Source organism: Oncorhynchus keta, chromosome 7 (genome assembly GCF_023373465.1).
Source record: "Oncorhynchus keta strain PuntledgeMale-10-30-2019 chromosome 7, Oket_V2, whole genome shotgun sequence".
Lineage (NCBI taxonomy): Eukaryota > Metazoa > Chordata > Actinopteri > Salmoniformes > Salmonidae > Oncorhynchus > Oncorhynchus keta.
The window spans coordinates 24,391,087-24,679,444 of record NC_068427.1 but is presented as its reverse complement, the minus strand read 5'-3'; the positions used below and the strand labels follow the sequence as shown (position 1 = coordinate 24,679,444).

General features: G+C 43.7%; 1 protein-coding gene and 1 long non-coding RNA gene across 2 annotated transcripts; both read right to left on the bottom strand.

Moving 5' to 3' along the window:
• Positions 1-54,576: 54,576 nt before the first annotated feature.
• On the bottom strand, positions 54,577-230,678 carry LOC118386188 (NALCN channel auxiliary factor 1-like). Its single transcript, XM_035773702.2, has 3 exons — positions 229,378-230,678; positions 64,298-64,469; positions 54,577-62,226 (listed from the first exon to the last, which is right to left on the bottom strand). Exons 1-3 carry the CDS (start codon positions 230,107-230,109, stop codon positions 61,910-61,912), a joined length of 1,221 nt encoding a protein of 406 aa, XP_035629595.1. The 5' UTR covers positions 230,110-230,678; the 3' UTR covers positions 54,577-61,909.
• On the bottom strand, positions 168,173-169,160 carry LOC127931090 (uncharacterized). The gene is made up of 3 exons (XR_008139779.1): positions 168,777-169,160; positions 168,567-168,741; positions 168,173-168,531 (listed from the first exon to the last, which is right to left on the bottom strand). It is a non-coding gene; the product is annotated as an uncharacterized LOC127931090 (long non-coding RNA).
• Positions 230,679-288,358: the final 57,680 nt, after the last annotated feature.

Genomic DNA, 288,358 nt, shown 5'->3' with positions numbered 1-288,358 from the left:
GGAGAATCGATTCATCTGGTTTAGTTGTCTCTATGGGCCAAGCCTGTGGAAGGAAATAAAATGCCACAAACCCAATATTTGTTGTTCAAGTCACTCACACATAGATACCATATACTGTAAAATGCAGCATCACATGATGCAAAATACATCATACGGGGATGATTTACCATTCCATGCTCGCTTCAAGGCAAGTAACACTGAAACATGCATGAGAGCATCAGCTGTTCCGGATGACTGTGTGATCACGCTCTCCTTAGCCGATGTGAGTGAGACCTTTAAACAGGTCAACATTCACAAGGCCACAGGGCCAGACGGATTACCAGGACGTGTACTCCGAGCATGCGCTGACCAACTGAGAAGTGTTTTCACTGACATTTTCAACCTGTCCCTGACTGAGTCTGTAATACCAACATGTTTCAAGCAAACCACCATAGTCACTGTGCCCAAGAACACTAAGGTAACCTGACTAAATGACTACCGACGTGTAGCACTCACGTCTGTAGCCATGAAGTGCTTTGAAAGGCTGGTCATGGCTCATATCAACACTATTTTCCCAGAAACCCTAGACCCACTCCAATTTGCATACCTCCCCAACAGATCCACAGATGATGCAATCTCTATTGTCCTTAACGTAGGAGACACTGCTAGCTAGCCAACAGCTAGCCAACGTCTACCGAATAGAACTTCCGCACTCAACAACCCGGTCGCATTCCGCTTCGCTCCACAGGTAGTATCACATTTTCATTTCATTTCATTACAGCACAACGGTTTGATTTGTTTGATCGTAGCTAGCTACATAGCCGTCCTTGTATCAAAGATAATTGTGTAGTCTAGAGCGATTTTCTAGGTTAGCTAGCCAGCTATTGTCGTTCATTTAACGCAACGTAACGTAATCAACACTGAAAGCTAGCCAGCTAGCCCCCGAATAGCAGCACTGTAGAAACTATTACACTCAACGGAACGACTTGATTAGTGTAGTGTCAACAACGCAGCCACTGCCAGCTAGCCTACAAAGTCAACAACGCAGCCACTGCCAGCTAGCCTACTTCAGCAGTACTGTATCATTTTAATCATTTTAGTCAATAAGATTTTTGCTACATAAGCTTAACTTTCTGAACATTCGAGACGTGTAGTCCACTTGTCATTCCAATCTCCTTGCATTAGCGTAGCCTCTTCTGTAGCCTGTCAACTATGTGTCTGTCTATCCCTGTTCTCTCCTCTCTGCACAGACCATACAAACGCTCCACACCGCGTGGCCGCGGCCACCTAATCTGGTGGTCCCAGCGCGCACGACCCACGTGGAGTTCCAGGTCTCCGGTAGCCTCTGGAACTGCCGATCTGCGGCCAACAAGGCAGAGTTCATCTCAGCCTATGCCTCCCTCCAGTCCCTCGACTTCTTGGCACTGACGGAAACATGGATCACCACAGACAACACTGCTACTCCTACTGCTCTCTCTTCGTCCGCCCACGTGTTCTCGCACACCCCGAGAGCTTCTGGTCAGCGGGGTGGTGGCACCGGGATCCTCATCTCTCCCAAGTGGTCATTCTCTCTTTCTCCCCTTACCCATCTGTCTATCGCCTCCTTTGAATTCCATGCTGTCACAGTTACCAGCCCTTTCAAGCGTAACATCCTTATCACTTATCGCCCTCCAGGTTCCCTCGGAGAGTTCATCAATGAGCTTGATGCCTTGATAAGCTCCTTTCCTGAGGACGGCTCACCTCTCACAGTTCTGGGCGACTTTAACCTCCCCACATCTACCTTTGACTCATTCCTCTCTGCCTCCTTCTTTCCACTCCTCTCCTCTTTTGACCTCACCCTCTCACCTTCCCCACCTACTCACAAGGCAGGCAATACGCTCGACCTCATCTTTACTAGATGCTGTTCTTCCACTAACCTCATTGCAACTCCCCTCCAAGTCTCCGACCACTACCTTGTATCCTTTTCCCTCTCGCTCTCATCCAACACTTCCCACACTGCCCCTACTCGGATGGTATCGCGCCGTCCCAACCTTCGCTCTCTCTCCCCCGCTACTCTCTCCTCTTCCATCCTATCATCTCTTCCCTCTGCTCAAACCTTCTCCAACCTATCTCCTGATTCTGCCTCCTCAACCCTCCTCTCCTCCCTTTCTGCATCCTTTGACTCTCTATGTCCCCTATACTCCAGGCCGGCTCGGTCCTCCCCTCCCGCTCCGTGGCTCGACGACTCATTGCGAGCTCACAGAACAGGGCTCCGGGCAGCCGAGCGGAAATGGAGGAAAACTCGCCTCCCTGCAGACCTGGCATCCTTTCACTCCCTCCTCTCTACATTTTCCTCCTCTGTCTCTGCTGCTAAAGCCACTTTCTACCACTCTAAATTCCAAGCATCTGCCTCTAACCCTAGGAAGCTCTTTGCCACCTTCTCCTCCCTCCTGAATCCTCCTCCCCCTCCCCCCCCTCCTCATCCCTCTCTGCAGATGACTTCGTCAACCATTTTGAAAAGAAGGTCGACGACATCCGATCCTCGTTTGCTAAGTCAAACGACACCGCTGGATCTGCTCACACTGCCCTACCCTGTGCTCTGACCTCTTTCAGACCAGTATCTGTACTCTGTACCAGTACCACCTTAGATGCACTATTGTAAAGTGGCTGTTCCACTGGATGTCATAAGGTGAATGCACCAATTTGTAAGTCGCTCTGGATAAGAGCGTCTGCTAAATGACTTAAATGTAAATGTAAATCTCTATTGCACTCTACACTGCCCTCTCCCACCTGGACAAAAGGAACACCTATGTTAGAATGCTATTCATTGGCTACAGCTCAGCGTTCAACACCGTAGTGCCCTCAAAGCTCACCACTAAGCTAAGGACCCTGGGACTAAACACCTCCCTCTGCAACATGATCCTGGACTTCCTGACGGGCCGCCCCAAGGTGGTAATGGTAGGTAAGGAGACAGAAAAGATTTGGCATGGGTCCTCAGGTCTTCAAAAAGTTCTGCAGCTGCACCATCGAGAGCATCCTGACTAGTTGCATGACTGCCTGGTATGGCAACTGCTTGGCCTCCAACCGCAAGGCACTACAGAGGGTAGTGCGTATGGCCCAGTACATCATGCCATCCAGGACCACTATATCATGCAGTGTCAGAGGAATGCCCTAAAAATTGTCAAAGACTTCAGCCAACTTGGATACCCAGACTATTTGCATTGCCCCCCACCCCACCCTTTAAGCCTCTCTGTTTATTATCTATGCATAATCACTTTAACTCTACATATTACCGCAATTAACTCAATTGACTAACCGGTGCCTCCGCATATTGACTCTGTACCAGTACCACCTGTATATAGCCCCGCTATTGTTTTTTTACTGCTGCTCTTTAATGATTTGTTTCTGTTATTCTTTACTTTTCTATTTTTTACTTAAAACTGCATTGTTGGTTATTAAGGGCTTGTAAGTAAGCATTTCACCTGAGCATGTGAGCATGTGACAAATAACATTTGATTTGATTTGATTTCTGTATTTTTAAAGTAGGTCCTGCAGTGAATACAGATTTATTTGTCTCTGACCAAGATTTATACCAAACCAGACTAACGTAGGGACACACGGACAAAGACAGTATAAGGCTGTGGTGCTGATATTTAATGTTCTCAAATTTTCTGATCCCACACCATGCTCTTTCACACCCTGACTCAAAACATACACTGAGTGTACAAAACATTAGGAACACTTGCTCTTTCCATGACATAGACTGACCAGGTGAATCCAGGGGAAAGCTACGATCCCTTATTGATGTCACTTGTTAAAGACAGGTTAAAGAAGGATTTTGAATCCTTGTGTCACGTTCTGACCTTAGTTCCTTTGTTTTGTCTTTTGCTTTAGTATGGTCAGGGTGTGAGTTGGGTGAGTTGTCTATGTTAGTTTTTCTATGATTTTCTATTTCTGTGTTTGTCCTGATATGGTTCTCAATCAGAGGCAGCTGTCAATCGTTGTCCCTGATTGAGAACCATATTTAGTTAGCCTGTTTTCCTTTGTGTTTTGTGGGTGGTTATTTTCAGTCTTTGTGGGTCTGCACCAGACAGAACTGTTTCGGTTTTCACTTTGTTGTGTTGTATTTTGAAGTGTTCTTTTTTCATTAAATAAGATGAACACTTACCACGCTGCGCTTTGGTCCTCTCCTTCTTCCACCTACGACGAGAATCGTTATAGAACCACCCACCAAAAAAAGGACCAAGCAGCGTTGTAACAGGCAGCAGCAGCAGGAGCAGCGATCACAGGACTCCTGGACATGGGAGCGAGATCTGGACTATGTCACAACTCGGGAGGAGATAGACAGGTGGTCGGTCGACCCAGGGAGAGTGCCGGAGCCCGCCTGGGATTCTCTGGAGCAGTATGAGGAGGGATACCGGCGAATGGAGTTGGCATGACGATCATGGAAGCCCGAAAGAGGCAGCCCCAAAAATGTATTGGGGGAGGCACACGGGGAGTGTGGCGAAGGCAGGTAGGAGACCTGTGTCAACTACCCGTGCTTACCAGAGAGAGAGAGGGACCGGGCAGGCACAGTGTTATGCCGTGAGGGGCACTGTGTCCCTGGTGCGTGTGCATAGCCCGGTGCGGTACATCCCAGCTCCTCGTATCGGCAGGGCTAGATTAGGCATCGAGCCAGGTGCCATGAAGCCGGCTCAGCGCATCTGGTCTCCAGTGCGTCTCCTTGGGCCGGTGTACATGGCACCAGCCCTACACATGGTGTCCCCGGTTCGCCAGCACAGCCCAGTGCGGGCTATTCCACCTCGCCGCACTGGCCTGGCTACGGGGAGCAATCATGGATCACCACAGACAACACTGCTACTCCTACTGCTCTCTCTTAGTCCGCCCACGTGTTCTCGCACACCCCGAGAGCTTCTGGTCAGCGGGGTGGTGGCACCGGGATCCTCATCTCTCCCAAGTGGTCATTCTCTCTTTCTCCCCTTACCCATCTGTCTATCGCCTCCTTTGAATTCCATGCTGTCACAGTTACCAGCCCTTTCAAGCTTAACATCCTTATCATTTATCGCCCTCCAGGTCCCCTCGGAGAGGTCATCAATGAGCTTGATACCTTGATAAGCTCCTTTCCTGAGGACGGCTCACCTCTCACAGTGCTGGGCGACTTTAACCTCCCCACGTCTACCTTTGATTCATTCCTCTCTGCCTCCTTCTTTCCACTCCTCTCCTCTTTTGACCTCACCCTCTCATCTTCCCCCCCTACTCACAAGGCAGGCAATACGCTCGACCTCATCTTTACTAGATGCTGTTCTTCCACTAACCTCATTGCAACTCCCCTCCAAGTCTCCGACCACTACCTTGTATCCTTTTCCCTCTCGCTCTCATCCAACACCTCCCACACTGCCCCTACTCGGATGGTATCGCGCCGTCCCAACCTTCACTCTCTCCTTCACTCCTTCACTCTCTCTCCCCCGTCTAATCTTAGCAATTTCTTCTTAGCTAGCTACATAGCCGTCTTTGTATCAAAGATAATTGCGTAATTATCGTATTTCGTATTCCTAATGTAGTCTACTGCAGCTAGCCACATAGCTAACGTCCACCGTATAGCAGCACCGTAGGTACTATTACACTCAACTGAACGACTTGATTAGTGTAGTGTTAGCTAGCTACATAGTTGTCTTTGCTGTCTTCGTATCCAAGATAATTGTGTAGTTTAGAGTGTGTAGTCTTAGAGTGATTATCTTAATTTACCGAGGTTAGCTAGCCAGCTATTTGTCGTCCTTAACGTAGGAGACACTGCTAGCTAGCTAACAGCTAACAGCTAACAGCTAGCCAACAACAACCCGGTCGCATTCCGCTTCGCTCCACAGGTAGTATCACATTTTCATTTCATTTCATTACAGCACAACGGTTTGATTTGCTTGATCGTAGCTAGCTACATAGCTAGCTACATAGCCGTCCTTGTATCAAAGATAATTGTGTAGTCTAGAGCGATTTTCTAGGTTAGCTAGCCAGCTATTGTCGTTCTTTTAACGCAACGTAACGTAATCAACACTGCGAGCTAGCCAGCTAGCCCCCGAATAGTAGCACTGTAGAAACTATTACACTCAACGGAATGACTTGATTAGTGTAGTGTCAACAACGCAGCCACTGCCAGCTAGCCTACTTCAGCAGTACTGTATCATTTTAATCATTTTAGTCAATAAGATTCTTGCTACGTAAGCTTAACTTTCTGAACATTCGAGACGTGTAGTCCAATTGTCATTCCAATCTCCTTGCATTAGCGTAGCCTTTTCTGTAGCCTGTCAACTATGTGTCTGTCTATCCCTGTTCTCTCCTCTCTGCACAGACCATACAAACGCTCCACACCGCGTGGCCGCGGCCACCCTAATCTGGTGGTCCCAGCGCGCACGACCCACGTGGAGTTCCAGGTCTCCGGTAGCCTCTGGAACTGCCGATCTGCGGCCAACAAGGCATAGTTCATCTCAGCCTATGCCTCCCTCCAGTCCCTCGACTTCCGGTGGCGGCCCACCGCACCAGGCTGTCATTCCGTCTTCTGTCTACAGGTGCTCCCGCCTGTCCAGCACTGCCAGAGTCTCCCGTTTGTCCTGAGCTGCCAGAGTCTCCCGTTTGTCCTCAGCTGCCAGAGTCTCCCGTTTGTCCTCAGCTGCCAGAGTCTCCCGTCTGTCCTGAGCTGCCAGAGCCGCCAGTCTGTCCTGAGCTCCCGTCAATTCAGGACCCATGGCTAGGGTCCCCAGTCGGAGGTCAGCGGCGAAGGTCGCCGCTCGTAAGAGGCCACAGGAGCGGTTGAGGAGGCGGACAAAAACTGTGGTGAAGTGGGGTCCACGTCCCGCGCCAGAGCCGCCACTGCGGACAGACACCCACCCAGACCCTCCCCTATAGGTTTAGGTTTTGCGGCCGGAGTCCGCACCTTTGGGGGGGGGGGTACTGTCACGTTCTGACCTTAGTTCCTTTGTTTTGTCTTGTGTTTTAGTATGGTCAGGGCGTGAGTTGGGTGGGTTGTCTATGTTTGTTTTTCTATGATTTTCTATTTCTGTGTTTGGCCTGATATGGTTCTCAATCAGAGGCAGCTGTCAATCATTGTCCCTGATTGAGAACCATATTTAGGTAGTCTGTTTTCCTTTGTGTTTTGTGGGTGGTTATTTTTAGTCTTTGTGTGTCTGCACCAGACAGAACTGTTTCGGTTTTCACTTTGTTGTTTTGTATTTTGAAGTGTTCTTTTTTGGTCCTCTCCTCCTTCCACCTACGACGAGAATCGTTATACCTTGAGACAATTGAGACGTGGATAGTGTATGTGTGCCATTCAGAGGGTGAATGAACAAGACTAAATATTTAAGATGCTTTGAATAGGATATGTTAGTTTTTAGTGTGTCAAGAACTGCAATGCTGCTATTATTAAAAAACTAATGAGTTTCCTGTGTGTATCAAGAATGGTCCACCACCCAAAGGACATCCAGCCAACTTGACACAACTGAGGGAAGCATTAGAGTCAACATGGGCCAGCATTCCTGTGCAACCCTTTCAACACCTTGTAGAGTCCATGCCCTGCCGAATTGAGGCTGTTCTGAGGCCAAAAGGGGGTGGAACGCAATAGTAGGAAGGTATTCCTAATGTTCTGTACACTAAGTTTATACAGAGGAAATGTTTCCCTATGCTCTAAGCTTTCACACTGTTGGGGAAGCTACTCTGAAAATATTGTTATCCAACTTACCAATTACTTGAAATTGGAAGACATTAAGATACACTAAAGCTACCCTTAAGTAAAATATACAATGCCTTGCAAAAGTATTCATCACCCTTGGCGTTTTTCCTATTTGGTTGTATTACAACCTGTAATTTAAATAGATTTTTATTTGGATTTCATGTAATGGACATACACAAAAGAGTCCAAATTAGTGAAGTGAAATTTTAAAAAATAACTTATTTTAAAAAATTCAAAAAAATGTAATCCTGGAAAGTGGAGCATGCATATGTATTCACCCTCTTTGCTATGAAGCCCCTAAATAAGATCTGGTTCAACCAATTACCTTCAGAAGTCACATAATTAGTTAAATAAAGTTCACATGTGTGCAATCTAAGTGTCACATGATCTGTCACATGGTCTCAATATATATACACCTGTTCTGAAAGGCCCCAGAGCCTGTAACACCAGTAAGCAGGGGTCACAACCAAGCAAGCGGCACCATGATGACAAAGGAGCTCTCCAAACAGGTCAAGGACAAAGTTGTGGAGAAGTACAGATCCGTGTTGGGTTATAAAAAATATCAGAAACTTTGAACATCCCACAGAGCACCATTAAATAATTAAAAGAATATGGCACCACAACAAACCTGCCAAGAGAGGACCGCCCACCAAAACTCACAGACCAGGCAAGGAGGGCATTAATTAAAGAGGCGACACAGAGACCAAAGATAACCCTGAAGGAGCTGCAAAGCTCCACAGCAGAGATTGGAGTATCTGTCCATGGGAACACTTTAAGCCGTACACTCCACAGAGCTTGGGTTTACGGAAGAGTGGCCAGAAAAAAAGCCATTGCTTAACCTCTTGGTCCTACCTGGCACGCAGGCGTCCCATCTAGAGCTCTGGAAATGCAAATGCACTACGCTAAATGCTAATAGTATTAGTTAAAACTCAAACGTTCATTAAAATACACATGCAGGGTATTGAATTAAAGCTACACTCGTTGTGAATCCAGGCAACAAGTCAGATTTTTAAAATGCTTTTCAGCGAAAGCATAAGAAGCTATTATCTGATAGCATGTAACACCCCAAAAGACCCGCAGGGGACGTAAACAAAATAATTAGCATAGTCGTCGCTACACAAACCGCACAAATAAAATATAAAACATTCATTACCTTTGACCATCTTCTTTTTGGCACTCCTAGATGTCCCATAATCACTATTGGGTCTTTTTTTCGATTAAATCGGTCCATATATAGCCTAGATATCGATCTATGGAGACTGTGTGATAAACGGAAAAAAATTGCGTTTCATAACGTAACGTCATTTTTTAAATTCAAAAAGTCGACGATAAACTTTCACAAAACACTTCGAAATACTTTTGTAATGCAACTTTAGGTATTAGTACACGTTAATAAGCGATAAAATTCATCAGGAGGCGACGTCAATTCTATAGGTGTCTGTTTCGAAAAAATGTCTTGGAGAGAGCTCGACCAAAACATCCGGTCGGAGACCGGAGGGAATCAATTCCCTTGATTCAGTTAGACCAAGAATCAATTGCGAATCAAATGACAAGACTCTAGACAATGTGTGGAAGCTGTAGGCACTGCAACCTCGGCCTCATTTAATTCGATTCACTTTCAACAATTCCTTGAAGTTGCGGATGGATATTTTTTTCCATTTTCAGTGATCAGATATTCCTGCACTTTTCGATGAAACGCACGTTCTGTTATAGTCACAGCTGTGATTTAACCAGTTTTATAAACGTCTGAGTGTTTTCTATCCACACATACTAATCATATGCCTATACTATATTCCTGGCCTGAGTAGCAGGGCGCTGAAATGTTGCGCGATTTTTAACAGAATGTTTGAAAAAGTAGAGGGTCGACTTAACAGGTTAAAGAAAAAAAATAAGCGAACACTTTTGGTGTTCACCAAAAGGCATGTGGGAGACTCCCCAAACAAATGGAAGAAGGTACTCTGGTCAGATGAGACTAAAATGTAGCTTTTTGGCCATCAAGTAAAATGCTATGTCTGGCGCAAACCCAACACCTCGCATCACCCCGAGAACACCATCTCCACAGTGATGCATGATCGTTACAGCATCATGCTGCGGGGATGTTTTTCATCGGCAGGGAATTGAAGGAATGATGGTCAGAATTGAAGGAATGATGGATGGCGCTAAATACAGGGATATTCTTGAGGGAAACCTGTTTCAGTATTCCAGTGATTTGAGACTGGGACGGAGGTTCACCCCTAAGCATACTGCTAAAGCAACACTCAAGTGGTTTAAGGGGAAACATTTAGATGTCTTGGAAAGGCCTAGTCAAAGTCCAGATCTCAATCCAATTGAGAATCTGTCGTATGACTTAAATATTGCTGTACACCAGCGGAACCTATCCAGCTTGAAGGAGCTGGAGCAGTTTTACCTTGAAGAATGGGCAAATATCACAGTGGCTAGATGTGCCAAGCTTATAGAGACATACCCCAAGAGACTTGCAGCTGTAATTGCTGAGAAAGGTGTCTCTACAAAGTATTGACTTTGGGGGGTGAATAGTTATACATGCTCAAGATTTCAGTTTTTTTGTATTATTTCTTGTTTGTTTCACGAGAAAAAATATTTTGCGTCTTAAAATTGGTAGGCATGTTGTGTTAATCAAATGATACAAACCCCCCAACAATCCATTTTTATTCCAGGTTGTAAGGCAACAAAATAGGATACATGCCAAGGGGTTGAATACTTTCGCAAGCCATTGTAGTTTACTCAACTAAATTTACTCTGGAAACGTTATCACTACATTCAAACTACACTGAACAAAGACCTAAATTTCAACATGTAAAGTGTTGGTCCCATGTTTCATGAGCTGAAATAAAAGATCCCAGAAATGTTCCATATGCACAAAATGATTATTCTCTTAAATTTTGTGCACAAATTTGTTTACATCCCTGTCAGTGAGCATTTCTCCCTTGCCAAGATAATCCATACACCTGACAGGTTTGGCATATGAAGAAGCTGATTAAGCAGCATGATCATTACACAGGTGCACCTTGTGCTAGGGACAATAAAAGGCCACACTAAAATGTGCAGTTTTGTCAAACAAACCTTCTGGTCCTTCTGTGGCTCAGTTGGTAGAGCATGGCGCTTGTAACGCCAGGGTAGTGGGTTCGATTCCCGGGACCACCCATACGTAGAATGTATGCACACATGACTGTAAGTCGCTTTGGATAAAAGCGTCAGCTAAATGGCATATATTATTATTATATTATTATTATATTATTATATATTATAAACCAATGTTTTGAGGAAACATGCAATTGGCATGCTGACTGCAGGAATGTCCACCAGAGCTGTTGCCAAAGAATTCAATGTTAATTTCTCTACCATAAGCCGCCTCCAACCGGCCTCACAACCGCAGACCACGTGTATGGCGACGCGTGGGTGAGTGGTTTGCTGATGTCAACGTTGTGAACAGAGTGCTCCATGGTGGCGGTGGGGTTATGGTATGGGCAGGCATAAGCTACAGACAACAAACACAATAGCATTTTATCAATTGCATTTTATTGAATACACAGTGATACCATTGCAAGATCCTGAGGCCCATTGTCATGCCATTTCATCTGCCGCCATCGCCTCATGTTTCAGCATTATAATGCACGGCCCCATGTCGCAAGGATCTGTACACATTTCCTGGAAGCTAAAAATATCCCAGTTCTGCTATGGCCTGAGTACACACCAGACTTGTCACCCATTAAGCATGTTTGGGATTCTCTGGATCGACTTGTGCGACATTGTGTTCCAGTTCCCGGCAATATCCAGAAACTTCGCAAAGCCATGAGTGGGATAACATTCCACAAGACAACCAATAGCCTGATCATCTCTATGCGAAAGAGATATGTCACGCTGCATGAGGTAAATTGTGGTCACACCACATACTGACTCGCTTTCTGATCCACGCCTCTTCGTGTTTTATTATTAAGGTGTCTGTAACCAACACATGCATATCTGTATTCCTAGTCATGTAAAATCCATAGATTAGGACCTTATTTCAATTGACTGATTTCCTTGTATGAACTGTAAATCTTTGAAATTGTTACATGTTGCGTTTATATTTTTGTTCAATACACTTCGTGATAAATTATCATATCTAAATCTGAAGTGTCATAGACTACAAATTGCAAGAACATAATATTCTGGAGTCAGATTTTAAAGGGAAATTTTACTGCTGCTCTATTTTACTATGTTCATTAATATGTTATTACATATCATGTGTCATAAAACATTTTAATTTCCTCACTATGTGCAAATACGAGTGTTTTTGCATCTCACCAGTAGAAACGGGCCAGCTACATTGCCTAGTTGTAAGCAAACCACAATATCCAGTATTCATAGTGATGTCAGGACATGGAGGACTGCCGGTAGAGATGTGAGAAATATAATATTTCAGCCAGAGGATTTTGAAACGGAATTGAAGTGATGGGGTTACCATGTCATTGAACATTGAAAAGTGATGTTATGCTATCAATTTTCCCCTTCACTTCAAAGATGGAGCTATCCAATCAGCCAACATCAGCACAGTAGAAAAGAAGTCAAGCTCACGTAATGTAGCAAATGTTAACTAGCTAGCTAGCAAACTACATTTGTTTATCTAAACCAAAATCTTGCTAGCTAGCTCTTTAAAAATATGCTGGCTAGACATTCCAAGCGTATTAATGTAATTAGGCAGCTGCTATCTGGCGATATGTAACTTTGCAAGCTAACATTTGCTTTGTTAGGTTACGTTAGCTAACCGTTAGCTAGCTAGATAACTAATTACCGCAGAGGCTAACGTGACTGTGTTCTATTTAGAGTCCAATCCCATCAACATCTGCAGAGCCATCAACATCAAGCACAGCACCAGGAAATAGTGTGTCACCTTCTAAAATATTTCAAAAATGTACTAAATCTTTCCATGACTCCATGATGAGCAAATAAATATAAGGGAGCAAGGCATAAACATGGTCCGTGTTTTATTGTCATAGTTGGTGTGTTTACAAGTAGGCTACAACTTCTACTGTGGAGGCTTAGTTGATTGTTCATGCAAGGCTTGAAGTCTAAACTGGATAAAAGGACATATTAATAAGGAGGGGATGGTATTTTGGTATTTGGTATTTTATTAGGATCTCCATTACCTGTTGAAAAAGCAGCAGCTACTCTTTTTTGGGTCCACACAATACATGAAACATAATACAGAACGACATAATACAGAACATCACTAGACAAGAACAGCTCAAGGACAGAACTACATAAATGTTATTTAAAGGCACATGTAGCCTACATATCACTGCATACACACAAACTATCTACAGTAGTTCAAATAGGGGAGAGGTGTTGTGCAGTGAGGTGTTGCTTCATCTTTTTTTTAAAACCAGGTTTGCTGTTTATTTGAGCAATATGATATGGAAGGAAGTTGAATGCAATAAGGGCTCTATATAATACTGTACGCTTCCTTGATTTTGTTCTGGATTTGAGGACTGTGAAAAGACCCCTGGTGGGAGAAGTGTGTGTGTGTCAGAGCTGTGTGTAAGTTTATCCAAACAATTTCAGATTTTCAACACATTAAAGTTTATTATAATAATAAGAAGTGATGCAGTCAGTCTCTCCTCAACTCTTAGCAAAGAGAGACTGGCATGCATAGTATTTATATCACCCCTCTCAATTACAATTAAGAGCAAAACGAGCCACTCAAAACATGCCACTAGGTATTTCCTTGCAGCACTGGACCACACGACTGGACAATAATCAAGATTAGACTAAACTAGAGGCTGCAGTGCTTGCTTTTTGGAAGAGCGGCTAGACCTCTCCCCATCGTTACAACCATTGAATCTACAGTGCCTTGCGAAAGTATTCGGCCCCCTTGAACTTTGCGACCTTTTGCCACATTTCAGGCTTCAAACATAAATATATAAAACTGTAGTGGGACACAATCATGAAGTGGAACTACATTTATTGGATATTTCAAACTTGTTTAACAAATCAAAAACTGAAAAATTGGGCGTGCAAAATTATTCAGCCCCCTTAAGTTAATACTTTGTAGCGCCACCTTTTGCTGCGATTAAAGCTGTAAGTCGCTTGGGGTATGTCTCTATCAGTTTTGCACATTGAGAGACTGACATTTTTTCCCATCCCTCCTTGCAAAACAGCTCGAGCTCAGTGAGGTTGGATGGAGAGCATTTGTGAACAGCAGTTTTCAGTTCTTTCCACAGATTCTCGATTGGATTCAGGTCTGGACTTTGACTTGGCCATTCGAACACCTGGATATGTTTATTTTTTAACCATTCCATTGTAGATTTTGCTTTATGTTTTGGATCATTGTCTTGTTGGCAGACAAATCTCTGTCCCAGTCTCATGTCTTTTGCAGACTCCATCAGGTTTTCTTCCAGAATGGTCCTGTATTTGGCTCCATCTATCTTCCCATCAATTTTAACCATCTTCCCTGTCCCTGCTGAAGAAAAGCAGGCCCAAACCATGATGCTGCCACCACCATGTTTGACAGTGGGGATGGTGGGTTCAGGGTGATGTGCTGTGTTGCTTTTACGCCAAACATAACGTTTTGCATTGTTGCCAAAAAGTTCAATTTTGGTTTCATCTGACCAGAGCACCTTCTTCCACATGTTTGATGTGTCTCCCAGGTGGCTTGTGGCAAACTTTAAACGACACTTTTTATGGATATCTTTAAGAAATGGCTTTCTTCTTGCCACTCTTCCATAAAGGCCAGATTTGTGCAATATACGACTGACTGATTGTTGTCCTATGGACAGAGTCTCCCACCTCAGCTATAGATCTCTGCAGTTCATCCAGAGTGATCATGGGCCTCTTGGCTGCATCTCTGATTAGTCTTCTCCTTGTATGAGCTGAAAGTTTAGAGGGACGGCCAGGTCTTGGTAGATTTGCAGTGGTCTGATACTCCTTCCATTTCAATATTATCGCTTGCACAGTGCTCCTTGGGATGTTTAAAGCTTGGGAAATATTTTTGTATCCAAATCCGGCTTTAAACTTCTTCACAACAGTATCTCGGACCTGCCTGGTGTGTTCCTTGTTCTTCATGATGCTGTCTGCGCTTTTAACGGACCTCTGAGACTATCACAGTGCAGGTGCATTTATACGGAGACTTGATTACACACAGGTGGATTGTATTTATCATCATTAGTCATTTAGGTCAACATTGGAACATTCAGAGATCCTCACTGAACCTCTGGAGAGAGTTTGCTGCACTGAGAGTAAAGGGGCTGAATAATTTTGCACGCCCAATTTTTCAGTTTTTGATTTGTTAAAAAAGTTTGAAATATCCAATAAATGTCGTTCCACTTCATGATTGTGTCCCACTTGTTGTTAATTCTTCACAAAAAAATACAGTTTTATATCTTTATGTTTGAAGCCTGAAATGTGGCAAAAGGTTGCAATGTTCAAGGGGGCCGAGTACTTTCGCAAGGCACTGTAGTAGCCTAAACCTATTAATGTTACATTGAACTAGGTGAATGGAATATGAATATGCTCTAATGGAATGGAAATAAGGCCATGCTCATGAAAAAAAGAAAATCCTCCCTCATCTTAAACAGCACAGACCACAGCTGCAGTCAACTGTACCCTTTTAGTTTACAGATGAACATGGTTTATTGAACGGTAACATATCCTCATGATCAGCCTTAATGTCTTTCCAGGAGACTTGCAGTACAAACACATTTTCTACAGGTCGAAGCAGTCAGTGGTGAAGAAGGAGGCTTGTCCACCTGGCTGTGGAGTGCAGAAAGGACCAGATGGTTGTCTACATGGAGCCAGAGTCACAGCCCCCCAAACCCAACATCCCTGCCAACATCACCAAAGCTTGCTAAACCAGCTGCCATTAACCAAAACAAGGTTAACAGCTGAAGAACATTATGGAACGTGTCTGGAACATTCAACCAAAACAAAATCCATATTCAGTTAGACTGATGTTGTAGTATAATATAGCATACGTAGTATGCTCACACCTGCATTGTAGTATAGATAGCTGTTGTACATGTTTATAATGGTGTATCATAATATTTGTATTTTTATTTATTTCACCTTTATTTAACTAGGTAGGCTAGTTGAGAACAAGTTCTCATTTACAACTGCGACCTGGCCAAGATAAAGCGTAGCAGTGTGAACAGACAGCAACACAGAGTTACACATGGAGTAAACAATAAACAAGACAATAACACAGTGAGAAAAAAAGAAAAAAAGAGTATATACATTGTGTGCAAAAGGCATGAGGATGTAGGTGTCACGCCCTGGTCGAAGTATTTTGTGTTTATCTTCATGTATTGGGTCAGGCCAGGGTGTGGCATGGGTTTTTGTATGTGGTGTGTATATATTGGGATTGTAGCTAGTGGGGTGATCTAGCAAAGTCTATGGCTCTCTGGAGTGGTTCTCAATCAGAGGCAGGTGTTTATAGTTGTCTCTGATTGGGAACCATATTTAGGCATCCATATTGTTTGAGTTTGTCGTGGGTGATTGTCCTTAGTGTCCTTGTTCCTGTCTATGTGTTAGTGTACACAAATATAGGCTGTTTCGGTTTTTGTTTTGTTTATTGTTTTTTGTAGTGTTTGTATTTAGATTTGTGTTACGTTTGTTTATTAAAACATGGATCACAATCTACACGCTGCATTTTGGTCCGACTCTCCTTCACACCAAGAGAACCGTTACAGTAGGCGAATAATTACAATTTAGCAGATTAACACTGGAGTGATAAATGATCAGATGGTCATGTGCAGGTAGAGATACTGGTTTTCCAAAAGAGCAGAAAAGTAAATAAATAAAATGAACTATGTACAGCTGCAGCGATCGGTTAGCTGCTCAGATAGCAGATGTTTAAAAGTTGGTGAGGGAGATAAAAGTCTCCAACTTCAACGATTTTTGCAATTCGTTCCAGTCACAGGCAGCAGAGAACTGGAAATTAAGGCGGCCAAATGAGGTGTTGGCTTGAGGGTGATTTTTAGATGATTTTGTGAGAAGACCGATTTTCGGGATGTCTCATCGTCTGACAAGCACTGCTCAAGCTCTGTCACCTTTCCCCACAGTTGCGGAAGGGTAACATGTGGTGGGTTGAGACACATCCAATGCAAAAAAAGTTTTCTCCAAGCTTAAACTGAAGGATTTTCATGGGGATTTGTGTATCATGCTAATTTGATTTTCGCGGGGGCGCAGACATCAACTCTAGGGGGTTAGCTGTCTCGGATAGACAGTATATGGTAACATTGCTCCCATGAACCTGTAAACTAGTACTGCCCCCATTCTGAAAAGCTTGCCTTCGAGGGTGGGAACAAGAAAGTATGACTCGTCAGGCTGTAGTCTTTACAAAGCCAGGGAAAATGAGTCAACCCAGATATCCTGCAAGACCTGGCAGATAGGAACATTGAATAAGAACAACCATATATACTTGCATGATCACGCGATCGTGCAATTGGCGAAACACAAAGGCCACAATAATTGCTACAAAACGTGACTCCATTAATTTTTAGATCAGACCGCAGGCTCAATCAACCAATGACATAATTGGTTGAACTCTCCTGGCATGAAATAAAATAAAATCATTCTGATGTACAGCTATAGTGCATAATTATGTCTGAAACACCCTCTCATCACTCATAATTATGTAGGGAGACTGGAAAAACTCCCCAAATAGTGTCTAGTAGTGAAGTTTCCCTTCATCAGAATGTGTATTTTAGCCTATTAAACACAAACATGATGCTTCAAGTAAGAATTTGGCAGATCTGATGGAGTATTGTGTGATGTATTTTGTTACACCCCAACACTGTGCTTTGGCAATATCTTCCTGATATAATATCACACAATAACTACCACAATACCCACCAGTGGAGGCTTTTGTGAGGAGCTATAGGAGGATGGGCGCATGTAATGGCTGGAATGGTATAAATGCAACAGATTCAACATGTAGTTTCCATATGTTTGATGTGTTTGATACTGTTTGATATATTCCATTCCAGACATTACAATGATCCTGTCCTCCTATAGCTCCTATAGCTCATCCCTCCAGCCTCTGATACCCTACATAATATCTAATGCAGGGTGCAGAAATAATTGTATCATGCAATAAGTAACAGTGTTGGAGATCTGAATCCTTCCAGATTTGTCAATATTTGATGAGCTTTTGTTCCTGTGTGGGCCAACTCAGCAGGATTTTGAGGAGAAGGTTGAAATCTGCACTTTTGTTCTAGGAAGGTTATGATACACCAGATACTGTTCTTAAAAAAATGTGTTTTCTGTTTGGCCAACCTGTTTCTGTGTTTCAGACAGCTTGTGATGTTAAAATATGTCACTTGAGTGCTTGGGGAGACTTTGTTTTTATTCCACACCCAAGGAGGGTCCAATCTTACTGTGCCAACAGTAGGCAACATGATTGGGTTGTGATGCAACACTGTCCCTTCCCTGCCTTCCCCTCCACTCCCAAAATCTCTCCATCTCTCCATCTCCATCTCCTTAAGCTCAGAAAAGTCGAGAAGATGTGCGACTAAAATAAGAGCCAGAGAGCACGCTGTGTTCTGGCTGTTCCACACTGTCTAGTCTGGCCTGGTGTGAGATGTCCAGTAGAGCTGACAGCTTTGGTAGTCCAAATGCCAGCAATTAGAGATTACAGTGAACACTGTCCAAAGCCAGGGCCTGTTTGAGCCTCTGTATCCCACACTGTTTACTTCACTCAGTGAGTTCCTGTAGCAGGGAGGTGAATGGAAAAACCCCATCGTCTTCTGCCAAAAGAAGGCAGAGGTTCAGATATGACTGAAGAATCACAGGAAAATACAACAGACAGTCTTGACATGAATTGCATCCTTTCAGAATAAAATTGTTAAAATGTTTTTATTTTGTTCAAATAATACGTCAACTATTGTATAGTTTCCTGAATAGAGTATTGTAGGAGATGGCCATTATTTTGATTGCCAGTCCTGGCCTTTCACAGACTGAAACAGGGTTTGAAAGAAACGGACTGCATAACCTCAGGCATAGATTGGGAATAAATTGCCCAACTTGAAGAAATTGCAGAAAAAAGTGTTTGTGTGCATATGCAATCTGGCATGGACCCTAGACACAAGCTGACGTATGCGCATGCACACACGCATGCACACACACACACAGCTCTCAGTGGGATTCGTTCATAATGGATGCATTGGAGATTTTCACAGTTTTATTCCTCTAAACAACCTGCTAAGTTCTCTTCTACCTGCAGTTTAAACTCATAGCTGTGGGTCTGGGGGGGTCTTCAGCTTGTGCGTGTGCATGCATGTGTATCCTATGTGTGTGTGTGTGTGTGTGTGTGTGTGTGTGTGTGTGTGTGTGTGTGTGTGTGTGTGTGTGTGTGTGTGTGTGTGTGTGTGTGTGTGTGTGTGTGTGTGTGTGTGTGTGTGTGTGTCACTGTGTCACTGTGTCAGTGTGTCTGCAGTTTTTTGAGAATAAATCCCTCTTTAGAAAAACATCCTTGACTATCCTTTGCTTTGAAGTTTGACTTTACCAGACTCCCACTCTACTGTTAAAGTAATTCTGATTCTCTAAATCTCCATCTCTCGAAAATCCCAAACAAGGTCATGTCTGTAGGACATCAGTTTAGCCATTTATCCATAGGACATCAGATACTAGGTTGAGGCTAGCCTTGCTACCCAAACTATCTCTGCGCTCTGACATTTACTTAACATATCAGTAATTTCTTACAGAGGTAATATTGTAATTTGATCATTCTTTTGTTGCTGAGAATTTTCCTGCACTGCAGAAAATGCAAACTTGTGGTGTATTCAAGGTTTAAAAAGGCTTCTAAAGTTTGTAATTTCCACTGGCATGCTTGATTTGCCCTACCGAAAAACGTATTTACCCCTACAAAAAAAATGTCCTTTAATAATTCACATTTCCTGTTGCAGCAAACTGGCTCATATTAAAATCCTACATCTGTAGATTCCTAATCCACCAAGGCTAAATTATGACTATGACCAAGAGTTTTCCAGACCATGTGATCTGACCAGGAGAAATTGGGGCTCTAGGCCATATACATTACATATTTTTTCCATATCAGAAAAGAAAACTGGCCCTAGGTACACCGAATCAGTCATGAGTTAGTTAAGTTCAATCAATGCATTTTAGACATATGTTTAACATTCAAGCCTTTGCAACACAAGCAGCCACTAACAAATTAAGTCTGTTCATGTCACGCCCTGGTCGTAGTATTTTGTGTTTATCTTCATTTACTTGGTCAGGCCAGGGTGTGACATGGGTTTTTGTATGTGGTGTGTATGTAGTGGGATTGTAGCTTAGTGGGGTGTTCTAGGTAAGTCTATGGCTGTCTGAAGTGGTTCTCAATCAGAGGCAGGTGTTTATCGTTGTCTCTGATTGGGAACCATATTTAGGCAGCCATATGCTTTGGTTGTGTTGTGGGTGATTGTCCTTAGTGTCTTGATATCCTTAGTCTGTGTTAGTTTGCACCAGTTTAGGCTGTTTCGGTTTTCATTACGTTTATTGTTTTGTTGAGTTTGTGTTTTGATTCGTGTTACGTTGTTTTATTAAACATGGATCGCAATCTACACGCTGCAGTTTGGTCCGACTCTCCTTCACCACACATAGAAAACCGTTACAGTTCAAGAACAATAGAACTAATGAAATCAATCACTCTTCCTTACATGCCTAACTGGCTACTGGTATCATTTATTTTTTAAGATGGCTGAAAACAATACCATCAGCGATAACAAAATCATTTCCATCTGCTCCCGCCTGGTGATATATGGGATTCCAACAAAAGGCATATCATGATAACACTCCCAACTCTTTCAACGTCATTACATTGTTCTGAAACCACTGTGTTCCTCAATTTACTCAATTGGATTTGCTGTGCATTCCATTTCCTAGAACAGGCCAGCGAACATTGATGCATCACTCAGTTCTAATAGATGACTGGGAGGAGAACAAAAGAGACAGAGCATTTGTGGTCCTCTTCCAGTGTGATGTCATGCAATTCAATTGAGAGAGATAAGTTAGCATTTCAGTGTTTGCATTGTGCTCTGTTCCGTTTCAGCTGGGGTACAGGGAAGGAAATTATTGTCTAGGTTGTCATGGCTATATCACTGAAATGGCATGCCAGGTAAAGGAGTACATGGCTTCAACTAAATGAAAATAAGTACATACATAGATAATCAAATGAAGGATCTTAATTTGCTTGCTCTTTTGTTGATATAATTTTCCTGAACAATGCAAAATGCAAACTTGTAGTGTATTTGAGCTTTAAAAAGGCTTCTAAAGTTTGTAACTTGTAACTTTGAAATGTCATTCTTGACTTGCACCAAAAAAAGAGACAATCAACCCTACAAAAATGCAGTGGCATGTATTCATGGATGCTAACGGAAACCAACCTGATGTCAAAAATTGACCAAGAAAAAAATACAAAAAATATGTATGTAAAAATATGTCAAACATGTATCTTTCGTTTGTCTGTGTTTCATAATTTTCCTTCAAATCGCATGAGGCTGAATATATCTAAAAGGAGAAAGCATCTGAGCAAGAGACACAGCGCCCCTCAGTCTCTGTATGTGTAGCCTATCCATCTGATGCTGTCTGGTCAAAATTATTATGACATTGTTGCTGCCCATAGCATTGAATGCAAGGGAAGTCAGTGAGCATATGATCTCTCTCGATAAAAAAAAAGTATAAAATAATAGCCAATCAGCATTGAGCTAAACTGACTGAGCTCAACTGTGAATGGTCCTGGCATGGTCCTGGCACACCCATCTCATTTCAAACGCAAAATGTCATTGACAGAAAAAACTTTCATTGTTGCATCTCATTGTCCCATTGTCCTCCAGTGGCTAGCTAGCTAAATTAGCCATGGATGGAGATAGTGTCACGCCCTGACCTTAGAGAGCCTGTTTATTTCTCTATTTGGTTAGGTCAGGGTGTGATTTGGGTGGGCATTGTAGTTTTCTATTTCTTTGTTGGTTGGTTCCCAATCAGAGTGTCACGTTCATTGAAAGGAGTAGACTAAGGTGCAATGTGGTATGCGTACATTCTCTTTTAATGAATGAACACCGAACAAACCGTGAAGCTATACAAAACAGTGCTGACAGGCAACTGCACATAGTCAAGATCCCACAAACACAAATGAGGAAATGGCTACCTAAATATGATCCCCAATCAGAGACAATGATAAACAGCTGCCTCTGATTGGGAACCATATCAGGCCACCATTGAAATACAAAAACACCTAGATGACCCACCCAAGTCACTATCACGCCCCAACCAACACAGAGAAAAAACAGCTTACTATGGTCAGGGCATGACACAGAGGCTGTCTATCGTTGTCTCTGATTGGGAATTATACTTAGGCAGCCTGTTTTCCACCTGAGTTTGTTGGATATTGTTTTTGCATAGTAGCTGTCTAGCCCTGCAGAACTTTCCGTTCGTTTATCTTTTGTTGTTTTTTGGTGTTCAGCTAAAATAAAGAAAGATGTACACTTTCCACGCTGCACTTTGGTCTCATTCCGACGACGGACGTAACAGATAGAGATTTGGACTTGTGGTTTTAGATGCACTATGCAGAAATACCTACGGCATTTCCTGGTTGCTAAAATTTGAATTGTTTGCTTGATTTCAGTTTATGTGACAAAATAAGCAAGTGTAGTGTAGGGAATCATTTTACCATCTAAACTGCTGTGAAATATGTTTTCCATAGACAAAAATATTGTATTTCAGCTGTTTGAAGCTGGTGTGCAAAACTGAAAGTAAAATATGTCAAACTTAGGAACGGTAGTATAGAAATAGTGCACATAGAACTGATCTTCCAGTTCTTAGAATAGTTTTAAATGACAATGATAGATCTATAACTATAACTCATATAACTCTATAACTCATATTTCTATGTTCATTTGGTTTGGTCGCCCAAAAAGTTACATTTTTTCTCTTTTCTGGCCAATTGTTATAACGGCGATTCTGATCCAACCATAAATGTATACATTGTGCCCCTGGCCTGAGAGGATGGAAGACCAACATCTAGCTAGATGTAGTAGGCTAATGTTAACTAGCTGGTTCATCATTGCACATGAATAGAAGTTAGGCTCGTGAGCAAGCATTTTAGTCAGGTAGCCTAGGACAGCAAAAACTAAAAGTGTGTACTGTATGAACAAGTCAGAGACATTTTCTTCAATATGAAAGAGAGGAGGATGACACACACACACACACACACACACACACACACACATACACACACACACACACACACACACACACACACACACACACACACACACACACACACACACACACACACACACACACACACACACAGAGAGAGAGAGTGAAATCAGAACCATGGACAGCCACATCATATTTAGCTTAAGTTGATTGGACTAAATTGTTTTTGGTATCTTTTAGTTGTCACTGTATTAGACCAAGCAGAGGTGATTTGGTGATGTCGAAGTTGAAATGGTGATGGTATAGTGGAGGCAGCTCCTGTTTTCTTTGCGACTTGTGCTAACTCTCTGTAATTATAAATCAATAGTTGTTTAATGTCGGAAACACTTACTTGCTTGACCATGTTGTAGGCATGTAAATGTTTGTTACATGCAATATGCTTTGTGGACCTCACCGGAGAGAGGTTGCGCTCTGGTTTTGTGATGAAACAAAGGTGTTGTTGAACTTACTCTGCCACTGTGTCTTCTTATTATCTTGGTCTTAGGCCGATATATCACGGTGGCAAGGCATATGAACGAACAGGTTATAGAGCCAGGAACGCAATTATCACAAAATATAGGTTGTAATATGGCCTTTTTTTCTGGCTTGGCTTCACCACCGCTACTGCAAAATGCCCATTAATGTCCATTAATTATAATCCACATAATAATTCACATTTCCTGATGCTGAAGGATTATTTTCCTGCTGTAGCAAACTGGCTTAAATTAAAATCCTACATCTGGAGACTGTAATATGCATCTAAACATTCATACTGTCTGTATGAAAATGTGTGATAGGTGACCCTGTTAATGCGTTTACATGTCAAACTTCCTGTTTAAGCCAATCAGGATGAGCCGTGACTGGGCAGGAATGGCGGCGATATCCTGGTGGTCTCCATAGGGAAATGTATGTGGTTTCTATCAGTCTAGGGTGCATTCTACAGGGCTAAGAGATTCAGTCTCCAGTGTAATGCCAGGAAACAGAGATATGGTATGGCATAACATTGCACACTCAGTCACAGTCACTTACAAGGCCTCCATTTGAACAATTAGATTGCATCACCTGCAGGTAAGAAGAGAAGTTTCCTAACGTAACTTTTTTTTCAATCTTCCTCCTTTATTTGTTAGCCAGTAAACAATTAAATACGGAACATTTTGGAAAGCATAGTAGTTAAGACTTCACCTGACTTCCTGGGTTTGTTCACTGGCTTGGAGCCTCTTTATTAAGTCATCCATTTATTTTTATAATTTGTTTTTTTAACTAGTGTGCCCGGGGCTTAACTTGATTACTTCTGAAGCAGGGATGCTAGGGACTTGGGGGTCCAGTAATGCTTAGGAACAGATGTCCACAGTTCCACTCTGCCCTAGGATATACTGTTATAATGTTGGCAAGCCCTCTAGGGCTCATATAGATGCCAGCACAAACATTTACCGTAAAAACAACCACAAAACAGTGCAAACGGGATTACAAATAGGCCTACTGTGTGTGTTCGTGGGTGATTCTCATGAAACCAGTTTTAAAGTGTCTGTAGCAAACTGAGTTACAAAACCATGATGCATATGCAGAAAATAAACTATCATTCTGAGGACTAGGATGTCTCTTTTTTTTGGAAAGTGCCTTATTTTAAATAAATGTTACATTTTCGCATGAATTCCGTACATTTTCAACCCAAATTCTCATTTTTGAAATGCATCTGGATAAAATTATTAGGTCATTTTTTTGTATGAACCCTTTTTTAAACTAACTTATTTGAATAAAGGACTAAATATGTTGCTGCAGTTAATCCATACATCATAACTGTCACGTTCTGACCTTTATTTCCTTTGTTTTGTCATTATTTAGTATGGTCAGGGCGTGAGTTGGGGTGGGCAGTCTATGTTTGTTTTTCTATGATTTGGGATTTGTATGTTTCGGCCTAGTATGGTTCTCAATCAGAGGCAGGTGTCATTAGTTGTCTCTGATTGAGAATCATACTTAGGTAGCCTGGGTTGCACTGTTTGTTTGTGGGTGAATGTCTATTTTGATTGCTTGTTTCAGCGCAGTTCGCATTAGCTTCACGGTTGTTATTTTGTTTATTGTTTTTGTATAGTTTTTCAGTGTTCAGTGTTTTCTTTATTAAAATTCATCATGAACACATACCGCGCCGCATTTTGGTCCTCCGATCCTTCTTGCCTCTCCTCGTCAGATGAAGAGGACGACCGTGACAATAACAATTGTATACTAGTTGAGGTTTACATTAAACTATAATATTTATTACGTACAAACACTGTCTGTGGAAATTTTATAAAGTTGCTGTGAAAACTCCAATCTGTTCTAAAATAGAGTTGTATTCACCCATGATGCATCATCTAGAGGAGTAGTCCTTAGATGACCACAAGTTCATTTATTCACTTACACAGTGCCTTCAGAAAGTATTCATAGCCCTTGATTTCCCCCCCACATTTTGTTGTGTTACAGCCTGAATTTAAATGGATTAAATTGAGATGTTGTGTCACTGGCCTACACACAATACCCCATAATGTCAAAGTACATTTTTTATGACAAATGGTTTAAAAATGTCTTGTGTCAGTAAGTATCCAAACACTTTGTTATGGCAAGCCTAAATAAATCCAGGAGTAAAAAGTTGCTTAACAGGTCACATATGTTGCATGGACTCACTTTGTGCGCAATAATAGTGTTTAACATGATTTTTGAACTACTACCACATCTCTGTACTCCACATATACATTATCTGTAAGGTCCCTCAGTCGAGCAGTGAATTTCAAACACAGATTCAACCAGACCAGGGAGGTTTTCCAATGCCTCGCATAGAAGGGCACCTATTGCTATATGGGTAAAAAAAAAAGCAGACATTCAATATCCTTTGACCATGCTGAAGTTATTAATGACACTTTGGATTGTGTATCAATACGCCCAGTTACTACAAAGATACAGGCATTCTTACTAACTCAGTTGCCGGGGAGAGGAAGGGAACTGCTCAGGGATTTTACCATGAGGCCAATGGTGACTTTAAAACCATTACTAAGTGTAATGGCTGTGATATGAAACAACTGAGGATGGATCAACAACATTGTAGTTACATGTACTTACAAATACTCAAATAAATGACAGAGTAAAAAGGAGGAACATGCATCCTGTTTGCAATAAAGCACTAAAGTAAAACAGCAAAATGTGGCAAAGAAATTCATTTTATGTCCTGAATACAAAAGTCTTATGTTTGGGGCAAATCCAACACAACACATCACTGAGGACCACTATTTATAGCATGGTGGTGGCTGCATCATCTTATGGGTATGTTTGTCATCGGCAAGCACTATGGAGTTTTTCAGGATAGAAACAAATAGAATAGAACTAAGCACAGGCAAAATCCTAGATGAAAACCTGGTTCAGTATGTTTTCCAACAGACACTGGGAGACAAATTCACCTTTCAGCAGGAAAACAACCTATAACACAAGGCCAAACATACACTGGAGTTCAAAATCAAATCAAATCCAATTTTATTTGTCACATACACATGGTTAGCAGATGTTAGTGCGAGTGTAGCGAAATGCTTGTGCTTCTAGTTCCGACAATGCAGTAATAACCAACAAGTAATCTAGCTAACAATTCCAAAACTACTACCTTATAGACACAAGTGTAATGGGATAAAGAATATGTACATAAAGATATATGAATGAGTGATGGTACAGAGTGGTAAAGGCAAGATACAGTAGATGGTATTGAGTGCAGTATATACATATGAGATGAGTATGTAAACAAGTGGCATAGTTAAAGTGGCTAGTGATACATGTATTACATAAAGATGCAGTAGATGATATAGAGTACAGTATATACGTATACATATGAGATGAATAATGTAGGGTATGTAAACATTATATTAGGTAGCATTGTTTAAAGTGCCTAGTGATATATTTGACTTCATTTCCCATCAATTCCCATTATTAAAGTGGCTGGAGTTGAGTCAGTGTGTTGGCAGCAGCCACTCAATGTTAGTGGTGGCTGTTTAACAGTCTGATGGCCTTGAGATAGAAGCTGTTTTTCAGTCTCTCGGTCCCAGCTTTGATGCACCTGTACTGACCTCGCCTTCTGGATGATAGCGGGGTGAACAGGCAGTGGCTCGGGTGGTTGTTGTCCTTGATGATCTTTATGGCCTTCCTGTGACATCGGGTGGTGTAGGTGTCCTGGAAGGCAGGTAGTTTGCCCCCGGTGATGCGTTGTGCAGACCTCACTACCCTCTGGAGAGCCTTACGGTTGTGGGCGGAGCAGTTGCCGTACCAGGCGGTGATACAGCCCGACAGGATGCTCTCGATTGTGCATCTGTAGAAGTTTGTGAGTGCTTTTGGTGACAAGACGAATTTCTTCAGCCTCCTGAGGTTGAAGAGGCGCTGCTGCGCCTTCTTCACGATGCTGTCTGTGTGGGTGGACCAATTCAGTTTGTCTGTGATGTGTACGCCGAGGAACTTAAAACTTACTACCCTCTCCACTACTGTTCCATCGATGTGGATAGGGGGGTGTTCCCTCTGCTGTTTCCTGAAGTCCACAATCATCTCCTTAGTTTTGTTGACGTTGAGTGTGAGGTTATTTTCCTGACACCACACTCCGAGGGCCCTCACCTCCTCCCTGTAGGCCGTCTCGTCGTTGTTGGTAATCAAGCCTACCACTGTTGTGTCGTCCGCAAACTTGATGATTGAGTTGGAGGCGTGCGTGTCCACGCAGTCGTGGGTGAACAGGGAGTACAGGAGAGGGCTCAGAACGCACCCTTGTGGGGCCCCCTGTTGAGGATCAGCAGGGAGGAGATGTTGTTGCCTACCCTCACCACCTGGGGGCGGCCCGTCAGGAAGTCCAGTACCCAGTTGCACAGGGCGGGGTCGAGACCCAGGGTCTCGAGCTTGATGACGAGCTTGGAGGGTACTATGGTGTTGAATGCCAAGCTGTAGTCGATGAACAGCATTCTCACATAGGTATTCCTCTTGTCCAGGTGGGTTAGGGCAGTGTGCAGTGTGGTTGAGATTGCATTGTCTGTGGACCTATTTGGGCGGTAAGCAAATTGGAGTGGGTCTAAGGTGTCAGGTAGGGTGGAGGTGATATGGTCCTTGACTAGTCTCTCAAAGCACTTCATGATGACGGAAGTGAGTGCTACGGGGCGGTAGTCGTTTAGCTCAGTTACCTTAGCTTTCTTGGGAACAGGAACAATGGTGGCCCTCGTGTGTGTGTGTGTGTGTGTGTGTGTGTGTGTGTGTGTGTGTGTGTGTGTGTGTGTGTGTGTGTGTGTGTGTGTGTGTGTGTGTGTGTGTGTGTGTGTGTGTGTGTGTGTGTGTGTGTGTGTGTGTGTGTGTGTGTGTGTGTGTGTGTGTGTGATGGACACTGCCCCAAAGCCTCCCATTAAACAGCTGCGATTTATTGTTCTCTTAAAATATTTCACTCTATAACCTTTGACCTCAATAATCCCTATCCACTCCATCTCTGTTTTATCTCACTGTGACAGTGAATCAGAGTTCTCTCAATAAAACTTCATTAAAAGTTAGTTTGATAATAGTGACTATTTAAACTCAGATAATGGTGACTTTGCCACAGCTTTACACGGTGTCCTCACTCTGCCAACAATGGAAACCCACACTGCAGAAGTCTTCTTACCTGTCAATGATTGTTGTTGTTTTTTGGTGAACTTCTCTTTCAAGAATTGACATTCAATCAAAGTAAAGTGGCTGGAATAGGACCCTTGTGCAACAATTAGTATAGTCCAAAAGACTATTTACTGCTTTAGTCCCATGAGCCAACAGTAATATAAAGACTTAACTCTGAAAAACCCCCACAATGTATGTGTGTGTGTATGTGTCTCCAACCGGTAAGAGTGAGATGTCTGACTGATTTCAAGGAGCCTTTTGATGGACCCTTTGATGCCTCTGGAGGTTCCTGAAACTTCAAGCCGAATAGGAAAGCTGATGTAGACTGCAGCATGAACCTCTCAGTCTCAATTACAGCACTCTGAAATCCCTGTCGCTGAAAGAGGACAACAAAAGCCTTCGTTTTTACACCACAGACAACATAAAAGCAATGGAGTGAGAGAACTGCACTGAGATCTGCCTGTGGCAACACTCGTAGTGGAAGACCGTAGAATTCAATACCACATCAATTTAAATGTTTTGTTTCACAAAGCAGTGACATCGAACGGACCAAAGAGGCACAGTGGATAAGAGGTGGTTATCCATGAGGATTGGGGATTTACCCTGGTAACACACAGACTGGGGTAGGAAGCCATTGGTTTCACTCAAGTTCAGTGTCCTTTTAGCTTTATACCTGTTATAACAAGCTGCCTGTCACAGTCAATGTGGGCCCGGCGGACACGGAGAGGGTCAATTTCAGAGCTTAAATGGAGTTGAAATAGAGATACCGAACGAGACAGGGATGCATTTAAACTCCTATCTATCACATTCATGTGTAGACACGTCTCAATGGAAATCTAGAATGAGAGCGAAGAATGGATTAAAATCCTGCAGCGCACGCAAGGTCCCACTGCTCAAGGCAGCGCATGTCCAGGCCCGTCTGAAGTTCGCCAATGACCATCTGTATGATCCAGAGGAGGAATGGGAGAAGGTCATGTGGTCTGATGAGACAAAAATAGAGTTTTTTGGTCTAAACTCCACTCGCCGTGTTTGGAGGATGAAGAAGGATGAGTACAACCCCAAGAACACCATCCCAACTGTGAAGCATGGAGGTGGAAACATCATTCTTTGGGGATGCTTTTCTGCATAGGGGACAGGACGACTGCACCGTATTGAGGGGAGGATGGATGGGGCCATGTATCGCGAGATCTTGGCCAACAACTTCCTTCCCTCAGTAAGAGCATTGAAGATGTGTCGTGGCTGGGTCTTCCAGCATGACAACGACCTGAAACACACAGCCAGGGCAACTAAGGAGTGGCTCCGTAAGAAACATCTCAAGGTCCTGGAGTGGCCTAGCCAGTCTCCAGACCTGAACCCAATAGAAAATCTTTGGAGGGAGCTGAAAGTCCGTATTGCCCAGCGACAGCCCCGAAACGTGAAGGATCTGGAGAAGGTCTGTATGGAGGAGTGGGCCAAAATCCCTGCTGCAGTGTGTGCAAACCTGGTCGAGAACTACAGGAAACGTATGATCTTTGTAATTGCAAACAAAGGTTTCTGTACCAAATATTAAGTTCTGCTTTTCTGATGTATCAAATACTTATGTCATGCAAAAAATAATGCAAATTAATTACTTAAAAATCATACAATGTGATTTTCTGGATTTTTATTTTAGATTCCGTCTCTCACAGTTGATGTGTACCTATGATAAACATTACAGACATCTACATGCTTTATAAGTAGGAGAACCTGCAAAATCAGCAGTGTATCAAATACTTGTTCTCCCCACTGTATATGCAGACAGTGGAAATGGAGATGTATAGAAAAAAGGAGGTGTAAATGAATCACCTCTCTATTACACAGTCATGAACTTAAACATCTGTCTGTAGATGTAGATGTGTGCAGTATTCCATGTAGGTGTGTGTGTGTGCCAGTGGGTGTGTGTATGTTCGTGTGTCTGCGAGTGTGTGTGTGTGTGTGTGTGTGTGTGTGTGTGTGTGTGTGTGTGTGTGTGTGTGTGTGTGTGTGTGTGTGTGTGTGTGTGTGTGTGTGTGTGTGTGTGTGTGTGTGTTTGCGGATGGGCGCCTGACAGTGAAACAGCTGGGGGTAGTGAAGGTTACCTAAACTGCCACCCAAGCTGCTCAGAACATCTTCATTTGAGTCAGTTTGCTAAACCAGCAAAATGATTCTGCAGCAAAAGGAAATGTAATTTATTACGTGGATCATGTGGATCATGATATTAATGGACATTTGTTCAGAGGTTGATGCATTTTTGTAAGGGAAAATCACGTCTGAAATGTCAAAGTGGAGTCCTGCAGAGGTGTTTGGGCTTCCAGCCTGCCTAAGCCAGTATCCCACCACTTAGACAGCTTGGAATTTCACTAACCAGCCATTCCTGAAGCCTTTTATCCTCTTCATCTTGTTAAGTGATGAGCGGTTGATTCTATTTTGATTTGTTGCTCAAATGGACTAATGAAAAGAGATTATGCAAAATCCAGACATGGACAATGTGGAACTGCCAACTCTCTCTCAAACTCACATATCTAGGGCTCTATTTTAACAAACCTAAACACCATGATACATCTAAGAGCAGTGTTATAGGTTCAGGGTTGTGGCAGAATTAATTTATAGTTGAAGTCAGAAGTTTACATACACCTTAGCCAAATACATGTAAACTCAGTTTTTCACAACTCCTGACATTTAATCCTATATAAATCTCCCTGTCTTAGGTCACCACTTTATTTTAAGAATGTGAAATGTCAGAATAATAACAGAAAGAATATTTCTTTCATCACATTCCCAGTGGATCAGAAGTTTACATACACTCAATTTGTATTTGATAGCATTGCCTTTAAATTGTTTAACTTGGGTCAAACATTTTGGGTAGCTTTCATCAAGCTTCCCACAATAAATTGGATGAATTTTGGCACATTTCTCCATGACAGAGCTGGTGTAACTGAGTCAGGTTTGTAGGCCTACTTGCTCGCACACACTTTTTCAGTTCTGCCCACAAATTTTCTATAGGATTGAGGTCAGCGCTTTGTGATGGCCACTCCAATACCTTGACTTTGTTTTCCTTAAGACATTTTGCCACAACTTTGGAAGTATGCTTGGGGTCATTGTCCATTTGGAATGACCCATTTGCGACCAAGCTTTATCTTCCTGACTGATGTCTTGAGAAGTTGCTTCAATATATCCACATCATTTTCCAACCTCATGATGCCATCTATTTTGTGAAGTGCACCAGTCCCTCCTGCAGCATAGCACCCCCACAACATGATGCTGCCACCCCCGTGCTTTACGTTTGGGAATGTGTTCTTTGGCTTGCAAGCCTCCCCTTTTTCCCTCCAAACATAACGATGGTCATTATGGCTAAACAGTTCTATTTTTGTTTCATCGGACCAGAGGACATTTCTCCAAAAAGTACAATCTTTGTCCCCATGTGCAGTTGCAAACCGTAGTCTGTCTTTTTTATGGTCTTTCAGGTTATGTCGATATAGGACTCATTTTACTGTGGATATAGATACTTTTGTACCTGTTTCCTCCAGCATCTTCACAGGGTCCTTTGCTGTTGTTCTGGGATTGTTTTGCTCTTTTCACACCAAAGTACGTTCATCTCTAGGAGACAGAACTCGTCTCATTCCTGAGCGGTATGATGGCTGTGTGGTCCCATGGTGTTTTCACTTGTGTACTATTGTTTGCACATATGAACATGGTACCTTCAGGCATTTGGAAATTGCTCCCAAGGATGAACCAGACTTGTGGAGGTCTACAATATTTTTTCGGAGGTCTTGGTTAATTCCTTTTTATTTTCCCATGATGTCAAGCAAAGAGGCACTGAGTTTTAAGGTAGGCATTGAAATACATCCACAATGATGTCAATTAGCCTATCAGAAGCTTCTAAAGGCATGGCATAATTTTCTGGGATTCTCCAAGCTGTTTAAAGGCACAGTCAACTTAATGTATGTAATCTTCTGGCCCACTGGAATTGTGGTATAGTGAATTATAAGTGAAACAATTTGTCTATAAACAATTGTTGGAAAAGTTACTTGTGTCATGCACAAAGTAGATGTCCTAACCGACTTGCCAAAACTATAGTTTGTTAACAAGAAATTTGTTATCCAACCTAAGTGCATGTAATCTTCCAACTTCAACTGTAGCTATTTTCACTATCACAATCGGCACACTTGCTGGCATTGGCATGAAAGGGCTGGGTTTAGATGAAAAAACAAGTTGTGGCTGTGTCGAGGCTTGGCCTCTCACTGGCCAATCAAAATGTATGGTTGCAAGTTTTGTATTCATGGTATTTTATGTATTGCCTTCGAATGAACTCCAATTCCAATTTTAGACATTATAGTTTGTTAAATGGCTTACAGAACTGAAATAACAAAATGTAGACCTATCCCAGCTTTTCTAAATAGGTTAACTTGAACCCATCTTCATTCCACATTGTTCTAAGTAATTGCATGGCTTCAATAGCATTCACACTGATATAGGGGCTAGGCCTACATGCCAAACATTGTCAATAATTAATATTACATGTATTATTGTTGAGGCACCATAATAATACTAATCAAATTCTAAAGAAAACAAAACAACAACCTTTTTTAATTAGGCTTCATCACACTTACAGGCACCATAATTTCTCCCTGTGGGCATATTATTATAACAATGCAGACTATGGGGGGTTTTACGGACATCCAAAATGAGACCAGCATGGCTAAAATAATGTGGGCCTGCCAACAAGCATAGATTATTAGGTGAATGTCAGCTCACTGTTTTACTGTTTTACTTTATACTTTATAGTTGAATTAAGCTTTCGTGATTAAGCTTGATTTCCAAGCAGTCTCAGGAGCCAAACTCTTCATCAACAGTGCTGACTTTGCAATTGCATTGGGTAGACAAACAAAGCCTTCAATGAGAGGAGTGGAGATTATGCTTGGATTTTAATCAAATAAAACAACAGATGGAAAAAACATTTGTTGCGTGACCGCAAAAAAACAGTGTTTGGTTGGTCTTCATTATCCCTTTCAGAGCTGCTTCAAATGAGTACTTTGGATCATGTTTTTAAGGACACACCTCAAATATTTCCTCCCCGCCCATCTGAGCTCATGCTAACATATATAAGACAGGTAAATTGCCGAACCTGGGCGTTAGGACTGGAAAATGCCAGAGCACCAGTTTTCACATGACGAAATTGCAAACTAACGTGCGTTTGACATAAGCGCTGCCTTAACGCCAGCCAAAAATAGAGCCCTTAGTATCTCACCATCGGATATGCAGTATTCACACCAACTACGGAGGCACAGTTCTGAGTTCTCTCTATAGTTAGAACAACCAATTATCATACATTGAGGAAAGGCGTTAGATCGACATCTAAACCTGTCTATGTGGTTTAACTCTTAGCCACAAGCTGTGATGTCCCTGAGACCCATGTTACTGTGTTAGAACAGACCCGTGGTGTTCTGATGCCTTCTATGAGTTATCTTTAAAGCAGGGGGAATAGCAGGACAGAGCGGGTTGGTTAAACAGAGTTGACTTTGGAGTCCTTGTGTGTGTGTGTGTGGGGGGGGGGGGCATGTCAAGGGGAACAGATTGATGTTTGACTTCCTTCCCTCTCTGATTGTGGTATTTTCCTACTTTCTGAAAGCAATTAGCAGGATGTCTCTAAGGGAGCTCTTCTCTTCCTTCTGCTCAATAGCTTTGTAGTGTTTATATTCCCACCCTCTGGACCATGCCACCTGAATACTGAAACAAGATAGATGCTCATTAGCTCTTCAAAAGCATTGTGGAGGAGAGGGGCCGGGTGCAATGCATAAGTGTGGGTAAAATTCAATTTTTTGGTGGGGGGGTGGAGGGTGTGTATGTCCGTGTGTGTTTGTAAGTGTGTGTGCGCATGTGCATACTCGATTGTTTGTAAGCGTGTGTTTGTAGGCGTGTGTCTCTGTATACATCTGTCTGTGTGTGTGTGTGGGGGGTAGCCTTTGGCACCTGACTTCACCTGACTTCCTTTTTTGTTTGTTGTGATCGATTCTTTTATTTGTCCTCTCCTCTCAGCCCTGCTTTAAATCCCTGTCCAGTAGCACACACTAGCCTCTGGCTGTTTACACCACAGCTGGCTTAAAGAGTGTGGAGCCACAGATAAGTAGAACACACACTGCACACAGACACACACACGAACGTACACACACATACTCAGATGTGACAGAAGGGTAGGGAGGGAGAGAGAGTGTGGGGAAAGAGAGATGCTTGCTGTTTGGGGTTTTAGGCTGGGTTTCTGTATAGCACTTTGTGACATCTTCTGATGTAAAAGGGCTTTATAAATACATTTGATTTATTGAATGATTGATTGATGGAGAGAGATAGAGAGAGGGGGGAAGATAGGAGAGGAAGAGAGAGGCATTGGGAGATAACCCTGACCCTCTTTCACCAAAGACCAACCACCATGCTATCAACAGGAAACTTGTGTGATCACAGTATATGTCACTGAACAAGCGCAACATGGCACCCAAGAGATGACCTATTCTCTGACACTTGTTTATAACAGGAGACATAGCCAGAAGTCAACACGTCTACATTTATGAGTCACCCTACTCAGGGGAATCTTTGTGATACCTAATGGGGTCCATCAATCCAAGATGCAATAAACTCTCTTGATAGGAGTGATCAGTTACAGCCAGCCGGCTGAAGTTTCTCTCATGCTGACTACAATAAAGGGTCATTTTGCTCTTCCTTCCTTTCCTCTCCTTCTGTTCACCGAGGGCATCAACAATATAAAAGGCAGATTTTCACAGAACATGTTGATGCCCTCAGTGAACAGAAGGAGAGGAAGGAAGGAAGAGGAAAATGACCCTTCATTGTTATTCTCTATGACTTTTTACAACTTCTTGGGTAATTGAAGTTTAGAAGAACTATAAACCATGACACAGCATTAGGATAATGAGAGAGTTGTTGAGTCTGTGTTACTTGTATTAGTTTGAGATAATGAAATGAGAAGCCCGCATACAAAATATTGCTGCTCCTCAGTGCTTTCATTCCTGCATTGTAATGTAATTATGGTGCAGCAATAACAATCTTTTGAACCTAGTTTTTAAAAAGTTATCTGATCTGATTTTTGTTATTATTATTATTAAAACTTGATTTATTCTTATCTTCCGAATAGGGTTATCCAATCTCAACTTTAATCAGGATTTGATGTCCTTTTGGTGGTTTTGAAAACACAAAGGTAGTGAATAGGATAGCTTTGATGCTGAAAATCAGAATTTTATTGATCCCACTGGAAGGATGGATTCAGAATGGATTTCGAAAGGTGAAAATCACTACAACCAAGAAATGTCAAAGTAACTAACATGAGGAGGTTAAAAAACGTTCTTACTTCTGAAAACCAACGTTTTATTGTGTTAATTTGATCACAGTATACGGTGCATTTGGAAAGTATTCAGTCCCCTTGACTTTTTTCACATTTTGATACATTACAGCGTTATTCTAAAATGTATTTTTGTTTTAAATGTTCTCATCAATCTTTGCACAATACACCATAATGCAAAATAATGCAAAAACTGCAAAAACTGTTTTTTAGAGATGTTTGCAAATTTCTTAAAAATAGAAAACATGTTTGCCAAAAGGCACCTAAAGACTCTCAGACAATGATAAACAAGATTCTCTGGTCTAATGAAATGTAACTCTTTGGCCTGAATGCCAAGTGTCAAATCTGGAGGAATCCTGGCCCCATTCCTACGGTGAAGAATGGGGGTGGCAGCATCATGCTGTGGGGATGTTTTTCGGCGGCAGGGACTGGGAGACTAGTCAGGATCGAGGCAAAGATGAACGGAGCAAAGTACAGAGAGACCCTTGATAAAAACCTGCTCTAGAGAGCTTAGGATCTCAAGGTTCACCTTCCAACAGGATAGCCCAGACTGTGGACAAAGTCAAGGGGTCTGAATGCCCTGTAAGCTACATGGACTCACTCTTTGTGCAATAATAGAATTTAACATGATTTTCGAATGACTACCTCATCTCTGTACCCCACACATACAATTGTTTTATTCAATCTTTATTTAACTAGGCAAGTGCGTTAAGAACACATTCTTATTTACAATGACGGCCTACCGGCCAAACCCTAACCCGGACGATGCTGGACCAATTGTGTGCCGCCCTATGGGATTCCCAATCACGGCCGGTTGTGATACAGGCTGGAATCAAAGCAGGGTCGGTAGTGATGCCTCTAGCACTGAGATGCAGTGCCTTAGTTATCTGTAAGGTCTCTCAGTTGAGCAGTGAATTTCAAACACAGAAGGGGACCTATTAGTAGATGGGGAAAAATACAAAAAAGCAGACACTGAATATTCCTTTGAGAATTGTGAAGTTAGTAATTACTCTTGGATGGTGTATGAATACACCCAGTCACTACAAAGATACAGGTGTCCTTCTTAACTCAGTTGCCAGAAAGGAAGGAAACCGTTCATGGATTTCACCATGAGGCCAATGGTGACTTTAAAATAGTTATAGTTTAATGGCTGTGATAGGAGAAAACTGAGGATGGATCAACTACATTGTAGCTACTCCACAATACTGACCTAATTAACAGAATTAAAAGAAGGAAACCTGTACAGAACATGCACTCTGTTTATAACAATGTACTAAAGTAATACTGCAGAAAAAGGTGGCAAAGCAATTCATTTTTTTGTCCTGAATACAAAGTGTTCTGTTTGGGTAAATTACAGCACATTACTGAACACCACTCTCTATACTTTCAAGCATAGTGGTGGCTGCATCATCTTATGGGCATGCATGTAATAGTTAAGGACTGCAGAGTTCTTCAGAATAAAAAAGAAAGGGAATGGAGCTAAGCACAGGCAAAATCCTAGAGGAAAACTTGGTCCAGTCTGCTTTCAAAAATACACTGGGGAATGAATTCCCATTTCACAAGAACAATATGCCAAAACACAAGGCCAAATATATACTGGAGTTGCTTAACAAGAAGACAGTGAATGTGTCTGAGTTATAGTTCTGACTTAAATCTGCCTTAAATTCTATGGCAAGACCTGAAAATGGTTGTCTAGCAATGATCAACAATGATTTTGACAGAGCTTGAAGAAGTGTTTCTGGAATAATGGGCAAATGTTGCACAATCCATGTGTGGAAATCCCTTAGAGACTTACCCAGAAAGACTCACAGTCTCTCTCTCTCTCTCTCTCTCTCTCTCTCTCTCTCTCTCTCTCTCTCTCTCTCTCTCTCTCTCTCTCTCTCTCTCTCTCTCTCTCTCTCTCTCTCTCTCTCTCTCTCTCTCTCTCTCTCTCTCTCTCTCTCTCTCTCTCTTACACACACACACACACACACATAAAGTAAAATGTAAATGACCCAGCAGAGCAGCTTCTTCCAAACTGAGAAGAAAGTAAAAAACATGACTTCTGGCTGGGCTTCTCCCTTCCCCTTGGGCTTCAGACAGGACATACAAACAGAAAGCCATAAAAGACAGACTTAGGGATGAATAGAACATTCCCTGGTGTATCTTGGGCTTATCATTTATTCCTCTTTTCTCGCTTTCCTTTCTCACACTTTCTTTCCTCTCACTCCAATCTCTAACTTTTCTTCATTTCCCACCCAACACAGACACACACAATCACACAAAGCACGCACATACCACCACCTGCTGTGTGTGTGTGTCTATACACATCCAGCCAACAGTAATGGTCCTCAGAGGAGTAGTGAGAGGCTGAATTTGAAAGCCTACTCAACCAAGGTTGATAGGACTAATTAGCGGTGCATATTCATGAGGCTGGTGTTATTCAGATATCTCCCGTCAACACAGCCATGACACATTCAGCCTTTTCCAATCAGCCTGTTTCCAGCCCTAAACGGTTACCTTTTTCAGAGAGACAGTTGGTGTTGATTGGATGTTTTTTGAGTGATATGCGTCTTTCAGCTGAGTAGTGTCAATGTAAAAGAGTCTGACTCCCTGCTTTGCGTGTGTGTGTGTGTGTGTGTGTGTGTGTTGTGGTGATGGTTGTGGTAGTGGTGGTGGGGAGGGTCATTAGTCAGGATGAACATGTCTACTTTTTCATGTATTTTATCTGTCTTTCTGTCTGCCTCTGTCTCTTTCTGTCTGCCTCTGTCTCTTTCTGTCTGCCTCTGTCTCTATGTCTGCCTCTGTCTCTCTGTCTGCATCTGCCTCTGTCACTCTGTCTGCGTCTGCCTCTGTCTCTCTGTCTGTCTCTGTTTCTCTGTATGCCTCTGTCGCTCCGTCTCTCTGTCTGCCTCTGTCTCAATGTCTCCCTGTCTGCCTCTGTCTCTCTGTCTCTCTGTCTACCTCTGTCTCTCTGTCTGCCTCTCTGTCTTCCTCTGTCTCTCTGTCTGCCCCTGTCTCTCTGTCTGTCTCTGTTTCTCTGTATGCCTCTGTCGCTCCGTCTCTCTGTCTGCCTCTGTCTCTCTGTCTCTCTGTCTACCTCTGTATCTCTGTCTGCCTCTGTTTTCCTCTGTCTCTCTGTCTGCCCCTGTCTCTCTGTCTGCCTCTCTCTCTGTCTGCCTCTCTCTCTGTCTGCCTCTCTCACTCTCTTTCTTTTTCTCTCTTTCTCTCGCATAATGGCACTTTGCTTGGTGGCTGTAGTGGATATTCATGCTGTACATTACCTGGAGATAAGGGTCTGTCCTGAATCTGGCATCACCACTGTAAGTGTACTCTGGCTGGGATGCTTTGATGTGTGGGTGTGAAACACTTTCTCTACCATTGGGGATGGACATATGAAGTCAGATGTAGGGTGAGGAGTGTGTGTGTGTGTATGTGTCTATGTGTGTGCATGTCTGCGTGTGTGTGTGTGTGTGTGTGTGTGTGTGTGTGTGTGTGTGTGTGTGTGTGTGTGTGTGTGTGTGTGTGTGTGTGTGTGTGTGTGTGTGTGTGTGTGTGTGTGTGTGTGTGTGTGTGTGTGTGTGTGTGTGTGTGTGTGTGTGTGTGTGTGTGTGTGTGTGTGTGTGTGTGTGTGTGTGTGTGTGTGTGTGTGTGTGGAGGGTCTCAGGTAGTGGGAAGGGTGAGTGGGAAAGGAGGGTACATTCATGTCCAGGCATGTATGTAGGTTGTGGATGGATTTCACTGCAAGTGGGTCAGTATGTGAATGTGTGACTGAGAGTGGGTAGCTAAGGTCTATTGGGAAAAGAGAGAAAACATGTCAGACAGAACACCTGCCTTGAAACCTCTCAAACCTCTGTTATTCCACAGCCTGATAGATGGAGAACAGAAAACATGATATGACAGAAATTATTTAACCAGTCTGCTGTCAGATATGCCGCATTTCAATGTCCATCACTAAGCAATCACACACACACACACACACGCACGCACGCACGCACGTACGCACACACGCACACACACACACACACACGCACGCACGCACGCACACACACACACACACACACACACAACAAGGTTGATTCCGGCGCCGACTGAGATGGCCGCCTCGCTTCGTGTTCCTAGGAAACTATGCAGTTTTTTGTTTTTTTACGTGTTATTTCTTACATTAGTACCCCAGGTAATCTTAGGTTTCATTACATACAGTCGAGAAGAACTACTGAATATAAGATCAGCGTCAACTCACCATCAGTACGACCAAGAATATGTTTTCCGCGACGCGGATCCTGTGTTCTGCCTTACAAACAGGACAACGGAATGGATCGCTTGCAGCGACCCAAGGAAACGACTACGAAAAAGAGGGAAACGCGGCGGTGTTCTGGTCAGACTCCGAAAAAGGGCACATCGCGCACCACTTCCCAGTATTCTTCTTGCCAATGTCCAGTCTCTCGACAACAAGGTTGATGAAATCCGAGCAAGGGTGGCATTCCAGAGGGACATCAGAGACTGCAACGTTCTCTGCTTTACGGAAACATGGCTTTACTGGGAAGACGCTATCCAGGGCGGTGCAGCCAACGGGTTTCTCCACGCATCGCGCCGACAGAAACAAACATCTCTCTGGTAAGAAGAGTGGCGGGGGCGTATGCCTCATGACTAACGGGACATGGTGTGATGAAGGAAACATACAGGAACTCAAATCCTTCTGTTCACCTGATTTAGAATTCCTCACAATCAAATGTAGACCGCATTATCTTCCAAGAGAATTCTCTTCGATTATAATCACAGCCGTATATATCCCCCCCCAAGCAGACACATCGATGGCTCTGAACAAACTTTATTTAACTCTTTGCAAACTGGAAAACATTTATCCGGAGGCTGCATTCATTGTAGCTGGGGATTTTAACAAAGCTAATCTGAAAACTAGACTCACTAAATGTTATCAGCATATCGATTGCGCAACCAGGGGTGGTAAAACCTTGGATCATTGTTACTCTAACTTCCGCGACGCATATAAGGCCCTGCCCCGCCCCCCTTTCGGAAAAGCCGACCACGACTCCATTTTGCTGATCCCTGCCTACAGGCAGAAATTAAAACAAGAGGCTCCCACGCTGAGGTCTGTCCAACGCTGGTCAGACCAAGCTGACTCTACACTCCAAGACTGCTTCCATCACGTGGACTGGGACATGTTTCGTATTGCGTCAGATGGGAATATTGACGAATACGCTGATTCGGTGTGCGAGTTCATTAGAACGTGCGTCGAAGATGTCGTTCCCATAGCAACGATAAAAACATTCCCTAACCAGAAACCGTGGATTGATGGCAGCATTCGCGTGAAACTGAAAGCGCGAACCACTGCTTTTAATCAGGGCAAGGTGTCTGGCAACATGACTGAATACAAACAGTGCAGCTATTCCCTCCGCAAGGCTATTAAACAAGCTAAGCGTCAGTACAGAGACAAAGTGGAATCTCAATTCAATGGCTCAGACACAAGAGGCATGTGGCAGGGTCTACAGTCAATCACGGACTACAAGATGAAATCCAGCCCAGTCACGGACCAGGATGTCTTGCTCCCAGGCAGACTAAATAACTTTTTTGCCCGCTTTGAGGACAATACAGTGCCACTGACACGGCCTGCAACGGAAACATGCGGTCTCTCCTTCACTGCAGCCGAGGTGAGTAAGACATTTAAACGTGTTAACCCTCGCAAGGCTGCAGGCCCAGACGGCATCCCCAGCCGCGCCCTCAGAGCATGCGCAGACCAGCTGGCCGGTGTGTTTACGGACATATTCAATCAATCCCTATACCAGTCTGCTGTTCCCACATGCTTCAAGAGGGCCACCATTGTTCCTGTTCCCAAGAAAGCTAAGGTAACTGAGCTAAACGACTACCGCCCCGTAGCACTCACTTCCGTCATCATGAAGTGCTTTGAGAGACTAGTCAAGGACCATATCACCTCCATCCTACCTGACACCCTAGACCCACTCCAATTTGCTTACCGCCCAAATAGGTCCACAGACGATGCAATCTCAACCACACTGCACACTGCCCTAACCCACCTGGACAAGAGGAATACCTATGTGAGAATGCTGTTCATCGACTACAGCTCGGCATTCAACACCATAGTACCCTCCAAGCTCGTCATCAAGCTCGAGACCCTGGGTCTCGACCCCGCCCTGTGCAACTGGGTACTGGACTTCCTGACGGGCCGCCCCCAGGTGGTGAGGGTAGGCAACAACATCTCCTCCCCGCTGATCCTCAACACGGGGGCCCCACAAGGGTGCGTTCTGAGCCCTCTCCTGTACTCCCTGTTCACCCACGACTGCGTGGCCACGCACGCTCCAACTCAATCATCAAGTTTGCGGACGACACAACAGTGGTAGGCTTGATTACCAACAACGACGAGACGGCCTACAGGGAGGAGGTAAGGGCCCTCGGAGTGTGGTGTCAGGAAAATAACCTCACACTCAACGTCAACAAAACTAAGGAGATGATTGTGGACTTCAGGAAACAGCAGAGGGAACACCCCTATCCACATCGATGGAACAGTAGTGGAGAGGGTAGCTAGTTTTAAGTTCCTCGGCATACACATCACAGACAAACTGAATTGGTCCACTCACACTGACAGCGCCGTGAAGAAGGCGCAGCAGCGCCTATTCAACCTCAGGAGGCTGAAGAAATTCGGCTTGTCACCAAAAGCACTCACAAACTTCTACAGATGCACAATCGAGAGCATCCTGGCGGGCTGTATCACCGCCTGGTACGGCAACTGCTCCGCCCTCAACCGTAAGGCTCTCCAGAGGGTAGTGAGGACTGCACAACGCATCACCGGGGGCAAACTACCTGCCCTCCAGGACACCTACACCACCCGTTGTTACAGGAAGGCCATAAAGATCATCAAGGACATTAACCACCCGAACCACTGCCTGTTCACCCCGCTATCATCCAGAAGGCGAGGTCAGTACAGGTGCATCAAAGCTGGGACCGAGAGACTGAAAAACAGCTTCTATCTCAAGGCCATCAGACTGTTAAACAGCCACCACTAACAGTGAGTGGCTGCTGCCAACACACTGTCATTGACACTGACCCAACTCCAGCCATTTTAATAATGGGAATTGATGGGAATTATGTAAATATATCACTAGCCACTTTAAACAATGCTACCTTATATAATGTTACTTACCCTACATTATTCATCTCATATGCATATGTATATACTGTACTCTACATCATCGACTGCATCCTTATGTAACACATGTATCACTAGCCACTTTAACTATGCCACTTTGTCTACTTTGTCTACACACTCATCTCATATGTATATACTGTACTCGATACCATCTACTGTATGCTGCTCTGTACCATCACTCATTCATATATCCTTATGTACATGTTCCTTATCCCCTTACACTGTGTATAAGACAGTAGTTTTGGAATTGTTAGTTAGATTACTTGTTGGTTATCACTGCATTGTCGGAACTAGAAGCACAAGCATTTCGCTACACTCGCATTTAACATCTGCTAACCATGTGTATGTGACAAATAAAATTTGATTTGATTTGATTTTGATTTGACACACACACACACACACACACACACACCACACACACACACACACACACACACACACACACACACACACACACACACACACACACAACACACACACACAGAACATATCTCTCTCCTCCCAATTATTCCAAGCAGACTGAACAGAGCATGCTCCAGTGTGTGCTGGGCTTTCCAACCATGTACTTACTATATGTGGGAAGGGTTTACTCTTGGGCTTAACACTGTCTCTCCCCTTCCGTCTCCATGGCACCAGACTTTTCTGGTCTCCACAAACAGAGGAGGACTTCCTGTGATAATGAGAGTGGAAGGTTCCTGACACCTGTCTGACAAGATGCCTGACTCAATATGGCTGCTTACCCCAGGGCAACACTTCTCTCCAGCAGGAGAGGGGGAAGCGTGTTTTCGGCACACCGCCTGGGATATTGACCGAAGTTATACCGCTGCATAATGCAGGAGATACGCAAACCATGCTATGTAAACGCCTGCCTCACATTCAAATAGCTGTGGGCTTTCTACTGCATTACTCTACCCCAGACGTAGGGAGAATACCTGCCCTCTCCCACTTTCTATTCTTCCCAGTTCCAGTTTCCAACGACGTTCTACTCCCGGCTTTATAGAGCACCAAAACCACAACTCTCCAACGAAAGTTCAGCCCATTGCTTCATCCTCCATACATACTTGAATGAAAGCTAACCTATGGACAGACCAATGACATTGTGTTAAGTGAGATCTGCCTCATTGTCACCTCCCGTTTGTCATATAGTTGAGAACCAAAAAACACCAAATGTTTCTTAAAGAGATCTGTCTCATTGTCACCTCTCGTGGTTCATCTACTCCTGTGTCGTGTTTAACATTTAGTATTGTGACAGTGGTTGTCAAGCCAAAGTTATTCTGTATTGATTATCTACCTCGGCTGCCTATTCATCTGTCTATTAAGTGTCTCTATATAATAGGCAGAAGTTATTCATTTGAGGCAATCACAACTAGGTTGTTATAATAACATTTTCCCTCCTTCCCACTATTCAGCAGCCGAACAAACAGTTGAACCCTTTGTATGCCATGAGAAACCCTAATTACTCAATTCTCACCCTCTTTTTTATTTAACTAGGCAAGTCAGTTAAGAACAAAGTCTTATTTACAATGATGGCCTAGGAACTGCCTTGCTCAGGGGCAGAAAAACAGATTTTTACCTTGTCAGCTCAGGAATTTGATCTAGCAACCTTTCAGTTACTGGCCCAACGCTCTAACCACTAGGCTACCTGCCATTGCTCCCTCTCCCACCTCTCCCTCCCTTTTCCACTCTCTCTGTAATGAGAAGTGTCCAGTGCGTAGGCGCCGGCTCTGTTAATTGAGCTAATTGGACGTGCCTCATCAGCAATGGAGGGAAGAAAGGAAATAATTAGTGTGTAAATGGCTCCAGTGTTACTGACAGGGAACTCAACGCTCTTTCCCTTGTTACAAGGAGCTCGCGTTGCAGGGCCACACTCTTTTCATTAACAGCTCCCTTCTTTATTACTTGAGGTCAAAAACTCAGAAATGATCGAACCATCTTGACATTAATTACAATTCAGAGGGAAATAATGTCACTGCTGTTGCAGTTCTTTGTGGCAGACTACTACTGCTGGTATCAACAATATACCACACAGGCTATGTCTGCATGACCTTTTTAAAAAGATATATATATTCTCCCTTTCTCTCTCTCTTCACATTTCCGATTTTGTCTCACATTAAAGCAAACACATTCAATCTTCTCTGCTCTCGCTCCAGATGCAGTAACTATTAGAAACGCTAACAGAAAATAGCCCGCTGGGCACAGACAGTCAATTCGACATTGAAATGACGTGGAAACAACGTTGATTCAACCAGTTCATGCCAAGTGGGAGAGGACAAGAGGAACAGAAAGACAAAGAGAGAAAAGGTTGAAACCAGTGGACAGTACACAAGCTTTAGCTCCATTCAACACAATACAACAGTCACTCACTTACCAAACAAAAACATTGCAACACAAACACAAACGCTTGTGTCCCTCATCTTGCCCATTGTTTCCCAAACTCAGTCCTGGTGCCTAGCTATGTAGTGCTAGGGCACCCAGGGGGATTCCATGACCGAGTTTGGAGACCCTGTCGTAGATCAACAAATTGGAGGTTCCGAAGAAGAACAATGACACCCCAGAGAGACAAAAAAAACGTCTCCCCTCAGGTAAAAGGACATCTGTCTGAAACGGGCAGGCAGAGGAAGAAAACAAACCTATCTCAACACAGCTCAACTCAACCTCTGTGCATGTGTGTCACAGAGCCATGACACTAAGACCCCCTCCTTCAGGTTGGTGTTTGATATATGAACACAGAGAGCCACACTCCTTCATACTATTTATTATGAATGAGAAAAGCGTATTTCTCAAGGGAAATTTCTGTCCATGCTATAGAAGAACACAGACCTATTGTATGCTTAGTGTGTCTGCACTCCGCTATAAAGGGGGGACAAGGACGAATAGATTAAAAACTATACTCGTCCTCTTTATCTTCCTCCTGCCTGCTATCACACTCTGCAGAGCACTGCCCCCTCTTGGTGGAGAAATGGTAGTGCTAGAGGTTTGAGACGCACTACAACCAGTACAGCGTTAGTCTGTGCTTCGTTAATAAATACATTAAACTAAAAAATATAAATGCAACATACAAAGTATTGGTCCCATGTTTTACAAGCTGAAATAAAATATCCTAAACATTTTCCATACACACAAAAAAAGCTTATTTCTCTCAGATTTTGTGGACAAATTTGTTTACATCCCTGTTAGTGAGCATGTCTCCTTTGCCAAGATAATCCATCCACCTGACAGGTGTGGAATATCCAGAAGCTGACTAAACAGCATGATCATTATGATCATTCTGTAGATCCCAGAATGTAGAGAGTGAAAAGCATACAGTAGTTATACATCAGTATGTTTATGATAGAGAGCAATAGAGCACAATGGCCCATCAACAGCACTTCCCTCCTGATAGGGACTCATGCCATTACTATTCACAGTTAATATATAGGTAAGTGCACATCAGCAATATGGATGCACCCTTGTCAGTAGTACTGTAACACTTTCACTATCAACATATTTCTCAATCCCTTACCTCCTATCTGCCCACACAGTTCAACACAGTCAGACAGTCATAGAGGCAGAGTGAGGCTTGAATAACAGGTGCAGTATTCAGGGCTGACAATCAGCAGGTGGGCAGAGGATTGGAGGACTGATACCTCCCTCCTCCAAAACAACACTAATAGAAATGACATCTTAAACTCTGTGGAGAGCAGTTAGGGAGGTAGGTTGGTTGGTAAATCATTGGGGTAAGCTACTGTAAAAAAAAAAAAAAAACTGCTTGTATATGTCTATTTGCAAATGTGTATATTAGTCAGAGTTCGCTCACCCAGAAACACAAGTGGTTTGGCTTACCCAGATTACATACAGTACATCTAGTAGTTCACCTAAACAGCAAATTCTCCCGTGTTAAATCAACACTGACAGTGTTAAATTTAGGACTGAGCCAGTGTCTATATGGGTACACACTTTTGAGTGTTAAATTAACACAGTTCTTAGTGCTGACACTGTTACACCTCATATAGTATTTTTAAAGTTCATGAACAGTGAAAATCATGTTTTTCATGAAATTGGATGATATTTGGATGAAACCAATTGCTTTGTGTCTCACCAAATTAGCTTGAGGAGATTTTACTGCAACACTGTTCACTTTATCCAAGTTTCTTGATATTTATTCACTCAAAAGGCTATTTTACATGGGAATCAGAATGACTGTTCGGGACCTTTAACATTAGGAAGTGTATGTAGTTTTTACCAATGGCGTTATGCAATAACACGTCATTGGTTATGTTGCTTTTGATAGCGGAACGCCGAGGCAGGCGTTGAAAGGGCTAAGCAGCTGACTTCCAAACAGTGTGCCGATGCGTGTATCACTTTATCAGAAGTACAGTATGTCATCAGTGACGTCTGAAGCTTTGTTTGATCACATGCTTTTTCAAACCGTGTTTTGCAAAATGCGAGATCCCAGTAATTTCGCTGTGGTTCTAGTGCCTTCTTCGATTCCAAGCTGCTTTCAAACACCAACCTCTACTGGACACTGTATTTGCAAATATAGTTTTACCTGACTAGTAGCATAGCAGGTAGATTAGGGAACAATGGAACATTCAGGGACCAGAGGTTGAATAGCGTTAAAGGCACACTATTTTGAACATTATTTTATGTGAAACCACACTTTCTACACTGTTGTTCAAATCATTGTTTTATTTAGTACAGTGTAAGCTTCTGTCTTAAGCATCCGGGGCGGCAGGGTAGCCTAGTGGTTATAGAGCGTTGGACTAGTATCCAGAAGGTTACAAGTTCAAACCCCCGAGCTGACAAAGTTCAAATCTGTCATTCTGCCCCTGAACAGGCAGTTAACCCACTGTTCCTAGGCTGTCATTGAAAATAAGAATTTGTTCTTAATTAACTGAGTTGCCTGTTTAAATAAAGGTAAAATAATGACATAGTTTGACTTTTTGAAAAATAGTAAAGGCAATAAAGAGAAGCATGATGTAAGATATAAACCTGGTTGATATTCCAACTTATTATAGGCTACTAAAGCCAACCATTTACCACTACATAACAGAGTTTTGATTTTTATTAAAACCATCTATCTGATAATCACACGTTTATTGCTGACCAGCAGATGTCACTAATGTGCATTGTGAACACATAATGAAGCTTCGAGAAATTAACCATTTTCTGGCACAATTTGGTTAAAGTGCCAAAGCCTTCATAAATTCTGTTTCCCATCACTACACCTCTCACATAGTAGCTTTAACCATTACACCAAGAGATCTGTATCACTTTACAAGGTCATTCATTGTTCAGTTTTAGATATTACAAGACTATTCAAAAACTTTATCACTACATGCTCTTATATAATCATTTTGATCAACTTCATAAATGTTATGCTCGTGCTTTAATAAACATAACCATAGACCACTTCAACTGGTACAACTTCCAATCATGGGTGGCCAAAGATAACAAATTCAAAGCCACACCCCCACTAACCCATGCATTCAATATAATTTCCCAGTTTGCCTTGCTTTTTCAGGTAAATTGTAAAGGTACCACCCATGACTATGTTTGTTAATGACATAGACATGGTTGTTGAATGTGCTCATTTTCAGTCCTGTGCACTTCAAGTGAGTTCCAACTCTAGGTAAATGTTGTCATTAAAATTGAACTGTTTATTTCCGGGTTGGAGCGAGCGGTCGCATTCGCACTTCGGTCCACAGGTAGTATTACTTTTCATTACTTTTCATTACATTTCATTATAGTACAACGGTTTGATTTGTCTAATCTTAGCAATTTCTTCTTAGCTAGCTACATAGCCATCTTTGTATCAAAGATAATTGCGTAATTATCGTATTTCGTCGTCCTAACGTAGTCTACTGCAGCTAGCCACATAGCTAACGTTCACCGTATAGCAGCACCGTAGAAACTATTACACTCAACTGAACGACTTGATTAGTGTAGTGTTAGCTAGCTACATAGTTGTCTTTGCTGTCTTCGTATCCAAGATAATTGTGTAGTTTAGAGTGTGTAGTCTTAGAGTGATTATCTTAATTTACCGAGGTTAGCTAGCCAGCTATTTGTCGTCCTTAACGTAGGAGACACTGCTAGCTAGCTAACAGCTAACAGCTAACAGCTAGCCAACAACAACCCGGTCGCATTCCGCTTCGCTCCACAGGTAGTATCACATTTTCATTTCATTTCATTACAGCACAACGGTTTGATTTGCTTGATCGTAGCTAGCTACATAGCTAGCTACATAGCCGTCCTTGTATCAAAGATAATTGTGTAGTCTAGAGCGATTTTCTAGGTTAGCTAGCCAGCTATAGTCGTTCTTTTAACGCAACGTAACGTAATCAACACTGCTAGCTAGCCAGCTAGCTCCCGAATAGTAGCACTGTAGAAACTATTACACTCAACGGAACGACTTGATTAGTGTAGTGTCAACAACGCAGCCACTGCCAGCTAGCCTACTTCAGCAGTACTGTATCATTTTAATCATTTTAGTCAATAAGATTCTTGCTACGTAAGCTTAACTTTCTGAACATTCGAGACGTGTAGTCCACTTGTCATTCCAATCTCCTTGCATTAGCGTAGCCTCTTCTGTAGCCTGTCAACTATGTGTCTGTCTATCCCTGTTCTCTCCTCTCTGCACAGACCATACAAACGCTCCACACCGCGTGGCCGCGGCCACCCTAATCTGGTGGTCCCAGCGCGCACGACCCACGTGGAGTTCCAGGTCTCCGGTAGCCTCTGGAACTGCCGATCTGCGGCCAACAAGGCAGAGTTAATCTCAGCCTATGCCTCCCTCCAGTCCCTCGACTTCTTGGCACTGACGGAAACATGGATCACCACAGATAACACTGCTACTCCTACTGCTCTCTCCTCGTCCGCCCACGTGTTCTCGCACACCCCGAGAGCTTCTGGTCATCGGGGTGGTGGCACCGGGATTCTCATCTCTCCCATGTGGTCATTCTCTCTTTCTCCCCTTACCCATCTGTCTATCGCCTCCTTTGAATTCCATGCTGTCACAGTTACCAGCCCTTTCAAGCTTAACATCCTTATCATTTATCGCCCTCCAGGTTCCCTCGGAGAGTTCATCAATGAGCTTGATGCCTTGATAAGCTCCTTTCCTGAGGACGGCTCACCTCTCACAGTTCTGGGCGACTTTAACCTCCCCACGTCTACCTTTGACTCATTCCTCTCTGCCTCCTTCTTTCCACTCCTCTCCTCTTTTGACCTCACCCTCTCACCTTCCCCCCCTACTCACAAGGCAGGCAATACGCTCGACCTCATCTTTACTAGATGCTGTTCTTCCACTAACCCCATTGCAACTCCCCTCCAAGTCTCCGACCACTACCTTGTATCCTTTTCCCTCTCGCTCTCATCCAACACTTCCCACACTGCCCCTACTCGGATGGTATCGCGCCGTCCCAACCTTCGCTCTCTCTCCCCCGCTACTCTCTCCTCTTCCATCCTATCATCCCTTCCCTCTGCTCAAACCTTCTCCAACCTATCTCCTGATTCTGCCTCCTCAACCCTCCTCTCCTCCCTTTCTGCATCCTTTGACTCTCTATGTCCCCTATCCTCCAGGCCGGCTCGGTCCTCCCCTCCCGCTCCGTGGCTCGACGACTCATTGCGAGCTCACAGAACAGGGCTCCGGGCAGCCGGGCGGAAATGGAGGAAAACTCGCCTCCCTGCGGACCTGGCATCCTTTCACTCCCTCCTCTCTACATTTTCCTCCTCTGTCTCTGCTGCTAAAGCCACTTTCTACCACTCTAAATTCCAAGCATCTGCCTCTAACCCTAGGAAGCTCTTTGCCACCTTCTCCTCCCTCCTGAATCCTCCTCCCCCCCCCCTCCTCCCTCTCTGCAGATGACTTCGTCAACCATTTTGAAAAGAAGGTCGACGACATCCAATCCTCGTTTGCTAAGTCAAACAACACCGCTGGTTCTGCTCACACTGCCCTACCCTGTGCTCTGACCTCTTTCTCCCTCTCTCTCCAGATGAAATCTCGCGTCTTGTGACGGCCGGCCGCCCAACAACCTGCCCGCTTGACCCTATCCCCTCCTCTCTTCTCCAGACCATTTCCGGAGACCTTCTCCCTTACCTCACCTCGCTCATCAACTCATCCCTGACCGCTGGCTACGTCCCTTCCGTCCTCAAGAGCGCGAGAGTTGCACCCTTCTGAAAAAACCTACACTCGATCCCTCCGATGTCAACAACTACAGACCAGTATCCCTTCTTTCTTTTCTCTCCAAAACTCTTGAACGTGCCGTCCTTGGCCAGCTCTACCGCTATCTCTCTCAGAATGACCTTCTTGATCCAAATCAGTCAGGTTTCAAGACTAGTCATTCAACTGAGACTGCTCTTCTCTGCATCACGGAGGCGCTCCGCACTGCTAAAGCTAACTCTCTCTCCTCTGCTCTCATCCTTCTAGACCTATCGGCTGCCTTCGATACTGTGAACCATCAGATCCTCCTCTCCACCCTCTCCGAGTTGGGCATCTCCGGCGCGGCCCACGCTTGGATTGCGTCCTACCTGACAGGTCGCTCCTACCAGGTGGCGTGGCGAGAATCTGTCTCCTCACCACGCGCTCTCACCACTGGTGTCCCCCAGGGCTCTGTTCTAGGCCCTCTCCTATTCTCGCTATACACCAAGTCACTTGGCTCTGTCATAACCTCACATGGTCTCTCCTATCATTGCTATGCAGACAACACACAATTAATCTTCTCCTCCTCCTTTCCCCCTTCTGATGACCAGGTGGCGAATCGCATATCAGTGTGGATGACGGATCACCACCTCAAGCTGAACCTCGGCAAGACGGAGCTGCTCTTCCTCCCGGGGAAGGACTGCCCGTTCCATGATCTCGCCATCACGGTTGACAACTCCACTGTGTCCTCCTCCCAGAGCGCTAAGAACCTTGGCGTGATCCTGGACAACACCCTGTCGTTCTCAACTAACATCAAGGCGGTGGCCCGTTCCTGTAGGTTCATGCTCTACAACATCCGCAGAGTACGACCCTGCCTCACACAGGAAGCGGTGCAGGTCCTAATCCAGGCACTTGTCATCTCCCGTCTGGATTACTGCAACTCGCTGTTGGCTGGGCTCCCTGCCTGTGCCATTAAACCCCTACAACTCATCCAGAACGCCGCAGCCCGTCTGGTGTTCAACCTTCCCAAGTTCTCTCACGTCACCCCGCTCCTCCGCTCTCTCCACTGGCTTCCAGTTGAAGCTCGCATCCGCTACAAGACCATGGTGCTTGCCTACGGAGCTGTGAGGGGAACGGCACCTCAGTACCTCCAGGCTCTGATCAGGCCCTACACCCAAACAAGGGCACTGCGTTCATCCACCTCTGGCCTGCTCGCCTCCCTACCACTGAGGAAGTACAGTTCCCGCTCAGCCCAGTCAAAACTGTTCGCTGCTCTGGCCCCCAATGGTGGAACAAACTCCTCACGACGCCAGGACAGCGGAGTCAATCACCACCTTCCGGAGACACCTGAAGCCCCACCTCTTTAAGGAATACCTAGGATAGGATAAGTAATCCTTCTCACCCCCCCCCCCTTTAAGATTTAGATGCACTATTGTAAAGTGACTGTTCTACTGGATGTCATAAGGTGAATGCACCAATTTGTAAGTCGCTCTGGATAAGAGCGTCTGCTAAATGACTTAAATGTAAATGTAAATATAATACATGTATTTTAAGGCCTTACTTTGATGGCCACGTTCTACCCCAACATAGTGGTGTGAGGAACCACCTGATTTTCAGGCCACATCAGACTAGCAAGTCGCATTGTGCTGACTTTCAAAATTAAGTGTAAGTTCTTTTTGAATCCAGTTATTAGTACCCCCCTCACAATAATCGTCAGGATCTCTGATGAAGGCGACTACTTAAACCATTTATAATGGAACAACGGTTCTAGTAACGGTGCAATAAATCTAACTAACAGGCTGGAATAGTGTAGAAAGATGTATGCTTTGTGTAGCATAAGATAATCAATCAATCAAAGTAAATGAAAACACACAGATATTAAAAACAATCCCCAAAATGTTTTGCTGCAATAGCACATGCTGGGAAATATGATATATATATTATATATATATATATATATATAATATATATGCCATTTAGCAGACGCTTTTATCCAAAGCGACTTACAGTCATGTGTGCATACATTCTACGTATGGGTGGTCCCGGGGATTGAACCCACTACCCTGGCGTTACAAGCGCCATGCTCTACCAACTGAGCTACAGAAGGACCAGATATGACAATGATTGTTTTGGTTTTGATGGGAATGTTTTACTCTCCACAGAGTTAAACTGACACAATCACACTCTCACTCTCAACACTTGTCATTAACACCAACACTGGGGTTATTTTACACAAATTAGTATGCATTTAACACTTACAGAGTTAATATAACACCAGAATCAACACTAGAAATGTTACAATTAAAAATCAACACTAGGTAACACTGGGCAATTTGCTGTGTAGTTACAAGACTGTGAAAGAAAAGAGAAATTCACCCCTTTTCTAAAGTTTCATATGAGTAACAATTATTGACTTAGTTCATGACACACACATACACACAGAGGATTCTAGTTAATAAACAGCTGAATAAATGTATGTCCAGTACTGTACAGTACATCTGGAGTCATGAAATATGAATAGCCTAAGCGTGTGTGGGCTCTGACCCATCTGGCCCCACCAGGTCCTGCTCAGCATTTTCAGAATGGACAATTGGCTCCTATTGCATATCTCAGCTCACTATAGAATACCTGAGCTCAAAAATGTCCAACAGTTAGCCTACACACCAGCGGCCTACATCCCGGAAGGAAGCCAGTCAACAGGTGGAAACATCACCATTTGAGGGAATGTCTTACAGTAAAAGCTCTCGGATTTGGAATTTGGCAAAACCGGTTAATCAGTCTCCTGGGTGGTAGAAGACGTATTGTCCAACACCCTTTTATTGTCCAACCCCAGCAGGCTACAAGCCAGGCCATAGTATGGTCCAGTATGATTATCAGGATCAGTATGTTATGACCCAGCATGTGTCTGCATTCTGTAATGTTGGAGCTGGAGTCCAGTCAGACTAAACTAAGAAGGGCTGAAGGGAGTGGAAGCAAGAGGCAGAGGGATCATTTGTGTCTGTGTTGTTATCATATCATGACAGGACAACTGTTGTCACCCTGTTGTCACCCTCAAACATCATCACAGAGCTCTGGCCAACTCTGTCACCAGCCTGCCTCACCGTACAGTTGTCAAGGCAACATTTTTAAGTGCTCCTGTAGCAGTTATGGTATCCTCATTCTCTTTCACTGGCTGTTGTGTGTCGAGGCCTGGATGTGAACGCGTAATAATCAAGGCTCTCTCTACCCCATTTACTAGGTCTATACTACCATCTAGTGAATACAGGAGTCCACTGCATGCGCTAAAATGTAAGAAAACGCCCTGCATTATCAAAGAAAAAGACAGGGGTTATTTCCTAAAACCATTCCGCTACCTCATACAGATGTACCATCTGCCTTGTTCCAAAATCCGTCATTGTGCATTGCGCTACCTGTGTAGTGTGTTTCTAGAACAGTACTAGAACACACTGAAACCACCACAGAGGAACATATTACATGTCTGCATTTATTTGAATCAGAAGACAATTTCATCATTGTAGCAGTAGTTTTGATACTTTTCCAAAAGATCATGACTTGTGAGATTGTTTTATAAATCATTTCATCAAAGTCGTTTGTAAAAAAATTAAAGAAGTTACTGAACTAAAGCATCTATAATATTACAATATACCGGTAGTATAATAGTAATCATAATAACCATAACTGTAATGATACCTCTATATGCCTTTGAACCTTTTTTATAATCATATATCTTTCTTTCTCTCTCTCTCTCCCACACACACACACAGTCCCATATCCTCTCTCAATAAACATGTGAATCTGAGGACAATTCTATTGGTTAAGCCCCATCGCATTCTCTTCCTACTTCAACAAAAACGCAACAAATGATTTCAGACGCTCAAGGGGGGAAAAAATAAAAGAAGAAGAGTAAAGAAATATGACATCAACTCAAAACGCAAGATAACCTGGAAGCAAATACATAACTGATACATCGTTCAATATTCGAGGGAACATATTTACAACCAAAAAAAGGAATGGGCTTCTGCATAGATCCACGGGACATAACAAAAACATGGCTAAAAAGAGAGAGGGAGAGAAAGAAAAAGAAAGAGAGACATTTACAGTTGAAGTCGGAAGTTTACATACACCTTAGCCAAATACATTTAAACTCAGTTTTTCACAATTCCTAATATTTAATCCTAGTAACACTTCTGTCTTAGGTCAGTGAGGATTACCACTTTATTTTAAGAATGTGAAATGTCAGAATAATAGTAGAAAGAATGATTTATTTCAGCTATTATTTCTTTCATCCCATTCCCAGTGGGTCAGAAGTTTACATACACTCAATTAGTATTTGGTAGCATTGCCTTTATATTGTTTAACTTGGGTCAAACGTTTCCGGTAGCCTTCCACAAGCTTCCCACAATAAGTTGGATACATTTTGGCCCATTCCTCCTGACAAAGCTGGTGTAACAGAGTCAGGTTTGTAGGCCTCCTTGCTAGCACACACTTTTTCAATTCTGCCCACAAATTTTCTATAGGATTGAGGTCAGGGCTGTGTGATGGCCACTCCAATACCTTGATTTTGTTGTCCTTTAAGCCATTTTGCCACAACTTTGGAAGTATGCTTGGGGTCATTGTCCATTTGGAAGACCCATGTCTTGAGATGTTGCTTCAATATATCCACATAATTTTCCTCCCTCATGATGCCATCTATTTTGTGAAGTGCACCAGTCCCTCCTGCAGCAAAGCACCCCCCACAACATGATGCTGCCACTCCCGTGCTTCATGGTTGGGATGGTGTTCTTTGGCTTGCAAGCATCGCCCTTTTTCCTCCAAACATAAGAATGGTCATTATGGCCAAACAGTTCTATTTTTGTTTCATCAGACCAGAGGACATTTCGACAAAAAGTACGATCTTTGTCCCCATGTGCAGTTGCAAACCGTAGTCTGGCTTTTTTATGGCTGTTTTGGAGTAGTGGCTTCTTCCTTGTTGAGCGGCCTTTCAGGTTATGTCGATATTGGACTCGTTTTACTGTGGATATAGATAATTTTGTACCTGTTTCCTCCAGCATCTTCACAAGGTCCTTTGCTGTTGTTCTGGGATTGATTTGCACTTTTCGCACCAAAGTACATTCATCTCTAGGAGACAGAACGCTTCTCCTTCCTGAGAGGTATGATGGCTGCGTGGTCCCATGGTGTTTATACCTACGTACTATTGTTTGTACAGATGAACGTGGTACATTCAGGTGTTTGGAAATTGCTCCCAACGATGAACCAGACTTGTGAAGGTCTACATTTTTTTTTCTGAGGTCTTGGATGATTTCTTTTGATTTTCCCATGATGTCAATCAAAGAGGCGTTTGAAGGTAGGCCTTGAAATACATGCGCAGGAACACCTCCAATTGACTCAAATTATGTCAATTAGCCTATCAGAAGCTTCTAAAGCCATGACATCATTTTCTGGAATTTTCCAAGCTGTTTAAAGGCACAGTCAACGTAGTGTATGTAAACTTCTGACCCAGTGGAATTGTGATACAGTGAGTTGTAAGTGAAATAATCTGTCTGTAAACAATTGTTAGAAAAATTACTTGTGTCATGCAAAAAGTTGATGTCCTAACCGATTTGCCAAAACTATAGTTTGTTAACAAGACATTTGTGGAGTGGTTGAAAACTAGTTTTAATGACTTCAACCTAAGTGTATGTAAACTTCCAACTTCAACTGTATATGAAGGCAGCTGCACAAGCGGAAGAGTGGGACAGGATAAGAACACATAATTATGTGCAACACTACACTATAAATGTGATGTCTTTAGATTGGGTCATGGTACTCATTTGGAGGTCTATAGTACATAGAGTACAACATCCATGTCATTGTGATCTAGATTGAATTGATAGGGCCTTAAACCACATTAGCATAATAGGGAATCAAACCTAGCAATCACAGCAGAGTTGCATACATGCCTGCATTGACCATATCGAAATTAGAAAAACGTATATTCATGGAATTTCATAACGTCTATCTTTATTTGGAGAAAGCTTGTGTACAGTAACGTTTATGGTGAGTCTATGGCACAGTATTGTCAGTGAAAGATGGCATGGAGAACACATACTGTGGTCATCAGCCAGGACAGCCATTGGTAGTACATGATGCATTACTGCATGTAAAAGGGACTTGACTTAGTGTGTTGATGTAAAGCTATAGTAATGTATGTTCAGGGTCAGATCACACCAATGTCCATAAGGTCATTGGATCTCGACCTTATATCAGATATGGAACATGGAAAAATCAAGAGCAAGACAAGATGCAATTTTCCTAGAATATTGCTGGGCCTCATTTTGGTGGAGTAGCCTACTAACGTGTTAGACTCCTACAGGGTATGGGTCACACATAAGAGTGAGAGTCAGGAGATACAGTATAAGGATTGTCTTGATGCAGTAGGGTAGCACTGAAGCTAACATGCTAACATAAGCCCTTTTAGGGCACTTTGACTAAATGGTATTGTAGCTGCTTATATTTGGTGATAATATCTCTTTCCTCTCAGGACATACTATTTAGAGCTCTCTAAAAGGGCCATGGCTTTAATCTGGCCATGTGTGGGATTCTCTTGCATACTGTAACATCACATACTCGCTGATTTAGGGTTTGGCCTAGGGTCCCCTTTGTTCATTTTGATTTGTCAACCATCCATTCTCTCCCCTCTGTCACTTTGTGACTCCTCCCTCTCTTTCTCATTTCATCCTCCGTTAATGTTTTTTCTCCATATCCCTACCTTCCCTCTGAATCTCTGTCAACCTCTTTTTCACTCATCTCTCAGATGGACAGAACGAGTCTGTTTACTAGAAGATGACGTTCAGATCTATTGTAGGTGTAATGCTGATGAAGGTCTAGATGAGAGGCTGATAGAGGTGTAATGCTGATGAAGGTGTATGTATGCTGTGTGCTGACTTACAGTAGGTGTTAGGTGCTGATGAAGAAGTATTAATGGGGCTAGTTAATGTTGTGTCTCCGGAGGGCTCTAAAAACAGGACATTTCCGACACACCTGCAGGCCCCTTGGCACAGTCATGCTAATGAGGTCTCCAGAGAAGACTGGCTCTGTGCTGAACTTGACTAATTAGTGAGCCACCAGAAGCCCCTCGAACATACACACACACACCTCCATTATCACTAGGTTCCGAAGACCTCAGCCTCCTGTATCCTAATGCATCTGCTTTGACTATCTTTGACCCCATCTTTCAGTGGTCCAATCTTGCTAGGATTTCATTTGACATTCTACCTTTAATACATAATTTATAATAAATTCTTGAAATAAACCTATTCAAGAACCCCATCTACTGTTGGCCTATGGAATTACATGCCATGGAACCAGAGAGGAAACGGCAATGATGGGATGAAGGAACCAGAGAGGAAACGGCAATGATGGGATGAAGGAACCAGAGAGGAGACAGGAATGATGGGATGAAGGAACCAGAGAAGAAACAGGAATGATGGGATGAAGGAACCAGAGAGGAGACAGGAATGATGGGATGAAGGAACCAGAGAGGAGACAGGAATGATGGGATGAAGGAACCAGAGAGGAGACAGGAATGATGGGATGAAGGAACCAGAGAAGAAACAGGAATGATGGGATGAAGGAACCAGAGAGGAGACAGGAATGATGGGATGAAGGAACCAGAGAGGAGACAGGAATGATGGGATGAAGGAACCAGAGAGGAGACAGGAATGATGGGATGAAGGAACCAGAGAGGAGACAGGAATGATGGGATGAAGGAACCAGAGAAGAAACAGGAATGATGGGATGAAGGAACCAGAGAGGAGATAGGAATGATGGGATGAAGGAACCAGAGAGGAGACAGGAATGATGGGATGAAGGACCCAGAGAGGAGACAGGAATGATGGGATGAAGGAACCAGAGAAGAAACAGGAATGATGGGATGAAGGAACCAGAGAAGAAACAGGAATGATGGGATGAAGGAACCAGAGAAGAAACAGGAATGATGGGATGAAGGAACCAGAGAGGAGACAGGAATGATGGGATGAAGGAACCAGAGAGGAGACAGGAATGATGGGATGAAGGAACCAGAGAGGAGACAGGAATGATGGGATGAAGGAACCAGAGAGGAGACAGGAATGATGGGATGAAGGAACCAGAGAGGAGACAGGAATGATGGGATGAAGGAACCAGAGAGGAGACAGGAATGATGGGATGAAGGAACCAGAGAGGAGACAGGAATGATGGGATGAAGGAACCAGAGAGGAGACAGGAATGATGGGATGAAGGAACCAGAGAGGAGACAGGAATGATGGGATGAAGGACCCAGAGAGGAGACAGGAATGATGGGATGAAGGAACCAGAGAGGAGACAGGAATGATGGGATGAAGGAACCAGAGAAGAAACAGGAATGATGGGATGAAGGAACCAGAGAGGAGACAGGAATGATGGGATGAAGGAACCAGAGAGGAGACAGGAATGATGGGATGAAGGAACCAGAGAGGAGACAGGAATGATGGGATGAAGGAACCAGAGAGGAGACAGGAATGATTGGATGAAGGAACCAGAGAAGAAACAGGAATGATGGGATGAAGGAACCAGAGAGGAGACAGGAATGATGGGATGATGGAACCAGAGAAGAAACGGGAATGATGGGAGGATGGGTTCAAATCAACAGATCCTGCATTCACAACCTATCGGAGTAATCTAAATTCTAATTACAACCTTGCAACTCAGGTATCATCTCTGGACCCCAAATTCCATGACATGCTGAACTCTGACATCACCTAAGGAAAATACTTTGATGACAGCATTTTCGGCAGTTAAATGCAACAACAAAACATTATTTATCAAAAACAATTAATATGATGGGTTTGAACACTATCATTTGTTTTTGAGCATGAAAGTATGTTTACGGTTGAAGTTAGTAGTTTGACGTTAGCCTGTTGGTGTTCTCAACGAGTTCAAAGCATGTGAATGTACACAAGTCCATTGCTCTACACGTTTCATTTCCCAACACTCCGAGGGTCGTGAATGCAGCATGTCGTGAATGCAGCATGTCGTGAATGCAGCATGTCGTGAATGCAGCATGTCGTGAATGCAGCATGACTATGAGTAAGACAACAAGTAAACAGACAGATCTCACAATGGAGAATGCAACAATGAATGAGAGGAGAACCAGTTTTCTACTTGTTTCTCAAGTTGTGGGTCCTGTAGTTGACTAGTAGAATCTGACAAGCCGGACCTAGCAATAGGAGGCTAACATATATATTCAACAGACATGAAAGTGGAGAATTCTGCATTCAGCATACATTTGTTAGGCCTAAAATACCTGACACCACTATCTATCAGTTCAGTTAATCAGCTAGAAAACAAAGGGACAAGAAATGATTAAAACAGCCCTTAAATATTGCCTTTTCTTCCAGCTCACATTAACCATAATGCTAACAGCAATGTTAACATAATGCCATTGAGCTTCTCAGCCTTACTGTGCCGCCCAACGTTTCTCCTCAAACATACTACATACTGGGTCCTACACCTGCCCGCTCTCTATAGCAACACATTAAACACCTTTTAAGCAAATGCATACCTTTGAAGGTATACCCCTAAGCATGCAGTGTGAACTGAGATACCTGAAGCCATACCTCAAGCACATTTTTGTCTGTGTTTGTATATAGAAATAAGCCCTTTACACAATGTGAGTTAAGTAACATTAGTTGAAGAAAGCAGAGGACATGCTACCTTACTGGTGGTGTTTTGGGGGTGCAGTAGTGTTCTCCACCACAGAGGGGGGCTAAGGCTATGTAAAGCAAACCAACAAGGCTGTGAATTTCACATCATTAAGAGCCTCCACATGCAAGTACAGAATAGAGGTAAGACATTTTGATTAGACAAACAGTAGACATTCTATGTGTGGAGTGCTGGGCTGAGAAGACACAGAGCATGGACAGAGTGTGTGGTAGGGACAGAGAAATGCAAGTAGGATACTTCTATATCAAGGGGTTGTCTTCTATATTGAGAAGCATTACAATTGTATCACTGGCCAGTAGTGTAGTCTGGGTGTACGTTCATTTTTACCAAGGATCATTTGTTTACATTGTAGCAGATGCTCTTATCCAAAGCAATTTACAGTAGTAAGTGCATACATTTTCATACTGGTCCCCCGTGGGAGTCGAACCCACAATCATGGCAGTGTAAACACCATTCTCTACCAATTTAGCCACACAGAACCATGAGAGCAAACTACTACTCTAACATTTTAGTGTCCTTTCCTACATCTAAAGCCGCTTTAGGAATGGGAACCCAAATGAGTGAAGACTTCAGAGTAGACACCCACACACAATCACACACACACAAATACGCACACACTCACAACTTTGCTTTTTGATGTTATCTATCCTATATCAATGAGACATTTCCTTCCTGCACAAGAGACCCATAAAGGAACAACATAAAGGATGGACATTCTAAGTGGACAGTGAGTGTTATCCGGTAGTCAGCCAGTGCAACAGAAAGCCAGAACAGGGAAACAGTGTAAAAAAGCGCAGCGAGAGAAACTCAGCAGTGAGGAGGCCTTCCTACTCAACAAAGGCTGCTGCATTGTCCCATTTTCCCGACACTGTCATGTTTTCGTCTCGTTGTTTGTAAGTCTGTTTGCTTTGATTGATTTGCACGTCTTCCATTTATAAGTAGTCCAACACCTCTGCAAAGACTCAATTACCCAGAAAGCTCAGCGGCTGCAGACGTCTAGCCAACAGCACATAGCATTCCCGACCGAGGCGGAGATGTTTCATATTGTCGTGACAACCTATATCATCGGCCATCCCATCACTCCTCGTTGGCGGGGGAGCTCTCCTCCAGAGGGGCGAGTGAGGCAGGGAGGCCCAGCCCTGTTGCATTGTGGGATGCGGTTAGGGAGGCGACAGTGTGCAGGAGGACAAGGACTAGCAGGCAGAGTTTGAGCCGGCTGTTGCACACTCTGCACACGGCCGAGGAACTGAGAGAGGTACGGTGGTGACAGGATGGGTGAGTTCTTTTGAGGGTCCCCCGGGAATGGTTGTTGTCATCTTCTGTCTGGAAGTCCCACCGAACATCACAGCACTCCGCGTCTGCATCCACGCCCCCATGGTACTCCTCCAACAGCCCTGCAGAGGAGGGACACATATTCACATGAACAATAAAGCCCGAGGTGGTGTGGTATATGGCCAATATACCAAGGCTAAGGGCTGTTTCTATGCACATCGTATCACGGAGTGCCTGGACATAGCCTTTAGCAGTGGTAAATTGGCCATTGCTATGTTAAACTGGTTAACAACATAATTCAAGCAGTAAAAATATATTTTTGTTGTTGTTATTTTGACACTCCTTCTCAATATAAAATATAATATGGATGTAAAAAATATCCTAATCACTCCAACATCTTGTTTCCACCATTATTTACAAGCATCCGATCACCTCAAATCAAGAAGGGCCTAGTGGTATAGGCTATAGGTTCCTTTTGGATTGGGCGACGGATTGTCTTCTGTACAACAACAACTGTTGCTTCCTCCATGCCGGCTGTCAGTGTCTCTGTGTGTCAGTGAGCGGTCTGCATACTAATGTGAGTGGGTGAACTTGTGAGGAGGGCTAAGTCGTCTCCCACTCTGGACTGTTTGACATCGAAGAGCTTAAGCCTGATGAGAGGCTCCACATAATTAAAGACTTAATAACGGTTGCAGCTCTGATCTGACAGGCCACACTTTCATGGGTGCACACACGTGGCGCACACGCAGGCACGCACAAACACACACACACACACACACATACACACAGGGGCACACAGGAACACACACAGGCAAACAAATTGGATATAATTCAGCATCAAGGACTGCACCAAATCAGCACAAAACAAAATGCATACACTTCAGAAGGCAGGAAAAGGGCATGACATTATACTCTTTTTGACACATAAATCAACATGTATTACTAGAGCTGACCTCTAACTGGCCCAAAAGGAGAAAAAAAATGAATTCTCCATGTGGTCTATGCCATGCGTAAACTCCTGTCTGGTGGTGTTGTTGAAATTGGCTGGCTGCTGACCGCCAGGTGGTGACATACAGTAAACTCACACCATTGTCACTCTGCTCATGGACAGCTGGGGATGCATTCAATAGCTTTGAGGTGGAAGCCATCATTCTAATGCAGACCTTAAAGGGGAAGCAGCCTCTTGACACAATAATTTGTGCTATACGGCATATCTCACACCACAGCAAACGCATGTTGGCATTTTAGTTCCATGAGCTAGTTGTAACAGATCAGTGCTGTGGTTGTACTCCATGTTTAACTTCTTATGGCTGGGGGCAGTATTGAGTAGCTTGGATGAATAAGGTTCCCAGAGTAAACCGCCTGCTACTCAGGCCCAGTTGCTAATATATGCATATTATTAGTATATTAGGATAGAAAACACTCTTAAGTTTCTAAAAACTGTTTGAATGATGTCTGTGAGTATAACACAATTCATGTGGCAGGCAAAAACCTGAGACAAAATCCAACCAGGAAGTGGGAAATCTGAGGTTTGTCGTTTTTCAACTCTTTGCCTATTCATTAAAAATCCTACAATGTGATTTTCTGGATTTTTTTTTCTCATTTTGTCTGTCATAGTTGAAGTGTACCTATGATGAAAATTACAGGCCTCTCTTATCTTTGTAAGTGGGAGAACTTGGACAATTGGTGGCTGACTAAATACTTTTTTGCCCCACTGTAAATATGAACTTTATCGAACAAAACATACATGTATTGTGTAACATGAAGTCCTATGAGTGTCATCTGATGAAGATCATCAAAGGTTAGTGATTCATTTTATCTCTATTTCTGCTTTTTGTGACTCCTCTCTTTGGCTGGAAAAATGGCTGTTTTTCTGTGACTAGGTGCAGACCTAACATAATCGTTTGGTGTGCTTTCGTTGTAAAGCCTATTGGAAATCGGACACTGTGGTGGGATAAACAACAAGTTTATCTTTAAAATGGTGTAAAATACTTCTATGTTTGATTTAAATTTAAATGATGAGATTTCTGTTGTTTTGAATTTGGCGCCCTGCACTTTCACTGGCTGTTGTCATATCGATCCCGTTTGCAGGATTCAAGCCTTAAGACTTTTTAACTGGGAGTATTCTCCAATATCTTCATATTATTTCCCTGTGCATATAACCTGTGTATCATACAGTATAACAGGCTGTACCTGTGCATATAAAACTGGGGCTTCCTCCGTGGATGAGATCGTCGTTGTCAGGAAGGATGAAGGGACACCTCTGCTGCACCTCCAGACAGTACTGGCCACATGGGATCCTCTTACTGCAGTGCATCTGTGTGGTCTGGAAGTACTGTGAGCACAGCCAGGGCTTATATACCATCTAGGGATTCAGAGAGGGATGGGATGGAGAAGTTGTAGGGAGAGAGCATATATTGACGGGTTAAAATTGGGTTGCCATTGATGGCGCACACACACACACACACACACACACACACACACACACACACACACACACACACACACACACACACACACACACACACACACACACACACACACACACACACACACACACACACACACACCATCCTTGACCTCTATTGCAATTGATTTACTTGAATTGATCAGACTTCCTGGTATTCAGCTTCCAATTAATAAGGGCGTTGGTGGGAGAGGTCCTCTCTCTCTCTAAGACATAAAGTACAGTATGCCACAGGCCTCTCTTGTATTCTATAAGCCTTCCTATTCTCTCTCACATATTCCTCAGTTCTACTGTACATATTGTCTCTCACATATAACATATTGTCTTTAATGTATTCCATACATACAGTACGAGCCAAAAGTTTGGACACACCTGCTCATTCCAGGGTTTGTCTTTACTTTGACTATTTTCTACATTGTAGAATAATAGTGAAAACATCAAAACTATGAAATAACATATGGAATCATGTAGTAAACAAATCAAATGTTAAACAAATCAAAATATAATTTAATATTATAAGTAGCCCCCCTTTGCCTTGACGACAACTTCGCACACTCTTGGCATTCTCTCAACCATCTTCATGACCTGAAATGCATTTCAATTTACAGTTGTGCCTTGGTAAAAGTCCATTTGTGGAATTTCTTTCCTTAATGCATTTGAGCCAATCAGTTGTGTTGAGACAAGCGATGGGTGATATACAGAAGATAGCCCTATTTGGTAAAAAATCAAGTCTATATTATGGCAAGAACAGCTCAAATAAGCAAATAGAAACGACAGTCCATCATTACTTTAAGACATAAAGGTCAGTCAATTCTGAAAATATCAAGAACTTTGAAAGTTTCTTCAAGTGCAGTCGCAAAAACCATCAAGCTCTATGATGAAACTGGCTCTCATGAGGACCGCTGTAACGTACTGGGTGTAGTGGTTGAGAAGTCAGTCGCAGGAAGCAGAGAGTTCAGGGTAGTGCTATATTTAAATGCACAAAACGGCGAACATAAGCAAACCCCACGAAAACACAGGGCGCACAACAAAACAAATGCCCCGAACACGGGGACTTACCAGAAAAACCCACGAAATGGGAAACACGTAACCCACAGACATGCACACAAGTTACACAAAACATAGAATGAAAAACATAGAATGCCAACCCCAACTCACGCCCTGACCAAACCAAAATAGAGACATAAAAAAGGAACTAAGGTCAGGACGTGACAACTGCCACAGGAAAGGAAAGACCCAGAGTTACTTCTGCTGCAGAGGATAAGTTCATTAGAGTTAACTGCACCTCAGATTGCAGCCCAAATAAATGCTTTACAGAGTTCAAATAACAGACACATCACAACATCAACTGTTCAGAGGACTGCGTGGATCAGGCCTTAATGGTTGAATTGCTGCAAAGAAACCACTACTAAAGGACATCAATAATATGAAGAGACTTGCTTGGGCCAAGAAACGAGCAATGGACAATAGACTGGTGGAAATCTGTCCTTTGGACCAAACTGCTGTGTCTTTGTTAGACTCGGAGTAGGTGAACGAAGGATCTCTGCATGTGTGGTTCCCACCGTGAAGCATGGAGGAGAATGTTTTATGGTGTGGGGTGTTTTACTGGTGACACTGTCTGTGATTTATTTAGAATTCAAGGCACAACTAACCAGCATGGCTACCACAGCATTCTGCAGCGATACACCATCCCATCTGGTTTGGGCTTAGTGGGACTATGATTTGTTTTTCAACAGGACAATGACCCAACACACCTCCAGGCTGTGTGAGGGCTATTTGACCAAGAAGGAGAGTGATGGAGTGCTGCATCAGATGACCTGGCCTCCACAATCACTAGACCTCAACCCAGTTGAGATGGTTTGGGATGAGTTGAACTGCAGATTGAAGGAAAAGCAGCCAAAAAGGCTGTTGGAAAATAATTCCTTGTGAAGCTGGTTGAGAAGCTGGTTGCAAAGCTGTCATCAAGGCAAAGGGTGGCTCCTCTAAAATCTAAAATATATTTAGATTAGTTTAACTTTTTTTTGGTTACTACATGATTCCAAATGTGTTATTTCATAGTTGTTATGTCTTCACTATTATTCTACAATGTAGAAAATAGTAAAAATAAAGAAAAACCCTTGAATGAGTAGGTGTCTCCAAACCTTTGAATGGTACTGTACACCTACTGTACCTACGCAACCCTTCATACAGTACACAATGTATTCCATTGACCTATTGCCTCAGACATATTCCAGAGGCCTTCCTATTCTCGCACACATATTTCCTAGGTATATTCCCTGGACTCCTCGTCTCAACAGATTTACGATAAGCCCGCTGTCGCTATATGGTGTATTGTGGAGCTGACACCTGTTAGCGAGTGTGTCTCCTAGTTCTCCACGCCGCTCCCGGTCCCCATGCGGCTACGGTAATTAGACGGTGGTTCCGGTGAATCACTCAAAGCTTGTTTGGGGAAGTGGGGAGCGCTAGGCACGTTAGTGCCCGCCGCGGGCTAACCGTCACGGCTCAACACACTGCACCCAATCATAGATCTTGTCAATCCCCTCCGCAGATGAGATAGTTATGCTGTGTGTGTGTGTGTGTGTGTGTGTGTGTGTGTGTGTGTGTGTGTGTAAGGCTCTTGCTCAAATGATGTGACTCTCAATGTGCTCTTCATTAGATACATCTTTGAGCGGCATTTGATGATGAACAGTAAGCCAGGCATTAGCACGTAAAAAAAGGTGAATCTATTATTTCCTCACTCACAAACACAGGAAGCTTATGCTTTCAGCACCATGGACAGCTCTGTAAATAACTATAGTGAACATAAATCCTGTATAAATGCAACATGTAATAATTTCAAAGATTTTACTGAGTTACAGTTTATATACTGGACAATTCTTGATACACCACGGAAATTGTTGAGTGTGAAAAACCCAGCAGCGTTGCAGTTCTTGACACAAACCAGTGCGCCTGGCAGCAACTACCATACCCTGTTCAAAGGCTCTTCAATTGTCACCCACTGAATGGCACACATACACAATTAATTTCTCAGTTGGTTCAAGGCTTAAAAATCATTCTTTAACCTGTCTCCTCCCCTTCATCTACACTGATTGAAGTAGATGTAACAAGTGATATCAATAAGGGATCATAGCTTTCACCTGGATTCACCTGGTCAGTCTATGTCATGGAAAGAGCAGGTGTTCTTAATGTTGTATGTACTCAGTGTATAAGGAAATCAGTAAATTTAAATTAATTCATTAGGCACTAATCTATAGATTTCACATGACTGGGAATACAGATATGCATGTGTTGGTCACAGATACCTCAACAAGCTAGGGGCGTGGATCAGAAAACCAGTCAGTATCTGGTGTGACCACCATTTGCCTCATCGGAAGTGAGCATTTGCCCATTGAAGTCGGTTATGACGCCAAAGTGCAGTCAGGTCAAGACCCTGGTGAGGACGATGAGCATGCCAATGAGCTTCCCTGAGACCGGTTCTGCAAGTTTGTGCAGACCTTTTTCGGTTGTGTAAACCCGCAGTTTCATCAACTGTCTGGGTGACTGGTCTCAGATCATCCTGCAGGTGAAGAAGCCAGATGTGGAGGTCCTGGGCTGACGTGGTTACACGTGGTCTACGGTTGTGAGGCTGGTTAGACGTACTGACAAATTTTCTAAAACAATGTGGAGTTTTATTTGTGTCCAGCACAAGGTGCACCTTTGTAATGATCATGCTGTTTAATCAACTTCTTTATATGCTGCACCTGTGGATGGATTATCTTGGCAAAGGAGCAATGCTAACTAACAGGGATGTAAACACATTTGAGAGAATAAGCTTTTTGTGCGTATGGAACATTTCTGGGATCTTTTATTTCAGCTCATGAAACATGGAACCAACAATTTACATGTTGTGTTTATATGTTTGTTTCATATAATAATAGAATTCCATATGGATGTGAAATGAGAGTGAATTTAACAGAAAGACACATATTGCCCTTCACTCTGTGCTGGGCAGTGTGTGTATGTCACAGCAGTAAACACGATCACGTCATTACGTTAATGTCACATCCTCATCCACACATTATCACAGCATTGTGTGTGTGTGTTTGTGTGTGTGTGAGTGACTGTGACCTTACGCATAGACCCCTGCAATGTCTATGCCTGAAAATAGGGTGGCGATAGGGAGACAAAGACTTTGGCAAAAGCCTATGATTTCTCTCACTCAGCAGTATCTCATATTCCAAAGTCAAATCTGATCATGTCCCTACCCCCAGGGCTTAGTGGATAAAGAATCATGCTAGATAATCAATAACATCACACTCAGGGAGATTAACCCAACAACACGCCTCTGTGGAGACTTAACCCTCCTCCAACCAAAACTCTAAACACTCAGGATTTAGGCTAAATATATCCTTTAAAGTGAAGAAGAAAAGGCTGAGATTGGATGAAACCTAAAGCATATCCTAAGGCCAGTATTAGAGCTATTAGCTAGCAACATGGTTCAGGTTTGCAGTGTTGTTGCTGCTGTGAGCACTGCAGATTACTGTAGTGCTGCAGCAGGGCTAGCCTTGCATGGGGCCGCAGTGCAATGTATGGTCCACTATTTGTGCCTGCCTCTCTCTCTCTCTCTCTTTCTCACTCTCGCTACCTCGCTCTCTCTCTTTCGCTCCTTGTGGGAGGGGGGATGGGGTGAAAGGGGTCGGATGAATGGAGATACGTATAGAACACTGGAAACATTGGAAGAAGAAGAGAGCAATAAAAAATAAACTGGTACCTAATGCTATAAACATAGCCTCTACTTCAATCAACACCACTTGCATGCTCAAGGTCAGCATTATTTTTCCTGTCCTCACTGAACTCTTTCTTCACATTCTTCTCATTTTTAGTCATACTCGCCGTTTCATCTTTCTCAAACTTTTATTTGACTTTTCTCTTCTCTTCCCCTCATCCTGTCTTATCCATATGCGTTAGTGTCTCGTCTCCTTGGCTACAGTGTTATAGCTAAGCTGTCCTCCTGGATTGTATTATTCCATTATGATTAGCCTAATAAGGTTGTAATTGTCGGAGGGCCTTTCAGCGCCCTATAGTATTGGTTTTACAAGGCCTCGGTGGCCTTGCATCGTCAGAGCTTTGTCTTTGATGTTGTATCTGTGCTCCTGCTCCCCTGTACGCAGGGCAAACTGCTGACCGAGGTAGGGGTAGAGGGAGGGAGGGACGGAGGGAGTGCACGGGAACACACCGGATTACTGCAACCTTACACATAGAAATAAAATGAATAGAAAGGGTGTCTCCAAGTAAATAACGGCATAATGGGTGGACTTGCAGCCATTTTGCGTGTACACATGCCTGGAAGTAAAAGCAGGAAGTGTATCTTTCAATCTGTGCTGTGATTTGTTGAGTCAACTCAACTGACATTACAAAAAATGTATTGCATTGCATTAGCCACATCAGTTAGCACCATTTGAATGAACATTATATATTACCATGGCAATCCATCATCACTTGCTAGAACATTCCAAAATAACATTGAAATTATTGCATCACAATACAAGGCAGCCTTTGCGATTGTACCCATGAGTTTACCAGTCAAACTGCCAGGGTTAGAGGTTCCAAGCCTGTTCTATTCATTCTATTTCTAATGTCTTACACTCCTCACACACCCCACCACCACAGCTTACTGTAAAACATAGTCATTTACTGCTTCATTACATTCACGTTTCATTTATCCCCTCCCCTTTTTCTGCTATCCCTTTAATTTAAGCATCTACAGTACAGTAGTGTTGGAGTAAACCCTCAATCATCTACAGTACAGTCATTTGGAGTAAACCCTCAATCATCTACAGTACAGTAATTTGGAGTAAACCCTCAATCATCTACAGTACAGTAATTTGGAGTAAACCCTCAATCATCTACAGTACAGTAATTTGTAATAAACCCTCAATCATCTACAGTACAGGAATTTGGAGTAAACCCTCAATCATCTACAGTACAGTAATTTGTAATAAACCCTCAATCATCTACAGTACAGGAATTTGTAATAAACCCTCAATCATCTACAGTACAGTAATTTGTAATAAACCCTCAATCATCTACAGTACAGTAATTTGGAGTAAACCCTCAATCATCTACAGTACAGTAATTTGTAATAAACCCTCAATCATCTACAGTACAGGAATTTGGAGTAAACCCTCAATCATCTACAGTACAGTAATTTGTAATAAACCCTCAATCATCTACAGTACAGGAATTTGTAATAAACCCTCAATCATCTACAGTACAGTAATTTGTAATAAACCCTCAATCATCTACAGTACAGTAATTTGGAGTAAACCCTCAATCATCTACAGTACAGTAATTTGTAATAAACCCTCAATCTTCTACAGTACAGTAATTTGTAATAAACCCTCAATCATCTACAGTACATTAGTGTTGGAATAAACACTCAAACTTCTACAGTACAGTAATTTGTAATAAACCCTCAATCATCTACAGTACAGTAATTTGGAGTAAACCCTCAATCATCTACAGTACAGTAGTGTTGGAATAAACACTCAATCTTCTACAGTACAGTAATTTGTAATAAACCCTCAATCATCTACAGTACAGTAATTTGGAGTAAACCCTCAATCTTCTACAGTACAGTAATTTGTAATAAACCCTCAATCATCTACAGTACAGTAATTTGGAGTAAACCCTCAATCTTCTACAGTACAGTAATTTGTAATAAACCCTCAATCATCTACAGTACAGTAATTTGGAGTAAACCCTCAATCATCTACAGTACAGTAATTTGTAATAAACCCTCAATCATCTACAGTACAGTAATTTGGAGTAAACTCTCAATCATCTACAGTACAGTAATTTGGAGTAAACTCTCAATCATCTACAGTACAGTAATTTGGAGTAAACCCTCAATCATCTACAGTACAGTAATTTGGAGTAAACCCTCAATCATCTACAGTACAGTAATTTGGAGTAAACCCTCAATCATCTACAGTACAGTAATTTGGAGTAAACTCTCAATCATCTACAGTACAGTAATTTGGAGTAAACCCTCAATCATCTACAGTACAGTAATTTGGATTAAACCATCAAGCATCTTCAGTTCAGTCTGCAGTACCCCAGGAAGCCTCAGGTTTACACATTTTTGGTCCAGCCCAGCACTAGCACACCTGATGCAGCTACACAACAAATTGGCCAAATGCACAGCAAATGACCTAGTATTGATTTTTCAGTGGTTTCGAATGGTTTCTGCAGCTGAAGCAAAATAATCAGTTTTACTCTGTGGAGAGTAAATTGTTCCTATTAAAATCACACCTATTATTACATTTTTCCCATCACGCTCTACCAAAATTAGATTTTTTGGAGGGGATTGTTTTTAATATCTGTGTTTTTGCATGTACATTGATTGATTGATTATCTTATGCTACACAAAGATAAATAGCATAGATTTTTCTAAATGAATCCAATCAGTTACTTAGATTTATTCCAGATTTAATGTTCATAACAGGTTGTGGGTGAATAAAATTCCAACTGTCAGATGTCCTAACACTGGCTGGATTCCAATAGGAATTACATATCGCTTTGCAAGCCAGCATAATATAACTTTCAGGCCTGATGTGGTCTGTAAACCAGTAGGTTCCCAGCACCACTGGGTTGGGGTAAAACATGGCTATCAAAGTAAGGCTTTATGATATATGTACTATATATGTACTACAGTTTAATTGTAGTAACGTTCACCTACAGTAGGACCTCACTTAGTGACTAACAAATATAGTCATGTTCGGTAACTCTACAATTCACTAGAAAAGGCAAGGTATACTGGGCAATTATGTTGGAGGCGTGGCTTAGTTAAGACCTGCTATTAAATGTGTTATTTTTGGCCACCCGTGAGTGGAAGTGTTGTACCAGTTTAAGTGGTCAATTGTTCTGTTAAGTTAAGCTTGAGCATGTCTGGTGCCAGATATCAGGTATCAGGTCTTTTATAATGCTTACATATGAGCACATGGCAATAAAGACTTGAAAATATTATTTCAATGTCCTGAACAGTGATTCAGAAAAGTAATGTTTCTCTCATGGCTAACTACACCTCTTTGAAACACTTATGTCAATCAACTTGGATGCAGTGTTGAAGTAAAATCATCTCAAGCTAATCTGGTGATACATAAAGCAAATCAAACATTGAAATTGCATCTAATACTTACATTGCATTGACAGACTGGTCCTTTATGAGAAAGCTCTAAAAAGAAAATCTGAAAAAAATTAGATTGTACTCAACCTACATTATTCTACTGTTTTTATCAAACAAATGTCGATTACAACATGCTCTAGGTAACACTGACCAATTTGCTGTGTGGCAATTCAGAGGGAAAATATAAATAATGTCACTGTTGCAGTTCTTTATTCAAGATGTCTTCACACTGAGTGGCACCAGTAGAGTAGCTATCTAGCTAGTATATAAACACGCACCTCTGAAAACACGCCTTCTCCGATGTTTGTTACGAGGCAGTACTTATTTTAATGAGGTAAGAGAATATCATGTTACCATTGGTGTAGTAAAACTTCTTCGGAATCGCATTAGCTAACATAGGCTAATGCGATTAGCATGAGGTTGTAAGTAACAAGAACATTTACCAGGACATATACATACAGTATCTGATATTGTTTGGGGACAGTGAACAGTTTTGAACATGAAAAGTTATTAATAAACAAATTTGGCACGTGGGAAGTCTTGATACAACATTTTTAACAGAAATACAGTGATTCATTGGATCAGTCTAAAACCTTTCCCATACACTGCAAAAAATACAAAATAACAGTTGGTTTTTTCTTTGTATTATCTTTTACCAGATCTATTGTGTTATATTCTCCTACATTCCTTTCACATTTCCACAAACTTAAACGTGTTTCCTTTCAAACGGTACCAAGAATATACATATCCTTGCTTCAGGGCCTGAGTTACAGGCAGTTCGATGATTTGGGTATGTCATTTTGGGGCGAAAATTGAAAAAAAAAGTGACAGATCCTTAAGAGGTTTTAAAATGAGAATTAAAGTGATGTCATCTTGTCCCCTTAATAATGAATCCAAGTGTTTGACATGTGGAGGGGACGAGTAACTTTATGATCGAACTTTATCAATGTCAAAGCAACAGTCATTTCTCGTACTTTGGTCATCATACTTTGATCTGGTTTCCTTCAAATATCATCAAATGTCATGAAAAACATGATTTTGACTGACCTTTAACTCAACACTGAGTGACCTTGTCAAGAGATACGGACCTCTTGGTGTGATGATAAAATAAAATAATATGAGGTTTTATTGCATAACACCATTGGTAGAAACTATATATATACACTTCCTAGTGTTAAAAATACAATATAAGGTGTTATTGAATAACACTGACAAAGGGCATGATGATTAGTTGACTAGTTGAATATGGTGTGCTACTGCTGAGTTGCAACAACATATGCAACCCTATTGATCCCAGAGGAACATATTGAGAAATACTAGACCAGAGAAAACAAAACTCTTTCTTATAGCGTACCATTTCTGAGGTGAGTTGAGCAGACTAGCAGTCGGGGCAATATGAAATGTAAAGGGTGAATAGTCAGATGGAGGTTACTCTACTGCAGGAGGAAGCATATAAACAAGCAACTCGTTTCCCACAGGGCTCTCTGAGCACTAGCAGCAATGCCCCCTCAGAGCTCTAGTACAAGCTATGGGTGAGGGGTCGCATAGAAATGTCCAACCTCACGGATGGCTAACCACACCAACACGCACACTCCAATACACTCAAAGATAAAAACACTACTGTTCAAAAGTTTGGGGTCATTTAGAAATGTCCTTGTTATTGAAAGAATAGCACATTTTTTGTCCGTTATAATAACATCAAATTGATCAGAAATACACTGTATACATTGTTAATGTTGTAAATTACTATTTTAGCTGGATACGGCAGATATTTTAAATGGAATATCTACATAAGCGCACAGAGGCCCATTATCAGCAAACATCACTCCTGTGATCCAATGGCACATTGTGTTAGCTAATCCAAGTTTATCATTTTAAAAGGCTAAATGATAATTAGAAAACCCTTTTGAAACTATGTTAGCACAGCTGAAAACTGTTGTTCTGATTAAAGAAGCAATGCAACTGGCCTTCTTTAGACTAGTTTAGTATATTTTTTGGTTCGACGACAGGCTCAAAATGGCAAGAAACAAAGAACTTTCTTCTGAAATTCGTCAGTCTATTCTTGTTCTGAGAAATGAAGGCTATTCCATGCGAGAAATTGCCAAGAAACTGAAGTTCTTGTACCACGCTGTGTACTATTCACTTCACAGAACAGCACAAACTGGCGCTAACCAGAATAGAAAGAGGAGTAGGAGGCCCCAGTGCACAACTGAGCAAGAGGATAAGTACATTAGAGTGTCTAGTTTGAGAAATAGAATCCTCAAAAGCACTCAAATGGCAGCTTCATTAAATAGTACCCGCAAAACACCAGTCTCAACATCAACAGTGAAGAAGTGACTCTGGGAAATTGGCCTTCTAGGCAGAGTTGCAAAGAAAAATCCATATCTCAGACTTGCCAATAAAAATAAAATATTAAGATGGGTAAAAGAACACAGACAGAGGAACTCTGCCTAGAAGGCCAGCATCCCGAAGTCGCCTCTTCACTGTTGATGTTGAGCCCGGTGTTTTGCAGGTAATATTTAATAAAGCTGCCAGTTGAGGGCTTGTGAGGAGTCTTTTTCTCAAACTAGACACCCTAATGTACTTGTCCTCTTGCTCAGTTGTGCTGAGCAATAGATCTGGTAAAATATAGTTTGAACAGTAGTGTACATACAAACACACACACACGGACAACCAACGAGAAGGATACACTAAATGAAAGTAATCAAGCATGAATGTAAACAACCAGCAAAGACTGACGACATGGCTCTGCAAGCATTAACCTGATAGCCAATAGTTTTGCTCGTTAGATTATAAGTAAACAAACATTGCATTGAGTTTGCTGAGGCTGAACTTACCACAATCCCATTGTTCTTTTGGCATTATAAAATCACCTCACATACACAAAGCAAGGTTAGACAAACCAATAACAAAGTGTATGTATTGAGCAGCCTGCAATGAGCTAGCTTAGCCAGATGAGCTAGCTAGCTTAGTCAGAGAAGACTGGCTAACAGTCTAGCACATAGCCTGTCGACACAAGACATGTGTACAGTAAATGTAGCAGAACTAAAACTAATAATCTCAAGGAAAGGACCAGTGTATAGAGAATGAATGGGCAGATTAAGTCAAAGTGGTCAGCAAAGCCAATGTGAACACAATAGAGTAACAAAGGGGGTAGCTAGCTAGGCTGCAGGCAGGTATGCAGGCAGGCTGACTGAAACACAGAAGGAAACAACATTGATTGGAATGGAAGTGAGGCAGAGAGCCCTACAATATACACTGCCTGACTGGGACATATTCAATTACAGTCATGTTACATTTGAATGGGTATGACAACCTAGGAGGGCTATTTTTCAAATCTGAACTGAGAATAGATTCACCTATTGGTTCTATTGGAACACAAAACCCTGAAGCACGCACACACATCCTCACCTCTTCTAATAAGAGCAGCTCATTTGTCAGTGTAAACCATGCTAATGTTATTACCGCACAGCAAGGGCCACATTATACAGAGTGGGTTTATTAAATACAAGAAACACACACACACAAACAAACACACACACATCTGATGCTTTCAGTACTACGGACAGAACCAGCTCAGCACAAAACTGCATCACCAATGTATTACTGAACTATACTGAACAAAAATATAAACGCAACATACAACAATTTCAAAGATTTTACTGAGTTACAGTTCACAGAAGGAAATCAATTGAAATAAATAAATGAGGCACTAATCTATGGATTTCTCATGAATGGGCAGGGACACAGCCATTGGTGGGACTGGGAGGGCATAAACCCATCCACTTGGCAGCCAGGTCCACCCACTGGGGAGCCAGGCCCAGTTAATCAGAATTAATTTTTAGCTACAAAAGGGCTGTATTACAGACATAATGCTCCTCAGCACCCCCCTCCCCGTCCTCAGACCATCCCGCGGGTGAAGAAGCCGGATGTGGAGGTCCTGGGCTGGCGTGGTAACACGTAGTCTGCAATTGTAAAACACATTTTAGAGTGGCCATTTATTGTCCCCAGCACATTGTGCATCTGTGTAATGATCATTCTTTTTAACCAGGTGAAATGCTCACTAACAGGGATGTAAACAAATTTGAGCACAACATTTTTCTGGGATCTTTTATTTCTGCTCATGAAACATGGGACCAACACTTTACATGTTGCGTTAAGATTTAAGTTCATTCAGGTGACTGTGACTTTATCAGACGTGCCCCTAAATGCTTCAGTGTGGTCAGTCCACTCAGCGTCCATGTCAAGTCAGTGTGCTTAATAAAGCAACAAAGACCCACTGTAGACTCCAACACAGAGCATACGGTACAGTAGCAATGGGCTCAGCCAGGTTTCTGTCAGTCACTCTGCCTATACTGGCTCACTGTACCATAGAGATCAATAGACATGAGCCTTTAGACTGACAAGATAAGAGAAAACCACCCTGTGATTCAGTCACACACACAGAGAGAGAGTGAGAGAGTGAGAGAGTGAGAGAGAGAGAGAGAGAGAGAGAGAGAGAGAGAGAGAGAGAGAGAGAGAGAGAGAGAGAGATGAGACCAAGAGGGAGTGAACAGAAAAGAGGGTAGAGAACTTGACAGTATGGAGACTATAGTCTGCACATAACTGAACATACACGCAAACACACACAGACAGGTATGCACGAACAACAATGGATTCTGTTTGATTAATCAAGGTTTTGTGATGTTATTCCTATATAGTGTTTTCATGCTGACACTAACAAAGATAATTAATTTGACAAAGATAATTATCAGGAAGAACCTACTGTGAGTAAGAGTGATGAATCAATATTCACCTCAGCGGTACAGGCAGCATCTAGCTTAACCACACTTTTCCAAAGTGTACTACCATCTGGGGGGGTAGTAAATCACTTGTCTATATAATTTAACAGCTTATTCACAAAACAACACTGGTTGAGCCCATGGCTTCAAGGATGGGATGTGTGCTTGGGTGTGATGTGTGTGTGCTTGGGTGTGATATGGGTGTGTGCTTGGGTGTGATGTGTGTGTGCTTGGGTGTGATGTGTGTGTGCTTGGGTGTGATGTGGGTGTGTGCTTGGGTGTGATGTGTGTGTGCTTGGGTGTGATGTGTGTGTGCTTGGGTGTGATATGAGTGTGTGCTTGGGTGTGATATGGGTGTGTGCTTGGGTGTGATGGGTGTGTGCTTGGGTGTGATGTGTGTGTGCTTGGGTGTGATGGGTGTGTGCTTGGGTGTGATGTGTGTGTGCTTGGGTGTGATGGGTGTGTGCTTGGGTGTGATGTGTGTGTGCTTGGCTGTGATGGGTGTGTGCTTGGGTGTGATGTGTGTGTGCTTGGCTGTGATGTGTGTGTGCTTGGGTGTGATGTGTGTGTGTGCTTGGGTGTGATGTGTGTGTGCTTGGGTGTGATGTGTGTGTGCTTGGGTGTGATGTTTGTGTGCTTGGGTGTGATGGGTGTGTGCTTGGGTGTGTGCTTGGGTGTGATGTGAGTGTGCTTGGGTGTGATGTGTGTGTGCTTGGGTGTGATATGGGTGTGTGCTTGGGTGTGATGTGTGTGTGCTTGGGTGTGATGTGTGTGTGCTTGGGTGTGATGTGGGTGTGTGCTTGGCTGTGATGTGTGTGTGCTTGGCTGTGATATGGGTGTGCTTGGGTGTGATGTGTGTGTGCTTGGGTATGATGTGTGTGTGCTTGGGTGTGATGTGTGTGTGCTTGGGTGTGCCTGGGTATGATGTGTGTGTGCTTGGGTATGATGTGTGTGTGCTTGGGTGTGATGTGTGTGTGCTTGGGTGTGATGTGTGTGTGCTTGGGTGTGCCTGGGTATGATGTGTGTGTGCTTGGGTGTTTGTTTGCCCTGCTTTCCCAGCAGGGTTCAATGCAAGTTTTGTATTCATGTGCTCATCTGCAAAAATCCCCATTGCAAGTAGCAGAGGAATATTGGACTAATAAATAACACACACCCTACATTTCTGATTCCGTTTTACTAGGCCTGAAAGCAAACAAGACTACAATACTACACAAAACATCATGGTGATGAAAAAACTGAATGAAAGATCTCTCTCTCTCTCTCTCTCTCTCTCTCTCTCTCTCTCTCTCTCTCTCTCTCTCTCTCTCTCTCTCTCTCTCTCTCTCTCTCTCTCTCTCTCTCTCTCTCTCTCTCTCTCTCTCTCTCTCTCTCTCTCTCTCTCTCTCTCTCTCTCTCTCTCTCTCTCTCTCTCTCTCTCTCTCTCTCTCTCTCTCTCTCTCTCTCTCTCTCTCTCACACACACACACAACAGGTCACAAATATTGCTGCTGTGATGGCACGCTGGTATTTCACCCAGTTTTTATCAAAATTGGGTTTGTTTATGAATACTTTGTGGATCTGTGTAATCTGAGGGAAATATGTGTCTCTAATATGGTCATACATTTGGAAGGAGGTAAGGAAGTGCAGCTCAGTTTCCACCTCATTTTGTGGGCAGTGAGCACATAGCCGGTTTTCTCCTGAGAGCCAGATCTGCTTAAGGCTATGCTCACTGAATCTGTACATAGTCAAAGCTTTCCTTAAGTTTGGGTCAGTCACAGTGGTCAAGTATTCTGCCACTATGTACTCTCTGTTCAGGGCCAAATAGCATTCTAGTTTGCTCTGTGTTTTTGTTAATTCTTTCCAATGTGTCAAGTAATTATATTTTGTTTTCTCATGATTTGCTTTGGTTTAATTATGTTGCTGTCCTGGGGCTCTGTGGGGTCTGTTTGTGTTTGTGAACAGAGCCCAAGGACCAGCTTGCTTAGGGGACTCTTCTCCAGGTTAATCTCTCTGTAGATGATGGCTTTGTTATGGAAGGTTTGGGAATCGCTTCCTTTTAGGTGGTTGTAGAATTTAACGGCTCTTTTCTGGATGTTGATAATTAGCGAGTATCGGCCTAATTCTGCTCTGCATGCATTATTTGTTGTTTTATGTTGTAAATGGAGGATTTTTTTTGCAGGGGGGTCCGCTCACCAACCAAGAATTCACAGAATTCCATTTTGTGAATTCTTGGTTGGTGAGTGGATCCCAGACCTCCTAACAATACAGGGCAATGGGTTCTATAAATAATGTAAGTATTTTTTTGCCAGATCCTAATTGGTATGTCAAATTGTATGTTCCTTTTGATGGCATAGAAGGCCCTTCCTGCCTTGTCTCAGCTCGTTCACAGTGGAAGTTACCTGTGGCGCTGATGTTTAGGCCGAGGTATGTATAGTTTTTTGTGTGCTCTAGGGCAACCCTGTCAGGGCCCAGGTTTGTGCAGAAGATCTAGGTACTGCTGTAGGCCCTCCTTGGTTGCTGACAGAAACAACAGGTCATCAGCAAATAGTAGACATTTGACTTCGGATTCTAGTAGACTGTTCTAGTGCCCACGTCAATTCATTGATATATATGTTGAAGAGGGTGGGGCTTAAGCTATATCCCTGTCTCACCCCACGACCTTGGAGAAAGAGATGTCTTTTTGCTAATTTTAACCGCACACTTGTTGTTTGTGTAGATGGATTTTATAATGTCATATGTTTTACCCCCAACACCAATTTCCATCCATTTGTATAGCAGACCCTCATGCCAAGTTGAGTCAAAGGCATTTTTGAAATCAACAAAGCGTGAGAAAACTTTGGCTTTCTTTTGGTTTTTACATTTACATTTACATTACATTTAAGTCATTTAGCAGACGCTCTTATCCAGAGCGACTTACAAATTGGTGCATTCACCTTATGACATCCAGTGGAACAGTCACTTTACAATAGTGCATCTAAATCTTTTAAGGGGGGGAGGGGGGGGTGAGAAGGATTATTTTATCCTATCCTAGGTATTCCTTAAAGAGGTGGGGTTTCAGGTGTCTCCGGAAGGTGGTGATTGACTCCGCTGTCCTGGCGTCGTGAGGGAGTTTGTTCCACCATTGGGGAGCCAGAGCAGCGAACAGTTTTGACTGGGCTGAGCGGGAACTGTACTTCCTCAGTGGTAGGGAGGCGAGCAGGCCAGAGGTGGATGAACGCAGTGCCCTTGTTTGGGTGTAGGGCCTGATCAGAGCCTGGAGGTACTGAGGTGCCGTTCCCCTCACAGCTCCGTAGGCAAGCACCATGGTCTTGTAGCGGATGCGAGCTTCAAGCCAGTGGAGAGAGCAGAGGAACGGGGTGACGTGGTTTGTTTGCATGTCAATTCCCAAGGTTTCTGTTGACACATATCCCACTGTGAGGATCAACGCTGGAGACAAGCAGGTACAGGGAGAACATTTAACTTCTTGGCGCAACCATCCCGTTAGCGGGATCATTTTCGTCAACATCCGCTGAATTGCAGAGCGCCAAATTCAAATTAAATTACTAAAAATATTTAATTTTCATGAAATCACAAGTGCAATATAGCAAAACATAGCTTAACTTGTTGTTAATCCAACTAGTGTGTCAGATTTAAAAAAGCTTTACAGCAAAAGCTATCCAAGCGTTTACGTTAACACATCTCTATCAGCAGACAAAACATTACAAACAGCTAGCAGCAAAGTAGATTGGTCACGAAAGTCAGAAAAGCAATAAAATGAATCGCTTACCTTTGATGAACTTTGGATGTTTGCACTCACGAGACTCCCAGTTACACAATAAATGTTCCTTCGATAAAGATTATTTTTATATCCAAAAAGTTTGTAGAAACATGTCAAACGTTTTTTAATCAATCAATAGTTTTTACAATAAATAATCAATAATATTTCAACCGGACCGTAGCTTTTTCAATAGGAGAGAGAGAGCAAATGTCTGCTCCAAGCTGTTGCGCATGCAAAACTCTGCTGGCACCCAGCCATCCACTGACGCGAAGTGATCGTTATCGCTCATTTTTCAGAATAAATCCTGAAACTATGTCTAAAGACTGGGAAAGGGAAAGGAATCTGGTTGATATGGAGGGAAGGCATGCAATGGAACAGGGAGATTAATTTCTCTTAGGCACTTCCTGGTTGGGTTTTCCTCAGGTTTTTGCCTGCAATATCAGTTCTGTTAAACTCACAGACAATAACTTGACAGTTTTGGAAACTTTAGAGTGTTTTCTATCCTAATCTGACAATTATATGCATATTCTAGAGATTCTGGGCCTGAGAAAAAATCATTTGGGTACGTTTTTCATCCAAACATCAAAATACTGCCCCCTACACTCAACAGGTTAATAAACAACGGACATGAAACAGAACAGGAGCAGTGTCTGGAAAGGGGAAAAATAAAAACATAAATGCTGATACATGGAACAAACTGAGGAGCAGACAGATATAGAGGGTGTAACAACAAAGTAATGGAGTCCAGGTGAGTCCAATATTGCGCAGCTGTGCGTAATGATGGTGACAGGTGTGAGTAATGAAGGGCAGCTTGGCACCCTTGTACGCCAGAGAGGGGTAGTGGGAGCAGCCGTGACAGTAGGGGCACCACACGGCGTCCCACCTGGGCGAGCCTGACGGGCTGGCCGCCTGCCGAGCAAACCGATGCAGAAGACCTCTCAGAAGACCTCGAGCCAACCCGACAAGCTAGCTGAGGCACTCCCGGTTCCATCGGCGACAGCACACAGACCCGACGCCACCAACCAAAACAAAAATCTAAAACTCCCTGATGCTTCCTTTAGTAATGTAAGCATTCTGTGAGGATCAATGCTGGAGACGAGAAGCAGGTACTGGGAGAACATTTAATAAACAACGGACATGAAACAGAACATGAACAGTGTCTGGACATTTCACTGAGGATACCATCAACACCACAGGCCTTTTTGGGCTGGACATTTTGTATTTTGTCCAGTAGTTTATTCAATGTAATTGGAGAATCCAGTGGGTTCTCGTAATCTTTAATACTTGATTCTAAGATTTGTATTTGATCATGAATATGTTTTCCTCTTTGTTAAAGGGCCAAACAGATTGGTTTACCCATAGATCTCCATTTTGGATAGTGTCACGTGTGCTCCCTCTCCGGCCTCTATGTCACCAGGCTGCTCGTTATGGCGCACACCTGTCATCATTGTTACACGCACCTGTGTGTCATCACTCACCTGGACTCCATCACTTCCTTGATTACCTGCCCTATATATATGTCACTCCCTTTGGTTCCTTCCCCAGGCATCATTGTTAATCTTTCCTGTCTGTGCGTGGTTTGTGTATCTTGTTGTTGTATTATGATTAATTTATTTATGAAAACATTCACTCCCTGAACTTGCTTCCGGACTCTCAGGGCACATCATTACAGAATGACGCCTCACCTAAAGGAAGCAACAGGGAGTGTTTTTTTTGTGTCAGGTGGAATGGCATTGGGTCTGGGAGCTGCTACAGGCTTTTATGACTCAGCCAGTATGCCAGGCTTCCCTGCCTCCGCCGGCTCGTCAGGCTCTCATGCCTCAGCCGGATCGCCAGGCTCCTCTGCCTCAGCTGGTCTGTCAGGTTACCGCGTCCCAGCTGGCAACAGGTTCCCGCGCATAGGGGTGACCGGTCCTCTCCTGACCCCGGGGACCGTCCCTTGGGTTGGCGTCCTACGGCTGGAGCCGAACGCGCCGGGGAGGGGTACCATCATGTATGCTCTCTCCGGTGCTTTAGGTCTGCTCCATGCGAAATTAGCATACGACCTGAGTCCCTTCCCTGTTTCACACCTAGTAGTTTGGTGGATGGGACTACCAGCTCTCTGTAACCTAGAGGGCAACCAGTGTGTCCGTCTCCTCTATGCCATGTTTCTTGTAGTATGACAATGTCTGTATTTCCGATTTCTTTGGTTAAGTCCAGGTTCTTGCTCTTCAGGCCAAAGGCAGATGACCTCAGGCCTTGAATATTCCAGGATGAGATAGTGAAGGCTTTGTTTTCCATAAAGTGTCCAATGTTGTTGGTCGTGTGGTTTGGCATCAGACCAGTAAGTGTGAGCAGAGCATCTGGTACATGCCATTGGCTTGGGCTAGTGTAAGAGTGGGGATTGGGCCTGTTTGCCTGGTCAAGGCCTGGGTGTAAGTGTGACTTCCATGTTGAGGTCCTCTTTGCGGGAGTGTGGGCCAAGAGGGGGGGGGGCAGGAGGAGCATAGGTGTGATCTGAGGGAGCCTAAATGGTGTGTGGGCATGGTTGACTTGGGGGATGTGGATGTGGCTGGTGTTGCTGTGCTCCTTTCCTGAGGACGGCTCACCTCTCACAGTTCTGGGCGACTTTAACCTCCCCACGTCTACCTTTGACTCATTCCTCTCTGCCTCCTTCTTTCCACTCCTCTCCTCTTTTGACCTCACCCTCTCACCTTCCCCCCCTACTCACAAGGCAGGCAATACGCTTGACCTCATCTTTACTAGATGCTGTTCTTCCACTAACCTCATTGCAACTCCCCTCCAAGTCTCCGACCACTACCTTGTATCCTTTTCCCTCTCGCTCTCATCCAACACTTCCCACACTGCCCCTACTCGGATGGTATCGCGCCGTCCCAACCTTCGCTCTCTCTCCCCGCTACTCTCTCCTCTTCCATCCTATCATCTCTTCCCTCTGCTCAAACTTTCTCCAACCTATCTCCTGATTCTGCCTCCTCAACCCTCCTCTCCTCCCTTACTGCATCCTTTGACTCTCTATGTCCCCTATCCTCCAGGCCGGCTCGGTCCTCCCCTCCCGCTCCGTGGCTCGACGACTCATTGCGAGCTCACAGAACAGGGCTCCGGGCAGCCGAGCGGAAATGGAGGAAAACTCGCCTCCCTGCGGACCTGGCATCCTTTCACTCCCTCCTCTCTACATTTTCCTCCTCTGTCTCTGCTGCTAAAGCCACTTTCTACCATTCTAAATTCCAAGCATCTGCCTCTAACCCTAGGAAGCTCTTTGCCACCTTCTCCTCCCTCCTGAATCCCCCCCCCCCCCCTCCCTCTCTGCAGATGACTTCGTCAACCATTTTGAAAAGAAGGTCGACGACATCCGATCCTCGTTTGCTAAGTCAAACGACACCGCTGGTTCTGCTCACACTGCCCCACCCTATGCTCTGACCTCTTTCTCCCCTCTCTCTCCAGATGAAATCTCGCGTCTTGTGACGGCCGGCCACCCAACAACCTGCCCGCTTGACCCTATCCCCTCCTCTCTTCTCCAGACCATTTCCGGAGACCTTCTCCCTTACCTCACCTCGCTCATCAACTCATCCCTGACCGCTGGCTACGTCCCTCCCGTCTTCAAGAGAGCGAGAGTTGCACCCCTTCTGAAAAAACCTACACTCGATCCCTCCGATGTCAACAACTACAGACCAGTATCCCTTCTCTCTTTTCTCTCCAAAACTCTTGAGCGTGCCGTCCTTGGCCAGCTCTACCGCTATCTCTCTCAGAATGACCTTCTTGATCCAAATCAGTCAGGTTTCAAGACTAGTCATTCAACTGAGACTGCTCTTCTCTGTATCACGGAGGCGCTCCGCACTGCTAAAGCTAACTCTCTCTCCTCTGCTCTCATCCTTCTAGACCTATCGGCTGCCTTCGATACTGTGAACCATCAGATCCTCCTCTCCACCCTCTCCGAGTTGGGCATCTCCGGCGCGGCCCACGCTTGATTGCGTCCTACCTGACAGGTCGCTCCTACCAGGTGGCGTGGCGAGAATCTGTCTCCTCACCACGCGCTCTCACCACTGGTGTCCCCAGGGCTCTGTTCTAGGCCCCTCTTATTCTCGCTATACACCAAGTCACTTGGCTCTGTCATAACCTCACATGGTCTCTCCTATCATTGCTATGCAGACGACACACAATTAATCTTCTCCTTTCCCCCTTCTGATGACCAGGTGGCGAATCGCATCTCTGCATGTCTGGCAGACATATCAGTGTGGATGACGGATCACCACCTCAAGCTGAACCTCAGCAAGACGGAGCTCCTCTTCCTCCTGGGGAAGGACTGCCCGTTCCATGATCTCGCCATCACGGTTGACAACTCCATTGTGTCCTCCTCCCAGAGCGCTAAGAACCTTGGCGTGATCCTGGACAACACCCTGACGTTCTCAACTAACATCAAGGCGGTGTCCCGTTCCTGTAGGTTCATGCTCTACAACATCCGCAGAGTACGACCCTGCCTCACACAGGAAGCGGCGCAGGTCCTAATCCAGGCACTTGTCATCTCCCGTCTTGATTACTGCAACTCGCTGTTGGCTGGGCTCCCTGCCTGTGCCATTAAACCCCTACAACTCATCCAGAACGCCGCAGCCCGTCTGGTGTTCAACCTTCCCAAGTTCTCGCACGTCACCCCGCTCCTCCGCTCTCTCCACTGGCTTCCAGTTGAAGCTCGCATCCGCTACAAGACCATGGTGCTTGCCTACGGAGCTGTGAGGGGAACGGCACCTCAGTACCTCCAGGCTCTGATCAGGCCCTACACCCAAACAAGGGCACTGCGTTCATCCACCTCTGGCCTGCTCGCCTCCCTACCACTGAGGAAGTACAGTTCCCGCTCAGCCCAGTCAAAACTGTTCGCTGCTCTGGCCCCCAATGGTGGAACAAACTCCCTCACGACGCCAGGACAGCGGAGTCAATCACCACCTTCCGGAGACACCTGAAACCCCACCTCTTCAAGGAATACCTAGGATAGGGTAAGTAAGGGTAAGTAATCCTTCTCACCCCCCTTCTCTCCCCCAAAAAAAAAAGATTTAGATGCAAGTGGCTGTTCCACTGGATGCCATAAGGTGTATGCACCAATTTGTAAGTCGCTCTGGATAAGAGCGTCTGCTAAATGACTTAAATGTAAATGTAAATGTAAATGCTGTGGTCTGGATATAGGTCCTCTAGGCGTGGGTCCTCTATGTGTAGGTCTGAAGGGGGTTCTCGCTGGTCTGGGCGGCGTGTCTTTTGATCTCTTGCTCCTGTGTGAAGTGTTTGGACTGCGTTTGAGGGCAATATCCTTTTAGGGTACGGGTGAAAGTGGGCATTGCTGCCTTGTATAGGTGGACCTGGTTGTATAGGCTGTTCAAGTCCAGGGTGGAGTGGTGGGCCAGGAAAACATTTGGTTTTGAGTCACAGTCACAGGAAATACTTGTGTTTACCCGTTGTATGGTAGCAGGGAGAAGTCTTTTTGTGGTAGCAAGGTGGAGATAACCACTTGTGCGTTTGGGGAAAGTAGAAGAAGCTTTTTCAATCACCCCTCGAGTGCTGTGGCCACCCTTTCATGCTGTGCTCTCAGGTTGTTTGTGCCTGTGTGTATTATGTGGCTGGGTGACCCTAGTATGTCCTCAGACATACGCTGGAGTAGGACACCAGAGTTCAGACAATCTGTGTTTGGGAAAAAGTTAAATATCTTGTATACAGTATATTTCCCGTTTCAGTCCACAATACGTGGCTTGTGCAGGTTTTGCCTGACGGAGGGGTGGGGGGTACTCAGAGGGGGTTGGATCCCCTGGGCTTGGGATCTTCATTTGTCTGTCCTGCTGTGAGGTCGACACTATGGTCAGGGTCTGGGGTGGGCTGTTCTACTGGCTTCTCCGCGTGGGTGGACACCCCTCTAATGGGTTGTTCTCTGACACACGCCATCCACTCACCCTCTCCTCCAGCAGTCTGATCCTCTCCTCTAGTGCTCTGTTCTTCTCCTGCTCTTTCTCCTTTTGATGTTGTCTCACCACAGTCCACAGTCCAGAGTGCAGATAGAGTTGAAGTTTACATACACCTTAGCCAAATACATTTAAACTCAGTTTTTCACAATTCCTAATATTTCATCCTAGTAACAACTCCCTGTCTTGGTCAGAAAGGATCACCACTTTATTTTAAGAATGTGAAATGTCAGAATAATAGTAGAGAGTGACTTTTTTCAGCTTTTATTTATTTCATCACATTCCCAGTGGGTCAGACATTTACATACACTCAATTAGTATTTGGTAGCATTGCCTTTAAATTGTTTAACATTGGTCAAACTTTTTGGGTAGGCTTCCACAAACTTCCCACAATAAGTTGGGTGAATTTTGGCCGATTCTTCCTTACAGAGCTGGTGTAACGGAGTCAGGTTTGTAGGCCTCCTTGCTTGCACACGCGTTTTCAGTTCTGCCCACAAATTTTGTATAGGATTGAGGTCAGGGCTTTGTGATGGCCACTCCAATACCTTGACTTTGTTGTCCTTAAGCCACTTTGCCACAACATTGTCCATTTGGAAGACCCATTTGAGACCAAGCTTTAACTTCCTGACTGATGTCTTGAGATGTTGCTTCAAAATATCCACATCATTTTCCTTCTTCATGAATTTTGTGAAGTGCACCAATCCCTCCTGCAGCAAATTGCCCACACAACATGATGCTGCCACCCCTGTGCTTCATGGTTGGGATGGTGTTATTTGGCTTGCAAGCATCCACCTTTTTCCTCCAAACATAACGATGGTCATTATGGCCAAACAGTTCTATTTTTGTTTCATCAGACCAGAGGACATTTCTCTAAAAAGTACGATCTTTGTCCCCATGTGCAGTTGCAAACCGTAGTCGGGCTTTTTTTATGGAGGTTTTGGAGTGGCTTCATCCTTGCTGAGCGGCCTTTCAGGTTATGTCGATATAGGACTCGTTTTACTGTGGATATAGATAATTTTGTACCTGTCCCTGCAGCATCTTCACAAGGTCCTTTGCTGGTGTTCTGGGATTGATTTGCACTTTTCGCACCAAAGTACGTTCAGAACACGTCTCCTTCCTGAGTTGTATGACGGCTGCGTGGTCCCATGGTGTTTATACTTGCGTACTATTGTTTGTACACATGAACATGGTACCTTCAGGCGTTTGGAAATTGAACTAGACTTGTGGAGGTAAAAAAAGCTGATTTATTTAGATTTTTCCATGAGGCACTGCATTTGAAGGTTGGCCTTAAGTGCATCCACAGATACACCTCCAATTGACTCAAATGATGTCAATTAGCCTATCAGAAGGTTTTAAAGCCATGACATAATTTTCTGGAATTTTCCAAGCTGTTTAAAGGCACAGTCAGCTTAGTGTATGTAAACGTCTAACACACTGGAATTGTGATACAGTGAATTATAAGTGAAGTAATCTGTCTGTAGACAATTGCTGGAAAAATTACTTGTGTCATGCACAAAGTTGATGCCTTAACCGACTTGTCAAAACTATAGTTTGTTAACAAGAAATTTGTGGAGTGGTTGAAAAATAACCTACAGTAAGTGTATATAAACTTCTGACTTCAACTGTATATATTCAATATTCTATCTTTGACTTTGACTATTTACATTACTGGCTTTATAGAACTGTTCCTCTGCAACTGGTGCATTTGAGCCAACCAGCTGCCTTTCAGCCCGCTGCCCCAGTGGAGGCTTTTGGAGGGTGGGATTAGTAATGGAGCCCCTGGTCTCATTGGGCCTCCTGGGTGTAGCTCCATGCTCCACTGTATTTCTCTGCCAATGGTTCGCACAAGGCTGAGTGTATCTTACAGGCAATAGAGTGATGTGTTTGGGTGTGTGTGTATTAACTTTCAACATCACTTGAAGGACAATTAGTCTCGTACAAACACATCCCCTACATGCAAGCACACACATACACTAAACCACTGAAACACACACACACACAAACACATTGCACAGTCACACAGTAATCGACTAGTTATCTAACTCTCAAATAACTCCTATACTCCCCTACATTAATCCATGAGATGCTGTTTGCATTTCTGGGCCTGAAGTCACACTAAACAATAGCAGCAGCAGCAGAAATCCATATACCTACTCTGTGGTATTACTCCTGCACTCAACACTGCAACAAGCACTACACCGATGCAGTACCACTCGTCAAAAAACAATATCACTTACATATTCGGATATAACAGTGACTGTATATCACTCTGCTCCACTCTGCTGTAATGAGACAAGATAAAATGCTTGTAAGTTGGCTTGCCCCCCCCCCCCCCACACACACCTTGACAGACTCTTCCCTTGACATGTTTAGTTTACTCATGATGTGGAACACATTGGCATCAATGTTCACCTGACATGGTGATCACTGACACAGTTACACCAAATAAAGTCTAATAGAAAGGAGGATGTCACTGAAGTTTATCGCTGTGTTAGGGAGTGGGGGGGGGGGAGAAGGAGGCCTCCATGGGAGGAGAAATCAAAGATAGCTGTTCTTTAATGGAACAGAAGTGTGGATAACCCCACTTTCTTTAACAATTCATTCTAAAACGTACGGTTCCTGACTCTGCACTGCAGCGGAAAAGGTAACAGCTAAAAAAGACCAGAAAAAACAGTCTTACATTAAAAGAGTGGAAGAGAAAAAGCATTTCCCTGCCAAACTACCAAGCCACATTATGAGTATTATCCTCTATTGGCCAGCTGTGGTGGTAATGATATGTACAGATCACACAATAATGGAGTTACGTTGGGAAGACGGTTATTCAGTGGTGAGATGCCAGAGGGTTGGAAACAGGCAGCATGAATATGGAACAGGACGGAGGTCAGACAGACAAATACATGCAGTAGTCTAAATATGCACATATTCCTGCTGCCAACAGCGCCGGAAATAGAATACAACTCACACAGGTCTACAGACTAGAACTCTCACAAAGTGAAATAGAGAGGGAGGAAGAGAGAAAGGGAGGGAGAGCGAAAGAGACAGACAGAGACAGACAGAATGAGAAAGAAAGAGAGACAGGGGGAGAGAGAGGGAGAGAGAGAGTGTACAGATACTATAACATGGGGTGAAAGCTAAAGAGAGGGAAGATAGGGACGGAAGGAAGGAGCCAAGAGAGTGACGATAAAGGAAGAGGAAAGAAGAGAGAGATGGAGAGCATGAGATGAAGGAAGAAGAGAAGGAAGACAGAGAGCCAGAGAGCAGAGAGTTCACAGATAGAAATCTGAAAGCAAACAGGTCTGTGTGACACGTTGAAAGCTGCGGCAACATTCTCTAAGCTCTCTAAGCTCTGAGGTGAAACCACTCAGCAGTACAACAGTACAGAGGGCAGAACAGCAAAATAACAAACAGCAGTGGGTCGCACAAGGCCGAGCTTACAGGCAAGCGAGTAGTGTGTGTGTGTGTGTGTGTGTGTGTCTGTCTGTGTGCATGTAGGTAAGTCCTGGTGCCTCTCAAACAAAGAGAAGCAGAGTACTGCTAGATACAATCTCAGAGACATGAGCAGACCATGCAGCTTATAAGCTCAGAGACATGTTGTTCACGTGGCTAGAGTCTGTGGACCCATGTCCTACACACACACTCCTACACCCACACAGCCCCTTGCAGTGAGGGAAAGAGAGAAAATCAATACCAGCTCTATGTTTAATTACTAGATGAACGTGTTCTATAGCTGGAGAGGAGTTTGTATTAATAATAGGCTACAGCATAAAGGGACTTTTAGGCTGCAGACCAGTTTTCTGCAGGATACCGTGCTGCAGCAATCTTCATCTTCTTCAATGCCAGCTACTGCTTTTTATTTCCCAGAGAGTTACAGATGGATTAGGTAGTCATTTGAAGAGAAAGCTTGTGTTTGAAGGATGTGTATTAGAAGCAGACGAGGCCAGACTAAAGAAGGCTGGAAGACTAGACGAGCTAACCTAGATGTTCAACACAGAGTTGTCTGAACGTTACCTCCGCAAAACATTCTAGGGTGTAAATGTGTAGCTCTGCAGGGGAGCTTTCCTTGAACTCCTATTAGAATTAAATATCAATGTTTTCCTTTGATATTATCCCAGTATTTCTGGAACACAATGGCTGATTATATAATAGTCTAACAGGTTTGTGAGTGTAATGTTATCAAACAGTAGAATCTAAATGAAAACATTTCCTTACATTCTGGGAATGTTCTTTGTTAGCTGGGTAGACTGCGGGCTCCCAGGCCCTGCACTAATGTATCTCTTTAATAGAGCTGTGAGGTGAGCTAGTTTTATTTATAATGGCAGGTCTGTTCCTACCTCTCTCGCCCCAATACTGCTCTCTCACAGCGCACAGTGACTACAGAAGGGTTCTTAATGAGATATTGGTCTTCGGAGGATACCGCTCTCGTTCTTTCTCTAGTTCCGTCTCTCTTTGCCTCTCCACTCTCCCTCTGAGAACAGATGAAACTTGTTAAAAATTAAACCGGATTTAGGCCCTTAAATATTTTGTGAAGCAGATGTCTGTGTGTGCGTGCGTGCGGTCACATCTGTGTGTGCGAGGGTGTGCATCTGTGTAAGTGTGTGTTAGCAGCTTGTATCTAGACCCCCCTCAACACACACACACACACACACACACACACACACACACACACACACACACACACACACACACACACACACACACACACACACACACACACACACACACACACACACACACTGAAATGAGCACTGAAATGAGGCACACAATATCTGGGGCACCTTACAGCTGCTCTCTCTCACCCCTCTCATTCTCTGTCTCTGTCTGTCTGTCTAACCCAGTTATGTTCTGCTGAGCGGGGTTAGTGCAGATTGAGTCATGACCCTGCTGTCTTCCAAGGAGTCAGACAGAGTCCACTCCTCTCCCCTACCCTCCTCTCTCCTCCATCCCCCTCCTTCCAGGATTACAGCATAATTCCATGTGGGTTTAAAGCCTTGTCCCCTGTAGGACCATATACATTTTCCCTGGGGATGGAAACACAGTACTGCTGTGGTTCTCTGGTCCATGCAGGCTGCTGCTGCAGCAACATGACTACTCAACATGAAATATCAACCCTCCTCCTCTCACACACACCGTAATACTCACACACACACACACTTTGTGCTGTCAGGATATTTCACAGATGTCTCTGCCAGGATATTTCAGGTTACAGTTCCCTCACAGCATATACAGTGCATTTGGAAAGTATTCAGATCTCTTCTCTTTTTGACCGCTTTGTCGGGGAGTTAACCAAGAACCCGATGGTCACTCTGAAAGAGCTCCAGAGTTCCTCTGTGGAGATGGGAGAACCTTCCAGAAGGACGACCATCTCTGCAGCACTCCACCAATCAGGCCTTTATGGTAGAGTGGCTGGATAGAAACCACTTCTCAGTAAAAGGCACATGACAAAAGGCACACAAAGGACTCTCAGACCATGAGAAACAAGTTTCTCTGGAGTGATGAAACCAAGACATAACTCTGAATGCCAAAGAAAACCTGGCACCATCCCTACGGTGGCAGCATCATGCTGTGGGGATGTTTTTCAGCGGTAGGGACTGGGAGACTAGTCAGGATCAAAGGAAAAGTTTAACAGAGCAAAGTACAGCGATATCCTTTATGAAAACCAGCTCCAGAGAGCTCAGGACCTCAGACTGGTGCAAAGGTTCACTTTCCAACAGGACAACGACCCTAAGCAAACAGCCAAGACAACGCATGAGTGCCTTACGGGACAAGTCTCTGAATGTCCTTGGGTGGTCCAGTCAGAGCCCAGACTTGAACCCAATTGAACATCTTTGGAGAGACCTGAAAATAGCTGTGAGGAGATGCTCCCCGTCTAACCTGACAGATCTTGAGAGGATCTGCAGAGAGGAATGGGAGAAACTCCCAATATACAGGTGTGCCAAGCTTGTAGCGTTATACCCAAGAAGATTCAAGGTTATATTCACTGCCAAAGGTGCTTCAACAAAGCACTGGGTAAAGGATTATAAACTCAGCAAAAAAAGAAACAACCCTTTTTCAGGACCCTATCTTTCAAAGAAAATTCATAAAAATCCAAATAACTTCACAGATCTTCAATGTAAAGACCCCAGCCACCCCAGTCATAGACTGTTCTCTCCACTACCGCATGGCAAGCGGTACCGGAGTGCCAAGTCTAGGACAAGAAGTCTTCTCAACAGATTTTACCCGCAAGCCATAAGACTCCTGAACACCCACCAACCCCTCTTTTACGCTACTGCTACTCTCTGTTCATCATATATGCATAGTCACTTTAACCATATCTACATGTACATACTACCTCAATCAGCCTGACTAACCGGTGGCTGTATGTAGCCTCGCTACTATACAGTGGGGCAAAAAAGTATTTAGTCAGCCACCAATTGTGCAAGTTCTCCCACTTAAAAAGATGAGAGAGGCCTTTAATTTTCATCATAGGTACACTTCAACTATGACAGACAAAATGAGAAAAAAAATCCATAAAATCACATTGTAGGATTTTTAATTAATTTGCAAATTATGGTGGAAAATAAGTATTTGGTCACCTACAAACAAGCAAGATTTCTGGCTGTCACAGACCTGTAACTTCTTCTTTAAGAGGCTCCTCTGTCCTCCACTCGTTACCTGTATTAATGGCACATGTTTGAACTTGTTATCAGTATAAAAGACACCTGTCCACAACCTCAAATAGTCACATTCCAAACTCCACTATGGCCAAGACCAAAGAGCTGTCAAAGGACACCAGAAACAAAATTGTAGACCTGCACCAGGCTGGGAAGACTGAATCTGCAATAGGTAAGCAGCTTGGTTTGAAGAAATCAACTGTGGGAGCAATTATTAGGAAATGGAAGACATACAAGACCACTGATAATCTCCCTCGATCTGGGGCTCCACATGATCACAAGAACGGTGAGCAAAAATCCCAGAAGCACACGGGGGGACCTAGTGAATGACCTGCAGAAAGCTGGGACCAAAATAACAAAGCCTATCATCAGCAAGGGCATTGAAGATGAAACATGGCTGGGTCTTTCAGCACGACAATGATCCCAAACACACCGCCCGGGCAATGACGGAGTGGCTTCTTAAGAAGCTTTTCAAGGTCCTGGAGTGGCCTAGCCAGTCTCCAGATCTCAACCCATTAGAACATCTTTGGAGGGAGTTGAAAGTCTGTGTTGCCCAGCAACAGCCCCAAAACATCACTGCTCTAGAGGAGATCTGCATGGAGGAATGGGCCAAAATACCAGCAACAGTGTGTGAAAACCATGGGAAGAGTTACAGAAAACATTTGACCTCTGTCATTGCCAACAAAGGGTATATAACAAAGTATTGAGATAAACTTTTGTTATTGACCAAATACTTATTTTCCACCATAATTTGCAAATAAATTCATTAAAAATCCTACAATGTGATTTTCTGGATTTTCTTTCCTCACTTTATCTGTCACAGTTGAAGTGTACCTATGATGAAAATTACAGGCCTCTCTCATCTTTTTAAGTGGGAGAACTTGCACAATTGGTGGCTGACTAAATACTTTTTTGCCCTACTGTATATAGCCTGTCCTTTTACTGTTGTTGTTTTCTTTACTTACCTATTATTCACCTAATACCTTTTTTGCACTATTGGTTAGAGCCTGTAAGAAAACATTTCACTCCAGAGAGGCTGGACCTGTTGTATTCGGCGCACGTGACAAGTACACTTTGATTTGATTTGATTTAAATGGTTTAAACACTGTTTCCCATGCTTGTTCAATGAACAATAAACAATGAATGAACATGCACCTGTGGAACGGTCATTAAGACACTACCAGCTTACAGACGGTAGGCAATTAAGATAACAGTTATGAAAATGTAGGACACTAAAGAGGCCTTTCTATTGACTCTGAAAAACACTAAAATAAATATACCCAGGATCCCTGCTAATCTGCTTGAACGTGCCTTAGGCATGCTTCAAGGAGGAATGAGGACCTCAAATGTGAACAGGGCAATACATTGCAATGTCCGTACTGTGAAACGCATAAGACAGCGCTACAGGGAGACAGGACGGACAGCTAATTGTCCTCACAGTGGCAGACTACGTGTAACAACACCTGCACAGGATCAGTACATCCGAACATCACACCTGCGGGACAGGTACAGGATGGCAACAAAAACTGCCCGAGTTACACCAGGAACGCACAATTCCTCCATCAGTGCTCAGACTGTCCGCAATAGGCTGAGAGAGGCTGGACTGAGGGCTTGTATGACTGTTGTAAGGCAGGTCCTCACCAGACATCACCGGCAACAACGTCGCCTATGGGCACAAAGCCACCGTCGCTGGACCAGACACGACAAGCAAAAAGTGCTCCTCTCTGACGAGTCACGGTTTTGTCTCACCAGGGGTAATGGTTGAATTCACATTTATCGTCGAAGGAATGAGCATTACACGAGGCCTGTGTCACAGCATCATCAGACTGAGCTTGTTGACATTGCAGGCAATCTCAACGCTGTGCGTTACGGAGAAGACATCCTCCTCCCTCATGTGGTACCCTTCCTGCAGGCTGATCCTGACATGACTCTCCAGCATGACAATGCCACCAGCCATACTGCTCGTTCTGCGCGTGATTTCCTACAAGACAGGAATGTCCGTATTCTGCCATGGCCAGCGAAGAACCCAAATCTCAATCCCGTTGAGCACGTCTGGGACCTGTTGAATCGGAAGGTGAGGGCATTGACCGCAGACCCATTATGGACAAAGGCAATGAGGCAGTGATCGCTGAGATTTTGGTTGAAGACAGCAGAGGTGTATTTGGAGGGCAGGTTAGTTAGGATGATATCTACTTGGGGTTGTACCTGGTAGGTTCATTGATAATTTGTGTGAGACTGAGGGCATCAAGCTTAGATTGTAGGATGGACGGGGTGTTAATTAAGCATGTCCCAGTTTAAGTCACATAACAGCACGAGCTCTGAAGATAGATGGGGGGCAATTCACATATGGTGTCCAGAGCACAGCTGGGGGGTCTATAGCAAGTGGCAACGATGAGAGATTTGTTTCTGGAAAGATGGATTTTTAAAAGTAGAAGCTCAAATTGTTTGGGCACAGACATGAATAGTAAGACAAAACACTGCAGGCTATCTCTGCAGTAGATTGCAACACCGCCCCCTTTGGCAGTTCAATCTTTTCGGAAAATGTTATAGTTAGGGATGGATTTTTGTTGGTTTTCCTAAGCCAGGATTCAGACACGGCTAGGACATCCGGGTTGGCAGAGCATGCTAAAGCAGTGAATAAAACAAAGTTAGGGAGGAGGCTTCTAATGTTAACATGCATGAAACCAAGGCTTTTACGGTTACAGAAGTCAACAAATGAGAGCACCTGGGGAGTGGGAGTGGAGCTAGGCACTGCAGTGCCTGGATTAACCTCTCTTGGGTAGGGGGCAGTATTTTCACCTCCGGATGAAAAGCGTGCCCAAAGTAAACTGCCTGTTACTCAGGACCAGAAGCTAGGATATGCAAATAACTAGTAGATTTGGATAGAAAACACTCTGAAGTTTCCAAAACTGCTAAAATAATGTCTGCAATGGTGTTTGTTCGTCAATGGTTGCCCTTTTTTTGTGGCAACAGGTCAGAAATCTTGCTGCTATGATGGCACACTGTGGTGTTTCACCCAATATATTTGTGAGTTAAAACTGGGGTTGTTTTTGAATACTTTGTGTAATCTGAGGGAAATGTGTCTCTAATATGGTCATACATTTGGAAGGAGCTTAGGAAGTGCAGCTCAGTGTCCACCTCATTTTGTGGACAGTGTGCACAAAGCCTGTCTTCTCTTGAGAGCCAGGTCTGCCTACTATGGCCTTTCTCAATAGCAAGGCTATGCTCACTGAGTCTGTACAGGTGTTCTGTCATTGTGTACGCTCAGTTTAGGGCCACATTGCATTCTAGTTTACTCTGTTTTTTTGTTCATTCTTTCCAATGTGTCAAGTAATCCTCTTTTTGTTTTCTCTGTCTAAAAATGTTCATCAGTAACATGGATTGGATTACCCAAATTTAGTAACGCAATCTTAAGAGGCATTACAAGAAGACAAAAAATATCCATCTAATGCATTTGGTGTGTCATTATAGTAGTCTCTGACTTCTGGTCAGACTTGCTCAGCTGGAACAAACTTTATCTTGCACCTTTTTTCATTGCTGAACTGAGAAAACAGAAATGTTTCAAAATGTATTTTTCCCTAACATCCTTTCTGAATTTGAAATGAATCCAATAAGTAATCAACTAGTTTTTCAAAAGTATTTGTAATCTGATTACAATATATTTGCTGGTAACAACTGATTACCTGTAATCAGTTACTCCCCAATCCTGCACACACCCACACACACTGCAAAGTATATAACTTACATCATACAAACAGAACACACACACAGTCGATCTTGCAGTAATGAAACGGCATTGATCATGGGTGGTTGATGCTTCAATTTGCAGTTCAGGATGCTTTTAGTAAACAACTACGTTATTTAATATTTAAAGGAGGCCAATTCTTTAATTGTTTAATTGTTCATCTGATTCCTGTCTGCCAGTGTCACAGTCAACTACAGCTCTGGAGCAGGAACAAGAGTTCCTAGTTCCTGCACACACAACAATGCATGGCTAGGGTGGCCCGCCACAAAGGTAACATTACCAAAAAAGGTCTTATTTATTTATTTATAAAGAGAGCAGCGATAGAGAAGTAAAAAGAGGAGAGAGGAGAGATAGGAGATAAAGAGAGGAGAGAGGAGATAAAGAGAGGAGAGAGAATAGAAATGAGAGGAAAGAGAAAAAACCGAGAGGTAATGAGAGGAGAGGTAAAGAGAGAAGAGAGGAGCGAGGAACGATAGAGAAGTAAAGATAGAAGAGAAGAGAGAAGAGAGGCCATTGTAAATCTTAAGGCAGCAGACAAAATTCCTTTGTCCTCTCACTATGGAGAACCGGCCTCAGAACATTAACATGCAATATATGGACTTTGGGAGAATAGGTTTTTTGGACTGGTAAGTACTTATCATGCTAATGCCCTTGTTTGAAATTAATAATATTAAATATTATTTGTGATTTTTTTTTTATTCTAGAAGCAATATATAAACATGTAATGTCATGAAATGTGAGATGCATGTGTCTGCCGCCCCACCCCAACCCACATGAAATAGCCTATTCGAGGCTGTTGAGGGGAGGGCAGGCCCACAACAATGGCCATAGTGATATGGAGACAGTAGATACAGCTGGTCTGTTGTAATATAATAAAGACAGTAGATCTAGCTGGTCTGTCATAATATAAAAGAGACAGTAGATCTAGTAGGTCATAATAATATATTCAACCTTATTTTCCCTGTACTCTATATATATATATATATATGTTTATTATACCTGTTGATACAGGGCTCATATGTGAAACTATTCTAACTGAACATTTTCTTTCACAGTGACACTGACTCCGAATGGGAGTCTTATCCGGTGTCCTGTGTGAATTTAAGTATGCTCTCTCTAATTCTCTCTTTCTCTCTCTCGGAGGACCTGAGCCCTAGGACCATGCGTCAGGACTACCTGGCATGATGACTCCTTGTTGTCCCCAGTCCACCTGGCCTTGCTGCTGTTCCAGTTTCAACTGTTCTGCCTGCGGCTATGGAACCCTAAACTGTTCACTTTTACTCTTGAGGTGCTGTCCTGTTGCACCCTCTACAACCACTGTGATCTCCACCCGGCACAGCCAGAAGAGGACTGGCCACCCCTCATAGCCTGGTTCCTCTCTAGGTTTCTTCCTAGGTGTTTGCCTTTCTTGGGAGTTTTTCCTAGCCACTGTGCTTCTACACCTGCATTGCTTGCTGTTTGGGGTTTTAGGCTGGGGCTATATAAATAGATTTGATTTGATAGAGGACTGAGGGTCTTCCAAATATTGAAAGTGTGTAAATAGTTACCCATGTTATTTTGTAAATGTGTATATATATATATTTTTTTTTTAATATATTTTTTATCAATATATATTTTTTTATCTATTTTTTTTTCATTTATTTTTCTCAATTTTTGGGTGTGTGTGTATATTTTGTATATAGTTATTTGTTTCAAAATGTATACCTTCACCAATTTGGCCACTTGGGTACATTTGGGCTACTTGTGTGTGACACCTGGGTGACTTCATGATAAATGTCATGTAGCACACTCATTTTGGAAGTTATCATTCTGAAACGTTGTACTGTTGCCCTCTTATATGTTTCACTGAAATTGTCCCCATCATCCTATCTGAATGTTTGTTTTATCTTGTTCATTTTAAAAATGATGATACAAAAATAAAAAACGTATGTTTTTTTTCCTCATTGTATTATCTAAATCAGATCTATTGTGTTATATTGTCCTACATTCAATTCACATTTACACAAACCTCTGAGTATTTTCTTTCAAATGGTACCAAGAATATGCACATCCTTGGTTCTGTGCCTGAGCTACAGGCTGTTAGATTTGGGTATGTCTTCAGGTGGAAATTGCACAAAGTAGGGGAAGGAGCTCTAAGAGGTTATCTTCTTATGGCTTGGGGCAGTATTGAGTGGCTTGGATGAATAAGGTGCCCCGTGTAAACTGCCTGCTACTCAGTCACAGTTATATTATTAGTATATTTGGATAGAAAACACTCTGAAGTTTCTAAAACTGTTTGAATGATGTCTGTGAGAATAACAGAACTCATATGGCAGGCATTTGTAGTTTTTTTGCCTATCGAATATACAGTGTCTATGGGGTCAAACTGCACTTGCTAAGGCTTCCACTAGATGTCAACAGTCTTTAGAACCGTGTTTGATGCTTCTACTGTGAAGGAGGGGGGAATGAGAGGGGATTGAGTCAGAGGTCTGGCAGAGTGGCATGAGCTGACCACGCGCGTCGTGAGTGGCAAACAAAAAGGAGGTATTTGGACATAAATGATGGACTTTATTGAACAAATCAAAAATGTAGTGTAGAAGTGGGATTCCTAGGAGTGCATTTAGATGAAGATCATCAAAGGTAAGTGAACATTTATAATGCTATGTCTGACTGTGTTGACTCCACAACATGGCGGATATCTGTATGGCTTGATTTGTTGTCTGAGCGCTGTACCCAGATTATGGCATGGTGTGCTTTTTCGGTAAAGCTTTTTTGAAATCTGACACAGCGGTTGCATTAAGGAGAAGTTTATCTAAAGTTCCAAGCATAACAGTTGTATCTTTTATCAATGTTTATTATGAGTATTTCGGTAAATTGATGTGTCTCTCTGCAAAATCACTGGATGTTTTGGAAGCAAAACATTACTGAACGTAACGCGCCAATGTAAACTGAGATTTTTGTATATAAATATGAACTTTATCAAACAAAACATACATGTATTGTGTAACATGAAGTCATATGAGTGTCATCTGATGAATATCATTAAAGGTTAGTGATTCATTTTATCTCTATTTCTGCTTTTTGTGACTCTTTTCTTTGGCTGGAAAATGGCTGTGTTTTTCTGCGACTAGGTGCAGATCTAACATAATAGTTTGATGTGCTTTCTTCGTAAAGCCTTTTTGAAAATCGGACACTGTGGTGGGATTAACAACAAGTTTATCTTTAAAATTGTGTAAAATACCTCTATGTTTGAGGAATTTTAATTATGAGATTTCTGTTGTTTTGAATTTGGCGCTCTGCACTTTCACTGGCTGTTGTCATATCGATCCCGTTTGCGATATCTATGCCATAAGAAGTTTTAATACATAAGTTAAATTGACCTTTTCAGGTCATTAATTAGGATAATACACAGACAGATTTGTTCCAACCAATGAGACATTGTTAAACATTTCCACTCTTAACCTATATAAAGCAACAGTTTCAGATTAATTAAAGTTAATTCCTTTTAGCCTATACAGGGTTGACTAATCATTCAAATTGATTAATCGATTAAATCTATTTTTACCAGCTCGATGGTGTTTAGGGAGACATTAACACCATTGTGAAATTCTACATTTACTGGTAACTTGTCGATTTTAGCTTGTGTTAACAGTGACCACTGGTGGTGAAAAATCACCAGTAATTGTTCTTAAATAATTCAGGTTGTACTGGATGGTATCTAACTAGTCTCACATGATTGGATAGCATTGTCTCGTTCAATTTAATACATAAATTAATTTCCATACTACTTTTCCAGGTCGTTTATTGGGATAATACACAAACTGATGTGTTCCAACCAATGTGACATTGTTAAACTTTTCCACATTAACTTAGATACAGCAACCCTTTCAGGTTAATTACATTTTAATTCCCAAATATCATTTACAGGTTTGATTTATCATTGATTAATCAAATAAATCTGCTTTGGCAAGTTCAATAATAACAAACTTCCACATTCCAGGCCCAGTCTTGATGATTCATTGATGTTTATAAACTGATTTAAATCGTGTTTGCAGCTTCATACTCAAAACCCAAACTTTACATAAATTGAAATAAATGATAATCATAACAATGAGCAAGCCATCAGATGGGTTTCAACCCATTCCCCCTCTAATTAGTGGATCTTCACCCACGGAAAGATCGCTGACATTGAGACAGACGCTCTCCAAAATAGACCATCAGGCATAGGCTTTGTGAAGGTTCTCTCCAATTTAGCCCTCAACTATGCCCACCAGCAGCGATGAACAGTGGCCCAATACCTCAGTGCCCAGCAGAGGCACGAGCAGGAAGCTGGGGAGTTCAAGGCACAGGTGGAGAGAACCAGGGAGTTGGCGTTGAAAGCCGAAAAAGATAAGCTACTGCTAGCTGAGGAACTGTGTGTGAGAACAGATAAATTGGAAGAGCTGGCTAACACTTATTTTATTTTTATTTTACCTTTATTTAACTAGGCAAGTCAGTTAAGAACAAATTCTTATTTTCAATGACAGCCTAGGAACTCGAAGGTTGCAAGTTCAAACCCCCTAGCTGACAAGGTACAAGTCTGTTGTACTGCCTCTGAACAGGCAGAACAATAACGGCCACTGTTCGTCATTGTTCTGCCTGTTCAGGGGCAGAACAACAGATTTGTACCTTGTCAGCTAGGGGGTTTGAACTTGCAATCTTCCAGTTACTAGTCCAATGCTCTAACCACTAGGCTACCCTGCGAACAAACTCTTGACTAAGTCCGTATTCTAAAGGAACTACTCGGTTTAGCCAAAACTAAATAAGATGAAGTCCATGCAAAACTAGATGAAGCTGAGTAGCTAGCTAGACAGGTGCGAGCAACTTGATGCCCTGCAAACGGTTGTGAATGAAACCACTCGAAGCAATAATGTTCTATTCCAAAAGCTGCAGACCAAAGACGAGCAGTTAATGAACACAATGACCAAGTTGGATGACAAAACAACAGAAGTCGCTGATTTAATGAAGAATGAGAAAGACCAGGTGAGAAAGTTGGAAAATGTGACCTCTAAACAAAAGGAGGACATCTCATCACTGGATCTCTCACTCCACACTCTGGATCTCTCCCTGCAAACCATGACAGATAAGTATGAGGCCAAGCGGAGCAAGTGCGACACCTACGTATCTAAAATAAACACCCTCAACTCCCAGGAGGTCTCTGTGACGCAGCAGAATACCACCCTTAGGTATCATCTGGAGGAACTTCAAAACAGTCACGTGCTAGCGTGGACTACCGAACCAAGCAACCTAGCTCACATCTGGAGCTCAGGGAACAAGGGAATGTAGACGACAGGAGATTCCAGACTTTTTCTCTTGGCCATTCGGCCCACAGCAACATGGCACCTCCTCATCAACACAACCACAGCTTGACTTTTCCTCTTGGCCTTTCGGCTTACAATTCTCCAAAGGAGAGTGCAGATGCTCACCGCGCACTTGTCGAGGATCGCCTTGACAAAATTGTCAAAAACTTCCGCCTCTTTGACCCCGTTCCAGCCAAATGACACAGACATTCTTAGCAGACATTGGGCACGCCTTGGATGGCTTCCCAAATGCTGCAAATGCCGACAGGCTCTACCTATTGAAGCGACTGTCCAACAGACAGGTGACAAGGTTCATCCGTCTACAATAGCAACACGTGCAAAACGACTACGCCAAACTTGCCACGGTTTTGAAAATAGAATTCAGTGGTTCTGTGACTCGCAAACACGACAGCTCTTTGGCTAACAATATCAACAAGCTCGAAATGAACACCCACAAGCCTACTATCATAGGCTTCGTTCAGCTTACTTTGGCATTGACACTGAAACAGGAATGGAAGACCTATTACCATTCAAACAACTGTTTCTGTCAAACATGTCTCCCAACTTCATGAACTACTTGGGCCCACATGGGTTGCCGATCTCGACACTCAGAGAACTTGCAAGCACTGCTTTTGATGCATCAAAAGCAAGCTGGGCTAAGAGCCTGGACACCTCGATTTTCAAGCTTGGGCGGGAACCATCACTTCAATTTGAAGGTGCAGCATCAGGGACAGGGGCGGTAAAAGATGACTCAAAGTTGGGTGTCTACCAAGTAACCACCACACCGATAACCACCGCAGTAACAGTAGCTATGATGAACGTCCCCAACCTAACAGGTCCCGTATCTAAACCTGGCTGCTACGTCCCCGCACCTAAACCTCACAATGGGTCAGGACACAAGGGTAACAAGCGTAACAAGGGCAACAAATTGTTCAAAACGATTTAAACGCTAGAAGATATAGAAGCTCTGATAAGAGACGCACTGCGCCGGAAGAAATTTGAGAAATAGTACAAGGATAAGTCATCATGACTAGGCATAAAGTTGTTGGAGACCGAGGCCGCCGAAACTCATACAATTCAAGAGGATGTCAACATTCCCATTACCCCTTGCCCTCACTCAAATCCCTGTCCAGGGACCGCTCATTCTAGACACAAGCCCGCAGGTTTTGTCTACAGACTTGGATACGAATGTGGAAATGCACAAGTTAACCTTTCTGGCGCAGGCGTTCCGCTAGCGACCCACCTCGACAACATCAGGTGAAATTGCAGAGCACCAAATTCAAAATACAGAAATAGTCATAATAAACATTCGTAAAAAATACAAGTGTTTTCCATCGGTTTAAAGATTAACTTCTTGTTAATCCAGCCGCTTTGTCAGATTTCAAAAACACTTTACAGCGAAAGCATGCCATGCGATTATCTGAGGACAGCACCCCGCTTAAAAAAGCATGCAAACATTTTACAACCAAGTAAAGGAATTAAAAAAGTCAAAAATAGCGATAAAATTAATCACTTACCTTTGAAGATCTCCATATGGTTACAGTCACAAGAGTCCCAGCTACACAATAAATGTTTGTTTTGTTCAATAAAGTCCCTCTTTATATCCCAAATACTCAGTTTTGTTGGCACGTTTTGTTCAGTAATCCACTGGCTCCAATGCGGTCAAAACATGCAGACAAATACATCCTAATAGTACCGGTAAAGTTTGTCGAAACATGTCAAACGATGTTTATAATTAATCCTCAGGTTGTTAATTGTCTAAATAATCAATAATATTTCAACCGGACAATAACATATTTAATAAAAAGAAAAAACAACGAAGGGCGCACAATCGGTCACGCGCGCAAACCAGCTCTGCATGATTCTACAGTCCACTGAGAGAAAGGTCTCATTCTTCTTTATGTTTCAGAAAACAAGCCTGAAGCAATGTCTAAAGACTGTTGACATCTTCCAAACTCAAATGACCCGCAGGTGAAATGTGTTGACGTTCTCTGCGTCTAGGTGAACGTATAACCTCTGCGTGTGTACTCTACAGTTAGTTATACGTCTAAAGACTGTTGACCACTTCAAGTGGAAAAGTGAAAAACAAAGAGCTAATTCTAGCATGTGATGACCTCATCACCAAACACAACATACAGGTGGATTGGAAGAAAGTCAAGGGACACTCCAAATGACCTGGTCGTGACAAACTTGGCAACAACCATGCCGACAGCATGGCGAAATCTGGTGCAATTCACTACACCCCTTGGGTGTTTGATGCTCGAGATGAAAAAAAACACTAGGGAAGCCATGGTATCTGTGGTAATGCGTAGCCATGTAGCATCTCGGGAAACGTCTTTACACGAACATAATGTGGTGCTAACTCATTCATTCCTGATTGGTGATCTGGTAGCAATGCAACACCAAGATGAGTCCCTTGCCACTCTGATGGCTTTCCTGTCTGATGCTGTCAATCACCAAGTGTCTGACCTGGCTCTGGCAGGTTCACACGACTTACGTTCGCTGTACGCAACTAAACAGCACCTCACACTTGTAGATGACCTACTGGTTTATGTTTCAGAAAGCGACACCGCTCGAAGGTGGGTGGTTCCTAAAACACAGAGGGGGATAATGATAGGCCATGTCCACTACGAGCCATGTGGATGCCATGGGGGTGGGGGGGGTCGGTCAAGGCTACATGTGAAACATTGCGACATGTGGTCCACTGGCCTCACCTGGAACAAGACGTGGCACAATAATTGAGGGGGTGTTTAATTTGCTGCCAGTTTCAACCCTCCAAGCCACTTCACAGAGCACCCCCGTGTCTTACCCCCTGGAGCTTGATCCAGATCGACTGGGTAGGCCCAGTTGCCAGGCCGGTCAGAGGCAACAAGTATCGGCTCACAGTGGCTTGCACATTCACAAAGTGGGTAGTACCTGCCCGCAACTAATGACACAGCGGAAACCACGGGCATTCTTTTGCTCAACCACGTTTTCAATAAGTTCGGCCTCCCAGGAGAAACTGTGGACAGTGACAGAGGAACCCACTTTTTGGCAGCTTTAATGACCGATCTGTGGAGGCTCCTGGGAGTCAAAGCTAAACTCCACATTGCGTGCCACCCTAGGAGCTCCAACAGGTTAGAAAGGAACAACCAAACAAATGTCAGAATCCTAAAGAAATATGTGGCAGCCAACCACAAAGATTGGGAGCTCAAACTCCCATTGGTACTAATGGTGATCAGAGCCACACGCAACAGGTCTACGGGAATAACACCCTTCGAGATGATGACGGGCCGACAAATGACACTTCCACTGCATCTCCTGTACCAACCGGGAGATGTCGCCGCTGCCACCGCCTACACGGCTCATCAATACGTGATGGACTTGCGTAACCATCTTCAGACTACCTTCGAGTACGCTCAAGGAAAGTTGGAAAGAAGTGCAGAAAGTGACAAGACCTATTACGACAAAAAATCCTCACACCAGGTGTTCGAGGTCGTGGTTAAGGTGTGGTACTACATATACACCAAACCGGCACATGTCGCGACAAAGTTCCTATCCCCGATCCCAGGCGAGAAAAATGATTCGTTAGGGCGTTACTCTCGATAGGAGCACCCGTAGGGTAACTATTTGCCCTAGGTACCAATGCCGTCAACGCAGTCAGTCTAGCCACAGTCAAGAGAAATGTTAGTGGGATTACTGAAGATATGCCACTTATCCAGCAACAGACGAAAGCACAGGCACTCAGGTTGTAAAATGTGGGAAAGTCTCTCCAGGACACTATTCTGGTGGTCAACACACACGCTACTCTCCTGAACAAAACACTCCTCTCTGTAGGAAAGCTAGTAGAGGTCATGAACCATGACTATGCCCATATCCAATTGGTTTGTTATTGGAGTATTTTCTCAGATAAGTTAGCTCTTCTATGGACCACTTGGCCATGAATAGAATCCCCTCATCTCTAGTGCCCCTCTCAATGGTGCACGACATATTGACTTCAGCTACTACAGCCATGATAAGGCATTACAGTCACATTTGCTCTATAGTATGGGATCGGCAATCCCAATACATGTTGATGTTGATCGTAATGAAGTGGGATTTTTACTGACGCTGCCAGTTGTTGAACTGGAGAATATCTATAGATTGAAAACAGGTCTAAATGTAGGATTTTGGCACAACAGTACCCACATAAAAATTGCCACACCCTCAGTTATAGCCTATCAGGAAAACAACCCAGATTTCTATCGCACCCCTAACCTGTTAATGTGTACTCTGACCAAAGATGTCCACTACCACACAAGTGGAGGTGGTGGGGAATCGATGGTTGGTCAACCAACCAACTGAACCTCCCCAACCAGACTGTTTTTTGTTAAGGTACCAGAGGGGGCGATTATCCACAAATACGACATCACTCTATACCAAATTCCCAACGACAGGATAGGCACAGAGATTGAAATGTCTTGCGCTTTTGCTAAGCGTTCTTTTGAGTTACCACAAGCCATTCAAAACCAAATCTAGTACGAGGGACCAATGACTGCTGTTCTTAGCGTACTGGATGGGGCACTTTTAGTTGACCCGACTGACTACAGACCAAAAGATTGGTCTGTCGCCCGCTCTTGGACGGTGCCGGACAGTATCCTGACTGTTACCATGATCCTTGGTCTTATTTCCCTTGGTGTGTGCACCTACTACGTACACAGGTGCACACGTGCAATGGAAGACCTAATGAGGTCTTATACTAGGATCACCCGTGGAACGGAAGCGATTCCAATTTTCGGAAAGTTTGGCAATAGATCCTGAAACCCCATCAGAGGGTCCATCCACAGCATCCCCAGCCTCCTCTCCCAAATTCGCTAGGTCAGCCCTGTAATGCCCCCAATGTAAGATTTGTCCTTCAGGGGCCATTTTTCCAAGTGCCTTAACTACCCACCTTTAAGTAGGATCACCCTAGATATAACATTAGAGACAATGCCATGATAGAGCCATTTAGCCAAGACCTTGGACATACATAGAACATAGTCCAAATTAGATTATTAAGATGTGGTAGATATATTTAGTGTATCTTTTGTTTTATAAAAATGTTGTTTCATTTCCATTGAAAGAGCCATAAACAATTTCCCCATACAACCACCAGTTAGAGCTACAACGCCGCTCTTTTGGGGAAGAAATGTAATGATGTATTGCCTGAGTGTTGTGCCTTATTAACGTCTGCCCAAGTTACTGTCTAGATCCACTAGCCGTGACAACCGAACGAGGGGCCGGAACACAGAGCCACTGCCAAACCTCCCAGGGAAACAGTGTTTAAACCCTTTACAATGAAGATCTGTGAAGTTATTTGGATTTCTGCGAATTATCTTTGAAAGACAGGGTCCTGAAAAAGGGACGTTTTTATTTTTGCTGAGTTTACTAGGCGGTGTCAGAGGAAAGCCCCAAAAGACTCCAGTCACACAAGTCATAGACTATTCTCTATGCTACCGCACAGCAAGCGGTACCAGAGCGCCAAGTCCAGGACAAGTCTAGGCTCCTTAACAGCTTCTACCCCCCAGCCATAAGACTGCTTAACAATTAATCAAATGGCCACTTGGACTATTTACATTGATGACCCACCCTTTGTTTTTACACTTCTGCTACTCGCTGTTTATTATCTACGCATAGTCACTTTACCCCTACCTACCTGTACAAATTACCTGGACTAAACTGTATCCCCGCACATTGACTCTGTACTGGTACCCCCTGTATATAGCCTCATTATTGTTATTTTAATGTGTTACTATTTTATTATTTTTATTACTTTAGTTTAATTAGTAAATATTTTCTTAACTCTATGTCTTGAACTGCATTATTGGTTAAGAGCTTGTAAGTAAGCATTTCACAGTAAGGTCCAAACCTATTGTTTTCGGCGCATGTGACAAATACAATTTTATTTTATTTGATTTGAGATGAGAGAGAGAGGTAAAAGAGCGGAGCGATAGAGATGAGAGTTAGTAGAGGTAACATTAGGGGAAGGCTTTAGGTCTGAAACAGGTGCTCTTAGTCCCGTCCTCAACTCTGCCCACCATGCTTTAGCCCTGATATATGTGTGTGCTTATGCGTGCGTATGTGTGTCTGCGTGCATGTGTACGGATGCACGCACGTGTATGTATGTGTGTGTGTGGTTGTTCCCTCAGGTCAGACTCTCCTCTCTATAATCCAGAGATTTTCCACTCTGCTGCTTCCATTGTTAGCAGGAGAAAAGACAGGAACAGACTACTGCTCTCACACTCCTCGACTTCCCAACCCAACCCCTGTATATCAAACACTATAACGCTAATACCCTAGCTACTTCAGTCTAATATGACAGATTTGTGTCACTAACTGGCACCTTTCAGATTCCATTTAACCTTGATATGTGTAATTCCCATGGGCCTACTTTTATAGCTTTATACCAGTAACTCTGACTATACCTGAAGATGCTTATCAGAAAAACCTATATGTGTGATTAACATCAATTCTAATGTATACACCTATGTCTATACACCTTCATTCCTTTCCTTATCTCACTAGAGCAGGGATCTCCAACAGGTCGATAGCGAGCTACCAGTAGCTCGCAGCCCACCTACGAGTAGCTCACTAAACAATTCTCAAAGTACATGCAATTTTCACCTGTTCCACTGCAAACTGCATACACAAATATCACAAGTATCAGACACTGCCAGCTCCAATATACAGTGCATTCAGAAAGTATTCAGACCCTTTGAGGTTTCCACATTTTACAGCCTTATTCTTGATTGAAATGTATGAACTATTTATTTTCCCTCATCAACTAACACCCCATAATGACAAAGCAAAAACAATGTATACGTTCAGGTCTCTCCAGAGATGTTCGATCGGGTTCAAATCCGGGGTCTGGCTGGGCCACTCAAGAACATTCATAGACTTGTCCCAAAGACACTCCTGTGTTGTCTTGGCTGTGGGCTTAGGGACGTTTTTCTGTTGAATGGTGAACCTTCGCCCCAGTCTCGATCCTGTTTAGTTTTCCAGTCCCTACTTCTGAAAAACATCCCCACAGCATTATGCTGCCACCACCATGCTTCACTGTAGGGATGGTGACAGGTTTCCTCCAGAAGTGACACTTGGCATTCAGGCCAAAGAGTTCAATCTTGGTTTCCTCAGAACAGAGAATATTGTTTCTCATGGTCAGAGTGTTTTTAGGTGCCTTTTGGCAAACACCAAGCGGGCTGTCATGTGTCTTTTACTGAGGAAGGGCTTCAGTCTAACCACTCTACCATAAATGCCTGATTGTAAAGATAGTTGTGCTTCTGGAAGGTTCTCCCTTCTCCACAGAGGAACTCTGGAACTCTCTCAGAGTGACCATCGGGTTCTTGGTCACCTCCTTGACCAAGGCCCTTCTCCCCCTGATTGCTCTGTTTGGCTTTGCGGCCAGCTCTAGGAAGAGTCTTGGTGGTTCCAAACTTCTTCCATTTAAGAATGATAGAGGCCACTGTGTTCTTGGGGACATTCAATGCTGCAAAAGAAACATGATACCCTTCCCCAGATCTGTGACACAATCCTGTCTCGGCGCTCTATGGACAATTCCTTCGACCACATGCCTTGGTTTTTGCTCTGACATGCACTGTCAGGTACGGGGCGTCAAACATTTAATAAGGAACGGACATTGAACGAGACAGGAACAGAGTCAGCACAAGGCTAACAACAACAAAAACATTTCATGAATCAGCATGGAACAGAGTAGGGGAAGACGTGACAGTACCCCCCTCTCTCTGGGGGTTGGGGCGTGGAAGCCCAACGAACCAGCAGGAGCTTGGGAGCCTGGCGAGCTGGCTGAGGCAAGGACGCCTGTCAATCCCGCTGCATCAAGAGAGCCCAAGGAGCCGGTGGAGCTTGACATGGAATGGAAACCTGCCAAGCCAACCGAGGCAAGGAAACCTCTCCAGCCAGCGTGGAAGCCTCTCGAGCCAGCGTGGAAACCTCTCGAGCCAGCGTGGAAACCTCTCGAGCCAGCGTGGAAACCTCTCGAGCCAGCGTGGAAACCTCTCGAGCCAGCGTGGAAACCTCTCGAGCCAGCGTGGAAACCTCTCGAGCCAGCGTGGAAACCTCTCGAGCCAGCGTGGAAACCTCTCGAGCCAGCGTGGAAACCTCTCGAGCCAGCGTGGAAACCTCTCGAGCCAGCGTGGAAACCTCTCGAGCCAGCGTGGAGACCTCTCGAGCCATCGTGTAAGCCCAACGAACCAGCAGGAGCTTGGGAGCCTGGCGAGCTGGCTGAGGCAAGGACGCCTGTCAATCCCGCTGCATCAAGAGAGCCCAAGGAGCCGGTGGAGCTTGACATGGAATGGAAACCTGCCAAGCCAACCGAGGCAAGGAAACCTCTCCAGCCAGCGTGGAAGCCTCTCGAGCCAGCGTGGAAACCTCTCCAGCCAGCGTGGAAACCTCTCGAGCCAGCGTGGAAACCTCTCGAGCCAGCGTGGAAACCTCTCGAGCCAGCGTGGAAACCTCTCGAGCCAGCGTGGAAACCTCTCGAGCCAGCGTGGAAACCTCTCGAGCCAGCGTGGAGACCTCTCGAGCCAGCGTGGAAGCCTCTCGAGCCAGCGTGGAGACCTCTCGAGCCAGCGTGGAGACCTCTCGAGCCAGCGTGGAAGCATCTCGAGCCAGCGTGGAAGCCTCTCGAGCCAGCGTGGAAGCCCGAAGGGCTGGCCAGGACCATCGACGGCGACCCAGAGCCGACGTCACCACCAACCGGAACGCCAGTACTCCCCGATGCTTCATATGTTGGCTGATGCATTCTGTCTCAATAATTGACACTGGAGAGACGAAGCAGGTACAGGGAGTCAAACATTTAATAAGGACATGGAACGAGAAAGGAACAGCGTCAGCACAAGGGTAACAACGACAAAAACAATGAATGCATCAGCAGGGAACAGAGCAGGGGAACTGACAAATATATGGGAGGTAATATACAGGTGATGTATGAGTCCAGGTGAATCCAATATCCCTGATGCGCGTGATGAGGGAAGATAGGTGTGCGTAATTGATGATGGCAGGAGTGCGTGATGCAGGGCAGCCTGGCGCCCTCAAGCGCCAGGGGGGAAGAGCGGGAGCAGGTGTGGCAGATCTGAATACTTATGTAAATAAGCTATTTCTGTTTTTAATTTTGATACATTGTCAACATTTCTAAAAACATGTTTTCACTTTTTCATTATGGGGTATTGTGTGTAGATTGATGAGGAAAGTGTTTTATTTAATATATTTTAGAATAAGTCTGGAACGTAAATAAAATGTGGAAAAAGTAAAGGGTTCTAAATACTTTCCGAAGGCACTGTACTTTCTAATCAACACAACATTGGCATTATCCCACCCCTGGTTAGCAACTATTGGCTTAACACTATTGGTTTAAACCTAACACAATATCTGCCATTTTTTTAAAGCAATATTTCCCCTGTCTGTCTGTGTGGTGCATGCTTTTGTTCATCACTCTCAGTGTAGCCAGTCGATGCGATAACCGTCTTGTGGGTTGACAGAAATATTTTCCCCCAAACATCCTCAATTAAATACCTGGCAGAAGCATATCATCAGCAAGTACATCATTTGTATCTATTTGTTATTTCCTAAATTTGCCATGAGGAGGAGAGGAGAATGCGCCTATTTGAAAACTAGAAAAACATTAGTATCTCTAATGGTAGAAATGGTTGGAGACCCCTGCACTAGAGCTGCCAGTACATTTTTGGGGTAGTGATGCAACTGCATAATAGAATGGTATCTTTTTTACAGTAGGCTATTATCTCTGTTGAAGCTACTGTATATGGGCTGACAGACTGTAGCCAAGCAGTGCTTTCTCCACTTCCGTTTGGCCTCCAGGTTCTAACTCTCTCTCTCTCACTATTCTTCACTTCCTCTCCATGTCTCTCTTCATTCTCTCCCACTCTCTCACTTTCTCTGCAGTCTCCCCTCTCCTCTCTCCCCTTCTATTCTCCCTCCCCTCTCTCTGCCTCCCTCTCTTCCTCCTTCCCTCTCTCTTCCTCCTTCCCTCTCCTCCATCCCCTTTTATCCTCACTCCCCTCTCTCTGTCTCCCTCTCTTCCTCCTTCCCTCTCCTCCCTCCCCTTCTATCCTCCCTCCCCTCTCTCTTCCTCCTTCCCTCTCCTCCAGCGCCTCATACAAACGCAGAAAAAACTTGGGCTTGTGTGTGATGGATTCTTTGTGGCAGGGCACTGTCTGTGCTCTAGGTACAGAGGGCCGGCCTCACTGAGCCACGACAATATGTTTTATGAAATTGAAAATGTGGAGAATAAATCTGCAGAGTCACAATCCCCAATGAGTCTGTTCTATCCCATTATGCTAATGAGCCTGTCTCTCTGTACGTGTCAGTCCTGGGGATTTATAGCTGCGAGGCAGACATTTTTAACTAACGTACTGCTACTCAGCCCTCTGCACTCCTCTCTACTCTACAAGCTGTTAGGTCCATATGCCACAGACATTATAACTAACATCCGCCCCCTGCTCCTATAGCCCTCTACTCTACTCTGGACTATACGCTGCCTGCTCCTATAGCCCTCTACTCTACTCTGGACTATAGGCTGCCTGCTCCTATAGCCCTCTACTCTACTCTGGACTATAGGCTGCCTGCTCCTATAGCCCTCTACTCTACTCTGGACTATACACTGCCTGCTCCTATAGCCCTCTACTCTACTCTGGACTATACGCTGCCTGCTCCTATAGCCCTCTACTCTACTCTGGACTATACGCTGCCTGCTCCTATAGACCTCTACTCTGGACTATACGCTGCCTGCTCCTATAGCCCTCTACTCTACTCTGGACTATACACTGCCTGCTCCTATAGCCCTCTACTCTACTCTGGACTATACGCTGCCTGCTCCTATAGACCTCTACTCTGGACTATACGCTGCCTGCTCCTATAGACCTCTACTCTGGACTATACGCTGCCTGCTCCTATAGACCTCTACTCTGGACTATACGCTGCCTGCTCCTATAGCCCTCTACTCTACTCTGGACTATACACTGCCTGCTCCTATAGACCTCTACTCTGGACTATACGCTGCCTGCTCCTATAGACCTCTACTCTACTCTGGACTATACGCTGCCTGCTCCTATAGCCCTCTACTCTATTCTGGACTATACACTGCCTGCTCCTATAGCCCTCTACTCTACTCTGGACTATACACTGCCTGCTCCTATAGCCCTCTACTCTATTCTGGACTATACGCTGCCTGCTCCTATAGCCCTCTACTCTACTCTGGACTATACACTGCCTGCTCCTATAGCCCTCTACTCTACTCTGGACTATACGCTGCCTGCTCCTATAGCCCTCTACTCTACTCTGGACTATACACTGCCTGCTCCTATAGCCCTCTACTCTACTCTGGACTATACACTGCCTGCTCCTATAGCCCTCTACTCTACTCTGGACTATACACTGCCTGCTCCTATAGCCCTCTACTCTATTCTGGACTATACACTGCCTGCTCCTATAGCCCTCTACTCTACTCTAGACTATACACTGCCTGCTCCTATAGCCCTCTACTCTACTCTGGACTATACGCTGCCTGCTCCTATAGCCCTCTACTCTACTCTAGACTATACGCTGCCTGCTCCTATAGCCCTCTACTCTACTCTGGACTATACGCTGCCTGCTCCTATAGCCCTCTACTATACTCTGGACTATACACTGCCTGCTCCTATAGCCCTCTACTCTGGACTATACGCTGCCTGCTCCTATAGCCCTCTACTCTACTCTGGACTATACACTGCCTGCTCCTATAGCCCTCTACTCTATTCTGGACTATACGCTGCCTGCTCCTATAGCCCTCTACTCTATTCTGGACTATACGCTGCCTGCTCCTATAGCCCTCTACTCTACTCTGGACTATACGCTGCCTGCTCCTATAGCCCTCTACTCTACTCTGGACTATACGCTGCCTGCTCCTATAGCCCTCTACTCTATTCTGGACTATAGGCTGCCTGCTCCTATAGCCCTCTACTCTATTCTGGACTATAGGCTGCCTGCTCCTATAGCCCTCTACTCTACTCTGGACTATACACTGCCTGCTCCTATAGCCCTCTACTCTATTCTGGACTATAGGCTGCCTGCTCCTATAGCCCTCTACTCTATTCTGGACTATAGGCTGCCTGCTCCTATAGCCCTCTACTCTATTCTGGACTATACGCTGCCTGCTCCTATAGCCCTCTACTCTACTCTGGACAAAACGCTGCCTGCTCCTATAGCCCTCTACTCTATTCTGGACTATACACTGCCTGCTCCTATAGCCCTCTACTCTACTCTGGACTATAGGCTGCCTGCTCCCATAGCCCTCTACTCTATTCTGGACTATACGCTGCCTGCTCCTATAGCCCTCTACTCTATTCTGGACTATACGCTGCCTGCTCCTATAGCCCTCTACTCTATTCTGGACTATACACTGCCTGCTCCTATAGCCCTCTACTCTATTCTGGACTATAGGCTGCCTGCTCCTATAGCCCTCTACTCTATTCTGGACTATACGCTGCCTGCTCCTATAGCCCTCTACTCTATTCTGGACTATACGCTGCCTGCTCCTATAGCCCTCTACTCTACTCTGGACAAAACGCTGCCTGCTCCTATAGCCCTCTACTCTACTCTGGACAAAACGCTGCCTGCTCCTATAGCCCTCTACTCTATTCTGGACTATACGCTGCCTGCTCCTATAGCCCTCTACTCTACTCTGGACTATACGCTGCCTGCTGCTATAGCCCTCTACTCTACTCTAGACTATACGCTGCCTGCTGCTATAGCTCTCTACTCTACTCTAGACTATACGCTGCCTGCTCCTATAGCTCTCTACTCTACTCTAGACTATACGCTGCCTGCTGCTATAGCTCTCTACTCTGCTCTAGACTATACGCTGCCTGCTCCTATAGCCCTCTACTTTGCTCTAGACTATACGCTGCCTGCTCCTATAGCCCTCTACTTTGCTCTAGACTATACGCTGCCTGCTCCTATAGCCCTCTACTTTGCTCTAGACTATACGCTGCCTGCTCCTATAGCCCTCTACTTTGCTCTAGACTATACGCTGCCTGCTCCTATAGCCCTCTACTCTACTCTGGACTATACGCTGCCTGCTGCTATAGCCCTCTACTTTGCTCTAGACTATACGCTGCCTGCTCCTATAGCCCTCTACTTTGCTCTAGACTATACGCTGCCTGCTCCTATAGCCCTCTACTTTGCTCTAGACTATACGCTGCCTGCTCCTATAGCCCTCTACTTTGCTCTAGACTATACGCTGCCTGCTCCTATAGCCCTCTACTCTACTCTAGACTATACGCTGCCTGCTGCTATAGCTCTCTACTCTACTCTAGACTATACGCTGCCTGCTCCTATAGCTCTCTACTCTACTCTGGACTATACGCTGCCTGCTCCTATAGACCTCTACTCTACTCTGGACTATACGCTGCCTGCTCCTATAGCCCTCTACTCTATTCTGGACTATACACTGCCTGCTCCTATAGCCCTCTACTCTACTCTGGACTATACACTGCCTGCTCCTATAGCCCTCTACTCTATTCTGGACTATACGCTGCCTGCTCCTATAGCCCTCTACTCTACTCTGGACTATACACTGCCTGCTCCTATAGCCCTCTACTCTACTCTGGACTATACGCTGCCTGCTCCTATAGCCCTCTACTCTACTCTGGACTATACGCTGCCTGCTCCTATAGCCCTCTACTCTACTCTGGACTATACACTGCCTGCTCCTATAGCCCTCTACTCTACTCTGGACTATACACTGCCTGCTCCTATAGCCCTCTACTCTATTCTGGACTATACACTGCCTGCTCCTATAGCCCTCTACTCTACTCTAGACTATACACTGCCTGCTCCTATAGCCCTCTACTCTACTCTGGACTATACGCTGCCTGCTCCTATAGCCCTCTACTCTACTCTAGACTATACGCTGCCTGCTCCTATAGCCCTCTACTCTACTCTGGACTATACGCTGCCTGCTCCTATAGCCCTCTACTCTATTCTGGACTATAGGCTGCCTGCTCCTATAGCCCTCTACTCTACTCTGGACTATACACTGCCTGCTCCTATAGCCCTCTACTCTACTCTGGACTATACGCTGCCTGCTCCTATAGCCCTCTACTATACTCTGGACTATACACTGCCTGCTCCTATAGCCCTCTACTCTGGACTATACGCTGCCTGCTCCTATAGCCCTCTACTCTACTCTGGACTATACACTGCCTGCTCCTATAGCCCTCTACTCTATTCTGGACTATACGCTGCCTGCTCCTATAGCCCTCTACTCTATTCTGGACTATACGCTGCCTGCTCCTATAGCCCTCTACTCTACTCTGGACTATACGCTGCCTGCTCCTATAGCCCTCTACTCTACTCTGGACTATACACTGCCTGCTCCTATAGCCCTCTACTCTATTCTGGACTATAGGCTGCCTGCTCCTATAGCCCTCTACTCTATTCTGGACTATAGGCTGCCTGCTCCTATAGCCCTCTACTCTACTCTGGACTATACACTGCCTGCTCCTATAGCCCTCTACTCTATTCTGGACTATAGGCTGCCTGCTCCTATAGCCCTCTACTCTATTCTGGACTATAGGCTGCCTGCTCCTATAGCCCTCTACTCTATTCTGGACTATACGCTGCCTGCTCCTATAGCCCTCTACTCTACTCTGGACAAAACGCTGCCTGCTCCTATAGCCCTCTACTCTATTCTGGACTATACACTGCCTGCTCCTATAGCCCTCTACTCTACTCTGGACTATAGGCTGCCTGCTCCTATAGCCCTCTACTCTATTCTGGACTATACGCTGCCTGCTCCTATAGCCCTCTACTCTATTCTGGACTATACGCTGCCTGCTCCTATAGCCCTCTACTCTATTCTGGACTATACACTGCCTGCTCCTATAGCCCTCTACTCTATTCTGGACTATAGGCTGCCTGCTCCTATAGCCCTCTACTCTATTCTGGACTATACGCTGCCTGCTCCTATAGCCCTCTACTCTATTCTGGACTATAGGCTGCCTGCTCCTATAGCCCTCTACTCTATTCTGGACTATACGCTGCCTGCTCCTATAGCCCTCTACTCTACTCTGGACAAAACGCTGCCTGCTCCTATAGCCCTCTACTCTATTCTGGACTATACGCTGCCTGCTCCTATAGCCCTCTACTCTACTCTGGACTATACGCTGCCTGCTGCTATAGCCCTCTACTCTACTCTAGACTATACGCTGCCTGCTGCTATAGCTCTCTACTCTACTCTAGACTATACGCTGCCTGCTCCTATAGCTCTCTACTCTACTCTAGACTATACGCTGCCTGCTGCTATAGCTCTCTACTCTGCTCTAGACTATACGCTGCCTGCTCCTATAGCCCTCTACTTTGCTCTAGACTATACGCTGCCTGCTCCTATAGCCCTCTACTTTGCTCTAGACTATACGCTGCCTGCTCCTATAGCCCTCTACTTTGCTCTAGACTATACGCTGCCTGCTCCTATAGCCCTCTACTCTACTCTGGACTATACGCTGCCTGCTGCTATAGCTCTCTACTCTGCTCTAGACTATATGCTGCCTGCTGCTATTGCTCTCTACTCTGCTCTAGACTATACGCTGCCTGATCCTAGCTCTCTACTCTGCTCTAGACTATATGATGCCTGATCCTAGCTCTCTACTCTACTCTGGACTATACGCTGCCTGCTGCTATAGCTCTCTACTCTGCTCTAGACTATATGCTGCCTGCAGCTATAGCTCTCTACTCTACTCTAGACTATACGCTGCCTGCTGCTATAGCTCTCTACTCTGCTCTAGACTATATGCTGCCTGCTGCTATTGTTCTCTTCTCTGCTCTAGACTATGATGCCTGATCCTAGCTCTCTACTCTACTCTGGACTATACGCTGCCTGCTGCTATTGCTCTCTACTCTGCTCTAGACTATACGCTGCCTGATCCTAGCTCTCTACTCTGCTCTAGACTATATGATGCCTGATCCTAGGTCTCTACTCTACTCTGGACTATACGCTGCCTGCTGCTATTGCTCTCTACTCTGCTCTAGACTATACGCTGCCTGCTGCTATTGCTCTCTACTCTGCTCTAGACTATATGCTGCCTGCTGCTATAGCTCTCTACTCCACTCTAGACTATACGCTGCCTGCTGCTATAGCTCTCTACTCTACTCTAGACTATACGCTGCCTGCTGCTATAGCTCTCTACTCTACTCTAGACTATACGCTGCCTGCTGCTATAGCTCTCTACTCTGCTCTAGACTATACGCTGCCTGCTGCTATAGCTCTCTACTCTGCTCTAGACTATACGCTGCCTGCTGCTATAGCTCTCTACTCTGCTCTAGACTATACGCTGCCTGCTGCTATAGCTCTCTACTCTACTCTAGACTATACGCTGCCTGCTGCTATAGCTCTCTACTCTGCTCTAGACTATACGCTGCCTGCTGCTATAGCTCTCTACTCTAGACTATACGCTGCCTGCTCCTATAGCTCTCTACTCCACTCTAGACTATATACTGCCTGCTGCTATAGCTCTCTACTCTACTCTAGACTATACGCTGCCTGCTCCTATAGCTCTCTACTCTACTCTAGACTATATGCTGCCTGCTGCTATAGCTCTCTACTCTGCTCTAGACTATACGCTGCCTGCTGCTATTGCTCTCTACTCTGCTCTAGACTATATGCTGCCTGCTGCTATAGCTCTCTACTCTGCTCTAGACTATATGCTGCCTGCTGCTATAGCTCTCTACTCTACTCTAGACTATACGCTGCCTGCTGCTATAGCTCTCTACTCTGCTCTAGACTATACGCTGCCTGCTGCTATTGCTCTCTACTCTGCTCTAGACTATATGCTGCCTGCTGCTATAGCTCTCTACTCTACTCTAGACTATACGCTCCCTGCTGCTATAGCTCTCTACTCTGCTCTAGACTATACGCTGCCTGCTGCTATTGCTCTCTACTCTGCTCTAGACTATACGCTGCCTGCTGCTATAGCTCTCTACTCTGCTCTAGACTATACGCTGCCTGCTGCTATTGCTCTCTACTCTGCTCTAGACTATACGCTGCCTGCTGCTATTGCTCTCTACTCTGCTCTAGACTATACGCTGCCTGCTGCTATAGCTCTCTACTCTGCTCTAGACTATACGCTGCCTGCTGCTATTGCTCTCTACTCTGCTCTAGACTATATGCTGCCTGCTGCTATAGCTCTCTACTCTGCTCTAGACTATACGCTGCCTGCTGCTATAGCTCTCTACTCTAGACTATACGCTGCCTGCTGCTATAGCTCTCTACTCTACTCTAGACTATATGCTGCCTGCTCCTATAGCTCTCTACTCTACTCTAGACTATACGCTGCCTGCTCCTATAGCTCTCTACTCTACTCTAGACTATATGCTGCCTGCTGCTATAGCTCTCTACTCTACTCTAGACTATACGCTGCCTGCTCCTATAGCTCTCTACTCTACTCTAGACTATATGCTGCCTGCTGCTATAGCTCTCTACTCTACTCTAGACTATACGCTGCCTGCTCCTATAGCTCTCTACTCTACTCTAGACTATATGCTGCCTGCTGCTATAGCTCTCTACTCTACTCTAGACTATACGCTGCCTGCTTCTATAGCTCTCTACTCTACTCTAGACTATATGCTGCCTGCTGCTATAGCTCTCTACTCTACTCTAGACTATACGCTGCCTGCTGCTATAGCTCTCTACTCTACTCTAGACTATACGCTGCCTGCTCCTATAGCTCTCTACTCTACTCTAGACTATACGCTGCCTGCTGCTATTGCTCTCTACCCTGGTAATTTGGTCAATATGCCACAGACATTATAACTAACATACGCTGCCGGCTGGTCCATACTCTGGGAGGATGTGCATCAAGTAGTGTTGATAAACTTCTCTGTGAGCTATTTATCCTCATTTATAGGCTATTTTATATTTTACTTACTTGAGTGTTTCGACCGACGGCCTGTACAGGTCTGGACCGATGCACTCATCTTTTTGCTTGTTTTTGTAACCTATTTTAGCTTTTCACGGAACATACCACCTTACTAGACTTTCTCAACTTTAAGCTAGCGCTGCTATCTGTGGCTAACCTGCTTTGTTTATAGCATTATGGATACCGATAGATATCGAATGGGAATCAATGGCCAACCATTGACTGTCCAATACTACCCCTTGAAATATTCACTAACCAGAGGAACGGCGGTATGTAAAAAGTGCCTTTTGTGTGACCGGCTGATGGGTGACATTGGGCGGCTGCAGAGGGACATTCGCCAGCTATCATATGAGCTGAAGAATATGGAGAGCCCTGTTGTCGAGTTCACCAATTTAGCAGGAGCAGGTGGCTTGTTCGGCACCACTTCACCACAGAGACTGGGCCGAGGTGGTTAGGCCAAAGGACCCGAAGGGAGCCACAACCTGGACAGTACTTTCATGCTTTGGAGGACCTGCTCCGCCTGGCAAACAGCTTTGCACTGCTGGAAGTGGACTATCCGGCCCCAGGAGCCCGCTCTTATTGGGCTCCTGGTCCCGCTCTGGTCCTCTACCCATGTTCACCCGTCTGGTCCCCCTTCAGCTGGCAGCCAGACCGTGCCATCTGCCAGACTCCCGTGATTTCGGACCGCCGAGTCAAAGAAGGCCCTTGTCGCCCCCGTGACAGCCCCGCACTCCCAAGACAGTCATTGTTGGAAGTTCCATTGTACTGGAAAGGGAAGGGGGATACCTAGTCAGTTGTACAGCTGAATGCCTTCAACTGAAATCTGTCTTCCGCATTTAACCCAACCCATCTGAATCATAGATGTGGTGGTTGATGGTGCAAAGACATTCTGCTTCCCTGATGCCAGAGTGCATGACATCACTTGGGAGCTTACAGTCCTTCTAGACCAAAACCCAGCGCTGCACACAGTGATTGTGCATGCTGGTAAAAATGAAATCAAGCTGCGGCATTGTGCTGAGTTGAGACAAGACTTCGCAACAGGTAACACTCATTGAGTCTTGTTTTAATTCCCGTTCTCATTTGAGGCATAGAACAAATGGCACAGTTCTAAGCAATCTTGTATCTATAACATGTCAAGCCAACCCCATCGCTATTTCATATAAAGAGTTACCTACTGACCATAGCATGTTTGTGTTAGACTATGTCTGATCTGAAATCCCGCAGCTGTGGCCTTGGACTGATTCATGTACGTCAGAAGTTTGATTTAGAAAATGTATCTTATTATTGTACTGAGCTAAATTTAACTCAACTGATAACTAAACCAACCCGCACCAACTTAAAACACCCTGAAAAAAATCAACTATTTTGGGTATCATTCTGACAAACGCCCCTCATAAGTATACATCCAATGGAATCTTTGCTCATGAGCTAAGTAACCATTGTCCCATTGCCTGCATTAGAGATACTAAGCTACCTAAATCGCATCTGCACATTATTACAATGATACATTTTAGAACTTTCAATGAGCAACATTTCCTGTATGACCTGGGGTTGTATGATAGGGAGGAAGTGCCTTCTATCCCTGATTCGGGTCCTTAAATGTGTTAACTCTCGGTTTAACTCTGTTGCAGATAAGCATGCCCCATATAATATATTAAGGGTAAAGGACAGACCCATGGTTCACGCATTAACTGTCTGAAAGATTTAATGAAAGAAACTTAGCTTGGGCTAAGACTAAATTGACTGATTCTACCTCTGACTGGCAGTCTTTCAGACATTTGAAAAATAGATGTCTTAATCTGGTTAGAAAAGTAAAGTCAACATACTTCTTGAATTGTGGATCTGAGAATGGTGGAATTCCAGATAAATTCTGGAAAGTGGTCAAATCTTTGAAACATAACTCCACTCCCTCTTGCCCCTTATGACAGCCCATAACAGACAAAAATCAAACGTGTGTTGCTTTTAATAACCATTTGCCTCAGCTGGCCACCTATTTGAAATAATATTTTCAGAAAATACCTCAAGTTCACTCAGATCTAGAATGACCGTAAGCTCCCAAATGATGTAAATAAGTGTCATGCACTTATTTGAGCCATGTCAATGATGTACTAAGTGCCTTGCAAAAAAAATATGTAAAAAAATACACAGGAGCTGATTTGCTTTATCCTTTTTACTGCAGCTTTCTGCCCTTCTCAACGTAGAACCTTTGACCTACATGCTTCTGGTGCTTTGCCTAAGATCTGGAAGGCGGCTTATGTCCTCCACCTACACAAAGTTGGGGATCCTTCTGACCTACATAACTACCGCCCAATTTCTAAATAATCTTGCCTTGCAAAAATGTCAGAATCACTGGCAAACTCTCCGCTAAGAACTTTTGAAACGTTATACCTGGACATAGCATCGTTTCAGCAGCTATGCTGAAATTATGTGTCAAACTGCTTAGATCATAGAATTCACTGTGCTGACATATTTAAAGACCTATCCAAGGCCTTTGATACTGTTGACCATCCCTCACTCATTAGCTTAACATTAGCTCATAATCAGTACAACCAAGTGGCGATCGCCACCTATGAGCTAATGTTAAGCTAATTGCCAGCTATCTGGCACCATGTTTATTGACATCATGCAATACAATCTGGTTGTCATGGAAATGTCTGTCAGACCAAAGCTGTTATAACAAAATGAGGTGAATGGATGGTTCACTCGTGCTCCCATTTAAAATTAGGGAGCATTATTTATTTTTCATGAGCATGGCGTTATTTCTATTACAGCATATTGTATGACTGTCATTCATATTTCATTCTCCCAGTTCAATGTTACAGAGATAGTTTTAGGCTAATACATGATACTCAAATTTTCCCTTTACCCATCATGAGTTTACTACAACCTAGCCTATGAATGACAGTTTACAACTTAGGTGCACAGAGGTCGAGAGACAAATTCTCTTGCCTGCATCTTGCTGATGTAGGGTGTAATCATTAGTCCAACAGTTGCAAATTAGAGTTTCTATTGGACAAATTCAGGTATGTTTATCCCCGTTTTTTTCTGGTCGCTTCCGTTTAAGAAATGTTTAACAACAGAATCGGCGGAATGAATACAGCCCTGATCACACGTAAACACAGTTCTTTTTCATAGCAGCCATGTTGTATTCCTTCTCGCATCTATGCACTCTCATTCTCTCACCTATTCCCTTCGCTTTTGGACTTCAATGCACAACACATCAGCTGTATGTGATCAAAAAAATAAGAATCCAAGCCAAACCGCTACATCGTTGTCACCATATTAGTTTAAGTAACATCATAGTCAGCATAGCTAATAGAACTAACGTGTTAGTAAACCCTCTACAATCATGCAGTACAGTCAGTAAGCAGTTACACCGGCGGGCCCCGGTTGCAATAAATTAGTAAAACCAAAAGCTTACCTTGACTTGGAAGAGTTCCAGTGTTGTGTTGGAAAGTCATAGCCAGCTGGCTAACATAGAATCCCTATGTTAGCTAAGGTGTTTCAATAGGCTAAACTAGCTAGCTGCATTTGCTAGCTAAGTAAGTGAAACTGAAAAGAAATGCCAATATCTCTCTCTATTTCTCTCTTCGCCTTCATTTTATAAGGCATTCAATTGCTCAAAACCTTTCAACTACTTTCTTTCTCTCTTTGAGTCAACTACTTACCACAATTTATGCAATGCAGTGCTAACTAGCTGTAGTTTATGCTTTCAGTACCAGATTCATTCTCTGATCCTTTGATTGGGTGTACAACGTCTCAGTTCATGCTGCAAGAGTACTGATAGATCAGGGGACGTCCTCCAGAAGTTGTCATAAGAGAACCATGAGCCTCCTAGGTTTTGAATTGAAGTCAATGTACCCAAAGAAGGATGGAAGCTAGCTGACCCTACAAAGTGCTGTTGAGGCTTCTGTCGACCTTCTTCACAAAATAGTGTGTTTTAATCAATTATTTTGTGACATGTAATTATATTTAGTACAGTTTAATCTAAAAAGGATTAAAAAAAATATTCACTAAGGAGGATGGTCCTCCCCTTCCTCTTCTGATGAGCATGTGTCCATTACAATATATGCAAAAATCGGGAACCCATGATTTGCAACCAGGACATTATGCTCCATACATACGTTTGGTGTGCTACAGCAGAATGACAACACGATATACAGAAACTATAATGATAATGTAACAAGGCACTTACTTCGAAAATAACGCACACATGTCCAAAGTTATTATTAGTAGCGAAGGCAATATGTTTGGGCCCTTGTGGAAGAGAGGTTTGTCCCGCTCCGTAATACATCAAAGGCAAACTGTCCACAACAGTGAAATGGGCTAATTCTATGTGAATTAATGAGGAGGTGAAACACACCTCAAATCAAACTGTTGTTAGAAAATAACACTTGTTCGAAAATCACTTGAAATTGACAAGTTGAAGCATAGCCTAAAGATAATTATCAGGCGTGCCTTAGTTTGAGGGCAGTTAACTGTCCTGTTGCGTAACAATCACATTTTGGCACAGTGATTGCATTCTGACATCACATACATAAAAAAACTCACTCTGGGGCGACCGTTAGAGATATTTGGAACTCATGCGTGTAAAAGTTAACACCTGCTCATTCCATGACATAGACTGACCAGGTGATTCAAGGTGGAAGCTATGATCAAATCAAATCAAATGTATTTATAAAGCTCTTCTTACATCAGCTGATATCTTAAAGTGCTGTACAGTGCCTTTGAACAGGGTATGGTAGTAAGTGCCAAGTGCACAAATTTGTGTCAAGAACTGCAACGCTGCTTGGTTTTTCACACTCAACAATTTCCTGTGCGTATCAAGAACGATCCACCACCCAAAGGACATCCAGCCAACTTGACACTACTGTTCTTAATGTTTTGTACACAACGTGTACAGTATAACAGTGGGGGAAAAAAGTATTTGGTCAGCCACCAATTGTGCAAGTTCTCCCTCTTAAAAAGATGAGGCCTGTAATTTTCATCATAGGTACACTTCAACTATGACAGACAAAATGAGGAAAAAAAATCAAGAAAATCACATTGTTTTATTTTTTATGAATTTATTTGCAAATTATGGTGGAAGATATGTATTTGGTCTATAACAAAAGTTTATCTCAATACTTTGTTAATTACCCTTTGTTGGCAATGACAGAGGTCAAAAGTTTTCTGTAAGTCTTCACAAGGTTTTCACACACTGTTGCTGGTATTTTTGCCCATTCCTCCATGCAGATCTCCTCTAGAGCAGTGATGTTTTGGGGCTGTTGCTGGGCAACACGGACTTTCAACTGCCTCCAAAGATTTTCTATGGGGTTGAGATCTGGAGACTGGCTAGGCCACTCCAGGACATTGAAATGCTTCTTATGTATGAAATATATACAATACCAGTCAATAGTTGGTACACACCTACTCATTCCGGAGTTTTTCTTTGTGTACTATTTTATACATTGTATAATAATAGTGAAGACATAAAAACAATGAAATAACACATATTGAATCATGTACAGTAGTAACCAAAAAATTATTAAACAAATCAAAATACATTTTATATTTGAGATTCTTCAAAGTAGCTACCCTATGCCTTGATGACAGCTTTGCACACTCTTGGCATTCTTTCAACTACTTTCATGAGGTAGTCAGCTGGAATGCATTTCAGTTAACAGGTATGTCTTGTTAAAAGTTTGTGAAATGTCTTTCCTTTTTAATGCATTTGAGCCAAGCTGTTGTGTTGTGACAAGGTAGGGGTGGTATACAGAAGATAGCCCTAATATAAGTCCATATTATGGAAAGAACAGCTCACATAAGCAAAGGGAAATGACAGTCCATCATTACAACTTTGAGTTTCTTCAAGTGCAGTCGCAAAATCCATCAAGTGCTATGATGAAACTGGCTCTCATGAGGACCGACACAGGAAAGGAAGATCCAGAGTTTCCTCTGCTGCAGAGGATACGTTCATTAAATCAAATCAAAGACCTTATAGTGGCCCCTCTTTGGACATTGTGTAATTTAACCTACAGACGAGCTTCAATGACATTACAACTCCCCCCCCTAAGGTGCGGACTCCTGAACGCACCTCAAAACAATAGGGAGGGTCCGGGTGGGCGTCTGTCCATGGTGGCGGCTCCGGCGTGGGACGTGGACCCCACTCAGTCAATGTCTTAGTCCCCTCTCCTCGCGTCCCTGGATAGTCCACCCTCGCCGCCGACCATGGCCTAGTAGTCCTCACCCAGAACCCCACTGGACTGAGGAGCAGATCGGGACTGAAGGACAGCTCGGGACTGAGGCAGCTCGGGACTGAGGGAAAGCTCGGGAGTGAGAGAAAGCTCCGGAGTGAGAGAAAGCTCCGGAGTGAGAGAAAGCTCAGGAGTGAGAGAAAGCTCGGGAGTGAGAGGAAGCTCGGGAGTGAGAGGAAGCTCAGGCAGGTTGATAGATCTACCAGATCCTGGCTGGCTGGTGGTTCCGGCAGATCCTGGCTGACTGGCAGATCCTGGCTGACTGGCAGATCCTGGCTGACTAGCAGATCTGGCAGATCCTGGCTGACTGGCGGATCCTGGCCGACTGGCACTTCTGGCGGATCCTGGCAGACTGGTGGATCCTGGCAGACTGGCGGATCCTGGCAGACTGGCGGATCTAACTGATCCTGACAGACTGGCGGCGCTGGGCAGACTGGCGGCGCTGGGAAGACTGGCGGCGCTGGGCAGACTGGCGGCACTGGGCAGACTGGCGGCGCTGGGCAGACTGGGAGCACTGGCGGCGCTGGGCAGACTGGCGGCGCTGGGCAGACTGGCGACACTGGCTGCTCCATGCTGGTGGGAGCGCTGGTTGGTCGGCCCAATTGAGGTAGTATGTACATGAATGTATAGTTAAAATGACAATGCATATATGATAAACAGAGTAGCAGCAGCGTAAAAGAGCGGTTGGGGGGAGCACACAGTGCAAATAGTCCGGGTAGCCATTTGATTACCTGTTCAGGAGTGTTATGGCTTGGGGGTGAAAACTGTTGAGAAGCCTTTTTGTCCTAGACTTGGCACTCCAGTACCGCTTGCCATGCGGTAGTATGGCTTTCCGGTTCCGGGTTGGAGCGAGCGGTCGCATTCGCACTTCGCTCTGCAGGTTGTATAACTTTTTCATTACATTTCATTATAGTACAACGGTTGATTTGTCTAATCTTAGCAATTCTTCTTAGCTAGCTACATAGCCGTCCTTGTATCAGAGATAATTGCTTAATTATCGTATTTCGTCGCCCTAACGTAGCCTTCACTGCTATTCGCCCAGGAGCTAGCAAGCGCTAGCTAACTCACACAGATTAGCATCACTGTAGTGCTATTCACTCAACTGAACAACTTGATTAGTCTAGTGTTAGCTAGCTACATAGCTGTCTTTGTTTCCAAGATAATTGTGTAGTTTAGTGTGTGTAGCCTTGGAGTGATTATCTTAATTCACTGAGGTTCGCTAGCCAGCTATTTGTCGTCCTTAACGTAGGAGACTCTGCTAGCTAGCCAACAGCTAACAGCTAACAGCTAGCCAACGTCTACTGTTTCGAATTCAATCACCGGTCAGGTAGTATCACTTTTTCATTTCATTTCATTACAGTACAACGGTTTGATTTGTTTGATCGTAGCTAGCTACATAGCCGTCTTTGTTTCAAAGATAATTGTGTAGTCTAGAGCGATTTCCTAGGTTAGCTAGCCAGCTATTGTCATTCTTTTAACGCAACGTAACGTAAACAACACTGCTAGCTAGCCAGCTAGCCCCCGAATAGTAGCACTGTAGAAACTATTACACTCAACGGAACGACTTGATTAGTGTAGTGTCAACAACGCAGCCACTGCCAGCTAGCCTACTTCAGCAGTACTGTATCATTTTAATCATTTTAGTCAATAAGATTCTTGCTACGTAAGCTTAACTTTCTGAACATTCGAGACGTGTAGTCCACTTGTCATTCCAATCTCCTTGCATTAGCGTAGCCTTTTCTGTAGCCTGTCAACTATGTGTCTGTCTATCCCTGTTCTCTCCTCTCTGCACAGACCATACAAACGCTCCACACCGCTTGGCCGCGACCACCCTAATCTGGTGGTCCCAGCGCGTACGACCCACGTGGAGTTCCAGGTCTCCGGTAGCCTCTGGAACTGCCGATCTGCGGCCAACAAGGCAGAGTTCATCTCAGCCTATGCCTCCCTCCAGTCCCTTGACTTCTTGGCACTGACGGAAACATGGATCACCACAGATAACACTGCTACTCCTACTGCTCTCTCCTCGTCCGCCCACGTGTTCTCGCACACCCCGAGAGCTTCTGGTCAGCGGGGTGGTGGCACCGGGATCCTCATCTCTCCCAAGTGGTCTTTCTCTCTTTCTCCCCTTACCCATCTGTCTATCGCCTCCTTTGAATTCCATGCTGTCACAGTTACCAGCCCTTTCAAGCTTAACATCCTTATCATTTATCGCCCTCCAGGTTCCTCGGAGAGTTCATCAATGAGCTTGATGCCTTGATAAGCTCCTTTCCTGAGGACGGCTCACCTCTCACAGTTCTGGGCGACTTTAACCTCCCCACGTCTACCTTTGACTCATTCCTCTCTGCCTCCTTCTTTCCACTCCTCTCCTCTTTTGACCTCACCCTCTCACCTTCCCCCCTACTCACAAGGCAGGCAATACGCTTGACCTCATCTTTACTAGATGCTGTTCTTCCACTAACCTCATTGCAACTCCCTCCAAGTCTCCGACCACTACCTTGTATCCTTTTCCCTCTCGCTCTCATCCAACACTTCCCACACTGCCCCTACTCGGATGGTATCGCGCCGTCCCAACCTTCGCTCTCTCTCCCCCGCTACTCTCTCCTCTTCCATCCTATCATCTCTTCCCTCTGCTCAAACTTTCTCCAACCTATCTCCTGATTCTGCCTCCTCAACCCTCCTCTCCTCCCTTACTGCATCCTTTGACTCCCTATGTCCCCTATCCTCCAGGCCGGCTCGGTCCTCCCCTCCCGCTCCGTGGCTCGACGACTCATTGCGAGCTCACAGAACAGGGCTCCGGGCAGCCGAGCGGAAATGGAGGAAAACTCGCCTCCCTGCGGACCTGGCATCCTTTCACTCCCTCCTCTCTACATTTTCCTCCTCTGTCTCTGCTGCTAAAGCCACTTTCTACCATTCCAAATTCCAAGCATCTGCCTCTAACCCTAGGAAGCTCTTTGCCACCTTCTCCTCCCTCCTGAATCCTCCCCCCTCCTCCCTCTCTGCAGATGACTTCGTCAACCATTTTGAAAAGAAGGTCGACGACATCCGATCCTCGTTTGCTAAGTCAAACGACACCGCTGGTTCTGCTCACACTGCCCTACCCTATGCTCTGACCTATTTCTCCCCTCTCTCTCCAGATGAAATCTCGCGTCTTGTGACGGCCGGCCGCCCAACAACCTGCCCGCTTGACCCTATCCCCTCCTCTCTTCTCCAGACCATTTCCGGAGACCTTCTCCCTTACCTCACCTCGCTCATCAACTCATCCCTGACCGCTGGCTACGTCCCTCCCGTCTTCAAGAGAGCGAGAGTTGCACCCCTTCTGAAAAAGCCTACACTCGATCCCTCCGATGTCAACAACTACAGACCAGTATCCCTTCTCTCTTTTCTCTCCAAAACTCTTGAGCGTGCCGTCCTTGGCCAGCTCTACTGCTATCTCTCTCAGAATGACCTTCTTGATCCAAATCAGTCAGGTTTCAAGACTAGTCATTCAACTGAGACTGCTCTTCTCTGTATCACGGAGGCGCTCCGCACTGCTAAAGCTAACTCTCTCTCCTCTGCTCTCATCCTTCTAGACCTATCGGCTGCCTTCGATATTGTGAACCATCAGATCCTCCTCTCCACCCTCTCCGAGTTGGGCATCTCCGGCGCGGCCCACGCTTGGATTGCGTCCTACCTGACAGGTCGCTCCTACCAGGTGGCGTGGCGAGAATCTGTCTCCTCACCACGCGCTCTCACCACTGGTGTCCCCCAGGGCTCTGTTCTAGGCCCTCTCTTATTCTCGCTATACACCAAGTCACTTGGCTCTGTCATAACCTCACATGGTCTCTCCTATCATTGCTATGCAGACGACACACAATTAATCTTCTCCTTTCCCCCTTCTGATGACCAGGTGGCGAATCGCATCTCTGCATGTCTGGCAGACATATCAGTGTGGATGACGGATCACCACCTCAAGCTGAACCTCAGCAAGACGGAGCTCCTCTTCCTCCCGGGGAAGGACTGCCCGTTCCATGATCTCGCCATCACGGTTGACAACTCCATTGTGTCCTCCTCCCAGAGCGCTAAGAACCTTGGCGTGATCCTGGACAACACCCTGACGTTCTCAACTAACATCAAGGCGGTGTCCCGTTCCTGTAGGTTCATGCTCTACAACATCCGCAGAGTACGACCCTGCCTCACACAGGAAGCGGCGCAGGTCCTAATCCAGGCACTTGTCATCTCCCGTCTTGATTACTGCAACTCGCTGTTGGCTGGGCTCCCTGCCTGTGCCATTAAACCCCAACAACTCATCCAGAACGCCGCAGCCCGTCTGGTGTTCAACCTTCCCAAGTTCTCTCACGTCACCCCGCTCCTCCGCTCTCTCCACTGGCTTCCAGTTGAAGCTCGCATCCGCTACAAGACCATGGTGCTTGCCTACGGAGCTGTGAGGGGAACGGCACCTCAGTACCTCCAGGCTCTGATCAGGCCCTACACCCAAACAAGGGCACTGCGTTCATCCACCTCTGGCCTGCTCGCCTCCCTACCACTGAGGAAGTACAGTTCCCGCTCAGCCCAGTCAAAACTGTTCGCTGCTCTGGCCCCCGCCAGGACAGCGGAGTCAATCACCACCTTCCGGAGACACCTGAAACCCCACCTCTTCAAGGAATACCTAGGATAGGGTAAGTAAGGGTAAGTAATCCTTCTCACCCCCCCCCCTCCCCCCCAAAAAAATATTTAGATGCAAGTGGCTGTTCCACTGGATGTCATAAGGTGTATGCACCAATTTGTAAGTCGCTCTGGATAAGAGCGTCTGCTAAATGACTTAAATGTAAAAAATGTAATGTAAATGGTAGTAGAGAGAACAGTCTATGACTGGGGTGGCTGGGGTCTTTGACAATTTTTAGGGTCTTCCCCTGACACCACCTGGTGTAGAGGTCCTGGATGGCAGGCAGCTTAGCCCCAGTGATGTACTGGGCCGTACGCACTACCCTCTGTCGTGTGTTGCGGTCGGAGGCCGAGCAATTTCCATACCAGGCAGTTACACAACCAGCCAGGATGCTCTTGATGTTGCAGCTGTAGAACCTTTTGAGGATCTCAGGACCCATGCCAAAATCTTTTTAGTTTCCTGAGGGGGAAAAGGCTTTGTCCTGCCCTCTTCACAACTGTCTTGGTGTGTTTGGTCCATTCTAGTTTGTGTTTGATGTGGACACCAAGGAACTTAAAGCTCTCAACCTGCTCCACTAGAGCCCCGTCGATGAGAAAGGGGGCATTTCCTGTAATCCACAATCATCTCCTTTGTGTTGGTTACGTTGAGGGATAGGTTGTTATTCTGGCACCACCCAGCCAGGTCTCTGTACTCCTCCCTATAGGCTGTCTCGTCGTTGTCGGTGATCAGGCCTACCACTGTTGTGTCATCTGCAAACTAAATGATGGTGTTGGAGTCATGCCTGGCCATGCAGTTGTGGGTGAACAGGGAGTACAGGAGGGGACTGAGCACAGGGACTATGGTGGTCTGCTTGAAAAATGCTGGTATTACAGACTCAATCAGGGACATGTTGAATATGTCAGTGAAAACACCTGCCAGTTGGTCAGCACATGCCTGGAGCACACATCCTGGTAATCTGTCTGGCCACACAGCCTTGTGTATGTTGACCTGTTTAAAGGTCCTACTCAAGTCGGCTACGGAGAGCGTGATCACACAGTGGTCCAGAACAGCTAATGCTCTCATGTATGCCTCAGTATTGCTCACATCGAAGCAAGCATAGAAGTGATTTAGCTCGTCTGGTAGGCTCGTGTCACTGGGCAGCTCACGGCTGTGCTTCCCGCCGTCTGTAATAGTTTGTAAGCCCTGCCACGTAAGACGAGTGTCGGAGCCGGTGTAGTATGATTCAATCTTCGCCCTGTATTGACGCTTTGGCTGTTACGGGTTAAAGTCCCGCACCTTGAAAGCAGCAGCTCTATCCTTTAACTCAGTGTGAATGTTGCCTATAATCCATGGCTTCTGGTTGGGGTATGTACATACAGTTACTGTGTGGCTGTACGTACATTCACTTATTGTGCACTTATTGATAAAGCTTGTGACTGATGTGGTGCACTCCTCAATGCCATCGGAAGAATCCCGGAACATGTTCCAGTCTGTGATAGCAAAACAGTCCTGTAGTTTAGCATCTGTTTCATCTGACCACTTTTTTATAGACCGAGTCACTGGTGCCCCCTGCTTTAATTTTTGCTTGTAAGCAGGAATCAGGAGGATAGAGTTGTGGTCGGATTTACCAAATGGAGGGTGACGGAGAGCTTTGTATGCGTCTCTGTGTCTGGAGTACAGGTGATCTAGATTTTTTTTTTCTGGTTGCACATTTAACATGTTGATAGAAATTTGGTCGAACTGATTTCAGGTTCCCTAAAGTCTCCGGCCACTAGGAGCGCTGCCTCTGGGTGAGTGGTTTCCTGTTTGCTTATTTCCTTATACAGCTGACTGAGTGTGGTCTTAGTGCCAGAAAAGTATAGCTGAAAACTCTCTAGGCAAGTAGTGTGGCCTGCAATTAATCACAATATACTCTACTTCAGGAGAGCAAAATCTAGAGACTCCCCCCGGAGTGTGCTGTTCTATCTTGCCGGTATATCCCGCTAGCTGAATATCCATGTCGTCATTCAGCCACAATTCCGTGAAAGATAGGATATTACAGTTTTTGATGTCCCGCTGGTAGGATATTCGTGATCGTACCTCGTCTAATTTATTGTCCAATGATTGCACGTTGGCGAGTAGTATTGACGGTAAAGGGCAGCTTACCCACTCGCCTTCTCTGGGTCCTGACAAGGCATCCGGCTCTTTGTCCTCTGTATCTGCGTCGCTTCCTCTTGCAAATAACGGGGATGTCGGCCCTGTGGGGTGTTTGGAGAATGTATTTTTGTAGAAAAAATCTTTGTCTAATCCGAGGTGAGTGATGGCTGTCCTGATATCCAGAAGCTATTTTTTGCCACAAGATACAGTTGCAGAAACATTATGTACAAAATAAGTTACAAATGGCGTGAAAAAAAACACATAGCACAATTGGTTGAGTGCCCGTAAAACTGCCCGTAAAACTGCCCGTAAAACGGCTGCCATTTTTCCGGTGCCATTTTAAGTTACCAGCCTCAGATTGCAGCCCAAATAAATGCAAATAAATAAGTATCGGACACATCTCAACATCAACTGTTCAGAGGAGACTGTGTGAATCAAAATCAAGTCAAACTTTGTCACATGCGCCGAATACAAGTGTAGACCTTACCTTAAAATGCTTCCTTACAAGCCCTTAACCAACAGTGCAGTTCAAGAAGAGTTAAGAACATTTTACCAAATAAACTAAAGTAAAAAATAAGAAGAAGTAACCGAATAACATAACAATAACAAGACTATATACGGGGGGTACGGGTACCAAGTTAGTGTGTGGGGGTACAGGTTAGAGGTCATTTGTACATGTAGGTAGGGGTGAAGTGACTGTGCATAGATAACAAACAGCGAGTAGCAGCAGTGTACAAAACAAATGGAGGGGGGGGGGGTCAATGTAATAGTCCGGTGGCCATTTGACTTTGTGCTCTGGTAGCACATAATTGTTTGTGTTTTCCTCTGACAGAGCCTATTATATAGGTCCTGGATTGCAGGAAGCTTGGCCCCAGTGATGTACTGGGCCGTATGCACTACCCTCAGTAGCTACGGTCAGATACCGAGCAGTTTCCGTACCAGGCAACCGGTCAGGATGCTCTCGATGATGCAGCTGTAGAGCTTTTTGAGAATCTGGGGAGCCATGCCAAATCTTTTCAGTCTCCTGAGGGGGAAAATGTTTTTTTTGTGCCCTCTTCACGACTGTCTTAGTGGGTTTGGACCATGATAGATTGTTGTTGTTGTGGACACCAAGGAACTTTAAACTCTCGACCAGCTCCACTACAGCCCTGTTGATGTTAATGGGGGCCTGTTCGGCCCACCTTTTCCTGTAGTCCACGATCAGCTCTTTTGTCTTGCTCACATTGAGGGAGAGGTTGTTGTCCTGGCACCACACTGCGAGGCCTTCATGGTCGAATTGCTACAAAGAAACCACTACTAAAGGACACCAATAATAAGAAGAGACTTGCTTGGGCAAAAAACACAAGCAATGGACATTAGACTGGTGGAAATCTGTCCTTTGGTCTGATGAGTCCAAATTTGAGATTTTTGGTTCCAACCTCCGTGTCTTTGTGAGACGCATGATGTAGGTGAACGGATGAGGAGGACATGTGTTAGTGTGGGGGTGCATTGCTGGGGACACTGTCTGTGATTTATTTAGAATTCAAGGCAAACTTAACCAGCATGGCTACCACAGCATTCTGCAGCGATACACCATCCCATCTGGTTTGTACTTTGTGGGACTATCATTTGTTTTCAGGCAGGACAATGATCAAAAAAATACCTCCAGACTGTGTAAGGGCTATTTGACTAAGAAGGAGAGTCATGGAGTGCTGCATCTGATGACCTGGCCTCCACAATCACCCGACCTCAACCCAATTGACATAGTTTGGGATGAGTTGAACCGCAGAGTGAAGGAAAAGCAACCAACAAGTGCTCATTATATGTGGGAACTCCTTCAAGACTTCTTAAAAATAATTTCAGGTGAAGCTGGTTGAGAGAATGCCAAGAGTGTGAAAAGCTCTCATCAATGCAAAGGGGGGCTACTTTGAACAATATAAAATATATTTTGATTTGTTTAACACTTTTTTGGTTACTACATGTGTTATTTAATAGTTTTAATGTCTTCACTATTATTTTACAATGTAGAAAATAGTAAAAATAAAGAAAACCCCGAGTGAGTAGGTGTGTCCAGACTTTTGACTGGTACTGTATATTTGAACTTTTTAAACTTCAAAAATAAAGCTATGTTCCAAAATAAATTGACATTTGATCTTTGCACTTTTACATGGTTGAAAGCGCTGTGATAACCCATTTAAATGACAACTAAACCAAAAATCTGACATTGGAATTTGGTTGTGGTTTTAGATGGTTGAAAGCATAGTGATACCACAATGAGAATTCAACAAACTTCTGATTGTCTTTTTGAGTATGTGAATAAAGGTTGATAAAGATCTAATTGATCAACTTCTCTTCTTGACCAATGAAAATTACTCACATTTTCACATTGAAATGATGTGGTGTGCCCATTCCTTAATTCCCAGTGAGTATCCACTGTCTCTGTGTATCCCACATGACAATTCCCCGCTGTTGACTCCCACACACATCTACAAGCAGAGAAGGAGAGCCTTTTCCTGGAAGTCACAGTGTGGCTGCTTCCCACTGTCTATCTCTCTATCTCTCTCTCTCTCACACACACGCACACACACACACAGTGGCCACACTGGGCAAGCGGAAGTGCGTGTGGTGTGAGAACCCTGTGAGGCCGGGGAGCACAATGACCGTCGCACTGCTCTGAGCACACCACTTGTCATGTAATGAGAAAATTATGTGGGAAACCATCAGCCTTGGTTGGAGAGAAGGGGGGCTTTATTATGCTGTGACTGATTGGTCAGCAAACAGGAAGTCCCAATTGAATGAGCGTGGGTGGCTGAGTGGGCTTCTATTGTGTGGATGGATGACAGCTCCCACTCCAACACTGCTTATGTGGCATCATGTCTGTGTTAGTGGAGATGTGATGACGTCACAGTTAGAGGAAGTGTGTCAGATATCTGTCGGGGACACACACTGGCTGTTACCCATGCACCCCTGCTGTGTGACATGGTAGGCGTTTATTTCCCTCAACAGCACTGAATGGAAAGCCTGAGCCCAGAGTGCCTGCTGACTAACAGCATGCTACATCCTGTTCACATTCACTACATTCCCTACCAAATAACATCACATATCAACATCTCAACAATCATCTGATCAAAGTCTTTAATACTATTTCAACTTCAATCAACAACTCCCAATTTCAATATGTGTACTTCCTCCAGACAAGCATATATTTGATTAGCGCAAACAACACAGCATTCTCAAGTCATCGGATACACTATGTGACAATATGCCTGTGAGCCATAGCCACGTCGGGACATTTCCCTCCAATTCTCCCCACAAAAACTAACTGGTTGTTTTGTACACACATTTGCTAATTGTGCATTCTAATATTGTGCATTTTAATATGTAAAACACAAATGCCAGAGTCTGGTTATGAAACAATTGATTTAGAAATGTTTAGCCTTCGTATTTGTGTTATATCACCAACCTGTTGTTACTCACCACCACTGTCAGACTGGCTTCCTAGGTCAGCGCGTGCGCCGGTCAAGTTCAGGGCCAAGATAATGAAGATGACGCACTGACCACATTTTCCCAAAAATTATCACAGGTTGTTTTTCTCCTAATCTACTTAGCCTGCTGGTAAAAATGTCAATTTACTCAGTTACTGTGTGTGGAGAAAATCGATAATATTCGATCAAATCCTGTGGCTATCCTATAGGCACCAATGCAATAACAGCTGGATCTGGTCTACTTTGTCCCCCCTTTCGCTCCGCCCGCCCTGCCTCATCCCCAAAAATGTGCCAATGAGATGTCTCGGTTTCTATACTGTCTCTGTTCTCAGATATGTGAGTTTATGGGCGTTTTGCCCTTTGTTTGTTTTGACTTAACCCTTGTATTTAGGTAATTTTGCTATTGCTATTTTGGCCAAGTAAGTTCATTGTTGTCAAGTTAATATTTTTTACAACAATCTTTTTATGCTTGTATATTTTGTAAATATCTAATCACCAGCAATGTTAAAATAAATTCCACTTATTTTTTACCTGAAACCTCTGACTCAACTGTTGCTGCTCCACACCAACTAAATAGGCGGTCCACCTATCTTAAAGATCATTTGAACATGCTGATTGGCAAGTGTGTTTTTCTGTTTCTCATTAGTAAAATGAGATTTCAGACTTGAAGGTGTATTTCATGACTGATTCAGAGCTTGGTTAATGATGTTTGTCCCCCATGAGACACTGTAGACGTGGAATCCTAATTCACTTCCTCAAAATCCCCAGAATGAATCTAAGATAACTCAATACATCTGTAATTGATTTAGACGTTTTTGCCGAGGATATTTTAGTTGAACAATTTTACATCTTACTAAGGTGTTTGGTGCAGTATTTCTCAAGTTAAAAAATGTGTGATGTGTTGTCTTATGTAAACAAAGTGGGCAGATCTGTCTCACTGGCTATGCTATCAGATAGTGAGCAATCACCGCAGCTGTTCACCCCATGTTAGTGGGCAAGTGGAGGACTGACTACTTTCCCCTTAAGAGGGATTAGAAGAAGACAAAAATGTATGTTATCAATTGAATTAAATTTATTGCAGGATAAATTCATGTTAAAGTTTACATAGCTGGCCATATATGGATGATACATTTTACTTTATGGGTTGGTTATGTAGGCTTCTTCTAACCTATCGCTTTCTACTACATATAATTAAATTATATCTTTACATGTAAAAAGCAAAGTCTATCAGAATTCCAGTCATTCAAATAAATGTTATACCCCTTGATCTTCAAGTGTGGTTTGGTGTGTCATCATAGTGGTCTCTGACTTGTCAGACTCGCTCAGGTGGAACAAACTTAAACTTGCGCCTTTTTTCAATGCTGATTTTAATGTCAGTGAGAAAAGTGTCATATTTTTTTTCACAATCTCCTTTCTGAATTTAAAAGTAACCGTCTAAGCGGTAGCCTAGTGATTTGAGTGTTGGACTAGTAACCAAAAGGTTGCAAGATCAAATCCCTGAGCTGACAATGTAAAAATCCCCTTTGGAGGAATTGCGTGCCCATAGTAAACTGAAAAACAATCTTTCCAAAATTGCTAATATATGCATATAATAATTATTATTGGATAGAAAACACTCTAAAGCTTCTAAAACCGTTTGAATTATGTCTGTAAGTATAGCAGAACTCACAGGGCAGGCAATCTCCCAAACTATTTTTGGGAGCCTCAAACTTGGGGCAACTTTGACGTCATCGCCCCCACCCTTCCCAACCAGCTATGGATCTGGAGACACTTTCTATGTCTTTCACTAGATGTCCTCATTCAGTACAGCGTTTAATTGTGCAAATCCCGCGTGTTTTGAGCCTTTGGTAGGCAAAAGACTGAGTGTCGCGAGAAAATTCAAGGTTACGAGAGCGCGCTTTTTGGAGACACATTCCTTTGTTCCAGTTTGCCTGCGAAGAAGCACGTTCGTCCGAGAGATTAGATAATAGTTTTGTACGTTTAGAACATCCTAAATCTTGATTCTGCACATAGTTTGACCAGTTTAGTCGACATATAATATGTAATTTTGAAGTTTTGATGCGCAACTGTTCGTGACCAGAAGTAATTTTTGGTAGTATTTCAGCTGGAACTTGCAGCATTTGCTAATACAAAGACACACGAATTGAAACCAAACGATGTTTTGGGTAAGTATGACGTCTTCCACTACATTATGATCGAAGACCATCAAAGGTAAGGGAATATATAAGTTGTAATTTTGTGTTTCTGTTGACTCCAACATAGCGGAGAAATATTGCTTATGTCTGAGCGCCGTCTCAGATTATTGAAAAATGAACGATTTCTGTAACGTTAAAAAGAAATGTGACAAAGCGATTGCATTAAGAAGCAGTGTATCTTTCTAACTATATGTAGAACATGTATATTTAGTCAAAGTTTATGATGTGTATTGCTGTTATCTGGCGTTATCTGGCGGAGTTATATATAATTTCTCCTGACATTTTTTGCATTTTCTGAACATGGCGTCAATGTAAACGGTGATTTATGGATATAAATGGCATATTATTGAAAAAAACATAAATGTACTGTGTACCATGTCCTATTACTGTCATCTGATGAAGATTTTCAAAAGGTTAGTGAATTATTTTTCTTTTAATCCTGCGTTTGTGATTGCATCTTTTGTTCGACAAAATGGCTATATATTGGCTGTGTCTTTGGTGGTGGTTTGACATAAATATGTGCTATGTTTTCACCGTAAAACATTTTAGAAATCTGACTCGCTGGGTAGATGAACAAGGTGTTTATCTTTCATTTGAGCTATTGGACTTGTTAATGTGTGGAGGTTAAATATTTCTAAGAATATTTTTGCATTCTGTGCGCCATCTTTTGAGTTGAGCGTGGGGGGGTGCCCTTGGGGAACGTGGTAGCGTGAACAAGTTAACCAACTGTTCCTAGGCCGTCATTGAACATAAGAATTTGTTCTTAACTGACTTGCCTAGCTAAATTCAAGTTTAAAAAAAGTAATCATCTAGTTTTTCAAAAGTATCTGTCATCTGATTACAATTTTATGGTAACGTAACTGATTACAGTTAAATGTTTTTAATCTGTACTCCCCAACATTGGCAACAATGTATGAATTAATGGTTGGATCAGAATCGCCTTCATAATTATTGGCCAGTACGGAGAATTAAGTAAAACCACAAGTCCAAATCCCTATCCCCATCTATGGCTAATTTAGGAGAGGGACAATTTTAGATAGCTGGCTAGCTAGCCACCAAAGGACAACAACACAACAAGATGCAACAATTCAATTTATTTTGTCAATGACGTATGCTCTCAATGGGATTTGATAGGAGTGACGCCAAATCCAAGCCGACTTTTTTGGTCAGTCAGGATCATTCACAGTTGAGACTGCTCAGTTTAGCTCAACGCTGATTGGCTAGTTTTTTATATTTTTTTGGTCAAAGGAGGCCAGATGCTCGCTTGTTTCCCTTGCCTTCAAAGCTACAGGAGGCAACAATGTCATAATCATTTGGACCAGATCAGATAGAGTTGAAGTCGGAAGTTTACATACACCTTATCCAAATACATTGAAACTTTTTTTTTTTTTTTTTACAATTCCTGAAATTTAATCCGAGTAAAAATTCCCTGTTTTAGGTAAATTAGGATCACCACTTTATTTTAAGAATGTGAAATGTCAGAATAATAGTAGAGAGAAATATTTATTTCTGCTTTTATTTCTTTCATCACATTCCCAGTGGGTCAGAAGTTTACATATACTCAATTAGTATTTCGTAGCATTGCCTTTAAATTGTTTAACTTGGGTCAAACGTTTCGGGTAGCCTTCCACAAGCTTCCCACAATAGGTTGGGTGAATTTTGGCCCATTCCTCCTAACAGAGCTGGTGTAACTGAGTCAGGTTTGTAAGCCTCCTTGCTCGCACATGCTTTTTCATGCTTTTTTGCGGGGGTGGGGTGTCATTCTCCATTTGGAAGACCCATTTGCGACCAAGCTTTAACTTCCTGACTGATGTCTTGAGATGTTGCTTCAATATATCCACGTAATTTTCCTCCCTCATGATGCCATCTATTTTGTGAAGTGCACCAGACCCTCCTGCAGTGCCAGACCCCCCGTGCTTCACGGTTGGGATAGTGTTCTTCAGCTTTCAAGTGTCCCCCTTTTTCCTCCAAACATAATGATAGTTATTATGGTAAAACAGTTCTATTTTTGTTTCATCAGACCAGAGGACATTTCTCCAAAAAGTACAATCTTTGTCCCCATGTGGTTTTGGAACAGTGGCTTCTTCCTTGCTGAGAAGCCTTTCAGGTTATGTCGATATAGGACTCGTTTGACTGTGGATATAGATACTTTTGTACCTGTTTCCTCCAGTGTCTTCACACGGTCCTTTGCTGTTGTTCTGAGATTGATTTGCACATTTCGCACCAAAGTAGTTTCATCTCTAGGAGACAGAACACGTCTCCTTCCTGAGCGGTATGACTGCTGCGTGGTCCCATGGTGTTTATACTTGCGTACTATTGTTTGTACAGATGAATGTGGTACCTTCAGGCATTTGGAAATTGCTCCCAAGGATGAACCAGAAGGTAGGAGGTAGGCCTTGAAGGTAGGCCTTGAAATACATCCACAGGTACACCTCCAATTGACTCAAATGATTTCAATTAGCCTATCAGAAGCTTCAAAAGCCATGACAACATTTTCTGGAATTTTCCAAGCTGTTTAAAGGCACAGTCAACTTACACGGAACCCAATCCAGCTGAGCATGTGCGCCATCGTGTGCTATCGTGCATACATTTATTTTGCCCCCCCCCCCCACCAAACGCGATCACGACACGCAGGTTAAAATATCAAAACAAACTCTGAACCAATGACATTAATTTGGGGACAGGTCGAAAAGCATTAAAAATGTATGACAATTTAGCTAGTTAGCTTGCACTTGCTAGCTAACGTTAATTTGTCCTATTTAGCTAGCTTGCTGTTGATAGCTAATTTATCCTGGGATATAAACATTGAGTTGTTATTTTACCTGAAATGCACAAGGACCTCAACTCTGACAATTAATCCACACATAAAACGGCCAACCGAATCGTTTCTAGTCACCTCTCCTCATTCCAGGCTTTTTCATCTTTGAAATTATACGGTGATCGCATCTAAACTTTCATTGTATTAACACGACTACCGGCAAAACAGTTCGTCTTTCAATAACCCACGTGGGTATAACCAATGAGGAGATGGCACGTGGGGACCTGCTTCTATAAACCAATGAGGAGATGGGAGATGCTGGACTTTCAGCGCGATCTGCATCAGAAATAGGAATGACTTCTATTTAGCCCTTGGTAACGCAGACCCTCGTTGGAGTGCGCGAGCAGTGTGGGTGCAATAATTGAATAACATGGATTTCTACATTTATTTTGCGATGCTTGTGCGCATGACGTATCCAGGCTGGTCAGCATGTTAGTGTATATAAACTTCCAACCCACTGTAATTGTGATACAGTGAATTATAAGTGAAATAATCTGTCTGTAAACAATTGTTGGAAAAATTACTTGTGTCATGCACACAGTAGATGTCCTAACCGACTTGCCAAAACTATAGTTTCTTAAAACAAAATGGTGGAGTGGTTGAAAAACTATTTTTAAGTATTCCAACCTAAGTGTATGTAAACTTCCGACTTCAACTTAAGATGGCCTACACGTAGAGAGAAAGAGGGGCGCTGTTTCGCTCACTCGGATGCTTTTCTTGTGAGATAACTAACTAATGAATGTTTATTGACTTGATTTTTCACGTCATTCTTAGCTTAGCTAAGTGGGTTAGTTGTTTTGCCTTCTCAATGGACATTGTTAATGAAGTCATAAGATGTCTAGCTAGTAATGTGTTGCAATGCTATCAAGTTATCAAGAAGTTGCATAGCAACAGCATCAACTTCCGGTAGACAGGCAAAGCGCTTGTACGCTGAAAGGATACCGTTCATTTGCAGCAACCTAAAATGAACTAATAGGCAGTAGTACATACTCATTAAGTATCTAGGATACAGGTTCTTTGTATTGGTGTTCAAACATCGCTATGGAGTATCAACAAATATCTACTCTGACCAAGGCTGGTGTTGAATAACGTCCTTGGTCAGAACCACAACACTCTCTAGCCACACAATCATTGGTCAAGGGTGATTTTTATATCAGAGATCAATATGTATGACAAAGGTTAGGGTCCTCTGACAGAATTACACATTTGACAGTCTGTGATTTGCTGATTGTCAAAGTGTGCCTTGGCTCAATATGTACCTTGACCTTAGGGTGAGTGTGGAGTGTGTGTCTGTGTGTGTGGAGATGGGGGGTGGTGGAATGGGGAGTCAAGTCACCTCTTCGACACTACAACACAGCCGCCGCTCTAAACACAATGAAAGTTCATATAAAAAGTCATTTAAAAGATTCCATTAGCTTATATCGACCATACCTAACATATGCTGTATGCAACACTGTTGAAATAGATCCCAGCTGTGCTTTTTGACTAGAAATCAAATCTAGGTGCTGACTCCCAAATTAAGATACTCTCACACAACTTAGTCACATTGATCATGCATTGATTTCATTGGAAATATTTATGGAAATGTATGTGCATCTTTTTTAATAGTCTGTGTAAATACATTGAACTTGATTAAACTGAATCCCTGTGATATGGCTGTAGGCCTAGAAAGCTAAACATACTATATAGTCTTGTTAGAGATGTCTTCAGGTCTAGGTCTGTCCACATTCCTCCCACTAAGTGGTTCTGCCTCCAAGCTTTTCATATCCAACTTTTCTCTTCCCGTCTTAATATGCTAAGTGAGGATGGGCGCCCCACTGCTCTCTTACCCAGGATCACTTATTAATGAGAGAGCTGAGAAGCCCGGTTTGCTGATCAATGCTGAACCCCCAAGAAGTGTGAGTGTGTGTGTGTGTGTGTGTGTGTGTGTGTGTGTGTGTGTGTGTGTGTGTGTGTGTGTGTGTGTGTGTGTGTGTGTGTGTGTGTGTGTGTGTGTGTGTGTGTGTGTGTGTGTGTGTGTGTGTGTGTGTGTGTGTATTCATGTCTAAGGTTAAGACCAGCCCATGACCTTAAGCGGGGTCGTTATTTCATGCAGTCTGAATCGAAGACCTACACAAGCTGTACACTGTACGTATCTGTTTGTGCGTGCATGCATTTACTGTAAACTAGGTATCCTCATTAACAGTAGAGGCATGAGATTTTAGATCGGTCTGCCATTACACAGTGTAATATTCTGCTGCTACTGTGAATATATTTCCTCCCCCTGTCATAGAGTATTTCTCAATGTAACCTGTCTAAATCCTCCTGTTGTCTCTACAGTACCACACTCTGCCTTCCCGTTTCCTCTACAGTACCACACTCTGCCTTCCCGTTTCCTCTACAGTACCACACTCTGCCTTCCCGTTTCCTCTACAGTACCACACTCTGCCTTCCCGTTTCCTCTACAGTACCACACTCTGCCTTCCCGTTTCCTCTACAGTACCACACTCTGCCTTCCCGTTTCCTCTACAGTACCACACTCTGCCTTCCCGTTTCCTCTACAGTACCACACTCTGCCTTCCCGTTTCCTCTCCCTCATTTTTTAATCTCATCTCTTTTCTCTCTCCATATCCTTTCGTCCTCTTTTAACAGGCCTGTATCCTTCCCTCAAGAGACAGCGGTAGAGTTTATGTTTTCATGTTCATCTTTCTCTTTATCTCTGCTTTCTAGGACGAGCCAACGGCTCCCATCTATGCTATTTCCAGGCTCTGTCAAATCCTTAAGCATGAACAAAAGCTGTTTCTAACATATTTTTGTGTTTTTTGGGAGTTGCTCCATTTAAAAATAATGATAATGTTTCCGATATTTTAAATACATTGCTATTGATTATCCAAAGCATAAAGGGGCTCATGAGACATGTATCAGTTATATTCTTAAGGAAAGAATGGTTATGTAGCATATAATTAATGTAAAAGTCAACAAATGGATGTACCAATCCCAGATTGTTCCTTTAATCACTGTTATAATGTATTTCGAGGTTTAAAGGTCAAAGTTGAAAAAAGGCCTTGTTGCTGACTAATCCTGCTATCTCTCTCACACACACATTTGATACTTTCAGCCGCATGGATAGCGCCAATCTCCACTGATGTTGAAAATAAGGGATGTACATGCTGTAAACCTCTTGCAGTGAGATACACCCATCTCTTTCCACCACTCCCATCCCCCATTCATCTTCTCAGAGTGGCTCTTTACTAACGCTAGGAGAGCTGTAGCCTGGTTATCGCTCCCAAAACACACAGACAGAGCACAGGGTAGCATCAAACAGACAGCATCCCCATATCAGGAGTGATTGTACAGAATGTGTGTGCATTGCTGCTTGACAGAAAGTAACGTCTGAAAGAAACAGAATGATAGACTGTGTGTACGTGTACATGTACGTGTACATGTGCATGTTTGTGTTTGTGCGTGTGTGTGTTGCCAGGGTGTTATGTCTCAAAAAGCCCTGACATAGAAAGAGTAGGTTAAACCCCTCGGCCTAAATGACAGTAAACAGCTGATAGTGTTTCATTTGGCCAGCTCTTAAACAAGACTGTGTGTGTTGAGGACTGACACCTCCAACACAGCATAAACAGCATGAGAGAAACCACACTACAGAAAACCACTACGCACTACAATTGTACTCTGGCCAAATACGTTTTCACCCAAGATTCCGCCTCCATAATCTAATTTCCCCCTGGTGCCAACATGTCTGAGGCACTTTATGTGTGGATGACCAGGAACTGTGCAGGTTTACATAACCCAGTATTTGAATGTGTCTAAGTGCATTTCAGACAGCACAGGTCTTTTGTACATGGGCTCTAGCTCTCTGCAATGTGTATGATTGTGCTTGTGTACATGTTTTTGTGTGTTACACACATTTATGTGAGGTGTGGATGTCTGTGTACGTGGTCTACCTGTGCTCCAGAGCAGTGTGACTGAGGATAATGAATCCAGCGTTTTGTAGAGGAGGAGAGGAAAAGGAGGAGGAGGGGTCCTCTCTCTCTCTCCCTCTCCCTCTCCCTCTGAATGCACAATGGAACGTGTGGCAAGACCGGAATGTCAATGTGGCTTCGGAACATCGCCAGGAATACTTAATCAGCCTGTAGAGCCCGGGACAGGGAAGGCCAGGCTCAACCTTGAGCTGCTGTGTGTGTGTGTGTCTGTCTGTTGTGCTCCCTCTGCACAGGTGTCCAAAGAGCTAGATACCTCACTCATGACGGAGACACACAACTACACACACTCACACACACACAGAAGCCTGACAAAATCAGAGAGCGAGAGAGGCTGGATGTCGCATAACCCAACAAGGGCAAGGCCCTGTGTACTGTATATACACACAGCATACTGTAGGTACACACACGCATGCATGCACACACACACCATTGCGTAGTGGCTGAGTGAGGGAGACAGATGGTGACTTATACTTCTCTTTGAGCACCAACACTACATTTCCCAGGAGGCCTCTCATAAAGCCTGCTGTCAAAAGCAATGTTCTTCCTGTTTCTCTGTGATTGGACCACAGCCCCCAGGGAGGAGTCAGGGGTCAGGGCCCAGGATATGACCCGGAGCGACAGATCGTGATTAATCATTGGACAGAGACGAGAGACTTAGGGAAGATCTCAATTGCATACTCGTTGCGTCCTCTCTACTCTCCTTGAGATTTTCCGCAAGTTAACGCCACAATATAGGGGGTCCTGGAGGTCAGGAGAAGCCAAGTAATGGAGGGGTTACAATCCATAGAGTTGATTACAAGAACCAAAATGCAATATACTGTTAAAGGGTATTGATTTGGATTCTAATTCCATTTGCATTGAAGTGAACACAACGGTGTTCTAAACCCCTTTTATCCCCCAGTGTGAGAGATGTAAAGCAGTTACAGCATCTCTCAGGAGGCTAGATGAATACACCAGGATACAGCAGTGTTTTTCCTGAGGCTATGGGAAATATATAGAATGATCTCCATTCAGACTCAACAGAAGCACGACAGCTGTCAGTCACACAGTCGGTTGTGGAGAATAATGGTGTGTATGTAAACAGCCTTATGGAGAATGGCTAATTTACAAACAAACAAAATACTGATTGCACAAACCCTTATAATTGTAACTAACCAATATAACCATGACGTAACAAGCAACAATATAATTTGGCTAATTGTACCAGTCACATTAGTCGAATAACACTATCAGTATTTACTAAATCCCTGTGTACATTACAACATTACAACACTACTGTCAACTGCAGATAAAGGAGCAGTCAGAAACCAGTGAAACAGCCGTCTGAATGTCTACCTGTTCACTAGCTGAAGCACTGACTCTATTTCTGTTTTCACAGCCATTTTCCATGCGATTGGGCCGACAGGCCCATAGGGAGATTGAGAGAGCAGGGAGGGATACATCGTACATCACTAGCATAAATACACCCGTACTGATGTAAACCACAGACATAGTTATGCATGCAGAAGAAAGTACAGGAGACAGGAGCATTGATCTGTGATGTTATGAGGACAAAATGACACATGGAGGGCACGCATGAATCCCTACTCTCTATGTAAGGTGCTACTTTGGGACAGAACCATAAAGACACAAGGTTTTTTGGACAGAAATGGTGCACTATGTGGGTGTAATTTAAGACACGTTTGGACACATTCAGAGTTAGATATGGTTAAAGATTATGGGGTAGGAGGGGATGTAAGCCATACCTGAACACCTCCCAATTCATCAAATAAATTGTAGATAGCTCAACCAAAGCCAAACTTAACCAGCCATCTTCCAGATAGTGTATTTCCCAGGCCCATAGCATGAATGTCAGTGACGTCTCTATAGGCAAAAGCCAATTGGATCTACAGCTCAGGGGCCAGTTGTAACTGGGCCCAGGCCCCTACTGTAGTGTAAGACAGGAAACACCATTGTAGTGTTCCACAGTCAGGGTGCTGAATGAGAATAACTGGGTGTATCTTAGACAGGTCTATTGGATTGGAACAACAGACAGGCAAACACAGCCCAGCTGATCTGGTTCTCTCTCATTGACAAATGAACACAGAGATAAACATGAACAAATTATCAGTCGATTATCAAGCACAAGATAACACATTTCCTCTCTGTAACACAGGCACACGCACACACACCCATGCACATCCGCACACAGGAAAAACACACCCATGCACGTACACACACAGGAAACACGTATACACGAACACAAACGTACAAACACACACACCCACACATAAACACACACATACTGTAAAATGGGGACCTTAAAACAGTCGTAAGGACAAAGATTCAGCAGGAGGCCGGCAGGTAAAGGTGAAATAGGCGGATATTGTTTTTCTACACAGCGCTGGTGTTTCAAGAGGACTTTTGAAACATTTACAGGAAAATACAAACTTTTAACTTGAAAATATCAGTATTCAAACAGAAAAAGCCTCCAATCAGGCAAAACCTGAAATAAGAATAAAGGCATAGGTAGGGTATAATAGGCTCAAATGCAGCCTCCCCATTGAGTTAACAAACGTGAACTGACTAGAACATAGCCAAATGGGTACTTGCAGTTTTTTCTCAATGGCGTGCAAGATGTTTTTTGATCTGTGTTGAAATGTATCTATAGTAGAACAGCAACGCGCTGACCAACTGGCAAGTGTCTTCACTGACATTTTCAACCTCTCCCTGTCCGAGTCTTTAATACCAACATGTTCTAAGCAGACCACCATAGTGCCTGTGCCCAAAAACACTAAGGTAACCTGCCTAAATTACTACCGACCCGTAGTACTCATGTCTGTATCCATGAAGTGCTTTGAAAGGCTGGCCATGGCTCACATCAACGCCATTATCCCAGAAACCCTAGAACCACTCCAATTTGCATACCTCCCCAACAGATCCATAGATGATGCAATCTCTATTGCACTCCACACTGCCCTTTCCCACCTGGACAAAAGGAACACCTATGTGAGAATGCCACTCATTGACTACAGCTCAGCGTTCAACACCATAGTAACCTCAAAGCTCATCACTAAGCTTAGGACCCTGGGACTAAACACCTCCCCCTGCAACTGGATCCTGGACTTCCTGACGGGCCGCACCAAGGTGGGAAGGGTAGGTAACATTTCCTCCACGCTGATCCTCAACACAGGGGCCCCTCAGTGGCGCATGCCCAATCCCCTCCTGTACTCCCTGTTCACTCATGACTGCACGGCCAGGCACGACTCCAACACCATCATTAAGTGTGCCGATGACAAAACAGTGGTAGGCCTGATCATCGACAACGATGAGCCTATAGGAAGGATGTCAGAGACATGGCCGTGTGGTGCCAAGACAACAACCTCTGCCTCAACGTGATCAAGACAAAGAAGATGGTTTTGGACTACAGGAAAAAGAGGACCGAAGACGCCCCAATTCTCATCAACAGGACTGCAGTGGAGCAGGTTCAGAGCTTCCTTAGTGTCCACATCACCAACATGGTCCAAGCACACCAAGACAGTCGTGAAGAGGGCACGACAAAATCATTTCCCTCAGATCCTCAAAAGGTTCTACAGCCGCACTATCGAGAGCATGGTTGCATCACTGCCTGGTATGGCAACTGCTCGGCCTCCCACCGCAAGGCACTACAGAGGGTAGTACTCTCTGTTGTTATCATATATGCATAGACACTTTAATAACTCTACCTTTGTGTACAGTTGAAGTCGGGAAGTTTACATACACTTAGGTTGAAGTCATTAAAACTCGTTTTTCAACCACTCCACAAATGTATTGTAAACAAACTATAGTTTTGACAAGTCGGTGAGGATATCTACTTTGTGCATGACACAAGTAATTTTTCCAACAATTGTTTACAGACAGATTATTTCACTTATAATTCACTGTATCACAATTCCAGTGGGTCAGAAGTTTACATACACTAAGTTGACTGTGCCTTCAAACAGCTTGGTAAATTCCAGAAAATTATGTCATGGCTTTAGAAGCTTCTGATAGGCTAATTGAAATCATTTGAGTCAATAGGAGGTGTACCTGTACCTCTTTGCTTGACATCATGGGAAAATCCAAAGAAATCAGCCAAGACCTCAGAAAAATATTGTTGACCTCCACAACTCTGGTTCCCCCTTGGGAGCGATTTCCAAACACCTGAAGGTACCACGTTCATCTGTGCAAACAGTAGTATGCAAGTATAAACACCATGGGACCATGCAGCCGCATACCGCTCAGGAAGGAGACACGTTCTGTCTCCTAGAGATGAACGTTCTTTGGTGCAAAAAGTGAAAATCAATCTCAGAACAACAGAAATAGACCTTGTGAAGATACAAAAGTATCTATATCCACACTCAAACAAGTCCTATACCGACATAACCTGAAAGACCGCTCAGCAAGGAAGAAGCCACTACTCCAAAACCACCATAAAAAGCCAGACTACGGTTTGCAACTGCACATGGGGACAAAGATTGTACTTTTTGGAGAAATGTCCTCTGGTCTAATGAAACAAAAATAGCATCATGTTGTGGGGGTGAATTGCTGCAGAAGGGACTGGTGCACTTCACAAAATAGATGGCATCATGAGGAGGAAAATTATGTGGATATATTGAAACAACATCTCAAGACATCAGTCAGGAAGATAAAGCTTGGTCGCAAATGGGTCTTCCAAATGAACAATGACCGCAAGTACTTCCAAAATTGTGGCAAAGTCAAGGTATTGGAGTGGCCATCACAAACCCTTGACCCAAACCCATAGAAAATTTGTGGGCAGAACTGAAAAAGCATGTGTGAGCAAGGAGGCCTACAAACCTGACTCAGTTACAACAGCTCTGTCAGGTGTAATGGGCCAAAATTCACTCAATTTATTTTGGGATGCTTGTGGAAGGCTACCCGAAACTTTTGACCCACGTTAAACAATTTAAAGGCAATGCTAGCAAATACTAATATAGTGTATGTAAACTTCTGACCCACTTGGAATGTGATGAAAGAAATAAAACCTGAAATAAATAATTATTTCCACTAGTATTCTGACATTTCACATTCTTAACTTCTTCGATATAGGGGGCGCTCTTTTCATTTTTGGATAAAAAAACGTTCCCGTTTTAAACGGGATATTTTGTCACGACAAGATGCTCGACTATGCATATAATTGACAGCTTTGGATAGAAAACACTCTAACGTTTCCAAAACTGCAAAGATATTGTCTGTGAATATAACAGAACTGATGTTACAGGTGAAACCCAGATAAAAATCCAATCAGGAAGTGCCCCATATTTTGAAAGCGCTGCATGCCAATGACTCCTTATATGGCTGTGAATGGGCTACGAATGAGCTTACGCTTTCTACGTATTTCTGAAGGTGTCTACAGCATTGTGACGTATTTTTACGCATTTATGTTGAAGAATAGCCGTAAGGGACTACATTGAGCAAGTGGTCACAAGATGGCTCCCGCAGAAAATCTTGCGTAAAGTACAGAGGTAGCCATTATTCCAATCGCTTCTAATGAGAAACCAATTGTCCCGGTGGATATATTATTGAATAGATATGTGAAAAACACCTTGAGGATTGATTCTAAATAACGTTTGCCATGTTTCTGTATATATTATCGAGCTAATTTGGAAAAAGGTTTGGCGTTGTAGTGATCGCATTTTCCGGTCGATTTCTCAGCCAAACGTGAAGAACAAACGGAGCTATTTCATTTACATTTACATTTCGCCTACAAAAAGAATATTTTTGGAAAAACTGAACATTTTCTATCTAACTGGGAGTCTCGTGAGTGAAAACATCCGGAGTTCTTCAAAGGTAAATGATTTAATTTGATTGCTTTTCTTATCTTCGTGAAAATGTTGCCTGCTGCTAGCAGGGCATAATGCTATGCTAGGTTATGATAAACTTACACAAACAGCTGTAAAGCATATTTTGAAAATCTGAGATGACAGTGTGATTAACAAAAGGCTAAGCTGTGTCTCAATATATTTCATTATGTCCGCTGCGTTATGCTAATTAGTTTCAGGCGATGATTGCGCTCCCGGATCCGGGATGGGTAGTATCAAGAGCAACTTGTTGTAACATATGATAAGCAATATGTGTGTGTTGGAATGGACTTTTGAAGCAGCTTTGTCCTTGTCGGAGAGGAGGAGGGACATTTAGGAAGCTATGACGCTATGTGTGATATATAAACTAATGTACATTGTGTTTATGTTCAGAGCTCTCGGGAATAAACACTATTGATTAATTTTGAGACTGATCTTTGTCTATTTTATGCAAATAATAACCTTACAAATTCTTAGAAACGGACAAAGTGTTTTGCTTTGTTATAATTGAATTGGTTAACGAACATCTAGGAATTACATTCCTCTAACAATTTGGTCCTTCGAATCCGGATCTAAATATCTGTTCCTGTCATCTGAAGGTAACAAGTCGAGAACCGTGCACGGGCGGGCCGTGGTCCCGTAAAATAAAGTCCTGTCCCCTGACATTGAGGCTCTATATCAGGCCGGTATACACCCCAAGTTGACAGGAACGGTGACTAGATCCAATCGACATTGCTTTTCCTAGTCTGCGAGACCAGGTCAGTAGCCGTTATTCTCGATTTGGGGGGAATGAATTGAGATATCTTTGTTTTAATGTTCTAAAAATACTTAGAATTGATCAATAATAGGAGCTTGAGTACTCCTAACAGATTCACTCAGGGGTTTTACCTTGTTGTTGAAGAAAGATTGATAGGGAGGCATGTCCGAAAAGACCTGAGGTAAGGCCCTGCCACAAATAAAAATAACGAGGATATAGTAGGTTGTTAGAATAGGACGGTCGTTTTGTACAAATAGGATAACTCATGGTTAAGCATTAAAGAGGTAAATTAGCCATAGTCATGGTTAAGCATTAATGCAGTAAATTAGCCATAGTCATGGTTAAGCATTAAAGCGGTAAATTAGCCATAGTCATGGTTAAGCATTAAAGCTGTAAATTAGCCATAGTCATGGTTAAGCATTAATGCGGTAAATTAGTCATAGTCATGGTTAAGCATTAAAGCGGTAAATTAGCCATAGTCATGGTTAAGCATTAATGCGGTAAATTAGTCATAGTCATGGTTAAGCATTAAAGCGGTAAATTAGCCATAGTCATGGTTAAGCATTAATGCGGTAAATTAGCCATGGTCATGGTTAAGCATTAATGCGGTAAATTAGCCATAGTCATGGTTAAGCATTAATGCGGTAAATTAGCCATGGTCATGGTTAAGCATTAATGCGGTAAATTAGCCATAGTCATGGTTAAGCATTAAAGCGGTAAATTAGCCATAGTCATGGTTAAGCATTAAAGCGGTAAATTAGCCATAGTCCAAATTTAAAAACTGGTAAGGTAATTTTATGCGAACAGGATAACTTAAACCTATTTAACGCTGACAGAAATTAATATCCAAACAGGAGGAGAGGGAAAACTATTATAGCGAAGTAAGATACGAGATATTGATTTCAACAACAACCAAAAAATAGGACGATCGACAGTGGTATCGGACGATCAACAGTGTCCGATCGACACCACTATAGATCAAGTTTCTAGAAAGGAGAGCACACACATAGGGAGTAGTGACATAAGATATAAGAGTTTTAAGCACATACATAGATCTTAGAAATCAATACACATAGATTGTAAACATTAAAGAGACACACACATAGTCAGACAGAAGAGCAACTATAGTAACTAGGTAACGGTAAACAACACATACATAGATCATAGAAATACATACACCTAGATTGTAAAACTATACTGTAGAACATAACTATAGTAATTGGATAGCGGTAGAAAAGAAGAAGATGAGACAGAAAAAGGATTGTGCGGCTGTAAAAGGAAAAGGGGACCCCAGGACAGGAGGCAGCGGTGGTTTTACAGTGGGCTGTAGATAGAGAGCAAAGAGAGAGAGAGCGGACAGACAGGAATCAAATAATTATTGCTACTCTAGGGAAAGTCAGGAAAGATTTAACCGAACTAGGACAGGATTTAGCAAACTTATTGAGAAAGGGAATAGAGGTAGAGAAAGTCGAGAGAAGTGTATAGAGACAGTCAAAAGAAAGATGTAGATAGTCAAGGGAAACAGCAGGACGAGGGTTAAATACCGGGCTGTCTGAATCCTGGAAAAGAAGGTTACAAGATAAGGGGACATACAGAGAGAATGAGAGAGAGAGAATAAGGAGAACCCTCGCTGGATAAAAGCTTGGACCTTTGAATTTGGGCTATTTTCTGATAATTGTATCGGTGCCGGAGTTTGCGACTATAGACAATTATAATAATAGGGTTGTTGGCGGGGAGGCTCCGTCATTCCAATAGTGATGGTGATTCAGTGGTTAAATAGCTGCCTTCTAAGCTTGAGACCCAAGTCTAGTAAATGCTCTGACTAAAATCTGAGGTTTTAATTGTAATTAAACTATTTGTATGTTTTGCCTGGAAATATACGGTCGCTAGTGTTTGTATAAGAAATCAACTGAAAGTTGTAATAGCTTGTTTGGTTCAAATTGATAGAAGGGATCAATAGAACTTTCTTAACCTCTTGAAACTAGGGGGCGCTATTTTTATTTTTGGAAAAACAACGTTCCCAAAGTAAGCCACCTATTTCTCAGGACCAGATGCTAGAATATGCATATAATTGACAGCTTAGGATAGCGAACACTCTAAAGTTTCCAAAACTGTTAAAATATTGTCTGTGAGTATAACAGAACTGATATTGCAGGTGAAACCCTGAGGAAAATCCAATCAGGAAGTGCCTCTTATTTTGAAACCGTTGTGTTCCTATGCACCCCTATTGGCCATTGAAAGGGATATCAACCAGATTCCTTTTCTACGTACTCCCTAAGGTGTCTACAGCATTTTGACGTAGTTTCACGCCTTTATGTTGAAGAATGAGCGTAAACGACTACATTGCGTAAGTGGCCAGCTGAGGGCTCTCAGAGTGATTCTTGCGTAAAAGACAGAGGTAGTCAGTTTTTCCCTCGCTCCTACTGAAAAGCCAATTGTCCTGGGTTGATATATTATTGAATAGATATTTGAAAAACACCTTGAGGATTGATTATAAAAAATGTTTGCCATGTTTCTGTTGATATTATGGATATAATTTGGATTTTTTTTGTCGAACAATCACAGGGGTAGGAGCAGATCCGAAACCAACAGGGTTCGGGGGTTAACTCTCTACTGAAGATTCCCTTATACATGACCTTTCCCCGCTGTGTGGGTTCATAGAAGTGAAAGTGTGGACTGGCCTCGAGCTGAGGATATGTTCTCCGGGAAAGTGTGGGGCTTTACAGGAGTGATGATTGGTCTGAGCTGTTTTATTGTGGGAGCAATATTCCTAAATACACCATGACCCATCCCGAGAATGCAGAAAGAGGTAACTTGACCCATAGTTTAGACGATGAGGATTTTGTATTAACCAAGCATAAGAGATCACTTGATCTGGATAAACAGGAAGTGAGAGTGGAGATTGGGAAGGAAGTCTCGGTGGAGTTCTATGTAGACCTAATGGGGTCTCTGACTCCTTGGCAGTCTAGGACTATGAGACATTATGGAAGATATCTATACAGGTCCCCATGTAGTTCATGGACACAGGTCATAGCTCACACAGAGAGAGAGGGCTATATGAATCCACATACCCAGTATGGAAGGAGGTGGAGTATAGTGAAGGTAAAGGTTTCAGTTGACACCCTATTGCCATTCCGGGAAGAAGAAGTTAGGGCAGATGATAGCTCTATAGTCAGCCGGAATACAAGCAGAGCCCCAGGAAGAAAAAAAAACAGATACTGACAGCAGAGTCGTCCAGAGCCAAGGGCCGGTGCGGATAGTGCAGACGAAAGATCTTAAGGAAGTGATTGAGGTGGAAACTGATTATGGGGATTCTAACCTATAGTTAGAATGGATTCAGTATACAGCCAGATCAGTAGCGAAAAAAGAATGTTAGGCCTGCGCCACAGAAAAACCTCAGTTGACAACCATTCCCTTTCCATTTGATGGAATTGATATACCCAGGGGAATGGCCTGTATGGTAAAGCTGTTCATGAGGGCAGGGAAGCCGGACAATGACAGTTGCATTAATCTGTGTCTTAATTAATCTGTCCCCCTTTCACAGTTACAGGAGGACATTACTATTGTATGGCTCGCTACATCACACACGAATGGGTCGTAGGGGAAGTAAGAACATGCAATAGGACAGAGATTGTTACAACCGACAAGACAACGAGGGACTTGACTGGCAGATGAAAAGGCCTAGAGTGGATGTCTGGTGGTTTGTGGAGGGGTAAGACTGTGGCCTAACCTGCATACCAATTGGACCGGTGGTCAATCATCTTATGGTGATAACAGCTGCAACTAGGTTGATGGGATGTCAGGATAGAATAGCCTTGGATATGTTACTGGCTGAAAAGAGTGGGGGGGTATGTGAGGTTTTGTCCCAGAAATAACACAGCTCCAGACGGATCAGTGACGAGTTGGCAGAAAACTCTGGGGTGGATACTTCTCTGACTAATTGTTTTGACAGTATGTTTGGAGAATGGAAAAATGTAATGATAACTGTGTTGTGGGCAACCTTCACCTGTGTGACTGTGTTAGTTTTGTGCGGCTGTTGTCTTATTCCTTGCGTGAGAGGTCTCATTTCTAGGACTCTGGAGAAATCGATGACACAACAGATGGTGAGATACGGACCGATTCCAAGCTCTGACCAGTGGAATGTTGAATACATGCCCCCAGACCTAGCGGATGGATCCGGCTCCTTTACACACGAAAAGCCTAAGTTGGATGAGGCCATTTTTGATGTTAGATTGTTTCTTGTTTTGATGTTTAGACTGTTTCTTTGATGAAGATTTTAACGAAAATCCTGATAAGAAGAGTTATGATTCTGATGTAGGCCTAGAACAGTCAGTGAAGTTGATTTTGGATAACCATAGATGTGTGCTTTTTAATATTTCTAATAAAAATAGATGTGCTTTTTAATATTTCTAATAAAAAATAGATGTGTGATTGGATGTATAATATTTAGTCAAAGGTAGGATATGTTGAAGGATTTTTATCAATAATGACTAAATAATGCATACATTTGATGTAGAATTATAACTAACAGAAGTTATACGATGTCTGATAAAGAATGGTTCTACATAGGCAAAGAGGGAGTGTTAACAGACAAATTGTGACCACTGTGAAACCGATAACAGGAAGAAAGTCTCCCCACCCTCCTCCAGGTGTCGCCCATCTTCCCCATTATCCCCTGTGTATTTACACCTGTGTTTTCTGTCTGTCTGTTGCCAGTTTGTCTTGTTTGTTCAAGCCTACCAGTGGTTTCGCTCAGCTACAGGTTTTCACCAGTCTCTCTTTTTCCCATCATCCTGATTTTTGACCTTTACCTGTCCTGCCATCCTGTACCTTTGCTCCACCTCTGGATTACCGACCTCTGCCTGACCTGAGCATGCTTGCCATCCTGTACCTTGGCCTCTGCCCTGGATTATCGATCCCTGCCTGCCTTGACCTGTCGTTTGCCTGCCCATGTGGTTACTGTATTTAATAACTGAACAGAAATTAGCATAACCAAACATTGTAGATTACTGGGTGAATTGTGGGGATTAACTGTGACAACTACTGAATTGTGAAAAAATATATAAACGCAAAATGTAATGTGCAGTTTTGTCACACAACACAATGCCACAGATGTCTCACGTTTTGAAGGAGCGTACAATTGGCAAGCTGACTGCAGGAATGTCCACAAGAGCTGTTGCCAAAAAATTGAATGTTATTTTCTCTACCATAAGCCGGCTCAACATAATTTTTGAGAATTTGGCAGTACGTCCAACCAGTCTCTCAACCGTGGACCATGTGTAACCACGCCCGCCCAGGACCTCCACATCCGGCTTCTTCATCTGCAGGATCGTCTGAGACCAGCCACCTGGACAGCTGATGAAATGGAGGAGTATTTCTGTCTGTAATAATGTGAGTGCGTACTTATGTGTGAGTAATGTGAGTTAGCACCTGTGTGTATGCATCACAGTACATATACAGTGGGGAAAACAAGTATTTGATACACTGCCGATTTTGCAGGTTTTGCCACTTACAAAGCATGTAGAGGTCTGTCATTTTTATTATAGGTACAACTATGAGAGATCCAAAAATCCAGAAAATCACATTGTATGATTTTTAAGTAATTAATTTGCATTTTATTGCATGACATAAGTATTTGATCCAACAGAAAAGCATAACTTAATATTTGGTACAGAAACCTTTTTTTGCAATTACAGAGATCATACGTTTCCTGTAGTTCTTGACCAGGTTTGCACACACTGCAGCAGGGATTTTGTCCCACTCCTCCATACATACCTTCTCCATATCCTTCACGTGTCGGCGCTGTTGCTGGGCAATACGGACTTTCAGCTCCCTCCAAAGATTGTCTATTGGGTTCAGGTCTGGAGACTGGCTAGGGTCGTTGTCGTGCTGAAAGACCCAGCCACGACTCATCTTCAATGCTCTTACTGAGGGAAGGAGGTTGTCGGCCAAGATCTCGCGATACATGGCCCCATCCATCCTCCCCTCAATACGGTGCAGTCTTCCTGTCCCCTTTGCAGAAAAGCATCCCCAAAGAATGATGTTTCCACCTCCATGCTTCACGGTTGGGATGGTGTTCTTGGCGTTTTACCCATCATTCTTCTTCCTCCAAACACGGCGAGTGGAGTTTAGACCAAAAAGCTCTATTTTTGTCTCACCAGAACACATGACCTTCTCCCATTCCTCCTCTGGATCATCCAGATGGTCATTGGCAAACTTCAGATGGGCCTGGACATGCGCTGGCTTGAGCAGGGGGACCTTGCGTGCGTGTGGGATCTTGCATGGAGCCCCAGACCGAGGGTGATTGACTGTCATCTTGAACTTCTTCCATTTTCTAATAATTGCGCCAACAGTTGTTGCCTTCTCACCAAGCTGCTTGCCTATTGTCCTGTAGCCCATCCCAGCTTTGTGCAGGTCGACAATTTCAACCGTGATGTCCTTACACAGCTCTCTGGTCTTGGCCATTGTGGAGAGGTTGGAGTCTGTTTGATTGAGTGTGTGGACAGGTGTTTTTTTATACAGGTAACGAGTTCAAACAGGTGCAGTTAACTTCTTCGAGATAGGGGGCGCTCTTTTAATTTTTGGATAAAAAACGTTCCCGTTTTAAACAAGATATTTTGTCACGAAAAGATGCTCGACTATGCATGTAATTGACAGCTTTGGAAAGAAAAAACTCTGACATCTCCAGAACTGCAAAGATATTATCTGTGAGTGCCCCAGAACTAATGCTACAGGTGAAACCAAGATGAAATTTCATACAGGAAATGGTCCAGATTTTGAATGCCCTGTGTTCCAATGTCTCCTTATATGGCTATGAATGCGCCAGGAATGAGCCTGCACTTTCTGTCGTTTCCCCAAGGTGTCTGCAGCATTGTGACGTATTTGTAGGCATATCATTGGAAGATGGACCATAAGAGACTACATTTACCAGGTGTCCGCCCGGTGTCCTCTGTCAAAATTATTGCGTAATCTCCAGGTCCATGCGCGTTCCATTTTCTAGAGAGGAGAAAGTCAACTGCCACGAATTATTTATCATCGATAGATATGTGAAAAACACCTTGAGGATTGATTCTAAACAACGTTTGCCATGTTTCTGTCGATGTTATGGAGTTAATTTGGAAAAAAGTTTTGAGTTGTAATTACTTAATTTTCTGGGTTTTTCTTACCCAAACGTGATGAACAAAACGGAGCGATTTCTCCTACACAAATAATATTTTTGGAAAAACTGAACATTTGCTATCTAACTGAGAGTCTCCTCATTGAAAACATCTGAAGTTCTTCAAAGGTAAATTATTTTATTTGAATGCTTTTCTTGTTTTTGTGAAAATGTTGCATGCTGAATGCTAGGCTTAATGGTATGCTAGCTATCAATACTCTTACACAAATGCTTGTTTAGCTATGGTTCAAAAGCATATTTTGAAAATCTGAGATGACAGTGTTGTTAACAAAAGGCTAAGCTTGAGAGCTAATATATTTATTTAATTTCATTTGCGATTTTCATGAATAGTTAACGTTGCGTTATGCTAATGAGCTTGTGGCGATAATTACACTCCTGGATACAGGTTTTTTTCGTAGCCAAACGTGATGAACAAAACGGAGCGATTTGTCCTACACAAATAATCTTTTTGGAAAAACTGAATATTTGCTATCTAACTGAGAGTCTCCTCATTGAAACCATCTGAAGTTCTTCAAAGGTAAATTATTTTATTTGAATGCTTTTCTTATTTTGTGAAAATGTTGCATGCTGAATGCTAGGCTTAATGGTATACTAGCTATCAATACTCTTACACAAATGCTTGTTTAGCTATGGTTCAAAAGCATATTTTGAAAATCTGAGATGACAGTGTTGTTAACAAAAGGCTAAGCTTGAGAGCTAATATATTTATTTCATTTCATTTGCGATTTTCATGAATAGTTAACGTTGCGTTATGCTAATGAGCTTGAGTCTATAAATAGGATCCCGGATACGGGATTGCTCGTCGCAACAGGTTAATACAGGTAATGAGTGGAGAACAGAGGGTCTGTGAGAGCCGGAATTCTTACTGGTTGGTAGGTGATCAAATACTTATGTCATGCAATACAATGCTAATTAATTACTTAAAAATCATACAATGTGATATTCTGGATTTTTGTTTTAGATTCCGTCTCTCACAGTTGAAGTGTACCTATGATAAGAATTACAGACCTCTACATGCTTTGTAAGTAGGAAAACCTGCAAAACCGGCAGTGTATCAAATACTTGTTCTCCCCACTGTATGTGTAGCCCAGCATTCAACCTCAATGCTGGACACTTTTATAACTGACAGTAACCTAGTGACAATGCCATGTTGCCATGGTTACAGCAGCACCACTGGAATCTGTGTGGATGGAGGCCAGAGGTAATAGGCTAAAGGTTAAACAGAAGATGTACTCAAGAAGATGACAGAGATGTGTAGTGTGTGTGTGTGTCCATGTGTGTATGTGTTCATGTGCGTGTGTGCTCCAGTGTATTAGAATAAATAACAATGATAACATAGGGTTGAACATCCGGTAAGAAAGCTGTCATACTACCTGTGACACACACGCACACACGCACGCGCGCACACACACACACACACACGCAGAAACGCACTCACACGCACACACACATACACAAGAGCCAAGCCCAGAGAGCGTCCTTGGTGTGTGTTTAGAGGTCCCTCAGGATGACTCTCTGACCTCAATTGTACCACTCTCACTCTGTGGTTTGATCACTCAGCTGTTTCGGAGCTAAGCATCTGTAAGGTGTTACTGTACATGTGTGTGTGGGTTTTATGTTATTCTATCCTTGTGGGGACCTACAAATTATTTCCTCAAAATCCTATTTACCTTAACCCTTACACTTACCCTAACCTTAACCTGTAACCCTAAACCTAACCACTAACCCCTTACCTTTACCCTAACCCTGATTCTGACCCTAACCCTAATTGTAACCCTTACACCAAACCCGTAAGCTTAAAATAGCCTTTGTTCCTCATGTCCTTATTTACTGATTTCCACTTCTAATAGAAGCCCATCCTCTTGATTATTAATGTTACTGAATCACTTAATTTCCAAAGTACGCTTTGGCAATGTACATTGTTACATCAATAAAACAATTGCGGACATGCAAATCCCACTCCAACTGGCTCCCCAAATCCTTAACATTGCTCCTACTGACAGGAAAAAACTCAAACAGGATTTAAAACTCCACCAATAATCTCCATCCCTAGTTTCTTTAACAGTTTACATGGCCTGGTTATCCACCCCTGCGACTGCTTTTAAAATCAGTAGCTAATATTTGTGTCCCCTGCCTATTAACTTCTTCGAGTTAGGGGGCGCTCTTTAAATTTGTGGATAAAAAACGTTCACGTTTTAAACAAGATATTTTGTCACGAAAAGATGCTCGACTATGCATGTAATTGACAGCTTTGGAAAGAAAAAACTCTGACGTTTCCAAAACTGCAAAGGTATTATCTGTGAGTGCCCCAGAACTAATGCTACAGGCGAAACCAAGATGAAGTTTCATACAGGAAATGCCCCAGATTCTGAAGGCGCTGTGTTCCAATGTCTCCTTATATGGCTATGAATGCGCCAGGAATGAGCCTGCCCTTTCTGTCGTTTCTACAAGGTGTCTGCAGCATTGTGACGTATTTGTAGGCATATCATTGGAAGATTGACTATAAGAGACTACATTTACCAGGTGTCCGCCCGGTGTCCTGTGTCGAAATTATTGCGTAATCTCTAGGTCCATGCGCGTTCCATTTCTTCAGAAGAGAAAGTCAACTGCCACGAAGGATTTATCATCGATAGATATGTGAAAAACACCTTGAGGATTGATTCTAAACATCGTTTGCCATGTTTCTGTCGATATTATGGAGTTAATTTGGAAAAAAGTTCGCGTTTTAATGACTTAATTTTCGTTTTTTTTCTTACCCAAACGTGATGAAGAAAACGGAGCAATTTGTCGACACAAATAATATTTTTGTAAAAACTGAACATTTGCTATCTGACTGAGAGTCTCCTCATTGAAAACATCTGAAGTTCTTCAAAGGTAAATGATTTTATTTGAATGCTTTTCTGGTTTTTGTGAAAATGTTGCCTGCTGAATGCTAACGCTAAATGCTACACTAGCTATCAATAGCTATCAATACTGTTACACAAATGCTTGCTTTGCTATGGTTGAGAAGCATATTTTTGAAAATCTGAGATGACAGTGTTGTTAACAAAAGGCGAAGCTTGAGAGCTAGCATATTGATTTCATTTCATTTGCGATTTTCATGAATAGTTAACGTTGCGTTATAGTAATTGGCTTGAGGCTGTAGTCACGATCCCGGATCCGGGATGGCTCGACGCAAGAAGTTAATGATATGTGTTGTAAATACAGTATGTTCTTGCATGGATTTTTTTTATTTTATTTTTTACCGCTTTTTCTCCCCAATTTCGTGGTATCCAATTGTTTTTAGTAGCTACTATCTTGTCTCATCACTACAACTCCCGCACGGGCTCGGGAGAGACGAAGGGTGAAAGTCATGCATCCTCCGATACACAACCCAACCAACACTAACTGCTTCTTAACACAGCGCGCATCCAACCTGGAAGCCAGCCGCACCAATGTGTAGGAGGAAACACCTGGCAACCTTGGTTAGCGTGCACTGCGCCCAGCCAGCCACAGGAGTCGCTGGTGCGCGATGAGACAAGGATATCCCTACCGGCCAAGCCTTCACTAACCTGGACGGCGCTAGGCCAACTGTGCGTCACCCCACAGACCTCCCGGTCGCGGCCAGGTTACGACAGAGCCTGGGCGCGAACCCAGGGTCTCTGGTGACACAGCTGGCGCTGCAGTACAGCGCCCTTAACTACTTGCATGGACTTTAACCTGTTAAGCCGACCCACACCGCATGTGGTCGCGTAATCATAGCCTCAAGCTCATTACCATAACGCAACGTTAGCGATTTCTAAAAATCGCAAATGAAATGAAATAAATATGCCTGCTCTCAAGCTTATCCCTTTCTTAACAATCCTGTCGTCTCAGATTTTCAAAACATGCTTTAGAACCAGAGAAAATCAATAATTTGTGTAAGAGTGGTGATAGCTAGCTTAGCATTTAGCGTTAGCATTTAGCACGCAACATATTCACAAAAACCAGCAAAGGGATCAAATAAAATAATTTACCTTTGAAGAACTTCAGATGTTTCAATGAGGAGACTCTCAGTTACATAGCAGATGTCCAGTTTTTCCTGAAAGATGCTTGTGTAGGACACAACGTTCCGTTTTGTTACTATGCATTTGGCTACCGAAACTGACCGAAAATTCAGTCACCTAAACGTCAAACTTTTTTCCGAATTAACTCCATAATATCGACTGAAACATGGAAAACGTTGTTTGAATCAATCCTCAAGGTGTTTTGTCATATATCTCTTCATTGAAATCCCGTCCCTGGAAGCGTGCATTCTTCTCTGATTCGGATGGAAAAATACTGGTAGCTGACTTTTGCGCACCAATTTCCACGCAGACACCGTGCGGGACACTTGGCAATTGTAGTCTCTTATGGTCAATCTTCCAATGATATGCCTACAAATACGTCACAATGCTGCAGACACCTGGGGGAAACGATAGGAAGTGTCCGTTCATTCCTGTCGCATTCACAGCCATATAAGGCGATCATGGAAAACGTGCCGTCAGAAATCCTGTTGATTTCCTGGTCACTCAAACATCTTGGTTTTGCCTGTAGATTTTGTTCTATGGCACTCACAGTGAAAATCTTTGCAGTTCTGGAAACGTCAGAGTGTCTTCTTTCCAAAACTATCAATTCCAAGCATAGTCGAGCATCTTTTCGTGACAAAATATTGCGCTAAAAACGGGCACGTCTTTTTATCCAAAAATGAAATACTGCCCCTATAGGTCTAACAGGTTAAAAAACAAAAAAGGTACTTACCAATAATTCCTATCCAATTCCTATCTTTATGCACCTTGGCCATTGAAACTTAGAGAGAGACTCAGTGTGATAGTGAGGGACAGAGAGAGAGAGATTCAATGTGATAGAGAGAGTGTGAGACAGTGTGATAGCAAGAGAGTTAGAGATAGGACTGAAAGAAAGAGAGATGTAGAGTTTGAGGTGAGAGGTGTGTGGTGCATTGCAGGTGAGAGAGAGGGAGTCAGGCCCCTGCAGTGCTCTACTGTAAGGCAGTCCAAACCAGACCCATGTTACCTGCCATCGCAAAAAAAAATGTATTATTATTTCTGCCTCGTGTCTCCACTGTGAGATGGGAAGGACGTGGAGTCTGCTAATAAAATTATTTTATCGATAGGAATGGGGAAAAGGGGGACTCCTTTTATCCACCTCTGTCCTGTGACTGCTTTTAGAGTCAGTAGCTGCTATTTGTGTCCCCTACCTTTTAATGATATGTGTTGTAAATACTGTATGTTTTTGCATGGACTTTAACCTCTACGAACTCCCCATCACGCATGCGGGAGCGTAATCATCGCCTGACACTAATTTGCATAACGCGTCGGACATAAATATCCCTAGAAAATATTCCTATTCATGAAAATCACCAATGAAATATATTAGCCTTTTGTTAATCACCCTGTCATCTCAGATTTTCAAAATATGCTTTACAACCAAAGCTAGACAAGCATTTGTGTAAGTTTATCATAGCCTAGCATAGCATTATGCCCTGCTAGCAGCAGGCAACATTTTCACGAATATAAGAAAAGCAATCAAATTAAATAATTTACCTTTGAAGAACTTCTGATGTTTTCACTCACGAGACTCTCAGTTAGATAGCAAATGTTCCTTTTTTCCAAAAAGATTATTTTTGTCGGCGAAATAGCTCCGTTTGTTCTTCACGTTAGGCTGAGAAATCGACCGGAAAATGCGGTCACTACAACGCCAAACTCTTTTCCAAATTAGCTCCATAACATCGACAGAAACATGGCAAACGTTGTTTAGAAACAATCCTCAAGGTGTTTTTCACATATCTGTTCGACAATATATCCACCGGGACAATTGGTTTCTCATTAGAAGCGATTGGAATAATGGCTACCTCTGTACTTTACGCAAGATTTTCTGCGGGAGCCGTCATGCGACCACTTGCTCAATGTGGTCCCTTACGGCTATTCTTCAATATAAATGTGTAAAAAGACATCACAATGCTGTAGACACCTTGGGGAATACGTAGAAAGCGTAAGCTCATTCGTAGCCCATTCACAGCCATATAAGCAGTCATTGGCATGCAGCGCTTTCAAAATATGGGGCACTTCCTGGTTGGATTTTTATCTGGGTTTCACCTGTAACATCAGTTCTGTTGCACTCACAGACAATATCTTTGCAGTTTTGGAAATGTTAGAGTGTTTTCTATCCCAAGCCGTCAATTATATGCATAGTCGAGCATCTTGTCGTGACAAAATATCCTGTTTAAAACGGGAACGTTTTTTATCCAAAAATTAAAATACTGCCCCCTAGTCACAAAAGGGTATTAAGAAATGTCTGCTTTGCCTGTATTTTATCACTTGACTGCTTTGCGGCACAGTTATTTCCCTATATTGGTCACGTGGTTATTGTAAAAGAGAATGTGTTCTCAATGATTTACCTGGTTAAATAATTGTTAAATGAAATAATAAAAACAAAAAAATGAATTACCAAAAATTCCTAGAGAGAGACAGACTCGATGTGACAGTAAGAGAGAGAGAGGGGGAGAGGCTGTGTGATCGTAAGAGAGAGGCAGAGAGAGAGAGAATGAGAGAGAGAGAGAGAGAGTCTCAGTGTTATAGTAAAAGAGAAGGAGCGAGACTCAGTGTGATAGTAAAAGAGAAGGAGATATAGAGACTCAGTGTGATAGTAAGAGAGAATGAGAGATAGAGAGACTCAGTGTGATAGTAAGAGAGAAGGAGAGATAGAGAGTCTCAGTGTGATAGTAAGAGAGAGGCAGAGAGAGAGAGACTCAGCGTGATAGTAAGAGAGGAGAGAGAGAGAGAGAGAGAGAGAGAGAGAGAGAGAGAGAGAGAGAGAGAGAGAGAGAGAGAGAGAGAGAGAGAGAGAGAGAGAGAGAGAGAGAGAGAGAGAGAGAGAGAGAGAGAGAGAGAGAGAGAGAGACTCAGTGTGATAGCAAGAGAGAGGCAGAGAGAGAGAGAGAGACTCAGTGTGATAGTAAGAGAGAGGCAGAGAGAGAGACTCAGTGTGAGAGAGACAGAGCGAGACAGTGTGATAGTAAGAGAGAGGGAGAGAGAGAGAGAGTGTGATAGGGAGAGAGAGAGAGAGAGAGACAGTGTGATAGTAAGAGAGAGGGAGAGAGAGAAAGAGACAGTGTGATAGTGAAAGAGCGACTCAGTGAGCGAGAGAGAGAGAGACAGAGAGAGAGACTAAGTGTGTGTGAGAGAGAGAGACAGAGAGAGAGACAGTGTGATAGTAAGAGAGAGGGAGAGAGAGAAAGAGACAGTGTGATAGTAAGAGAGAGGCAGAGAGAGAGAGAGACTCAGTGTGATAGTAAGAGAGAGGCAGAGAGAGAGACTCAATGTGATAGTAAGAGAGAAGGAGAGAGAGAGAGAGAGAGAGAGGGAGAGAGAGAGAGAGACTCAGTGTGAGAGAGACAGAGCGAGAGAGAGAGAGAGAGAGTGTGATAGCAAGAGAGAGACAGTGTGATAGTAAGAGAGAGGGAGAGAGAGAGAGAGTGTGATAGGGAGAGAGAGAGAGACAGTGTGATAGTAAGAGAGAGGGAGAGAGAGAAAGAGTGCGTGATAGTAAGAGAGAGACAGTGTGATAGTAAGAGAGAGGGAGAGAGAGAAAGAGACAGTGTGATAGTGAAAGAGCGACTCAGTGAGCGAGAGAGAGAGATACAGAGAGAGAGACTAAGTGTGTGTGAGAGAGAGAGACAGAGAGAGAGAGAGAGACTCAGTGTGATAGTAAGAGAGAGGGAGAGAGAGAGAGACAGAGAGAGAGACTAAGTGTGTGTGAGAGAGAGAGAGACAGAGAGAGAGAGAGACTCAGTGTGATAGTAAGAGAGTTAGAGATAGGACTGAAAGAAAGAGAGATGTGAAGTTGGAGGTGAGAGGTGTGTGGTGCATTGCAGGTGAGAGAGAGGGAGTCAGGCTCCTGCAGTGCTCTACTGTAAGGCAGTCCAAACCAGACCCATGTTACCTGCCATCGCAAATAAAAATGTATTATTATTTCTGCCTTGTGTCTCCACTGTGAGATGGGAAGGACGTGGAGTCTGCTAATAAAATTATTTTATCGATAGGAATGGGGAAAAGGGGATGTTGATTAGCACACCAAAGAAATGATGTGCGTAAGAAAGACGGCCCATTTCACACCATGATGTGCTCAGTTTGCAGGTGAACTTTTCCTCAATTTTGATTTGATTTCCTTCATTTTGATTAGATTTTTTAAACTTTGAATGTGGGACTGACTCGCCCATGGATTGATGTTTCAGCATCGTCTCAACGAAGCGTTCGCCGTTCGACTAGCCATGGGCGACATGAAAGCGCAGGTACTGTACAAGCCTGGCAAGAGTAGGCTCGAATAAGCGGCAGGTGCACGATCAACATCTACCTTCGGAACAGGAATGACGCCTGAGCTGGATCTACCTTCGGAACAGGAATGACGCCTGAGCTGGATCTACCTTCGGAACAGGAATGACGCCTGAGCTGGATCTACCTTCGGAACAGGAATGACGCCTGAGCTGGATCTACCTTCGGAACAGGAATGACGCCTGAGCTCGATCTACCTTCGGAACAGGAATGACGCCTGAGCTGGATCTACCTTCGGAACAGGAATGACGCCTGAGCTGGATCTACCTTCGGAACAGGAATGACGCCTGAGCTGGATCTACCTTCGGAACAGGAATGACGCCTGAGCTGGATCTACCTTCGGAACAGGAATGACGCCTGAGCTGGATCTACCTTCGGAAAAGGAATGACGCCTGAGCTGGATCTACCTTCGGAACAGGAATGACGCCTGAGCTGGATCTACCTTCGGAACAGGAATGACGCCTGAGCTGGATCTACCTTCGGAACAGGAATGACGCCTGAGCTGGATCTACCTTCGGAACAGGAATGACGCCTGAGCTCGATCTATGTCAAGTTTTTTTTATTCCATTTTTTTTTACAGTCCAATGCAGCTGTTTTTATCTCACAATTCAATCATTTGTGGGTTAAAATTAAGTACCTTACTGTGGTTGTTTTCAATCCAAATGGTCAAAGAGCAATTTGTCAAGCAATCATTTTGCTATGACCGTTTGGGAGTGGTCTGAGTGTGGAAGGGAAAACTGAAAACTAGCTGTTATTGACAGAGATGTTTGGAACTCTATATATGATTGGTCTATTACCTAATTTACTGCCGGGTGATGTCACCAAGAAGGCCAAAACTCCATCCCACCAAAACAAGCTGAAATTCCAGGCTGTCTTTTCAAACAGCTCTTACACTAAAAGGACATGATCATCATTTTCGCAATTTCACACTATTCTTCTAAACTCATATTGTGGAATATATAAAACACAGGTAAATCTAGTTTTTGACTGCACTGAGCCTTTAAGTATTTTGTTTGCTTATTGGATAGTGAGAGATAGAGGTGAAAGGTAGATAAGAGCGTGTTGAAAGAGTAATCTATTTGAAGCCATGCTGGCAGCAGTACACTGTGCATGTGCTCCAGAGGTAGTGTCTTAGACCACTGCACCACCCCAGGCCACAGGATCTACATAACGTTGTTTAAACTTTGTAGTGTTGGTGTTTCCTTACTCGGTGTTGTGTTGGGGTTTGGTTTTCTCTCTCTCTCTCTCTCTCTCTCTCAATTCAAAGGGCTTTATTGGTATGGGAAATGTGTTTACATTAACAAAGCAAGTGGAATAGACAATAAACCAAAGGGAGGTAAACAAAGGAAGTAAACAATCAGAAATGAACAGTTAACATTGCATGTTATACATGTTATATTATTGGCCTTGTAAAGTGTTGTAGAAATGTGCAAATAGTTGTAGTATGAAAGGGAAAATAAATAAACAGATAAATATAGGTTGTATTTACAATGGTGTGTGTGCTCCACTGGTTTCTCTTAACTTGTGGCAACAGGTCACACATCTTACTGCTGTGGTATTTCATCTAACTGATAGGGGAATTTATCAAGATTGGATTTGTTTTCTCATTCTTTTTGGGTCTGTGATATCTGAAGGAAATATGTGTCTCTAATATGGTCATACATTTGGCATTAGGTTAAGAGCCAGGCGGCCTCTCTCAATAGCAAGGTTATGCTCACTGCGTCTGTACATAGTAAAGGGTTAGGGTTAGGGTTAGGGTTAGGGTTAGGGTTAGCTTTCCTTGATTTTTGGTCAGTCACAGTGGTCAGGTATTCTGCTACTGTGTACTCTCTGTGTGGGCCAAATAACATTCCAGTTCTCTCTCTCTCTCTCTCTCTCTCTCTCTCTCTCTCTCTCTCTCTCTCTCTCTCTCTCTCATATCCCCTCTCTCATATCCCCTCTCTCTCATATCCCCTCTCTCATATCCCCTCTCTCATATCCCCTCTCTCTCATATCCCCTCTTTCTCATATCCCCTCTCTCATATCCCCTCTCTCTCATATCCCCTCTCTCATATCCCCTCTCTCATATCCCCTCTCTCATATCCCCTCTCTCATATCCCCTCTCTCATATCCCCTCTCTCTCATATCCCTCTCTCATATCCCCTCTCTCATATCCCCTCTCTCTCATATCCCCTCTCTCTCATATCCCCTCTCTCTCATATCCCCTCTCTCTCATATCCCCTCTCTCTCTCATATCCCCTCTCTCTCTCATATCCCCTCTCTCATATCCCCTCTCTCTCATATCCCCTCTCTCATATCCCCTCTCTCTCATATCCCCTCTCTCTCATATCCCCTCTCTCTCTCAGCCTGTCATGTGAGGAGGAAAACAGAAGAGGAAAGAGACATTAAACGTGTTGATATATGATGAATCACATACATTACATTACCACAGGGTACCTAGCCAGAGAGAGCTGCTTGGCCCATCAATACAGAGAGAACTCAATACTTCCGGTGCTACTCTTGCACACGGGCATACATATGTAGGATCTTCATTTGATCACCCTGTTGCAGGAGAACTACAACTTGTAGTGTATTTGAGATTTTTAAAGGCTTCTGAAGTTTGTAGTTTCCACTTGAACATTTCAGACTTGATTTTCCTTTACAAAAAAAGTATCAACCCCTTCAAAAATGTCCATTATTTATAATCCACATTTCCTGTTAATTTGAACAAACTGGCTCAAATTAAGATCCTACATCTGTACATACAGAACACACACATACTGTATGCATGTGTGATGGACATCACTACGCTTGCTTAACAGTATACTATTTATTCCTTACTGGTCCTTGATCTAGTATCCTCTGTCTCACAAACACACGTGACGGCCCTCTTGACAAGGCTCTAGCCAGTTATGCCAACGAAAAGCTAGCAACTTCCATTTCACTGGTGGTGATAATTAAAGCTGAGAAATGAGGTTACCAATTAAACTTTGTTACACATGCAACAATGTACACACACACACACACACACACACACACACACACACACACACACACACACACACACACACACACACACACACACACACACACACACACACACACACACACACACACACACACACACACACACACGTATGATGCATACATGAGCCAAGTCCAGTTGATCAAACACCAGAACAGACAGAGTCACGTCAGACACCTGTACAGACAGGCTATCTCTCTGGGAGGAGATATCAGCAACACTGTAAAACAGTCGGTGAGAAGAAACACACACACACAAACCTTTAATGCATGCCTCTGCAAATGCATCTTGTTGCTGCATGCCAGGTGTCTTGTATTGCCAAAGACAAGATGGTTTTCCTCTAAAGTGGATTATCAGTTATCAATAGTGTATTACGGGGAAGGGGCCTGGCCTACAGAGGGCTGTACAGTAGCCTGTGTATCTGTGAGGGTTGTAGTGCACGTGCCAGGAGTCAGAGGTCAGTAGAATATGCTGGACATGCTCCTCCACCAGCACCCAGCCAAGGAGCAGGACTGCCAGGTCATCACTACTACTGTAATACACCACAGATAAGCAGCCCATGTCAACACTCCAACCACTCTGTGTGTATGTGGTTGCTCCTTATTCGTTCCCAAAATGCACACACACACACACACACACACACACACACACACACACACACACACACACACACACACACACACACACACACACACACACACACACACACACACACACACACACACACACACACACACACACACACACATACACACACACACACACAGAGAGGGAGATATCTTCTGAGGCTGTTTTCCCTGAACAGCATAATCATTCCTCAGGTTAAAACAGACTATGGAAGTGAAAACGACTGGAAACAGCAGCACAACCCCCTGATGTGAGAGTGACAGCTAACAGGACTTGGCTACAGTTACAGTTAGGAAATCACACTGCTGCAAGAGCTGCTGATCAAGCAATGTTTTACACAAGCACATAGTAAGTAGCCAGTTAGCTTAGCTGGGGGGATCCAGGAGGGCAAGCAATGTTTTACACAAGCACATAGTAAGTAGCCAGTTAGCTTAGCTGGGGGGATCCAGGAGGGCAAGCAATGTTTTACACAAGCACATAGTAAGTAGCCAGTTAGCTTAGCTGGGGGGATCCAGGAGGGCAAGCAATGTTTTACACAAGCACATAGTAAGTAGCCAGTTAGCTTAGCTGGGGGGATCCAGGAGGGCAAGCAATGTTTTACACAAGCACATAGTAAGTAGCCAGTTAGCTTAGCTGGAGGGATCCAGGAGGGCAAGAAAGGTTTGCCATACAAGCTCTATTTTGGTTGCCTCTGTCAGGAAATTACACTGATACATTTTTTTTGTTTCATTAGGTGTTGTAGAATTTGATATAAAACAAAGGAATTTGGGGGGTTGACTGCTCTGTTGTCTACACTGATTAAATCACTAGACCTCGATCACTATCTTTGAGAATACCATATAAGTATCATCAGCTTTCAAAACAGTTCAACATGTTTTTCTTTTATCATATCTTGGACCAGAGTGAGGCTGTATCTCGACCTGCCTCTACCTGTTGTTCCTGCAGTGGGGAGGATTCACCATCACCCTCTAATGTTTCCCTCGTTTATCTGCAGAAAATTGCGTGCTGTGTGAAGGCATCAACTCGTGTACTGCTCGAGTGCTCCAGAAGCTGTGACTTGCGGGAGCGGGGTGGTCCTTGACTGAACAGCCAATCATATTTCTCAAATATAAATCGCATGACATTTACACATGTAGTCTTCAATGGTTTTCAATTGTAGACCGCGACAGAGCAGGTAAATGTTGAACTGTAATGCAAAAATGTGTTGATAAGTTACTGGCCTCCTCGGGCCAGTGACTGATGAGAGCCATTGGCCTGTTAATGTTGGACCCTGCATGCAAAATAAAATAAATACATGTGCCAGAAAACAATAGCTTAAGTGTATTTTGACTGAAAATGTGTCTGTAAATCGGCTGTATAGCCGACAGCCGGCGCAAGTGGAAAACACTGATCAAGTCTTCAGTAGTGTAGGCTAGAGTTCCAAAAGGACAACAACAACTCATCCCTCACCCTGATTGACAGCAATCTGCACTCAGCAGTCAACTGTACCTACAAAAACAAGACTTAGAGCTAGCTACCGGTCCAGCTGATGTTTTAAGTCTCAGGTAAGTTGTTCATCACACATAAACAACACATATGTACTGTATACTGAGCAGACCAATTAAAGCTCCAAATTCACTATGTAAGTTTATCACCACAGAATGAGGAGAGAATGAAATATCCTTGTAGTGTTTCTCCACAGGAGAGCTACATGCATGTCTCCTTATTCTGTGTGAAGCATCACAGCCTCCTCTCCTGTAGTCTCCTCTCTGCTTATAGCAGTAAAGACTGGCACAGATACAGTCACAAAGGTAATTATAAAACCAGGGAAATCACACACACACACACACACACACACACACACACACACACACACACACACACACACACACACACACACACACACACACACACACAATACACCAGTTAAAGAACTGTTTATCTTTGAGAGTTTTAATTCATTCACAGAGGTCCCAGGTCTTCCATTGTGTTTTTCTCAGGTCCATGTAGCAACAGAACCGTCGACTGTTCCCCTCTGGGTGTCACTGGCCCAGTAAAACCACCCCGCTCTGCTGCTTTGCTTTGCCTCTGTAGAGAAGTCTTTTTTCAATCATCTGGTGAAAACTGTATTCCTCATAACAAGAGATATTACACAAGTGAAGCACAAAAAACTGCAAAGTGCTGTGTGTGTGTTTGCGTGTTCGTGTGTGTTTGCGTGTGTGTGTGTGTTTGCGTGCTCATGTACGTGTGTGTGTGTGTTTGCGTGTGTGTGTGTGTGTGCGTGTGAGTGTTTGTTTGTCCGTGCCCCATGACCAGTGTTTACTGCTGAAAAAAACACCTGTAGAGAGAGAGCAGGTCACACCATCATTAACACCTAAACTCACTCAGTCTAACACACATTAACACCTCTGCATGCTTAATAACGACACCTACATTGACTTAGTCTTCCACCGTCACAATTCAAATTAAATCTAGAACGACATTGTGGCAAGACAGACAGACAGACAGACAGACAGACAGACAGACAGACAGACAGACAGACAGACAGACAGACAGACAGACAGACAGACAGACGAACAAAGCACGTTTACTTGCTCCAAAGCATCGCCAAAGATGATACAGTCTAGATTCACACTCAGGTACAGTACATACAGACACAACAACACCAAATCAATGGTATCTTGCTTGCTTACTCAAACACAAACATGCAAACACATGTGAAAAATACCCAGTCTCTCGCTCCATAGGGATATCCCTTGTATTTTTCTCTCCCTCTCTAGGGATACACATGCCTGCTAGTACAGACCCGGCCCTCTTTCTCTTCCATGTCTCTCCTTCCCTGTTTCTCTACCCCCTATCTCCACCTCTCTCCTTCCCTGTTTCTCTACCCCCTATCTCCACCTCTCTCCTTCCCTGTTTCTCTACCCCCTATCTCCCCTCTCTCCTTCCCTGTTTCTCTACCCCCTATCTCCTTCTCTCTCTCCCCTCTTTCTCTACCCCCTCTCCCCTCTCTCCTCCCTTTCCTACCCTTTCTCTCCTTCTCTCTCTCCTTCCCTTTTTCTCTACTTCTTTATTTCTCTCTTCCTCTCTATCTATATTACTCCCTCTCTTCTTCCCACATCTCTCCCTCTGCCTACTCAATCTGTGTGTGTGTTGCTGTGTGTAGCTGTGTGTGTATGTGTGTAGCTGTGTGTGTCTCTGTGTGTAGCTGTGTGTGTATCTGTGTGTATCTGTGTGTGTCTCTGTGTATGTCTCTGTGTGTATCTGTGTGATCTGTGTGTATGTAGCTGTGTGTGTCTGCGTTTACCTGTGTGTGTGTCTGTGTGTGTGTGTGTATCTGTGTGTATCTGTGTGTAGCTGTGTGTGTAGCTGTCAGGCAGCCTAGAGCTACAACATTCCCCTACAGAACACTGTTAGACTCTAATCCTCCTCTCCTTCACTCTTCCCTTTCTCTCCCCTCATCCTCTAATCCTCCTCCCCTTCCCTCTTCCCTTTCTCTCCCCTCATCCCCTAATCCTCCTCCCCTTCACTCTTCCCTTTCTCTCCCCTCATCCTCTAATCCTCCTCCCCTTCCCTCTTCCCTTTCTCTCCCCTCATCCTCTAATCCTCCTCCCCTTCCCTCTTCCCTTTCTCTCCCCTCATCCTCTAATCCTCCTCCCCTTCCCTCTTCCATTTCTCTCCCCTCATCCTGTAATCCTCCTCCCCTTCCCTCTTCCCTCTTCCCTTTCTCTCCCCTCATCCTCTAATACTCCTCCCCTTCCCTCTTCCCTTTCTCCCCCATCATCCTCTAATCCTCCTCCCCTTCCCTCTTCCATTTCTCTCCCCTCATCCTGTAATCCTCCTCCCCTTCCCTCTTCCCTTTCTCTCCCCTCATCCTCTAATACTCCTCCCCTTCCCTCTTCCCTTTCTCTCCCCTCATCCTCTAATCCTCCTCCCCTTCCCTCTTCCCTTTCTCTCCCCTCATCCTCTAATCCTCCTCCCCTTCCCTCTTCCATTTCTCTCCCCTCATCCTGTAATCCTCCTCCCCTTCCCTCTTCCCTCTTCCCTTTCTCTCCCCTCATCCTCTAATACTCCTCCCCTTCCCTCTTCCCTTTCTCCCCCATCATCCTCTAATCCTCCTCCCCTTCCCTCTTCCATTTCTCTCCCCTCATCCTGTAATCCTCCTCCCCTTCCCTCTTCCCTTTCTCTCCCCTCATCCTCTAATACTCCTCCCCTTCCCTCTTCCCTTTCTCCCCCATCATCCTCTAATCCTCCTCCCCTTCCCTCTTCCCTTTCTCTCCTCTCATCCTCTAATCCTCCTCCCCTTCCCTTCCCACATCCTCCTACTCCTCCTTCTCTTTTTGTCTTTCCTCGTCTAATTCATGCCTGACTTTTTTATTCTTCCCTGCTCCCTCTTCCTCCCAACGCTGAAAGGAGAAGACTCCTACGCATCTCCCCTATCTCCTCTCCTCCATACTCCTTTTCTTCCCCTCCTCACTTCCTCCAACTCATATTCTTCTCCCTTTCCTCCTCCCTGCCTTCCACTTTTTTTCCAGCTCCTTTCCCTCGCTTTCCTCCCCCTACCTCCTCCTCCTTGTCTCTTTCCTATTCCACTCTTCCCTCTGACACGCTGCACATTCGGTCCTTTTCTGCTCACTAAACAGTCCATCAGCACCCTATATTCTCTGGCCATCACGTCATTACTCTGCTCTCCTTTCTGTACTCTATGCTTGTTCTCTTTCTTTAGTCTTCCGATGTCAAACTCAAATTCCATATAATTGGACTTTTACATTCATCAACAACTCTTTGTATCACTGTATTTCTGTCTGTCTCACTCTCTGTCTGTCGCTGTCTTTCTGCGTTTTCCTCTCTCTCCTTGTATCTGTATCTTTCCCAGTTTGTGGCCACTCCCCTCCCCTCTATCTCTCTTTATCTCTCTAGATGTGTTATCTGTTCTTTCACACAGCAACCCAGTGAACCTGTGATGCCTGCCACTGTCGGTGTCTGGCTGTAAGCAGAGATGATATTGTTTGTTTAGACACACAGACAGCTCTTATTTACCCCACACTGAGAGATGACAATTCTTATTTCCCAGACACACAGAGGGAGAGAACGTTAATGTATGCCAATGTCCTGGGTCATGACACACACACAGCTCCATAATGCCTGGCATTTATCTTTGACTTTTACAGGAATCTGAATGATGAGACCTCCTGACACACAAACAAACACGCGCACACACACACACACACACGCAAACTATAGCACACACTGATGCACACATAAACACACACACACTGTGTTCTCAGGATGTAAAACAGCACTGATTCCTATAATTATTCATATGACAGAAGGAAGCCTCTGCAATATAATCCTTGTGCTTCCACAAACATATTGAGGGACAGAAAGGAAAAACAAAAGACCACACTATAGTGAACCAGTGAAATCCATTAGACACCAGCAAACACTCCACTCACACACTTCAAGGAACTATCTTTCTCTCTTTCTTTCTCAATTTCAATTCAAAGGGCATTATTGGCAAAGGAAACATATGTTTGCATTTCCAAAGCAAGTGAAATAGATAATAAACTACCAAAAAACTAACAGTAAACATTACACAAAAGTTCCAAAATAATAAAGACATTTCAAATCTTGCCCCTTTCTTGTGGCAACGGGTCACACAGGTCACGTCTTGCTGTTGTGAAGGCACACTGTGGAATTTCACCCAATAGATATGGGACTTTGTTTTCAAATGATTTGTTGGTCTGTGTAATCTGAGGGAAATATGTGTCTCTAATATTGTCATACATTTGGCAGGAGATTAGGAAGTGCAGCTCAGTTTCCACCTCATTTTGTGGGCAGTGTGCACATAGACTGTCTTCTCTTGAGAGCCAGGTCTGCCTACGGCAAGGTCTGCCCATTTCTCAATAGTAAGGCTATGCTCACTGAGTCTATATATAGTCAAAGCTTTCTTTAAGTTTGGGTCAGTCACAGTGGTCAGGTATTCTGCCACTGTGTACTCCCTGTTTAGGGCCAAATAGCATTCTAGTTTGCTCAGGTTTTTTGTTAATTCTTTCCAAGGTGTCAAGTAATAATCCTTTTGTTTTCTCATGATTTGGTTTGGTCTAATTGTGTTGCTGTCCTGGGGCTCTGTAGGGTCTGTTGGTGTTTGTGAACAGAGCCTCTCTCTCTCTCATTCTCTCTCTCTCTCTTTCTCTCACACACACACACACACTGATGCAGTATGTGTGTGTGTGTGTGTGTGTGTGTGTGTGTGTGTGTGTGTGTGTGTGTGTGTGTGTGTGTGTGTGTGTGTGTGTGTGTGTGTGTGTGTGTGTGTGTGTGTGTGTGTGTGTGTGTGTGTGTGTGTGTGTGTGTGTGTGTGTGTGAAGGACATGAGAGGTTTCCTAACAGGCATAGACAATTCACTCTACTGGCACAGAGGGGAAGGGAGACAAGGAGAGAAGGAGTGAAAAAGAGAAAGTAGTTGAAAAAGAAAGGGAGGGCAGGAAGTGTATAATGGAAGTGAGTGGGAGAGGACAAATTCACTCTGTCACACACACACACGCAAACACACATATACACACACCAAATATACAAAAACTATGTGGTTAAATGACAGCCACTAGGTCCCTGGGTGATGCTGGGATATTGGCAGGCCGGCACAGTACCTGTCAATAAAGCCTCCGCTGCAGGCCACACGGCCAGGACCCCGTGCTGTTCACCCAGGTGCCTGATCTATATTTGGGCCCATTCACACCCAGTCTCAGCCAGTAGGGCTCCGGGGGGGTGATTGAATCAACACAATATTAGCATTAGCCACTTTCAATGCAACATACTGAAACAAAACAAACTATGACTTAGTATGCAAAGCGAACTATGTAAGAGTAGGATTAGGAGTAGGATTCTATTGCCTTGACTCAGGCCCATAATCTACACAGACCGGTGCACCATAACCAATCACAGCTGCTGTAGGCCTATATGCAAATAGACCATTGCCATATATGGATTTGTGCTATTCACTTTGAACTGGACTGTTTTACAGCATGATTATTATAGGCTTGTTTTGAGATTAAAGCGAGAGCTGCATGTAGCCACGTGTTCACATTTGTTCATATTCTTTGCTAGTTAGTGAGTTATTAATAGCTCATTTATAGTCAGCAATGTGGGAATGATTGCTTCCTACAAGAGCACAAAATGTGTACATTTCTAGGCATCTCCGAAAAGCAAGTCAGTCAAAGAGATTTTTTATCTTTTAAAGGAGCAGTGTTGTATTTTGAGACTAGCTTGAATAAGCTAAGTAGCCAATTGGCAGAGGGTACCATAATATGTCTGATTCTCTGTATAAATGGTATGGGAATAATAATACATTGTATTTTGTAAAGTGGTTTCTTGTATCAAACAACACAATAAAATGTCCTGTCACCTCCTCTGAAGGACAAGCGTATAAACAGATTAATGTCATGATTTTTGTTGTAGACTCCTCCCCCTTGGCAGGTCTCCTTGGAGAGAAGAATTGGCCCAGGTCTGCCACACCTAGGCCTCACTGACAAACGAGCTACTTGAGCTCCTTAAAATAGAGCTTTCAGTTCACGTCTTTTGCTGCTGCTGCTGCTGGCTAAGGAAGACCATGTCGAACTGCTGTCGCCACTGCCGCTACCATCGCTGGGACCACGATACACCCCACCGACGATAACCTTGCAACATGAGGAGGACCATACATGTGTGAGTGTGGTCGAATACGTCTGCTCAGAATGGCTCCACACCCACGCATGTCCCCCCTCTGTCGCCTGCACTGGACCGGGCTATGGGCTAGCTGCCGCAGCGATTAATGATGAAGGACAAAGAGGAATGACTACCAACGAAGGAACAAACTAAGAAATGTACCAAAGACAGATTAGCAACTGAGAGGTGTTGTCAGCAGCCATTGTAACAACCCTCCAGCAGCGTGGACAATCTCTGGGACTGAATGTATGGTTAGTGTGATTGCATGTGTGAGTGGTGTGTACCCGAGATTATTGTAAATTAAAAACCCTTGAAACCTTTGCAACCTTGCCTGTGTGGTGGCCTGGGATCTCAAAACCTGCTATTTGACATTTAGAGTTGTTGCAGGATTCCAGAACCACACACAGACTGGTTTCGGTTTATAGAATGCCCAGTAACAGCTACACCTTACCTTAATAGGGCAGTACAGTAGAACACTCTACATTCTAGTGAGTCAGTGAAATACATTAGACACCAGCTCTCTCTCTCGCTCTCTGTCTCTGTCTCTCTCTCTGTGTGTGTCTCTTTCACACGGGTGTATGTGACATGAGTCCCTTGGTAGAGAGGGCAGAGGAGAAGAGGTTTTAATAGGCCTCGGATATGCACTCCCCCTGCACAGAGGGGAAGGGAGAAAAGGAGTGAAAAAGAGAGGCTTGCACAGAGCCTGTCAAAAAGCCTTCGCCACAGGGCTAGGACCCCCATGCTGTTCACCCAGGTGCCTGATCTATATTTGGGTCTGTCAAACCCCTGTCTGAGCCAGTAGGGGGCACCTCAGGCGGGGGGGGGGACACATATCTCACATGTCTCGTAGAAGGCCTTCTGGGCCTAAGGGAAAAGTAGTCACCATCCACACCATCATCCACACAATAAACACACAAAGATACAAGCGCTCTGCCACACATAAGTATGGAGATTATAGACCATTGGCAAGTCAACATGAGAAGCTTCATCACCTAAAACAGCTTCATCACCGCGGTAACCAAACAGAGATGGACAGGGCCCTATTGTCCTGAGTCACCTGGCCTGAACCTAGAGGCAGTCAGCTCATAGCTAATACACACTGAGACCAAGAGCATCTAGGGATAATACCCTTATGAATTCACATCAACACAGATGGAAAGAGAAAGAGATTGGAGAAAAGGGTCAGATGATCAAATGATAGAGAAGGTATGAAACAGAGAGGGGGGGAGTTGAGGATAAAGTGCATATGAACACAGACAGAGTAGAGAAGAAAAAAGGTATGACAAGAGTGAAAGAGAGAGAGAGAGAGAGAGAGAGAGAGAGAGAGAGAGAGAGAGAGAGAGAGAGAGAGAGAGAGAGAGAGAGAGCAGTTGAGGATAAGGGATAAGATCAAAACAGAGCCATACCACAGAACACGGAGAGCAGGTACAGTAACACACTCGAGCACGCAAACACCGGCGCACACGCACACACACAACAACATGGCTGTCTAGTGGGTGGTGCAGTCAGCCAAAGCATCTACAGGGGCGCACTACATACAGCACCCAGAGTCACAGAAAGGTCAAAAAGATCATGAAGGACCTCACCCCCGAGCCATGGCCTGTTCACACCGCTATCCTCCAGAAGGTGGAGACAGTACAGGTGCATCAAGGCTGGGACAGAGAGACTGAAAAACAGCTTCTGTCTCCAGGCCATCAGACTAGAAGATAGTCACCACGAGCCGGCCTCCGGTCAATGCCCTGCCCTGTAAATTAGTCACTGTTACTAGCCGGCTATCTCCCGGTACTCCTCCCAGCACCTTAGAGACTGCTGACCTATGTATATAGTCATTGAACACAGGTCATCTGAATAATATTTTCATACTGTTTAACCCACATCATATGTATATCCTATATTCTAGTCTAGGCTCATTTTATATACTGTAACTACTGCTTAACACACCATTTCTATTCACAATTTCACCTTTTATGTCCATACTGTCCATACACACCATTATATATACAGTTGAAGTCGGAAGTTTACATACACCTTAGCCAAATACATTTAAACTCAGTTTTTCACAATTTCTGACATTTAATCCTAGTAAAAATTCCCTGTCTTAGGACAGTTAGGATCACCACTTTATTTTAAGAATGTGAATTGTCAGAATAATAGTAGAGAGAATGATTTATTGCAGCTTTTATTTCTTTCATCATATTCCCAGTGGGTCAGAAGTTTACATACACTCAATGAGTATTTGGTAGCATTGTCTTTAAATTGTTGGGTCAAAGGTTTCAGGTAGCCTTCCACAAGCTTCCCACAATAAGTTGGGCGGATGTTGGCTCATTCCTCCTGACAGACATAGACAAACACTGAGTCAGGTTTGTAGGCCTCCTTGCTTGCATACGCTTTTTCAGTTATGCCCAAAAATGTTCTTTGGGATTGAGGTCAGAGCTTTGTGATGGCCACTCCAATACCTTGATTTTGTTGTCCTTAAGACATTTTGCCACAACTTTGGAAGTGTGCTTGGGGTCATTGTCCATTTGGAAGACACATTTGCGACCAAGCTGTAACTTCCTGACTGATATCTTGAGATGTTGCTTCAATATATCCACATCATTTTCCGAACTCATGATGCCATCTATTTTGTGAAGTGCACCAGTCCCTTCTGCAGCAAAGCATCCCCAGAACATGATGCTGCCACCCTGCGCTTCACAGTTCGGATGGTGTTCTTCTGGCTTGCAAGTCTCCCCCTTTTTTCTTCAAACATAACGATGGTCATTATGTCCAAAAAGTATGATCTTCGTCCCCATGTGCAGTTGCAAACCGTAGTCTGGCTTTTTTATGGCGGTTTTGGAGCAGTGGCGCCTTCCTTGCTGAGTGGCCGGACTAGTTTTACTGTGGATATAGATACAATTGAACCTGTTTCCTCCAGCATCTTCACAAGGTCCTTTGCTGTTGTTCTGGGATTGATTTGCATTTTTCACACCAAACTACGTTCATCTCTAGGAGACAGAACATGTCTCCTTCCTGAGCGGTATGACGGCTGCATGGTCCCATGGTGTTTATACTTGCGTACTATTGTTTGTACAGATGAACATGATACATTCAGGTGTTTGGAAATTGCTCCCAATGATGAACCAGACTTGTGGTGGTCTACAATTTTTTTTCTGAAGTCTTGGCTGATTTCTTTACATTTTCCCATGATGTCAAGCAAAGAAGCACTGAGTTTGAAATACATCCACAGGTACACCTCCAATTGACTCAAATAATGTCAATTAGACTATCAAAAGCTTCTAAAGCCATGACATAATTTTCTGGAATTTTCCAAGCTGTTTAAAGGTGTATGTAAACTTATTTTAGTGTATGTAAACTTCTGACCCACTGGAATTGTGACACAGAGAATTATAAGTGAAATAATCTGTCTGTAAACAATTGTTGGAAAAATGACTTGTGTCATGCACAAAGTAGATGTCCTAACTGACTTGCCAAAACTATAGCTTGTTAACAATAAATGTGTGGAGTGGTTGAAAAACAAGTATTAATGACTTCAACCTAAGTGTATGTAAACTTCAGACTTCAACTGTATATACACTACCGTTCAAAAGTTTGGGGTCACTTAGAAATGTTCTTGTTTTTGACAGAAAAGCACATTTCTCAATCATTTTCTCAATCATCAAGTTTGCAGACAACACAACAGTAGCGGGCCTGATTACCAACAATGACGAGACAGCCTTCAGGGAAGAGGTGAGGGCCCTGGGAGAGTGGTAGCAGGAAATTAACTCCTCACTCAACGTCAACAACAAAAAGGAGCTCATTGTGACTTCAGGAAACACCAGAGGGAGCATGCCTCTATTCATATCGACGAGATGGCAGTGAAGAAGTTGGAAAGCTTCAAGTTCCTCAGCGTACACTTCACTGACGATCTGAAATGGTCCACCCACACAGACAGTGTAGTGAAGAAGGCGCAACAGCGCCACTTCAACCTCAGGAGGTCCACCTACACAGACAGAAATTTGGCTTAGCCCCTATAACCCTCACAAACTTTTACAGATGCACAATTGAGAGCAACCTGTCGGGCTGTAGCACCGGCTTGTACGGCAACTGCACCGCCCGCAACCACATGGCTCTCCAGAGGGTGGTACAGTCTGCCCAACAAATTGCTGGGGGTAAACTACCTGCCCTCCAGGACACCTACAGAACCCAAGGACATCAACCTTCCGAGCCATGGTCCGTTTACACCACTATCATCCAGAAGGTGAGGTCAGTACAGGTGCATCAAAGCTGGGACTGAAAAACAGCTTCTATCTTATGGCCTTCAGACTGTTAAGTAGCCATCACTAGCCGGCTTCCACCCGTTTACACAACCCTGCACCTTAGAGGTTGCAGCCCTATATAGATAGACTTGGGATCACCGGCCACTTTAAGAATGGAACACTAGTCATTTTAATAATGTTTAAATAATGTTTAGACATATATAGACAATATGTGTATGTGACCAATATCATTTCATTTGATTTGAGGATCACCTTCCAGCCAAGACAAAGCAGGATTGGCTTCTGAATGTCTTTGAGTGGCCCAGCCAGAGCCCGGACTTGAACCCAATCAAACATATCTGGAGAGACCTGAAAATACCTGTGCGGCAACGCTTCCCATCCAACCTGACCGAGCTAGAGAGCATCTGCAGAGAAGAATGGGAGAAACTCCCCAAATACAGGTGTGCCAAGAGGACTCGAAGCTGCTTTAACAAAGTACAGAGTAAAGGATCTGAATACTTACAGTATGTTAATCTGATATTTCAGTTATTTATCATGTATTTTTCTGCAAAATAAAAATAAATCAAAAATGTGCTTTGTCATAATGGGCTATTGTGTGTAGATTGATGAGGAAAAAACAATTTAATTAATTTTATAATAAAGCTGTAACGTATCAAAATGTGGATAAAGTCAAGGGGTCAATACAATTTGATTTGATTTGACACACACAAGACTACATAATGCTTTTATGAGAGCAGTCCTGACACCTGAGGTAGAGTCAGTGAGGCACAGATGGCTTCTTCACCAACACACTCACCTGTAACCTCTGACACCTCACCTCAGTGTCCGTCAAAAAGAAAGAACCACCTGGTGAGGGCAGACCCAGCCTTTTATCTGTGTGTGATGAGGGGCTTCAAAGAGCCTGCCCTGACATGTGACAACACACACTCTAAGACATGCAGTTACCTCCAAAATGATTGGCACCCTAGATAAAATGAGAAGAATGACATTAAAATAAATAACACAAATACTGAGCTATTTGTATACTACTTTAATTTTAATTTAAGAACCTTTATTTAACTAGAGAAGTCAGTTAAGAACAAATTCTTATTTACAATGGTGGCCTACCAAAAGACAAAAGGCCTCTGGGGGGGGGGCTGGGATTATACATTTTTATTATAAAAAATATAGGACAAAACACACATCACGACAAGAGAGACACCACAACACTACATAAAGAGAGACCTAAGACAACAACATAGCATGGCAGCAACACATTAAAACACAGCATGGTAGGAGCACAACATGACAACAAAATGGTAGCAACACAACATGGCAGCAGCACATGGGCACGGACAACAGCACAAAGAGCAAGATAGTAGAGACAACAATACATCACGCGAAGCAGCCACAACTGTCAGTAAGAATGTCCATGATTGAGTCTTAGAATGGCGAGATGGAGATAAAATGGTCCAGTTTGAGTGTTTCTTGCAGCTCGTTCCAGTCGCTAGCTGCAACGAACTGAAAAGAGGAGCGACCCAGTTATGTGTGTGCTTTGGGGACCTTTAACTAAATGTGACCCACAGAACTGGTGTTATATACAATCAAAAAAATGTAAATGATCAGAGCCCTAAATTCATCTTTTGGGACACATTAATCAAGTTTTAGAATGACCTGTAGGTCATTCCAGGACTGAGGGGCTGAATAAGAGGAAACCCTTGGAAGCTCTTCTACCAACCAGTCTTGAGAACAAGTTTTATAGTTACTAGATTACCAATTTAGAAGTGAGGTGAGGTAGTATGGGAGTTTCTGGAGAAGTGCTTTATATACAAATATAAGCAAATGATAGGCCCTTCTGGTAGTCACAGACTCCCATCCAACTGAAATATATTAGACAATGATGCATACGGAAATTATCCCCAGAGATAAAAGGCAAGATTGAGTGGTAGACTGAATCTAGATGTTTTAACACAGAGGCTGCCGCATGCAGAAAGATTGAGTCACCACAATGAATTACTGGGAGGAGTGTTGATTGAAAAAAATGTGTCCAATTTTCGCAAGTGATACAACATGTATTTCTATACAGGAAACCGATCTTTACTCGCAACCTTTTAGTCAGCTTATCAATGGGTGTTTTTAGAGGACAGTTTATCCTCAATCCACAAATCTAAATACTATATAGTCATCAAGGCAAAAAGGTGGCTACTTTGAAAAACCTCAAATATAAAACATATTTAGATTTGTTTAACAATTTTTTGGTTACATTTAGAAATGTAAAAAAAATGTATAACTGAAATATCACATTTACATAAGTATTCAGACCTTTTACACAGTACTTTGTTGAAGCACCTTTGGCAGCGAACACAGTCTCAAGTCTATTTGGGTATGACTCTACAAACTTGGCACACCTGTATTTGGGGAGTTTCTCTGATTCTTCTTTGCAGATCCTCTCAAGCTCTGTCAGGTTGAATGGGGAGCATTGCTGCACAGCTATTTTCAGGTCTATTTTCAATCCTCTTCAGAGATGTTTGATCGGGTTCAAGTCTGGGCTCTGGCTGGGCCACTCAATGACATTCAGAGACTTGTCCCAATGCCAATCCTGCGTTGTCTTGGCTGTGTGCTTAGAGTCGTTGTCCTGTTGGAAGGTGAACCTTTGACCCAGTATGAGGTCCTGAGCGTTCTGGAGCAGGTTTTCATCAAGGATCTCTCTGTACTTTGCTAAAAAAAATCCCTTGATCCCTTGACAAGTCTCCAAGTCCCTGCAACTAAAAAACATCCCCACAGCATGATGCTGCCACCACCAACTTCACCGTAGGGATGGTGCCAGGTTTCCTCTAGACGTGATGTTTGGCATTCAGGCCAAAGAGTTCAATCCTGGTTTCATCAGACCAGAGAATCTTGTTTCTCATGGTCTGAGAGTCTTCAGATGCCTTTTGGCAAACTCCAAGCGGGTAGCCTTTTACTGAGGAATGGCTTCTGTTTGGCCACTTTACAATAAAGGCCAAATTGGTGGAGTGCTGCAGAGATGGTTGTCCTTCTGAAAGGTTCTCCCATCTCCACAGAGGAACTCTGGAGCTCTGTCACAGTGACCATCGGGTTCTTGGTCACCTCCCTGACTAAGGCCCTTCTCACCCGATTGCTCAGTATGGCCGGGCGGCCAGCTCTAGGAAGAGTCTTTGTGGTTCCAAATTTCTTCCATTTAAGAAAGATGTGTTCTTGGGGACCAAAGTTTTAAAAATGTTTTGGTACACTTCTCCAGATCTGTGCCTCGACACATTCCTGTCTCTGAGCTCTACGGACAATTCCTTCGACCTCATGGCTTGGTTTTTGTTCTGACATGCACTGTCAACTGTGGGACTTTACATAGACAGGTGTGCACCTTTCCAAATTATGTGCATTCAATTGAATTTACCACAGGTGGACTCATTTACCACAGTTGTAGAAACATCTCAAGGGTGATCAATGGAAAAAGGATGCACCTGAGCTCAATTTCGAGTCTCATAGCAAAGGGTCTGAATACTTATGTAGACCACACTATATACCAAGAGAGTTTTCATCTATGTTTTTCATAGCTGTCTATTTACCACCACAAACCGATGCTGGCACTAAGACCGCACTCAACAAGATGTATAAGGCCATAAGCAAACAAGAAAATGCTCATCCAGAAGTAGCGCTCCGAGTGGCCGGGGACTTTAATGCAGGCAAACCTAATTTCTACCAGCATGTCACATGTGCAACCAGAAGGAAAAAAACTTGAGACCACCTTTCCTTCACACAGAGAGACGCATACTGCTATGTCCTCAGATGAACAATCAATCAGCCAAGGCATCAATACAGGACTAAGATTGAATCCTACTACACAAGCTTTGATGCTCGTAGGCCCAGTGGCACGAGCCTACCAGACGGGCTAAATGCCTTTTATGCCCGCTTCGAGGAAAGCAACACTGAAGCATGCATGACAGCACCAGCTGTTCCGGATGACTTTGTGATCCTGCTCTCCGTAGCCGATATGAGAAAGATCTTTAAACAGGTCAACATTCAAATGGCCGCGGGGCCAGAGAGATTACCAGGACGTGTACTCAGAGCATGCGTGGAGCAACTGGCATGTGTCTTCACTGACATTTTCAACCTCTCGCTATACCTACATGTTTCAAGCAGAGCACCATAGTCCCTGTGCCCAAGAAAGCAAAGGTAAACTGCCTAAATTACTACCGCCCCGCCCGTAGCATTCTCGTCGGTAGCCATGAAGTGCTTTGAAATTCTGGTCATGTCTAACAGCAACACCACCACCCCAACAGATCCACAGATGACCAAATCCCAATCGCACACCTTTCCCACCTGGACGAAATTAACACCTATGAGATAATGTTGTTCATTGACAACAGCTCAGCATTTGACACCATAGTGCCCACAAATTTCATCACTAAGCTAAGGACCCTGGAACTAAACACCTCACTCCGTTTCATCTTCAATGCCCTTGCTGATGGAAGGAGGTTTTCACTCAAAATCTCACGATACATGGCCCCATTCATTCTTTCCTTTACACGGATCACTCGCCCTGGTCCCGTTACAGAAAAACAGCCCCAAAGCATGATGTTTCCACCCCCATGCTTCACAGTAGGTGTGATGTTCTTTGGATGCAACTCAGCATACTTTGTCCTCCAAACACGACGAGTTGAGTTTTTACCAAAAAGTTATATTTTGATTTCATCTGACCATTTGACATTCTCCCAATCTTCTTCTGGATCATCCAAATGCTCTCTAGCAAACTTCAGACGGGCCTGGACATGTACTGCCATAAGCAGGGGGACACGTCTGGCACTGCAGGATTTGAGTCCCTGGCGGCGTAGTGTGTTACTGATGGTAGGCTTTGTTACTTTGGTCCCAGCTCTCTGCAAGTCATTCACTAGGTCCCCCCGTGTGGTTCTGGGATTTTTGCTCACCATTCTTGTGATCATTTTGACCCCACAGGGTGAGATCTTGCGTGGAGCCCCAGATTGAGGGAGATTATCAGTGGTCTTGTATGTCTTCCATTTCCTAATAATTGCTCCCACAGTTGACTTCTTCAAACCAAGCTGCTCACCTATTGCAGATTCAGTCTTCCCAGCCTGGTGCAGGTCTACAATTTTGTTTCTGTTGTCCTTTGACAGCTCTTTGGTCTTGGCCATAGTGGAGTTTGGAGTGTGACTGTTTGAGGTTGTGGATAGGTGTCTTTTATACTGATAACAAGTTCAAACAGGTGCCATTAATACAGGTAACGAGTGGAGGACAGAGGAGCATCTTAAAGAAGAAGTTACAGGTCTGTGAGAGCCAGAAATCTTGATTGTTTGCAGGTGACCAGATACTTATTTTCCACCATAATTTGCAAATAAAAAATCCTACAATGTGGTTTTCGGTATTTTGTTTGTCATAGTTGAAGTGTACCTATGATGAAAATGACAGGCCTCTCTCATCTTTTTAAGTGGGGGAACTTGCACAATTGGTGGCTGACTAAATACCTTTTTGCCCCACTGTAGATCTTGAAACAAACAATTTTAAAAAATCTACCCACAATCGAGCATGATGGGAAATATGATAATAATGGTTGTGGTTTTGGTTCACAGTGATGCGTGTGAGTTTCAGGCCCTTGTATAGGGTAAAACTAAGCCCTCAAAATAAGTAGTGATGTTTCGTTTGATACTGGAGTCCCAAAGCTCGAGGCATGCCACAAAATCACTAAGCAGCTAATTTCAAAACAGTGTCCCGATATATGTATCACGTTATCAGAAGTACTTCACTAATGACATCTGAAGCTTCGTTTGATCATGTGCATTTTCAAAGTGTGTGTTGCAAAATACGAGATCCCACCGATTTCGCTGTTGTTTCGGTGCTTTCTTCGATTCCAAGCCTCTTTCAAACACCGAACTCTACTACACATCGTACTTACAAATATAATTTGATTTTTGCGCTAAAAGTGTGTCCTGACCAGGAGCTTAACAGGTAGAGTGTGGAACTATGGAACAGTCAGGGACGTAGGGGTATTTGAAAATTATTTTATGTGAAACCACACTTTCTGCACTGTTTTATTAGTATAATATAAGCTTCTGTCTTAATCATCCTAAATAATGCATTGGATTCATTTTAATAATAGTAAAGCATGATGTAAACCTGGCATTCCAGCTGATTATAGGCTACTAAAGCCTACGACTTACCACTGCGCCACTGAAAACAGTGGATAATAACTAAGTATAATTATCACACTTTGCTATTTATTGATGACCAGCAGATGTCACTAATTTGCATTGTGAACACATAATGAAGCTCAGAGTAGTCTATTTTTCAGCACAATTTGGTGAAAGTGCTGAAGCCTTCAGAAAGTCTCTGTTTCCCATCACAAAAAAAGCAGACCTTATGAAATGAGTATAGTAGATTTTTTTTTAAAAGATAACAAATGTGCTTGGGATCTCACTCGGTGAAGCCCATAAGACCGAAAATGTATAAATGCAACAACCATGTCTCTGTCACTAACAAACATAGTCATGTATGGTAACTCTACAATTTGCCAGAAAGGTAAGGCATTTTGGGAAATATTTGATTAAGGTTTTACACTAAGCAGTGTGCTATTTTAACACTGGTTCCAGTGTGTATATGGTCCCACTCTTTAATTGTTGATTTAACACTGGAAAATGAGCTGTATATACTAACCCCTTGCACTGTGCTTCACATCCCACCTGATCACAAGTCAGTGAGAAACATCAAGGCCATATCTATGAAGCGTTTGCACCTGTGTAGAAGTTCACCTGTTATTTTTACAGGGACATTACAGATATAGTGCAAAGCTCAAAACATTCAAAAATAGCTAATATTCTATGTTGTGATTTTCCTCTACCTTACCTTTAATTTACATTAAGGGACTCATGGTAACAAGAAACACTTTAAATACTGTAAATAAACCAAATATTGATAGTAAATGGTGTGATATTAAATCCCAACATTGTAAATGATATTCAGAGGTTCAGGTTCTCATGTATTCATACGGCCATCTATTTCCACAGCGATATTACATATCTGCCAGTAATATTCCATCTGCTTGCCATCCTGGAGCAATCACACACACACACACACACACACACACACACACACACACACACACACACACACACACACACACACACACACACACACACACACACACACACACACACACACACACACACACACACACACACACACACACAGAGCTGTCTGCCAGGGTCACCGGCCTCGTACTGGACTCTAAATCACAGGCTTTAATATCTTCTATACATCATATATGCATATACATCACCTCACACCCACCCACTCACTCACCCACCCACCCACGCACGTATGTACGCACACACTCACTGTATCCCTCCCTCTCTCCCCACCTCTCTCTCCATTTCTCTCTCCCACACGCTATCACACGCTCTCTCGCACCCTCACACAGTAATGTGCTGGAGAAACATATAGAGCTCAGGAGAGCTGTCCGTCATCTTAGTGGTCATTTCTGTGTTGACCTCCCTGCTCATCTAACTGTTGCCCAGGAGTAGACTGCACACTGAGAGGAATGCACTAATTACTGGAGCTGCAGATATGTAAGTAGGACATTCCGGAGAGCGAGAGAGAAAGAGGGGGAGGGAGGAAGACAGAGAGTTCTCTTCTCAGTGAGTCTGCATTGTAATGAGCTCTCAGAGTGCCCTTGGCTGCACCATAATGTCCTTCCGTCATGTCCTTACTCACTGCCTCTCACACATACACACACACATACATACATATACACACTCGCACGTACACATGCACATCCACCCGCACACACACACACGCTTTCTCTCTCACACACACCCTCCTTTCTTCACAGACACCTCTTTCCTCACACACCCTCACCACACCACTCCCAGTTACCCAATCAGGAAAACACTCTCACACTGTCATTTATTGCCATAGTAACTGAAGTATTTTATAATGTTTGCATAATTCATTAGTCCTTTATGGTTATCAAAGAGGACTCCACTGAGAGAATGAAGAAAGAAAAAGCAGGGCAGGCACACAAAGGGGGGAATTCTGACCCGAGTTAAGAGCGTGTAAATGGAACCTATTTCCCTTTCTATGCACGTTTCTCTTCACTCGTATTCTGACCTTGAACATAAGCATGAGAATAGCATGTTTTTCCCTCGCTATTCGTTTGGGGTGGAGATCTAATGTTTGAATGTGAGAAGGAGGTGTGTCAACAGATATATTCTGACCTTGACTTAATTCCCTAATAATTCAATCACCTTTGCACATCAGGAAACCATGAACGAGTACAAGCAAACCTACCGGTTCCAAGTCAAATAAAATACTTTCCCCCCCCAATAGAAATAACACCATTCTCCCTGCACTTTAATTTACAACTTTGTCAAATTAGGGATCGGCGTCCCGTCTTCGGGACAGTTGTAAATCATGCAGCGCGTTATGTCACGATCGCAGATTTTAGAGAAACAACATGTCGGTACATATAAGTGTCTTATATCGGCTGAAAGGTTAAATTAGTGTTGTTATAACTACACTGTCCATTTTACAGTAGCCATTACTGTGAAAACATGCCATGCTATTGTTTGAGGAGAGCTCCTAACAACAAAACACTTTGTCACGTTCTTTCAAAATCGAACCCAGATGCAGACCAGGACAAGGAGAGTAGGAAGAAGGTGAGTATTTATTTACAAGTGAATGTGAATGGGTAGATATATCCAGGTGGCGTAGTGGGCAGCGGTGGTGAGTTGATGGGAGTAAATATGTGGATCCAATGGGGTAGCGGAATCCTCCGACGACCAGGCGGGAATGGGGTAAATGATCCGGGTGAGTAACTGAAGACAGAACAAACGGAGGTAAGTTTAAGGCAAGCAATACGTAAAAAACAACAAAACAAATTCTATCCAACTTGAGGCTGATACTATGGCACAACATACAACAACAAACGGGATTCGTGACAGTACCCCCCCCTCCGACGAACGCCACCGGGCGGACTACCCGGAGCGCCAGGGTGGAGGCGGTAAAAGTCACGAAGCAGGTCATCGTCAAGGATCAGACGCCGAGGAATCCAACTCCTCTCCTCGGGACCATATCCTTCCCAATCCACTAAATACTGGAACCCTCGACCCCGCCGTCTGGAGTCCATGATGCGGCGCACTGTGTAGACAGGACCACCTCCGATCATCCGAGGAGGAGGAGGACGAGGAGGAGGGGGTAACAGAGGACTGAGGAGAACCGGCTTGAGGCAGGAGACATGAAAGGTGGGATGTACTCTTAGTGTAGCAGGCAACTTGAGTCGGACCACAACAGGATTAATGATCTTCTCCACTACAAACGGACCAATGAACTTCGGTGACAGATTCCTCAACTCAGTCCGTAGAGGAAGATCCCGTGTAGCCAACCAAACCCTATCTCCGACGGTATAAGCGGGGGCCGGAATACGGTGACGATTCGCCTGGATCTGATACCGGTCAGAAACCTTAAGGAGGGCCTTCCTGGCCCGATGCCAGGTGCGGTGGCAATGACGAATGTGGGTCTGGACAGAAGGAACTGAGAGATCCCGCTCCTGAGAAGGAAACAAGGGAGGTTGGTAACCGTACAGGCACTGGAAGGGAGACATCCCGGTGGCAGATGAAGGGAGAGTATTATGAGCATACTCGACCCAGGGTAATTGAGAGGACCAAGAGGTGGGATCAGAGGAAACAAGACAGCGCAGCGTGGACTCCATCTTCTGGTTGGCTCTCTCCGCCTGACCATTAGATTGGGGGTGAAAACCAGATGTGAGACTGACTGTAGCTCCAATGGCCAAACAGAAGGATTTCCAGACAGCAGATGTAAACTGAGGACCACGGTCAGAAACAATGTCACAGGGCAACCCGTGGACCCTGAACACCTCCCTAACCAGGATCTCGGACGTCTCAGTGGCAGAAGGCAGCTTGGAGAGGGGAACAAAGTGGGCAAACTTGCTGAATCTATCCACAATGGTCAGAATAACCGTGTTACCAACAGAAGAGGGCAACCCCGTGACAAAATCCAGGGCCAGATGCGACCAAGGTCGCCAGGGAATAGGTAGGGGGTGAAGAAGCCCAGAGCTGGCCCGATTGGTACTCTTATTCTGCGCACAAACACGACAAGCGGCAACAAACCTCCGGGTATCTTCTCCCATGGCAGGCCACCAAAATCGTCTGCGCAGTAGCGCCATAGCCCGAGCAACACCAGGGTGACAAGCTATCTTGCTGGCGTGGGACCACTGAAGGACAGCAGAACGAACCGACTCAGGCACGAACAACCAACCGGGTGGACCGTTACCGGGCCCGGGCTGTGTCCGAAGAGCCGCCATCACCTCCTCCTCAACCCTCCATGTAACGGCTCCCACGACAACGTTCTGGGGAAGAATCGTCTCAGTCTTGGCCCCACTCTCCTCCGTCTTGGAGAACATCCGGGACAGGGCGCCCGCCTTCCCGTTCTTCGACCCAGGTCGGAACGTCAGGGAAAAATTGAAGCGTCCAAAAAACAAAGCCCACCGGGCCTGACGGGAGTTGAGACGTTTAGCCGATTGCACGTAAGCCAGATTCTTGTGGTCAGTCCAGACCACAAACGGTTGCTCCACTCCCTCCAACCAGTGACGCCACTCTTCCAAGGCAAGCTTCACAGCGAGAAGCTCCCGGTTACCCACATCGTAGTTTCTTTCAGCTGGAGAAAGACGACAAGAGTAGGAGGCGCAGGGATGGAGTTTACCGTCAGTGGAGCTACGCTGGGACAGGATGGCGCCCACCCCCACATCAGACGCATCCACCTCCACAACGAACTGACGGGAAGTGTCAGGTTGAGAGAAAATCGGGGCGTTGGTGAATCGGCTCTTCAAATCTAGAAATGCTCGGTCTGCCTCAGGAGACCAACAGAACTTTCTGGTGCAAGACGTCATTACAGTTAAAGGGGCGGCCACCCGGCTGTAATCACGGATAAACCTCCGATAAAAATTTGCAAACCCCAGGAATCTCTGGAGCTGCAATCTCGTACCGGGCTGGACCCAATCCCGAACCGCCTGAACCTTCTCTTGGTCCATCTTGATCTCTCCCCTGGAGATGATGTACCCAAGGAAGGACGTCGTGTGGGAGTGAAAATCACACTTCTCAGCCTTCACGAACAGACGGTTCTCCAATAACCGCTGCAGGACCTGCTTGACATGCTGAACGTGGCTAGAAAGCTCCTTCGAGAAGATGAGGATATCATCCAGGTAAACGAACACAAAAATACCAATAATATCTCTCAGAACGTCATTCACCATACTTTGGAACACAGCAGGAGCGTTGTTCAGTCCAAACGGCATCACCTGGTACTCGAAATGTCCCATCGGAGTATTGAACCCAGTCAACCACTCGTCCCCCACCAAATGATAAGCATTACGTAAATCAAGCTTCGTAAAAACCGTAGCACCCTGTAAAGAATCGAAAGCCGAGCTCATCAAGGGCAGGGGATACTTGTTCTTGACCGTAATATCATTCAAACCCCGATAATCAATACACGGTCGAAGAGAGCCATCCTTCTTGCTCACAAAAATAAATCCTGCTCCCAGAGGTGATGACGAGGGCCGAATGAGACCTGCAGCTAGAGACTCCTTGATGTAGGTCTCCAAGGCCTCACGTTCAGGTCGAGAGATACTGTATAACCGTCCCTTGGGAAAGGCAGCTCCAGGAAACAGATTAATCGCACAGTCATAAGGTCGGTGGGGAGGAAGGGACAGAGCCTTCTGTTTACTGAATACTTCACCCAACTCGTGATATGTTTCTGGAACCAGGGACAAATCAGAAGGAGCAGAGTCACTGAACTGACTGGAAACGGCAGGAGAACAGGCAGTCCTAAGGCAGTTAGCATGACAATCAATGCTCCAACTAGTTACCTTACCCGTCACCCAATCAAACGAGGGATTGTGTTCCTTCAGCCAGGGGTAACCAAGAACCAGAGGAACATGGGGCGAGGACAGAATTAAGAAGGAGATAAATTGATTCCCCGACAACAACATCTTAACCGGTTCAGTCCTCATAGTGATCCATGCCAGACTACTGCCGTTCAGAGTGGTTGCTTCAATGGCTTCCGGCAATTGCTCCTTGGAAAGCCCCAGCTGTTCCACCAAGTCGGCATCAATAAAGCTGCCATCGGCACCTGAATCGATAAAAGTGTTCATCTCTAAGCTCTGATCCTTATGAATAAGGGTCGCAGGAAAATGGGGTCTGACAGGATCTTTGAGAGGTTGAAACTGGCTCGCTAAAATTCCTCCCAAAACTAGCGAGCCGGGCAGTTTAACGGGCGCTGTGGACAAGCGGAGATGTAATGTCCCGAGCTACCACAGTAGAGACAGCTGTTGGTCTCACGTCTACGTTGGCGCTCCTCCTTAGTTAGCGCGTGTCGCCCCACTTGCATTGGTTCAGGATCTGGTGGCAAGACCCCTCCACTAATCCCGTGTGGGGAATAACGATCAATACGTTCTGGTTCACTTCCTGAACCGAATGGTAACCGAGTTGCTGATTGATTGGATGGGCCCAACTGCTTCTCCCTCCTTCTCACTCGGACTCTATTATCTATCCGAATAGATAAAGTGACCAAGCTGTCTAGGTCACTAGGCTCTGGATAGGATATCAGCTCGTCCTTGAGTTGCTCCGACAACCCCTGGTAAAAAGCCGCTTGTAGTGACTCCTCATTCCAACCACTCTCCACAGACAATGTCCTGAACTCGATCATAAAGTCTGCCACACTGCGAGCTTCTTTGCGAAGAGTGAACAAACGTTTAGCTGCGTCCTTACCTCGGACTGGATGGTCAAAAAGCTTTCTCATCTCTCCCGTGAACTCCTGGTATGAAGCCATGCAGGTCTCCTGTCGTTCCCAAACAGCTGAAGCCCATTCCAGAGCTCTTCCACGCAGCAGGTCAAACAAAGATAGCCAATGAGCTGGGCTTTACGGGAGTGTATCTGTCGTAAAATGTAGTTACTAACCTTGTACGACAGCATGCCTTTTCCTTTTGGGCAAAAATTATAATAATATTGAGAGTTATGAAGTTATTAAAACTGGTTGTTTTGCAAATGTTGAACTTATAATATGGCTACTAATACTGAAAATATTCTTCCATCTTGTGGACACCATCGGATTTACAACCTGAGTGATAGCTAGAACTGGGATCTTTCTGTTGCATTTCAAAGATGGTGGTAAAAAATAATATTTTGTTTTTGTTATTTGTATTTTATTCTACCAGATCTATTGTGTTATATTCTCCTACATTCAATTCACATTTCCACAAACCTCAAAGTGTTTTCTTTCAAATGATACCAAGAATATGCATATCCTTGCTTCAGGGCCTGAGCTACAGGCAGTTAGATTTGGGTATGTCTTTTTAGGCAAAATAAAAAAGGGGGGCTATCCCTAAAAAGATTTATAGCAAGAGCCAATGATCAAAGCTAGGTAAATTAGTAATCCATTTAGATATGAGAATTGTAAATATAAATTACACTTGTTTAAGCTATATTTTACCTTATAATCGCTGCAGGAAAATGTCAAACCAGTCATATGACAGCCAATACAATCAACATTTCCACAATAAAGTTCATGAAATCCTGTGCCATTAATAAAAATTATAAATCCTAATTAACTTACAGGGATGGGCACTCTTGAATGTCTTTATTAGAAATATACTAAAATTGTATTTGAATTAGAATTCTGTTTTTTTCTTTACATTAACAGTTTATTAATAAATGTGTTTCAAGTATACCTTTACAAACGTCAACTCATTAACAACATTAGCGATTACCTTGATTAACCAAGGCATCGTCTCAGCCAATGATAACATGCTATTTACCAAGCAGTTGAAGAAGTGTGAACCATTGGCATTTAAAAGTACCCCATTATTCAGTTTGAAAATGAACATCAAAACATTTGAATAAACTAAATATGATGAACAGTATCTTATTATGTATCAAAACTTCAACTGAAGAAAAGGATGGTGTGGAATATGCACATTTTTGTACACGTGTTTTTGAAAGTATAATTTAAATCTATTTTGTGGACATTTAAGTTAAATATACTTTTTTGAAAGTATACTTATTTATATTTTCTTAAGTTAAAGTATGAGAAAGTATACTCTCAGGAGTATACTCTCATGTTCCTCAGCTGTTGACAATCGTTATCATTGTCAACTTTATCTGTGCTCTTCTGAACATGAATAGTATTTCAAAACCAATTGTTATCACTGAACCTAAGGTGCCTTGCAAAAGTATTCATACCCCTTGAATATATTCACATTTTGTGGAATTAAAATTGATATCATTGTATTTTTTTGAAACAATCTACACAAAATACTTGAATGTCAAAGTAGAAGTTCTATTTAAAAGAAAAGTTGATAGGAAATAAATAACTAAAATATAGTTGTTGCATAAGTATTCAGCTTCCTGGGTCAGTATTCAGCTCCCTAGAAACATGTATCACAGCGGTGAGTCTTCTCGGGTGAAAGCTTTTCATTGTGCAATATTAGCAATATTAGCCCTTTATTATTTTCAGAATTCTGCAAGCTCTGTCAAGATGTACAGTGAGGGGGAATAACAACAACAGAATAACAACAACAAAAATCCAGAAAAACGCATGTCAAAAATTGTAGAAATTGATTTGCGTTTTAATGAGGGAAATAAGTATTTGACCCCCTCTCAATCAGAAAGATTTCTGTCTCCCAGTTGTCTTTTATAGAGGTAACGAGCTGAGATTAGGAGCAAACTCTTAAAGGGAGTGCTCCTAATCTCAGTTTGTTACCTGTATAAAAGACACCTGTCTACAGAAACAATCAATCTGATTCCAAGCTCTCCACCATAGCCAAGACCAAAGAGTTCTCCAAGGATGTCAGGGACAAGATTGTAGACCTACACAAGGCTGGAATGGGCTACAAGACCATCGCCAAGCTGCTTGGTGAGAAGGTGACAAGAAACACAAAGGAACTGTCAATCCCCGGCCTGGGGTTCCATGCAAGATCTCACCTTGTGGAGATGCAATGATCATGAGAACGGTGAGGAATCTGCCTAGAACAACACGGGAGGATCTTGTCAATGATCTCATACCAGCTGGGACCATAGTCACCAAGAAAACAATTGGTGACACACTACGCCATGAAGGACTGAAATCCTGCAGCGCCCGCAAGATCTCCCTGCTCAAGAAAGCACATATACATGTCTGTCTGAAGTTTGCCAATGAACATCTGAATGAATCAGAGGACAACTGGGTGAAAGTGTTGTGGTCAGATGAGACCAGAATTGAGCTCTTTGGCATCAACTCAACTCGCCGTGTTTGGAGAAGGAGGATTGCTGCCTACGACCCCAAGAACACCATCCCCACCGTCAAACATGGAGGTGGAAACATTATGCTTTGGGGGTGTTTTTCTGCTAAGGGGACAGGACAACTTCACCGCATATAGGGACGATGGATGGGGCCATGTACAATCAAATCTTGGGTGAGAACCTCCTTCCCTCAGCCAGGGCATTGAAAATGGGTCCAGCATGACAATGACCCAAAACACATGGCCAAGGCAACAAAGGAGTGGCTCAAGAAGAAGCACATTAAGATCCTGGAGTGGAATCCCATAGAATATCTGTGGATGGAGCTGAAGGTTTGAGTTTCCAAACGTCAGCCTCAAAACCTTAATGACTTGGAGAAGATCTGCAAAGAGCAGTGGGACAAAATCCCTCCTGAGATGTGTGCAAACCTGGTGGCCAACTACAAGAAACGTCTGACCTCTGTGATTGCCAACAAGGGTTTTGCCACCAAGTACTAAGTCATGTTTTGCAGAGGGGTCAAATACTTATTTCCCTCGTTAAAATGCAAATCAATTTATAACATTTTTGACATGTGTTTTTCTGGATTTTTGTTTTGTTTTTCTGTCTCTCACTGTTCAAATAAACCTACCATTAAAATTATAGATGGATCATTTCTTTGTCCGTGGGAAAACGTACAAAATCAGCAGGGGATCAAATACTTTTATCCCTCACTGTAGGTGCTCATGGCTACACAGCAATTTTCAAATCTTGCCCTAGATTTTCACACAGATTTAAGTCAGAACTGTAACTTCTCCACTCAGGAACATCCACCGTCTTCTTGGTAAGCTACTCCAGTGTAGATTTGTCCTTGTGTTATAGGTTATTGTCCTGCTGAAAGGTGAATTCCTCTACCAGTGTCTATTGTAAAGCAGACTGAAGCAGGTTTTCCACTAGGACTTTGCCTGTCCTTCGCTCCATCCCAATTATCTTTATCCAGAAAAACTCCCCAGTATGATGTCAAGCATACCCATACCATGATGCAGCCACCACCAAGCTTGAAAATAAGGCGGCAGTTACTTAGTGATGTGTTGTGTTGGATTTGTCCAAAACATAAAGCTTTGCATTTAGACCCAAAAGTTTTTTTGCAGTATTACATTAGTGCTGTGTTGCATACAAGATGTATGTTTTGTAATATTTGTATTCTGTATATTTGTATTATTATTAATTTTAATCATTATTGTGGAGTCACTACAATGTTGTTGATCCATCCTCAGCTTTCTCCCATCACAGCCATTAAACTCGGTAACTGTTTTACCATCACCAATGGCCTCATGGCAACATCCCTGAGCAGTTTCATTCCCGTCCTGCAGCTCAGTTCAGAAGGACGACTGTATCCTTGATGTGTCTGGGTGGTTTAAAACATAATCCACAGCATAATTATTAAGTTGGCCATGCTTAAAGAGATATTCAATGTCTGATTTGATATTGTTACCAATCAATGCCGTTGTATGAGGCTTTCCAAAGGCTCCCTGGTCCTTGTAGTTCAATCTATGCTTGAAATGCAATACTGGACTGAGGGACCTTACATATGTTATATGTATGGGGGACAGAGGAAGGGTTAGTCATAAAAAATATAATGTCAACCCCTATTATTTCACACTGTGTCCATGTAACGTATTATGTGATTTGTTCAACCAAATTTTACACCTGAACTAAGTAATCACATTTTTATTAATCTTCTTCTCTCTTTTTTTTACTTTGACATTCCATAGTATTTAGAGCTCACTGTTGACAACAAATGACAATTAAATCAATTTTAATCCCACTTTTTAATACAAGAAAACTTGAAGAAATACAAGGGGTATGAATACCTTTGCAAGGCACACTATTACTTATAGTGTACTTGATAACTCACAAGGAGAGAGTCATGAAAAAAATCCTGTTCTCAACTTAAAAACAACTCCAAGTGTATTTTGAATTAATATACTAAATTACAATTAAAGCGTTTGAAATTGAAGTACAGTTTTAATGAGTGTGTTTAAGTTTAATTACAGTAAACATATATTATACTTAACGACTGAAAAACAATGAATATAAAATATACTTTTAATAAGTGTATTGAAGGTTTATGATAGTATATTTATAGTATACTGAAAGATTGAAAAAAAAGCACACTTTCAATAAGTGTGTTGAAGTGTCATGATATTATATTTATTGTATATTTAAGATATACTAGAAAAATACATATTGTATTTGAAGTATATTATTAAATGTTTTACTACATTTAAGTATACTTTAGAATATTAAAATTAATATATCAAAATAAACATGCTTTCTTGCTTGGGTAGCCTACATTATCATTCCATTTAATTATATTGTTTTGTTTATCTTCATGTGCTTCCTCATGGCTGTGTGGTTGTTGCTGAGGATCATTAGTAACAGTTGATATTATTTTTTTTTAAAGACATGTCGGCTAATTAAATCGTTATGGAGCAGAGCGCAGACCAAACCTTAACAGTTTGAACCCGAAGCATGTTGCAATACTTGGCCATTTCATCACGCATGGTTAGTGCAGGTAATAGACTAGGGTATAGCCTACTATTGTACACTATTCTCCCTGTTATAATTCTATTTAAACTAATATTTCAACATGACCATGTGTTGAAGAACTGATTGTGGCAATTTTCAAAATGAATCAAACCACCGTTTTCTTCCTTTCATGCATAAAGGCTCTCCAAACCTGTTAGTTATGATTAATAAATACTTTCCTAAACCTAAATAATCTAATCTCTCTAATAATCTTGATAATTTTTCTAATCTACCAATTGGTGCTGAAACAGAGATGAATATGCATATACTGTATTTAGATGTCTTTCTTTCATTGATCCCTAATAATCTGAACCCGTTATCTCAATATATTCTTGTGAGTCTTTTGACAAAATCCAAACTAAAAGGAACACCTTATTTAAAGGGACGGCTTAAAACAAATGTACAGAAAACCCTGTTGAATGAAAACTCCATGAGACAATTTGTTGACCAGCAAGTGGGAGGGTTTTCAGCGGTTGTGAAAAAGTTACGTCTGAATACCAAATACTGAGAATTGCGTATGAAAGGCATGAATTAAATACAAAAATTGAGTTTGAATTGGCGCCAAATAGAATAGCAACTTCATGCTTCCTTATCCCAAGCACCAAGGTCATTTGTTTGTGTAGCGGTTGTGTTTCAATAAACTATGCTTTTAACACTGCCGGCGCCGACAGAGATGGCCGCCTCGCTTCGCGTTCCTAGGAAACTATGCAGTTTTTTGTTTTTTTACGTGTTATTTCTTACATTAGTACCCCAGGTCATCTTAGGTTTCATTACATACAGTCGAGAAGAACTACTGAATATAAGATCAGCGTCAACTCACCATCAGTACGACCAAGAATATGTTTTCCGCGACGCGGATCCTGTGTTCTGCCTTACAAACAGGTCAACGGAATTGATTCCATGCAGCGACCCCAAAAAACGACTTCGTAAAAGAGGGAAACGTAGCGGTCTTCTGGTCAGACTCAGGACACATCGCGCACCACTCCCTAGCATTCTTCTTGCCAATGTCCAGTCTCTTGACAACAAGGTTGATGAAATCCGAGCAAGGGTAGCATTCCAGAGGGACATCAGAGACTGTAACGTCCTCTGCTTCACGGAAACATGGCTCACTGGGAAGACGCTATGCAGCCAACGGGTTTCTCCACGCATCGCGCCGACAGAAACAAACATCTTTCTGGTAAGAAGAGTGGCGGGGGCGTATGCCTCATGACTAACGAGACATGGTGTGATGAAAGAAACATACAGGAACTCAAATCCTTCTGTTCACCTGATTTAGAATTCCTCACAATTAAATGTAGACCGCATTATCTACCAAGAGAATTCTCTTCGATTATAATCACAGCCGTATATATCCTCCCCCCAAGCAGGCACATCGATGGCTCTGAACAAACTTTATTTAACTCTTTGCAAACTGGAAACCATTTATCCGGAGGCTGCATTCATTGTAGCTGGGGATTTTAACAAAGCTAATCTGAAAACAAGACTCCCTAAATTGTATCAGCATATCGATTGCGCAACCAGGGGTGGTAAAACCTTGGATCATTGTTACTCTAACTTCCGCGACGCATATAAGGCCCTGCCCCGCCCCCCTTTCGGAAAAGCTGACCACGACTCCATTTTGTTGATCCCTGCCTACAGACAGAAACTTAAACAAGAGGCTCCCACGCTGAGGTCTGTCCAACGCTGGTCCGACCAAGCTGACTCCACACTCCAAGACTGCTTCCATCACGTGGACTGGGACATGTTTCGTATTGCGTCAGATAAAAATATTGACGAATACGCTGACTCGGTGTGCGAGTTCATTAGAACGTGCGTTGAAGATGTCGTTCCCATAGCAACGATAAAAACATTCCCTAACCAGAAACCGTGGATTGATGGCAGCATTCGCGTGAAACTGAAAGCGCGAACCACTGCTTTTAATCAGGGCAAGGTGTCTGCTAACATGACCGAATATAAACAATGCAGTTATTCCCTCCGCAAGGCTATTAAACAAGCTAAGCGTCAGTACAGAGACAAAGTAGAATCTCAATTCAACGGCTCAGACACAAGAGGCATGTGGCAGGGTCTACAGTCAATCACGGACTACAAGAAGAAACCCAGCCCAGTCACGGACCAGGATGTCTTGCTCCTAGGCAGACTAAATAACTTTTTTGCCCGCTTTGAGGACAATACAGTGCCACTGACACGGCCTGCAACGAAAACATGCAGTCTCTCCTTCACTGCAGCCGAGGTGAGTAAGACATTTAAACGTGTTAACCCTCGCAAGGCTGCAGGCCCAGACGGCATCCCCAGCCGCGCCCTCAGAGCATGCGCAGACCAGCTGGCCGGTGTGTTTACGGACATATTGAATCAATCCCTATACCAGTCTGCTGTTCCCACATGCTTCAAGAGGGCCACCATTGTTCCTGTTCCCAAGAAAGCTAAGGTAACTGAGCTAAACGACTACCGCCCCGTAGCACTCACTTCCGTCATCATGAAGTGCTTTGAGAGACTAGTCAAGGACCATATCACCTCCACCCTACCTGACACCCTAGACCCACTCCAATTTGCTTACCGCCCAAATAGGTCCACAGGCGACGCAATCTCAACCACACTGCACACTGCCCTAACCCACCTGGACAAGAGGAATACCTATGTGAGAATGCTGTTCATCGACTACAGCTCGGCATTCAACACCATAGTACCCTCCAAGCTCGTCATCAAGCTCGAGACCCTGGGTCTCGACCCCGCCCCTGTGCAACTGGGTACTGGACTTCCTGACGGGCCGCCCCCAGGTGGTGAGGGTAGGCAACAACATCTCCTCCCCGCTGATCCTCAACACGGGGCCCCACAAGGGTGCGTTCTGAGCCCTCTCCTGTACTCACTGTTCACCCACGACTGCGTGGCCACGCACGCTCCAACTCAATCATCAAGTTTGCGGACGACACAACAGTGGTAGGCTTGATTACCAACAACGACGAGACGGCCTACAGGGAGGAGGTGAGGGCCCTCGGAGTGTGGTGTCAGGAAAATAACCTCACACTCAACGTCAACAAAACTAAGGAGATGATTGTGGACTTCAGGAAACAGCAGAGGGAACACCCCCTATCCACATCGATGGAACAGTAGTGGAGAGGGTAGCAAGTTTTAAGTTCCTCGGCATACACATCACAGACAAACTGAATTGGTCCACTCACACTGACAGCGTCGTGAAGAAGGCGCAGCAGCGCCTCTTCAACCTCAGGAGGCTGAAGAAATTCGGCTTGTCACCAAAAGCACTCACAAACTTCTACAGATGCACAATCGAGAGCATCCTGGCGGGCTGTATCACCGCCTGGTACGGCAACTGCTCCGCCCTCAACCGTAAGGCTCTCCAGAGGGTAGTGAGGTCTGCACAACGCATCACCGGGGGCAAACTACCTGCCCTCCAGGACACCTACACCATCCGATGTTACAGGAAGGCCATAAAGATCATCAAGGACATCAACCACCCGAGCCACTGCCTGTTCACCCCGCTATCATCCAGAAGGCGAGGTCAGTACAGGTGCATCAAAGCTGGGACCGAGAGACTGAAAAACGGCTTCTATCTCAAGGCCATCAGACTGTTAAACAGCCACCACTAACATTGAGTGGCTGCTGCCAACATACTGTCATTGACACTGACCCAACTCCAGCCACTTTAAACAATGCTACCTTATATAATGTTACTTACCCTACATTATTCATCTCATATGCATACGTATATACTGTACTCTATATCATCGACTGCATCCTTATGTAATACATGTATCACTAGCCACTTTAACTATGCCACTTTGTTTACTTTGTCTACATACTCATCTCATGTGTATATACTTTACTCGATACCATCTACTGTATGCTGCCCTGTACCATCACTCATTCATATATCCTTATGTACATATTCTTTATCCCCTTACACTGTGTATAAGACAGTAGTTTTGGAATTGTTAGTTAGATTACTTGTTGGTTATCACTGCATTGTCGGAACTAGAAGCACAAGCATTTCGCTACACTCGCATTAACATCTGCTAACCATGTGTATGTGACAAATCAAATTTGACTTGATTTGATTTATGATAAGCAACTTTGACCTTAGACCTGAAGACTTGCGTTTGCACTGGGAGCTAATAACTAGGATGATCAGTGGGATAAGAAGGCATGCAGACAACCTGGGTTTGATACCCCATTGGTCATAGCTGTATTCATGATCATGTAACAGGCAATAAATACATAAAAACCTTCATCATTACTGTAAAACTGAATATATCCTAGTTTCTCGCTAGAAGAGAGAGGGAGCGATTTGATTATCAATCTGACTATGACTGAGTGAGCTTGCTCATTTTGTGTTACAAGAGGACAATACACGTATTCCCTACCATTAAGCTGGCCGCGTTTCAGTAGCATTGCTTATTTTGCTACAGTAGAGCTGGGCTAATAAAACACAGTCACCAGAGAGAAAACAACCAGTTGGAAAACAGCCCAGAATGCTACAGGCCTCCTATTGTGTCTGTTTATGAGAGAGAGGGTAAGAGAGAGATAGATAGAGAGAGAGAGAGAGAGAGAGAGAGAGAGAGAGAGAGAGAGAGAGAGAGAGAGAGAGAGAGAGAGAGAGAGAGAGAGAAAGGAAAAAGAGACAAAGCCCTGGAGAGAGTGTGAACTCAAAATGTCAGCTAATGGTCCATGGGTCTCTTCTCACCTGATCCCTGTGTGCCAGCCTCAGCCCAAACTTCTACCCCTAACCCTCAACCTTCAGGCCCCACATTCCCACATTCCCCATGAGACCCATTATTCCAGGTTGCCAGCTTTAATCCCAATCCTTATCTTCAGATCCAGCCAAAGACTCCAAACACCCAACCTCCAGTCACAACAGCAGTCCCAGCTCCAGCCATCAAACCCTGCTGTCAGCCACCTTACAGCAGAACAGGCACTGCAGATAGGATGCAGCATATGCAAATCAGAGACCCAATTTCACCAAGCAATTGAAACAACTTTTCACAAGTCCCAATCCCAATGTCCCTAAATTCCAGTCTGAGCCCCAGCCACTGACCCTAGACAGAGAGGATGGCTGACTCTCCTTCTCTCTCTCTTTCTGCTCTTCTCACAATTTTCCTGCTGCAGAAAAACAGCCAATCTGCGTCACCAAGGACACTACAGACAAGCCTGATGGATCTGTTCTGTAACATCACTCTCTTGCCACATCTCCGTATTTCACAAACTCTCTCTCTCTATCTTTCTGTTTCTCTCCCTGCCGTTCTGTTCTCTCTTTCCCTCTATCTTTCCATCACACCCTCAACCCTCAATCCCTCTTTTTTCTCTCACATTCCCTTGCTGTTCTCCCTCTCTTACAATCGCTCTACCTTTCTGACTCTCTTTCTCTTTCGAGAAACACAAAAACATAGACATACACCAACCACCACTAACAGTGAAGTCTTAGAAGTGCAGCAGTGTAGCTATAGTGTAGCAATATGCGGCTGTGTGTTAGCCTGCTAGGCTAACTGTAGGCCAGTCCCATGTTAAACAATGGAAATGGAAAGGACAACCTAGTCAGTTGTACAACTGAATGCCTTCAACTGAAATGTGTCTTCCGCATTTAACCCAACCCCTCTGAATCAGAGAGGTGCTGGGGGCTGCCTTAATGCACATCCACGTCTTCGTCGCCCGGGGAATAGTGGGTTAACTGCCTTTTGGTTACTGGCCCAACGCTCTAACCACTAGGTTACCTGCCACCCAGTCTCATGTTAAACATAATAGTAGTGTGGCTGTGTCTTAGCATGCTAAGCTAGATGTATCCCAGTCCCATGTTCAACAGTAGAGTAGTATGGCTGTGTGTTAGCGCACTAGATTAGCGGTAGCCCAGTCCAATGTTAACCAGAATAGTAGTGTGGCTTTGTGTTAGCATGTTAGACTAGCTGTAGCCCAGTCCCATGTTAAAAGATGGCGCTGACAGCACTTACATTATTAGCCAAGAATGTTTTTTGTGTTATTACATACAGCCGGAAATAACTTTGGGATATCAGAGCGGTGGTAACTCCCCAGCATTACGACCAGGAATATGACTTGGATCCTTTGTTCGCAACTCCCAGGGCAGTTGAACGTACCCCATAGGCTGCTTCAAGACACCGTCAGCGGAGAAGAGGTATTCGGAAGGAACTTCTAGTCCGACTCAGGAGGCGGGCATACCATCCACCACTTCCGAATATATTACTCGCTAATGTTAAGTCTCTGGACAATAAAGTAGACAAGCTCAGGGCAAGGATCTCTAGAGAGACATCAGGGACTATAAACGTACTCTGTTTCACAGAATCATGGCTCTCTCCGGATATACCGTCCCCGTACATTCAACCAGCTGGGTTCTCAGTGGATTGCGCAGAAAGGAATAAAAAACATTACAGGAAGAAGAAGGGCGGGGGTGTATGTTTCATGATTAACTACTCATGGTGTGATTGTGATAACGTACAGAAACTCAAGTCCTTTTGGTCAACGGACCTAGAATACCTCACAATCAAATGCCGACTGTATTACCTCCCAAGAGAATTATCTTCTGTTAGATAGTCACAGCCGTGTATTTTCCCCCTCAAGCCGATACCACGACGGCCCTCAGGGAACAATAAAGAATTTTATGAAAACTGAAAACAACATATCCTGAGGCTGCATTTATTGTAGCTGGGGCTTTTAATAAAGCACATTTTAGGAAAAAGTTCTATCAACACATTGAGAAAAAACTTGACCACTGCTATTCTCTCATCCGGGATGCCTACAAGGCTTTCCCCCGCCCTCCCTTCGGCAAATCAGATCACAACTCCATTTTTCTCCTCCCTTCCAACAGGCAGAAACTCATTCACTGAAGTACCCATGCTAAGGTCTATTCAACGCTGGTCTGACCAATCGGAATCCATGCTTCAAGATTGTTTTGATCAGGCGGCCTGGGATATGTTTCGGGTAGTTTCGGAGAATAACATTGATGTATACACGGACACATTGACGGAGTTCATCAGGAAGTGTATAGGGGATGTTGTTCCCACTGTGACTATTAAAACCTACCCAAATCTGAAACCTTGGATAGATGACAGTATTTGCGGTAAACTGAAAGCGCGAATATGGTTAAATACAAACAGTGTAGTTATTCCCTCCGTAAGGCAATGAAACAGGCAAAAACGTCAGTACAAAAACAAAGTGGAGTCGCAATTCAACAGCTCAGACACGAGACGTATGTGGCAGGGTCTACAGATAATCACGGATTACAAAGGGAAAACCAGCCATGTCGCAGCCACTGACGTCTTACTCCCGGACAAGCTAAACACCTTCTTCACCCACTTTGAGGATAACCCAGTGCCATCGCCGCGGCCCACTCCCAAGGACTGTGGGCTCTCGGCCGACGTGAGTAAGATATTTAAGCGTGTTAACCCTCGAAAGTCTGCCGGCCAGACGGCCTCCCTAGCAGTGTCCTCAGGGCATGAACAGACCAGCTGACTGGTGTGTTTACGGACATATTCAATCTCTCCCTATCCCAGTCTGCTGTCCCCACTTGCTTCAGGATGTCAACCATTGTTCCTGTACCCAAGAAAGCAAAGGTAACTGAACTAAATGACTCTCGCCCTGTAGCACTCACTTCTGTAATCATGAAGTGATTTGAGAGGCTAGTTAAGGATTATATCACCTCACACCATGACCCACTTCCATTTGCTTACCGCCCCAATAGATCCACAGACGATGCATTCACCATTGCACTGCACATTGACCTATCCCATCTGGACAAGAAGAATACCTAACTAATAATGCTGTTTATTGACTATAACTCAGCCTTCAACACCATAGTACCCTCCAAGCTCATCATCAAGCTCAGGGCCCTGGATCTGAAACCCGCCCTGTGCAACTGGGTCCGGGACATCCTGTTGGGCTCTCCCCAGGTGGTGAAGGAAGGAAACAACACCTCCACTTCACTGATCCTCAACACAGGGGACCCACAAGGGTGCGTGCTCAGCCCCCTCCTGTACTCCCTGTTCATCCATGATTGCGTGGCCACACACGCCTCCAATCATCCAGTTTGCATACGACACAACCATAGTAGGCCTGATTACCAACAATGATGAGACAGCCTATAGGGAGGAGGTGAGGGCCCTGGTGGAGTGGTGCTAGGAAAATAACCTCTCCATCAACGTAAAAAAAAATAAAGGAGCTGATCGTGGACTTCATGAATAAGCAGAGGGAGCACGCCCCTATCCACATTGACGGGACAGCAGTAGAGAAGGTGGAAAGCTTCAAGGTCCTCGGCGTACACATCACTGATGATCTGAAAGGGTCCACCCACACAGACAGTGTGGTGAAGAAGGTGAAACATTGCCTCTTCAACCTCAGGAGCCTGAGGAAATGTGGCTTGGCCCCTAAGACCCTCATAAACTTTTACAGATGCACAATTGAGAGCATCCTGTCGGGCTGTATCACCGACCTGGTAAAGCAACTGTACTGTCCGCAACCACCGGGCTCTACAGAGGGTGGTGCGGTCTGCCTAACGCATCACCGGGGGCACAATGTCTGCCCTCCAGGACAGCTACAGCACCCAATGTCACAGGAGGGCTAAAAAGATAATCAAGGACATCAACCACCCACGCCATTTCCTGTTCACCCCACTATCATCCAGAAGGCAAGGTCAGAACAGGTGCATCAAAGGTGCATGAGTTTTAGCATACTAGGCTAGCTGTAGCCCAGTCCCATGTTAAACAGTAGACTAGTGTGGCTATGTGTTACTGTAGCATGCTAGGCTAGCTGTAGCCCAGTCCCATGATAAACAGTAGACTAGTGTGGCTATGTGTTACTGTAGCATGCTAGGCTAGCTGTAGCCCAGTCCCATGTTAAACAGTAGACTAGTGTGGCTATGTGTTACTGTAGCATGCTAGGCTGGATGTAGCCCAGGTGCTAGTGTGAGGTGCTGGGATTGAAAGGTGTGAATTCGGACAGTTGGAGGCCTGGATACAGACACTCCTATCATCCTCTGCCCCACATATCTCTTTCCTTCTGTCATTCTCTCTTCCTTTTTTTCATCTCTCATTTACAGCACAAACACTCTACGGCCATAACACACCTGTGTGTACTAGCAGCAAACATCTTTACCCAAAAGTAGCTGCGCTTTGTATGCTAGTAACAAACTACAGCCAAATGTACCTTTGCTTTTTGTGTTAGCAAAAACACTCTACATCCAAGTGTAACTCAGTGTGCAAGCAGAAACACTTAGCACTACCCACATGTACCTGGGATTAGTGTTTTAGCAGCAACAACTCTACTTCAAAATCTAAATGCTAGCTGCTCAATGTGAAAGCAGCAAAGCAACCACAGGGTAAGCAGTGGACAAAAGGTGGTTTGGTAAGGATAGGACAATGACCTGGTAAGAATTGGTATGGATAACAAGCTAAAAGGATTGGGCATGGATAGGAAGGCTAACATGGTTTGTAAGTTAAGGAAGGAATAACAAGATAGAGACTTCCCATTCATTCCAGGCTACACTCAATACAGCAGACTCACCGACCCCTCACTCTCGCTCTTGTCCTCTCTCTTTCGCTCTATCCAATCTGGCGCCTGTTTCCTGTTACCATAGTAACCCAACTCACCCTCCCTCCTTACCTACCCTCCTCGCTCTCTCTCAAACATGCTATAACTCCATCTCTTTTTCTTCTCCTTACCTCCTCTCTCCCTCACTCATTCTCTTTTCCAGCCTCACACAGTTTAAAGTGAGTGGAAAAGAGCACTCTCCTGTAATGAGGAAGAGAGGGAGAATATCATTCATTTTCTTCATTAAATCATTTAATATTGTGTAAAACTAGATGCCAGGAATCAAACCAATGAGTTTTGGGGAAAAAATCTCAGTGTAATGAATGTATGTACATTATTCTGTGATAGATACACAGAGAACGAGAAATACTGCAACACAAAAAGGCACACACACAAAAACTAAAGCAAACAGAGAGGTGCTCCGGTGCTAATGAGAACTTTAATGTCAACGAGGCACAGACTCAGAGCAGACAGATTAGAATGGTGATTACCCTGAGAATGGGCCCACAGTACACACACACACACTCACACACCAGTGAAGGCATTACTCCACCTTTGAGACTTTCCTGGCTGTACCTGTACTGTTGCTTAGTTCAATCATCCATGCACAGAGACACAGAGAGAGAAAGAGACAGTGGAGGAGAGATAGAGTGCAACAATGAAAGTGAGAGAGAGACAGACAGACACAAACACACAGAGTAGGGTGAAGTGGGATTGTACAAGGAAGGAATGAGTAACTTGTGGACTGAGGGGGGGGTGATGCAGGGACAGGGTGAGAAGGAGGGGTGAGGGACGGAGGTAAAGTGGTTTTGTCAGTGTAACAGCCCTCATGTCCTCTGTACAGGATATGACCCTAATCACTTATGTCAATCAATCTCCACCACCTGTGCCAGAGCATTGCTATCAGTAAGCTATGTGCTGTTAACTGACTGCATCAATAGGAGTGTGTGTGTGTGTGTGTGTGTGTGTGTGTGTGTGCGTGTGTGCGTGTGTGTGTGTGTGTGTGTGTGTGTGTGTGTGTGTGTGTGTGTGTGTGTGTGTGTGTGTGTGTGTGTGTGTGTGTGTGTGTGTGTGTGTGTGTGTGTGTGTGTGTGTGTGTGTGTGTGGTTAGGCTTATATATTTGGGATTCTATTAATCACAGGTGAAATTCACCTACCCCCAGGTTCCATTCACTCCTCCCTCTTTCAACTTTCTCTTGAATGTCCACTCTCTTCTCCATATCTTACTCATCATCATTTTGCTATCTATCTCTCCCTTCTCTCCAAATCTCTCCCTCCTCTCTGACTCATATCTAGCTTGCTCTCCTCCATCTCTCCTTTCCTCCCCCTCTACTGACCTCTTTGCCCGACACCTCACCCCTCTTTTCAAAATTGGAAATCTACAGTGGCGTTTCCACCCTCTTCGCAGAGGTGCACACACACACACACACACACACACAAAAACATCCTAAAAATGAAGAGTGGGAAAATTTGTACTTGATGCAGGTCAGACACAAACACACACCCAGAAGCCATCACACAAAGTATTCAGTGCAATAAATGGTTGAACGCTTCCATTCTTTTGGAATACATCTAGCTATAATCCATCTGAAGAACAAGAATCTACTCCCCGCCTCCCCTCTCCCCAACCAAATGAGCAGCACTCGTTCAGTGAGTGACCACATTTGATGTCCTCTGAGTGAAGGGCCCTTTAGTCCTTTAGCAGCTGGAACCTGAGAGGGCTGAAGGGAGAGGAGGAGGGGATGTGAACGGGTGGTAGTGTAAATCCTATAATAAAGAGGACGGATTGAGAGAACAGTTTATCCAGCTAAGAGACCACACAGGAGGATTAGCCCTACAGAAAGACAGGAGAAAGAGAGGGGGAGGGGAGGAGGGATGGAGAGAGGGAGAGAGAGAGCAGAAAGACAAAGAGGGGTAGAGATAATGGGATGTAAGAGGGTGAATGAGAAACAGAGAGAGGTGGAAAGGAGAGGGATATAGAGTAAGAAAAGAGAGAGAAAAGAGAGAGAGAAAGAGCTGTGCGAGAGAGAGGTGGATGGAGAGGGGGTTAGATGGAAGGATGACTGTGGATTCTGCGAGAGGGGGGTCATTTCTGGGGTCTAACTGGTAGTATTAACGTTGGGAGTCGTTATCTACACCCCACAATCCCCCACCCCCTAGGCCAGGGAAAAGCCAAACAGAGATAATACACACAGACACACACATAACCCAAAGCCATTATTTGGATTGGGATCGCTAAGGGTAATGTACAAAATACAGTATTATGTTTGGTTTCAGGTATATGAATAAGGATCAAGTAGAGTTAAATGGAGAGTGTGAATGTAGTTATCTTAGGTATGTTCGCCTTCATCCTACAGGTGCTTAGGCTGTTTGCTAAGATCTGAAGATATGGAGCTCAGTTGCTCTGTAATCCCCAAGGCCTCTCCTATCTGGTAGTGCTGATGGGCTGTAGCTGAGCAGCTGAGGTAGAGAGCAGTGCTTCTAATGGACAGAGGGAGAGCAGCAGAGAAACAAGATCTCACGGTTTGACAAATTTGACTTCAGATACCGACTTTCGAAGTCGCTCCAAACGTCAAGCTTCGAGGTGTTTTCAATACCCTGGGTTGCTCCTCCTACTCCAGCCGCACCCTGGGTTGCTCCTCCTGCTGCAGCTGCACCCTGGGTTGCTCCTCCTGCTGCAGCCGCACCCTGGGTTGCTCCTCCTACTCCAGCTGCACCCTCGCTTGCTCCTCCTACTGCAGCTGCACCCTGGGTTGCTCCTCCTACTCCAACTGCACCCTGGGTTGCTCCTCCTACTCCAGCTGCACCCTGGGTTGCTCCTCCTACTGCAGCTTCACCCTGGGTTGCTCCTCTTACTCCAGCTGCACCCTGGGTTGCTCCTCCTACTCCAGCTGCACCCTGGGTTGCTCCTCCTACTGCAGCTTCACCCTGGGTTGCTCCTCCCACTGCAGCTGCTCACCCTGGGTTGCTCCTCTTACTCCAGCTGCACCCTGGGTTGCTCCTCCTACTGCAGCTGCTCACCCTGGGTTGCTCCTCTTACTCCAGCTTCACCCTGGGTTGCTCCTCCTACTGCAGCTGCTCACCCTGGGTTGCACCTCCTACTCCAGCTGCAGCCGGGTTGCTCCTCTTACTCCAGCTGCACCCTGGGTTGCTCCTCTTACTCCAGCTGCACCCTGGGTTGCTCCTCTTACTCCAGCTGCACCCTGGGTTGCTCCTCTTACTCCAGCTGCACCCTGGGTTGCACCTCCTACTGCAGCTGCACCCTGGGTTGCACCTCCTACTGCAGCTGCACCCTGGGTTGCTCCTCCTACTGCAGCTGCACCCTGGGTTGCACCTCCTACTGCAGCTGCACCCTGGGTTGCTCCTCCTACTGCAGCTGCACCCTGGGTTGCTCCTCCTACTGCAGCTGCACCCTGGGTTGCTCCTCCTACTGCAGCTGCACCCTGGGTTGCTCCTCCTACTGCAGCTTCACCCTGGGTTGCTCCTCCTACTCCAGCTGCACCCTGGGTTGCTCCTCCTACTGCAGCTTCACCCTGGGTTGCTCCTCCTACTCCAGCTTCACCCTGGGTTGCTCCTCCTACTGCAGCTGCACCCTGGTTTGCTCAGCTGCTTTCACCGGCGCATCGCTGCTGGTTAATTTAGGCATTAATAGAGTTAAACAAAAACAACTCCATGCTTAGGTTTAGGAATTTATTCCGAAGGGCTAAGGTTTGGGATAGGGTAAAACAAAACAAGCCCTATCACTGGGATTTAACATCCGACCCTCTGAGCCGGACCTTGCAGATTACTGTATGTCCATCCACCACCCCCATCCACAATGTCCTAGCAAAACCCATTACACCCCCATCCACAACGCCCTAGCAAAACCCATTACACCCCCATCCACAACGTCCTAGCAAAACCCATTACACCCCCATCCACAACGCCCTAGCAAAACCCATTACACCCCCATCCACAACGCCCTAGCAAAACCCATTACACCCCCATCCACAACGCCCTAGCAAAACCCATTACACCCCCATCCACAACGCCATGGCAAAACCCAAGCCTACTTGATGGTAATTGTCACGTGTGCTCCCTCTACTGGCCTCTAGGTCATCAAGCTGCTCGTTATGGCGCACACCTGTCACCATCGTTATGTGCACATGCGCATCTTCAGACTCACCTGGACTCCATCCCTTCCCTGATTATCTTCCCTACATGTCACTCCCTTTGGTTCCTTCCCCAGGCGTCATTGTTTCTGTTTCATGTCTGTGTGTTGTTCATGGTTCTTCGTTTGTATTATGTTCTGTTTATTGTATTACAACACTCACTCCTTGAACTTGCTTCTCTCAGTGCACATCGTTACAATAATAGGCTGATACACTGCTATGAAACACTACAATGCACACACAACAGAGACCTACAAAACACACCATAGAGATGCATAGAGTTCCACACACATATAGGCCGACACATGCGCACGCACACAAACAGCTTGTTTTAAAGATACACGATAGCATAAGATGCCAACACAACACACAACAGAGACAGATAAAGTCATATATAACAGACAAAACAAGCTATAAAACATTCTGCATAACTCTCTACACACAGAGAAATATTCTATACAGCACCTGGGGCAAAGAGAGAGAAAAAAATAAGTGATAAAGAGATGGAGAGAGAAGAGAGAAGCTTGAGAGAAAACACAGAGAGAGAGAGAGAGAGAGAGAGAGACTGTATTTCACTAGGGAACACACACACAGAGGGGGCTTAGATATCATCTCTTTCCATTGCTTTCCATCAGAGCTACACAGCCTCTCTCGCTCTCCCTCTCTCTCCCCTTCTCCCTCTCGGACACACACACACACACTGACATAACATTATCTGTGTTTTCATCCTCTAAACAATCAGATTATTATCTGCGGCTGAGGGACTGAGGGAGGCATGGGCATAAGGATGTGCTTAGCTTCAGCTCACACATGACTTCATTAGCACAGCACACACACACACACACACACACACACACACACACACACACACACACACACACACACACACACACACACACACACACACACACACACACACACACACACTGGCTGCTGCTTGCTGCTCTCTGTTCTACAGCCCATACATCAGAGGATTGGGGAAGAGATACAGGGGCTGGTTAGGCCTTTACACACTTTTGACTTCAATGCTCTTTTACTGTTGGCTGATCATGAAATTATGACTTGTATGTCTGACTGTACAAGCAACAACACACCTATTGGAACCATGCTATGGGCCCTTCATACGCAACTCTGGACCTCGAAGCCAGTTCTACTGCATTTCTTCATTGTTGCCCTCTAATCAGGGACGGATTTAGACCTGGGACACCAGGTGTGTGCAATGAATTATCAGGTAGAACAGAAAGCCAGCAGGTTCCGGACTTTGTAGGGTAAGAGTTTAATTGCCCCTGTTATGGGCTATAGTAGATGTCCAATGACCGTGCCCTGATCAACATGTTTGACCCTGGCTCGCTCTGTTCATACAGGGTTAGAAAACTCGCTTGATCAAAAACAAACAAAAGCCATTCTTTCTCCTCTATCATACGGCTGTAATGGTCTGTAAGACACACACACAAAACACACCACACATGGCAGCCACTGGGTCCTCTGATTAAAATGGATGGAGTTAGTTAGGCTCAGGTGCTCAAATGAATCGTCTGTTATTAAAAGCTGAGAAAATGTGTAAGTAGTTAGGTTTCCATCCAATTGGTGACAGACTTTCATGTGAATATTCTAAAATCAACTTAAAACACATTTTTCCACCAGATAAAATGTACTTGTTGCAGATAAAAGGATGTGCGTGAAGACGTAGTGCACATAAATATACATTATGTGGTTAAATTCCCATGTACCGAATAAAAAATACAAGTCCAATGGGTTTCCACTGCATTCTCACCTGTACGGCTGGTTTTCTCAGAACATGATCTACGTTATATAGGGAGGGTGTCCACTCTGGTACTGGCACGTGCGCTCGAGCCAAAAGCTTGCAGATACAATGTGGGTATAGTCTGCATAATGAGATTATTATGGACAAAAGAGCGAGATTATTCTTATTGGTCAAACGGCAGTAAAGCATCAATCATCATGTCACAGAAAAAGGTCCTCGATAATTATTGGAAAGGAGCATCAACTCGTCACCTTGCACTTTCACCACCCTGCATATTTCCCAGACTGCCTTGCCTTTCGAGTGAATTGTAGAGTTACCACCCATGACTGTATATGTTCGTGACAGAGACGTCACTGTTGCAATTTTAACTGTTCAGCCCTGTGGCTGTCACGCCCTGACCATAGAGAGCCCTCAGGGTTCTCTATGGTGTAATAGGTCAGAGTGTGACAAGGGGGGTTTTCTAGTTATTTTTGTTCTATGTTGGTGTGTGAGTATGGTTCCCAATTGGAGGCAGCTGAATTTCGTTGCCTCTAATTGGGGATCATACTTAGTGTGTTCCTTTTCCTACCTGCGATATGAGATATTGTTTCGAGTTAGTGCCTATGTGTGCTACGTATTTGCACGTTCGTTAATCTTTGTTGTTGTTTGGAATTTGACTATAATAAATATGTGGAACTCTACTCACGCTGCACCTTGGTCCCCTTATTCATATAACGATCATGGCAGTGGCCTTCACCAAGTGAGATCCTAACTGAATATGTCGTCATTCAAATAAAATGATTTAACACAATACAACACATATTACATAAAGACCTTTGAGGGCCTAGTTTTACCCTAATACTATGGGCTGAAAATCATGGTTTACAGGCAAAATCAGGCCTGCAAGTCACATTATGCTGGATGTAAAGTGATATGTAATTCCAGTGGGGATATCCAACACTTGCCATTTGTGTTCAATTTGCATTCAGAATTTAATTGTATTTATTTATTTCACCTTATTATTTCACCTTTATTTAACCAGGTAGGCAAGTTGAGAACAAGTTCTCAGAATGACTTCCAGGTTAGGAAGACTAAGATATGAAACTACCTAAAGCATCTAAACTGGAACAACCATTTCAGTAACGGGTGCTAGTAACAGATTGGATTTGCTTAGAAACATATATTTTATTTATATGTGAGCTGCATAAAATTAATAATACAACTGGCTGCTTGCATGCTGATTGGACAAGCAGAATTCCCAGCCATGCTGATTGGACAAGCAGAATTCCCAGCCATGCTGTATTGGCCGTCACAGACACACTGTGCCTGCTAACGGTTCCATCTGAAAAGGGATCACTGTGCCTCCATAACAATATCATGCTCATGTTGTTGAATAATTTCTTCTACTCAACTAGCACATTATTTCCCCTCGCTTCCAGTATAGCATTTAGTTTGGTACAGAGGAGGTTAATATAAGCCTCGCTGTTTGCCAGTCCGACCTCGGAAGCAATGTTTCAATTTAGAATTTCCATCTGTGTACCATAATTAGAGTAAACTGTGCCCAGACGAGATGAGACAACGCATCAACGTCATTATCATGTAAATATAAATAGAAGAATAACTCTAACAAACGAAAATGCAGCCAGTGCACTGTCCTTTCAGGCTCAATGTTTGACCTGACTGAGTTAGCTGAAGTTGGGTAGCAAACTAGCAAGTGACAAAAAAGTTATTAAGCCTGCATAGCAATCATTTTGCTTAGAGCAGACGGCCAGACCTATTGCATAGAAACAATGCAAAAAGAGTCACGTCTGTAGCAATATGACCAGAATAACTAACAACAAGATATCTGTCCAGAGTGAAGACACCTGTACCATGTCTTCACTGACATTTTCAACCTCTCCCTGACCGAGTCTGTAATACCAACATGTGTAAAGTAGACCACCATAGTCTCTGTGTCCTAGAAAGAAAAGGTAACCAGCCTAAATTACGACCGCAGAGTAGCACTCACATCACTAGCCATTAAGTGATTTGAAAGACTGGTCATGGGTCACATAAATACCATCATCCCAGAAACCCTAGACCCACTCCAATTTGCATACCTACCCCAACAGATCCACAGATGACGCAACCTCAATCTCACTCCACACTGCCCTTTCCCACCTGGACAAAAGGAACACCTTCGTGAGAATGCTATTCATTGACAACAGCTCAGCATTCAACACCATAGTGACCAACAAAGCTCATCACTAAGCTAAGGACCATGGGACTAAACACCTCCCTCTGCAACTGGATCCTGAATTTCCTGACGGGCCACCCCCAGGTGGTAAGGGTAGGCAACAACGCATCTGCCACACTGACCCTCAACACAGAGGCCCATCCTGTACTCCCTGTTCACCCACAAATGTGTGGCCAAGCACAACTCCAAAAACATCATTAAGTTTTCTGACAACACAACGGTAGTAGGCCTGATCACCGACAATGATGAGACAGCCTATAGGGAGGAGGTCAGAGACCTGGTAGTGTGGTGCCAGGACACAACCTTTCCCTCAACGTCAGCAGGAAAAAGGAGATGTTTGTGGACTACAGGAAAAGGAGGGCCGAACACACCCCCATTCACATCGACAGGGCTGTAGTGGAGCGGGTCGATAGTTTCAAGTTCCTTGGTGTCCACATCACCAACAAACTATAATGGTCCAAACACACCAAAGTCGTGAAGAGGGCACAACAACTAATTTTCCCCCTCAGGAGACTGAAACGATTTGGCAGATCCAGATCCATAAAAAGTTATACTGCTGCACCATCGAGAGCATTTTGACAGGTTGCATCACCAACTGGTATGGCCACTGCTCGGCATCTGGCCGTAAGGCTCTACAGAAGGTAGTGAGTACAGCCCAGTACATCAATGGGACCAGCTACTCGCTGTTTATTATCTAGTCACTTCATTCCTACCTACATGTACAAATGACCTTGATTAACCTGTACCCCAGCACATTGACTAGGTACCCACTTTTTATAGCCTCATTATTGTTATTTTCTCATGTTATTTTTTACTAAATATTTCTTAACTCTATTTTCTTAAAACTGCATTGTTGGTTAAAGGCTTATAAGTAAGCATTTTACAGTAAGGTGTACGTACACCTGTTGTATACGGTGCATGTGACAAATAAAATGTAAGTTGATTTGATAAAGATATAATGCATATAATGCATTCAATTTTGTGTTTACATCCCAATATGACACTTTATATACATCACAGAAGACTGAAATATAACAATACTGTTTGACATGGAAACACTGGATTTTCGGCGTAAATAAAAGTATGTTTATTAATTAGGAAATTAGGAAAAATAATAATAACATTCCACCCATGAGGACACTAGGTCATTTTAATAAAGGAAAGTGCTACTTAATCAATCAATGTAGATGCAAAAACAAAGATATTGAAAAACAAACAATAAAAATGTAAAATATACCAGCAAAAGAGCATCCTGGGAAATAATGAAAATGAGGGGTGTGGTTTTACACTGGTTATATAACACAAACACTGGGGTTATTTTACACCAATGAGTGGTAATGAAACACTTACAGAGTTAATTTAACACTTGAATCAACACGAGGAATGTTACACTGAAAAATCAACACGAGGTAACACTGGTCAATTTACTGCGCTAGTTTCTGCTGTCTGGTGTGAGCACCAGATGACTTAACAATGGAAGAATCTCATCAAACAGCTGTGAGATGGAGACACACAGGGAGAGAGACGGAGAGACAGGGAGAGAGAAGGGAACAGAGAGAGAGAAAAACAGAGGGAGAAAAAGGGAGTGAAGAAATGTGAGTATCTCTGTTGGTTAGACTCTATCAAAGGTTGTGTGAGTAGCTTTACATACAGTTGAGGTCATAATTTTACATACACTTAGGTTGGAGTTGGAGTCAACCACTCCACAAATTTCTTGTCAACAAACTATAGTTCTGGAAAGTTGGTTAGGACACAAGTAACTTTTCTAACAATTGTTTACAGACAGATTATTTAACTTGTAATTCACTGTATCACAATTACAGTGGGTCAGAAGTTCACAAACACTAAGTTAACCGTGCATTTAAACAGATTGGAAAATTCCAGAAATTTATGTCATGGCTTTAGGAGCATCTGATTGACATCATTTGAGTCAATTGGAGGTGTACCTGTGGATGTATTTCAAGGCCAACCTTCAAACTCGGAGCCTCTTTGCTTGACATCATGGGAAAATCAAAAGAAATCAGCCAAGACCTCAGAGAAATAATTGGAGACCTCCACAAGTCTGGTTCATTCTTGTGAGCAATTTCCAAACACCTGAAGGTACCACGTTCATCTGTACAAACACCAGTACGCAAGTATAAACACCATGGGACAATGCAGCCATCATACCGCTCAGGAAGGAGACACGTTCCGTCTCCTACAGATGAACGTACTTCAGTGCGAAAAGTGCAAATCGATTGTACTTTTTGGAGAAATGTCCTCTGGTCTGATGAAACAAAAATAGAACTGTTTGGCCATAATGACCATCGTTATGTTAGGAGGAAAAAGAGGGAGGCTTGCAAGCCGAAGAACACCATCCCAACCGTGAAGCACAGGGGTGGCAGCATCATGTTGTGGGGGTGCTTTGGTGCAGAAGGGATGGTGCACTACACAAAATAGATGGCATCATGAGGAGGAAAATTATGTGGATATATTGAACATCTCAAGACATCAGTCAGGAAGTTAAAGCTTGGTCACAAATGGGTCTTCCAAATGGACAATGACTCCAAACATACTTGCAAAGTTGTGGCAAAATGGCTTAAGGACAAAGTCAAGGAGTGGCCATCACAAAGCCCTGCCCTAAATCCTGCAGAACTGAAAAAGCGTGTGCGAGCAAGGAGGCCTACAAATCTGACTCAGTTACACCAGCTCTGTCAGGAGGAATGGGCTAAAATTTACCCAACTTATTGTGGGAAGCTTGTGGAAGGCTACCTGAAACGTTTGACCCAAGTTAAACAATTTAAAGGCAATGCTACTAAAAACGAATTGAGTGTATGTAAACTTCTGACCCACTGGGAATGTGATGAAAGAAATCAAAGCTGAAATAAATCACTCTCTCTACTATTATTCTGACATTTCACATTCTTAAAATTAAGTGGTGATAACTGACCTAAAAAAGGGAATTTTTACTAGGATTAAATGTCAGGTATTGTGACAAACTGAGTTTAAATGTAATTGGCTAAGGTGTATGTAAACTTCCGACTTCAACTGTATGCTTAGTTCAATTCCATTTTATTAGATTTCACTTGTATACCAAGTAATTTATAATATGACACTGCACTGCATTAACCCAACAAAAGCTAGGTTGACAGCCACAAGAAGAAAATTATGTTAAGAACTACAGTAGGACCGTGGTGGAGAAGGTGATGCTACAACTCATAAAGGGGAGAATGTAGAACTGCAGGCACCGCTTTGAGGTATGGATATTTTTAGATGATAGAGAATACAACACAACAAACAAGGCTTCCAGTGTAGTAAGAAAAGCAAATCAACCAGTAACACAATTGATATCGACTTCCATATTCACTGTGTGATTCCTCAATTTTGCAGTAACTCTGCTCTCCTGCTGTGTGTTATGGTGCTACTTCACCTTCCTTCCCATCATGATGGCCAATCAGGTCAGGGGTCACCATGATTTCACGGGGTAGCTCTGTACAGTTTCTCCAGAAGCCTTCTGCAAGCTTTGTCTCCCCGAGTCGTTAATTAGCTACTAGCAGGCATTACTGTTGAACTCATCTGATAACTGGGCTCCCCTGTGCTACAGAGAAGCCTGAAGAACTGAGAGAGAGAGAGAGAGAGAGAGAGAGAGAGAGAGAGAGAGAGAGAGAGAGAGAGAGAGAGAGAGAGAGAGAGAGAGAGAGAGAGAGAGAGAGAGAGAGGGTATAGAGGGATGCTGCGAGCAATAGGCATGCAGAAATACAAACAGAGAGATAAACGGAGCGTTTAGGAATCATTAAGCTAAGTGTATGTGTTTCTCTCGCTCCCTTTCCCTCTCTCTGAACAAAAGAAAGCATACATCCTGTACAGCTACGTGCGACCAGTGTGAAATGGCTAGATAGTTAACGGCGCACTCTGAGGGCGTTGCACTCGCTCTGAGACCGTGAAGTAGTTGTTTCCCATGCTCTACAAGGGCCGCCGCTTTCGTGGAGCGATTAGGTAACGATGCTTCCTGGGTGACTGTTGTTGACGTGTGCAGTGGGTCCCTGGTTCGAGCCCATGATGAGGGACGACGCTGTTACATACACCCAAAACCATTTACACCCCCTTCCTCTCACACATAAACATAATTTTAAAAAGCACACACACATAATGTAAATGCACAAACAATGTGAATAATTTATTGCTAATTAATGACTCGGGGAGCCATAGATCTGATTGGGTGCAATAAAGAATTCACACAGCAGGCCATTATATCATTAGCTGCAAAGCTGTGCTCTGTGTTGGACTGAATGGACTGGTAAATGGGGCTACTTCCTGGGTGTGACACGTACATACGTACACAAACACACACACATAGCAGTAGTGAATTATAGCTGTGGGAAAGAAAACAGGAATAAACTGGAATATTGACAGAAAGTCAAGAAGCGAGGCGAGATATTGACAGGTTTCTCCTGGACTAGGTCTGTGAACGCAGGTGGAGAGGGAGAGAAACATTGTGTCTGTGGACAGACGCGTTTCCATGGGAGTGGAGGCAGACATAGAGCACTTGTCTAGGAGACACATTTCCTTATCTGAGTGCCTGGGGAGAAACAAACAGTGTCAGCTCATATGGAGGGGAGTTTCCCTGTTTCCATAGGCCTGTTGCTAGCTGCTGCTGCTGGGAGAAAACGCACATAACTGTAATTGAATTTTACCCAAAGCCACCATCAGAGAGAGGGAGGGAGGGAAGAGAGGGAGGGAGGAAATTACAGGGGGCATGCTGTATATGTGTACTGATAATATCCAACAGTGAGTGAACTGTGTGACATTCAGAGGTTCCCTCTATATTATGTACATTGATGCATTATAATCTGAACTGTAGGAAATGACATGTTTACCAGCTGAAAACGGTCAGAATCACCTTGACAACTGACATAACATACAGTATAAACATCGCTCCTTCTGGATAAGCCTTCCTGTCGCGCCTGTTCTTTCCAAGAGCTGAATTTAAAGAGAAATTACTTCCAAATATATTCATTTTACTATGAAACTTCATCAAGTGGGCAAAAGACATGATAACATGAATTCAGCAAAGGCAAAATAAAAGATAGAGACACGGTCCCAGAGAAAAGGACAGATGAAAAGAAAGGTGGAAGAGAGGGAATGGGACACAGAATGGAAGTTCAAGACAATACACGTGGAGGGAATGAGAGAAATGAATGAGAGAGGAAAGGCTTATGAGAGAGATAGGTCGAGAATTGGAGAGAAAGAGTGAATGAGATGGTGGGCAGCAGAAGCAGGGGTGGAGAGGGAGGCAGTGGGCCCTGTGAGGACAGGCCTGTAATTGAAGCGAAGGAAAAAGACCTTAACCCAGATCAGTATCTATCACTCTCCGGCAGGAAGAAAGAGCTCAACACCCGCAGATTTCCTGAGAGGGCGACAGATGAGGACAGAGGGAAGAGGAGAGAGAGTGGAGGGAGAGAGAGAGGGAGAGGTAGGGGATGATGTAGCGACAGATACTGCTGATTGCAAAGATTACTTCTCTGAGAAAACCTGGCCGCTGTGGGTACACTGCCCTTACTCACTCTCTCTCTCTCTCACACACACACACACACACACACACACACACACACACACACACACACACACACACACACACACACACACACACACACACACACACACACACACACACACACACACACACACACACACACACACACACACACACAGGCTGGCAGACAGAGCTCAGAGGAGATCAGCATGTTGAGACAGACAGAACCCTCGAGACATGGTCATCTGAGAGGAGGAGAATTATGCAAGTGCAAATTAAATTACACCGGAAGAGAGAGGCAGGCATGGACCTGCAGGAAACACTGGGCTCTGTGTGTGTGTGTGTGTGTGTGTGTGTGTGTGTGTGTGTGTGTGTGTGTGTGTGTGTGTGTGTGTGTGTGTGTGTGTGTGTGTGTGTGTGTGTGTGTGTGTGTGTGTGTGTGTGTGTGTGTGTGTGTGTGTGTGCGTGCGTATGTGCTATTTGTTATGCACATTATGAAAACACACACACAGAGACACGGACAAACAGACTGAGATGCTATCTGGTATGTGATGAGCCAGGTTCACACAGAGATCAAAGGTTTTAAAGATCACACATGGACAGGACGGAAAGAGAGGGAGGGGGAAAAAGCATGCCTGAATGTAATATGGTAAAACTCACACACACAGCAACTAACACATTGTGTGTGTGTTTGTTGTGCCACATAGAGCACCCAGCGGAACACAAAAGCAGCCCTTTGACACCTGATACTCACTCGCTGCCAGTGTGTGAGAGAGAAGCTTAGTGGTCAGAGTAACCATCGCCTCTTATTGGCTCTCCTGACGCAGGGCCTGTAGGCCTATTACATCTCTCTCTCTGTCTCTCTCTCTCTCTTTCTCTCTCTCGCTCTTCCCTCTCTTTCATTCTCTCTAAACTACATTCAACAACTACAGAAGGGACATTGAACAATACATTAGCTACCCCTTACCTCAGCTCTCTCCCTCCCCTGTCCTGCCCTATTAACCCCTCTATTCACACCCATACCGGATATCGCTCAGGGCAAAGGGCCTCGGAAAGGGAAAGGAGGGCGGGGAAGAAAAGAGAGGATAATATCCGTTTTGCTAATTCTGCTGTTTGTCCAGCTTAGTGGAGTGGGTTCTCTAGGCGGTGACAGTATGTGATTCAGGCTTAGAGTGCTGTGCTTGTCTAAAGGTCACACTAACACAGGAGACCATTAGCAATTCAGATGTGGCTAAGAGGGTAAGAGGCTGCACTGGTCCCAGTGCCTGCTGCCTGGCTGGCCCTTATTGCATTATCAGGGAGTATAGCGGCAGCTAGCATGCTCGACACTGATTATGTGACAAAAAGGGGAGGGGAGATATTATGTGTCTGTTATGTAACACACTGCCGTTCAAAAGTTTGGGGTCACTTAGAAATATCCTTGTTTTTGAAAGAGAAATACATTTCTTGTCCATTAAAATAACATCAAATGGATCAGAAATACAGTGTAGATATTGTTAATGTTGTAAATGACTATTGTAGCTGGAAACTGCTGATTTTTTATGGAATATCTACAGAGGCGTACAGAGGCCCATTATCAGCAAACAACTTTCTTCTGAAACTTGTCAGGCAATTCTTGTCCTGAGAAATGAAGGCTTTTCCATGCGAAAAATTGCGGAAAAAAACTGAAGATCTCGTACAATGCCGTGTACTACTCCCTTCACAGAACAGCGCGAACTGGCTCTAACCAGAATAGAAAGAGGAGTGGGAGGCCCCAGTGCACAACTGAGCAAGAGGACAAGTACATTAGAGTGTGTAGTTTGAGAAACAGACGCCTCACAAGTCTTCAACTGGCAGCTTCATTAAAGGGTACCCGCAAAACACCAGTCTCAACATCATCAGAGAAGAGGCGACTCCGGGATGATGGCCTTCTAGGCAGAGTGGCAAAGAAAAATCCATATCTCAGACTTGCCAATAAAAATAAAAGATTAAGATGGGCAAAAGAACACAGACACTGGACAGAGGAACTCTGCCTAGAAGGCCTCTTCACTGTTGATGTTGAGACTGGTGTTTTACGGGTACTATTTAATGAAGCTGCCAGTTGAGGACTTGTGAGGCATCTGTTTCTCAAACTAGACACTCTAATGTTCTTGTCCTCTTGCTCAGTTGTGCACCGGGGCCTCCCCCTCCTCTTTCTATTCTGGTTAGAGACTGTTTGCACTGTTCTGTGAAGGGAGTAGTACACAGCATTGTAAGAGATCTTCAGTTTCTTGGCAATTTCTCACATGGAATAGCCTCCATTTCTTAGAACAAGAATAGACTGACGAGTTTCAGAAGAAAGGTTTTTGTTTCTGGCCATTTTGAACATGTTACCGAACCCACAAATGCTGATGCTCCAGATACTCAACTAGTCTAAAGAAGGCCAGTTGTATTGCTTATTTAATCAGAACAACCGTTTTCAGCTGTGCTAACATAATTGCAAAAGGGATTTCTAATGATCAATTAGCCTTTTAAAACGATAAACTTGGATTAGCTAATACCCACAGAACACATTCATTCACTCACACATACACACACTCTCTCTCTCTTTCCCTCTCTCTCTCTCTCTCTTTCTCTCTCTCGTCCCACTCATTCCACCCCCATATCCCTAGCACATCTGGGACAGCAGATCTACCAGCCAAGGTCAACTCCATTACTGCTGCTGACAGAAAATCACACTGGCCATGAAGCTTTTACACACAGACCTCATATCCTGACATTAGACCGACTGAGATAAGCATACTTGTAATGCTAGCCATAGACTGAATGATTATAGATTGGGGTTTCTGATTCCAGTATGATCAGCTGAAGGAGGAAAAGTGATGGTTGCTGCTTATTTCAGGAGGATTTTAACCAGAGGCCTCGCATGGTTCTATATACTTCAGCACCATGGACAGAGAACACACCTCACAAGGACCCACACAGCTGAGACCGAGACCACCACAGAGAGAGAGAGAGAGAGAGAGAGAGAGAGAGAGAGAGAGAGAGAGAGAGAGAGAGAGAGAGAGCAGCCCGTAACAGTCTACTGCACAACAAATGAAAAAATAACAAGTGTAATCTAGCCAATGTCTCTAACCTGTGTAGCATTGCTGTTTTCTGCAACATGACTGCACAACCATGACTGCACATAACATTTGGGGCAACAATACTTTGCCAGTGACACCTGCGATTAAGTGTGTGTGTGTGTGTGTGTGTGTGTGTGTGTGTGTGTGTGTGTGTGTGTGTGTGTGTGTGTGTGTGTGTGTGTGTGTGTGTGTGTGTGTGTGTGTGTGTGTGTGTGTGTGTGTGTGTGTGTGTGTGTGTGTGTGTGAACGATAGTGTCATATATTCCACGTTGGTGCAATATTAGCAAAACCTGTTAGTTTCAATCATGCTGAGCTCACAACACAACGTGAAACAATCTGCATCATCCCTCTGAAAGACCCGTTTGCTGACGTGTGTTGACCAATTGAGGCAGTGGTGTACTGCTCTATGTTACAGAGAGATATGTCATCGGGACAACAACAAACCGGCTAGGCCTTCCCCTCTAGTACACCCTCTCCTCTGATAGCCTCCAACACGGTAACAGATGATCACATCACCACACTGCCGAGGCCTTGCTACAGACCTATAAGGCTACACCCCCTAACACAAACACACACACGGAGAAAGAGAAAGAGAGAGAGAGAGAGAGAAGAGAGAGTGAGAGAGAGAGAGAGAGAGAGAGAGAGAGAGAGAGAGAGAGAGAGAGAGAGAGAGAGAGAGAGAGAGAGAGAGAGAGAGAGAGAGAGAGAGAGAGATGGGGGGGTCGAGATCTAGGTCTGATGCTTTCAGAACAATAGAGAGCACCTCTCTCGCTCTCTCTCTGGTTAGTTGGAGAACCAATCCCTTGGGTTTTGACACCGTTTGTGATGCAAAGATTATATCTGAGGAGAGAACCTAATCAGGGGCACAATCTATTTTTGTATTAAGATGCTTCCTTTTTAGTGTAGGCTTGTGATTCTTTGGCTGCAGCCTTTAAAGTATCACAATACATGGCAGTTATACTCAATACCCTATTAGATTCAAACTCTCTCTCACTCTTTCTGTTTGCTGTAGGCTATGTGACACAATCATCACACATTAACTCCTGCACAAAAATCTACAAGTGCGCGTCCACGCTCGCTCGTTCTCGCACAAACATACACACGCACGCATGCACACATTGCAGGAAGGACAAGTGGGGTGATGTCTCTCGCAAACTATTTGAAATCATTCCCACATCGTGATAGATATCGGTTACCATGACGACTGGGAATCAATCCAAGCCCAATCAATCCAAGCCCCCTATATAGGCTAAAAAGACAGTAGCCTACCTATAGTGCGTTGATATGTGAAAGCCATCCACATCCTACCTTGCATTCCTCCATACATGTCCTGACCGAGTATTCATCAGTCTCATATTTCTCAACCAACTGCTCAAACTCCCGGTAGTCCTCCTGAGCTTGCCGGTCAAAGCGCTGGTAAACCCGGACACACTCGCTGCATCCCAGCGTGTCACCCTCAGCCACGTCCAGGCTGCAGTTTATATTGTCCGGACTTGTAAACCCGTTAAACAAATCCAAAAGAGAGTAGGAATTACAAAAAGAAAGATACAAATCGCTCAGATTCAAGTCCGCCGACTGCGTCCTCTCCCCGCCCCCGGAGAGGCCCAGGCAGACGGGCTCTGCGTCCGTGAAAGTGAAGCAGTCTTTGGACAAGCTGTCCGGGTGACAGGTGTCCAGTCGCCACAGAGGTTTGGTAGAATTCCCTATAAAAATAACATCTGACTTTCTGGCAAGGGGGCCGTGGGGGGAATGGGGGTCAGAGGAGGGGGTATGGTGGTGAGTGGAGTTTGGGTACTCGACCATGTCCGTAAAGGCGAGCCGCTTGTCCTGCCGCTTGTCTCGGGTCCGCGTCAGTTTGGCCTCGGCGCAGAACCACAAGTGATCAGAGAGCAGGACGGTGATGAACAGAAGAGAGGCCAGCGATAGGCGCCATCTCTGGGCCCGCTCCGACTCGGTAAATGGCTTCTCGTTCTCTCGGGGTGCAAACCAGATTTTTAAGCCGTCATCTTGCTTCCGACACATCCAAGCACCCCTGGTCATATTTTAGGAAAAGCGCAGCTCTGGCCGACTCCACCGCGGGGGCTCCTCTGCCACTATACTCATTGACTTTGGGAGATGGACTCTGGTTATTTATCCTCGGTAACGGTGGGCTGCCGTGCCGCCGCCGGTCCTGGGCTCTCCTCTCTCGCGCCAGACGCCGTCGGTGTGTTATTCCGATCCAATTAGCGCGCCCGCACAGATTAAGCCTCGCGCTGCCGCATCCCCGTTCTCCATGGCTCTCCGGGGGGAAACCACGTTCTCTGTAACCGCATGCCTCGCGCCTCGCTCCCTCTCTTCTGCTCTCCGGGGTGGTGCTCGCGCGCAGAGAGACCAGCTGTGGCCAGTTTATCAGTGCTGTTGCCGTTACTGCTGCAGTTTCCCGGATTCAATTATGAGAAAGCAAAAGCCGTTTGATTGTGCCCCAGTTGATTTTTTCCAGTTCGTATCTGGGTTGAATGCCTTGGATCTTTTCTCCCAATGGCCACAGTCATCTTGGACCTGGGTTAAATTGCCGCCATGTTCGTCTTGAACACTTTTGGGGGGAGCGGGGTCCGTTTGCGTCATCTCCATCGTTACGATAGCTCCATCGTTGCGAAGTGGCGTAGCAGCTTACTACCTATTACACACTCAGATACATGCAGGCATTTAATGGCACTATTCCACCACTCTGGACTACAGTACGCAGTCATGAAATGTGAGGTCTTATACCTGTTACAATCTGGGTTGGGAAAAGATTGGCTATATATATATATTCAGCACAGTTGCTACTATATATGCAGTTCAGACATTGGGGAGAAGTATGGCAGAAAAAGTAAATGTCACGAAATGTCTCAGTGCTAAATATGTATGGTGCAAGTTGATCAACAAATCATTTGCCACATTATTTCGATGCCATGAATGACAGATCATGAGGAATGTACAGCTGGTCCTATGGTACGATAACAGCCTTTACAAACAATGTGCATAAAACCCCCTTATGCCTGGCATGCAATGAGCGTGGCATTCAGCTAAATGACATGCACAGTCACCTCCAAAAATGATTGGCACCCTTGATAAAGATGAGCAAAAAAGACTGTATAAAAGTAATAATACAAATAGCTTACTGAGCTATATTGAATGATATGAAAATATGAACATTATATTATTTTATGCTAATACAATTACTCCGATAAATAAATGTTGTTTAACAAGTAAAACGTTTTTCTCTCAAAAAGATAGGTGTCATAGTTATTGGCCTGTTTTCAGTACTCTGTGCGACTCCCCTTGTGAGGAAAACGTCACTGAGCCTTTATCTATAATGTTTCATGAGATTGGAGAACACATTGGGAGGAATCTTAGACCATTCCTTCATGCAGAATTCTACTTTCCAGATCCTTGATATCCTTCGGTCTGCACGTATGGACTGCCCTATTCAACTCAAACCACGTGTTTTTAATGAGATAGCCATAGCAAAATCTAGATTTTCTTTGTGGAATTTGATGTGTGCTTGGGGTTATTGTCTTGCCGGATGGTCAATGTAAAGCTAAGTTTCAGCCTCCGGGCAAAGGCATCAGGTTTTGGGCTAAAATGTCCTAGTACACGGTAAAGTTTATGATGCCGTTGACCTTACCAAGGGCCGCAGGACAAGTGGGAACAACATAGCCCCGTGTTGTTGGAGTGCGCTCTCCCGCCCCTCACCCCCAGGGATTTGGCATGAACCCGGAGTGTATCATGCAGGGGGAAAGATGGGCTTTGACAACACCGGCACTGCTAAGAAACCACGGCTGTCTGATTCGCATGGCTGCACGTTTAATTGGCAGGTGTGGAAACATGAGGTTTGTGTATAGACTATTCTGCCAAGTGATATAGGCTACTGTGTGTGTGTTTGTCCCGTAACCTTGCACCGTCCATGGTGTCTTATCAGCGTTGCAGTATTTGGTCAATGACTTTAAAACAAACACACAACTTCTATGGTAATCAGACTCACTTGTGTGTGTGTGTGTGTGTGTGTGTGTGTGTCTATGTGTGTGTGCGTGTGCGTGTCTGAGAGCGATAGAGATAAAGAGAGAGAGAGGTTTCTGGTTAGCGTGTTGAATGTAAATGACAGTATTTATCCGCATCCTTAAAGCTGCCAAATCATTGTCAGTTTGAATTGCTTGGAGTGCTACAAAGGAGACGAGAGAGTGTTGCTTAATGTTAATGGGGCGCATATTGGAGAAGCCAAGAGATGATTATCTGAATCAATTTGAGTCGGGGTGGAAAGCGCATATTCAGCTCATCTCTGATGTCACGTGAAACAATGGCGAAGAACAAAACATAAAACATGTGAACGGCATCTAAAATTAAACTAATTATATGCCTTGGCTCTGATAGAGAAAAAACAATTGTATTTTTCAGCGGTATTTTGTCTCTATGTTTAGGTGGAGCCATCACTAGGACTGGAGGCATTGTAGCCTAATGTATTTTTATATTTAACTAAACCCAGCATCTGCAAAGAAACACTCACTCACGCACGCACACAGGCACCCTGGCATGTAGACGCGAGCACACACACATGCACGCAAACACACGCGCGCGCGCAGTTAGACGAGGCAAATTCGATGGAAATGAGCTTGCTGGAGTGACCAAGGCTCGATCATTTCAGGACTACTCACAGTACTAATAGGCCTAAACCTAAATCAAAAGGCCCTTCAAAAACTGTTTTTCGAGGACTAAATAATTCACCTGAACACTGCCTAACTGTGAGAGGAAAACATGTCATTTAAGTTGTAATGCAGTGTCACCACTCCTTGCTATCACTGAGGGGATTCGATAAAGCTGCCCCGGGTTTCACCGGGTTATGGCACATCACATGACCGGACAAAACCTGTGAGGGAGACGTGCCCTGCTCAAATCAAACAGCAACCTAATCTGCGCTGCTCTAATCTTCGCTGTTAATCTGCGTTGCTCATATTGTCAACAGTGCAGCATCTTGCATTGTTCAGGAACATCTCTTTACGATAAAATAAGCCTATCCTTTATGGAGGAACCACATGAATTTCACACGTGAACACATGATCTCGTGTCATCTCGTGAAAACGTGATTTAATGGGAAGAAAATGTGATAATACATGACAAAGTGTGAAGCACCATCATGTGATAACATAAAACTACACTTGGCAACATGTGATAACATAAAACTACACTTGGCAACATGTGATAACATAAAACTACACTTGGCAACATGTGATAACATAAAACTACACTTGGCAACATGTGATAACATAAAACTACACTTGGCAACATGTGATAACATAAAACTACACTTGGCAACATGTGATAACATAAAACTACACTTGGCAACATGTGATAACATAAAACTACACTTGGCAACATGTGATAACATAAAACTACACTTGGCAACATGTGATAACATAAAACTACACTTGGCAACATGTGATAACATAAAACTCCACTTGGCAACATGTGATAACATAAAACTACACTTGGCAACATGTGATTACATAAAACTACACTTGGCAACATGTGATAACATAAAACTACACTTGGCAACATGTGATAACATAAAACTACACTTGGCAACATGTGATAACATAAAACTACACTTGGCAACATGTGATAACATAAAACTACACTTGGCAACATGTGAGCACATCAAATGAATATGAATGAAATGTGACAACATGGGGATGCAACATTTCAACATGTTATTTAAAATATTTTACTTTGAAAAGCATAATTGACATGAATTGAATTAAAAACCCTCTTCCGTGTAAAGTACACTGTTCAGGGGAACTGTGTGGTTCTGGTTCTGACTGTCATTTTTTCTTATATATCAATCTGTGGACACGTAGATCAAACTGGCTTGCATTGAACGGTCACTGGAGTCTCTTCTGCATATGTGAAGCAGAATGTGAAATCGGACACAACTTGAGACACAACTCCCTACCTACCATTTAATTTGCTCTTCGGACTGTCCATCAACTCCTGGCTGAACCCTAATTCACAGCCACTAACAACGCAAACAACTCCTTACATTGTAACGCAGCAGGAGAGAGTTGCTTTGTGGCTGTAGCTCATTCAGCAATTGATTTATAGCCAGTAATCTAAAACAATTAACCAATTTTAAAACAAAAAAAACTGTCATAGATAGAACATATTCACATGAGGTGAAAGGGGAGTTCCCAACGAGTTCAGGAAGCCAAGATAGAGCTCTGTGAGATGTTCACAACGATGGAAAATATGCACATTTTCTCTAACAACAAGGGTGGGTTGCACCAACATGGTTTAAATTCATCTAGGATTAGAGCTAATCTAGGTTTTGTCAAACTAGGTTGATAATTAAGAGATGTGTTGCACCACTCATTTTAAAATCTGGATCAGTTAATCTGTGATTAACGTTTTTAAACTATGATTAGTGACATGTTACACCAGTATATTCTGTCAAAAAGAAGGAAGACACCTCGGCCATTTCATGCAACAGATTGAATGGTCTCGACATGGATTAAAGAGAAGAGGGACCCAAATTGGATGAAGGCGTGCTGGAAAAACTTTAGCAAAATCCAGAAAGGGTGCGTCAGAGGAGAGGCAGGGGCTGTTTCAGACTGGAGTTACCCTCCATCCAAGGGAATTGATCCTCTCCCAGAAGATATGCAAGATGGAGAAGTTTGCCCTTCTCCTTAACCCCTATGATGACGGACAACTCGACCTACCAATATTTAGTATGAATAAATAACTGGTAAATATCAGACCATAATGCACCTTAAAACTAACATGAATGCTACTTCACTACAATGTGACTGTTATCAGGCCTGTTACATCATGTTGCATAACATAATTTGCACCAAGGCTGGGCATATAAGCCCTAATTCAAATGTTGTACAAAATAAATAGCCTACTAATAACCTCCTTTCCTTTAGTTGAGCTGACACCCTGTGCCATGGAGAAACAGCAGTGCCTGGATCTCGCACCTCAGCAAAAACACTAGATAGGGCGTTTGCCTGGCCTAGAACTGATATGAACCAAGCTCATATTGATGTTGAGGCTGGAGAGAGAGAAAAATCTAATGCAGATTGAGGTCCTGCATTTACAAAAAGAGGTAGAGCAAATTCAGAAACTACTTCAGGGAAACAAATGCCCAGTGTAAAGAATGCTGATCTTTTTATTTACAGTTTGTTCCAACTGCTTACACATGTTTTCAAAAGTGTCTCCTTTTTTCAAAACTCCAGACACAATTCCCAAAACTGCACACACAAAATGCAGAATGCCTCACATCTCCTTCAAAATGTAATACTATATTCAAAATGCCATAAACACATGTCAGAATGAAGCATTTGCATCAAATGGCAAACACTGCTTTCATAATAGTACATGTCTGGATATACCATGTTAACACTGTTCTAAATCTAAAGCTCTTTCATAGGCTTATATCTACATTTCAATACAATGTTCTACAGTGAAAGTAATCTGCTGAGAGGGATAACAAGTACACATAACACCAATGCAATGTAGAAACAGAAAATATTTATTAGGCCAAACATCACTGTGGTATACAGTAGCATACAACAAAACCATAAACATATGTAAACCAAAAGTATATTCTTTAGAATACAGTAAAGTCCACAATTGCGTGTGTGGGTTCCCGGGGGGGTCCAGGAATTGGTAAGGGGAGGGGGCAGTCACCAGTGAACAGCCCGGTGAAAACTAACATTGTCCCATAAAACCACTAATATAGCAGGCTCCTGATCTGGATCAGGGATAAGCATTGTGTAAATTGCATCCAGAAAAGTGAGCATATGGCCGGTATTGTACGGACCCAGTGTGGCATTGTGATGGAGGAACCCGTTTTGAGTGATGGCAGCACAGTTATATTACCCCTACGCTGTCCAGGGACATTGGTAATTGCCCTCTGTCCTATTTCATTTCTTTTGCAGCGCCTGGTTGAAGCCAACCTCATCTACATAAATAAATTCATGGCGAATTACATGGGCATCCAACTCCAATACTCTAACAGACAAAAGGATATACAGATGAGTAAATATGGTATGTCTGAAGTACTGGAAGTAGTGTTGCATACATACCTCTACAAAGTCATGTCGAATATTCTTGACTCTGTCTAAGTTTCTCTCAAGTGGTACCTTGTAAAGTTGTTTCATCGTCACTCGGTGTCGTTGGAGGATGCGTTGTATGGTCGACAGGCTTTACAGCATTGTTGTTAAATATTGTGTCATTATTCAAGATATGCTCGCTTATCTCTCGAATCCTAATTGCATTGTTGGCCAAAACCATATTTGTAATTGCTGTCTCTTGTACATCTGTAAACAAGTGTCCTTGTCCTCCATGATGTCTTTGCCTTTCCACCCTGTACAGAATTCAAACACAGTATGTGTTCAGCATAGGAACTGTAAACAATGTACAACAAAATGTAGTACAGCATGATAACCAACCTCATTCAATGCAGTGCAGTAAATGGATGGCTTACAGAGTTACAAATGTTTATGTAATACTATGCAGTCATACGTATTTTACAGTACATTACTGTAATGCTAAAATAGTCTCTCCACGGTAAGCAAGGGGAGTTGGCTCAGGTCTCCTACCTGACTTAGCCACACTCCCCGTGTGCCTCCCCCAATACATTTTTGGGGCTGCCTCTCGGGCTTCCTTGCCAGCCATGTTCCCTCAAAGCACTGGCTCCCTTTACCTGCTGCCTAGGCTCTCCTGGCCGCCTCCACCTGTTCCCATGGGAGATGATCCCTTCCAGCCAGGATCTCCTCCCATGTGTAGCAACCCTTGCTATCTAACAGGAAATTACTTGCTTTCCTTTTCCAAACACAACCAATCAAAATGCTACACTTATTCATCAGGTCACACACACACTCCTCACATGTGAAAACACTAATAGCTTAACTGATCACTAACCAATCACAGCTTTACTGTAGTATAGGCCTATAAATAGGTCAAAGGTCAGATTACCTGTTTTGAACAATGGATGCCAACAATGGACAGAGAGCAAGAGGAGTAGGAGGGAGAGGAAGAGGACGAGGGCAAAGAAGAGAAGGAAGGAGAGGCATCTCTAATGAGATTAGTGCAAAATTTCTTTATCATGTGATCAACCACGGTTTGACCATGAGAGAGGCTGGACTGAGAGTCCAGCCCAATTTGAGTCGATTTACAGTGGCGTCCATAATTCAAACCTTCAGAAATGAGAACAGGTATGCAACTATCTAATGACTATTTTAGCATTATAGTAATGTACTGTAAAATAAGTATGACTTCATAGTATTGCATAAACATTTGTAACTCTCAGCCATCCATTTACTTCACTGCATTGAATGAATAAGGTTGGTTATCATGCTGTACTACATTTTTTTGTACATTGTTTACAGTTCCTATGCTGAACACATACTGTGTTTGAAATTCTGTACAGAGTGGAAAGGAAAAGACATCATGGAGGACGAGGATGCTTGTTTACAGATGTACAAGAGACTGCAATTATAAATATGGTCTATGTGGGGAAATAGAGGTTGCCTCTGTGCAAGGTTGGATACGCCATGCTAGGAGATTCTTCCCTCGATGTTTGGCAAGAGAAACCCTATCTTGTGATGTGGACGAAGTATCGTGGCCAGACTCAGGCCGGAGAAGAGATGAAGCGTAGCTTAGCACTGGTGACTGTGATTGTGCAGAGCGCCTCCGTTTGGCACAGGAATATTTTTTTCCACACTCCAAAAACTCTCTCTATGAAACCTCTTGCCAGGATATAAGAGGTTTTGTATTTTCTCTGTTCATGTGTCTGGGGGTTTAAATGGGGAGTTATAAGGTACCCATGACAGGCATATCCATTGTCACCTAGTAGGTGGCCTTCATATGCCCCTCTTTCTAACATTGCACACAGACGACTATTGTAAAAGATTCTTCTGTCATGGATGGATCCTGACCATCTACTGTAGCTATGATTATATTTTTTTTTTTTTACATTTGACCTTTATTTAACCAGATAGGCCATTTGAGAACACGTTCTCATTTACAACTGCGACCTGGCCAAGATAAAGCAAAGCAGTGTGACACGAACAACAACTCAGAGTTACACATGGAATAAACAAACGTACAGTCAAATCAAATCAAATCAAATTTTATTTGTCACATACACATGGTTAGCAGATGTTAATGCGAGTGTAGCGAAATGCTTGTGCTTCTAGTTCCGACAATGCAGTAATAACCAACAAGTAATCTAACTAACAATTCCAAACCTACTGTCTTATACACAGTGTAAGGGGATAAAGAATATGTACATAAAGATATATGAATGAGTGATGGTACAGAGCAGCATAGGCAAGATACAGTAGATGGTATCGAGTACAGTATATACATGTGAGATGAGTATGCAAACAAAGTGGCATAGTTAAAGTGGCTAGTGATACATGTATTACATAAGGATGCAGTCGATGATATAGAGTACAGTATATACGTATGCATATGAGATGAATAATGTAGGGTATGTAACATTATATAAGGTAGCATTGTTTAAAGTGGCTAGTGATATATTTACATCATTTCCCATCAATTCCCATTATTAAAGTGGCTGGAGTTGAGTCAGTGTCAGTGTCAGTGTGTTGGCAGCAGCCACTCAATGTTAGTGGTGGCTGTTTAACAGTCTGATGGCCTTGAGATAGAAGCTGTTTTTCAGTCTCTCGGTCCCAGCTTTGATGCACCTGTACTGACCTCGCCTTCTGGATGATAGCGGGGTGAACAGGCAGTGGCTCGGGTGGTTGATGTCCTTGATGATCTTTATGGCCTTCCTGTAACATCGGGTGTTGTAGGTGTCCAGGAGGGCAGGTAGTTTGCCCCCGGTGATGCGTTGTGCAGACCTCACTACCCTCTGGAGAGCCTTACGGTTGTGGGCGGAGCAGTTGCCGTACCAGGCGGTGATACAGCCCGCCAGGATGCTCTCGATTGTGCATCTGTAGAAGTTTGTGAGTGCTTTTGGTGACAAGCCGAATTTCGTCAGCCTCCTGAGGTTGAAGAGGCGCTGCTGCGCCTTCTTCACGATGCTGTCTGTGTGAGTGGATCAATTAAGTTTGTCTGTGATGTGTATGCCGAGGAACTTAAAACTTGCTACCCTCTCCACTACTGTTCCATCGATGTGGATGGGGGGGTGTTCCCTCTGCTGTTTCCTGAAGTCCACAATCATCTCCTTAGTTTTGTTGACGTTGAGTGTGAGGTTATTTTCCTGACACCACACTCCGAGGGCCCTCACCTCCTCCCTGTAGGCCGTCTCGTCGTTGTTGGTAATCAAGCCTACCACTGTTGTGTCGTCCGCAAACTTGATGATTGAGTTGGAGGCGTACATGGCCACACAGTCGTGGGTGAACAGGGAGTACAGGAGAGGGCTTAGAACGCACCCTTGTGGGGCCCCAGTGTTGAGGATCAGCGGGGTGGAGATGTTGTTGCCTACCCTCACCACCTGGGGGCGGCCCGTCAGGAAGTCCAGTACCCAGTTGCACAGGGCGGGGTCGAGACCCAGGGTCTCGAGCTTGATGACGAGCTTGGAGGGTATTATGGTGTTGAATGCCGAGCTGTAGTCGATGAACAGCATTCTCACATAGGTATTCCTCTTGTCCAGGTGGGTTAGGGCAGTGTGCAGTGTGGTTGAGATTGCATCGTCTGTGGACCTATTTGGGCGGTAAGCAAATTGGAGTGGGTCTAGGGTGTCAGGTAGGGTGGAGGTGATATGATCCTTGACTAGTCTCTCAAAGCACTTCATGATGACGCAAGTGAGTGCTACGGGGCGGTAGTCGTTTAGCTCAGTGACCTTAGCTTTCTTGGAAACAGGAACAATGGTGGCCCTCTTGAAGCATGTGGGAACAGCAGACTGGTATAGGGATTGATTGAATATGTCCGTAAACACACTGGCCAGCTGGTCTGCACATGCTCTGAGGGCGCGGCTCGGGATGCCGTCTGGGCCTGCAGCCTTGTGAGGGTTGACACGTTTAAATGTCTTACTCACCTCGGCTGCAGTGAAGGAGAGTCCGCATGTTTTCGTTGCAGGCCGTGTCAGTGGCACTGTATTGTCCTCAAAGCGGGCAAAAAAGTTATTTAGTCTGCCTGGGAGCAAGACATCCTGGTCCGTGACTGGGCTGGATTTCTTCTTGTAGTCCGTGATTGACTGTAGACCCTGCCACATGCCTCTTGTGTCTGAGCCGTTGAATTGAGATTCTACTTTGTCTCTGTACTGACGCTTAGCTTGTTTGATAGCCTTGCAGAGGGAATAGCTGCACTGTTTGTATTCGGTCATGTTACCAGTCACCTTGCCCTGATTAAAAGCAGTGGTTCGCGCTTTCAGTTTCACGCGAATGCTGCCATCAATCCACGGGTTCTGGTTAGGGAATGTTTTAATCGTTGCTATGGGAACGACATCTTCAACGCACGTTCTAATGAACTCGCACACCGAATCAGCGTATTCGTCAATATTGTTATCTGACGCAATACGAAACATATCCCAGTCCACGTGATGGAAGCAGTCTTGGAGTGTGGAGTCAGCTTGGTCGGACCAGCGTTGGACAGACCTCAGCGTGGGAGCCTCTTGTTTTAGATTCTGTCTGTAGGCAGGGATCAACAAAATGGAGTCGTGGTCAGCTTTTCCGAAAGGAGGGCGGGGCAGGGCCTTATATGCGTCGCGGTAGTTAGAGTAACAATGATCCAAGGTTTTTCCACCCCTGGTTGTGCAATCGATATGCTGATAAAATTTAGGGAGTCTTGTTTTCAGATTAGCCTTGTTAAAATCCCCAGCTACAATGAATGCAGCCTCCGGATAAATGGATTCCAGTTTGCAAAGAGTCAAATAAAGTTCGTTCAGAGCCATCGATGTGTCTGCTTGGGGGGGGATATATACCGCTGTGATTATAATCGAAGAGAATTCTCTTGGTAGATAATGTGGTCGTCATTTGATTGAGAGGAATTCTAAATCAGGTGAACAGTGTTACGGCAGATGAGTGAGGAGGTGTGGAGTCAGGCGCAGAGAACAAAAGATGTGGGAAAAAAAACACGCTTTAATGTCCCGGATAAATAACATGAACAAAAGTAGGAAAACAAATGAACAGAAATATAAATGGACAGCGTGAAACCCAAAATACAAACAAAATACACTCAAACAAAGAACAGACGAACAAGCCCGCACGAAACAGAAGCGGGCTGAACAAACTATATATAACCCTACCCTAACAACCAAACAAGAAACAGGTGCTACCAATCAGACAAAACCAAAGGAACACAGAACAACGGATCGGTGATAGCTAGTAGACCGGCGGCGACGACCGCCGAGCTCCACTCGAACAAGAAGGGGAGTCACCTTCGGTAATATTCGTGACAAACAGAAGGATTTGAGTTCCTGTATGTTTCTTTCATCACACCATATCTCGTTAGCCATAAGGCATACGCCCAGGATCCGTACGCCCAGGGACTCACCCACAAACAGGACCAAGCCTGGCCTGTTGAGGATTGACATACTCCATCCTAGCTGGAGGGGTGCTCTCATCTTATCTATGAACATAGACAGGGCTCTAACTCCCCTAGCTCCACAATGAAATAGGGTGCAGGCCAGGCAGCAGGCTGCCACTAGCACAGTCAGTGTGGTCAGCTCAGCTATCCCCATTGAGACTGTGTCTGTGCATCGACCTAGGTTGGGCAAAACTAAACATGGCGGTGTTCGCCTTAGCAATCTCACTAGAATAAAGACCTCCTCCATTCCTGCCATTATTGAAAACAATCATGATACCTCACATCTCAAAATAGGTCTACTTAATGTTAGATCCCTCACTTCAAAGGCAGTTATAGTCAACGAACAAATCACTGATCATAATCTTGATGTGATTGGCCTGACTGAAACATGGCTTAAGCCTGATGAATTTACTGTGTTACAGTTTTTCTCAATTGCTAAAACACTAAAACCCATTGGCTGAACAACGTTCTCAGTTGCCTGGACTCATTTAGCTAATTATGCAGTCTGTTCTTAATACCTTAAACCATTTCACATGGTAAAACACAATTTTCAGATCTCACTTAGACTTTTCAGCAAAACTCTAAACACATTCTCATTCTCAAAACACATTCTGCACTCTAATGCACATGTCATCCATACTGGTAAACACAAGTGGCAACAATCAAATACAAATAGAGAACACATGTCATTGCTTGAACACAACCACTCAAAATTGATTTAACCTGTTTCAAATGATGCGACACAACCAATATAAGCCAGTTCAGAGAGCAAACAGGTTGTTGAAGGTGGGAAAGAAGTCTGAGAATGGATAGAAGAAAGAATGTGAGAGGATGAGGACAAGTGCGTATGCGAGGTGGGCGACGAGGAGGAAGAGGAGGAGGGCAAGAAAGAGAAAGAGGAAGACAAAGAGTGGAAATATCTGATGAAATTCGAGCAACAGTTTTGACCATGTTCTTGTCCATGGACTGACAATGAGGGAAGCAGGACTTAGAGTGCAACCCAATTTGAGCCGATGTTCACCATAGTAAGGACATTCAGAGAAGAGAACAGATACAGTATACTACTGTATTTTTGTAATTGCACATTTACTCTACTACACTATATGCAGCTGTTTCAATAGACATTTGTAAAGTTAATCACTGTATGTATTGTACTGCATGAATATGTTTTGTAACTGCACAACTACTTTTTGTAGAATTGCAAGGCTGCCACATGCAGGTGGAAGGACAGCTATATTCACTTGGGAGCAAGAGGTGGTTATAGTTGGCATGGTCCTTCAAGATAATGCTATACAACTCAGAGAAATACAGGAACGAGTGATACAAGACAACACACACTTCCAGGGAATCGAAAGTGTGAGCATTTACACCAATGACCGTGTCCTCCATCGTAACAGGATGCGAATGAAACAAGTATACAGAGTACCTTTTGAGCGCCAAGGGTGGAAGAACTGCGAGCTCAGTATGTGCAAGTAAGTGCACATTCAAACATATTTACTGTAATCCAGATTGTCTACAGTACTAACACATACTATGTGAATGACATTACTCTTCAGTACATACAATGTATGTGAATCAGAAGCCTAGATGTACTCTACAGTATAGCACTGTCTCTGTACGACTTACAAAATCCTACATACAGTATATTGTATTTCTACACAGACAATATTTTACTTGGAATCCTTGGACAGACCCCATGAGTTCATCTTTGTCGATAAAGCAGGCTTCAATCTAACAAAGAGAAGGAGAGGCCGAAAGATGATTGGACAGTGGGCCATTGTTGAAGTCGCTGGTCAACGAGGTGGCAATGTCACAATCTGTGCTGCTATCAGCAACCATGGTGTTCTACATCACCATGTTACACTCTGGCCATATAACACCAAGCACCTTCTAAGATGTATTGCCAATCTAAGAGATATTTCATTTGAGTAGCAGGTTCAAGAGCAGCAGGGTCAAGAGCTAAATGAGAATCCCATTCCCACCTACAGTATGTGATAGTGTGGGACAATGTCCGTTTCTACCGAGCTGCTCAGGTAAGGGAATGGTTTAACATCAATGGGCAGTTTATGAACTTGTACCTCCCTCCATACTCGCCTTTCCTGAATTCGATTGAGGAGTTTTTCTCCTCTTGGAGATGGAAAGTGTATGATAGACAACCCTACACCAGAGTAAATCTGCTGCAAGACATGGATTTAGCCTGTGGTGATATAGGTGAGGAATCATGTCAGGGCTGGATACGGCACACAAGAGGCTTCTTCCCCCATTGCCTCAGGAGTGACAATATTGCTTGTGATGTCGACGAAGTGCTCTGGCCTGACCCAGCCCAAAGACAATAAGAAGCACATTGATCACATGTTTACTCCTTTGATTTCTGTCTCTTTTAGTATTGTATACTGTAGTACAGTGCATTGTAGGCTGTATACTGTACAATGGACAAATTGTATGACCCTGAACATTGTGCTTTCCATTTATTAACAGTACTGACTGCTCAATAGATTTTGAATGGTTGCAGGTTCATATCAACAAAGAACAAGAATTACAGTATTGCAGAGACAAAGGAAAGTTTGTGAGATGCAGGGTACAGTACTGTAAAAATAGTGGTATAAGGAGGAGGAAGAACAAAAAACAAAATAGCAAAGAGCAAAGCAGAGTAGTAATTTCTGATCAATATTGAGCTACTATGACAGAACATGTTTTCGTTCATCAAAAGACAATGAGGGAAAAATATGAATATTTTTTTAGATTAAAAATGTACTTCTCCCTGAGAATTGTATGTTTTGAACAATGTGTTTTTTACTGACTGCTTGAGAGTGTATATCATTTTGATCACTTTGTTTATGATTTGAGAGTAGTGTTTGATTTTGAACACAGGTTAAACTGTTTTGAGGCGAATGTTTCATTTTGATGTGTCAGAGGTGCGTTTCAGGCTTTTATTTTGAAAAATGTGCGAGAAAGATAACGTCGCGTCAGTGGATAGCTGGGTGTTCGCATGAGTTTTGCTTGCGCAACAGAGTGGGGCAGCCATTGTCTCTTCCTCTCCTATTGAAAAAGCGACAGTCCTGGTTGATATATTATCGATTATATATTTTAAAAACAACCTGAGGATTGATTATAAAAACGTTTGACATGTTTCTGTGGACCTTACGGATACTATTTGGAATTTTCGTCTGCGATGTTGTGACCGCTCGCGCCTGTGGATTTCTGAACATAACGCGCCAAACAAATGGAGGTATTTTGGATATAAAAATAATATTTTTGGAACAAAAGGAACATTTATTTTGTAACTGGGAGTCTCGTGAGTGGAAACATCCAAAGGGCATCAAAGGCATCAAAATCAATTTAATCTATTGCTTTTATGACTTTCGTGACCAATCTACTTGGCTGCTAGGTGTTTGTAATATTTTGTCTACTGAGAGAGATGTTCTTACATAAACGTGTGTTATGCTTTCGCCGAAAAGCTGTATTGAAATCTGACACGCCAGGTGGATTAACAACAAGCTAAGCTGTGTTTTGCTACATTGCACTTGTGATTTAATGAAAATTAAATATGTTGAGTAATTTAATTTGAATTTGGCGCACTGCAATTCAGCAGGTGTTGATGAAAATGATCCCACTAACGGGATGGGTGCGTCAAGAAGTTAACCACCTACATGAGGAACTCAATTTAACCTTGCGCAATACCCTAGATGCAGTTGCACCCCTAAAAACTAAAAACATTTGTCATACGAAACTAGCTCCCTGGTATACAGACCCGAGCTCTGAAGCAAGCTTCCAGAAAATTGGAACGGAAATGGCGCCACACCAAACTGGAAGTCTTCCGACTAGCTTGCAAAGATAGTACTGTGCAGTTTCGAAAAGAGCCCTTACTGCTGCTCGATCATCCTATTTTTCCAAATTCATTGAGGAAAATAAGAACAATCCGAAATGTCTTTTTGATACTGTCACAAAGCTAACTAAAAAGCAGCATTCCAGAGAGAGGATGGCTTTCACTTCAGCAGTAATAAATTCATGAACTTCTTTGAGGAAAAGATCATGATCATTAGAAAGCAAATTATGGACTCCTCTTTAAATCTGTGTATTTTCCTCCAAAGCTCAGTTGTCCTGAGTCTGCACAATTCTGCCAGGACCAAGAATCAAGGGAGACACTCAATTGTTTTAGTACTATATCTCTTGACACAATTATGAAAATAATCATGGCCTCTAAACCATCAAGCTGCATACTGGACACTATTCCAACTAAACTACTGAAAGAGCTGCTTCCTGTGCTTGGCCCTCCTATGTTGAACATAATAAACGGCTCTCTATCCACTGGATGTGTACCAAACTCAGTAAAAGTGGCAGTAATAAAGCCTCTCTTGAAAAAGCCAAACCTTGACCCAGAAAATATTTTCAAAAATATCGGCCTATATCGAATCTTCCATTCCTCTCTAAAATTTTAGAAAAGCTGTTGCGCAGCAACTCACTGCCTTCCTGAAGACAAACAATGTATAAGAAATGCTTCAGTCTAGTTTTAGACCCCATCATAGCACTGAGACTGCAATTGTGAAGGTGGTAAATGACCTTTCAACTTCTTAAGGTATAGGGGGCAGCATTTTCACTTTTGGATAAATAGCGTGCCCAATTTCAACTTCCTGCTACTCATGCCAAAAATATAAGATATGCATATTATTGGTAAATTTGGATAGAAAACACTCTGAAGTTTCTAAAACTGTTTGAATGATGTCTGTGAGTATAACAGAACTTATGTTGCAGGCAAAACCCAGAGGACTAACCGTTCAGAATTTCTTTTTTTTAGGTCTCTGTCTGTTCAGTGAGTTCTCATTGGGAAACAATATTTCTTAGGCACTTGTTTTCAGTTCCTACCGCTTCCACTGGATGTCACCAGTCTTCGAAATTTGGTTGAGGTTATTCCTTTGTGCAATGAACAAGTACAGACTTCTTGGAAAAAGGTAACGCTGTTGAGAGTGCGCAAGACTTGAAAAGTAGCTTTAGTTTCCTCTCATCCTCTATTGAAAACAGATAGACCCGTCTTCAATTTGATCGATTATTAACGTTTAAAAATACCTGAAGTTGTATTGCAAAAGTAGTTTGAAATGTTTTGGCAAAGTTTACAAGCAACTTTTGAGATATTTTGTAGTGACGTTGCGCAATATGGAAGCTGTTTTTTTCTGGATGAATTGCGCCAAATAAATGGACATTTTGGATATATATGGATGGAATTAATCAAACAAAAGGACAAATTGTGATGTTTATGGGACACATTGGAGTGCCAACAAAAGAAGCTCGTCAAAGGTAAGGGATGTTTTATATTTTATTTCTGCGTTTTGTGTAGTGCCTGCAGGGTTGAAATATGCTACTCTTTGTTTACTGTTGTGCTATCATCAGATAAAAGCTTCTTATGCTTTCGTTGAAAAGCCTTTTTAAAATCTGACATGTTGGCTGGATCCACAACGAGTGTAGCTTTAATTTAGTATCTTACATGTGTGATTTAATGAAAGTTGGATTTTTATATCATTTTTTTTTATTTGCCGCGCTGCATTTTCCCTGGCTTTTGGCCAAGTGGGACGCAAGCGTCCCCTATACCATAAGAAGTTAATGGCGTCAGACCGAGGCTCTGCATATGTCCTTGTACTCCTAGACCTTAGTGCTGCTTTTGATACCATCGATCACCACATTCTTTTGGAGAGATTGGAAACCCAAATTGCTCTACACGGACAAGTTCTGGCCTGGCTTAGATCTTATCTGTCGGAAAGATATAAATGTGTCTCTGTGAATGGTTTGTCCTCTGACAAATCAACTGTAAATTCCGGTGTTCCTCAAGGTTCCGTTTTAGGACCACTGATGTTATCACTATATATTTTACCTCTTGGGTATGTCATTCGAAAACATAATGTTAACTTTCACTGCAATGCGGATGACACACAGTTTACATTTCAATGAAACATGGTGAAGCCCCAAAATTGCCCTCGCTTAGAAGCCTGTGTTTCAGACATAAGGAAGTGGATGGCTGCAAACGTTCTACTTTTAAACTCGGACAAAACAAAGCTCTGACCTTGTTCTAGGTCCCAAGATACAAAGAGATCTTCTGTTGAATCTGACAAATAATCTTGATGGTTGTACAGTCGTCTCAAATAAAACTGTGAAGGACCTCGGCGTTACTCTGTATCCTGATCTCTCTTTTGACGAACATATCAAGACTGTTTCAAGGACAGCTTTTTTCCGTCCTCGTAACATTGCAAAAATCAGAAACGTTCTGATTTGCAAATAATTTGCAAATAAATTCATTAAAAATCCTACAATGTGATTTTTTGGATTTCTTTTCTCATTTTGTCTGTCATAGTTGAAGTGTACCTATGATGAAAATTACAGGCCTCTCATCTTTTTAAGTGGGAGAACTCGCACAATTGGTGGCTGACTAAATACTTTTCCCCCACTCTACACTCTCAAGCAGTCAGTAAACAATACACCGAAAAATAGAAAACACATTGTTCAAAACATACAATTCTCAGGGAGAAGTACTTTTTTTATCAAAAAAAATATTCATATTTTTCCGTCATTGTTTTTTGATGAACGAAAACATGTTCTATCATAGTAGCTCAAAATTGATCAGAAATTACTGCTCTGCTTTGCTCTTTGCAATTTTGTTTTTTGTTCTTCCTCTTCGTCCTCCTCTTCCTCGCATACGCACTCGTCCTCTCACATTGTTTCTTCTATCCATTCTCAGACTTTCTCCTTGCCACCTTCAACAACCTGTTTCCTCTCTGAACTGGCTTGTTGGTTGTGTCGCATCATTTGAAACAGGTTAAATCAATTTTGAGTGGTTGTGTTCAATCAATGACATGTGTTCTCTATTTGTATTTGATTGTTGCCACTTGTGTTTACCAGTATGGATGACATGTGCATTAGAGTGCAGAATGTGTTTTGAGAATGAGAATGTGTTTAGAGCTTTGCTGAAAAGTCTAAGTGAGATCTGCAAATTGTGTTTTACCATGTGAAATGGTTTAAGGTATTGACTGCATAATTATCTAAATGAGTCCAGGCAACTGAGAACTTTGTTCAGCCAATGGGTTTTAGTGTGTTAGCAATTGAGAAAAACTGTAAAGCCGAGAGAGAGGAGAGCAACCTATAAAATATTTGCTGTAACTTATCAGACCTGTGTGTGTGTTTATATTTGTCCTATTTGTCCCAAAGACAGGTTACATAAATGCATGAAGAATCACATACTGTAACGATATTCCTTAGGTGAAGTAGAGGCGGACCAAAACACAGCGTGGTGGTTATTCATGTTTTTTAATAAAGACACTAGACATGAATAAACTAACAAAAACAATCAACGTGGAAAACCAAAAACAGCCCTATCTGGTGCAAAACACAGAGACAGGAACAATCACCCACAAACACACAGTTAAACCCAGGCTACTTAAATATGGTTCCCAATCAGAGACAATGACTAACACCTGCCTCTGATTGAGAACCATATCAGGCCAGACATAGAAATAGACAAACAAGACATCCAACATAGAATGCCCACTCAGATCACACCCTGACCAACCAAAACATAGAAACATACCTTTAAATCAAATATAACCTGTTTAAAATACTATTAAAAGTGTTTGTTTTTTTAGTGTGTACTGTTTTCAGTGTGTGTGTCAACTTCGACATTGCCAAAACACATAGCTGTAGGTGTTATTTATAGCTATGTCGGTGTTATTTATCATGTGTTTACGCTTGATCTGATTGAATCTAAGCCTTAATGTCCCTGAGTTACTTTTTAGTGTTTAGTAGCCAAACCCACTGGCTCCAGGTCATCTACATCTACTCTTTGCTAGGTAAAGCCCCGCTTTATCGCAGCTCACTGGTCACCGTAGCAGCACCCACCCGTAGCACGTGCTCCAGCAGGTATATTTCACTGGTCACCCCCAAAGCCAATTCCTACTTTGGCTGCCTTTCCTTCCAGTTCTCTGCTGCCTATGACTGGAACTCACTGCAAAAATCACTGAAGCTGGAGACTCATATCTCCCTCACTAGCTTTAAGCACCAGCTGTCAGAGCAACTCACAGATCACTGCACCTGTACATAGCCCATCTGTAAATAGCCCATCCAACTACCTCATCCCCATACTGTATTTATTTATCTTGCTCCTTTGCACCCCAGTATCTCTACTTGCACATTTATCTTTTGCACATCTAACGTTCCAGTGTTTAATTGCTATATTGTAATTACTTCGCCACCATGGCCTATTTATTGCCTTACCTCCCTTATCCTAACTCATTTGCACATGCTGTATATATACTTTTTGCACTGTAATATTGACTGTATGTTTGTTTATTCCATGTGTAACTCTGTGTTGTTGTATGTGTCAAACTGCTTAGCTTTATCTTGGCCAGGTCGCAGTTGTAAATGAGAACTTGTTCTCAACTAGCCTACCTGGTTAAATAAAGGTGAAATAAAAAAATAAAAAGTTGGTGTTGTCAGATAATCACACAATTATTGACTTGATTCCAGGGAACTTTTGGCAACACATTTCTGAAATGTAATCTTGCCAATAAATCTGTGGCCAAGCTCTGTCATGGCCTGGTGGCGAAGCAGGAAATTAGGTTGCAGTCATCTAAGAGGTTGTCATTTCAAATCCGAGGTGTGGTTGTATGCTATCCAGTGTTGAGGTCAATTCCATTTAAGTTCCAGTCAATTCAGAGAGTAAACCCAATTCCTCATTTTCCAGTATTTCATTTTTGAAATTCGAATGGCTATTTCAGTGTGCTTTCTGAATACAGTTCGTTGTTGTATGTTTACCGACAAAATACAGTTCAGCTGCCATTTCCCTATCTATCGACAAGTGATCAACCTCCGTTTCATCAAAGCGTTACACCATGGTAAGCCTACACGAAACACAGCCTATATTTTAACCCTTGTGTTGTCTTAAGGGTAAAAAATGACCCGCCACTATGTTTAACGGCAGAGAAAACACCCTAAATTATATTTTTCAACTTGAAATTGTATGACTTTTTCTAGAGTGACCTTAACATTAATTAAAGTTAAATATCGCCTTTGTTCACATTTCCATGACAGCTGTACACCACCAGGGTACAAAGAGTGTCTTAAGGTCATTTTTGACCCAGCAGTTATAAAATTGTTTACACACAACAAAAACCACAAGGACACACACATACACAATGAGAAATTGAGGTTATGTGTGCTACTGATTGAACTCAGACAAAACTAAAACTTTCTTGTGCACGTGCAGCATCTCCCCTCCACGACCCCACACATGACCCCTCCACGACCCCACACATGACTCAAGTTCACAGACAAAATAAACAACATTTCAGACAAAATAAACATTTCTTGAAAGCATTGTTTAACTAATGGGGAATGCAGTCAGAGGCTATAAAGTGCTGCAATTCTCTATCTGCTGAAGCCATGAGCGCACGTTTCAGTGCCCAACAGGTCATTTATCAGATTTTTGTTCAGATGTCCAGGAGGAACAAGAGAACAATGATTAAGAAGAGGAGGACGTATCTGAAGAAGAAGATGGGGAGGAATACAACCCAGAGCATGATGCATCATCTTCAGATGAAGAAGAGAGACATTTTTGTCAAGAACAGCAAAATAACATGGTCCTTGTCACCATATGACAACCAGGGCAGGATGGCAGCATAACATGTCACAAAATGTCATAAGGATGACCCCAGGGCCCTCGAGACATGGAGTTGCCCATGACATTGCCTCAACATTCTACAGCCATCGAAAAAATCATCCTGGAAATGACAAATTTGGAGGGTTTCTGTAAATATCGAGACAGCTGGAAAATGATGGATGAGATTGACCTGTGTGCCTACATAGGGCTGCTAATCTTAGCTGTGTGTATAGGTCCCGAGGTGAGGCTACATGTAGTTTCTGGGATGCAGAGAGTGGAATTGCGATTTTCCGTGCCACGATGCCACTGAAAGTCTTTCACACTTTCTCAAAAATACTACAATTTGATAACCGTGAGTCAAGAACTGCAAGATGTGTGTGAGACAAACTGGCGGCCATAAGAGAGGTCTGGGAACAGTGGGTGGAGCGTCTGCTATACCTTCACAACCCTGGGCCTGAAGTAACAGTAGTTGAGCAACTGGTTCCATTCAGAGCTACATTTATATTTTATCTGTAATGTAAGGGATTTTCACTGTTCATTTTATTATGTATTGCTGTAATTTCATTGATTTATGTGATTGTTTTCTGTGACAGGTTTTCTGATAGGAATCTCTTTTGTCAAAAGGTCACTGTCCTTTCCGGCAGTATATGCCCAGCGAGCCAGCAAGGTATGAAATCAAGATATGGGTGGCCTGTGATGCACAATCTAGCTATGTTTGGAAGATGCAAGTCTACACAGGGAAGCAGACCAGTGGAGGCCTGGAGAAGAACCAGCAAGTTGTGTTTGATGTGACAGATGGACTAAGGGGTCACTAAGGGGTCACAATGTCACATGTGACAATTTCTTCACCTCTTATGAACTCAGTCAGCAGCTCCTGAAGAGGAAGATCACACTGGTTGGCACAGTTAGAAAGATCATGCCTGAGCTCCCCCTGCACTCCTCACAACAAGGGAGAGAGAGGCCTTCTCATCAAAGTTTGCCTTCAGCCCCAACATCACTCTAGTGTCTTACCTCCCAAAGAGGAACAAGAATGTGGTCCTCCTGAGCACACTGCACAAAACGGCTGAGATCAGTGATCGTGAGGACAGGAAGCCAGCCATCATCCTGGATTACAACCACAACAAAGGAGGCATGGACAATCTGGACAAGGTGATTGGAACTTACAGCTGCAGGAGGATGACTGCCTGCTGGCCCCTGGTCATCTTCCATAACATCATTGATATGTCCTCATACAATGCCTTCGTGATAAGGAACAAGATTAACCTTACCTGGATGCCTGATAAGAGGAACAAGAAGAGGGTGTTCCTGGAGCAGCAGGGGGGAAAGGCACTTGCAACCCCACACATTCAAAGAAGGGAGCGCCTCTTCCACACAGCAGCCTCTGCAGCGCTTGTGAAAGCTGTTTAGGGGGCTGAATCTTGTTCTGCTCCACCTGAGGCTGCAGCTGGGGCAGGCAAGAGGGTGAGATATAAATTATGCCCCCCAAAGAAGGACTGTAAAACAAATACTATGTGCCACACATGTGAGAAATACATCTGCAAAGTCCATGCACACACACTTGCATACTGTCCTACATGTGATAATTATAGTTGATTGATTTATGTTCTTCACGTTTTTGTTTTGTATCTATTATCTTATTTTGTTCTTATTTATTGTTGTTGTTTATACACCTTGTGGGTGGGGGCAATGGTTAAAAAATGGGGGAGAACTAGTATTTTTGTCGTTGAATTCCTCATTGTACAGTATATAAGAATATATCACTATGTTGCCAAAAAAATGTAAAACTGTTATTGTTTCCCTTCGGTAAAATGCATTCAAAACTACTTTCTGCAAATTTCTTAGGCTATACAAGTGCTATCTCTTGCTAAAAAAATTATGCTTACACCTACGCAGCACCTTGAGCAATAATAATAATAATAATAAACCTCCCCTTTAGTAAAGAAAACAATTATGGCAGGAGTGGGGTCCACTGATTAAATGCAGTCTTTCTGCATTGTGAAGAGGGAAAACTCAGATATTCACAAAGTTGGTGATGAATGACAGGTTGTTTCTTCATGCAAAATAGATTTGGGTTTTAAAATTCAATTAAGCTGCTTTATTTGAGAGGTTTAGTAAATGCGGGTCATTTTTTACCCTTAGGACAAGGGGAGTATACAGAATGTTAAGACTACACAAGGTTTAAGTGTTTCTAAAATCCCCTAAGGGAAAAGGGAATGGTGGAAAAATGATTGGAACCATTTCCTTGTTTGACCTCTATGTTTTATGGGTATTATGACACCCTCTCTGTGCTGCTCTATAGTTGGCCTACTATTAGCCTACTTGCACAGTACAGCTTGGGTTGGACTGTGAAAGACCAAAATGGGATTCATGATTTTAGGACGTACACTCTGCTTCTCATAGAATCTTTCCCACAGGGTGCCCTTCCTTTGTCGGGCAGCTGTTTGGGAATTTTGGGGCAACATTTGAGTATACCCACTTCTCCAAGAACCACTACACCACATCGTCACTCTAACAGTCAGAGTTTTCTATAGGCTTTTTCTCGAAGAAAACAAACAACCTGAATTATGACATTAACGTTTAAGTCTATAGGATGCCTATAACAGATATGAAAGGGGAAATATTTCATTGATGCATCCATTTTTTTGTTACTTTTAAATTGATCCTGTATGTCCACTGATCCTTGAGCAGTAGGGCCTATAACAAATAAATGTTGAACATAAGTATAAGCTTGTGAACAAACAATGATAGCTTGAATGCTCTTGCACCCAATTTCCTCCTCCATCTCTCCATGTCTCCCCCTCTACCTCCCTCCCATGTTGTAGTGTATCTCCTTCTAGTTCTAGGCAGTGTGTTGAGCAGACTGATTGCCATACCCAGCATCTCTCAGAGTGTTATTGATTGGAGAGACCAGTGCTGCTGGGTGAAAACTATTCAGTGGGCTGTGATACTCAATGACAGGCCTGGTGCTGCAGTCACTATCAGCTCAAACCCTGAGAGATCAGTAACTACATGTTACCTCTTATGGCTAGGGTAAAGAGACAGCTCTAGAAAGACGGTGTGAGTCTGTCACTTCTCTCTCCCTGCTGTCACCTTTCACACTCTCCCTGAGACACATACTCACTGTACTGCCACTAACACAATGGGACACTGTGTCATTTGTATGAGCAGGAGCCATAGTGAGTGTGTGTTTGTGTTTGGTTTTACTATCCTTGTGGGGACCAGAAGTTCTCACAAGGAGAGTAAAACGAGGGCAACTCGGACAAGTGGGGACATTTCGCTGGTCCCCACAAGGAGAAAGGCTATTATAGGTTTAGGGGTGAGATTTAGGGTTAGAATTAGGATTAGGGGTTAGGATTAGGAGTTTGGGGTTAGAGTTAAGGTTAGTTTTAAGGGTTAGGGTTAGGTTTAGGGTGTAGGGAAAATAGGATTTTGAATGGGAGTCAATTTTTTGGGACCCACAAGGATAGTAAAACAAATATGTGTGTGTTTGTGTGTGTGTGTATATGTGTGTGTGTGCGCAAGCGATTGTGTGTGTACCTGAATCAAAAAGGTATAGAATACAGTTAAGAGATTACTTGGTACATTAATCTAGTCATGTCCATCTAGTGTGGAGGTTGACGGGAGAACAATAACAAAACCAGCTGATATTGCCAATAATTTTGCAGATTTTTTTACAAAGAAAAATAATTTACTGAGCAATAATCTTAACACCCATTCTTTCAAACAAGCTTTTGTTCAATGGAGTGATGATCATATTATGAGTAAAAAAATATATATTTTAGTCTACAATTGGTGTCAGTAGAGGAGGTGTTAAACATATTGAAGTCATTACCCAATGGTAAATCTACAGGTAAATCTTATGGTAAATTCTTTAATCATCTATGCTGCTCCCAAGATTGCAGCCCCACTGAAATAGATTTAGATGCAAGTGGCTGTTCCACTGGTTGTCATAAGGTGTATGCACCAATTTGTAAGTCGCTCTGGATAAGAGCGTCTGCTAAATGACTTAAATGTAATGTAAATGTAAATACATATTGGAAATGTATGGAAACATGCTAAACTGTGTCCAATCCATAAAGACAGCAAAGAACCCATTACTCCTGCCAGTAGTCAACCAAATAGTCTACTCCCTTCACTCAGTAAGATATTGGAGTGTATTGTGAGTAGACATATATGGAAGCATATGAAAAAGAGTCATCTGATCACAGCACATGACTGACCAGTGGCTCAATGCTATGGATAATAGCAGGTTGGTGGGTGTACGATTTTTTGATTTTAGGGCAGAATTTGACTTAGTGGATCATGAAATCATTTTGACATAATTATTGGATTCCTGGTTTAAGGAGGCAGCATTTAATTGGGGACAGTCATATCTAACTGACAGGAAACAGTCCATCTATATCAGTGGGTTGTTTTCTTCCCCTCATGCTTTAAACTGTGGAATACCACAGGACAGCTGCCTTGGGCCACATCTGTACGTAATATATACCAACAACCTTCCTTATGACTTATCTGAAACTCAAGCTACTATATTTGCAGATGATACTACAATTTGTACAGCAAGACAGTCGGTTCAACAGGTACAGCAAGCTTTACAAGTAGATCTGGGAAATATCAGGGAGTGGGTTTGCTGGAACAAACTTGTTTTGAACACCAAGAAAACCAAGGTTATGTTTGTCTGTTCCACCAGGAAAAAGCCAACACAGCATGGGATGCAATTAAGTATGAGGGGAGTACAAATTGAGGAAGTGGCAGAAACCAAACTAGCAGGGGTGCAGCTGCTTATCATTGTTGTCTCAAATATTTATGTAAAAAAGCTATTACAACTACATGCACAATCAGGAGGATAGCTAAATATGTACCAGGAAATATTCTTAAGCAAACAACCCAAGCATTAATTGGGAGTCAGTTGAACTACTGTTCTGTGATCTGGGGAAATGCATCAGCAAGTGAAATTAGGAGGCTGCAGATTGCACAGAACAAAGCAGCAAGGATTGTTTTAAGGTATAGATATGGTTCTTCTGTTGTAGTCACGCACAATGCTCTTGGTTGGTCATCAATCAACAAGATAATTGAAAAAAATATGCTTATTTTATTTCACAATGGACACATTTAAAGCAGGCAAACTCCATTCACAACTGTATTCAGTTGGTAAGAGACAGACATACTAGGAAAAGAGTAATAGGCAAAATAACATTTCGATTCAGAGCAATAAAGAAATTGAATAATTTATCTGAGTAAACCAGAAACCTTTCAGTATATAAATTCAAACAAAACTTTAGAACCATTTAAATATAATAAATTGGAAGGTTGTGCAGGACTATAGTAGAAGAAGGAATCAATCTATAATTTCAGACTGTTAGAGTATTTATCTGGTCAATATGTCATTGTATTCTGTCTGTTTGTAACAGTGTGTAATATGTGAAAATGTGATTCTATTATTAATTGTATTTTAATATTTAAGGACTCTTTGAAGATTAGTCCTAATGAGGACTTAAAGATATCCTAATAAAATCAAATCAAATCAATTTCATGCCTAGAGATGACAGGGACTGTGGCGGTCAGGAAATTGTAAAAGACAGTTATTGTCATGCAAAAGACTGCTGATCTCACGGTAATTGCCTGTTAATTAATATGAACACATTGAGTATCTCCAGGCCTCAAGCATACAAGCTGCATACAAGCCGATGCAACATTTAAAAAAGTATAATAAATTAAATATATAGTACCAGTCAAAGGGTTTTTCTTTATTTTTACTATTTTCTACATAGTAGAATAATGGCGAAGACATCAAAACTATGAAATAACAAATATGGAATCATGTAGTAACCAAAAAAGTGTTAAACAAATCTAAATATATTTTACATTTGAGATTCTTCAAAGTAGACATCATTTGCCTTGATGACAGCTTTGCACACTCTTGGCAATCTCTCAACCAGCTTCATGCGGTAGTCACCTGGAATGTATTTCAATGGTCTGCCGATGAATACTCCATCCACTGTGCCTTCAACCGGCCTCCGTCTGAGCAGACCGCCCTACCACCCCCAGGCTACTAACTTTAAACGCTGTGTCGCACGCGTGCTAGTGTAGTGGCGGCATCCCTTTTCCATCTACTGCTACCCCCTGGACACTATGATCACTTGGCTACATAGCTGATGCCTGCTGGACTGTCCATTAATCACGGTACTCCATTCTGTTGATTTATGTTTATCTGTCGGCCCCAGCCGCGAACTCAGGCTCTGTGTGTAGTTAATCCGACCCTCTCTGCCTAGTCATCGCCATTTTACCTGCTGTTGTTGTGTTAGCTGACTAGCTGTTGTTGTCTCACCTGTTGTTTTAGCTAGCTCTCCCAATCAAGGCCTGCGATTACTTTATGCCTTGCTGAATGTCTCAAATATCAATATGCCTTGTATACTGTTGTTCAGGTTAATTATCATTGTTTTAGTTTACAATGGAGCCCCTAGTTCCACTCTTCATACCTCTGATACCTCCTTTGTCCCACCTCCCACACATGCGGTGACCTCACCCATTACAACCAGCATGTCCAGAGATACAACCTCTCTTATCATCACCCAGTACCTGGGCTTACCTCCGCTGTACCCGCACCCCACCATACCCCTGTCTGCACATTATGCCCTGAATATATTCTACCACGCCCATAAATCTGCTCCTTTTATTCCTTGTCCCTAACGCTCTAGACGACCAGTTTTGATAGCCATCCTTTGACTCTCTATGTCCCCTATCCTCCAGGCCGGCTCGGTCCTCCCCTCCCGCTCCGTGGCTCGACGACTCATTGCGAGCTCACAGAACAGGGCTCCGGGCAGCCGACCCCCCTCCTCCCTCTCTGCAGATGACTTCGTCAACCATTTTGAAAAGAAGGTCGACGACATCCGATCCTCGTTTGCTAAGTCAAACGACACCGCTGGTTCTGCTCACACTGCCCTACCCTGTGCTCTGACCTCTTTCTCCCCTCTCTCTCCAGATGAAATCTTGCGTCTTGTGACGGCCGGCCGCCCAACAACCTGCCCGCTTGACCCTATCCCCTCCTCTCTTCTCCAGACCATTTCCGGAGACCTTCTCCCTTACCTCACCTCGCTCATCAACTCATCCCTGACCGCTGGCTACGTCCCTTCCGTCTTCAAGAGAGCGAGAGTTGCACCCCTTCTGAAAAAACCTACACTCGATCCCTCCGATGTCATCAACTACAGACCAGTATCCCTTCTTTCTTTTCTCTCCAAAACTCTTGAACGTGCCGTCCTTGGCCAGCTCTCCCGCTATCTCTCTCAGAATGACCTTCTTGATCCAAATCAGTCAGGTTTCAAGACTAGTCATTCAACTGAGACTGTTCTTCTCTGTATCACGGAGGCGCTCCGCACTGCTAAAGCTAACTCTATCTCCTCTGCTCTCATCCTTCTAGACCTATCGGCTGCCTTCGATACTGTGAACCATCAGATCCTCCTCTCCACCCTCTCCGAGTTGGGCATCTCCGGCGCGGCCACGCTTGGTTTGCGTCCTACCTGACAGGTCGCTCCTACCAGGTGGCGTGGCGAGAATCTGTCTCCTCACCACGCGCTCTCACCACTGGTGTCCCCCAGGGCTCTGTTCTAGGCCCTCTCCTATTCTCGCTATACACCAAGTCACTTGGCTCTGTCATAACCTCACATGGTCTCTCCTATCATTGCTATGCAGACGACACACAATTAATCTTCTCCTTTCCCCCTTCTGATGACCAGGTGGCGAATCGCATCTCTGCATGTCTGGCAGACATATCAGTGTGGATGACGGATCACCACCTCAAGCTGAACCTCGGCAAGACGGAGCTGCTCTTCCTCCCGGGGAAGGACTGCCCGTTCCATGATCTCGCCATCACGGTTGACAACTCCATTGTGTCCTCCTCCCAGAGCGCTAAGAACCTTGGCGTGATCCTGGACAACACCCTGTCGTTCTCAACTAACATCAAGGCGGTGGCCCGTTCCTGTAGGTTCATGCTCTACAACATCCGCAGAGTACGACCCTGCCTCACACAGGAAGCGGCGCAGGTCCTAATCCAGGCACTTGTCATCTCCCGTCTGGATTACTGCAACTCGCTGTTGGCTGGGCTCCCTGCCTGTGCCATTAAACCCCTACAACTCATCCAGAACGCTGCAGCCCGTCTGGTGTTCAACCTTCCCAAGTTCTCTCACGTCACCCCGCTCCTCCGCTCTCTCCACTGGCTTCCAGTTGAAGCTCGCATCCGCTACAAGACCATGGTGCTTGCCTACGGAGCTGTGAGGGGAACGGCACCTCAGTACCTCCAGGCTCTGATCAGGCCCTACACCCAAACAAGGGCACTGCGTTCATCCACCTCTGGCCTGCTCGCCTCCCTACCACTGAGGAAGTACAGTTCCCGCTCAGCCCAGTCAAAACTGTTCGCTGCTCTGGCCCCCAATGGTGGAACAAACTCCCCACGACGCCAGGACAGCGGAGTCAATCACCACCTTCCGGAGACACCTGAAACCCCACCTCTTTAAGGAATACCTAGGATAGGATAAAGTAATCCTTCTCACCCCCCCCCCCCTTAAAAGATTTAGATGCACTATTGTAAAGTGGCTGTTCCACTGGATGTCATAAGGTGAATGCACCAATTTGTAAGTCGCTCTGGATAAGAGCGTCTGCTAAATGACTTAAATGTAAATGTAATGTAAATGTTAAGCCGCACCCTCATCCTACTCCTCCTCTGTTCCTCGGGTGATGTGGAGGTAAACCCAGGCCCTGCATGTCCCCAGGCACCCTCATTTATTGACTTCTGTGATCAAAAAAGCCTTGGTTTCATGCATGTCACATCAGAAGCCTCCTCCCTAAGTTTGTTTTACTCACTGCTTTAGCACACTCTGCCAACCCTGATGTCCTTGCTGTGTCGGAATCCTGGCTTAGGAAGGCCACCTAAAATTCTGAGATTTCCATGCCCAACTATAACATGTTCCGTCAAGATAGAATTGCCAAAGGGGGAGGAGTTGCAGTCTACTGCAGAGATAGCCTGCAAAGTAATGTCATACTTTCCAGGTCCATACCCAAACAGTTCGAACTTCTAATTTTAAAAATGTATCTCTTCAGAAATAAGTCTCTCACTGTTGCCGCATGCTACCAACCCCCCTCTGCTCCCAGCTGTGCCCTGGACACCATCTGTGAATTGATCGCCCCCCATCTAGCTTCAGAGTTTGTTCTGTTAGGTGACCTAAACTGGGATATGCTTAACACCCCGGCAGTCATACAATCTAAGCTAGATGCCCTCAATCTCACACAAATCATCAAGGAAACCACCAGGTACAACCCTAAATCCGTAAACATGGGCACCCTAATAGACATTATCCTGACCAACTTGCCCTCCAAATACACCTCTGCTATCTTCAATCAGGATCTTAGCGATCACTGCCTCATTGCCTGTATCCGCTATCAATGATGTTGTTCTTGCTGCGGGCGATTCCCTGGTCCACCTCTATGCAGACGACACCATTCTGTATACTTCTGGCCCTTCCTTGGAGACTGTACTATCTAACCTCCAAACGAGCTTCAATGCCATACAGCACTCCTTCCGTAGCCTCAACCTGCTCTTAAATGCTAGTAAAACCAAATGCATGCTTTTCAACCGTTCACCCTGCTTTGCTTTATCTTGGCCAGGTCGCAGTTGCAAATGATAACTTGTTCTCAACTAGCCTACTTGGTTAAATAAATGTGAAATAAAAAATGAATAAAAATAAATTAACAGGTGTGCCTTGTTAATAGTTAATTTGTGGAATTTCTTTCCTTCTTAATGTGTTTGAGCCAATCAGTTGGGTTATGACAAGTTATGGGTGGTATACAGAAGATAGCTCTATATGGAAAAAGACCAAGTCCATATTATGGCAAGAACAGCTCAAATAAGCAAAGAGAAATGACAGTCCGTCATTACTTTAAGACATGAAGGTCAGTCAATCTGGAAAATGGCAAGAACTTTGAAAGTTTCTTCAAGTGCAGTCGCAAAATCCATCAAGCGCTATGATGAAACTGAGGACAACCATGGGAAAGGAAAACCCAGAGTTACCAGCCTCAGAAAATGCAACCCAAAATGAAAGCTTAATTGAATTCAAATAACAGAAGCCTCAACATCAACTATTTAGAGGAGTGTGTGAATCAGGTCTTCATGGTCGAATTGCTGCAAAGAAACCACTACTAAAGGATACCAATAATAAGAAGAAACTTGCTTGTACCAAGAAACACGAGCAATGGACATTAGACCGGTGGAAATCTGTCCTTGGTCTGATGAGTCCAAATTTGAGAGTTTTGGTTCCAAACGCTATGTCTTTGTGAGCCGCAGAGTAGGTGAACGGATGACCTCTGCATGTTTGGTTCCCACCAGGAAGCATGGAGGAGGAGGTGTGACGTTGTGGGGGTGCTTTGCTGGTGACACTGTCTGTGATTTATTTGGAATTCAAAGCACACTAAACCAGCATGGCAACCACAGCATTCTGCAGCGATTCGCCATCCATTCTGTTTTGACCTTAATGGGATTATCATTTTTTTTTCAACTGGACAATGACCCAAAACACACCTTCAGGCTGTGTAAGGGCTATTTGACCAAGAAGGGAAGTGATGGTGTGCTGCATCATGTAGCGCTCGTCATCTTCTTCTGTTGAGGAGTAAGAGAGATCGGACAAATTTGCAGCGTGGTAAGTGTCCATAACGTTACTTTATTTGCCATAACTTTATTTGTCCATAACGTTACTTTATTTGCAAGAACACTAAACTACAAAATAACAAAGTGAAAGAACACGTGTGGCACAAACACCCACGAAACACAATAGAAAACAGGCTACCTAAATATGGTTCTCAATCAGGGACAACGATTGACAGCTGCCTCTGATTGAGAACCATACCAGGCAAAACACAGAAATAGCTAATCATAGAAAAACAACCCACCCAACTCCTGCCCTGACCATACTAAAACAAAGACATAACAAAAGAACTAAGGTCAGAACGTGACACATCAGATGACTTGGCCTCCACAATCACCCGACCTCAACCCAATTGAGATGGTTTGGGATGAGTTGGACCGGAGAGCAGCCAAGGAACGCAGCCAAGTGCTCAGCATATGTGGGAACTCCTTCAAGACTGTTGTAAAAACATTCCACATGAAGCTGGTTGAGAGAATGCCAACAGTGTGCAAAGCTGTTATCAAGGCAAATGTTGGCTGCTTTGAAGAATATCAAATCTAAAATAGATTTTGATCTATTTAGCACTTTTTTGAATACTACATGATTCCATACGTGTTATTACAAAGTTTTGATGTCTTCACTATTCGTCTATAATGTAGAAAATAATAAAAAATAAAGTAAAAACCCTTGAATGAGTAGGTGTGTCCAAACTGTTGACTGGTACTGTACACAATCATAATAAATAAATTACTTATTTCAGTCTAGTTTGTTTAGTTGACCAGATATCTCATTATTTCAAATTATATGATTTTACTATTAAAATAATATATTGCATACAGTTGAAGTCAGAAGTTTACATACACCTTAGCCAAATACATTTAAACTCAGTTTTTACAATTCCTGACATTTAATCATAGTAAACATTATCTGTCTTAGGTCAGTTAAGATCACCACTTTATTTTAAGAATGTGAACTGTCAGAATAATAGTAGAGAGAATGATTTATTTAAGCTTTTAGTTCTTTCATCCCATTCCCAGTGGGTCAGAAGTTAACATACACTCAATTAGTATTTGGTAGCATTGCCTTCAAATTGTTTAACTTGAATCAAACATTTCAGGTAGCCTTCCGCAAGCTTCCCACAATAAGTTGGGTGAATTTTGGCCCATTCCTCTTGACAGAGCTGGTGTAACTGAGTCAGTTTTGTAGGCCTCCTTGCTCACACACGATTTTTCAGTTCTGCCAACATATTGTCTATAGGATTGAGGTCCGTGGTTTGTGATGGCCTCTCCAAAACCTTGACTTTGTTGTCCTTAAGCCATTTTGCCACAACTTTGGAAGTATGCTTGGTGTCCTTGTCCATTGGGAAGACCCATTTGCGACCAAGCTTTAACATCCTGACTGATGTCTTGAGATGTTGCTTCAATATATCCACATCATTGTCCTGCCTCATGATGCCATCTATTTTGTGAAGTGCACCAGTCCCTCCTGCAGCAAAGCACCCCCACAACATGATGCTGCCACCTCCGTGCTTCACGGATGGGATGGTGTTCTTCGGCTTGCAAGCCTCCCCTTTTTCCTCCAAACATAATGATGGTCATTATGGCAAAGTAGTTATATTTTTGTTTCATCAGACCAGCGGACATTTCTCCAAAAATGATGATCTTTGTCCCCATGTGCAGTTGCAAACCGTAGTCAGGCTTTTTTATGGTGGTTTTGGAGCAGTGGCTTCTTCCTTGCTGAGCGGCCGTTCAGGTTATGTCAATATAGGACTCGTTTTACTGTGGATATAGATACTTTTGTACCTGTTTCCTCCATCATCTTCACAAGGTCCTTTGCTGTTGTTCTGGGATTGATTTACACTTTTCGCACCAAAGTACTTTCATGTCTAGGAGACAGAATGCGTATCCTTCCTGAGCGGTATGACGGCTGTGTAGTCCCATGGTGTTTATACTTGTGTACTATTGTTTGTACATATGAACGTGGTACCTTCAGGCGTTTGAAAATTGCTCCCAAGGATGAACCAGACTTGTAGAGGTCTACAATTATTTTTCTGAGGTTTTGGCTGATTTCTTTAGATTTTCCCATGATGATGCTTGAGCAAAGAGGCACTGAGTTTGAAGGTAGGCCTTGAAATACATCAGCAGGTACACCTCCAATTGACTCAAATTATGTAAATTAACCTATCAGAAGATTCTTAAACCATGACCTCATTGTGAAGAATTTTCCAAGCTGTTTAAAGGCACAGTCAACTTAATGTATGTCAACTTCTGACCCACTGGAATTGTAATCTAGTGAATTATAAGTGAAATAATCCGTCTATAAACAATTGTTGGAAAAATGTCTTGTGTCATGCACAAAGTAGATGTCCTAACTGACTTATCAAAAGTATAGTTTGTTAACAAGAAATGTGTGAAGTGGTTGAAAAACGGGTTTTTATGACTCCGACCTAAGTGTACGTAAACTTCCGACTTCAACTGTATATGAAGTGGCTATGTTCAGTTTAAAACTGATCATTTGAAACAGGTTCTATAAGCTAGATTTAGAGTTATTTGGCAATGTTAGTGGTGAATGAAACAAACCTTAGAATGTCTTAAAAATCTAAACATGCAGTGCTTTTGGAAAGTATGCAGACGCCTTAACTTTTTCCACATTGTTTTGTGATAAAACCTAGTTATAATCTTTTTAAAATGTTCACCTAAAATGACATACCTAAATCTAACTGCCTGTAGCTCAGGACCTGAAGCAAGGATATGCATATTCTTGATACCATTTGAAAGGAAACACTTTTAAGTTTGTGGAAATGTGAAAGGAATGTCGGAGAATATAACACAATAGATCTGATAAACGATAATACTGAGAGAAAAAAAGAAAAATATTTTTTTGTACCATCATCTTTGACCTTGACCTGAAAATAGCTGTGCAGTGACGCTTCCCATCCAACCTGACTGTCCTTCACTGTGACAATCAGCTGGAAATATGTGTCAGTATTGAGTAATTGTCTCTGGCCCCATCCCAGTTAGGGGGCGTGATGAGCTCTACAGCAGTATCACAACTCAATTGCTGGTTGAAGACTGTATTCTGCCCCTCCCAAAATATATAATTTGTAGATAATTGTTCCTCTTTCTGGGACTCACCCACAAACATGACTAAGCCTGGTCTACTGAGGAGAGACGGACTCCATCCAAGCTGGAGGGGTGCTCTCATTTTATCTACGAACATAGACAGGGCTCCAACTCCTCTAGCTCCACAATAAGATAGGGTACGGGCCAGGCAGCAGGCTGTTAGCCAGCCTGCCAGCTTAGTGGAGTCTACCACTAGCACAGTCAGTGTAGTCAGCTCAGCTATCTCCATTTAGACCTTGTCTGTGCCTCGATCTTGGTTGAGCAAAACATAACATGGCAGTGTTCGCCTTAACAATTTGACTGAAATAAAGACCTCCTCCATTCCTGTCATTATTGAAAGAGATTGTGATATCTCACATCTCAAAATAGGGTTACTTAATGATAGATCCCTCACTTCCAAGACAGTCAACGAACTAGTTACTGATCATAATCTTGATGTGATTTGCATGATTGAAACATGGTTCATGTCTGATGAATTTACTGTGTTAACTTCTTCGAGATAGGGGGCGCTCTTTTAATTTTTGGATAAAAAACGTTCCCGTTTTAAACAAGATATTTTGTAACGAAAAGATGCTCGACTATGCATGTAATTGAGAGCTTTGGAAAGAAAAAACTCGTTTCAGATATCTGTGAGTGCCCCAGAACTAATGCTACAGGCAAAACCAAGATGAAGTTTCATACAGGAAATGCCCCAGATTCTGAAGGCGCTGTGTTCCAATGTCTCTTTATATGGCTGTGAATGCGCCAGGAATGAGCATGCCCTTTCTGTCGTTTCTCCAAGGTGTCTGCAGCATTGTGACGTATTTGTAGGCATATCATTGGAAGATTGACCATAAGAGACTACATTTACCAGGTGTCCGCCCGGTGTCCTGTGTCGAAATTATTGCGTAATCTCTAGGTCCATGCGCGTTCCATTTCTTCAGAAGAGAAAGTCAACTGCCACGAAGGATTTATCATCGATAGATATGTGAAAAACACCTTGAGGATTGATTCTAAACATTGTTTGCCATGTTTCTGTCGATATTATGGAGTTCATTTGGAAAAAGTTCGCGTTTTAATGACTTAATTTTCTTTTTTTTTCTTACCCAAACGTGATGAAGAAAACGGAGCGATTTGTTTACACAAATAATATTTTTGTAAAAACTGAACATTTGCTATCTAACTGAGAGTCTCCTCATTGAAAACATCTGAAGTTCTTCAAAGGTAAATTATTTTATTTGAATGCTTTTCTGGTTTTTGTGAAAATATTGCCTGCTGAATGCTAACGCTAAATGCTATGCTAAATGCTATGCTAGCTATCAATACTGTTACACAAATGCTTGTTTTGCTATGGTTGAGAAGCATATTTTGAAAATCTGAGATGACAGTGTTGTTAACAAAAGGCTAAGCTTGAGAGCTAGCATATTGATTTCATTTAATTTGCGATTTTCTTGAATAGCTAACGTTGCGTTATGGTAATGACCTTGAGGCTGTAGTCACGATCCCGGATCCGGGATGGCTCGACGCAAGAAGTTAAATGAGGCCTCTTCTCCTGCTTACACTAGTGATCATATCCCCTGCTCATTCCGCAAAGGCGGAGGTGTTGCTAACATTTATGACAGCAAATTTCAATTCACAGAAAAAAACGGACAATGTTTTCGTCTTTTGAGCTTCTAGTCATGAAATCTATGCAGCATACTCAATCAGTTTTTATAGCTACTGTTTACAGGGCTCCTGCGCCGTATACAGCGTTCCATACTGAGTTCCCTGAATTCTTATCGGAACTTGTAGTCATGGCAGATAATATTCACATTTTTGGTGACTTTAATATTCTCATGGAAGAGTGAAAAGACTCACTCCAGAAGGCTTTCGGAGCCATCGTCGACTCAGTGGTTTTTGTCCAACATGTCTCCGGACCTACTCATTGCCACAGTCGTACACTGGAACTGCTTTTGTCCTGTAGAATAAATATTGTAGATTGTACAAAAATATTGTACAAAAATCGGTTAACCACCTAACTGAGGATGTAAATTTAACCTTGCGTAATACCCTAGATGCAGCCGCACCCCTAAAAACTAAAAAAACGTTAGTCGCAAGAAATCTGCTCCCTGGTACACAGAAAATACCCAAGACCTGAAGCAAGGTTCCAGAAAATTGGAACGGAAATTACGCTGGACTGGAAGTCTTCCGACTAGCTTGGAAAGACTGTGTAATATCGAAGAGCCCTCACTGCTACTCGATCATCCTATTTTTCCAACCTAATTGAGGAGAATAAAAACAACCCCCCCAAAAATGTTGATACTGTTGCAAAGCTAACTAAAAAGCAATATTCAACAAGAGATGATAGCTTTCACCAGCAGTGATAAATTCATGAACTTCTTCGATGAAAAGATCACGATCATTAGAAAGCAAATTACTGACTCCTCTTTGAAGCTGCGTATTTCTCCAAAGCTCAGGTGTCCTGAGTCTGCACAGAACTGCCAGAGCCTAAGATCAATGGAGACGCTCAAGTTTTTTTCCCTGTATCTCTTGACACATTCATGAAAATAGTTGTGGCCTCTAAACCATCAAGCTGCATATTGGACCCTATTCCAACTAAACTACTGAAAGAGCTACTTCCTGTGCTTGGCCCTCTAATGTTGAACATAAAAAATGGCTCCCTATCCACCGGATGTGTACCAAACTCGGTAAAAGTGGCAGTAATAAAGCCTCTCTTGAAAAAGTCCAACTTTGACCATGGAAAGGAAAAAAAACTATCAGCCTATATCGAATCTCCAATTCATTAAAAATGTTTTAGAAAAGCGACAATTCACTGCCTTCCTGAAGACAAATAATGTATACAAAATGCTTGTTTTAGACCCCATCATTGCACTTAAGGATACACTTGTGAAGGTGATAAATGACCTTTTACTGGTGTCAGACCAAGGCTCTGCATCTGTCCTCGTGCTCAAAGACCTTAGTGCTGCTGTTGACACCATCGATCACCACATTCTTTTGGAGAGATTAAAAACTCTAATTGGTCTACACAGACAAGTTCTTGCCTGGTTTAGATCTTATCTGTCGGTAAGATATAAGTTTGTCTCTGTGGATAGTTTGTCCTCTGACAAAATAATTGTATGTTTTGGCATTCCTCAAGGTTCCATTTTAGGACCACTATTGTTCTACCTCTTGGTGATGTCATTCGGAAACAGAATGTCAACTTTCACTGCTACATGGACGACACACAGCTGTACATTTCAATGAAACATGGTGAAGCCCCACATTTCCTACCCTGGAAGCCTGTGTTTCAGACTTAAGGAAGTGGATAGAGGCCCATGTTTGACTTTTAAACTCAGACAAAACAGAGATCCTAGTTCTAGGTCCCAGGAAACAAAGAGATCTGCTGTTGAATCTGACAATTAATCTTGATGGTTGTACAGTGATGTAAAATTAAACTGTGAAGGACTTCAACGTTACTCTGGACCCTGATCTCTCCTTTGACGAGCAGCTTTTTTCCATCTACATAACATTGCAAAAAATCTAAAAGCTAATCAACGCTTTTACCACTTTTAGATTAGACTACCGCAATGCTCACCTCTCTGGCTACCCGGATAAAGCACTAAATAAACTTCAGTTAATACTAAACACAGCTGCAAGAATCCTGACTAGAACCCCAAAAATGGATTATATTATTCCAGTGCTAGCCTCTCTACATTGGCTTCCTGTCAAGGCTAGGGCTGATTTAAAGGTTCTACTGCTAACCTACAAAGCATTAGGAGCATCCTACCTATCTCTTCAATTTGGTCCTGCTGTACATACCTACATGTACGCTATGTACACAAGATGCAGGCCTCCTTATTGTGCCTAGAATTTCTAAGAAAACAGCTGGGCTTTCTTCTATAAAGCAACATATTTATGGAATGGTCTGCCTGTCCATGTGAGATACTCAGACTCGGTCTCGACCTTTAAGTTATTACTGAAGACTCATCTCTTCAGTAGGTCCTATGATTGAGTATAGGGGTGCGTAGGTGAACAGCTAGGCACTGGAGCAACGAACCGCCCTTGCTGTCTCTGCCTGGCTGGCTCCCCTCTCTCCACTGGGATTCTCTGCTTCTGACCCTATTACGGGGGCTGAGTCACTGGCTTGCTAGTGCTCTTCCATGCTGTCCCTAGAGGGGTGGGTCACTTGAGTGGGTTGAGTCACAGACGTAATCTTCCTGTCTGGTTTTGTGCCCCTTCAGGCTCGTGCGGTGGAGGAGATCTTCGTGGGCCATACTCAGCCTTGTCTCAGGGTAGTAAGTTGGTGGTCTGTTGATATCCCTATAATGGTGTGGGGGCTGTGCTTTGAAAAGTGGGTGGGGTTATAACCTGCCCAGTTGGCCCTGTCCGGGATTATCGTCGGACAGGGCCACAGTGTCCCGCAACCCACCCCTGTCTGTCTCCAGTATCTATGCTGCAATAGTCTATGTGCCGGGGTGCTAGGGTCAGTCTGTTGTATCTGGTGTAATTCTCCTATTCTATTTGGTGTCCTGTGTGAGATGAAGTATTCTCTCTCTAATTATCTCTCCCTCTCTCTCTCCCCTCCCCTTCCAGAGGACATGAGCCCTAGGATCATGCCTCAGGACTAACTGGCCTGATGAATCCTGGCTGTCCCTAGTCCACCTGGTCGTGTTTGAACAACTTGATGAACAATCTGGCTTTATAATCTCCACCCGGCACAGCCAGAAGAGGACTGGCTACAAGTCCTAGGTTTCTTCCTAGGATCCTGCTTTTCTAGGGAGTTTTTCCTAGCCACGGTGCTTCTACATCTGCATTGCTTGCTGTTTGGGGTTTTAAGCTGGGTTTCTGTACAGCACTTTGTGACATCTGCTGATGTAAAAATGTCTTTATTAGTACATTTGATTGATTGATCTGTATGCACTTGAATAGCGAAAGGAGGCTGAGCTTTTCTGCTCTTACATTTTTCAATGATGACATGTTGGCTACTTCGGTTTTACAGCTGAGCATATGCTTAACCCCCTAGAGTCGATGTCCACTCGCCCATAGAAATTGAATTAGAAAGAAATCCCCATAGAACTCTGTCAGTTTAAGCTAGAGATATCTCTTTCTTTAAAGGTGAAAGTTGACAGAGGTAGAGCGGTGTTTGTCAAACCATGAGATATCCCGAAACTTGGTCTTCTCACAAAATCGCTTGTAGCGTCGGAACAGTTTGACCTACAAACTATTATAACTCTATATGGAAAGATGAGACACTCCCGAATACATACCTGTCAGTTGTTTTGCTGTAGGACAGACCTCACAAGACTCGTATGAAGGTCCACCTGTACCATTTGAAAAAATGAATGGAAGTATATGGTGGCTTGCAAAAGTTTTCAAACTTTTTTTCAAACTTTTGTTGTTGTGAAACAAACAAGAAATAAGACAAGAAAACTGAAAACTTGAGTGTGCATAACTACCCCCCCCCCCCCTCCCCCCAAAGTCAATACTTTGTAGAGCCACCTTTTGCAGCAATTACAGCTGCAAGTCTCTTGGGGTATGTCTCTATAAGCTTGACACATCAAGCCAATGGACATTTTTCACATTCTTCAAGGCAAAACTACTCCAGCTCCTTCAAGTTGGATGGGTTCTGCTGGTGTACAGCAATATTTAAGTCATACCACGCATTCTCAATTGATTGAGTTCTGGGCTTTGACTAGGCCACTCCAAGACATTTAAATGTTTCACATTAAACCACTCAAGTGTTGCTTTAGCAGTATGCTTAGGGTCATTGTCCTGCTGGAAGGTGAACCTCCATCCCAGTCTCAAATCTCTGGAAGACTGAAACAGGTTTCCCTCAAGAATTTCCCTGTACTTAGTGCCATTCATGATTCCTTCAATTCTGACCGGTTTCCCAGTCCCTGGCGATGAGAAATATCCCCACAGCTGCTGCCACTACCATGCTTCACTGTGGGGATGGTGTTCTTGGGGTGCAGAAAAGTGTTGGATTTTGCGCTAGAGATAGCGCTTTCCTTGATGGCCAAAAAAGCTCAATTTTAGTCTCATCTGACCAGAGTATCTTCTTCCATAATCTGGGGGAGTCTCCCACATGCCTTTTGGCAAACATCAAATGTGTTTCCTTATTGTGTTCTGTAAGCAATGTTTTTTTTCTTCCGTAAAACCCAGCTCTGTGGAGTGTACGGCTTAAAGTGGTCCTATGGACAGATACTCCAATCTCTACTGTAGAGCTTTGCAGCTCGTTCAGGGTTATCTTTGGTCTCTTTGTTGCCTCTCTGATTAATGCCCTCCTTGCCTGGTCCGTGAGTTTTGATGGGTGGCCCTCTCTTGGCAGGTTTGGTTCCGTATTCTTTCCTTTTTTTAATAATGGATTTAATGGTGCTCAGTGGGATGTTTTTATAACCCAACCCTGATCTGTACTTCTCCACAACTTTGTCCCTGATCTGTTTGGAGAGCTCCTTGGTCTTCATGGTGCCGCTTGCTTGGTGGTGTTGAAGACTATGGGGCCTTTCAGAACAGATGTATATATACTGAGATCATGTGACAGATCATGTGACAATTAGATTGCACACAGGTGGACTTTATTTAACTAATTATGTCACTTCTGAAGGTAATTGGTTGCACCAGATCTTATTTAGGGGCTTTGTAGGAAAGGGGGTGAGTACATATGCACGCACCACTTTTCCGTTTGTAATCTTTGTAAACATTTTTTAAACTATTTTTTTTTTCATTACACCTCACCAATTTGGACTATTTTGTGTATGTCCATTACATGAAATCCAAATAAAAATATATTTAAATTACAGGTTGAAATGCAACTAAACAGGAAAAACGCCAAGGGGGATGAATACTTTTGCAAGGCACTGTATATGGAGACTGTTTTATACCCCAAAAATATATTTCTTATATCTCTCAGACACTTCAGAACAAACTTCCTTTAGATTTTTGGGGGGCCTATCTGTTGTTCCATGTAACGAATGAATTATTCATTGTGTTTGTATGGGCTAATAGCAATAAGGCGACAACAATATTTTTTCATCAAATATGTACACTACTGTTCAACGGTGAAAAGGCGACTCCGGGATACTGGCCTTCTAGGCAGAGTTGCAAAAATAAAGCGATATTTCAGACTGGCTAATAAAAATAAAAGATTAAGATGGGCAAAAGAACACAGACACTGGACAGAGGAACTCTGCCTAGAAGGCCAGCATCCCGGAGTGGCCTCTTCAGTGTTGACGTCAATGCTGGTGTTTTGCGGGTACTATTTAATGAAGCTTCCAGTTAAGCACTTGTGAGGCATCTGTTTCTCAAACTAGACACTCTAATGTACTTGTCCTCTTGCTCAGTTGTGCACCGGGGCTTCCCACTCCTCTTTCTATTCTGGTTAGAGACAGTTTGCGCTGTTCTGTAAAGGGAGTAGTACACAGCGTTGTAACAGATCTTCAATTTCTTTGCAATTTCTCGCAATAGCCTTCATTTCTCAGAACAAGAATATACTAATGATTTTCAGAAGAAGGTCCTTTGTTTCTGGACATTTTGAGCCTGTAATCGAACCCACAAATGCTGATGCTTCAGATACTCAACTAGTCTAAAGAAGGTCAGTTTTATTTAACCAGCACAACAGTTTCAGCTGTGCTAACAATTGCAAAAAGGCTTTCTAATGTTCAATTAGCCTTTTAAAATGATATATTTGGATTAGCTAACACAACATGCCATTGGAACACAGGATTGATGGTTGCTGATAATGGGGCTCTGTACGCATATGGAGATATTCCATTAAAAATCAGTCGTTTCCAGCTACGATAATCATTTACAACATTAACAATGTTCTGATCAATTTGATGTTATTTTAATGGACCAAAAATGTGCTTTTCTTTCAAAAACAAGGACATTTCTAAGTGACCCCAAACTTTTGAATGGTAGTGTGTATATTTTTTTTCATACTTCAAGTGGTCGTCTTAAAATTAAATAGATAAATGGTCCCTGGTATTGTCTTCTTTAAACAATTCCATATAGCTTTATAGAACCTCTCCCTTTCACTCTACGCATCAACACCTGTTTGAGGAGCATGCTCTCAATGCGTGATATTGCTCCCAAACTGTGTATGCCATGGACTCTCCAGCCCTGTTCCTGCAGCTACCCAGTGCTTCATTTGGGAAACCAAGTGAAATCTCTTTGGGAACATCAACAGTAACATGCTTTTGCAACAAAACCTATTTCATTAAACTGTCGACAGCCCCTCTGTGTGTTCCAGAAAGGAATAAAGGAGAGTTAGGAGGATATGGCAACATATGGTGGTGAGATATTCTGTATAGCTAAAGGTTATGTGTCACCCAATTAATTATGAAAATATAACATTTCCCTATTACTAGACTATTCAAAATCACCTTTCACAATCAATTAACCAACTGCGTTGCCTAGGGCTACGTATACGTTCTCTCCCAGAATCATGGATTGAAATTTTGGAACATCGCACAAGGTAACCAGTCCATCGATTATGCATAATAATACAGTACACACTCAAAGGCGATAACTAAAATGAGTTTAATTTTGCATTATAGGCTATACAAATGATCTACCAAAGAAATCTAAAATCTGTTTTGTTTAAAAAAAAAAAAAAAAATCTGTCATGCATAATATGCGGAAGGCTATGTATTGTATAACTGCACAATCATAAATTCGAATCAGGTTTTTTGGGGGGGTTTGGCCTCCTAAGCTTAGGCATAAGCTCTAATATACGTATGGGTGTTTGGAATGAATCATCCCCTTAGAAAGTGCTGTCAATTTCGTTGTGTTAGGCTTTGAAACAACATCCAAAACATCCATGTTTTACACTGTTGTAGCCTGCTGTTGAACTTCTTTCTTCAAATTGATCGTCATAGTGAGGTGAGATTTAAAAGCATCATTCTGTTCTGATGATAAGTGTTGTGATTTTTTATTTCATTTTGCATTCATGTCAGAGTGGTTAGAGGGACAACAGAGTCCTGATCACCAGGCCATTAGTGACCTGTTGATCATTATCAAGTTGGGTACTACCAGAGCATGTCCAGAGTGCATAATAGGAGATTATTACTCAACAGTCAAGTGGAATTGTACTGCGGTCATGACTGCCAGTGTCACAGTAATACGGTCACTTCATCAGGCCACAGAGCCTGTTGAAGTGACAGATGCTAAAAAGATGACAGATGTTAAATGAAAGGTTTTTCACACTGTCTATGTGCATCTGAATAATAGGGATATATCTCTCCTTCTATACCACTCCGTGTTCTGGCATTAGCCCCCTGCCCATACACAGGACGCGAGTGACACAACTTCATTATTATGCAATATCAACAGCCACGTTTCCACACAATGTGAGTCAAACAAAAGCTTCCCATTTGTAGGTCATATTTGTAGGGCAACAGCATAAGAATACTGTTTCAGTCACTGAAGGTCTCTGTGGCCTCGGCTTTCTCTATTTTCATAGCCACACTGTCTTTGCGTCACAATCTCAGGTATGCTGTTGCCCCTATTAGCTAGAACCAGCTAAATTCCCGGCTAAATTCTCTAGAGTGCTTTTCTGGTGCTTAGCTCTTATTTGGTATGGCCAAGAGCAGCATGTATCTGCGATGGCCTCTTACCCACTACACTCCACTCAGCCTCACTTACTGTAGACTACCTCCCACACAGCTGTGTGTCCCTGTCTGTACCCTCCACCTGACCTGCGGGAGGAGGTGCAGGAGGGGAGAGGGGATGGGATGACATCACTCCTCTGCGTATATTACCATTTGCAAAATTGTGTTCGTCCACAACCTTCACACCTCTGTCAATGTGTGTCAGTATGGATGGAAATGGCTAGCTTAGGGCCCCAACACTTAGACCTATCCTCTCAGTCTGTCTCTCCCTATCCAGCTGCTCTCTCTCTCTCTCTCTCTCTCTCTCTCTCTCTCTCTCTCTCTCTCTCTCTCTCTCTCTCTCTCAATTCAATTCCATTCAAAGGGCTTAGTTAAGGTACAAAAGGGAAAATAAATAAACATAAATATGGGTTGTATTTACAATGGTGTTCGTTCTTCACTGGTTGCCCTTTTCTTGGTCACAAATATTGCTGCTGTGATGGCACACTGTGGTATTTCACCCAATAGATATGGGAGTTTATCAAAATTGGAGTTGTTTTCAAATTTTTTGTTGGTCTGTGTAATCTAAGGGAAATGTGTGTCTCTAATATGGTCATACATTTGGAAAGAGGTTAGGAAGTGCAGTTCAGTTTCCACTTCATTTTGTGTGCAGTGTACACATAGCCTGTCTTCTCTTGAGAGCCAGGTCTGCCTATGGCGGCCTTTCTCAATAGCAAGGCTATGCTCACTGAGTCTGTACATAGTCAAAGCTTTCCTTAATTTTGGGTCAGTCACAGTGGTCAGGTATTCTGCCAGTGTGTACTCTCTGTTTGGAAACAGATATCATTCTAGTTTGCTCAGTTATTTTGTTAGTTCTTTCCAATGTGTCAAGTAATTATCTTTTAGTTTTTGTTTGGGTTTATTTTTGGCGGTGAAATGAGGCTACTACGGCATTTGCACGTACCCCTGTAAATACCTGCTCTAGGTGTCACGCCTTGGTCTTAGTATTTTGTGTTTTCTTTATCTATTTGGTCAGACCAGGGTGTGACATGGGTTTATTTTGTTGTGTTTCGTATTGGGGTTTTATAGGCATTGGGATTGCGGCTGAGTAGGGGTGTCTAGCATAGGCTTGGCTGCCTGAGGCGGTTCACAATCAGAGTCAGGTGATTCTCGTTGTCTCTGATTGGGAACCATATTTCAGGTAGCCTAGGTTTCACTGTGTGTTTTGTGGGTGATTGTTCCTGTCTCTGTGTTAGTTGTTCACCAGACAGGCTGTATAGGTTTTCACATTCCGTTTGTTGTTTTGTATATATTTATAGTTATTTCATGTATCGTTCAGTTTCATTAAAGAACATGAGTAACCACCACGCTGCATTTTGGTCCTCTCCTTCGACAGACGAACGCCGTTACACTAGGGCAACGGTGTATAGATTGTGGTGTCTGTATTTGTGGTCCTGGCTGCTGGAACCTTTTTGAACACCATTTATTTGTCTCACTGAGATTCACTGTCGTTGCCCAGGTCTGACAGAATATCTGCAGAAAATCTATCTGCTGTAGGCCCTCCTTAGCAAACAGTAGACATTTAAGTTCAGATTCTGGTAGGGTGAGGCCAGGTGCTGCAGACTGTTCATGTGCCTTAACCTATTCATGTATATATATACTGTATATATATATATATATATATATATATATATATATATATATATATATATATATATATATGTCGAAGAGGGTGGGGCTCAAGCTGCATCCCTGTCTCACCCCACGGCCCTGTGGAAAGAAACGTGTGTGTTTTTTGCCAATTTTAACCGCACACTTGTTGTTTGTGTACATGGATTTTATAATGTTGTATGTTTTTCCAAGGTTGCTGTTGACCCATATCCCACGGTGGTGATTGGGGTCAAATTTGTCTAAACTTCTGTGGATTGGGGTAATCAGTTCTTGGATTGGGGAAGATGCCAAAGCTAAAGATGATGTTAAAGAGTTTAAGTATAGCCAATTTGTGGTCTGTATATTTTATGATTTTATTGAGGATACAATCAACACACCAGGCCTTTTTGGGTTGGAGGATTTGTATTTTGTCCTGTACTTCATTTATTGTAATTGGAGAATCCAGTGGGTTCAGGTAGTCTTTAATAGTTGATTCTAAGATTTGTATTTGATCATGTATATATTTTTTGCAGTTTGTTCTTTGTAATTGGGCCAAAAAGATTGGAGAAGTGGTTTACTCATACATCTCCATTTTGGATAGATAATACCTTGTGTTGTTGTTTGTTTAGTGTTTTCCAATTTTCCCAGAAGTGGTTAGTCTCTCTCTCTCTCTCTCCCTCTCTCTCTCTCAGATGTCCTCCCTCTCTCAGCTATTCCCCTACCTTTCTCTGCTATTCCCCCTCCCTTTCTCAGCTGCCCCCCCCCCCAGCTGTTCCCCTCCCTCTCTGCTGTTCGCCTCCATCTCTCAGCATTTCCCCCTCCCTCTCTCTGCTATTTCTCCTCCTTTTCTCACCTGATCTCCCCCCTCTCAGCCATGCCACCCCCATTGTCTGTATTTTCCTCTCTCTATTTGTCACTGCCTCTCTCTCCTGCTCATTATCTCTCCGCTCACTCTCTTTCTCTCTCACTCCTTGTCTCCCACTCACCTGACCCAACTCTCTCTCTCTGTGTCTCTCTCTCTCACTCTGTTCCTCTCATCTGACTGACATTGCTAGAGGGGTGGGGCCAGGCTTGCCAGGGGTTCTCTCAGGATTGGTCGGTGAGAGCCGACACCCTCTGGCCTCCTGCCATCAGGAAGCGACATGGAAGTGGGGTTTACTGGCCGACTCCTCATTAACTGAGCTCCCACGGAGGATAGCAAATCTCGCTCTCACTTTCTCTTTCTCTTTCTCTCTCTCTATAACGCTCTGTCCTCTGTCCTCCCCCTTTTCCCCACTAGGCTGTGTCTGTGACAGCTGATGCATAATATTTTGTCTCCTATAATAGTGAAATTAAGTATCTAGTATTGTATTTCATTGCATGTTATAATATGGTTTATCCGATTCCGGCATTCAGAGGAGATATACTGGCCACGTTCCCATTCCGAGAATTCCAAGAATCCATATCATTTAGCATATTCCCATTTCGGGGAAGCTTCTCAGCAGAGGAGTCTGGTGGGAAGAACTATAGAAGGATGGGGTTATTGTAATGGCTGGAATGGAATTAAATGGAACAGGATGAAACTCATCAAACATATGGAAATCACATGTTTGATTCCGTTCCATGTGTTCCACCAGCCATTACAATGAGCCCATCGCTCTTCCCAACAGCCTCCTCTGCTTCCCAGGAAACATCCGGAATATCAATACCGGGAGAGATTTGGATTTGTAGATATCCATGTGGGAATCTCTCTGCCCTATAGGTATGACATGGATTCTTTAGGTCAATTAATTAATTCACACTCTGACTCAATCATGCATAAGGTTTGCAACATTCCAGTAACCTGATTGGAGGATTCCTGGATTTCCTGGATTTGCTGCTTATTCCCTTCAAATTCTAGGAATCTTCCAACCAGTATTTTACCAAAATTGTTTTGTGTTACTGTAACTAATATCCCACAACAAACAATGCAATATTGTATCTGAAATGGGAATTCTTCTATGTCATGTTTTTCGAAATATTGATTTCAGTCCTATCAACGTTAGAATGAAAGCAATTTGAATGATTTTAATAGTGTTGGGGTATGTACTGTTTGGTTCTGATATGCCTTGTGTTTATTGATTCATGTTTTTTTCTGTCAGGGAGTATCATGGCCTCTTTGCTCTCACTGTCTTACACAGAACATAGAGAGACTTGGAAAACACTCTGCTTTGAAGTAGGCCTACTCCCTCACATATCTACATCCACAATATACCAATGTTTGCAAAGCATGTGGAAACACAGCACTGAATGCCTACTGAAAGCCAAATGTGCCCATGCTCTCTCTCTCTCTCTCTCTCTCTCTCTCTCTCTCTCTCTCTCTCTCTCTCTCTCTCTCTCTCTCTCTCTCTCTCTCTCTCTCTCTCTCTCTCTCTCTCTCTCTCTCTATCAATCTATATACAAGCAAAGGTCTTGCCTTAGTGTTTCATCATGACTGCTTGAATCTTTGCATCCTCTCACTCCCTCGGTCTCAGCTAGTCTCCAGCACAGAAGCTAGAGTAGACAGGTTAGAACAAAGGTGTACTAAGATGTGGACGTATGTGTGATGATGATGATGATGGCTATGATGATGAGGAGAACAATGAGGAAGATGATGTCAGTGATAGTTGGAATACTCCTGTCAGAGTTGGCTTTCAGACCATATTATTAAAGCTGGTCTTGATCAAAAAAGTTATTTAATCAGCTCAATGATCTCCCATTAGTTAGATCAGAGCTTCCTTTGTTTGTGTGAAGAGGTCTTAAATTCAAACAGTCTCTTGATCATCACCAAGACCACAAACATGAAGGCTGCCTATTCCCACTCTCCTTAGCCCCCAAACAACCACACACACACACACACGTGTGTGCACACACACACGCACATGCACACACAAACACCCCACCACCCAACATCCGCCCACACATACCACACCATACCACTCAACACATGTCCTTCTCTGCCAATATTCCCCAGGACGCCAGCCCTCCTGAGGCGGTGGTCTGACGTCTGATTCCCATCCCCCTTCCCACTCCAACCTCCACTCCCAGGTCCAGATTGAAGGAGCAGGCCCTTGCTAGCGGTAGCGTTAGCCCCAATGTAAACAGCAGAAGGCTGGAGCTCCAGGGGCCCCAGGCTGAGACTGAGCCTCCATACCCCAGCAGAGATAGCTGGAGCCCAGCCCAGCTCTCAACCTGCCCCCCTCCTATCCCCCCACCTCTAGCCTGGTGGCTCTCTGGGGAGGTCACCTGGATAATACAAATAGAGTGCATCCACAATACATGACCAGTGAGGCAAGAATCAGGAAAAGATGGAAGGAAAGGGAACAGTATTTTAGCTTCTAGCATGTAATCAACTACAAAATACAGTATTTTGTCAATGTATGCTGAAGGCAACTGTTCATGTTTAGACTTGTTTGACTTCCCACAACCTTTTTGAGTGGTCTTTACTTTTTCCATGAGCATACTGTAATTTGAATTCTTGTCCTTATCACTGTTACAGTAGATTCTACCAATGCAGCGATTAAGAGGTAGATTTCTATCGTCGTGATTCAATTAAAGTTAAAACAACAACAGCAGTATAGCATTACATTCAATAAGCCACTTAAACAGAGTATAGTGAGTGAGTGCTTAGTGTGGGTAGAGATGATGGGCCAGTCTGTTCTAAATGCATTCTCCTCTCCCTTGCTAATCTGCTCTGTCAGGGAAAAGCCTGCTCTGATGAAAGGGAGATGTTTGCCTGCCCCTGGAACCAACACAGGAAACCCCACAGCACTATCTTCGAAGGACTGGGAGCTCAGTCAAGTCCCCATGTTGCTAGCCTGGCTTAGCTAGCTGCCACGGAGCTACACTAGGATGCTACACCAGGATTCACCTCTCATCCAGTCCCAGTGGTAGAGTGGCAGTCACTGCCACCGGAAAAAACACGCAACTAATTCCCAGATCTCGCCAGGGGCTGTGGTGGCTGGAGAGAGGCCAGCTCAGCTCCGCTCCGATGCTATGTCTGTCCCAGCCGGAGTGCCTTGCTTAGCTTCAGAACACTACAGACGATTCTCTTACCCCCGCAATCTCCCCCGTCGCCCCCTATTTCCGCATCTCCCTTTACCCGCAAGGCAGCCAGCAGGGGTACTGGCAGAGCTCCACCACCATTTCCTCTCCATCTCTCTCTGTTCTATCTGTCTCTTTCTCTCGCTCGCTGACTTCTTCATTTTCCTATTCCTGCTCGCAAAGCCAACTAAACTACAAAAGAGCAGGAGTGGACGTGAGCTGACAACAAATTCGGTCAGAGTAGAAATAATATATGGTGACTCTGGCTATGAATTAAAACATCTTCCCCAAGGCTGCACTTTCCCCCCAACAACACACATCACAATCTCCTCTCCCCCACATCTCAATGTTCCCATTCCCCTGGCCTGACACCTGAAGAGAGCGGTTAGCTCCTTGGCTGGAGGCATGTAGGTTACATCAGCATTTAGATGATCCAGGAACATTATTCTCCTTGGTGTGTGTGCTGTGTGTGTTGACAGCGTGTGGGCTCAATACCTAGCCACTCACATATGCAGACCGAGTGTGCTTGTGTGCACACGTGCGTGTGTGAGTATAGCTGCATGTGCATTTGTGTGTTTGCTCATATATACATGCAGAGTGTGTTCTCGGTGCGAGACTCAGTGGGATTGGTTCTAGGCACCACAGGCAGGCCTCTGCATCAGTGACATCATCAGTCGAGGACTAGCTGGGTTGGTGACCTCAGATGACTTGGCAGACACAGTACTCTCCAGTCAGGGAGGGAGTCACGTGCACACATTTACATTTACATTTAAGTCATTTAGCAGACGCTCTTATCCAGAGCGACTTACAAATTGGTGCATTCATCTTATGACATCCAGTGGAACAGCCACTTTACAATAGTGCATCTAAATCTTTTAGGGGGGGGGGGGTGAGAAGGATTACTTATCCTATCCTAGGTATTCCTTAAAGAGGTGGGGTTTCAGGTGTCTCCGGAAGGTGGTGATTGACTCCGATTGTCATGGCGTCGTGAGGGAGTTTGTTCCACCATTGGGGGGCCAGAGCAGCGAACAGTTTTGACTGGGCTGAGCGGGAACTGTACTTCCTCAGTGGTAGGGAGGCGAGCAGGCCAGAGGTGGATGAACGCAGTGCCCTTGTTTGGGTGTAGGGCCTGATCAGAGCCTGGAGGTACTGAGGTGCCGTTCCCCTCACAGCTCCGTAGGCAAGCACCATGGTCTTGTAGCGGATGCGAGCTTCAACTGGAAGCCAGTGGAGAGAGCGGAGGAGCGGGGTGACGTGAGAGAACTTGGGAAGGTTGAACACCAGACGGGCTGCGGCGTTCTGGATGAGTTGTAGGGGTTTAATGGCACAGGCAGGGAGCCCAGCCAACAGCGAGTTGCAGTAATCCAGACGGGAGATGACAAGTGCCTGGATTAGGACCTGCGCCGCTTCCTGTGTGAGGCAGGGTCGTACTCTGCGGATGTTGTAGAGCATGAACCTACAGGAACGGGCCACCGCCTTGATGTTAGTTGAGAACGACAGGGTGTTGTCCAGGATCACGCCAAGGTTCTTAGCGCTCTGGGAGGAGGACACAATGGAGTTGTCAACCGTGATGGCGAGATCATGGAACGGGCAGTCCTTCCCCGGGAGGAAGAGCAGCTCCGTCTTGCCGAGGTTCAGCTTGAGGTGGTGATCCGTCATCCACACTGATATGTCTGCCAGACATGCAGAGATGCGATTCGCCACCTGGTCATCAGAAGGGGGAAAGGAGAAGATTAATTGTGTGTCGTCTGCATAGCAATGATAGGAGAGACCATGTGAGGTTATGACAGAGCCAAGTGACTTGGTGTATAGCGAGAATAGGAGAGGGCCTAGAACAGAGCCCTGGGGGACACCAGTGGTGAGAGAGCGTGGTGAGGAGACAGATTCTCGCCACGCCACCTGGTAGGAGCGACCTGTCAGGTAGGACGCAAACCAAGCGTGGGCCGCGCCGGAGATGCCCAACTCGGAGAGGGTGGAGAGGAGGATCTGATGGTTCACAGTATCGAAGGCAGCCGATAGGTCTAGAAGGATGAGAGCAGAGGAGAGAGAGTTAGCTTTAGCAGTGCGGAGCGCCTCCGTGATACAGAGAAGAACAGTCTCAGTTGAATGACTAGTCTTGAAACCTGACTGATTTGGATCAAGAAGGTCATTCTGAGAGAGATAGCGGGAGAGCTGGCCAAGGACGGCACGTTCAAGAGTTTTGGAGAGAAAAGAAAGAAGGGATACTGGTCTGTAGTTGTTGACATCGGAGGGATCGAGTGTAGGTTTTTTCAGAAGGGGTGCAACTCTCGCTCTCTTGAAGACGGAAGGGACGTAGCCAGCGGTCAGGGATGAGTTGATGAGCGAGGTGAGGTAAGGGAGAAGGTCCCTATGGTTGCCCATCATCTGACTTTAGAAGCTTCCATCAGACAGTTGGGCTGATTGATGGGGTCACGGCGGGGTCATGACTATGTGTGCTGAGAGACTCTAATCAGCCAGGGTCCTTCAGAGGGAGGGGTGCAGGGGGATGTAAATCGACCACTTGCAGTCATATACTGCTGAATATATGTGATAGTTTACAGACACATACACAGGCATGCATGAAAGCACCCTTGGGCATACACACAATACTATACACACACCTATACACACTTATCTCTTTTACCTTCAGGAGACACCTAAACAACAGTGACCATCACACATACTGTACTTTCTCATACACACTATTTATACACTCTACCTACGTGTACATATTACCTAACCAGTGGTTATTTTTTCTTAAAACTTGTTAGAGCATTGTTGGTTAAGGGCTTGTATGTAAGCATTTCACAGCAAGGTCTACAGTACACTTGTTGTATTCGGTGCATGTGACAAATAACATTTGATTTGATTTGAACAGTAAGAGAGTCCTACACACAGATACAAATAGGTGATCACAGACAGACAGACAGACAGACAGACAGACAGACAGACAGACAGACAGACAGACAGACAGACAGTCAGACAGACAGAGATAGGGCTCTACCTGTGCAGAACACATGCCCCATTGCCCTCTCCAAAGTTCCCTTTTGGGTGGGGGTATAATTTAAAAAAAAAAAACATTTGCTAGCCCCCACCTGTTGATGGTTACGCCTGTTGATCTGCCCTGTACGGAGCTCGTACGCCCAGTTGCGCTTTTCCCCAAGTGTGACATGTACGTGAGAAGCTATACGGAACTGGCCTGGTGCCCAAAATTGATGACGAGCAGAATGTCATGTAGAGAGAGTTGAGTGGGGATAAACAGATTGGGTTCAGTCAGTTCAGTCTGTCGTCCTAATGAGCCCTTCTCAGCTAGCTAGTTTATAATAGTGGAGCTGAACAGATTGGGTTCAGTCAGTTCAGTCTGTCGTCCTAATGAACCCTTCCCAGCTAGCTAGTTTATAACAGTGGAGCTGAACAGATTGGGTTCAGTCAGTTCAGTCTGTCGTCCTAATGAGCCCTTCCCAGCTAGCTAGTTTATAACAGCGGAGCTGAACAGACTGGGTTCAGTCAGTTCAGTCCTTCGTCCTAATGAGCCCTTCCCAGCTAGCTAGTTTATAACAGTGGAGCTGAACAAATTAGGTTCAGTCAGTTCAGTCTGTCGTCCTATTGAGCCCTTCCCAGCTAGCTAGTTTATAACAGTGGAGCTGAACAGATTGGGTTCAGTTAGTTCAGTCTGTTGTCCTAATGAGCCCTTCCCAGCTAGCTAGTTTATAACAGGGGAGCTGAACAGATTGGGTTCAGTCAGTTCAGTCTGTCGTCCTAATGAGCCCTTCCCAGCTAGCTAGTTTATAACAGCGGAGCTGAACAGATTGGGTTCAGTCAGTTCAGTCCTTCGTCCTAATGAGCCCTTCCCGGCTAGCTAGTTTATAACAGTGGAGCTGAACAGATTGGGTTCAGTCAGTTCAGTCCTTCGTCCTAATGAGCCCTTCCCAGCTAGCTAGTTTATAACAGTGGAGCTGAACAGATTAGGTTCAGTCAGTTCAGTCTGTTGTCCTATTGAGCCCTTCCCAGCTAGCTAGTTTATAACAGGGGAGCTGAACAGATTGGGTTCAGTCAGTTCAGTCCTTCGTCCTAATGAGCCCTTCCCAGCTAGCTAGTTTATAACAGTGGAGCTGAACAGATTAGGTTCAGTCAGTTCAGTCTGTCGTCCTAATGAGCCCTTCCCAGCTAGCTAGTTTATAACAGCGGAGCTGAACAGACTGGGTTCAGTCAGTTCAGTCCTTCGTCCTAATGAGCCCTTCCCAGCTAGCTAGTTTATAACAGTGGAGCTGAACAAATTAGGTTCAGTCAGTTCAGTCTGTCGTCCTATTGAGCCCTTCCCAGCTAGCTAGTTTATAACAGTGGAGCTGAACAGATTGGGTTCAGTTAGTTCAGTCTGTTGTCCTAATGAGCCCTTCCCAGCTAGCTAGTTTATAACAGGGGAGCTGAACAGATTGGGTTCAGTCAGTTCAGTCTGTCGTCCTAATGAGCCCTTCCCAGCTAGCTAGTTTATAACAGCGGAGCTGAACAGATTGGGTTCAGTCAGTTCAGTCCTTCGTCCTAATGAGCCCTTCCCGGCTAGCTAGTTTATAACAGTGGAGCTGAACAGATTGGGTTCAGTCAGTTCAGTCCTTCGTCCTAATGAGCCCTTCCCAGCTAGCTAGTTTATAACAGTGGAGCTGAACAGATTAGGTTCAGTCAGTTCAGTCTGTTGTCCTATTGAGCCCTTCCCAGCTAGCTAGTTTATAACAGGGGAGCTGAACAGATTGGGTTCAGTCAGTTCAGTCCTTCGTCCTAATGAGCCCTTCCCAGCTAGCTAGTTTATAACAGTGGAGCTGAACAGATTAGGTTCAGTCAGTTCAGTCTGTCGTCCTAATGAACCCTTCCCAGCTAGCTAGTTTATAACAGTGGAGCTGAACAGATTGGGTTCAGTTAGTTCAGTCTGTCGTCCTAATGAGCCCTTCCCAGCTAGCTAGTTTATAACAGTGGAGTTGAACAGATTGGGTTCAGTCAGTTCAGTCTGTCGTCCTAATGAACCCTTCCCAGCTAGCTAGGTTATAACAGCGGAGCTGAACAGATTGGGTTCAGTCAGTTCAGTCTGTCGTCCTAATGAGCCCTTCCCAGCTAGCTAGTTTATAACAGGGGAGCTGAACAGATTGGGTTCAGTCAGTTCAGTCCTTCGTCCTAATGAGCCCTTCCCAGCTAGCTAGTTTATAACAGTGGAGCTGAACAGATTAGGTTCAGTCAGTTCAGTCTGTCATTTTTTATTTATTTTATTTTATTTCACCTTTATTTAACCAGGTAGGCAAGTTGAGAACAAGTTCTCATTTACAATTGCGACCTGGCCAAGATAAAGCAAAGCAGTTCGACAGATACAACGACACAGAGTTACACATGGAGTAAAACAAACATACAGTCAATAATACAGTATAAACAAGTCTATATACAATGTGTGCAAATGAGGTGAGAAGGGAGGTAAAGGCAAAAAAGGCCATGGTGGCAAAGTAAATACAATATAGCAAGTAAAACACTGGAATGGTAGTTTTGCAATGGAAGAATGAAGAATGTGCAAAGTAGAAATAAAAATAATGGGGTGCAAAGGAGCAAAATAAATAAATTAATTAAATACAGTTGGGAAAGAGGTAGTTGTTTGGGCTAAATTATAGGTGGGCTATGTACAGGTGCAGTAATCTGTAAGATGCTCTGACAGTTGGTGCTTAAAGCTAGTGAGGGAGATAAGTGTTTCCAGTTTCAGAGATTTTTGTAGTTCGTTCCAGTCATTGGCAGCAGAAAACTGGAAGGAGAGGCGGCCAAAGAAAGAATTGGTTTTGGGGGTGACTAGAGAGATATACCTGCTGGAGCGTGTGCTACAGGTGGGAGATGCTATGGTGACCAGCGAGCCAGTGGGTTTGGCGACGAGTATGAAGCGAGGGCCAGCCAACGAGAGCGTACAGGTCGCAATGGTGGGTAGTATATGGGGCTTTGGTGACAAAACGGATTGCACTGTGATAGACTGCATCCAATTTGTTGAGTAGGGTATTGGAGGCTATTTTGTAAATGACATCGCCAAAGTCGAGGATTAGTAGGATGGTCAGTTTTACAAGGGTATGTTTGGCAGCATGAGTGAAGGATGTTTTGTTGCGAAATAGGAAGCCAATTCTAGATTTAACTTTGGATTGGAGATGTTTGATATGGGTCTGGAAGGAGAGTTTACAGTCTAACCAGACACCTAAGTATTTGTAGTTGTCCACATATTCTAAGTCAGAGCCGTCCAGAGTAGTGATGTTGGACAGGCGGGTAGGTGCAGGTAGCGATCGGTTGAAGAGCATGCATTTAGTTTTACTTGTATTTAAGAGCTATTAGAGGCCACGGAAGGAGAGTTGTATGGCATTGAAGCTTGCCTGGAGGGTTGTTAACACAGTGTCCAAAGAAGGGCCGGAAGTATACAGAATGGTGTCGTCTGTGTAGAGGTGGATCAGGGACTCACCAGCAGCAAGAGCGACCTCATTGATGTATACAGAGAAGAGAGTCGGTCCAAGAATTGAACCCTGTGGCACCCCCATAGAGACTGCCAGAGGTCTGGACAGCAGACCCTCCGATTTGACACACTGAACTCTATCAGAGAAGTAGTTGGTGAACCAGGCGAGGCAATCATTTGAGAAACCAAGGCTGTCGAGTCTGCCGATGAGGATGTGGTGGTTGACAGAGTCGAAAGCAATGGCCAGATCAATGAATACGGCTGCACAGTAATGTTTCTTATCGATGGCGGTTAAGATATTGTTTAGGACCTTGAGCGTGGCTGAGGTGCACCCATGACCAGCTCTGAAACCAGATTGCATAGCAGAGAAGGTATGGTGAGATTCGAAATGGTTGGTAATCTGTTTGTTGACTTGGCTTTCGAAGACCTTAGAAAGGCATGGTAGGATAGATATAGGTCTGTAGCAGTTTGGGTCAAGAGTGTCCCCCTTTGAAGAGGGGGATGACCGCAGCTGCTTTCCAATCTTTGGGAATCTCAGACGATACGAAAGAGAGGTTGAACAGGCTAGTAATAGGGGTTGCAACAATTTCGGCAGATAATTTTAGAAAGAAAGGGTCCAGATTGTCTAGCCCGGCTGATTTGTAGGGGTCCAGATTTTTCAGCTCTTTCAGAACATCAGCTGAATGGATTTGGGAGAAGGAGAAATGGGGAAGGCTTGGGCGAGTTGCTGTTGGGGGTGCAGTGCTGTTGACCGGGGTAGGAGTAGCCAGGTGGAAAGCATGGCCAGCCGTAGAAAAATGCTTATTGAAATTCTCAATTATGGTGGATTTATCAGTGGTGACAGTGTTTCCTATCTTCAGTGCAGTGGGCAGCTGGGAGGAGGTGTTCTTATTCTCCATGGACTTTACAGTGTCCCAGAACTTTTTTGAGTTAGTGTTGCAGTGTCATCCTAATGAGCCCTTCCCAGCTAGCTAGTTTATAACAGTGGAGTTGAACAGATTGGGTTCAGTCAGTTCAGTCTGTCGTCCTAATGAGCCCTTCCCAGCTAGCTAGTTTATAACAGTGGAGTTGAACAGATTAGGTTCAGTCTGTCGTCCTAATGAGCACTTCCCAGCTAGCTAGGTTATAACAGCGGAGCTGAACAGATTGGGTTCAGTCAGTTCAGTCCTTCGTCCTAATGAGCCCTTCCCAGCTAGCTAGTTTATAACAGTGGAGCTGAACAGATTAGGTTCAGTCAGTTCAGTCTGTCATCCTAATGAGCCCTTCCCAGCTAGCTAGTTTATAACAGTGGAGTTGAACAGATTGGGTTCAGTCAGTTCAGTCTGTCGTCCTAATGAGCCCTTCCCAGCTAGCTAGTTTATAACAGTGGAGCTGAACAGATTAGGTTCAGTCTGTCGTCCTAATGAGCCCTTCCCAGCTAGCTAGTTTATAACAGCGGAGCTGAACAGATTGGGTTCAGTCAGTTCAGTCTTTCGTCCTAATGAGCCCTTCCCAGCTAGCTAGTTTATAACAGTGGAGCTGAACAGATTAGGTTCAGTCAGTTCAGCCAGTTCATTCCGTCGTCCTAATGAGCCCTTCCCAACTAGCTAGTTTATGCTTGTGGCTAGAAACTTCAACGAGAATTTGAAACTTGTCTGCCTAAGTTGGGACTTGGG

Coding starts and splice junctions, on each gene's coding strand:
- LOC118386188 (XM_035773702.2), bottom strand. CDS start 230,109: ATGACCAGGGGTGCTTGGATGTGTCGGAAGCAAGATGACGGCTTAAAA. Junction 64,470..229,377: donor CATGTATGGAGGAATGCAAG/GTAGGATGTGGA, acceptor CTGAATCCCTAG/ATGGTATATAAGCCCTGGCT. Junction 62,227..64,297: donor CCCCAGTTTTATATGCACAG/GTACAGCCTGTT, acceptor CCTCCTCTGCAG/GGCTGTTGGAGGAGTACCAT.